The sequence below is a fragment of the Vitis riparia genome, chromosome 12, assembly GCF_004353265.1.
Source record: "Vitis riparia cultivar Riparia Gloire de Montpellier isolate 1030 chromosome 12, EGFV_Vit.rip_1.0, whole genome shotgun sequence".
NCBI lineage: Eukaryota > Viridiplantae > Streptophyta > Magnoliopsida > Vitales > Vitaceae > Vitis > Vitis riparia.
This window is the reverse complement of record NC_048442.1, coordinates 3,071,597-3,334,265: the sequence shown is the minus strand read 5'-3', so window position 1 is coordinate 3,334,265 and position 262,669 is coordinate 3,071,597. Positions and strand designations below refer to the sequence as shown.

The 262,669-nt window shown below is 35.2% G+C and overlaps 12 protein-coding genes across 35 annotated transcripts; 5 read left to right on the top strand and 7 right to left on the bottom strand.

Annotated features, from left to right (window-relative positions):
* Positions 1 to 11,592: 11,592 nt before the first annotated feature.
* Positions 11,593 to 24,235, bottom strand: LOC117926137 (probable magnesium transporter NIPA4). Of its 2 annotated transcripts, none has more exons than XM_034845214.1 (3): positions 23,804 to 24,235; positions 22,018 to 22,074; positions 11,593 to 11,666 (listed from the first exon to the last, which is right to left on the bottom strand). In XM_034845214.1, the coding sequence occupies exons 1-3, from the start codon at positions 23,964 to 23,966 to the stop codon at positions 11,608 to 11,610; spliced, it is 279 nt and encodes a 92-aa protein (XP_034701105.1). In that variant the 5' UTR covers positions 23,967 to 24,235; the 3' UTR covers positions 11,593 to 11,607. The 2 variants fall into 2 exon arrangements, with proteins under 2 accessions (XP_034701105.1, XP_034701104.1); XM_034845213.1 differs by lacking the exon at positions 11,593 to 11,666 and adding an exon at positions 21,446 to 21,878.
* LOC117926136 (pentatricopeptide repeat-containing protein At1g26460, mitochondrial-like) lies at positions 15,076 to 15,815 on the bottom strand. The gene is made up of 2 exons (XM_034845211.1): positions 15,299 to 15,815; positions 15,076 to 15,195 (listed from the first exon to the last, which is right to left on the bottom strand). The coding sequence occupies exons 1-2, from the start codon at positions 15,758 to 15,760 to the stop codon at positions 15,184 to 15,186; spliced, it is 474 nt and encodes a 157-aa protein (XP_034701102.1). The 5' UTR covers positions 15,761 to 15,815; the 3' UTR covers positions 15,076 to 15,183.
* Positions 24,236 to 39,333: 15,098 nt separating the features above from the next.
* LOC117926593 (putative disease resistance RPP13-like protein 1) lies at positions 39,334 to 48,351 on the bottom strand. Of its 20 annotated transcripts, none has more exons than XR_004653184.1 (11): positions 43,964 to 48,351; positions 43,736 to 43,822; positions 43,603 to 43,644; positions 43,165 to 43,479; positions 42,938 to 43,065; positions 42,450 to 42,750; positions 42,291 to 42,353; positions 42,170 to 42,213; positions 42,009 to 42,061; positions 41,812 to 41,917; positions 41,460 to 41,637 (listed from the first exon to the last, which is right to left on the bottom strand). XR_004653184.1 is itself a non-coding variant. In XM_034845746.1 (2 exons), exon 1 carries the CDS (start codon positions 48,225 to 48,227, stop codon positions 43,995 to 43,997), a length of 4,233 nt encoding a protein of 1,410 aa, XP_034701637.1. In that variant the 5' UTR covers positions 48,228 to 48,351; the 3' UTR covers positions 43,689 to 43,884; positions 43,964 to 43,994. The 20 variants fall into 20 exon arrangements, 1 of the variants encoding a protein (XP_034701637.1); XR_004653179.1 differs by lacking the exon at positions 42,170 to 42,213 and having other exon boundaries at positions 42,450 to 42,539; positions 42,619 to 42,750; XR_004653178.1 differs by lacking the exon at positions 42,170 to 42,213 and having other exon boundaries at positions 43,736 to 43,884.
* Positions 48,352 to 55,467: 7,116 nt separating this feature from the next.
* LOC117927139 (ATP phosphoribosyltransferase 2, chloroplastic-like) lies at positions 55,468 to 69,777 on the top strand. Its single transcript, XM_034846554.1, has 11 exons — positions 55,468 to 55,822; positions 57,438 to 57,497; positions 60,162 to 60,275; positions 62,716 to 62,781; positions 62,869 to 62,976; positions 63,089 to 63,172; positions 68,035 to 68,136; positions 68,280 to 68,393; positions 68,469 to 68,549; positions 68,755 to 68,874; positions 69,400 to 69,777. Exons 1-11 carry the CDS (start codon positions 55,595 to 55,597, stop codon positions 69,493 to 69,495), a joined length of 1,173 nt encoding a protein of 390 aa, XP_034702445.1. The 5' UTR covers positions 55,468 to 55,594; the 3' UTR covers positions 69,496 to 69,777.
* Positions 69,778 to 70,747: 970 nt separating this feature from the next.
* LOC117927330 (nifU-like protein 2, chloroplastic) lies at positions 70,748 to 75,648 on the bottom strand. The gene is made up of 4 exons (XM_034846816.1): positions 75,446 to 75,648; positions 75,230 to 75,323; positions 73,965 to 74,275; positions 70,748 to 71,169 (listed from the first exon to the last, which is right to left on the bottom strand). Exons 1-4 carry the CDS (start codon positions 75,530 to 75,532, stop codon positions 70,981 to 70,983), a joined length of 681 nt encoding a protein of 226 aa, XP_034702707.1. The 5' UTR covers positions 75,533 to 75,648; the 3' UTR covers positions 70,748 to 70,980.
* Positions 75,649 to 80,004: 4,356 nt separating this feature from the next.
* LOC117927105 (WEB family protein At1g75720) lies at positions 80,005 to 81,142 on the bottom strand. Its single transcript, XM_034846512.1, has one exon. It carries the CDS (start codon positions 81,138 to 81,140, stop codon positions 80,511 to 80,513), a length of 630 nt encoding a protein of 209 aa, XP_034702403.1. The 5' UTR covers positions 81,141 to 81,142; the 3' UTR covers positions 80,005 to 80,510.
* A 3,901-nt stretch (positions 81,143 to 85,043) lies between these two features.
* LOC117926240 (DExH-box ATP-dependent RNA helicase DExH7, chloroplastic) lies at positions 85,044 to 183,984 on the top strand. 2 transcript variants are annotated; one of them, XM_034845322.1, is made up of 35 exons: positions 85,044 to 85,346; positions 88,721 to 88,826; positions 88,966 to 89,159; positions 93,015 to 93,068; positions 93,745 to 93,895; positions 93,981 to 94,393; positions 94,769 to 94,987; positions 97,161 to 97,272; positions 97,429 to 97,626; positions 98,328 to 98,407; positions 106,882 to 107,004; positions 107,132 to 107,218; positions 115,373 to 115,473; positions 119,709 to 119,766; positions 122,283 to 122,348; positions 129,844 to 129,926; positions 130,042 to 130,225; positions 130,442 to 130,588; positions 130,691 to 130,792; positions 130,898 to 131,050; positions 137,113 to 137,217; positions 149,665 to 149,805; positions 149,923 to 150,012; positions 150,097 to 150,153; positions 162,468 to 162,551; positions 163,729 to 163,827; positions 163,928 to 164,068; positions 165,055 to 165,125; positions 166,949 to 167,018; positions 168,326 to 168,418; positions 179,004 to 179,216; positions 180,191 to 180,283; positions 182,044 to 182,166; positions 183,249 to 183,484; positions 183,564 to 183,984. In XM_034845322.1, the coding sequence occupies exons 1-34, from the start codon at positions 85,059 to 85,061 to the stop codon at positions 183,324 to 183,326; spliced, it is 4,377 nt and encodes a 1,458-aa protein (XP_034701213.1). In that variant the 5' UTR covers positions 85,044 to 85,058; the 3' UTR covers positions 183,327 to 183,484; positions 183,564 to 183,984. The 2 variants fall into 2 exon arrangements, with proteins under 2 accessions (XP_034701213.1, XP_034701212.1); XM_034845321.1 differs by having other exon boundaries at positions 178,986 to 179,216.
* Positions 183,985 to 185,604: 1,620 nt separating this feature from the next.
* LOC117926167 (transmembrane protein 18) lies at positions 185,605 to 192,617 on the bottom strand. Its single transcript, XM_034845245.1, has 4 exons — positions 192,398 to 192,617; positions 189,374 to 189,479; positions 186,231 to 186,379; positions 185,605 to 186,125 (listed from the first exon to the last, which is right to left on the bottom strand). The coding sequence occupies exons 1-4, from the start codon at positions 192,536 to 192,538 to the stop codon at positions 186,030 to 186,032; spliced, it is 492 nt and encodes a 163-aa protein (XP_034701136.1). The 5' UTR covers positions 192,539 to 192,617; the 3' UTR covers positions 185,605 to 186,029.
* Positions 192,618 to 193,134: 517 nt separating this feature from the next.
* On the top strand, positions 193,135 to 198,338 carry LOC117925885 (uncharacterized CRM domain-containing protein At3g25440, chloroplastic). Its single transcript, XM_034844994.1, has 4 exons — positions 193,135 to 193,356; positions 194,969 to 195,287; positions 196,905 to 197,312; positions 197,489 to 198,338. Exons 1-4 carry the CDS (start codon positions 193,214 to 193,216, stop codon positions 198,035 to 198,037), a joined length of 1,419 nt encoding a protein of 472 aa, XP_034700885.1. The 5' UTR covers positions 193,135 to 193,213; the 3' UTR covers positions 198,038 to 198,338.
* Positions 198,339 to 204,119: 5,781 nt separating this feature from the next.
* On the top strand, positions 204,120 to 210,288 carry LOC117926816 (uncharacterized protein At5g49945). The gene is made up of 3 exons (XM_034846104.1): positions 204,120 to 205,178; positions 209,310 to 209,513; positions 209,609 to 210,288. Exons 1-3 carry the CDS (start codon positions 204,177 to 204,179, stop codon positions 209,837 to 209,839), a joined length of 1,437 nt encoding a protein of 478 aa, XP_034701995.1. The 5' UTR covers positions 204,120 to 204,176; the 3' UTR covers positions 209,840 to 210,288.
* Positions 210,289 to 211,148: 860 nt separating this feature from the next.
* Positions 211,149 to 230,196, bottom strand: LOC117925837 (phospholipase ABHD3-like). Its single transcript, XM_034844943.1, has 14 exons — positions 229,819 to 230,196; positions 228,216 to 228,305; positions 226,819 to 226,880; positions 225,933 to 226,033; positions 223,964 to 224,053; positions 218,246 to 218,368; positions 217,287 to 217,364; positions 216,417 to 216,502; positions 216,176 to 216,224; positions 214,651 to 214,707; positions 214,456 to 214,586; positions 213,000 to 213,083; positions 212,199 to 212,268; positions 211,149 to 211,899 (listed from the first exon to the last, which is right to left on the bottom strand). Exons 1-14 carry the CDS (start codon positions 230,058 to 230,060, stop codon positions 211,456 to 211,458), a joined length of 1,707 nt encoding a protein of 568 aa, XP_034700834.1. The 5' UTR covers positions 230,061 to 230,196; the 3' UTR covers positions 211,149 to 211,455.
* Positions 230,197 to 230,363: 167 nt separating this feature from the next.
* Positions 230,364 to 241,970, top strand: LOC117925838 (protein WHAT'S THIS FACTOR 9, mitochondrial). Of its 3 annotated transcripts, none has more exons than XM_034844946.1 (3): positions 230,364 to 231,829; positions 240,897 to 240,988; positions 241,471 to 241,970. In XM_034844946.1, the coding sequence occupies exon 1, from the start codon at positions 230,388 to 230,390 to the stop codon at positions 231,576 to 231,578; it is 1,191 nt and encodes a 396-aa protein (XP_034700837.1). In that variant the 5' UTR covers positions 230,364 to 230,387; the 3' UTR covers positions 231,579 to 231,829; positions 240,897 to 240,988; positions 241,471 to 241,970. The 3 variants fall into 3 exon arrangements, with proteins under 3 accessions (XP_034700837.1, XP_034700836.1, XP_034700835.1); XM_034844945.1 differs by having other exon boundaries at positions 230,364 to 232,773; XM_034844944.1 differs by having other exon boundaries at positions 230,364 to 232,803.
* Positions 241,971 to 262,669: the final 20,699 nt, after the last annotated feature.

Sequence of the window (262,669 nt, the reverse complement as noted above, 5' to 3'; positions counted from 1 at the left end):
TAAGGGGGTGGCAAGTAGGCAACAGGGTATGGTTTATTTTGTTTTCTTATATCTTAATATTATATCATTATTATTTTATTTTTAATTAAAATATCTTAATAAATTATTTTATTATATTTATAATTTACAAAATAAATTATTTAAACATAAAAAACATATTTATTTAAAATAATTCAATCTATTAAATAGATAAAATGTTCATAAGGTACATAATATTTGGTTTCAAATATATATATCAAATAATATTTTTTATATTAATATTTATTTTCTTAGACCTCGTCTTACAAAGTCTTTTATATGATTTCATTAATTTATTTTTTTCTTTTTCTTTTTTTTTTAAGAAAAATTTTGTTAGGAAGAATAGGAAAGGAGTGACTGCTTTCTAGGCTTCAATGGTGACTCAATGCCATTAATAATTGAGTGGAAAGCAAAATAAGAGTCAAAAGAGAAATAAGATGAGCAGAGAAGCACATGGCTTGTCCCTTGAAGGCTAGACATTACATTGGATTCCTTGAAAAATGACCCTGACAACCCTAAGGATACTGCAAAGTACATGAAATAAGCAGAGAATGACAAAGTCTTTATTTTCTTTGCAAGACTTAACAAATACTATGATGAAATGAGAGGTCGAATCCTGGAGAAAACCATCTTTATTTCTTTGAGAAGTTTTTTGAAGTAAGAAAGGAAGAGACTAAGATCCGTTATGATAAACCTTGAGTCACCAAGGGTTAGAACATAATTTAATAGTTATGCCCTTGTTATTAAGGGGTTTCCTCAAGAAAGAGAAAAAAATAGTTCTAAAAAGGGTGGTAGGTCATGGTGTGACCACTCTAAGAAACTCAATCATACTAATTGTTGAGGCCTCACGTCCTTGTGATCCACGTAGCTGCCAAATGGACGCACGCTCTCAACCAATATTGAGTTCTGGTTCAGTAGTCCCTGCAAAAGATGTCCGGACGGGGTGTCCGGACACACCCTCCGATGGTTTTGTCAGCCATGTATATAGAGAGATTAATCAGTTGGCCTTTTACTAGGTATAGCAAGCTTACCTTCCTCCTTGTGTGAAGGTTCATATATATAGTGACAGAAGCTCTACCTCCCTCTTTAATGATGGGAAGACTTTTTGGCTCGTCATGATGCCTCTAGGTGGTGGCAGGGCCATCATCACCCTACGGGCGGCTATCAGAGATCGTGGGAAGTGACTTGCCATCATTCCTGTCCTTTCGCTCTGCAGGTGGCGGAATGTGGGCTGTGGCAGGCTGTCGGGATGACGTAGTAAGACTTGCTTACTTTGGTCAACGATCCGGACAACATATCCGGATAGGATATGGCGATCGTCCGGATGTGATATGGCGATCGTCCGGATGTGATGTTTACGAGTGTCGTGTGCTTCTCCTTGAAGGAGTTCGGATAGGAGAAGCGCGCCACGTGTCCTCTTGGGGAAATCCAAATGAAGCTGATCCGGATAGAAATCCGTGCCACGTGTCATCAGGGGGAGGGGTCCCTACACTAATGACACTTACTAGAAGATTCACAACAAGCCATCAAACTAAAAAAGAAACCTAGTGAGGAGAGTTGTGTTTACCAAAGGCAACAACCTTACTTAGAAACATCTCATTTTACTAAGGATCAAATAGAGCATGTATACAAACTTCTTCAATCTCAAGTCTCCTTAAATTAATCCCTTTTTTGGTCCTTAGCCAAGAAAGATAATTATCTTCCCATAGCCCTTGTTAGCCTTGATTCAAATTGCCCATGAATTATAGATTTTGGTGCAACAGATCACATGATCGGTTCTTCAAATCCATTTTCTTCTTATAGTCCTTGTGCAGGAAACAAAAAATAAATAAAAATAGTTAATGGATCACTTTTAACTATTATTGGAAAAGGATCTATTAAAATTTGCTTACTTCTTACACTCTATAATGTTCCTCATATCCCTAATTTGTGTTGTAATTTATTATTTATTAATAAATTAACCTATTACTTAAAGTATCAAGCTAATTTTTTCTCATCTCAATGTGAATTTTAGGATTTGAACTTGGAGAAGATGATTAGCAATGCTAGACTAAGTGGAGGACTTTATTTCTTTGAAAATGGAATCGAACTAAGTAGGCAAGATCAAAGTACTTGTTTTAATAATTAGTGAGAATAAAATAATGTTATGACATTTTAAGTTAGGACATCCCAATTTTAAATATTTGAAACATCTATTTCCAAAGTTGTTTATTAATAAAGATCTATCTTTATTAAATTGTGAAATTTATGAATTTGCAATGCATCATAATGTATTTTTTTTCTTCACAGCCCTATAAAGCCTCTTAACGTTTTTCGAGTTAATACTTTTTCAGGAAATTAAAAAGTGGATTATGACCTTTATGAATGTTTCTTTGGTGTATTTGCTAAAAGAAAAGTCATAAAGTAGCAAAAGTGTCTAATTTTTTTTTTCACAGAATGATCAAAACATAATTTCAAATAAATATTCAAAATTTTAAAACTGATAATGAAACAAAATAGTTTAATCAATTGTTGGGAAACTACTTTTTGAAAAATGACACAATACATCAAAGTTTTTATGTTGATACACCTTAACAAAATGAAGTGACAAAAAGAAAGAATAGACATCTTTTAAAAGTTGCTAGATCACTCATCTTTTCAACAAAATATCCTAAATACCTCGGGGTGAAACTATTTTAACCACCACCTATTTGATAAATAGGATGCCTAGCTACTTGGTTTTTAAAATATCAAACTCCTCTTGATTTTTTCAACACATTTTTTTTCTACTTCACATATTTCCATGAATTTACGTTTGAAAATTTTTTATTTTATTGCATTTGTTCATATCTATAACCATAATTGCGGAAAATTTGATCCTAGAGCAACCAAATGCATATTTGTTGAATATCCTTCAACACAAAAATGGTATAAATGCTTCAATCTTTGTATCAAAAGAATGTTTGTAACAATGGATGTCATTTTTTTTTAACTTAAACCTTATTTTACTCATGATCATCCTTAGGAGGACAACAAAAGTGAAATTTTCTATGATATCCTGATAGGGGAGAAAGTTATTAGGGGTATAAATGTATGAGCTCCTTTTAACTTTATGAATATGTTTTAAAAAAGTAAAATTTTCTATGATGTCCTAATAAGGGATAAAGTTACTAGGGCCATATATGTATGAGTTCCTTTTAACTTTATGGTTTTAAACCATGAAAACCCCTTAGGCTTGGAGCAAATAATATCTACATGTTTAGGAGTAGGTCATTACAAATAGTATCAAAATCAATCATCAACCTTGGTGTAAAGGGTTGTTTGGCCCCATGAGGGGTGTTTGCCTATTTGGCCCCACAATCTCATGAAACACAATAAGGATATTGTATTTGCATGGGAAGTGATTGTGATATCCCACAATGGATATATATAAGTTTCCTTTAACCTCGTAGATATATTTTAAAGTTGTAAAGGCTACTTGGTCCAAAACAGACAATATCTACACGATTGAGAGTGTGTCCTTACAATCTCATTCCTAATAAGGTGTTTAAGTTATACCAATCACTGTTACAACCACCGTTAGTTCAACAACAATAGGTCATTATAAATGGTATCAAAACCGATTCTTGACCTTAGTGTAGGGGGTTGTTTGGCCCTGTGAGGAGTGTATACTTGTTTAGCACCACAATTCCATAGGATACAACAAGGACATTATATTTGCATGAGGGGTGATTGTAATATCCCACGTAATATCCCACATCGAATAAAGAAAAAAGTTATTACGCCATATATGTATGAGCTCCCCTTAACCTTGTAAACACTTTTTAAAGTTATAAGGGTCATTTGAGCCCAAAACAAATAATATCTACACAATTGAGAGTGAGTCGTTATAATTTCATTCATAACAAGATGTTTAAGTTAAATCAATCACTGTTTCAGCCACCATTAGTTCAACAACAATATGAAACTCTAACAAAATTCCTAGAACAATCTTAAAAAAAAAAACAAAAAAAATAGAAAAACAATCGCCTATGTTTGATAAGTCTATTAGGTGTAAACAAACTCTAGAAACAAACGATTTAGTTATTGAAAATTTTAAATAACCTACCTTAATGTTGACACATAATCAGGACTATGAAAATACTGAATTTAGTAAAAATACAAGTAAAAACAATCAAGAGTTTCGTATCCACTCAAGGATAAATCATATTCAAATGATAGAAGAACCTACTTTATATCAAGGCCATGAATCCATTTTTAGAACAAATTTAATCTCACCACTTGAGAAATATAGGTCTCCATCTAAACCATGTTCTTTTTCCAATATTAAACATGTAAAGTCTTTTAGTGATCTTGATGTCCCTATTACATTTGAAAAAGGTATTAGATGTTGTATTCAACATCCTATATCCAATTTTGTGTCTTATAAGAATTTGTCATCTTCCATTGTCACCTTTCAACTTTCTAGTGTAGAAATTTCGAAGAATATATATGATGCTCTAAAAATTATAGAGTGGAAAGAAGTTGTTCCTATGGAAATGAGAGCCTTTGAGAAAAATAAAACCTAAGAAATGATAACTTTACCTAAGGAGTAGACTGCTAGTATTGGCTACGAGTGAGTATTCACTATCAAATATAATTTTGATGGCTTTTTACAAAAGTATAAGACACACCTTGTTACTAAGGGATTTACATAAACATACGAGATTGATACGAATGGCAACAAGGTGAGTTTGGGATGAGGCACCCACATCCCATTCTCATCCCACTTATACAATTTTTTCTCTATCTTGGTCCCAAAACCAGAGCAAGGCCGATGGATGTGTTCTCATCCCTGTTTACAAAAAAGAACAACAATCCCATCCTGCCTTGTCCCGCTCTGAATTTGTGTTATATTGAATTAGGGCTCTAATACAGAATTATATAACAAGTACAACAAATATGTAAATCTTATGGCCAACAAACAAAAAACATAAATAATAATTCATTATGTACATTTCGCTTAAACAATTCCATAATACATTCTTTGTTTTATAAATACTAATTCCAAACTAGACCATTCCACGTAAATATCAAAATACCCCAGAATCTATTACATAAATTTGAAAAAAAAAAATGGAATTATCATCCAAATACCAAAAGCATTTGCTTTCTTAGACTTGCTCGGCTGGTCTCACAAAGCCTTTTATATGATTTTATTATATTTATAATTAATAAAATAAATTATTTAAATATTAAATCTTTTATATGATTTTATTATTATTTTTTCTTTTTTTAAGAAAATTTTATTATAAACGTTTTGGATAACAGAGAGGATTAGATGGGAGAAAGAGAGAAAATGAGATGTTCAAAGGGAGAATTGTGTTTTGGGCCCAAAAATTAACAAATGGTCCATGTATGTTACAGAATTAAGCCCAACACCCAGACAAAGTCTCAAAATTGAGAAGAAGGTTATACAATTTATAATAAGCCGAAAATGCCCTTTGGCTGGCTAATGTAAAAAAAAAAACAAAATCCACGTTGGATTTGCAAATCGTTTTCCCCAAAATTGAGAGGCGTTTTCACATTCCTGAGTGTCTCCCTCGTTCCCGCCCAAAGAATGCCCTAATCATCTCTTCATCTTCATCTGGAGTTTGCCGACCATCCAATTTTAGGTGTAGACGGTGGAGTTTTTCATCTCTGTCAATCCATTGGTCTCGACGATCACCACCGGATTTGGGTTCCGTGGCGAAGTAGTTGATAGTAGGTTCAGCAATTTCAGTTTATGCTTCATTTCGGCTATCCCGACCATTTCATTTCAGCCCAAATACATTGCCCTAATTTATCTGGCGATTTCAGTGTGTCATTAATCCCCACCGTGGGTGTCGTCCCGTGCTGAGCATTGAGGAGGGAGCTTCTCTGACCATCAGGTAAAGTAGTATTTTTTTTGTAAGCTTAAAGCTTAAACCCCGTAAGTGGCTCTAAGACATGGCGTGGGTTATGGCGTTTTTAAGACATGGCTTACAGTTTGAAATAGTGAGGATCCTCATGGGCTAATTGCATCTGCATGTTGTGGTATCAAAAAAGTTTTTGTTTAGATGATTATGTTTGTGTTCGATTTATATGATTGATAGCCTTGACATGGAAAAATCACTTCTTTTTATTAAACTGTGATGTCACCATGATTCACTTGTTTCTCCATCAATATGAGAACCCTCGATTGCCATTCATGATAATTGTGATGATGAAGACGACATAAAAATATATTTTGATTTTCCTTGCATTTTACTTGGTTCACTTATTTTTGTTTGGTTTAGCATTGCATATTGAATTGAAAAGTTAGTTTTATAGGTGCAATTTTATTCTAATATATGATAAGTAAATGCAAATAGATTTTCTTGTTGCAAACATATTTTTCGTCCTTTCGTTCAAATTATATCATTGAGCATTATATTTACTTCCTCGTGTGGCAGTCTAGTTTAGTATGCTAGTTCGCCTGTTACCTATTTTCGAAAAAAACCCAAGTTCTTTGAACCCTATAGTATGAGATATTGTGGGATACCTAGTATGTGTAGATAGATTATCATTTCGAACTTCATGAAATCTGTAGCTAACATGAATATAAATGCGAAATAAAGAAACAGATCAGTTCAAAGGCAGTTTAACGAGCCTTAATTCTAATTTTGAAATCCAAAATTAAGGGAGTCAATACATAAGAAACCAATTAAGGGATTTGTCCTTGAAATCCAGAATGGTTTCCAACAATCATTGTAGTGGCCAAATACCTCTTTCCATGTTTACTATTCACAATTGCTAAATATCAAACGCATGCAACTCAATATTATTTTCAGCATACAATTGAACCAAATTGAAATTAAGTTAAATTTGAAGTTGTCTATTAAGTATGAGCCAAAACACTAATGACATTGGCATGATCTGTCCATTTATAAGTTTGAAAAGTAATTGTGATGTTCCTATTGGGATCTAGAGGGTCATAGCAATCTGCAAAAAACAGAGAAAGAGTCGACCAACCAGTTAAAAATAGAATAAGTGAAGTAACATTTGGAAAAGTATATGCATAAATGATGCATGATAATCTGGACATGGCGACTAGTAATAGTGTGAAGTTCATAGCAAAAGGGCAGATGAGAGAAAATATGAAGGCCATTTTCTATAAGACGCATAATTGTTTGGTCTATAATATGATATTTGTGCGATGTTTGTATAGGTTAATGGACGCAAGTAATAGGATATATTGTTACATTTTCGTGGGTGGCAAACTTGTCCAAAAAAATGATGGGCAATGGGAATACTTGGGTAGAAGAAGCAAAGGTATTCACATATATAAAGGAATGGCATTTGAAGAATTCACCAAAAAAATCATAGAGAAATTCGACATTTCCCTTGACGTGATGAAGATGCACTACACGCTGAAGTTCAATCCCAGAGTCATCCAAGATTTAGAAGATGAGGATGATTTGGATAACGTGGTTTCCCACAATGATGACTTTGCAAATGTATACCTAGTAGACTTACCCTCTGTGGAAGCCATTGAAGCAAATATCCCGAATTCACAGTTGGCATTTCGGTAATGGACTTTAACATCAATGTTTATTTAAAATGTTGTGAATATCAATTTTACGCATCACGTAGTCTAATTATGCTAATATATGTCAATGCAGAGATCCACCTATCACGTTCCCGTCCTCTAATGCATCATGCGATCCAATTCCTCAAACTATGATGCTATCAAGAGGTTTTGCGTCGCGTTGTGCAGATACTGAGTACATCCCTTTGGAATCGATTCGTTTTCGTGAGGCAATATTAGGGTCGGGACATACATTTAAAAATGCCGAGGAGTTTCGCAATGCAATTTACCAGATGTCATTAGGTGGGAGGTTTGAATACAAGTACAAGAAAAATTCCCCTACACATATGTCTGTCAAGTGTTCGGTTGATGGTTGTCCTTGGAAGATAACAGCTCACGCTGTCGAGGGAAATGTCATCTTGCGAGTTCATACTTACCAAGTGAATCATAATCATATAGCTCAGGATGAGTGTTCATCTAAGGTGAAGGTTTCTTCAAAGAGAGGTGCGGTTGTTGTTGAAGATGTGTTTAGAACCACTCCAGACTATCTTCCCCGTCAAATTTGTAAGGATTTTGAACTTGATCATGGGATTTTGAACGTGGTATGGGTGATGGTGAAGTATCAACATGGATTAGAAATCTAGACAGTTCTTCACAGTCCAAAACTACACATTAGTATTTATTTTTAATTATATGATATATTATTTTATCAAAATACGAAAATACTAAAAATAACTTTAAACCTTTTTTAGTTTGTAATTATATTAGATTAATTAGTTTATCCTTAAAGATATTTAATTTTCAATATTTTTATTTCATAATGACAATTACATTTTTCCATATTCTAAAATGATTATTTAAGTTTTAAGTCAACAACTTAAATATAATTTAACTTAAAATCAATTTAAATCATTAAGTAATAAGTATTAAATTTTACCAAATAACCATTCACTATTTTTAATAAAATTTGGTATTATGAAATTTGTTAAATATAAAATAATAATTGATTAAAATAAAATAAAATAAAAATGGCACCAGATCGACCGGTCGACCAGATCCACTCGACCGGTTCCATGATGAATTTGACATGCTACTGGATGAGAGAGAGTGCAAAATGGCACCCTCGTCCGGAGCTCGACTGGTCGACCAGTCCACTCGACCGGTCCCATGAGGAATTGGACATGCTATTGGATGAGAGAGAATGCAAAATGGCACCCTCGTCCGGGATATCGACCGGTCGACCATATCCGGTCGACCGGTTCCATGATGAATTTGACATGCTACTGGATGAGAGAGAGTGCAAAATGGCACCCTCGTCCGGAGCTCGACCGGTCGACCAGTCCACTCGACCGGTTCCATGCGGAATTGGGCATGCTACTGGATGAGAGAGAATGCAATATGGCACCCTCGTCCGGATATCGACCGGTCGACCATATCCGGTCGACCGGATCCAACATTTCACCTTTTTTTTTTTTTTTTTTTTTCAAAATGACATCAAATAGTTGGTTTTGACTTATTTTAATTATACAGATTTTACAGATTTTCTAAATTAATTGTCCTTTGTTTTTAAAAACCATTTATATAGAATAAAACCACATATGTGGTGAAACTATAATTATGGATGAAGTATAGTTTTAGGGTTATAATGATTATGCTTTTGTTGTAACCGCTTACAACTCTCCCCTCTGATATCAATCTTTTGATATAATAGATTTTTGTCTTCTTTGACCATAGTTTTTTTACATTTAGGATTTTCACATAAACATGTATCTGTATATTTTTATTCTTTAGGATATATATATATATAAGGATAAAGGAAAAAAAATAGTGAATTTTTTATTTATTTTATTTGGGAGTGATAGGAAATAGGAAAGAAAGGAAAATTTATATTTCAAAAACTTTTAATCTTTTCTTTTATAAAGAGAAAAAAAGATGAAGAATAGAAAATAATTTGTGTTAATTAACATATTAACAGCATGGTCTCAAGGACATTTGAAAAACTGCACCATGCCCAATTCAAGTTCATTATAGAATTCATTAATTTGTTAATTAACAACCAAATGGCATCAACATCGTGGCATTTTGTTCTTATTTACTTGTCCAAAAAACGGGTCTAAATGCAAGAAAACATGGGAAAGGAATGCATCAATCATAATGAGAGGAGAGCCACTTGCATCCCAACATGTTGCCTCTAATTCGAGTTAATATGAATTAGCAAACTCCATCAAAGCAAGAAATCAACCCTGAAAAGAACATTGGTTATCACTAGTAGGTCAATGGTCTTTTAGTACCGAGTGTCTCTCCAAAATTAACTACAATTATCTTATGTTAGGTAGTAACACATGTGGCTTCTAACAGGAGTTTCCAACACTTCAACCCTAGGTACATGTTTGATAAACATGCATTATGGACTATTGAAATTTTCAGGCAGGATGATTGATATTATATAATTACATCTTTTTAGTTTTCCCAGAGTGCCGTCTTTTTTCTCTAGGGCATTAAATCACGCTACCTTGCCTAACTCTTTTAATGCATTTCATACACATTTATCTTTAGCTAGTTTTGTAGAATTTTTAGTTTTTGTTTGAGAAAGTTTATGGAAGGAATGAAATTGGAATGGAAAAGAATTTGAAAGGACTGAGCTGCTAGTTTTAAAACTGAAGGACATATGCTTAATTTAGGTCACTGTTTGTTGTGTATAAGGATCCCTTAGAGGAGGGAAACTTAACTATTTTAAACTTCTTTGTGATAATAGATTTGTTCATGAGGCCTTGTATTTGTCTCTGCATTCTCTGTTGCCTTTAGGGTGTTTCATTGTACACATCTTGCTAGGGTGCATCCTCTGGTCCTCTTGTCCTCTTGTCTGATTTTTCCTATTTACCAATGGAGAAAGTTTGTTTTCATTTTTATCTGTGGTTTCATTTCTTTTCTCTATTTTTTTTAGTGGCATTACGTTCATTCTAATTTTGACAAGCCCATTCCCAACAAACACTTTTCTCTAATTACCTTTTGATGGTTCTTTTATGGCTATTTTTCTTATTCATCTCATGCATTTAACCTTAGTCATAAATATAAATGAAATAATATATTGTTTCATAATGGCATGTTTTTCAAGGCTCCATTGTAATGATGTATTAGATAAGTTTGAAGTAATAAATAAAAATAGTTTAGTGAATTTAAATCCATCTTTTATTTTTCTTAACTTTTTTATTATCTTCTACTTTTCATCTCTTTTTATTTTCTTTCCTCAACTTTTTTACTCATATTTTTTAGACCAAAACATAGCCTAAGAAAATGGAATGAATTGATCACTTCGTTAGAACTAGGATGATGACTCATAACCAAAAATTGTAATCCCACATTACCAATATTTAGTCATTTAATTGCATTGTTTAACAAGTTGATTTTCTTAGAACATCCAATATAAGGAAAAATATTTCATTCTCTCATGAAATGTGAGTTCCAAAAATAGTTTTATAACTGATAAAATTTTTCAATTAATAACTATTTAAAAAATTAACAAATTTGCATATTTTGGAACTCTTTTATTAGTCAGTTGGCATACTTGGTGGACATGGGATGGATCCGGTCGACTGGTTACCATAGACCGGTCGCAATCCGGGTAACGATAGTCACATAAAGGACACCAACCGGTCGACCGGTTATCCTAGACCGGTCGACTGGTAATCTTTCTTTTTCATTTTGACACTTCCTATGGGTTTTCAGCTTCAATGGGCCAACAACCAATATAAACGGAGGAAAAACAAAATTTAAAAACAAGAAACATGTGCTGATAAACTGCGAAATAACCAAAATTTAAGTTCAATACATTGGAATTTTAATTGGAATGAAATCCATAATTACATGTCCCGAAACGTATATGATACTATTTGATGAAAATAGTTACAATGTAAAAACTTAAAAGAAGGTTGGTATCTTATTATCCAACTCTTAACATAGATTGGCTTCCTATAAAATAAACTATCTTGATCATCTAGACTTCTCTGTTTTTCTTTTCTCATCTTTCATCTGATGTTAAGCCTCTAATTTTGAAGTATTTCTATTGATCGTGACAAAGCTCTCACTTCAACAATCAACCCACCTGCACACATAAAGGAAAAAACAATTAGTTCAAGGATAAAAGATCATTTATTTGCTTCATCTAAATACGAAAAGGAAAGGGTGCAATTCGACACCCTCATGTACTCGTTTAAGTTGTCCTATTATCCGTCACTCCATACTGTGCACATAATTTTCCATTGATGCAGAGTCATAAATCCGTCTTACAAACAGAAGAAGTCAACATACTCATAATTTAAGAACAATCGACGAGTGTTTTCAAAAAAGTTGAAATCCTTCAATATAGGTAGGGTTATACACACTTGTACAGTTAGCACATTTGGCTTGTACAGTTAGTGTAAATGGCTTGTACAGTTATGCAATCCACCGAAGGGACGACCGAACAAGTGCATATGTGTGGGGCAACAATGTTTCCATTCTCGTGGATGAGGGAAAAGGAGGAAAAACTTAACCCTCATTTCGGTTCCTACGCCTAAGTAATGTGGGGGAGCTAACACAATGAACTAACATTGTACAAATAAAATAATATACGTGGAAGGAGTGTGTTGTCAACCGATATGTGTGAGGAATGTGCACGACGAGTGGAAAATGTTGATGACTAAGTTCTGCACAATCACTTGAAATACATTCAGATACACACCCTTGTACACCCTTGTACATTTAGTACATTGCGATTGTACACTTGGTGTAAAGGCCTTGTACAGTTGGAGCAATTCAACTTAAATAAAACTGAAGGAGTGCATATGGGGGGGTTAACCACATTCCAAAGAAATGGCTGATTGAAAATGGGAAAATGAAACCCAATTTAGGTTCCTATGCAACATAAGTGTGCTACCACAAGGCATTTGAATGTGTACGAAGGGAAATGAGGAATGACTGTGAGGGATGTCCCCCTAGTAAAAAAAAAGAAGGAAATGAGCAACGAGTGTTTTCAAAAAAGTTGAAATCCTTCAATATAGGTAGGGTTGTACACACTTGTACAGTTAGCACATTTGGCTTGTACAGTTAGTGTAAATGGCTTGTACAGTTATGCAATCCACCGAAGGGACGACCGAACAAGTGCATATGTGTGGGGCAACAATGTTTCCATTCTCGTGGATGAGGGAAAAGGAGGAAAAACTTAACCCTCATTTCGGTTCCTACGCCTAAGTAATGTGGGGGAGCTAAAACAATGAACTAACATTGTACAAATAAAATAATATACGTGGAAGGAGTGTGTTGTCAACCGATATGTGTGAGGAATGTGCACGACGAGTGGAAAATGTTGATGACTAAGTTCTTCACAATCACTTGAAATACATTCAGATACACACCCTTGTACACCCTTGTACATTTAGTACATTGCGATTGTACACTTGGTGTAAAGGCCTTGTACAGTTGGAGCAATTCCACTTAAATAAAACTGAAGGAGTGCATATGGGGGGGGGGGGGGGGGGGGGGGGGGGTTAACCACATTCCAAAGAAATGGCTGATTGAAAATGGGAAAATGAAACCCAATTTAGGTTCCTATGCAACATAAGTGTGCTACCACAAGGCATTTGAATGTGTACGAAGGGAAATGAGGAATGACTGTGAGGGATGTCCCCCTAGTAAAAAAAAAGAAGGAAATGAGCAACGATTGTTTTCAAAAAAGTTGAAATCCTTCAATATAGGTAGGGTTGTACACACTTGTACAGTTAGCACATTTGGCTTGTACAGTTAGTGTAAATGGCTTGTACAGTTATGCAATCCACCGAAGGGACGACCGAACAAGTGCATATGGGTAGGGCAACAATGTTTCCATTCTCGTGGATGAGGAATGTGCACGACGAGTTGAAAATGTTGATGACTAAGTTCTTCAAAATCACTTGAAATACCTTCAGATACACACCCTTGTACACCCTTGTATAGTTGGTGTACATGCCTTGTACAGTTGGTGTAAATGCCTTGTACAGTTGCAGGAATTCGACCTACCTACAACTTAAAGAGTGCATATGGTCGGGTTAACCACATCCCAATGTCATGGCTGACTGAAAAGGGGGAAAACACCTTCTTCTCCAGTCATTAGCACATGGTAAGATTTCATTGAAAATTCCGTCTTATTACAGCCTTACATCTAAAAATATCTCATCTTCCTGTATGAAATAAAGATGTTAATAGCTTCCAAAGTATCCCTTGCCAAACCTAACGCCCTGGACATCACTCACAAACATCAAATTTCAAAAAGCCCCACATCTCAAAAAGCCCTGCTAACTCAACCAAAACCTCTCTGTCCACAGCGATGGAAAACAACTCAGGAAATCTGACATGCAGCAGCAACTCCCCACACCATATATCATGACAAAACCTAACTCTTCGCCAATCACCCAAAGAGAAGGAAATGAACCTCATGAACTCATCCCACCCCTAATTGATGCTCTTCCATGAATCTTTACCACTAAGAGCTCCTCACTAAGTCAATAATATGGTGGACTAGACAGAAAATTAAAGCACGGAAAGAAATAAAATCCAATAATGCATGATTTGCATAATTTCAAATCTATTACTCCACAAAACATAAGCACTGGTAATATTTTCCTCTTTGCCTATAAAAAAAAAATGATAAAGGACGAGAAGGGGTTTCATGTATATGTGTGCCTATTTGTTTTTTGACAAATAAAGGTAAGTGTATATTTTTTATGTTCCAGTTTCAGATTCATTAAGACTTTGTTTGGATCATGGAAAGTGTTATGGGAAAGAAATAAAAAATAGTCTGGTTTTCCATAGAAAATTGATAAAAATTGAAATATAATGAAAATTATTTAAGAACTTATACATTCTTAAATTCTTTATTCTCTATAGAAAAGAAGAATAATATTGGAAAAGTATGCTAGAGAAGTTTAAGCTTTTTTTTCTTCCTTTTCCATTTTTTCTCCCAATTGAGTTTCCCTCCTACTTTTCGCGATCTAAATTGAACCTAAACGACTAAAAACAATAAAAGTAAAAATAAACTACACCCTAATCAGATTTCAGTATCACTTTATGGAAAATCAACCAACTATAGTAAATGAATTGTGAGAACAGAAACTTTTACAGATAAGAAGACAAACCGTGTGCAAAGTTTCAAAACCATTCTTGGAGCTTGCCATTACCAAAGGATGTAAAGATGTAAAAGGTGAGAATATATCCTCTTCTGCTTCTTTGGGGGAGTTCCTATAAGCGGTTTCAAACTCATGCAGAGTGCTGAATGCTCTCTGCAAATTCCCCAATGCTGCATCGACATATATTTTTGCAAGATAAGATTCTGGTTGAGGTGCCTTCTTTTGACGCAATGATCGTCGTAGGATCGCCCATGATGCATCTAGAAGAGTACAACTATAAGTCCTACCAGCAGTTCCAAGTGCTGATACAACAAGCCCCTCATCCACAGAGAGTAGAACAAGACCCCTTGCATTCTCACCCCGAGCAATCCATCTGGCCATGAATTCCAAGGCATAAAAAGCTAACTTGCTATTATCCTCTTGCATCGCAATATCTGCAATGAAGATGCACATGTTCCAGGAGGGAGAAAGAGCTTTATTCTAATCCATTGTCTGGTACACACTCCAGAGAAGCGATGTCAGAAACAGAAACATAACCAGAAAGTGTTCCTCCTAACACAAATGATCTAGAAAAAAATTCTAATTAGTCATGTACCTTGCACCTCTCTATAATAGACACCAAAGCAGCCAGCCTGCCTTTGTTAACACAACTTCTCACACACTCAGCAAAAACCCTCATTGACAACATATAACCAGATTTCAAAGTCAAATCAACATATCTCAAGGCAGCATCAATCTGGTCTGTCAAAAACAGCATACCAACAACCAATTCATATGACTCATCATCAGGCATAGATTCCTTTCTTGTCTGCAGCATCCTGATATAAATAAAGTAAAGATCCATCCATAAAAAATAATTGTAGAGCGGGCTCCCTGAGGCGGGGTTGGGAGGAAGTGGAGTGGGAGATGGCGGGGGAAGCCTGGGCTCGACGAGTTGGGCTTCCTGGGAGAGGAATGTGAAGGTGGAAATGGAAGCTTTAAAGGGATTGTTGTGGTGGTTTAGGGTTTTGAGGAGGGTTTTACGGGCTCTGGAGAGGATCGCCATTTGGGACGCCATTGATAAGCTCCGCTCAGTTCAGAGGTTTCATCGAGACTGCTGAAGAAGCGAAGGTGACATGGCATTTCACATTTAACACAATTCTCCCTTTTAATTTACAACAATCTGACTTGAAAATTAGAAGGGTATATAGGTCACTCAATATCTCATAGCCTTTCTATTAATTCTGTAACATATATGGACCATTTGTTAATTTTTGGGCCCAGCTGGGCCCAAAACACAATTCTCCCATGTTCAAAATGAGGGTAGCAGTATAGTAATGAAGGTGTCAGTTAAGGGGATGGTTAGTAGGCAACAGAGAATGGTTCATAAAGATAGGTCGGCTAATGCATGCTGTACTGCACTGCTTCATATCAATCTGTCCACTCATTTAATATTCGCTCGTGGATTGTCCTCTTCTTTATCTCTCCCCAAAATCCATCAAACCCAATCCCCATCTTTCTCTTTCTCTTAAGATTTTACTGAAAATTGAAGTTTTGATGAAGCCAAACCAGACAAGAAACGACGTCGTTTGCTTAAAAAAGGAAAATTGGTCTCAGATGGTGTTTGTATTTTTACTTAATTCTAAATAAAAACTTAATGTTTTATAGTGTTAAACATTAGGTAGTTTATTTTTATAGTATTTTATTTTCATTAAAAAGTAAAGAAAAACTAATATATTATTTTTTTATTTAAAAAAAATTAAAGTGGTATTTATTTTTTATTTAATTCTAAATAGAATCTTAATGTTAATAATATTAAATATTAGGTTGTTTGTTTTTGTAGTTTTTTATTTCTATTAAGTATTAAAAAAATAAAGAAAAATCAATCTATTATTTTTTCTACTTAGAAAAAGATACATATTTTGATTTTTTATATTTAGTAAAAAGTTTATAATAAATTATAAAAAAAAACAAATAACCTAAATTCTAAAAACAAATTACTTTTAATAAAAAGTAAAAAAAAAACAAACACTACAGTGCTATTTGTTTTTTTAGTTAATTTTAAATAGAACCTTAATGTTTAATAGTGTTAAAATTATATTATTTATTTTTGTAGTATTTTATTTATATTAAGTATTAAAAAGTAAAAAAAAAAAACCAATATGTTATTTTTTTATTTAGAAAAAATTACATATTTTGATTTTTTTTTATTTAGTAAAAAGTTTATAATAAGTCAAGAAAAAATAAAAATAAAAACAAACAATCTAAATTCTAAAAACAAATTGAGTAAAAAACAAAAAAAAAAAAAAACAAACAACACCAACCTAAATATTTTAACTTTTTTTATTCAATAAAAAATTTATAATAATTAGTAAAAAAATAAAAAATAAAAAAAACAAAGAAAATAAATTACTTTTAACAAAAGGTAAAAAAAAAAAATAAATAAAAAAAACTTACTTCACCGTAATCTTTTCCCATAATTCAAATCTCTCCCCCCATCTCTCTGTCTTATAAATAGTCTCATTCATTCCATCTAATCCGTAATTATTAGCATAGGAAAAGTGGGGTTGGTGTGACTTTGTGAAGTAAAAATAGAGTTTTGGGTCAAAATGACCCATTTATTAAAAAAAAATATAAAATCTAACAACTTTTTGAAACTTATATTCAAATTGACATATTTGATACCACATGGGCGCTATATCATTAAATTTTTTTTTTTCATCATTTCAATTAAAGTCTTAATTGGTAATTAAAATTCCATTTTTGAATTAAAGTCGCAGTTGTCAACTAAGGCTTCATTTTAAAACTGAAGCATCAGTTAGCAATTGAGGTTTCATTTTTGAACTAAAACAGCAGTTGCCAACTGAGGCTTTAGTTAGTTCTTTTAAAAAATTTAAAATTTAATTAAAAATTATTAAATTATAATTTATTATTAAAATTTAAAAAATATACTTAAATAATAAATTATTTATATTTAAACTTAAAAATCTAGTATTAATTCAATAAACATAAATTGATAAATAGAAAATATTATAAATGAATATTTTATTTATTAATAAATTAATAATCTTAAATAATAAATTTATATAATATATAAATAATATATAAAATTACATAATTTATTAATTTAAGATATTTAATTTGTTGTTTTTTAATATATTAATTTATTTGTATTATGACAAATTTATTTTTATCGAAATAATAGTATAGAATTTTTTTTTTTTTTTTCAAATTTAATTAAAAACTATTAAATTACAATTTATTATTGAAATTAAAAATATATACTTTAATAATAAATTATTTATATTTAAACTATTATTTCGATAAAGATAAATTTATCATAATACAAATAAATTAATATCTTAAAAAACAACAAATTAAATATCTTAAATTAATAAATTATAAAATTTTATATATTATATAAGTTTATTATTTTAAGATTATTAATTTATTAATAAATAAAATATTTAATTATAATATCTTCTATTTATCAATTTATGTTTGTTAAAATAATAATACATTCTTAAATTTAAATATAAATAATTTATTATTTAAGTATATTTTTAAATTTTCAATCATAAATTATAATTTAATAATTTTAATTAAAAATAATTAACTAAAGTCTAAGTTAATAACTACGATTTTAGTTAAAAAAATAAAACTTCAATTGTTAATTGAGGTTTCAATTTAAAAATAAAGTTTCAATTGTCAATTATAATTTTAATTCAAAAATAAAGTCTCAATTACCGATTGATATTTTAACTAAAATGATGAAAAAAAATTAATAATAATAAAAAAAAATAATGATATACGTCAATGTGGTAATAAAAAGGTTAATTTAAATATAAATTTTATAAAATGGTTACATTTTTTTATTTATTAATAAATGAGCCATTTTGACCCGTAAAAATATGGGCTGTGGTAGAGAACGACAACTGATGGGTGAAAGGATATCTGACCTGGGCAGGCAAGGACTGAGCTGTAGCGGAGAGTGGAACAGATAACAGAGGGATGGTACGACTGACATGGGCTGTTTTGAAGCGTGTGGCAGCCAAACAAATGAGCTTCAGCAAGAGGATGCAACGGCTGGTGAAAAGATCTATGTAGCTTCAGCTATAGAAGGCCAATAGGTTAGGATTGTGGGTTTGATTGACATGACAAACCAGTGGATACATAGCTGGTATGGGCTGGTAGTGCAAAGGAATGGGACTTTTCACGATAGTACGATAATTTAAAACAATTATTCTTTAATTATTATAACAGAAAAAATTATTTCAAATATATGATAATTTTTATCATGTAAAAAAAAAGTGAAGGGATAAAATTTTTTTAAACCAAAATCGTTTTTTGAAAAGATAATTTTATTTTCATTTAAAAAAATAAAAATTCAAAAAAGAAATCGCCTCTTCAAGAGACGATTTCCCTTTGATTTTTTTTTAAATTAATATTATAAAAAATAATTTTAAAAACAAAAAATAATCCTAAATTAAAAAAAATTTATTTTTTATAATATTAATTTTTTTGTGGAAAATCGTCTCCAGAGACTATTTACATTGGGGATTTTTTTTTTAATTTGAGATTTTTTTAAAATTTATTTTTTAAAAATATTATTTTTTTAATGGGAAATTCCCTTGGAGATTTTTTTTTAATTTTGGATTTTTTTAATTTTTTTTAAAATATTAATTTTTTTAAATGAGAAATCATCTCTTGAATAGACAATTTCCCTTGAGGATTTTTTTTTTTTAATTTGAGATTTTTTTTAAAAAAAAAAAATTTTAATATTTTTTTAATGAGAAATCGTCTCTTCAAAAGATGATTTCCCTTTGAATTTTATTTTTTAAAATTAGTTTCCAATTTTTTTGTAATATTAATTTTTTCTTTTAATTTGGGATTTTTTTAAAAATTAGTTTCCAATTTTTTTCTTTTAATTTGGGATTTTTTTAAAAAAAAAAAGAAATTATTTTTTATAATATTAATTTTTTTTTAATTTTCTTTTAAGGAAATCATCTCTTCAAGAAATTATTTTTTATAATATTAATTTTAAAAAAATTTTAAAAATTATTTTTTATAATATTAATTTAAATTTTTTTAAATTAGTTTCCAATTTTTTTGTAATATTAACTTTTTTCTTTGGGATTTTTTTTTAAAATTTTTTTAATATTAATTTAATTTTTTTAAAAATTAGTTTTCATTTTTTTTTTCTTTTAATTTGGGATTTTTTTAAAAAAAATTTTAAAGGGAATCGCCTTTTCAAGAGACAATTTCCCTTTGAATATTTTTTTAAAATTAGTTTCTAATTTTTTTGTAATATTAATTTTTTTATTTTAATTTGAGATTTAAAAAAAAAAATTTATAATATTAATTTAAAAAAAAAATTCAAAAGGTTCCCTTTTGAATTTTTATTTTTTTTAAATGGAAAAATCGAGACAATTTCCCTTTTTGAATTTTTTTTTAAATGGAAATAAAATCGTCTTTTCAAAAGACGATTTTGGTTAAAAAAAATTTTATCCATTCACCTCTCCTACGTGGCAAAAACTACCATACATTTGGAATAACTTCTTCTGCTATAATAATTTAAGAATAATTTTTTTAAATTACCATACTATTGTGAAAAGTCCCAAAGGAATGGTGCATGAAATGGGTCCCAGGCTCATGGTCTATGAGGATAACTGGTGGACGTATGGTGTAGTAACTACACAAGGCTAGGAGTAAGGAGGAAAATATCGCGATATATCACCGATATATCTATCGAGAGTGGGCAACACGATATTTCGTGAAGAAAAATTAGAGGATGGATAATGGAAAAAGGGCCAAAAAAAAAAAAGATGAAAATCGTCGATATTTCGATCGGTCAACACAGGATTCGAACCCCAAACAAAAGGTTTGGGATTCAATGCATCCAACCACCAGGGCAAACTTGCCCTTTGTTAAATGGATTGCACTTAAAATATATATTCAAAGTCATCATGTAAAGAAAATTTTAAAAGAAAGTTTTAGAAAGCAAATTAAATATAATTATTTTATAATTAAATAATTTTTTTAATTGATTACCAAAAATATAAAAATTATCATAATAATTTTTTTCATAGTGTTTTCAATATCATTAATGAATTAATTAAATATTAAAAAATTGTACATATATCATAATTTATTTTATATTATTTAATACAATTGAATTAAATGGATCATAATTTTAATATTAATGTATATTAAACTCAGAGATCAAATTTAAAAAATATGGTGCAACTTGCTATCATGCCTGAAAATAATGCTGAGTGCACCAAGAGGAGTGATCAGAATAGCTGGTGCAAACGCATAAGCAGCAAAATTAGCAATTTCCCCAATTGCAATCACCCAAAACACATATCAAGCAACTCATGTAGCTGCACAACTAGTTAATTTTAGAGAAGAAGCAAAACAAGAAGAGTGAATCGGAAGTAGTATTAGATTTGATATGGACTTGGGAATTTCAAATTACTTTAAGTATTGTTGTTAGCATTGGCCAATGGTTTAGATAATGATGTGACTAATTTTTCTAGCCAATGTTTAATTTGTCTCTGCAGTAGAAGCTTTTTATGGTAATATTGATTTTTTAGTTGAGAGCCATGTCTATAATGTTTTTATAGCAATAACATGAATGCATTACTAGATTACTGGACATAGTTGTGGTCCATTTTATTCATTATCTTAAGTTAAAAAGTGAATTGAGAACTTATTATTAAAGTTAGCAGCTTTAACTATGGACTAGTAATAAAGATGTGTCTCTCCAATTCTACTTGTTTCATAAATTTCTCTGTTGTTGGTCTTGCAAAATGATTTAATGTTCCACCTTATCTATGTGTTTACATTGCAATTTAAAAAGAGAGTGAGATTGAATTCAAAATTGTGATCATTGTGACATTGTGTGCATAACCATCATAGATCTGTGTTGTTTTACAAGAGAAATTCAGCTGATGTGTTCTACTAAGTTCTTGGAAGAGAGCATAATCCCCCAAAATTGCTTTACGGTGATCCCATCCATTAAAAGCATAGACAATGCTCATGGAATGGAAGAAGTGGACTTCTTTTTCCTCTCAAGTAAGAAGAATATGGAATTTGTCCTGGAGATCTATCTCAAGTGGCAAGATATTCGGGAAGGGATGCAAAAGGTTCCAAGTTCAAGTCCCCATAGAGACAAAAAAGAACCCCAAAAACACCTATAAAACTATCCAAGTTAGACTGAACATCTCAACCATTATTAGCTCAACTTATCATCCATGTAATGAAATAATAAAATAAATCCTAAAATAGATCTAATCAATCAACCTTCAAACAAAATAACTTCATTAAACTCACTTGTTATCATGCCCACCCACCAAAGTGGCTCATATAAGTAAGAATAACCTCCAACCCCTGTAAAAGCAATAACATTATTTATTGTCAGTAAGACATGTTATTTGCAATGGTAACATGATAATATTGCAAACCATATAAGATTATAAGAGTATGCAAGCGATACATCAAATGGCACGTCAAGCTATTATGAGTGTTATATACATTCATATGCAATAGAAAGATACAAAGCACGTTTAAATGAAAAGTCACCATCACCATACAGCTGTGCATATATCTGCTTCAATGATAAACTAGCACGGTAGCACCAGAAGAAATATAAAGAAATATGAGTCGCAAATCTGATTTTCTTGAAACTGGAAGCATGTGGAAGAAAATTATTTTCAGCACTTCCATTCCATGGACAAAAATCTACCTCCCCTTTCATATGTTTTGTCAATCCTCACTTTCACATACAAATTCGGATTAAATATATTTAGTTAACTTTAAAAAAAAAAAAGTAATAGGTACATACTAGGATGCCCAAAAAATGACAATTCAGAATTTGCGGTTAGTATAGAACACATGATAAATATTATGATCAAACAAAAAGATAATGCTCACAGAAAATCAGAAGTAGTTTCCCCTTCAAGCTCTGCAAAAAGAAGCCCGTAAAATCAAAAGAGCCTCCTTTAATTTAAGATATAGAGACTCCAAATCCTAAAAAGTTATAGTATTGTCTTTCCCACATTTAAACACAGGACAAAAAATTTAATGAGAAACCAATCGGGTCAATTCCTGCACCATCATTTTCAACAAGAGAATCAACATCAGCTCAATTCCACCGATCTATTCAACAAAAGCATATTCCTTGGACCAACTGAAATTGTCAACATCAAATTCCCAATGTTTGATACCTATCACATCTTCAGTTCAAACTGAGCTTTTGAAACCAAGAAACACATGCCCAAACAGCCCATGAAAAAAATCAAAGTAACCGCATTGAAACCAAAAATTAGTCCTACCCTATTCAGATTGGGTAGACGGTTACAATACCATTTTCAAGAAAAGCACCAACACCACCTCAAAATTCTCTAATATATTAAATGCAAAAATACAAGTTTCCCAGATCTATGGAATACAAACATATTCCTCCAAAGATCAAAGGAAATAAATTAAACTCAGAGACTGATGTTTCAATCCAACATTTTCTAAGCCATTATGCACATGCCCAAAAGTGTTCAAATCAAAACACCCCAGTGGATATTGAGCAAAACCTCACTATTTGATAACTTCAAAAACCAAAATTAATCTCAGCCCAAACATGAAAATGCCATCTCAAAATCCCAGCATAATCGAAAACCTACGCCAAACCCCAAAATTCCAACCATTAAAAAACCCAAAAATAATTACATAATGATTTCACGTTAAACAATGACACATCAAACCCATCAAATTTGCAAAAACACGAACATTAAAACACCAAAAAATTTACAGAAAACCTCCCAAGATCCAAGAACGGTGTACCCGCTGTGATTACAAATGCAACAATGCCATCTCAAAATCCTACTAATAAAAAATAAATAAAAAGGATCTTACACCAAACGCCAAGATTTCAACAAGTAAAAACCCAAGCTCTCAAAATTAATCCCAAAATGGACTCACACATACAGCAACGCCACAAAAAATGCCATCAACAAAACCCAACAAATTTGTAAAAACGCACACTAAAATACACAAAAAAAAAAAAAAAAAAAAAACAAAACAAAACAGAAAAAGCAAAATCCCACCAAAACCAAGTACTGCGTACCTGCTCTGATTCCAGAAGCCCCAGCCTTCTTCAACCCCTTCTTCTTGACAATGAAGCTAGCACCAATGAAAAAGCTAGAAGACAGCGCAAGAACCAAACCCTTGATGTTGTCAGCGGACATGCCCTTGTAGGAGTAAGCCCCCTCCTCCCCGGCCGCCGCCATGGCTACGAAACCCTAACCCTAAACCCAACCGCAACCCCAAACCCTAGGTTTCAACTGCCATGGAAAGCACATTCACGATTAACTCGGTTTTCCGCAATTCATCTCAAGACTTTGACTCAGTGAAGAATCAACGATCTTAGAGAGAGAAAAAGCTGAAGATCTGTCGGCGCTTGAAGACAAAGCGGGACGGTGGAAACAGCTGCGAAGGTTTCTTGGATCGCAAGAAAATCAGATAAAAAGGGAAATGGAAATGGAAATGAAAAAGAAAATAGAAGATTTTTTTTTTTTTTTTAAAGTGGATTTTTTTTTACTTGAATAATGACTTTTCTCCAACTAAAAGGTGTGATGAATGCTACTCTACTACTTCATCTCGCTTTCCCTCTTTAAAAAAAAATTAAAATAAATAAATAATATTATTAATATTAATTTTAATAATTATATTTTTCATATTTTGAATTTTTTATGGTGGTTTAAAAAATACTTAAAAATAAAAAATAAAAATAAAACTTTTAAATTATAGTGCTTTTGCAATAAATAATTTGATTAAAATACTTCTATTTATAGTTATAATTTAATTTTGATTGAATTATTTTTGTAATAATGATGTATTTAATCGATTTTGTTAAATTAATGGGTACATATCTCAATTCTTGACTTTTTATATATTCATAAATATTATGGATTTTATCAATTGAAAAGACTAAATCTTATATATTCGTAAATATTATGGATTTTGTCAATTGAAAAGACTAAATCTCGTGTTAGACCAATGATTTGAGCTATATGTTATAATTATTTTGTTTTATTATATCGTATACACCACTTAGTCATATCAATAATTTATTCATTGAGAAGATCCGACCCTTTTCCATGTGTTCATAAATCTGATATATTTTACCCATTGAAAAAACCTAAATTACATGTACTATCAAACTTATGATTTGAATCTACCATTTAATTATTATTATTATTATTATTTTGTCAAATCAATAATTTGAGTGATAAGCCAAAGGTTTGTTCTTTAATGATCCAATCTAAAATAAATTGTTACAATTATAGAAAAAAAAAAAAAAACTAAAGTGTCTATTCGGATGCCATTCATGATTTATGGTTTTCAAATTAGAAAATACTGGTAATTTTTATATAAGATACAAAAAATTCTTGAAAGTTTATATTAAAAAACTATATTTTTATATATACAATATTACGACACTTAGGTTGTGTTTTTTTTTTTTTTTTTTTACTTAAGTCTAAATAGAATTTAAAATTAAGTAGTGTTTAATACTTTTAAGAATTAAGTTGTTTATTTTTAAAATTTTTATTTTTATTAAATATTAAGAAATAAAAAAAATCCAACTTTTTTCCTTTTAACATAAAAAAAATCAAATACTTTGCCTTTTCTATTCAATAGTTTTTTTTAGAAATAAATAATAAATCAACAAAAAGTAAAAAAGAAAAGAAAAATCTAAAATCAGAAAATAAATTACTTTTGGTAAAAATTTTAAAAACAAACACCATTATATCCAATTTTAAAAGTTGTTTTAAAAAATCAAAACATTAAAAAAATTATTACCTTAATATATATATATATATATATATATATATATATTATACAAAATACAAAAAAATATAGATTTACCTTAATAAGTTTTGTATTTTAAAAACAACAAATAATAATAATAATAATAATAACTACAAAAAAAAAGGTGTTTACATCTCGTGGGTAATTGAAGATGCATTATAATGTCACATGGGAGAGGTGGAGGAAACATCAACATCAAAAATAGAAAAAACAACTAGTGAAATTAATGAAGTACAAAAAATAGAAAATAAAGAAAAAAATAAAATAATTAAAATAATAAATGTAATATCTTCAAAAGTAGATAAATAAGTATTTTTTAATGTTATAGGCAAAATAAATTATGAAGAAACACAAAGCAATTATTTACAAAACTTAAAAATTTTAATTCTCACGGAAAATCCAAATAAAACTCAAGAAATCATACTTGCACAATACTCAATGGATGGAATTTTTAATAAATTAAAAAATATTCAAAAGCTTATAACTATTGAAGATCTGAAAGAAGAAATATAAGAAATAAAAAAGCAAATAGATTAATTAAAACAAGAAAATAAACAAATAAAACAAAAAAAATGAACAAATAAGAAATTTAATACAATATAAACAAAAAAAATTTGTTAAAACATTTGATAATCAAGATCTAGGAATAATAATACATGATAAACAAACTCCCATAGAATCATTTATAAATACAATATCAAAAATAGATTTTCAAAGATGTTATACAAATGTAAAAGTTATAATTGAAGATTTTAAAGTAGAAATGACAACATTAATAGACTCAGAAGTTGATATGAATTGTATTCAAGAAGGATTAATCCCTACTTAATATTATGAAAAAACGGGACAAGAACTTTTCACTATAAATAAAGGAAAATTAGACATAGAATACAAACTTCAAAATGTTCATATATGTCAAGATAATTATTGTTTTAGAACTCAATTTGTTTTAGTACAAAACATGACCGAATCTTTAATCTTAGGAACTCCTTTTATTACATTGTTTTACCATTTCAAGTAACTAATGAAGGTGTTAAAACTACAATATTAGGAAACACCATATTTTTCTCTTTTATATATCCATTAGCTAAAAAAGAAATACATCAAGTCTAAAGTGATTCAATAAATAAAAGGATAAATTTAATTAAAAAAAAACAAGTTCATATAAATTTTCTATCAAAAGAAATTCAATATAAGAAAGTAGAAGAACAACTTCTGGAAGATAAAGTTCAATAGAGAATAAAAGAAATTCAAGATCTTTTTCAATAAGAAATTTGTTATGATCTTTCAAATGCTTTTTGGTCTAGAAAGAAACATGAAATAAGTTTACCTTATATTCAAAATTTCAATGAGTCTAAAATTCCCACTAAAACTAGACCTATTCAAATGAATGAAAAACTTTTAAAATACTATAAACAAGAAATTGATTCATTAGTAAAAAAAAAAAAAAAAATAGTTGACTCAACTCTTCTTCAAAAAGAGGAATTTATGAAACAAAGCTTGATAAATTTCTTAGTTGATTTTCAATTTGAATCATTTCTTCATCTAATTTTAAATTATTAAATTTTATGTGATGATTATACGATTATGCAACTAATGAATTTGCATATATGTTTAACTCATATGAAGAACTGACTAAATTATATGTAGAATTATCTAATGCATATGATGCAAGATTGTCTATCCTAAGAGATCTGGAGAAATTAGTTCTACTTAATCCTTTTATAATATTACTCATTGTCATAGAAAATAATCACAATCTTATCCTTAATCAACATGGGACTTACGCTCCTTCTGCCCTTAAACACCACTATCTAGGCTCACCAAGCCGTTCACAGGAAATTCAATTCGAACTAAGTTAGGACTAAATTGGTGATTAAAGAATGTTTCAATTTGTAACACCACTCAATTTTTAAGCAGAACGTGACTTTGATACCATTTACACCCAGGACATACAATAGTTCATGCACATAAAAGATTAATTCCGTTTAAGGATTCCAAACATAAAAACAGAAATATTTAATGTCTAATTCTGTTTAATTTATTACAAAAAATTGAACATAAGAACAAATAAATTGATCTCAAAATAAACTTTAGTATTGAAAATGATACCTTGAGTACAAGAAAGTTTTGACTATAGACTGGCTTGTTGACAACAGAGGGATGATTACAAAGGAATAGATTTTTGGAAGGAGAGAGAGATTACAAAAGCTAAGAGAAAATTTTTAGGGAACACTCTTGAAGGCTTTGATTTTCGCTTTGCTCGCTTTGCCTTGTGATGAGGGTTGCATTTCTATTTATAAAAGAAGTAGTTGGATGCGAGTCTTGATGAAATCCGCGGATTTGAAGTAGAATTGAATAAAAAAATAATTACAGAAGACAACTGACCTCTTTCTTCCATACTTCAGATGAAAAAATTAAATCTTGTCAAGGGATTGTAGGTGAGAAGGCCATGTTTCTTCACGTGCTTTTTGAAAATCAAAGTTGCCAAATGAAAGACAATTTTTACTATTTGATCACTATTTGAATACTATTTGACACTATTGAACGAAAAGAAAGAGATTACAAAAGCTAAGAGAATTTTTTTAGGGAACACTCTTGAAGGCTTTAATCCCCGCTTTGGTCATTTGCCTTGTGATGAAGGTTGCATATCTATTTATAGAGGAAGTGGCTGGATGTGAGTCTTGATGAAATCAACGAATTTAAAGTAGAATTGAATAAAAAAATAATTGTAGAAGACAACTGGCCTCTTTCTTCCATGCTTCAGACGAAGAAATTAAATTTTGTCAGGGAGTTGTAGGTAAGAAGGCCACATTTCTTCATGTGCTCTTTGAAAATCAAAGTTGCCAAATGAAATACAACTTTTACTATTTGATCACTATTTAACACTATTGAACACTATTCACTACTATATGAATATTTTTTTTTTTTGGATAAATACAAATAGACAAATGTACAAATATACAAGTGTACAAAAGATTCTTGAAATCTTTTCTCTAGATTGACCCATAAGTCCACCATACAGGATGAACTCGGGGTTTACATATGAATAATCAGATAAATCTATGTCTTTAGTTTCTTCATTATCTTGATTATTACCAAACCGTTTGAGAGTTTGAATAAATCCTTGTCGATATTGTTCTAAATCTATAGCAGCTGCTAATAAAGCTTGACATTTGCTTTTTAGAGTTAGGAATTCTGATTGAGTTGGCCATTGAGAAGAACTTGCTGAACCTTTTGAATTTGAAGATTCTAGCCTTGAAATTATTTGTAAAATCTTTTGTTGACACACAAACTCATTATTGAATTTATCCCACCATTTGATGTTGAATTCTCTAGAGAGAGATAATGGAAAAGGAGGAGGTTGCTCTTGCTTCTTGATAATATTCAATGTAAAAATCCATGGAATTCTTAATCTAGAACAGAATGTTAGGAGTCTCGGTTGAGTGATAGATTGAGATGAAGTCTTGCTTTTGTAGAAGTTGAATTTTTCTTGAATTTTAGGAGGAAATATGGAGTCTAGTAGACCAAAGAAAGTCCACCATTTTTTAAACCAAGTTGGAAATTAGGCGTTGCAACCTCTTGAAAATTGAAAAAACCATGAATGCTAATAACTTTGTAGATAGAACATGTTATACCGAGCATTCATGTAGTCTATGTAGTTGTAGCTTATGAGATGGAAAGGTTGACTAAAAGCCTTGCAAGTAAAGGGCTTTTGATTCCAATCAGTCAGGTTCATGACTATATGAATTTGACATTTGGAGAATGCAATCCTCTAAGGATTGTTTTTATCCGTATTATGAGTAATTTTGACTAAATTAGTATCAACTAAGATAAACTCATAAAATTGATGAGTTTTCAAATGATCATTTGAATTAAAATTGACTCATTATGGAAAGATGTAAGGAAAGATTTTAGGAACTTCTTCAAAATTGAACTCAAGTTCAATGAAAGCAATTTCTAATGTTTTAGGTTTTTTGACATATTGACTAGTTGAAAAAGAAGAAAGAGAAGGTAGTGTTGAAATAGTGATAGGGCTTGATTGACTTTGAATAGGAATACTTTTAGAAGCTTGAATGAAGCTTTTTGAAGATTGAAGATGAGGAAAATCTGGACTCAGTATGAAGCTTTGGTTTTCTTGGATGATGTAGGAAGTTGAGGCCTAATGGGAATACCCATTAGGATAGAGGAGGATCCTTACCCTGCAAAAACTCCCAAGTAAGGAAGTTAAGAAAGGAATCCAACTCTCCTTTAATAAATTCAATTTCAAAATTAAAATTTAAAAGTAAAGCTTGTCATCTTGAAAAAAATTGTTTTGAAACTAGATTTTTAACATTTTTTTGTAAAATTTCTTTTGCAGCTTTACAATCAATTTTGAAAAGAAATTTTTTGTTTATCAAATCACTTTGAAATTTTGAAATACATGAAACTATTAATAAAACTTTCTTTTTGACAGTTGAATAGTTTATTTGAGTGCCCAATCAGGTCCCAGAATGATATCTAACTATATGCATTTGATTGTTATATTCTTGCTTTAATATGCCTCTATAGCCTAAATTAGATGCATCTGATTCTACGATGAGTAATGCATTGGGATGAAGGAAGTTAATGCATGGTAGATGTTTCACTCTTTGTTTAATTTCTTTGACTAAATTAGTATGATTCTTAGTCCATGCAAGTTCATTTTTCCTAAGTCTTTTGTATGAAGGTTCACAAATGATTCTCAAATCTTTGAAATAATCAGAAACATAATTTAAACATCTTAGAAATCTTTGCAATTATTTTTTGTCTTTTATTTCATCAGGAAACTTCTTAGCAAATTCTATTAACCTTTGAATCGGTTTTGTTTTACCTTGATAAATTTCATGTCCTAAAAATCTTATCTTTGTTTGAAACAACTTCATTTTTGGAGAGGAACATGCCATTTCATTTGCTTTAATTACTTTGAAAACTTTTTTAAATGAACAAAATGTTTTTCTAATAAATCAGAAAATACTAGAACATCATCAATATACACAATAATGAATTGAAAATAAGAGTTAAAAATGTCATTCATAACATTTTGAAATTTAGAAGGGGCATTTTTTAGACCGAAAGACATGACATTCCATTCATAATGACTAAAAGGGACTGTAAAAGCAGTTTTGTATCTATCTTCTTCTTTAATTTGAACTTGCCAAAATCCTTATTTCATATCAAATTTTGAATAAACTACAACACTATGAAGTCTTTTGAGTAAATCTTGCTTATTAGGAATATGGTATCTTATCCATTGTAATACTTTATTTAAAGGTTTATAATTAATGATCAATCTGGGTGCACCTCTTTCTAGTTCAACAACATTTTGAACATAAAAAGCGGCACAACTCCAAGGAGATTTTGAGGGTTTGATTAATTTATTTTTTACTAATGAATCAATTTCTTGTTTACAGTATTCTAAAAGTTTTTCATTCATTTGAATAGGTCTTGTTTTAGTGGGAATTTTAGACTCATCAACATTTTGAATATAAGGTAAACTTATTTCATATTTCTTTCTAGACCAAAAAACATTTGGAAGATCATAACAAGTTTCTTTTTGAAAAAGATCTTGAATTTCTTTTATTCTCTTTTGAACTTTATCTTCTAGAAGTTGTTATTCTACTTTCTCATATTGAATTTCTTTTGATAGAAAATTTATATGAGCTTGTTTTCTTTGAATTAAATTTATCATTTTATTTATTAAATCACTTTGGACTTGATGATTTTCTTTTTTAGTTAATGGATATATAAAAGGGAAAAATATAGTGTTTCCTAGTATTGTAGTTTTAACACTTTCATCAGTTACTTGAAATGGGTAAAACAATGTAATAAAAGGAGTTCCTAAGATTAAAGGCTCGGTCATGTTTTGTACTAACGCAAATTTAGTTCTAAAACAATAATTATCTTAACATATATGAACATTTTGAATTTTGTATTCTATGTCTAATTTTCCTTTATTTGCAGTGAAAAGTTATTGTCTTGTTTTTTTTTTTTTTTCATAATATTGAGTAGGGAATAATCATTCTTGAATACAATTCATATCACCTCTTGAGTCTATTAATGTTGCCATTTATACTTCAAAATCTTCAATTATGACTTTTACATTTGTATACCATATTTGAAAATCTATTTTTGATATTACATTTATAAATGATTTTATGGGAGTTTGTTTATCAGGTATTATTATTCTTGGATCTTGATTGTCAGATGTTTCGACAAAATTTTCTTGTTTGTATTGTATTATATTTCTTATTTGTTCATTTTCTTGTTTTATATGTTCGTTTTCTTGTTTTAATTAATCTATTTGGTTTTTTATTTCTTGTATTTCTTCTTTCAAATCTTCAATAGTTATAAGCTTTTGAATTTTTTTTAATCTATTAAAAATTTCATCCGTTAAGTATTGTGCAGGTTTGATTTCTTAAGTTTTATTTGTATTTTTCATGAGAATTATTTTTTTTAAAAAAAGTTTTGTAAATAATTTCTGTGTTTCCTCATCATTTGTTTTATATATAACATAAAAAAAAAATACTTGCTTATCTACTTTTGAAGATATTATATTTATTGTTTTAATTATATTGTTTTTTTTTATTTTCTATTTTTTGTACTTTATTACTTTCACTTGTTTTTTTCTATCTTTGATGTTGATGTTTCCTCTTCATTAATTTCACTTGTTTTTTCTATTTTTGATGTTGATGTTTCCTCCACCTCTTCCGGGGTACAAGAAAAAAAAATTGATTAAATTTTGTTTCACTTGACTTTTCTCTTGATTTTTCTTGGTTTAAGTTTCTTGATTCCGATAAATTTATGTTTTGTTGATCTAATAATTTTTTATTATGTGGAGAATTTTCTATTGCTTTTCTTGAGGTTAATGTTGCAATTCCTTTAAAAGGTTTCCTAAATTTGAAAAACCAATGGAAAAAATGAATTATTATCCTAACTTGTTGCATATATTTTTTATATTGTTTTCTTAAAGCATTTCTAATTTGAAGAGGAAGTTGTTTAAAATAATTTCTTTGAGCATTATTATAAGGAGAAAAATAATCTAATTTAATCCATTCTAGAACAAAAAGATTTTTTTTAATATATCTTCTTTTGATGATATTTGTGTTTAAATGAGGTTATCAGGATGAAAGAAAATAGAATCTTCTTCAAAAAGAGGAATTTTTAAAACAAAACTTGATAAATTTTTTAGTTGATTTTCAATTTGAATCATTTCTTCATCTAATTTTGAATTATTAAATTTTATGTGATGACTATATGATGATGCAATTAATGAATTTGCATATTTGTTTAACTCATTGAAGAACTGATTAAATTATATGCAGAATTATTTGATGCATATGATGTAAGACTGTCTATCCTAAGAGATCTGAAGGAACTAGCTCTACTTAATCCCTTTATAATATTACTTATTGTCACATAAAATAATCACAATTTTATCCTTAATCAATTCAAATAATTTCCTGAACATGCACCACCATAAACGGATCAACACGGGACTTATGCTCATTTTGTCCTTAAACACCGCTATCTAGGCTCATAAAACCGTTTATAGGAAATTCAATTTGAACTAAGACATGACTAAATTGATTATTAAAGACCGTTTCAATGGTGTCAAATAGTATTCAAATCAAAATATTAAAAAAAGTTATTATCTTAAATTAATATAAGGTAAATCTATATTTTTTGTATTTTGTATAAAATATTATATATATATATATATATATATATATATATATATATATATATATATAAATTTTGTATTTTAAAAACAATAAATAATAATAATAATTAGAAAAAAAAAAGTGTTTGCATCGGGTGGGTAATTGAAGATGCATTATAGTGTCACATGGGGTAGCGTTACATTTTGGTTCTATTGTGCTCAATTATCATGTAGGGTATATATATATTTTATGATACAATATTTTTATAAAATTTAGCAATTGGTTGGTACGTTTGTCAGTGTGAGGTCTCCATTAATAATAATAAAAAATAAATAAATAAGAAAAAATCTTAGGTCAAAAGTCATAGGGTTATATACACGTCTTAAAGGTTTATTTATTTATTTATTATTTATTATTTGTTTTTTAAAATCCAATTAAATAATATTACACTATAAATTTTAGCAAAGCTTTGTGGTCCACCGACATAGACGTTCCAACTCTATCTCAACCTTATAATTGATTTATATTTTAATAATTTTCTTTAGCAAAAAAATCATACCAAAACTTACTATGTTTGTACCATTTCGTAATAATATATAAGAAACTTCTTTTATAATTTTAATTTCTTTTTTTTTATGTGTTAATTAAATTAAGATCATGTTTGAAATATTGGAATATAAAATAACGTTGAGATTTTGATTTATCTCCTCTAGATGGTATTGGGTCTAGTCTTGATATAGGTTACAATATCATATGGTAGAGAATAACAAAATAATATTAGAGATCATTTTGATTTAATGAAAATTAAATTTTTATTCATATTTCTATTTATAGTTTTATGCTTTTTTTTTTTACTAAAAATATCCTCAATCGATATTAAATACAAAAAAATTTAGATAAATTAATACTTGATAATTTGATAACCTTGGTTAAGTAATGTCTTTTGTCGGTTTTGATTTAGAGTCAACGTGTTAAGTTAATAATTTGTTAATTTATAAAATAATATATTGAAGAAAAATCTTTGTAATTTCATATAGGACCTGCTTATTATATAAATTAATAATTTCCTTATATGAACCTAAATCTATATGATCTATCTAAGATGTCTTCATAATGCATGTTGCAATACCACAACTAAGTTCATATGATCTTATATGAAGTGTTTATTGGTGCTTGCCTTTGGAAGAAAGCCATGAGCCAATGATCTTTCATGTAGAACGTGAAATAGAAGGAAGGATGAGGGAATCCTCGATTATCAGCCCAAGGGTTCTCATAATTGAGTTTTGTTGATCACAAAACAATGTCAAGCTTACTAACCATTCAAATCAAGTAATTATTTTAGATTCACTTTTGAAATTTCAAAGAAAGTTCATGGAAACTTGAAAGAAGATTAATACCGTGAATAATTGAGATCCTCAAACACTTAAAGTGACCCAAGACTTATTGTAAGAATGATATTTGTTGGTGGACTTGAGTCGACATCTTTTTCATGCACTTCAAAATTTTAAAATCATCCATCTTTGAACTTAGAAGAGATTAATTATCATCAAAATTTGGATGGTTTCTTGTTTTGGATTAAAACCTTGAGTCAAATTCTTTCTAAACTTATCTTAAAAGGTTTTAAGTTATTGAACATAAGTTGTTGGAGGTTCCAAGTGTCAAATAGGGGTTTTTTAGCACCTTACGATGTAGCCAGTTGAGGTAGGGAGGAACTTGTTGAGTCAGTTGGGCTTGACTAATCGAGATGCACTTTGCACCTTCTCTCTCATCTAGTAACATAGGCTCAATCGGTTTCTTAATTGAACCCCAATGATCACCTATCAATGCATTAAATGTAAAAAGGTTAGTAAATTGGTCAAACCAATTACTCAATCGATTGAGCCCTATTTATGACTTTTGGGGTCCTCGAGCTAGGAAACCATAAATTAAAGAGTTTTAAAGAATTTATGGATAAGAGAACAACTACATTCAAGTGAAAATCTATAAAGCTCTTCTAAAGTGCATTTAATTCTTAGCTTACAAATTATCTTCGTGCACCTCAAGTTTTTCCTAGTTTTCTTGTATTATAAGTTGCTACTAGGATTGAAGTTCATAAATTTACCCTTATCTAATGATTGTTAGAGGATTATTCAAATAGGTTGATCACTTAAAGAGTTGTAAAAGTCCATTGGAACATTGGAATCCAAGTGTAGACATTTAAGGCTTGTGGTTCAAGTCTTGAAGATAGTAAAACTCTCATTTGGTCAGAATCTTGAGGAGAGTTGATGTAGGCAACTTATTGAATCATTACAAAAGAATTTACAATTTTTTTTTCTCTCAATTTCTTATAATTGCTCTTTATTTATTCGTTATCATCTCCATATCTTGCTTACATTTAATTAATTTTAATTTTAACTCCCAATCCCCCTGGGTGATTATTGAAATTGAATTAGCTTTTTTCATAATTGGTATTAGAGCAAGACCTCTTGTTTTTTACTCAACCACCTAAGAGGAAAGAACTAATTCTTCTAATTCATCTTATATGGAAGAGTTCTTTATTAATAGACTTGCATTTTTTGGAGATTGATTACTCCTATTAGAAAACTAGGATGACATGGTTTTTAAAATCCATTGATTATGATCTTTGAGATATTATCCAAAATGGTCCTCATATTCCAGCTAAAATTGAGAATGAAATTGTTATACTTAAACCTAGCTAAGAGTGCAAGGAGTTTGACAAAAAAAAAAGAAAAAGCTCAATTAAATGCTAAAACTATTTATTATCTACATTATGCAATTGATAGAAATGAATATAACCGTGTTTGTTAATGTGAATCCGCTAAGGATATTTAGAGATTGTTAGAAATAACTTATGAAGAGATAAATCAAGTTAAAGAGTCCAAAATCAATATTATTGTGCAAAGTTATGAGGTATTATCTATGAAAAAAATGAACCTATTATTAAGGTGTTTACTAGGTTCACTGACATCATCAATGGACTCCAAGCTTTGAGAAAGGTCAACAAAGAATTGGAAAAAGTTATGAAGATTTTAAGATTTCTTTCTAAGAAATGGGAAATTAAGGTTATGACTATCCAAGATACCTTACAAAACTTCCTTTAGAGGAATTAATTAGATCCTTGATAACACACGAAATCACCATGAAGAGTCATCAAGATGTGAAAAACAAAAGAAAAGCATAGCTCTTAAAGCCTCCATTAATGATGATGAAATAGAAGAAGCTAGTAAAATGATGAGGACCTTGTACTCATCATAAGAAAATTGAAGAACTTCATCAAGTTTGAGTACAATAAAGGAAAATGCAAAAAAGTTTGGCCATATTAAGTGTACCCTCTATTCTGTCCTCTTGGCACGTGCTATCTAGGGTTTGTTCTCATTCATCCTTTGTTCCCTCATTGTACACTTAAGGTCCTTTTTTGAGTTGATGTTGAATCTCTATTGGTGGTTCACTGCGATTCATTTGATCATTATCTTTGGACTTTTTTTAGAGACATCTTAGAAGGTTTTTAGGGATCTTTAGTGTGATGTTCCTATTTTTAGTTTAAGATTTTACTAGTTTTGTTGATTTTAGTGTATTTAAACGTGACTCTAAGATTTAATGTGGAAAACCTATGAAGAAATAAAAAATAAAAAAAAATCTGCATACCTAAAAGTGATAAAAAAAACATCTACTATGAGGAAAATTAAATATATACAAGGACCAAGTCCAAGCCTTCAATTCTTTCCCAGATCACTTGTCTTGTGCCTTTGAACCTCAACTACCCACTTTTTTCTTCCAAAAGCATACTTGAATTCCATACCAAGCTTGATTTCAACTTCCTCTTGAATTCACACAAGAATAAATTTGGGTTTTACTCCAAAAATAACAAATATGAGAGTAGAGATGAAACTTACATAGAATCAATCCATTGAAAGAAGTTTTCTCACAAAAGATTATTTTCAACTTAAAACCCATAAAATTGTCTTTTAAACCAAACACCCCCAAAATAGGTAAAAAAACTTATTGTGACATCCCACATCGTATAGGAGGGACAGTTTCTGACGCTATATAAGTATGGACTTCTCGTAACCCTATAAACACGTTTTAAAGTCGTGAGGGCCCCTTTGGGTCTAAAACGGACAATATCTACACGATTGGGAGTGGATCGTTACAAATGGTATCAGAGCCGATCTTCGACCTTAGTGTGGGGTTTGTTTGTCCCCATAAGGGTGTATGTTTGTTTGGCCTTATAATTCCGTAGGACACAACAAAGACGTTATGTCTGCACGGGGAGGTGTTTGTGATATCCCACATTAGATAGGGGGGAAAGTTTCTGGCACCATATAAGTATGGACTTCTCATAACCCTATAGACGTATTTTAGAGTCATGAGGGCTCCTTTGGGTTCAAAACGGACAATATCTATACGGTTGGGAGCGAGTAGTTACAAAGAACCTTAAGAAGACCCTCTAACTCTCATAGCCATGAAATCATCTGCTTAAAAAAAGGGCATAAATGCTCAGTTTTTATCTCCATCCAACAAATTAAGATTTTGCAAATGTGTTCGAATCTTGATCAATAAATTTTTTTTGTTAAATTCTAGGTATAATAGGAACCATTACCCTTTTGTGTGCTTGATCAGTAATTAATCCAAATATTTGAAATATAAAATTTGACACTCATAAACTTCAATTCCAATTTTCAACAAAAGAAATAAGTTTAAAACTAGGTTGATCAATGCTTGATATCATCCATCACCTATAAAACACTTACCATTTTCTCTAGCAATCTTCAATCATGATTAACTTGGAATTGACAATAATTCGAGGAATGATTTGAATCAATGGAGCTAGGAGAACACAATTGGAATTTTGACCTGGAATTGTCAAAACGCAAAGATGTTTACACCTTCATTAGGACTTTGGACAATGAGAATTAAGGCCCTATGATCACTAATAGAACCAAAGGCATGAAAATCAAAACTATGCTAATGAAAAGCATAATTAAGAAGATTGTCAACATAGGACCATAACCAAGTCCTAAATGGGATCCATGACAGTGATCTCTACGATCAACCTACAATAATAGAAGATTTACATATGACATTTGTAAATGCACATTTTTTTCTAGAAATTGGCTACGGTTGTGTTCACATATTGGTCAAAGAATATTTTTAATTAAAGTATGGATGATTAAAATGAAAGCTTCCTAGGTTCAACCTTCATCTTGCTCCTCTTCATATACCTGTTCCAAAAATAAATCTTAAATCCAACAAACAGGGTATGTTCCTTCTCCATCAAAATACGAGAAAATGACATTTAGTTCTTGAAGATTCAAGAGCTGAGGTTCTTTAGTCCCTTGAATAGAGTATTAAGATCTAAAGGGATTTTTGGATGGCAAAAGAGATAAGTCTGCATTTCCAATGGCTAACCATATATAGTATGTCATTGTTGTTGTGTGGATTCAAAATCATAAAAAGGTAAATCAAAAGAATATTTGAGATAATCTAATAATATAATGATTATTTCACCGATTCCTTAATCATTAGAAAAAATAAAAGTACAAACTTGAAGCAACCTGATAATACAAAAGAAGACCAGATTTTTTGATACATGAAGAGAGTCATATAATGAGCTCAAAATCATCATTTCTATATACAAAATCAAGAGCTCAATAATAAAATAGCAGTCTAACTACTTCAACATAATGACAACTTCAAAATGATAAACAAAAGCTCCACGAACTCTCAAAGTCGGATCAGTTTACCATATTCTTCTTGGGAGTCTCATAGTTTAAACTTTCATAAATTTAAGAGTTTATTTTTCAAACAAAGGGTCTTGCTGAGATAAACCATGAGAGCTAATAGACTTAGTCGTTGAAAAGAAATCCAAATTCCACGAGCAAGAAGAAGAACAAGATTGTGAATTCCACAGTTATCTCAGTCCGGAAAGGGATCCATGATTCCATGAGTGATCTAAATCGTCACGTCCACAATAGCAGAAAATGTACTGAATTTTTTTATTGTAGTCAAGACCTAAATAACACCAAATCAAGGACAAAATGATGTCAAAATTGGTAAAGAAACAAGCTAATGAGTCCATATTAAAGTTGTTACATTTTTATCGGCTTGCCTTTTATAAGTGGTTCTTGTCCATGGTGGGGAAGAAATGTGTCTTCAAGGCCTTTTGTTACAGGAACTCCTAGTAAGTGCAGACTTCCAAATCAGAACAGAGCATCTTCAGTATTGGTAATATTGCATAAAAAGCCATGGAAGTACAACACCTACCTTCTATATATCTTGAAAAACCATCACAATAGCAAAACAGAAAAATCTTCATCAACTCATCCCCATCTGGAACAACAATCACAATAGCAATTAAACATACAAAGTAATTATTTTAGGAAAAATAGAGTTGTATGGCTTTCAGAGGGGATCTCACTGGTTTCTTTTGTGTTGTCTTATTTTGCTTCTCTTTTGTCGGCTTCTAATTTGGGATTATGCTATGCTAGGTGAAGCCTAAATCTAAAAATATTTGGATTAAACTATTGCTATTTACCTGATTTTCATCATCATGATCATGATTCCAATAGAAGTTTTCAAATTTGATGAAGTCTAAATCTAAAAAATATTTGGATTAAACTCTCACTATTTACCTGATTTTCTTCATGATGATCATGATTCCAATAGAAGTTTTCAAATTTCTTCCCGTCTAAGAAATAGCTGGTACAAATTTATGGTATATATGTCACAAGAAAGAACCCAAGCAATAAAAATGCCTCACTAACCAAAGGTTGTCTAAAAAGCAGCTCCCCATGCCTGCATATGAGGAAAAGCCAGCAGGTAAAATCCTATGCATCTCTAGTGGCAAACCATATATAGTATGTGCCAGTGTTGTTGTGTACCTGAAAGAGATCTCTTTGAAACTAGTAATCAGAAGTTGTTTTAGAAAAACCTGCATGACTTAACAAAGAAATGGCTATAAGTGTATATATATATATATATATATATATATATATATATATATATGCAAAGAATGCTAAACAAGTAAACGAATCTATAGGGCTGCTTGGTGCACCTGCTTTGGAACACTGGAAAGAGAGTTGCATCCAGAAAGAATCGAAGCAATATAAGAGAAATAGTTAAAGGGAAAAAAGCCCACTCAAGATTCACAAAATAAGTCTTAGAAATATGACAAATGGCAGTATAAACCTTGTTAATTGAATAAGTATTCTTAGAACAATAGCTACCACAAGCCAATCTTCCCTGCTCTTCTTCCATCTTTGTTCCGGACTCATAGTTTCAGAATAAATCTCAAATAAAACAAAGTAGAGCAAGTTCTGCACCCATCTCATGCCTGAAAGAGATTCATGCCTCCTAGTACCAATAATCAGCAGTGGTTCTCAATGCATTTGCTCATGGAAAACAAAGCAGAGAGAGCTACATCAGCATATGCAAAGAATTCTAGTCAAGCTCATGTTTCACTTTTAACAATAAATCTAACTCATATCAAATATTATTTGAAGAAAAGAACAAACCTGATTGTAAATTGGTGTGCAATCCTTGTCATTAGAAAGCCAAACCTCTCTTACAACTTGTGGGACATGAGCCATGCACAGTTCTTGATACTAAGATAGGAGAGGGGAGGTGGACGGCCAGTGCTTATACCTGAGATTCTTGCAATTATAGATCTCACTGACTTCCTCTGTCTCTACAAGAGAAATAGACTGATAAATCCAGGAATCACCTAGTCCATTTTGGAAGTAAAATCGAAACAAATCTTAGAAAACCTTGGTTGGCTTCTCAAATTGTTCAGAACGTCGGCCACCTGGGGTTAATCTTCCATTGCTCATCTCTGTATGCTTGTTCCAACTTCCAAACATCTAGCTCAAGAATTTTTATTTATTTTTAAATCAAACAAACAGAGCACTTTGCTTGTAAGTTATCGAGCATATGACATTTGTAGGTGTCATTGAACCAATAGACTTAGTCATTGAAAGGACTATAGGCATGGCAATCCAAATTCCACCAGCAAGAAGCACAAGAAGATTGTGAATTCCACAATTATCTCAATCGGGAATGGATCCATGAGTGATCTAAATCATCATGTCCACAACACTAGAACATGTACTGAATTTCTTGTTGTAATCAAGGCCTAAATAACACCAAAGCAAGAACAATAGTGATGTCAAAATTGGTAAAGAAACAAGCTAATGACTACATATCAAAGTTGTTTTATTTTTATCAGCTTGCCTTTTGTTAGTGGTTCTCATGTTTGGCGGAGAATAAGCAATGTCTCCAAGGCCTATTGTTACAGGAACTAATAAGTGCAGACTTCCAAATCAAAACAGAGCATCCTCAGTACTAGTAATATAGCATAGTGTTTCACAAGCACTGAAACAACAAAATCTTCATCAACTCCACTTTCCATCTGGAAGAACCATAATAGTGATTGGGTTATTATTTTAAGCATATAAAGGATTAAGAAAAAAGATCATCCAATACCCACCTTGAGCATACAAAGTCATATTAAGAATTTGGGATTATGATATGCTAGATGAAGCCTAAATCTAAAAAATATTTGGATAAAACTGTTGCTCTTTACCTGATTTTCTTCATCATATCAAGATCATGTTCTCATAAGGAGTTTTCAAATTTCTTCCTGTCTAAGAAAAAGGTGAAAAAACATATATGTGAAGCATCCCCCATGCCTGCATATGAGAAATAGCCAGCCGGTAAACTGAGAAATTGGATGCAAAAGCTAGTAAGGATGCAAAAGTAGGAGTCCTTGTTGTTGTGTACCTGAAAGAGGCATCTCTTTAAGAGCTAGTAATCAGAAGTTGTTTTAGAAAAACCTGCATGAATTAACAAAGAAATGGCCATTGACAAATAAACTCAAGGTCCATAAGCATATCAAAAGAATGCTAAACAAGAAAACAAATCTTTAGGGCTGCTTGGGACACCTGCTTAAGAACACTGGAAAGAGTGTTGCAACCAAAGAAGAAACCTGAAACAATTAAAATGATTAACAGAGCATACTTTAAGAATAAATCTAAAGTCATAGAAACAGAGAATGTTCTGCACCTCACTTATGATGAAGAAGGTAGTGTACGTGACTTTGTTGTTAGTTACATACCCAAAAGAGAGCTACATCAGCATATGCAAAGAATTCTAGTCAATAATCTTTCACTATTAACAATAAATCTAACTCATGTCAAACATCATTTGGAGAAAAAGAAGAACCTGATTGTAAATTGGTCTGCAATCATTGTCATTAGAAAGCCAGGCCTCTCTTACAACTTGTGGGAGATCTCATTGGTTTCCTCTGTGTCTCTGTAAGAAAAACAGACTGATAAATCCAGAAATCACCTAGTCCAGTTTGGAAGTAAAATCAAAACAAAACTTAGAAAACCTTTATTTGGTTGGCTTCTCAAATTGCGCACAATGTTGGCCACCTTGGGTTAAGATTTTGTTTAATCAAACATCTAGCTCAAGATTTTTTTTTTTTTTTTTTTAATCAAACGAACAGAGCGCCTTGTGAACCCTAATATCCAATAACAATACAAGCATATGACATCTGTCAGTGCCAGAAATGGCTATTAGAATTCTTAAATTTGGCAAGAAAATCACGACTCAAACTCTGACGTGAATTTTCAGGAATTAGTCTATTGAAATGAGCTCAAGAGTGAAAGGATATTCCAATTAAGGAAAGGTGAGTCAAGAAATCAGACCTTTTGAGATGTTGAACATCTATACATTGTAATTTTGATCCATCTTGGAAGAATATATGTAAAGAAGTGGCCCCAATCAGAAGCAACAAGTAGTACCATAATGAGAGTGAAGCAGAAGCCACTCTAACCTGAAGGACATCAATAATCATTAATAATAAATCAAACTGGCATTTCAGCACATCATTATGTTTTCAAGAAAACTATTTTGGGCATTGATGCAGTGGCACCTTCATTAGAATAGGACCTGCCCGTTTGTAAATTGTCATTGATGTTCCAGAAAAGGGCACATCTGTCAAGTAGTTGAAGCTTAGGGAAGTTGGAGATTCGTAATTCTTCAAGAGAGCTTAAAGCAAGCGCTCTGCAGGCAAATTTTTCAAGAAAAGCGAGTCCTCCCAGGGCATGAGTTTATTGCATTTCCGTCAAGTTGACATAGGTTGGAGGGAAAACCCTCTCTTTGAAACAACAATTCTTGACAACCTTTTAAACTCTGTTTCTGCAAAGATGAATGGGTATGCTTCAGCACCATGATAGCAAGACTCTTTCTGCTACACAAAAATTAAGACATTGAAATCATTTGCTATTTTAAATCTTGCAATATGTAGATAAGTGGAACACTGGAAAAAGAATAGAAGCAAGAAAAAATGAAAGCAATTAAAATTACTTACTAATAAGCAGCTAACTCGAATACCTCCCAGGTTTCCCCATGCCTGCATAAGAGAAATAGGTGGAGAAAATGAGAGAAGCCCACCTGAAAGATAAGCAGAACAGTTTTGGTCGTATGCTTGAAATGTAATCTACCTGGGATCAATCTTCCCCTGTTCCAGGTCTCCAATTTCAGAGAATCTTCAGATGAACAAGGCAGTGGTTCACTTGGTTTTGGGAATACTGCCAAATCAGAAGTGTCAATCCTCCTCTCTACTCTTCATATATTTACTTCAGGCTTGAAGCTTTCGGAAATATATAAACAAATAAAATTCTTAAATAAAATAAACTGAGATTATTTCACATTTTCTAAAGAACAAGTACCTGACTGTACATTATTGTAGCACCAACTTGGTTACATTAGTACACCATTGATCTCTACTTGTGGAATGTGAGCTATATAACACCATTCTCGGCCTTTCTCAAATTGGCACCGTTGTTCTAGCAATGGGCAGTTGTCGACCCTAAGACAACAGAGGGAGTCTGGCAGTCTCTCTGTTGTCAAGTACTGGAGCTTAGGGCAGTTCCAGATAGTTAATGTTTCAAGAGAGGTGAGGTGTTGAAGACCCGCTTGTGTCAAGGATTGGAGCTGGGGGAAGTCGTCGACATCTAAAAGTTTGAGAGATGCAAGGCTTTGAAGACCCAATTCTGTCAAGGATTGGAGCCCTGGGCAGCCCCAGATTTCTAGTTCTATGAGGGAGGTAAGGTGCTGAAGACCAGAGAGGAACTGGAACCCAGGGTACATGCGGATGTGTAATCTTTGAAGAGAGGTAAGGTGCTGAAGACCAGAGAGGAACTGGAACTCAGGGCACTTGCGGATGTTTAATTCCACAAGGGAAGGAAAATGTTGAAACCACTCTTCTGCAAAAAATTGGAGCTCAGGGCAGGCGCCGATGTATAATGTTGTGAGAGAGGTAAGCCGTTGAAGGCCCTTGCTGTCCAAAGACTTGAGTTTTGGAAACTTTCTAATTTGAAGAGAGGTAAGACCGGAGGGCAGTAGGCAGTCCTTGGGAAATGACTCCACGTCTTCGCATCCACCAACGATTTCGAGATGTGTAAGAGAGGCCATTCTTTGCAAACCCCAGTCCACTTCGGGTGTGAGTTTATTGCAATTCCGAATTTTAAGTTTACAGAGGTTGGAGGGCAAACCACGGAACAATAACTCTGGGCAATCTTCTAACTCTAATTTGCGCAAGGATGACGGTGTGTGCGCCAGCAACTTGAGCTTCAAGCATTCACTGATCTTATAACAGGCTGAGTCAAGAGCGGGTAATTCAATATACACAAGATTAGGACACCCTTCGATTTTCAAATAATTAAGAGATGCGGGATCCCCCTCTGAAATCGAAATTGTGAGGAATTCAAGCCCTTCAAGATTTACGATTCGGAGATCAATCAAACTCGGGAAGACGGCTAATGAGAATGATAATGAGAGAGACTCACAGGTACAATAAGAGATCCATAATTTTTGAAGGAATGGGTGGTGGCATCTCAGCAGCTCAGGTAGGAGAAACTCTACTTTGTTACAATCCGAGATTGATAGTGATTGCAATGTAGAGGATAAATCACATTTCTCCAAGGATCTGGAAAAGCAACATCTCAAGAATTTTAAATCACACAAATTAGTTTGCAGGATTCTGTTCTCCACTAGAGACTCTACAGCATCACATTCTGTAATTGTGAGCTTGTGATGTGGCCCAAATGGTAGTTGCTTCAACTGAGATACGTCTGAAATTTCAATATCTGAAGTTTGAAGAGCAGTGAATCCCGAAGCTGGCCTTTTCAACTGCAATTTACCGAAATTCCGCATCCTCAATATTCTGACGGCAGGAACTTTTAGCGAAGCCACAAGCAGCTGTGGGCATTCAATAATTTCAAGTTTCTTCAAGCATCGAAGTTGTTTTGGTAATTTGCCAGTGAGTTTAGGACAATGGATTATATAAAGCTCCTGGAGACGAGGGAATTCTCCACGTCTGCATCCACAACGTAACCATTTCTCCCACTCGCACATATACTCAAATCTTAGAGTTTGTAGAGATCGGAAGTAGGGTTTAATTGTATTGGAGGAGGAAGCACCCCTATAAAACTCACTGCCCACCTTCTCAATTCCTGTCATTCTTGAGATACGTAAATGTTGAAGAGAGGTTAGCAACCCAAGTGGAGGCAATGATGAGCAATTTTCACAATCCCAAAGCTCTAGCTGCAAAAGATTGGAGAATGAACGATCTCCTAACCAATGTGGAAGTATCACGCCAGGATAGTTTCTGATTTTGAATTGTTTTAAATTTGGATGAGGTTGTAAGTTGTTGAGTATATGATCGATTACGCCACTTTGTACAACACCATCAGCAATTTTGTAACTCCAATTCAAGGCTAGTTTATCAAGGTGTTTCTTATCCTTCATATTCGCCTGCAATGCATCCTTAGCACATGCCACATTCTCCATGTTAGAGATGTCAAGTGTTCCCCTGATATCTGAAAGCTCTCCCAATTCACAAATTCTTAATCCACTTTTTTGCCCCATAATAAATTTGGTCAATTGTTGTAAACTTTTTAATTGACCAATGTGACTTGGCATTTCACTCAAGTTACATGCACTAGGGAGATTAAGATGACGCAAATTAATCAATTTCCCGATTCTTGATGGCAATTCTTTGAGTTTAAAACAACCCAATAATATCATCGTTTGTAAATTGTACAAATAACAAACAGAATCAGGCAGTTTTTCAATCATTGTATAAGAGAGATCCAAATAACGCAAATATATTAATTTGCCTATTGAATCAGGTAAATCTCTAATTTTGTAACACTGTAATGACAACACTCGTAAGTATCTCATTTTCGGTAATATATCATGCAAAACTCTTTTACTTAATGCATAGAAATAGAGTTGCATTGTATCCAACTCTCCGAATGTTCGAAGACACTTCACTTCTGTAAGGCTTTCAAACTTCTTAAATACAATCGATTGAGCACTTCTGACATGAAACAAATGATGAGCCTTCTCAGTAATTTTTTGCACTTTATCATCTTCCAACCGAACACAAAATTCTCCGGATATATATTGAGCCAAGTCATGTATGAGATCATGCATGACAAAGCATGATTCTTTGGTAGCAGATCTGTGGAAAAATGACTTAGAGAGAAGTTCATGAAAATAAAGGTCACCTACCTCTTCCATTCTTTCATTGCTTTGTGAATGTCGTAGAAATCCTTCTGCCATCCATAGTAAAATCAGCTTCTCTTTATCGAATTCATGGTCCTTGGGAAAAATGGAACAATAAGCAAAACAACGCTTGAGATGCAAAGGGAGATCATGGTAACTCAGTATCAACGATGGAAGAATTTCAGGATTTTGCAAGCCCCATATTTCACTTTCCAAAATTTTTTCCCATTCCGTTTTGTCAACTTTAGAATGCAAAAGACTCCCCAGTGCTTTTACCGCTAAAGGTAATCCTTGGCACTTGGCCACAATCTTTCTGCCTATTGATGCTAGCTGAGGAAATGCCGTGGAGTCTCCATTTTCAAATGCAAGTTTTGTAAATAAGGACCAACAACCATCAGCGGATAACTCTCCCAGAGAATAATGAGGATGAACTGCCTGCATGACTGCTGCAACTTTTGTACTGCGAGTAGTCACAACAACCTTGCTTCCTTTCCCAGCAGCTAGGAGCGGAATTCGTAGCCGATGCCATTCGCTACAACCTTTCTCCCAAACATCGTCGAGAACGAGTAGAAATTTCTTGTCACCAAGACTCCCTTTCAGTTTAAGCTGAAGCAAATCTAGGTTGTCTCTTTGCATATCAGAAGGGGTTGCACATCCGATTCCCTCAAGAATTAATTTGGTTACCCTGACAAGAAGAAACTCCTCCGAAACACAAACCCATGCTTTCAAGTCAAAGCTCTCCTTCACTCTGGAGTCGTTGTACAGAAGCTGAGCCAGTGTGGTCTTGCCTGCGCCGCCCATGCCGACTATGGAGATCACATCTATCTTGTTGGTGCTTACATTATCAGACAACAACCTTGTCATCATCTCCTCTTTGATTTCATTCCTGCCGAACACACAAGATTCATCGACCAGAGAAGTCGAGGGTGATCTTGGTGGCAGTTTCTCACCATCGCCTGGTTTCAGCCCAAGTTTATCTATTGCTTTTTCAAGAACTTCCAGTTTGCCAATCATCTCATTTACCCTGGACTCTATGCTGCTTCGATAATTAGCAAGTGGGGCCTTCATCCACGTAGAGATGTTGTTCCATACCTGAGCTGAGCCAGTCTGGGAGTGATCATCAGCTTCCATCTTGCATCGCAGAGCTTCAGTAGCAATCTCGTCCAGTAGGTCTTCCGCATCATACAGAGTACCCTTAACATGCAGGAGCCACTCTTTGACTGCTGGGTCCGTGAATTGCTTAACCTCAGCATGGTTGAGCACTGCATCCACAATCAGCAATTTGATCTTCAACTTGCTGAGGAGTGAATCACTGAGCTTCTGTCCCCTGATGAAGTCGAGGCCTTCGGAAGAAGTCAACCTGTCGAAAAGAAATTGGAGTGAAGCAGAGAGAAAAGCTCCTCCAACTAACTCTAGGGCCATGTCTGTTTCTCGATCTGCAGAGGAAGTGAAAGAATTGAGGGGAAATGGAAAGACGAACAGGAATTTGTTAGGAAGAATAGGAATGGAGTTGCTGCTTTCTTTGCTTCAACAATGACTCAATGCCATCAATGATGGAGTGGAAAGCAATGAAGAAAGCAAAATAAGAGTCAAAAAGATAAACAAGATGGGACACAGAAGCACGTGGCCTGTCATTTAAACTTTTTATTTCTAAATAATAAATTTGTTGTAAACAAATTAAAATTAAAATTGGAACATGTATTTGTTTCTTATACTTTTAAACTTTGAAATAAATTATAATCACCATTTCAAGTAAAATGTTCAAATTGAAATTTATTATGATGACGGTTGATATTATATTATTTAATATTTAAAATTAATTTTAATTATTAATTTTTAATAATAAGTAATGATTTGAAATTGATGATTCCTAATGGAATGATTTATTATATTTGTGACATTATTAATAATTATTTTTATATTAAGTAAATATGTGATAGAATGGGATGCTTGAAAAAATAAGCAATGATTATAAAGATTTGGTTTTATTATTTTCAATATATAAAATTTTTGAGAATTATTTTTTTATCTTATTTAATTAAAATAATTTAAAATGGATTGGAGAGTTATATATAAAAGTATAATTTGAGATAAATTATTTCCTTTAAATACTTTATAAATAATTTAAATTAATTAAAATAACATAAATAAACCAATAGTCATATTAATCAATAAATAATATTTAAATATAAATATATTAAATATATTATCTAATAATATTTTAATATATTAATAATATTTTATTAGCGGTGTTGTGTGCATAATTAAAATTTATTACAACAATTTAAGAGATTTAGAATATGAATATTTTAATGTTTAAAAGTTAATTTTAATTGTTAGATTGTGTTGAGTTTGGATTTTTTTTTTTTTTTTAGCTTTTATTTTTGTTTTCAATTTTTAATTTTTAATTTTTTTGAAAATAAGTTTGATTAAGAAAAGTAAAATATTTTTTAAAAATATTAAATTTGTAAAGTCAAAATTATTTAAAAAGTATAAAATTTGATAAAAGTGTAGATTGTTTTAAGCTTTCATTAATGTAAAAAAAATTGTGAAAAAAAAATAAAAGTAAAATTTTATGTGAGAAAATGAGATGTTCAAAATGAGGGTAACAGTAGAGGAATGAAGGTGTCAGTTAAGGGGGTGGAAAGTAGGCAACAGGGTATGGTTTATTTTGTTTTCTTATATCTTAATATTATATCATTATTATTTTATTTTTAATTAAAATATCTTAATAAATTATTTTTATTATATTTATAATTAATAAAATAAATTATTTAAACATAAAAAATATATTTATTTAAAATAATTCAATCTAATAAATAGATAAAATGTTCATAAGGTACATAATATTTGGTTTCAAATATATATATCAAATAATATTTTTTTATATTAAAGTCTTTTATACTTATTTAATTTTTTTTTCTTCTTTTTTTTTAAGAAAAATTTTGTTAGGAAGAATAGGAAAGGAGTGACTGCTTTCTTGGCTTCAATGGTGACTCAATGCCATTAATAATTGAGTGGAAAGCAAAGAAGAAAGCAAAATAAGAGTCAAAAAGAGAAATAAGATTGGGCAGAGAAGCACATGGCCTTGGGCAGAGAAGCACATGGCTTGTCCCTTGAAGGCTAGACATTACATTGGATTCCTTGAAAAAAAGATTCACAACAAGCCATCAAACTAAAAAAAGAAACCTAGTGAGGAGAGTTGTGTTTACCAAGCCAGAAACTGTAAATAAAGGCAACAACCTTACTTAGAAACATCTCATTTTACTAAGGATCAAATAGAGCATGTATACAAACTTAATCAATCTCAAGTCTCCTTAAATTAATCCCTTTTTTGGTCCTTAGCCAAGAAAGATAATTATCTTCCCACAACCCTTGTTAGCCTTGATTCAAATTGCCCATGAATTATAGATTTTGGTGCAACAGATCACATGATCGGTTCTTCAAATCCATTTCCTTCTTATAGTCCTTGTGCAGGAAACAAAAAATAAATAAAAATAGTTAATGGATCACTTTGAACTATTATTGGAAAAGGATCTATTAAAATTTGCTCGCTTCTTACACTCTATAATGTTCCTCATATCCCTAATTTGTGTTGTAATTTATTATTTATTAATAAATTAACCTATTACTTAAAGTATCAAGCTAATTTTTTCTCATCTCAATGTGAATTTTAGGGTTTGAACTTGGAGAAGATGATTAGCAATGCTAGACTAAGTGGAGGACTTTATTTCTTTGAAAATAGAATCGAACTAAGTAGGCAAGATCAAAGTACTTGTTTTAAATTTGTTTTAATAATTAGTGAGAATAAAATAATATTATGACATTTTAAGTTAGGACATCCCAATTTTAAATATTTGAAACATCTATTTCCAAAGTTGTTTATTAATAAAGATCTATCTTTATTCAATTGTGAAATTTATGAATTTGCAATGCATCATAATGTATTTTTTTTCTTCACAACCCTATAAAGCCCCTAAACCTTTTTCGGGTTGATACTTTTTCAGGAAATTAAAAAGTGGATTATGACCTTATGAATGTTTCTTTGGTGTATTTGCTAAAAGAAAAGTCATAAAGTAGCAAAAGTGTCTAATTTTTTTTTCACAGAATGATAAAAACACAATTTCAAATAAATATTCAAAATTTTAAAATTGATAATGAAACAAAATAGTTTAATCAATTGTTGGGAAACTACTTTTTGAAAAATGACACAATACATCAAAGTTTTTATGTTGATACACCTTAACAAAATGAAGTGACAAAAAGAAAGAATAGACATCTTTTAAAAGTTGTTAGATCACTCATCTTTTCAACAAAATATCCTAAATACCTTGGAGTGAAACTATTTTAACCACCACCTATTTGATAAATAGGATGCCTAGCTACTAGGTTTTTAAAATATCAAACTCCTCTTGATTTTTTTCAACACATTTTTTTCTACTTCACAGATTTCCATGAATTTACCTTTGAAAATTTTTTATTTTATTGCATTTGTTCATATCTATAATCATAATTGTGGAAAATTTGATCCTAGAGCAACCAAATGCATATTTGTTGAATATCCTTCAACACAAAAATGGTATAAATGCTTCAATCTTCGTATCAAAAGAATGTTTGTAACAATGGATGCCATTTTTTTTTTTAACTTAAACCTTATTTTACTCATGATCATCCTCAGGAGGACAATAAAAGTGAAATTTTCTATGATATCCTGATAGGGGAGAAAGTTATTAGGGGTATAAATGTATGAGTTCCTTTTAACTTTAGGAATATGTTTTAAAAAAGTAAAATTTTCTATGATATCCTGATAGGGGATAAAGTTACTATGGTTATATATGTATGGGTTCCTTTTAATTTTATGGTTTTAAAACCATGAAAACCCCTTAGGCTTGAAGCAAACAATATCTACATGTTTAGGAGTAGGTCATTACAAATAGTATCAAAATAAATCATCAATCTTGGTGTAGAGGGTTGTTTGGCCCCGTGAGGGGTGTTTGGCTATTTGACCCCACAATCTCATGAAACACAATAAAGATACTGTATTTGCATGGGAAGTGATTGTGATATCCCACATTGGATATGGAAAAAAATTATTGGATTATATATATATATATAAGTTTCCTTTAACCTCGTAGATATATTTTAAAGTTGTGAAGGCTACTTGGTCCAAAACAGACAGTATCTACACAATTGAGAGTGTGTCATTACAATCTCATTCCTAATAAGGTGTTTAAGTTATACCAATCACTGTTACAACCACCGTTAGTTCAACAACAATAGGTCATTACAAATGGTATCAAAATCGATTCTTGACCCTAGTGTAGGGGGTTGTTTGGCCCTGTGAGGTGTGCATGCTTGTTTAGCACCACAATTCCATAGGACACAACAAGGACATTATATTTGCATGAGGGGTGATTGTAATATCTCATATCGAATAAGGAAAAAAGTTACTACGCTATATATGTATGAGCTCCCCTTAACCTTGTAAACACTTTTTAAAGTTGTAATGGTCATTTGAGCCCAAAACAAATAATATCTACACAATTGAGAGTGAGTCGTTATAATTTCATTCATAACAAGATGTTTAAGTTAGATCAATCACTGTTTCAGCCACCATTAGTTCAACAACAATATGAAACTCCAACAAAATTCCTAGAACAATCTTTAAAAAAAAGAAAAAGAAAAAAAGAAAAAAGAAAAACAACCGCCTATCTTTGATAAGTCTATTAGGTGTAACCAAACTCTAGAAACAAACGAGTTAGTTATTGAAAATTTTAAATAACCTACCTTAATGCCGACACATAATCAGGACCATGAAAATACTGAATTTAGTAAAAATACAAGTAAAAACAATCAAGAGTTTCGTATCCACTCAAGGATAAATCATATTCAAATGATAGAAGAACCTACTTTATATCAAGGCCATGAATCTATTTTGAGAACAGATTTAATCTCACCACTTGAGAAATATAGGTCTCCATCTAAACCATGTTTTTTTTTCCAATATTAAACATGTAAAGTCTTTTAGTGATCTTGATGTCCCTGTTACATTTCAAAAAGGTATTAGATGTTGTATTCAACATCCTATATCCAATTTTGTGTCTTATAAGAATTTGTCATCTTCCATTGTCGCCTTTCAACTTTCTAGTGTAGAAATTTCGAAGAATATATATGATGCTCTAAAAATTATAGAGTGGAAAGAAGTTGTTCCTATGGAAATGAGAGCCTTTGAGAAAAATAAAACCTAAGAAGTGATAACTTTACCTAAAGAGTAGACTCCTACTATTGGCTACGAGTGAGTATTCACTGTCAAATATAACTTTGATGGCTTTTTACAAAAGTATAAGACACACCTTGCTACTAAGAGATTTACATAAACATATGAGATTGATATGAATGGCAACAAGGTGAGTTTGGGATGAGGCACCCACACCCCATTCTCATCCCACTTATACAATTTTTTCTCGTCTTGGTCCCAAAACCAGAGCAAGGTCGATGGATGTGTTCTCATCCCTGTTTACAAAAAAGAACAGCAATCCCATCCTGCCTTGTCCTGCTCTGAATTTGTGTTATGTTGAATTAGGGTTCTAATACAGAATTGTATACCAAAAACAATTGTATAACAAGTAAAACAAATATGTAAATCTTATGGCCAACAAACAAAAAACATAGATAATAATTCATTTTGTGCATTTCGCTTAAACAATTCCATAATACATTCTTTGTTTTATAAAGACTAATTCCAAACTAGACCATTCCACGTAAATATCAAAATACCCCAGAATCTATTACATAAATTTGAAAAAAAAAATGGAATTGTCATCCAAATACCAAAAGCATTTGTGGTATCATCTTTTCCAAGTGTTGTGTCAATCAGTATGCAACTTTAATATACAAAAATTTTAATTTTTAATAAAAGTTAGAGAAAATTAATATATATATATATATATATATATTATTTTTTGTTTTATATAAATAAAAAATTAAATTTTTTAACAAAGTAAAATCTTAGAACCACAACTAAATTTTTATCTTTTCTAATTAAAAATATTAAACATTTTAATAAATAAAAAAAGTTAAAAATCATGTTCAAGTTAAATCCATAAGCAAAAAATTAAAACCATAATCATTTACTCTAATTTCCACATGACAATTTAGTTTTTTTTTTTTAAATATAAACAATCTAATAAGATTTATAAACTAAATAAATATTTTATTTAGAAGAAATATAGAAAACCTTATATCCTAAATTTCTAAACCTATTCATTATGAATTTATTTTTATATTAGATTTATTCTTATTAATTACTTATTGTATATTGTTATTTTATGTTTAAAATATTTATAAATAATTAAAATCAATAAATATGAAAAGATGAAATATCAAGAAAAAAATTGAAATTAAAAAGATTTTATGAAGCTAACACATTAAAAGAAATGCAAAAAGTTGGACATGTTACGGAAGAGGGAAAAAAAAACTGTGATAGTCACCTATAAGATGAAAGGAGGGTTATAGGTGAAACTATAATGATTTTCCCTATTACAATTTTTGAAGATTATTTTCCCCAAAATACATATATTATGAAAGCTAAAAGTCAAACTTTTCAAAAATATTATTTTCTTGGATCCCTTCTTCTTCTTCTTCTTCTTCTTCTTATTATTATTATTATTATTATTATTATTATTATTATTATTATTATAAATCTCATTTATTTGTATATTTACTCAACAATCAAAATTGAGTAAAATATGTTTTTGAAAAAAAAAAATAGATGTTTAATAAAATGTAGGAAACATTTTTAAAATTTTAAAACATCACTTATAGTATTAGAAAATCACATCATATACGTATAGTCTATTTAGGAGTAATTCTATGGAGTGCTTTTAGTCTAAAATATGTTTTTGAAAAAAAAATATTTAATAAAATGTAGGAAACATTTTTAAAACTTTGAAATATCACTTATAATATTGTTTTAGATAAACACTTTAAGTGATTCTTCTAAAACGATTATTAGAGCTCGTTTGATAGACACTTATATCTAACACTTCAAAATTTTTATCATTTAATTTAAAAGTGTGTTTGATTGTGATTTTTAGAAGCATTTTTAATTTTTTTAATATTTGAAAGATTCTTTTTTTCAAATTTTAGAAAAATTAGAAGTATTTTCTAAAATCACTACCAAATGAACTCTCTCGTTTGGTAGTGATTTTAGTAAACGCTTCTAATATTTTTAACACTTAAAAAATGTTATAATTTACAACCCGTTTAATTATGATTTTAGAAAATATTTTTTACATTTTTAATACTTAAAATTTTTTATTTATAAACATTTTTTACAATTATTGTTAAATATACTCTGTTCAAAAAGATTATAAACATTTTTTAAAATTAGGTGAAATGTAATTTTGAACGTGTTTGGTAATAATTTTAAAAAATGTTTTTAATCATTTTTAATAATTAAATAATAAAAAATTTAAAGTATTAAAAATATTAGAAATGATATGTTAAATATAAAAAAGAATAAAAGCGTTTTCTAAATTCAAAGCTAAACATTAGGACAGCCGCTTTAAATAAAGAAGTGTAAAAGGGCCTAAGTGAGCCCAATGGGCTCTCATCCAATAGAAGACCCAAAACAAGAAAAACAGAAAATCTGAAAGAGGTGAGCCGCCATTCTTACTCAACTGCGGCGGCGGCCTGTACATTCACATTCAGCTTTACGCACATTCTCTCAATAAATTTCTCCCCCAAATTCCAAAGAGAGAAGTAGGGTACGGTATTCTACGCTCACCATGTCCATGTTTCTCCAGCAATGCCCTTCTCTCTTCACCTTCCCTTCCTCTTCTCCCTCCTTTTCTGCTCAGATTTCTGTGAAATCGACGGTCTTCTGTTGCCTGTCGCCTTCCCCGGTCACCGTCGTTAATGGTAACACGGAGCGGAGGAGTTCTGAGAGAAATGAGATTCGTCTTGGCTTGCCCAGTAAAGGGCGCATGGCTACTGACACTCTGGATCTTCTCAAGGTAGTTTCTTTCCCTCTTGCTCTGTTTGGCTGCCGGAAAGTGATGGAAAATTTAGGTTTTTGAATAGGAGTTGGACTGTTCGGGTTAGGAGTGGGGCGCTTTTGGTGGGGCTTTTATTTCATGAAAATGGTATAAGATGTGACATTGGGAATTTTCTCAAGGGACTCTTTCTCATATTTTTCTGCTTAACTGCGGGGGAATTTTTGGGAAAGTGAAAGAAAGCTTGGGGTTTTGAATAATTTGAATGTTTGGTTTGGGAGTGAGGTGGGTTTTTGGTTTCATGAAAAATTAAAATGATATAAGATGTGACATTTGGAATTTTGCCAAGGTATTTTATTCCAAATTCTCGCCAGTTTGACTGCGAAGACAGTGTGGAGAAAAGAGAGTAAGTTTAGCTTTTTGAATGGAAATCTAGACTTTTTGGTTTGGGGGCGACGTAGGTATTGGTTCCATGAGAACTGGAGGCGATAGAAGAAGTGTGATTGAGAAAGGTACTTTTACTTTAGCTTTCTTTTGTTCTGTTGCCCAGTGTGGGAAAGTAAACGAAGTTTTGATTTCTGAATAGGAATTTGGCATTTAGGCTTGGGTTGATGCATTTTTTCTGTGTCATGCGGAATCAAAATGGTGTATGATGTGTGATTGAGAATCTTCTTGATGTATTTTATTCGGTTTTTTGGCTGTTTGGCCGTAAGAAAGTGTAGCAAAAGAGGGCGAAGTTTGGAGTTTTGGAATTCCTTACCCTTAGGAGTGAAGTGGTTTTTTGTTTCATTAGAAATCAAAATGATATAAGATGTGTTGAGAATCTTCTGGAGTTATTTTTACTCAGTTTTCAAATGCTTGATTGTTGTGGAATTGCATGAAAATGAAAGTTAAGAGTTTGGAATATGAATTGGACTATTAAGCTTGGGATTCAGGTGGGCTTTTCATACTAACAAAATAAGATGCGAATCTGAGAATCTCTTAATGCATTTTTGAACAGGAATGACAATTTGGGTTAGGGCGATTTTGGTTTTGCTTTCCATAAGTCAAAAGGATAAAAGACTTGAGATTGGGAATTTTACTTCACTTTATTTTTCATTTTCTTAGTTTTTTCAGCAATCTAATGGAGGTCTATTAATCTTTTCTGCGAGTTTCCAAATTTCAATTGGTTGACGTCTGATTGGATGGTCTTTGGAAATTTAATGGCTCCATTCAGTATTTTAATATCAGTACAATTTGGAATTCAATTTCAGTTTGATATTGAAGCCCTGGAAAATATAGGAAAATGGAAGAAAATTTGTAGGTTTGAACCTTAACTGTGGCTCAATTTGACTGTTTAGCTTAAGCATGATGTGGGTCTTCCATTTGCTAAGAAATCAAAATGATATGATGGTGGTATGAGAAGATCCCTCAGTTCTCTCTGCAACCAAATGAAAGTTTTGCCCCTGGTTTCCAAGTTTGAATTGGTTAAGGGTCTATTTGGATGCCTAATGGGAATGGAATGACTCCATTGAGTTTGTTACATATCAGCACAATGGAGCTGTTCAATTTCCACCAGAAATTGAAACCTTGACAAACATGCATATGCTCCATTTTTCATGTTCACATTTTGATTTTTCATATTCTTCTTTCATAGGACTGTCAACTTTCAGTCAGGCAGGTGAATCCTCGACAATATGTTGCAGAAATTCCACAGGTGTGTGTGCTTATTCCTTTCGGATCTGCTGGTTTCATTATGAATTGAAAGATGTAGTTTCTTATTTCCATTAACTAATGAAGCCTTTTGTCTGGCATACCATTTCAAGTTCATCCGGTTTTTTTTTTTTCAATGTATCATTGATTGTATGGACGTTTTGGTCACATGTAGATGTCCATTGTATTTTGTGTTAGAAATAACAGGTCTTATACATGCATTAACGGCTTGCATATAGGTAACTTAGGTCAGTGGATATGACAGATCTTATAGACGGATTCTGAAATTATGTGTATGGGTCACTTAGGTTATTGGATATGTCTCTTAAAAGCCTCATTTCAACCTAACGTAACATTCAATTTCCACTGGGAATGTGCAAAAGAGAGTTGTTATGGAACTTGCACTCGCTTCTGTTTTTGTCATGAGTTACTTCTACATTTAATAATCTTGCATGATTAACTATCTAAATCTTTGCTATTGTAGAAAGTGAAGGCCTCTTTGTTCTTGTGAATCTGTGATTTTCTCTCCCATACCAACTACTATGTAAAGTATCAGATAGTGGCCTAACTCATCCACTCATAACTTGTAATGCAGTTTGATGAAAATGTAAAACTGTGAAAGGAAATTTTGATGTCAAAATCTCTGTAAATTGGGTGTTACCAAAACAACCATATCTGGCACAAATTGAAAGAAGTCTGCGGGAGTTATTCCCTTTAACAGTCAATCCTCCACACTTTTTTGTTAAATAGTATTAGTGGTAATTTTCTATTTGATTGCATATTGTACATGCCATCCTCCTTTTAATCCAAGTATGAAATGAAGAACTCAAAATTAAAGGCAAAACAGTTTTAGTTTGCCCTTGCAGATACTGTCTGCTGGGGTTTCTTAGTTATTATTTATAGGTTTTACTCCAATTTCACTGCCTTTTTAACAGATAGATAAAAATTCTTTTCTTCCTCCTGATGGAGTAATTCATGTCAATGTATGCTTAACTACAAAAAGGTAAATTTAATAACATGAAGATTTTCATAGGCTTGTTGAAAACCTTCAAAATCATTCATATGATATGATGTCTACAATAAGTTGCTCAGAGTCAGACTGTTAAGATCCTCAGGTTTTTTTTCCTGTTCTATTCTGGAATGTTTGAATCTGTACCTGTTATGAGGATGTTCCCTACTATTCATAGCTGAGCTTCAATGGTGTCTTTTCTAATTTTCTGAAATGGGTGGGACCGAGCATACCCACCACTGCCCATGCAGTCCAAGTAAGGATTAAACTGTTAAGATTCTCAGCTTTTTCTTATGGCTCTATTCTGGAATGTTTGAATCTGTACTGTTACAAGGACATTCCCACCTATTTATCTCTAAGCTTCGGTGGCATCTTTTCCAATTTTCTGAAAGGGGCAGGACTAAGTATACCCACCTCTGCCCATGCAGTCCAACTACAGATTAAACTTGTTTCCTGATATAGAGCCCTTAGGTTTGTTTTAAGAGGAATTGCAACATCATAGATGTGGGACTTTTTTACGAAATGCACTAAACTTTTAACCTTGTTAGCTTATTATTAATTAATTGGGTTAGCTCTTTGAAACATCCCGTTGGAGGAGGCTGTAGTGGGTCAAGTAAGAGTGTTAACATGCTTTATGACTAGTTAGCATATGACTGATGCACAAATAGTATATCTCAAGACATGGATAGTGATTTCAATTGTTTCCAGTGCTAGAGATTCCTTCAGTTCCACTATGGAGAGGTTTTGGCAGCAGTATTCACGTCTTTGTTGCATTTTTTAATCAGGTTAGTTTGGTGCTCTGCGGATGGCAAATCATTCATTTTTGTGGGCTTACTTAGTGAACCTAGATGTCCTTCCAACCCTGAGGCTTTGTTCTCTGCAGCAGACAACTGCAGCCAAATCTGAGTAATATTTTCAGCATTGTCTGGCATATTCATGGAAAGAATGTGCTGTTTCACTCCATGCCATGTTTCTGGTTGCTGATCTTGCTATGGAAGTTCTCATGGCATGCCTCAAAATAATTCAACTGATTTCTCTGCCAACTTTCTTGTCAATGTTTAGCCATGGTAGTCGGCCCTTATCTGGGGAATGAGCTATATTGTGTCAGTTATTGGTTTTTATTGACAATGTTTATTGTTCAAGACTATATCTGGCTATTCTTGAGTAGTTTGGGATTTGTTTTACTATTGTCAATGGCCCTAAGTCACTACCAGTGACAGATCTAACGCGTCACACTTGTCCTTATCATGTCATATTCATTGATCGTCAAATGCTTCCATTAAGAACTTTTATGCGATCAGCATTTTCACTTAATAACAACATGCAGGGTGAAAATGTTCTTTTTTTAGATATGATTTTTCCTTTATTAGTGATTATCTTTATATCTCTCTCTGGTGGATTCTGTAGCTATATCTTATTCTCCAACTTTCCAAGGTGCAACATGAATAGCCAATTTCATGGTGTTTTGATGTAATAAATCTGAACTTGAACAGGGCTTTCATTATGCTGTATATTATTTTGATCTGATGCCATCCTATGCCAGCGTCTTACATGATCTGAATATTCTTTTCGTTTTAATACTTATAGACATGCTAATGCATACATCTCATAATAGTTTGATATGGATTGTTTATTTGTTCCCTACATGTTTTGCTGCAGCTCTCCAACATGGAAGTCTGGTTTCAGCGGCCAAAAGACATTGTTAGAAAATTGTTGTCTGGAGATCTAGACCTTGGCATTGTTGGTCTTGATACAGTCACTGAATATGGACAGGTAAGCCTTAAGGTATAGGTTGTTATTGGGGTGCATACGGGATCTTTGGATTTCATTTTGAAATTTAGTGCCTACTAAAATTTTCTCTCTTTTATAGTTGATCTTATTGATTTATGTCTTTTAGTATAGTTTCTTCTTTAAGTCTCTAGGACCCCCACCACTTTCTCTCCTTTTTCTTTTCTCTTCTCTTTATGACTTAATTGACCTATTTATTCAAAATAAAATTTTAAATGAGTCAAATATGGGTTAAATGGGTTATGGTCATAATTAGGTTAATCAACACAATAATTGAATAAGTCAATTTGGGTTAAATTCATGTAATACAAGTTGACCCAAAACATCTAATTTGTTCAACGGATTATATAGGTCAACATGAATTTGACCCAAACACAATTATATTCAACCAAAACCCTCAAAAAACATGTTGGGTTTGCCAATTATATCAAACTTTGTCACCCTTAAATTTAATAGTTAAGGCTTCATTAACAAAAATCCAAAGGAGGAGAAAGAGTAAAACTAGTCATAGATTGCATCTATGTCCTCTGAACACCCTAAAAATCCTGCATTCCTCCCTCCCTCCCATATGGTCCAAATTTTGGTGAGGCTAGAAATACACTATAGAATCCTCCCTACCTTTGGGAAGTCCCCTAAAACAGCTAAAGAAATTGATCAACTTTTGTGTCAAACTTCTGGGTAAGACACAATCCTATATAGCAAGGCTGAACAACATAAGCTGCAAATTTAAAGCTACTGGCCAGCATCAACTAATTCTCCACTCCCCCTGCTCAAGACAAACCACTTCAACTAGAGTTGGATAAATCCAATACTACAATATGAATGGAAATTTCTATTGAAACCTACAATTTATTCTGCACAGTTGGTTAGGTATTTATACAGCAATATATAACTGAGTGAGGTTGTTGAGATGGGAGATTGGAAAGTGAGGAAAGGATATAGAAATGTCTACATTAATGAGGAAAGGATATATAACTGAGTGAGGTTGTTGAGATTCAAAGACTTAAGTCTTCTTTTGTTTATTTTCTTTGGTCGGAGACGAAGAGGTCTATAAAAGATGGTCCCTCGACCTTAGTTGATTTTGTTGGTTGGGTGGCTTCCCGTTAAGGGTGTGGGTTGGGATGCTCTTCGGGCCTTGGCATTCTGCTAGGGAGCGAGGGGCGTTTTTCTTTTTTCTTTTCTCTTTCTTGTATTTTTAGCCACTGCTTCGGTGGTTTTTTAATACAATCTCTTTATTTATCAAAAAAAATGAGGAAACAGGAGTAGCAAACACCAAAAATGGACGAGAAGTCAGTAAGATTTTTGGGTTATGAAAAATTAGTGTTGGCCTGCATGATATATGTGCACCTTTTAAATTATGAGAGAAGATGAGAGAAATTGAAAAGAAGTTGAGAGAATTTAAGATACGTGGCAAGTGAAAGTTAAAAAAATGTGGGAGAGGTTGGGAGATTCTGGAAAAGGAGTTGAAGAGATCAAGATTTTTGGGGTGATGGAAGTTGGATGCAGTTGAAAGCAATGATAATATGGTTTTTTTACAGTATGGCACGAAGATACAACCCCAAGATGGTGGACCATTATTTGTGGAAGGAGTTGAAGACTGTTCCATAATAGGATTATTTAATCTATTTCATGAAACTGGGACACCAAGGAGGGAAAAATTGATTTGTTCCTTTAACAATAGTAATAGATTAAGTGATTGATTCTACCAGTAGGAAGTGATTATTTGAGTTGAAGGTACTACAAAGATGAATAAAATACCACTGATTTGTTGGGATAGGGACAGGCTGATGGGATAATATGTACAGAAAGCTTTGCTTGTAGTGTCATCTTTTAACTGGTATTCTGTACTTCATGCTTTCAACTTTATTTGAAAATCGATAGTAAATTGAAAAGTTACACTGCCTGTGGCTCAGCTTTACTAGAAGATTTTCTTTTCTACACTTCTAGCTGTGTAACTGAAGTAGATAAGTTGATTCTCAAGGTTTGCGTTAGAGATGCATAAAGATCAAAATTAAGGAGAATTTTGTGGGATAATAACAGTAACAAGTTTGTTCTGATGTAGCAAATTCTTGTGTTACAGAATGAATATGCATGAATCTTTTACAGGCTTTGATGACCAAACCACAGAGCCTAGGTCTTAATCCTGATGAAATTTTGAGTGCAAAGCATCCATCATGTCTTTCCACTACCCTAGAAATCTTTGAATTAGAATGTGGATGTGTCAGGTATTGAGGTTGCTAAAAATCTTTATGTTACCTATGTTTTGTATTGAGTAGAAGAACTGCAGCCTCCTGGTGCTGATTACATTTGTTCTATTATATCCGGAAGTCTTTCTAATTACATTTTTGTTTTTACTTTCCAGAATGCTTGAAATGCATTAACAGTATTAACATCAGAAGGTTTTCATTTGAACTACTTTTTTCAGGGGAATGATGATCTTATCATTGCTCATGATGCACTTGAGTACGGGGATTGCCGGTTATCCCTTGCAGTAAGTCATTAATATCTTTGTATACAGTCAAGTGTGGCCTCAGATATTGTTATTGCTGATACTTTTATTTTGTCATTCTTTTTTCAGATTCCCAAATATGGGATTTTTGAGAATATAAACTCACTGAAGGAACTAGCGCAAATGCCTCAATGGACTGTTCAGAAACCTCTCCGAGTTGCTACTGGTTTCACTTATGTATGTTACGTGTTTCAGTTTATTTTGTCACATTGCTATTCATTTTTATTTTTCTGTTAGGTTCTGGGTAAGAAGTTTCTATTTGGATTTAGTTTCTGTTGTTTGTGTACAGTTGGGTCCTAAATTTTTGAAAGAAAATGGACTGAAGCATGTGACCTTTTCAACTGCTGATGGAGCGCTGGAGGCGGCTCCTGCGGTGAGAATTTCCTCTTTAATGTAACGCCAAGGGACTTAAATTTCTGCATTTTCAAATAGAATTTGTTCACAACCATTTGATATTGTGTACTGTTCCTTAGCAAACACTCATAGCATATCATAACCCAGGCATAAAAGAATGAATTTGTTGTGAACTTTCAGAAGACTCGGAACATAAGTGCAACTGCCAATTTTGTAGTTGATTCTTCTTCTCATAATTATTATTATTCTTTCAGTATTTTCCTTCCTTTGTTATGCTAGTTCATTTTTTTTCTTTCTTTTCTTTTCCCCTCTCTTTTGTGCGTAGGTTGATAGTATTTTAAAATACTTTTTTTTTGAGATACTTAACTGAGGAAAGACTTAAATTGCACAGATGGATGGATTATTTGAGATGACAAGCTTCTCTTCCCTAATTTTTATTTTTATTTTTTAATCAGAAACAACATATGCAGTAAATTAAGGATACAGAAATACAAAAGATGGATGAAGAATCCTCCTAAAAAAACAATAAACTAATTAGAAAGTATGTTAAAAGCCTTCAAAGTACTAAGTAAACCTATACAACCATGAAGTACCACATGGGAATATACAAGCTTCTCTTCCCTAATTTGGAAGCAGAATTTTATTAAATGGAAAGAGGAAGGAAATATAAAAATGGGATTCAATGGAAAAGAGATCTATTTTCAAAGGGAAGAGATATATTCAATGGACAAGCTTCTCTATCTTTCATGCCTTTTTTTTTTTTCTTTTTCTGTCTACTGTTTTGTTAAATAATGAGTTATAGGAATTACAGAATCTGACCGTTTTAAGAAGTGACACTTACTTTTATTTTTGGATTTAGTTTCTGAATACTCAAATCTTCTGTCACTATTAAGTCTTGCCTTTTTATAGGCAAAGATCATATATATCAAAAGTTTATCAATCAAAGCACTAATGCCTCTTTCATAGTTTTGTTACCCATAAAAAGCTTTTTTTTTTGTTTTTTTGATCAAAAACGAAGAAAAGTATATTAATAGAGGAAAAGAAACAGGAGAAAGAAGAGATACAAGAGAAAGATAATAGGTCCTTCCCACAAAACAAAAACTGAACAAAAGAGAAAACACTCAACTAAAGAAAACTAAAAACACAGAAAAACCCCAACACTCTCAAGGCTATTAGCTTGATCACTAGGCTATACAAGATAATAGTCAAAGTGCTATCAGAGCGTCTAAGAGGGGTATTGCATGAAACTATCCATTCTACTCAAGGCGCTTTTGTTCAAGGGAGACAAATATTGGATGCGGTTCTCATAACCAATGAGATAGTGGATGAGAAAAGACGATCAGGGGAGGAAGGAGTCGTCTTCAAAATTGACTTTGAAAAGGCTTACGACCATGTGAGTTGGGATTTTTTGGATCATGTGTTGAAGAAGAAGGGGTTTAGTCCTAGATGGAGGAAATGGATGAGTGGTTGTTTGTCCACGGTATCTTATGCAGTCTTAGTGAATGGAAATGCTAAAGGGTGGGTCAAGGCATCTAGAAGCTTAAGACAAGGCGACCCTTTATCCCCCTTTTTTGTTTACTTTAGTCGCAGATGTTATTGAGAGCAGAGGAAAGAAATTCGTTGAAGAGTTTCAAGGTGGGTAGGAACAAAACTAAAGTGTCCTATTTGCAATTTGCAGATGATACCATTTTCTTTTCTAACTTTAAGGAGGAAGAATTGCACTCTCAAGAGTCTATTGTTAGTGTTTGGGCATATTTCTGGGCTTAAGGTTAACCTTGACAAGAGTAATATTTATGGCATCAATCTTGATCAGAATCATCTTTCTAGGTTGGCCGAGTTGCTTGATTGCAAGGCTTCTGGTTGGCCTATACTCTATCTGGGTCTTCCTTTGGGAGGGAATCCCAAGGCTTGTGGCTTTTGGGATCCAGTGATTGAGAGGATCTCGAGAAGATTAAATGGATCGCAAAAGGCTTATTTATCTTTTGAAGGTAGGATAACTCTTATTCAATCTTGCCTCACCCACATGCCCTGCTACTTCCTTTCCTTGTTTAAGATACCCACTTCAGTGGGTGCAAAAATTGAGAGATTGCAAAGGGATTTTTTATGATCAGGGGTTGGGGAAGGTAAAAGAGATCATCTAGTTAGTTGGGATGTAGTGTGTAATCCGAAGGCAAAAGGGGGATTGGGATTTGGGAAGATTTCTCTAAGGAATCTCACTCTCTTAAGGAAATGGTTGTGGAGGTACCCTAGAGAGGGTTCAGCTCTATGGCATCAGGTTATTTTAAGCATTTATGGATCACACTCTAATGGTTGGGATGCTAACACTTTAGTCAGATGGTCACATCGTTGTCCTTGAAGGCTATTGCACAAGTCTTTTAGGAATTTTCCAAGTTTACTCAGTTTGTGGTAGGAGATGGGGAAAGAATTCGATTCTGGGAAGATTTGTGGTGTGGGGACCAACCTTTGGGATCCCAATATCCAAGACTATTTAGAGTAGTCTCGGATAAAAATATTCTTATTTCTTCAATTCTTGGTTCTACTCGTCCTTTCTCTTGGAACTTTAATTTCTGCTATAACTTTTCCGATTCTGAGATAGAAGATTTAGAAGGCCTCATGTAGTCACTTGATGGTTTGCATCTATCACCTTCGGTTTCAGATGCAAGATCCTGGTCTTTATTTTTTTCAAGGCTTTTTTCAATCAAATATTTCTTTCTAGCCTTATTCCAATTTTCTGGTTTTCTTCCAGTTTTCCTTACTAAGTTCGTTTGGAATTATCAAGTCCCTTTCAAAGTCAAGTCCTTTGTCTGGTTAGTGGCACACAAGAAGGTAAATACTAATGACTTGCTACAATTGAGAAGACCCTACAAAGCTCTTAGTCCTGATATTTGTAAATTGTGCATGAAGCATGGAAAATCAGCAGATCATCTTTTCCTACATTGCTCTTTGACGATGGGTTTGTGGCACAGATTATTTCAGTTAACCAAGATGGATTGGGTTCCCTCGAGGAGGATTTTCGACATGTTGTCCATCAATTATAATGGTTTTGGTTTATCTATGAGAGGGATAGTTTTGTGGCAAGCTGCGAGCATCGTTTTAATTTGGGTTGTGTGGCGGGAAAGAAATGCGAGGATTTTTTAGGATAAAGCAAGGAATTCAAAGTATCTTTGGGATTCTATCCATTTCCTTGCTTCTCTTTGGGCTTTTTGTTCCAAGGTTTTTAAGGGGACTCCCCTTAATGTGTTACAACTTGATTGGATAGCGGTGTGCAATTCCAAAGGGTTGGTCTAATCTAGAGAGTTTGTATGTCTTTACTATGTATTTTCTTGTTTTTGTATTCTTGTAGGTTAGTTTTCTTTGGTGGGAGGATTCATCATCCTTCTCTTGTACTTCTTTTTTCTATCAATATATCCCTTTGTCGTTTCCTATCAAAAAAAAAATATATATATATATATATATATATATATCAAAAGTGCCTAACAGGGTGCCTAAAAGCATACATTGTGTACACAAATGTGCCAAAAGGCCAGACAAAGTGAGGAGAGATACAAAAGATAATTCTCTCTCCTTATTTAAAACTCAACCAAACAATGAAGTCCACCATGGACATTGAGGAATTTTTTTTGTACACTCTAACCTACTTCAAAAATCATATATAAAGGATTGCTTGATTGTTTGATCCTCTTTTTCAATGTTTTCAACAGCTCTCCTGTTCTTCTCCTTCAAAATGGTCTAAAATAAGTATAGATCAAACTCGTGTGTTAGGAAAAGTGGGTGACAAATAGACATGGGTAAAGCAGACATTAGACATGCTAGCTCCTCAAACTCTTCCTCTAAGAGTTTATGACAAAGATTGAAGTTCCAAGATATAGAGAAGGAGGAGGAAACTAACACCAAGGAAATAACAGAATTTTTTCAACCTCACTATTCTATAGACATTTGGAAATTATTCACTAAGGGATTTATCATCCAACCAGAGATCCTTTTAGCAGATTTTTGTACCATCTCCCACAAAATAACAAGTGAAACAAAGAAGTCTAAGGATGTTTGTGCAATAACCTTCCAAGGGCATTTATGTGGTCACCTAACAACACATTTGACCTCCCATCCATTAGAGTTTGACCCATAAATACTCAAAATGACCTTGTGCCATAAAGCATCATTCTCCTTAGGGAACCTCTACAACCACTTCCCTAGAAGGGCTCTATTCCTTAAAGATAACCTCCCAATGCCTCCTCCCCTTTCCTCTTAGGCTTGCACACCTGGTTCCACAAGGTGATTTCTCTTCCCTTTCCAAACCATGACTAGATAAAATCTCTCTGCAATCTCTCAATCTAGGAGGCTGCCATAATCAGGGCTTTGAACAAAGAAAGTGTAAGGGGATAAGTAACAAACATGACTGCACAAAAGTGATTCTGTCAGTTTCTAGGATCCATTTGTCCAACCGCCAACACTTCTGGAAATTCCCATGCCCTCTTGAAGAACTCTCTTTGCTTCTGAAATAAACTCAACTCAAATAGAACCAGAGATCCTCCCAACAAAGCCGGATGAATATTCCCTTTCAGACAGCCTTTATACCTAGTCCAAGCCTTTAAGGAAGCCAAAAAGGGGACCTCATCTGAGTAATCTCCCCATCTTACCCACTAGGCAGCATTTAAGAGACTTTCATCTTGTTGAAAGAATCCACACCCTCCAAACTGCAACCACATTTTTAATTTCTGTTTTTTGTGTTTTTATATACCATTTATTCTTCTTGGGTACTTGTTCATATCTTGGTTTGAGACCTCATTTTCAATGATGGCATCATCATTCTAGCTAGATAATTAGTGTTCATGCAATCTCCACACGATACTTACATGACCACTTGTCTTCTTGTTAACTTAGATGGGAATAGCTGATGCTATTTTGGATCTTGTGAGTAGTGGGACAACCCTCAGGGAAAACAACTTAAAAGAAATTGAAGGTGGAGTTGTCTTGGAAAGCCAGGTAAACATTCTTGGTACATGACTGACCTTGCAAGCTTTTGGTCTCATGTTCTTGAGAAATGCTATTTGATGAGGGTCTTTAGGTATCTGGTTTTACATTCTGCTTTCATCTGTTCTCATCGTACCCCAAATATTGTTCTTCAGGCTGTTCTTGTGGCAAGCAGGAAATCACTGATCCAGCGGAAAGGTGTTCTGGATACAACACATGAGATTCTTGAAAGATTGGAGGCACATTTAAGGGCAGTAGATCAGTTCACGGTGCGCATATATTTTTTTTTCTGCTATGAGTATTTTATACTACAGGCTGTGTCGTTTTCACACTTATCTTGGCAGGTAACTGCGAACATGAGAGGAAGTAGTGCGGAGGAAGTGGCTGAGCGGGTTTTGACCCAGCCATCATTATCTGGTTTGCAGGTCAGATTTAGAACCCTGGCAACAGCCTTTTATGTTTCCAGATCTAGAAACCTCGAGTCATCTTATCAAAAGGAAAAACTGAAAGAAAAAAAAAAAACCATAATTTTAGGTTGCAATATCACATTAAAAGATCTCAGTTCACTTTGTGCTTGGTATTTCTTAATTTCAAAGGGTACTCTAAATGCTTTCATGGTTATATGTGCAGGGACCAACTGTAAGTCCAGTCTTTTGCAAACGCGATGGGAGAGTGGCAGCAGATTACTATGCTATAGTCATATGTGTGCCCAAAAAGGCACTCTACAAGTCAGTTCAGCAGCTGAGAGCGGTAAGACACTCTTATTTTCCTCTAGCTTCTACCACTGTTATAGTATTAGTTACTGCAATGCCATAAAATGAGGCCTAGATAGTCTGTTTCTTTTGCTTTTGCTTTTCCATTTTATTTTTTTTATTTTTTTTTTATAAAGAAAGTGTTGGGAGCTTTGGACACAATTAAACTTTCTATACATGGGTTGAAACATCACATATAACCATGAATCTCTCTGGGCAAACATGCCAATTATATTTGTAGGCACCATTCCCTATTCACATGTCTTAACCATTACAACTGCCAATCAGTTTAAACCAATTTTTCAAGCTTTTGAAGGAAAAAATGATCTGGTTCAGATTTAATCAATTCCTGCAATATTAGTCATTTACTCGCAGGATATCATTATTTAGATTCTGAGTTCCAAGGATGGACTTGCATAGGGTCACACCCATATTCACACCCATCCAGTCCTGGGTTTCTCTATTTGTTGGATTAAGAAAAATTTTAACCACCCTGTGAACTTTATTGCATCCATATTTGCAGATTGGAGGCAGTGGAGTTCTAATTTCTCCACTGACATACATCTTCGATGAAGAAACGCCAAGGTGGCGTGAGCTTCTTTCAGAACTTGGGCTCTAAATCAATGCTGCAGATGCCCCAGGTGGTTTCTTGCATTTCTTTCCAGTATCAATGCCAAGAGTTTCTCAAGCATATACCAGTCAAAGCTGAACACGGTAATCAAAATTTCATCAGCAAGAGCTCAAAAACAGTGTAGTTACTTCTTTGTACTTATGTTCAAACCCCGGCAAAGTTTTGTATCTGATTGAAATTCCTATAGAATTGTTCCCACAACCCAATTAATTGCTACATATAAGGGCTTTCATAATATTTAATGTTTTATTCATGTTGTTTGAAGTTTCAGCACTCTCTTAACCTCTGTGTGTGTATGTGACTATAACGTTTGTAGTTTCAGGACTCTCTTTATGGTTTTTAGAGTCATTGAACTGAAATCTTTACATGTGTTAGGCTCTACATAAATTAACTTTTGAGAAGCCAATAACTCTTTTTTAAGTTCGGTTAGAGTTTTCGGGTTTTGCTAATTTTGTTTAAAGAGTTCACAGTTAAAAAAAGTGTAACATAAAATATAAGCAAATGCTAATTTTTGTAAAAGCTTTATTTTGGTTCATGTATGAAATTATTTTGCATTTAATAGAACTTTCACTAATTATGATTGACTTTAATTTCAAATTCTACCCCAAGTTAAAAAATGAAAAGCTATTCCAAACCAGATAGATTGAAATTGTGTTGCTTCCACCTTTTGAATGATTGGATTATAAGGAATTAAAAATAACTTTGGAAAGCAACTTTTTGTTGGGTGTGATACATATGGATGTATAACAAAAATTCATTGACCAGGAATCATGTGAGGAACTCTTTTTTCGGTTAGTTTTTGGATTTAAATTCTCCCTCTTTTCTGAATTTTTTTTTGGCATAATGACTAGCTTTTTACCTCTCTAAGTTTTTTCTTTCTTTTTTGCAGCTTTGTTTTCACTCTTTTTGTTTACTGTCTGTATATGTAAGGTGCAGCCCATGTTTTGACGTTTTATCGATTCAATTTGTCTTCGTCTATCAAAAAAAAAAAAGTGCTGCATTAATGCTACATTTCTCTGATAACCTTTTAACAAAGCCAAAGACCACCGTCCATCTTACAGGTCTCAATCCACACACAAACCTACGGTCCCATGCACTACAGCATCTAATGAAGCATGGTTCATCCTCTACAGCCAAAACTTTCAGCCTTTTCACACAAAAGATCAAGTTAATAAACCACATGGTCCATATTCTGTTATGTTGTTCAAAATGTAAATGGACGGCTGGTACTGAAGGAATGTGGCAAAATTAGAATGCTCAAATTGAAGTTTATTGGATTAAAATTTCCTTCCAAGTGAACCCTTCTAAAACATTACACCAAAAAATAAGAAACTTTCAGAACTGTGCCAACTTCATTGGAGCTGTACATGACATACCGCACTATCATACAGATGTTTTATGAAGTTTATATCAGTGATGATACTTAAAAGAGTAAGAGAGCAATCAAAAATGCCCAACCAATGAGTATGGGTGCTATAGAAGCTGAACTGCTGCAATGGCAGGAATTTTCTCCCTCAGTTTTTGTGTGACAGCCACCCGAACAGTCATTACCCCAGCCGCTGGACCTGTGATTCTGACTTTAGCTATTGGCTCATCGATTCCCACAAGTTCAAGAGATCCACCTGCTGCCCCAACAAGGTATGGCCTTATTTCCTCAAGCACCTGAAATGGTTTGCAAGTATGTTATCAGCTACCAATCTCAAAATTAAGCAAATGTGGGCAGACTATAAAACAAACAGTTCTAAGCAACAGTGTAGGGTTAATGTGTTGTACATGTATATTCTTGTGATCTTTAACAACCATATTATTGCTATCTGTTGGATTAATCCAGTACTTGTACCCTTTGGTGCTTACCTGCATATTTTATTTTGATACAGTATGGAAGAATTTTATCTTTTCATCTCATCTCTTATAACTAATTGAGCTAGAACTCTAAGACAAAGAAATGTCCAACACTTTTCAGGTATTCATATTCTTCTAACTGGTTGTTCTATCGCTCATATGGATACAAGTCTTATAGTAGGCATCATATTTGTTTCTTATGTAATAATTAAGTTCTCCAAATATATTTTTCAAAATCTATATACATTTATCATGAAAGAAAAATCATTTTTTCTTACAAGCTGACAACTAAACAGTCCTTGAATTTGTTAATCTTATGCAAACTTCATTACTTCATCAAAGTGAGGATTGGGTAGGCACAAAGACTGATCTAGAAGATTTCCTTCTGTAGGGCTAACTACGATTTAAGGGACAACAAGATTAGTTTGTGTTGCAAATACAGAAAGGAAATTATTGCATCTACATCTGCCATCATCTAAATGAGTATCAGGCATGGCTCAACCCAGTATTTTCATAATATCATGATTTTTTTAGCCATTTAGTGCCAAGTAACACCCATACCTAAATCATCTTTTAGCATAGAAAAAAGATGATAGAGCCAAACTCCTTAAGAGTTATAAAAAGGACAGACAACTGGAGCCGACAAAAAAAGGGAGAGAAGTGCAACCACAAAAATAAATAAATAAATAAATAAAATAGAAAGAAAGATTAAAGAACATATTCCTTCAACATTAGCTCAGAAACCTCCATCTATTCAAAAGCCTGGCTATTTGTTCTCTCCTAAGCATACTGGCACCTTTCCTCTTCTTGATAAACCTACTTTGCCAACTCATCATTCAAGGTCTCCCAAACATAATATACAATAAAGACCATAGATTCCAAGCCACGGAATAATAGATTAGTAAATGGTTAGTAGATGACTACTTTCTCTTGCACACGTTACACCAGTTCACAAGAGTTCATCCATTTCTCATCAGCTAATTTAACAGTTAAGATCTTCGATACAGCAGACCAAGTAAAAAAGAACCACTTTAGATGGAGGAGAAGACTTCCCTCTTCTGCAGTGAAGAAAAGTATTGTTCCCTCCAGAACTAAAGCCTCGAAAATAAGATTTAAAAGAAAGACCATCCCAGCAAACCTCAACAGACACAATCTTACTTACTTCTGTTGATCACAATATCAACAAGGTAAACAAAAAAAGAACCCTCCAACTCCAATTCCAAGTCACCAGATCTCCTAAGAAACCTAGGAACCGTCCTCCTCAATACTTCAGTAACATTCCATTATAAAATCCCCATACACTGCAATCCTGAAAATATCTGGAAAAAAGAGGATGATCATATCACAAGTATTCTAGCAAAACTTGACTCTTTGCCCATTCCCAACTTTAGAACTGGTCATTACCAAAACCAAACCACCCACTTCTGATGTTTGTCCAGAGCCCTTACATAATTGGTAAACACACCATACTCCATGTTTGATAACTAAAAAATTCACTCACTCTTACTACAACTACTACTACTTGTAGCACTTCCCTATTTTGCCAACCAAACTCATATCTTCATGCCACAACAGCCACAACAGCCACATCAGCCACATCCAATACTATCTTGACCACCCAAGGTCCATTAGTTCTTAATAAAAGAAGCTGTTACCATTCTAGCAGTTTGTGCAAGAGATCAATAGTAGCCTTGTAGAGGTACAACTTCCCTTGTTAGTTAGAGACTGATTAAAGCTTCTTTGAACCTCATGTTGAGGTTTTGCCATTAGAGCAGCTTCATGTGACGATCAGAAGAAGATTAAAACATCATTGTTTACCTGTTTCAACATGCAACTCTCCTATAGCTTCGTCCAAGTTCAGAGCTCTCTTTTGAGAGAAATTGGGCCATGGATTAACATAGAATCATAACAAACAAAATGGAGAATATTTTAGAATTGGAAGACAACTCCTGTTTTTTGGAGTTTATTTTATTTTATTTCATATGATTTTTATACTTGAGCAGTTTGAAAAAAATTCATACAGAATTTTCATAAGATATGAAGTAACTTTTGGAAAAGAGTTTTGAGTAGTGTCATTTATGCTACCTAGGTATAGCTGTTATGTTAGGATTCATTGGTATGTCCAAGGTTTAAAAAAAGCCCATAAAGGCCCAAATTTTAGTGGTAGTTTTGTTTCACCAAGAACCTAGTACCACTGATTTTGCCTAGAATACTTGGACTAATTTTGCATGATATTTTTCAGTTGTGGTCATCAAGTTCTTTTTGTCCTGCAACTAGGGCAGCAAGCTTCAAATTTTCTCTCTCTCAACCACTGACTTTCTCAGTTTTATCTGTGCAACTGAATTTGGAACGTTTTCAAGATCATTGACATGCATAAACTTCCTAACACTATCATGCTCTCTTCATTCATCAGACAAGCGAGTTTACAATATTATAGCCAAATAAAAGACAAAATCAAAATGCAACTTCTAACTTTGAACTAATATGTAAAAAAAAAATCATCCAGTTCATAAGATTTTTACTAAAGAAAAGCGAGGTGAAAACAGCCAGGGGATCTAAAACCTGCAATATTTGGAACAAAAACAATGGATAAACTACATGAGATGAATAATTACCTTCTCTATGTTTTCTTCATTCAGCTCAAGGCCAGTTTCTTCATCTGCTATTGGTTCCACAGCTACGATTTCAGGGATCTTTTCCATTAAACGGCGCTCAATGCCCATTTTCATTGTCATTACAGAACTTGGACAGGAGCCACATGCCCCTTGTAGCTTCAAACGTACAACGTTACCATCAATCTCATGTAATGCCACATTACCTCCATCTGAAATAAGATACGGTCGGATCTCATCTAATACACTTTCAACATTCTCTGCAGTTAGTGGCAATTCCACTGCTGAATCCGGGGTAGCAACAGCCTTGACAACTGGAAAAATAACAAAAAATAGAGGCGATATTTGAAAGACTTAATGAGAAATCACTTGAAAAGCTCACATAAAGGATTAACTATCCCATAAAAATTGAAACCAATTAAAGAGTTAAAAACACATATACAAAAGGTAAAGGGAAAAAAATTCAATACCCCAGTAACCTAAAACTTCGTAGACCAAATAACACAACTTCAAGATGCCAACAAAATGTCACAATCATAGTGTAACGCGAAACTTGTGGCTGAATTTGCCCAATGTTTTCAAATCCTTTAGTTATGACTTATACAATGCATTTCTGAAATTCTCATTAAACTAACGTAAAATTTACATAACATCTTCCTCAAACACATAATTTTAAAAGCATATTCATATAAGCAAGAAGTTTCTAGTTAAATATTTTAGATTTTTAAACATACCCGCTAAGTTCTTTTGCAAATGGAAGGCACTTTTAAGCTTCAAACCTCCTCTTCTATTCTCAAGTAAGAAAAAAAAAAGCTTCCAAACAATCAAAAAGATGTGTCAAACAGAGCCTAAAAAGCCTCAAACTTAACCTCAATTTCGTCGAAATAATTCAACCCACTTAACACTACTAAATTGAAATTTACAAAATCAAATTACTAGAAAATTTCCACACTCATAAAAAGCTATAGGATTTCCCTAACTCCACAAATCCCAAATCATACCACAATTGAAGAAACCGCCTTACTTTGTTTCCGGTATGACAATTACACCTGAATACAAATTCCTCCTCCCAAATTCTAATCTTTCATCGTTCTCCATTAAATTCACTCATTTCTTTTTCCCTTTTTTTTTAGGGTTATCAATTGAAAATTGAGCTAAATCTTTCGCAATGATTCCATAACTCAGCATCATAAATTCAATAAATTCAACAAAAATTAAGAAAACAAATTCAGAAACAGCTACGAATAACTCAAATACGAATCGACTACCTCGGCTACGTGTTCTAATAGGGTTCCGAATCCGCAGGGAACGCGACGAGGCCCGCCGCCGCAGATCACTCCCCCTCGTGAAGAAGCTCGGAATCTGCGAATTTTTTAGCGCAAAAAAGAATAACAAGTAAACAAATAAATAAAATGATTTCGAAATGAAATCATATCATTGTTTATTTTTATCAGAAATTTGTTGAATCATCGAAGAATCGAAACCTTGATGGGTGAGGACGAAGAGGAAGGCTCTAGGGCGTGTTTGGCTCTGCAGCAGTAGGACGGATTCGCCACCACCACGCCTTGCATCTCTCTCTCCCTCTTGCTATAGCGCTCTTAGAATGCTTTAATTTATTTGGGATGAAACAAACAGGGAAGAAGGGAGGAAGACTGCAAAAACTGTTGCTACGGACGAAACTATCAGTCTATCAGAGGTCCCACAACTGGAGTCGGTCGAGGCCCGATGGCAGGCTGGACTGGCAGCTGTGTTTTTATTTTTATTTTTATTTTTTATTTGAAAAAATAATAACCATAATTTGGAAGTTATTTAAAATATTTTAAAAAATGTTTTTTTTTGGGCTTACGTTTAAAAAGGTTATTGAAAGCTTTTTTTGTTTTTTTTTTCCCTTTAGAATATAGCATAATTTTACAATTTAGAAAAAATATTAAAAAAACATTTGCTAAAAACAAAATCTTATAATTTATTTTTAAAATAAGTTGTTTTTTATAACAAATTTATTCTAAAAAATAATTAAAAATAAAGAGAATATTTTTAAAAATATTTAAATAAGATTTTGTTTTCTAAAAATAATTGGTAATAATTTTTAAAAATTATCAAAAATTAGAAACCAATTTCCTCACGAGGTAGAACTTGGGAGAGTGAGAAAGAGCTTGAGAATTTGATAACTTGAACTCAAGAGTATTCTAAAAAATTCTCTCTTGCCTTTGTAATCTCTTTCAAAAATTCTAGTCCTTTATATTCATCACTTTGCTGTCAATAAGCTTGTATTCAACAACTCTCTGTAATCAAGGTATATTTTCAAATTCAAATATCTATGTTTTTATGATTAAATTTCTGTAATAAATTAGATAAAATTATATAGTAATTATTCCTATTTTTATACTTGAAGTTTATTAGACATAATTAATTTGTTGTGTGCATGAACTGTTATATGTCCTAGGTGCAAATGGTATCAAAGTCACGTTCTGTTTGAGAACTAAGCGGTGTTTGAGGCAAAAGGAGCGTAAGTCTCGTAGTATATTTTCAATAAATAATATTTTCATATTCAAATATCTGTGATTTTATGTTTAAATTTCTGTAATAAATTAAACAGAATTAGGCAGTAATTATTTATGTTTTTATACTTGGAGTTCATTAGACAAAATTAATTTGTTGTGTGCATAAATTGTTATATGTCTTGGGTGCAAATGGTATCAAAGCCACGTTCTTCTTGGTAACCGAGTGGTGTTATGAGTTGAAACAGTAATTAATCATTAATTTAGTCTTGACTTAGTTCCAATTGGTATCAACTTGTTAGAATCTTATTTTTATAAAGAAAATTTATAATTTTTTTTTAAGTCTATATTAGGATATATGGAGATCCATGGTCTTTGATTGCCCAACTATTGATTTGATAAAATCTTTTGGGCATATTTGATAATTTTAATATATGAATTTATATATTAAAATTGTTAGGTAATTTTTCCACATTGATTTTATTTATATTTGGATGAAATTGATTGCTCACAACTTAACTATTCATATCTTAGATTCAATCATTTTTGAAAACATCCACAAGAGTTCATAATGTTAGCTTTTTTCCTTATAATGTGTGGTCATATACAATTATATTTGTATGAATATTATTTAAGGATATCAATTGATAGGTAGGTGAATCAATTTATTGGGCATCCAATAGTCTTATGTATGGAAGACTCAAATTACAAACGGGGAGTTAGAAAATTTAATTTATACGAATGTGGTGTTACAACTTTTATAACCCTATCATTATGAAATTTATTTTATACATTATGTTTATGAGTAATGGAGGAAAATGGAAAAGTATAACCTATGCAATTATATAGATGCATTCAAGTTCATAACCCACCATTACCCATTAATTTGTACATAATGGGTGTAAATAATGAGTATAACTCCTATATAGTATTTGATGGGAAGATTAAGAGATGTACACTTTTTTTATAAGTTGAGGATCCAAGTCACACTCTCATTCTTATATCTTTTTGTAGTTTTAATTTTAATAACATAGACCACACAAGTGACCCATCCACTATATGAGAGTAGTGAATTGAAGACCTTGACAATCCAATTCACAAGGTGACTCAATCTCAATTATAAAGTGTTATTGGTATCATGGATCAAGGTAAGAATATGATAATTATTTTTAACACTTATATTTATTTTGTTTTATGCATCTAAAATTGTTTTTTAAAATAATTATTTCCTCATAAAGTTTATAAAAATTTGGTTAACACATAAAACTTTTTTTTTTTATTTAATCACTCCTAAGTCGTAAACAGATGTTATAAGAATTATTAATTCAAATTAAGACTTTTAATATTGGAATTGGCTAAAACAATATAAATAGAATATTTATTCTAGCTAAGTATGATATAAACGGCTCAAAAGACAAATTGAAAATTGATAATAAAATATTGATTTGGGATGTGTTTTATTATTATTATTATTATTATTATTTTATGTATTTGTATGAAATTGATCACTCTCAATAAATAGTAAATCTAAAAAAATAAATTAAAAATTGGTAATAAAGCATAAATTGGGATTTATTTAAAAATTGATAATAACGTATAAATTTGGGATGTGATTGATTTTATTTTTATTTATATAATATTGATTACTCTCAATACATAATTAATATCAAAAGAACAAATAGAAAATGGTAATAAAATATTAATTTGGGATTAATTCAGAAATTATCTATTCACCTCTCTAGATAGTTTCATTATATCAAAACTAGATATTAAAAGTCTATTTGATAGTACTTTTTAAAAGTGTTTTTAACCCTAAAAATTCTTAAAAGCGTTTTTAAGGTAAAAAATGGGTGTTTGACAATATTTTGAAAAACACTTTTGAAAATTTTAAAAAATATTTGAAGTGTTTTTTAGAAAAGTACTTGTGAGGTGTTTCTTTAGAAAAAACACTTCAAAAAATTTTATATATTCCTAAAATACCATTTCCCATTATCCTTAGTTTATCTTCAACTCTCCGCTTCCTTCTCACTTTTCTCTTCGTTTTACACTTCCCTTTCATAAAAATAAAGTTTTTTTAGTTTTTTTTAACAGTATAAATGTTTATATATTTTTTGTAATAAAAGTTTTTAATTTATTATAATTTTTTTAATAAATGTCCATTTTAATAATTTATTATTATTAAAGTCATTTTTGTATTTATGCCATATATTATAAAAAACATGAGTAGAATCACTTTTTCAAATTTTCATAAAAGTGTTCTTCATAGCTGAAGAAGAAAACACTTCAAGTAAAAACATTTCCACTAAAAGTAATGCCAAACGAGCTAAATTTATTAGAAAAAGTGAGTTTTAACTTACTAATTGGAAAATATATAGAAAAAAGAACTTTAAATTTTATAAATCAATTTTTTTTCATCTATTTAAAAATATTTTAAAATATATACAACTTTTTATAAGTCAAATAATTATTTCTTAAAATGATCATTTTACTTGATAATATTAAATAAAATTATCAAAGAATTAATTTTAAGTTAATAAAAGGATATTACAAATAAATATATTATAAATTTTTATTATATAATATGAGATAAAGATGATTGTGGAAAAATTCTTTAGGATCCTCAAGTGATAAATAAAGTTCATTCTAATCCTCTATTTAATAATGATATAAATCCCCTCATCTTCTTATATTTTTTAATGAAATTGAATAAAAAATTTGTTGGTTGACATCAACAAAATAAAAATAAAAATAAAAATAAAAAATATAAATTATATTAAAATAAAAAACTGAAAAACTAAATATATGTATAAAAAAATATTAACTTTCACATCATTCATAAAATATGCTAGTTGAAAATATAAATATTGAGAAAGAGTTGAAAATACAATGAGTGACAATATTTTTATTTTTTAATTTAAAATTTTTTTGGTTTTTTTTATTTTTTTATTTTTTTATTTTAATTTTTAATTTTATTTATTTATTGTTGTTCAATACTCTTAAGAATGTTTGTTCTTGGAGAGAAAAAAAAAAAAAAAAAACCCAAATTAAGTCTCATACTCAAGAAAGAAAATCATACCTAAAAGGGAAATCGATTATTATAATTAAGCATTAGAAGGTCTACCTGTTAATTGGTACCATTGAGATGATAGGAAAAATAGTCACGGGAAATAATTATCTAATTTATGAATAAATGCATATATTTTAAAATATTTTTAAATTAATGATGGAAAATAAAACTAATTTATAAAATTTGAAGTTTTTTTCTATATTTTTTCAAATTAATGAACCATAACCCACTTTTCCTAAATTTCTTTCAAAAAATATTTTTAATAATTTAATATGTGATTTTTGGTAATAAATTTAAGTTTTTTTTTTTCCTTTTTTTTTCTTTTGTAATTTTCTGAAGTAAGGAAACAAATATATGAATAAGTAAATAAATAAAGCCTTTTGATCAAAAGCTTCACCTATTTTTTCACACTAATTTTTAGAATTATATTAATTTCTAAATATGATTTTGTTCCATAAAAAACAACATAGAATCTCTTAAACATTTTTGAAAAACTTCATCATACGTATAAAAGTACATCAAACAATTACAATTACAAATAAGTTCACAAGGTAAAACTTGTACACAAAAGTTACATGTATTTTTATCTCTCAAAAGAAAAGAAAAAAAAAAAAAAACCATCCACACACGCACAACCATTTCTCATCATGTGATATCAACCTTCATTTTTTTTTTCATCTTCTTTACAATCACATAATGAGAAATTCAATCATAAAAAAATAAAAATAAAAATTATCATACATAATGTTAAAACACGAGCAATCCTATTTTTATCATCTTTTTTATCGACTTGTTATACATGGAGATGATGATGATGAAAAATTAATTATAAAAAAAAATAATTTTATAAAAGTTTTTCTTGAATCATCGTCACCCATCAATTAACAAGTAATAAAAATGATGATAAAAATTTGAAAAAGGAAAAAAAAAAAAAATTCCTAAACATACATATTGATAGTTACTTCATGCATGCCTTCAATTTATTCAAAGGTATAGTTGGGAGGCTGGATATAGAGGATTGTGAAGTGTAGTTGATGGCCCTTTTTTCCAAGAAAACAAGTCACTCACTAGAGGAATGATAGGCTTCTTCTTCATCTTCTTTTGCCTCTCCTTTTGATTTCTTCTACCTGGCCTCTCACTTAGGCTCAGTATCTGAGCCAATGTTGGTGATGGCCCCTCCCTCCTCCTCAGCGCCACCGCCTTTGCAGCGGCCGCCGCCTCCGCCTGCGCCATCCTCGACATGTTCTTATGGAGCTCCGCGTTCAGCGACGCCAAGGCCACCTCCGTCTCGGACTCTCTCTCCTTTAGTAGCCTCAGCTCCACCTTTGTCTCCTCCAGCTCAGCCTCAAGCTTCTTCACAGTGCTCACAAGCCCATGCTTTTCTCCATTTTCGTTATCTTTTAATTCTCTGTCGTCGTATCTGATGATGGCTTGTGGAGTTCTTGGAGGGGATTCGTGCTTGTAATAGAAGGGCTTTGGGGAGTGCAGCTCTCCGGCGAGGAGACGCTCACCGAAGATGGCGACCGCCTCTTTTACAGAGCGGAAAGGGCGGGAGGTATCGACGGATGAGTGGTGGTTTGTGTTTGGGGCGTGGGAAAGTTGTGGGGTTTCCATGGAGGCGGTGGGAAAATGAGAAAGATGGTGTGTGAGCTCATGGAGTATAAAATATTTGATGAAGGGTTGGTTTGAGTTTTCTTTGCTTTTACTTTAAAGGGTTGCATAGGTTGGAGACTGTTGTTTGAAGGCTAAGACAAATTTTCAAGAGAGACCTGTTACCTAATGGGTAGGCATATGTAATGTATGTCTTCATATAGGCACACACAAAATTTGGTTAATTTTGTCATGCCATGAAAAAAAATTAATGCTCTCATTATCCATTGATGCTCATGGGTTGATTAATTTGAGCTCCAAGTTTCATTATATATAAACACACAACCAAAAAAAAAAAAAAAAAAAGGACTAGACATTGTTTGTTTGTTTTACTTTAGAAATAAAAACTAAAGAATTGTTAAGTATTAAGTTATTTATTTTTATAATATTTTATTTTTATTAAGTATTGAAAGGTAAAAAATATATATATATTATTTTTATTATTTAAAAAAAATTAAATATTTTGATTTTTTTTTGTTTAAATAAAAATTTATAATAAATCATGAAAAATTAGAAAAACAAACAACTTAAATCTGAAAGCAATTTACTTTTACCAAAAAGTTAAAAGAAAAAAAAACAAATAAACAAACACCCTCCAAGTATATGAAGCAATATAATCACTACAACAAAGATGACAAAAAAATAATAATAATAATCATATTTATTTAATGCGTTATAAATATACTCATCTCATATATAAGTTGATGATAAAAAAGGTAGTGATGATAAAAAAAGAAGTGAAAATAGTAAAAAAGTAAAATTTATTTTCACTTAAACAATCCGAGGTTTGTTGTAAATATACTTAACGATCATTGATTTCAAATTTTGTATTATCACTCTTATAAATTTATTTTATTTATAAAAATTATTTTTCAGAAAGATTTTGGGTAAAAAAAAATTATGTGTGTGTTTAACGATTCAATAGAAAATAAATTTTATTTTGTCAATAATTAATTTTATACATGAAATATATGTATATGGATATCAATTGAAAAGTTTGAATCCAATGATGATTTAATACATATATGCTAAATCTTAGTGGGTATCAATAAAACTAACCCAAAAAGTAATGGGCATCAAAATGACACTTAATATTGAATTATATAGAAAAGTGTGAGCCATGTGAATGAATTTGTTGCTAGAATGACTTCTTTCAAACATTCAATTGCCACTGATAGGTCAAAATCTAAAATTTATGAGCTACTACATAAGGTTGGGACAAAAAAGTCTCACACCCTTGCTTTAGAAAAAACAAATTGTCATCTGTTAAAAAAAGATACAATTACTTTGTATATCGCAGATGATCTCATTATTTTTTATACTCAACTTCGTTTATTTGTACCTTATACTATCATTTAATGAATCAAATCTTAAGAAAATGATAAGAGTACTTATTTTATACCTATTGAAGTTATAATATCGAACTTTAAAAGTATAAGATGAAATCTAAGTGATTGGATGATGATACAAATTTGTGAGACTAAGGTATAGATAAATGATATCAAAACACAAAAGAATAAAATGCAAATGTTGTACAAAATAATGAGACTAAATTATACCATGCAATACATTGTGATTGTGATTGATGTTTGTTTTTTAGTGGTTTACATTTTGGTACACCAATGGGAATTCAAATTTTATTATACATTCAAATAGCTCATATTAAGATTGCAACTCAACAAGTTGGGTTGGGTTGAGAGTTAACCCAAACCCAACCTGAACGTGAAATGCATCAACTCAAAGTATGGCTCAACCCAACTTTCAATCTGAGCTCAACCTATGGTCAAATTATTATTTGGGTTGAATTTGGGCCATGCTCGAGTTGATTAAATGATGGTCAGGTTGGATCGAGTTCATACCTTTCCCATTGAAATCTATTTTTCCGTCCAAACTTCTCCTACATTGATTAGGAAAAAACCCACAAAAAACCATAATTGTCACTCCTATTAGGAATGGAATGAGGGAGTTTTCTTTGTTTGCCTATGCTTATAACTTCTTACTATTATGGATAGCCCAAAAATGAATCCTATTCCATTCCACTTTTCATGCTTTTAGAAAGGAGGGATGAAGTGCTTAACATATTCAAATCATATTTAATCCATGCTCAACACTAGAAGTCTAAAGGATAAACAACAAGAAAGACTCTAAAATCGCCTTTCTCTTTAAGAAAACTTGAGATAGAGATGAAAACTTATTGGATTTCATACCTATAATAAAGTACATGGAAAAAAACTTATTTGAAGAAGGAGGCAATGGAAGCTTTTAAAAGTGGTGGCAACGTTGAATGACGGTGATAGCATTGAACGTGATACAATCAGGAGCTAGGACTTATGTTGTGGGTATTTTCAATTTTAAGAGTTTAAGACTTTTTCTTCTTTGTTGAAGAATAGAAGACAAAAAGTAAAAGAGTATTTTTTTCGAGTGATACATACATATATATATATATAGTTTGGGTTCAGGTTACTCAAGGCATTGGACCAAATCCAACTCAAGTTAAGAAAAATGAACCCAAGCCCAACCCGATTGACATAAAAGGGTGCTTAAACCCACCTAAACAGTGGGTTAGGTTTGAGTTAAGTCAGGTTAGCCCATCCAAGTTGCAGCCTTACCTTAAACTATAAGTTGGGCATGATAGCGAATATAGGAATGACAATGGGGCGGGTTTGGGATGGGTCATTCCCATCCCATTCCCGCACCCGATTATACAGTTATTTCCCATCCCCGACACAAACCCGTGTCGGGGCAAGTTGATTGGTTCCCATCCCCGTTAACAAAAGAATTAATAACCCCATCTTCGCCTCGTCCCGAATGTCCATTGAGCCCTAACCCTAACTGGCAATGAGCAAATCTCATACCCAAATGCACTTTCCTTTCACTGATTATGATAATATACCAAATATGAAAAAATAATATCAAAGTTGAAATTAACACCACAACAATCAATAATTTTAAGCCCATAGTTAGCTTAAATGATTCAAAATTAATGCAAAAAAAAAAAAAAAAAAAAAAAAAACCATCTGAACCATTTACAATAGAATAGAATGAAAACTAAACCAAACAAGAAAATGGGTCAATATCAGTCATGGATGTGAATCCCTCTTTAAACCAATCTTTGAACCAAGACTTTATCAAATCCACTACTTCAAAGGCTTTCGCGTTCCTTTTGTGTTGTGCTCTCGGACAAAGACTTCAAGGTGATGCTCTAGATGATTGTGTTGCACATATTTAGGGCAAGGAGATCGAAGTTTGTGACTAGTTTGATGTCGCGAAAGAGGAATTTTGGGCTTTGAGGCTAAACCAAGAACAAGATGGAATTGATTTAAGAGTATTTTAGTTGGTGTGAGGGAGGAAGAAAAAGTAGTATTGATCCTGGAGATAGGGTTTCAAGCGATGCATCAAAGGAAGAAGAAGAAGAAGAAGAAGAAACGACTGTCGGAATTAGGGCAAATGGGAAGAATGAAAGACCATTGTATCAAATGAAGAAGAAGAAGAAGGAGCGACTGTCAAAATTATGGTAAATGGGAAAGAATGAAGTATATTCGGGTCGGGACGAGACGGGGCAAGGCGGGTTGGAACAAAATCCATACCCGTCCCAAACTCGATTCGGGTTTTTAAAATATTCTCATACCTGACCTATACCTGTTTATTATATTTTACACCCGTCCTAATAGGGGCGGGGCGGATTACCCGATTAGCCTAAAAAATTGCCATCCCTAAGTGAATAGGTGCCGTAAAATTTTCTTTCATAACTATGGGAAAAAAAGGGTCAAGATGGTAAAAAACAAATCCCATTTTCTTCACTGAACCGCCCGGTCGATCTCGCCAAACCGGTTCGCGGGTCCTCCAAATACAAAACCACCATGTTCTGATTCATTCTCTCCCATGGCTCCCAAGAAGAAGCAGCAGCAGAACAAGCCTTCATCATCGAAATCGAAATCGAAATCCCAGACATCCGCCGGTCCGAAGCTCCAGATTTCCGCTGAGAACGAGAACCGCCTCCGCCGCCTCCTCCTCAACTCCGGCCGTTCCGGACCGGCCTCTTCTCCGGCTCCGGCTGATGACACTCTCTCCAAGGCGCAGAAGGCGAAGAAGCTTCGCTCTGTATACGAGAAGCTCTCTTGCGAAGGGTTCTCCAATGATCACATCGAGCTTGCTCTCTCTGCTCTCAAGGTAAATTTGTGGCCTGTTTGGCTCCCGAGACAATGATGGAAAATGTAATAAATCTGATACGGACATTGTGTTTGTGATTTGTTTCGGGTTATGATAAGCGAAAGACTTGCCTGAACTGTGGCTAATAGTTGTATTATGCTCAATTTGCTTTCGGATTGTTCTCAAGGCCATTCATGAACATCTTTGGTTCCCCAGAAAATGAAGGAAAAAAAAAAATGAAAGAATGTTAGCACGGATGTTATGTTTTATTTTCTTTTTACATTCTTTTTTGCTGTTGGTTTCTGAGAAAAGAAAAGCTGCTTCAACGGAGGATATCAGTTGTATTAGGCTCAACGATCTCTCCCTGCCTGGTTCATGAGAAAATGAAGGAAAAGGAAAAGGAAAAGGATAAAAGGGAAATCGCTGAATCTTATGTCTCATTTTGTTTCAGTGAGGAGTGGGTCAATGAGCTGCATTAGGTTTATAATAATGCAAAATACAACGATTCAAAATTATATGCTTTTATTGGAAAGTTCATTTCTATATTTAGTCATCAAGTAAACTGAGGGGAATAATGTTTACAAATTTTTCAGCTAGTTATCAGGTGTTGCATATTTATTATATGCATGATCTGGTTACTGACAATGTAGGAAAGAGAAGAAAACTAGAATAAGCCTTACTAGTAAATGAGTAAATCTAGTTTATTAGTTTGTGCTTTCATGGATGAGAACAATGCATAAAAAAGGCTTCAACTTTTCCTTTTACTTTCAATAGTTTGGTATTGGAAACTACTATTTGGTTGCCAAGAGAATGAATAAAGTAAAAAGAAAGAAAGAAAAAAATCTAAGTGCCAGCTTAGTAGCAGTAATGGGAACTACTTTCTGTTGCTGAAAATAGAAGTGAAGATGAAATGGAAAGTTTTAAAAGAGATTACGAGGCAACTTCTTATTTTGAAATGTTTTTCATGATTTCAAAGGTCCAAGCACCATTCAATACAAACATGTTCATCCCTTTTATTTTCAAATATCATAAGGTTTCTGAAAAAACCATCTTCATTTAGCTACCAAACAGGCCACTATTTTTTCATTATGTCTGAATGGGAAGTTCACAACCAGCGGTAATAGAACCTATAAAGATTCACAATGCCATTTTTTTTTTTTTAATTTCTTGTTTCTTTTCTTTTTCTCAACTAGCAAACATAAGGCCTAATGTTAAAATTTTTGTTAGTTAGTCAACAGATATTGTATGTTATGTGCTTGGAGAGCTGCAAATAGGTTGCTTGTCTTCTTTTACATAAGATTCTATTAGTTAATGATCAAGTATTTTTTTTGATAGGCAACCGAGAATATATTAAAGACACCAAAGAAAAAGAGGGGGGCACACCCCAAGTATACGGGAGGTATACCAAGGGAGCCAACAAAACAGAAACACACCAAAAGAGCATAGGAGACACACTCCCACTAACTAACACACAACCAGTCAATAAAATCTACCCAGGAACTAGGACCCTCTTGAATATGTAGGCGAATCCAGTGGAAAAGGGTACAAATAAGAGAGTCCTTCAAAGCTTGATCTGAGCATTGAATCCCATCAAAGTATCTTTGATTCCTCTCTTGCCAAAGAATCCAAAACAAGCAAAGGGAGTCCTCCAAATCTTTTTTTCTATTTTTGCTAACAAAACTCCCATGCCAAACCCTTTTAGCAAATCTTTCACAGAGAATGGGAGGACCCAAGAACAGCCAAAGAGAGAAAATAACAAATGCCAAAGACCCCTTGTCTTTCACAATGGATTAGCAAATGATTAGCTGATTCTTCTGAATTCATGCATAAACAACAATGGTTACTAACACTCATCCTCTTCTCTTAAGTTGATCTAAGGTCAAGTATTGGATTGGTATGCTATGTGCTTGGATACTAGTGAATCGGTTGATCATTTTCTTTTGCATTGCCGATCAGTATTGATTCTTTAGAATAGGTTATTTGAGGTTGCTGGGATTGATTTGGTTCCTTCTACATGTGTTGATAATCTCTTTTAGGGCTTTGGCAGTCATCCTAGAGATAGGGGTTCATTTGAATGTGGTTAACCTATCCTTGATCTGGTTTATTAGGAAGGAGAGAGATGCTAAGATTTTTGAAGACAAAGGGTGGTTGATTAGACTTTTGAGATTTAGTTTACTTCCTCTCTTCTCTTTGGACCTCCATTATTGCCTTTATGGGCACTCCTTTGAGCTTTCTTCTACTAGATTGGAGCCATCTTGGCTACTCTAAGAGATTAGGTGAGAAGATTGCAGTTGATTGTGGTGTAGTGTTTGAGACTTACTCTAAACCTATTGGCGCAGGGTTAGACATTGAGGCTTATTAGTGCTGTTGGAGGGTTTGTGGCAAGCTAAAGACTTGGGCTTTTCTAGCTTAACTGTGGAGAGAGATTCAATAATTGTTATTTCTTGGGTGTGCAATAGAGGAGAGATTTGTGGAAGTTTAATGGATCACCTCACCAAAGTTTGAGAGTACCTTGTCTATTTTTTTTATTATTTATTTTTGGAAGAAAGGAGGTTGTTTTCTGCACTTAGCTAATCAAGTTGCAGAGTTTTGGCCACTTTTTACTTCCTTGCTTGTGAAGTGTGTTTTCTTCAATTGTACAATGTTTTTCCATCTTATGCTATGCAGTTTGTATTTGTCATTTCAGTACAATGAATTTGTATTATTTCTAATTATTTTTAGATATAATCATCAGGTGCTGAATATTTATATGTTCAGTTGGTTATTAGGAAAATGTGGGAAATGAAAAGAAAGCTACTATAAGCCTCTAACTGTAAAAGACAAAGCTGAGTTGAAAGTTGATTATTTTGTAATTGCAGGGATGGAAACAATGGGTAAGATAAGGCTTAAAGCTTTCCATTTCTCATCTTTCGTCATATTTGCCTTTTATGTCTTTGAGTGTTTCTCTAAACCAAGTTTCCTTTTTTTACTGATTTTGGTTCAATTTGTTCTGATTGCTTCAGATCTATTTGTGCAGGTAATAGCAATGCTCTATTTTGGTTCTTATTAGTTTTTATTATTTCTAATGTGTATCATTTCATTTGATTGAATAGTTAGGTTGTATTCGAGCCTGTTTCTGCCTTTGATGACATTACTGTTGTTTTATTTCGATTTTTTTGCACCAAATTGTAAACTTCTGTTTTCTAAATCAGTTTTTTTTTTCCCAATCTTGTCCCTACAATTTATTTCTAGTCTTATATGATAGTTCTCTTTTATTGGCTTTGTTTATTTTTTTATATTGGAATTCTTTTGGGTTGTTTCTGATTTTGTTGGCTTGCTCATACTAAGATTGGTTCATTTCATTTTGTTTCTTATTTTTTTCAAATTAATTTGTTGTCTTTGGTTGCATTAAGTAGGAGGGTGCTACATTTGAGTCTGCTCTTGATTGGTTATGCTTCAATTTGTCAAGCAATGAACTTCCTTTGAAGTTTTCAAGTGGGACTTCCCTTCATGCAAATGAAGGTATTCTGAAACTCACTCTGAATTATTGGTATTATACAGTAAAATTTCTTTTATGAAAATGCATAGGAAGTAACTCTGGGTTCATGTGATCCTTGATATATTGATTTACGGACTCTGAGGACTAATTGCAATGCTGCAGGAGGTTCTATTGGAATCATATCAACTGCACGGGAAGATTGGACTCCATCTGTGTATTCTTCAGGTAACATTGAGGATGATGAAGTGTCTGGAATTTCCATTAGAATCAAGGGGCGAAGGGATGATGATAGTGTAGATTCGCGCCAACAATCTCAAGCAGATTGGATCAGGCAATATGTTGCACAACAGGAAGAGGTACTCATGTGTTTTGGGATATACATCTTCTGCAATCCTTGTGTGACAAAACTTTTTCTTGAGGATTCTCTCTCTTTCATAAGATTTTTTTTTTTTTTTTAAATTTTTCATTATCATTATTTTGTTTTATTTTATTTTTATTTTGTGTGTGTGTGTTGTGTGAAAGAGATAAATTTTCTAGAAATTAATTGAACAGATGACATTTTTTCTAGAAGAATTTCCACAAACTCCTTTTGCCTAGTTCCCATTTGTGAAGAACAATATTAAATAGCTGTAGCATGCTTTCTATTAACCTCCATATTTGCAGTCTAATTATCAGTTTCTTTTCTAAAATTTTAGGGAGAAAAATGACAAACTGGAAAATGGTGAAAAACCCTTCTTTACTTGGTTGATTGCAAGCACAAAGTTAAGGGTGTACTTAATGCTAGAGTGAAGCTTTGGGAGGAAAAAGTCCTATTCAAATGAGGATGAGGGAAGTTGCTAGGGGTGGAAAAAGTTGGTTTGTTATGGAGTCCAAGTCGTTTGAGCTTTTGGTTGAGGATGTGGGAGGGAAGTTGAAAGGGTGTATTTGGGAGAGATGCAGAGGTGTTTCCTCTTGGACTAGATTTGGGGAGGCAAGTTTATGATGCTTATTGGACGGTGTTGAGGCCTGTTGTAGAGAGATTGATAATAGAAGATGGGTTCTTGACTGGGAGGAGGGGGGTAGGAAGTATAGGCTGGAGCGCCATTCAAACGAGGCAGGAAGGTTTATTTTGTGCTTTGTCCGAGATCTCGAGACAAAAAAATTCAGCATCATTTTTCCAGAAGGGAAGGGGCTGTCCGGTGGATGGAATACTTTGGCGGAAAAGTTGAGAGGCCTTGGAGTGGTCCCTGCTGGAGGCTTAAAGGAAACTAGAGTTCCAAAGGTTTCATTGAGGGAGAAGGGGGTTCCAGAGATTTCTTTGAGGGAGACGGGGGTGGAGACAAGGACCTACGTAGATGCTGTAAAGTCGAAACCGGGAAGAATAGGTGATTCAGTCTGGTTAGAGTTGGGGGAAAGTGAAATGTGAGGAAGGTTGGAATAGATGAAACGGTGTTTGGTGGGGTAATTATTCAACTCCTTTCCCTGAGCTGGATTTTGTAAGGAGATGAACGCATCAACATTGGCTTTTAGAGGGGAGAATGAGCATTGTTGTGCTAGGCAAAGGGCTCTAGCTGTTTGAATTTGAGTTGCCAAGTGAGGCTGAATGAGTCCTAGCTAGAGGCAAAAGGAGAATTAAGGAGAACTTCCTTTTCTTAGATAGATGGAACCCAGAGGTGGGGTGCTTCTGCAAGGATTCCTATGCTAAAGAGGCTTGGGTGAGGGTGTTGGGTCTCCCACTCCATCTGTGGAGTCGGGAGGTGTTTAAAAAAATTGGTGATGGGTGTGGAGGCTTTATTACAATAGATGAAGACACAACTTTTTTGACTGAGCTGCAATGGGCTAGGATCTTGGTGAAGCTGGCTGGAAGGGATTTACCTAGCACTACTCAGATTGTGGTGGGGTCGGGGTGTTATTCCATTCAATTGTGGTGGGAAACACCACCTTGGTTTGTGACAATAAAGCAACAATTAATATAGCATATGATTTGATTGAATATGATAGAACCAAACACATAGAAGTTGATCGACACTTCATCAAAGAGAAGTTAGATGGTTGACTAATTTGCATGCCTTATACTTCAACAGTTGAGTAATTGACAGATGTTTTTACTAAGGGCCTACATAAGGGGCACTTGAATAACATAACTTACAAGTTGGGTATGAAAGACATTTTCCAGCCAACTTGAGGGGGAGCGTGGAAAGATTGGTTGAGATTCATTGCTGAAAATTACGAAGGATTATCCATATTGAGAATATTTTAGAATATTTTATTGTTTAGAATATTTTATTCTTTGAATTTGAATTTTGATTATTTCTTGTAAATATGTTATTCCCTTAAATGGATTTAGACCATTGTATCTATAAATATGATTGTAGATCCTATGTATATTGAAGCAATGAGAATTAGAAATTCATTCTTAATTCATCTTTGTGTTCAAGATGCTAGGTTTTGAGTGTTATGGTCTCTTTAAAAAGCCTTCCTTGTACAAGGCCTCTTGGCCCAAACAAACCCACCCCAAACCACCCAACCCATTTTCTAATAAAGGAGTTCCTTCATTCTCCACTAGGCCTCTACACCACCAGGCATCTTCACTACGACTACCAAAGGGAAAACATGCTCCATTCAGATTTTCAAGGCCTAACTCCTCTCTTCCGGAAGCATCCTCCCCTTGAATATCCTTAAAACACACCACATCCTTGAATATCCTCAAAACACACCACGGCCTTGAATATCCTTAGAACACACCATGCCCAAACAACCCCTTTGACTACTAGTTGGACTCCCACAATCATTATCACCTCCTGAGCCCTTTGCAACCACCTTTTGGGAAACATCAGTTGCCTCACCTCCAATCGCCTTATTTCGACAACTTTATTGATCCCTTTTGAGGTGGTAACTAATTAGGGAGAGTTCCAGATCTTTTTCCTATAGAGAAGGAACTTAAGGTCAAGATTTAGCAATGTGACAGTCTTTGCCTTATTATGAGTTTTTCTTATTTCCTTCCTATTATTATCTTTTCGTTTGTGCTTTTATGTCTTGATAGTGAAATTTTCCATTAAGTACAACTGTAATAAAAAAGTGTTAAGATATTCATATCAATAATTACCACCTTTGTTATGTATCTTCAAAGGTTAACATTGTTTTAAGCATGGTTTTAAAACCAGACCAGACCGGCTCGTCTGATTGGTTCGATCGCCAACCGATCATGGTTCTGGTCCGGTCCGATGAATTGGGTTGGAGAGTGGTTGAACCGAAATCGGACTGATTGAATCAATGGTCCGACTAGCGAACCAGACGGTTCCCTCCGAACCATCCGATTCAAACAATATTTTTTTTTTCCCTAGCAACCCCTCCTGCATAGCTGCCTTAGCTGCTACCTCCCATTGTCGCCGGCATTGAACTGTTGTCGCTGGCCACTGGTCAGTCAAACGTCGCTCTCCCGCTGGAAACCACCCCCCAACAAAGCCCCCCACCCAACCCCTGGGCAATCCTTCATTTTTGGCGGCCTCTCTTTTCCCTTCCTTTTTGGATATTTTTAAATTTTTTTTTTATCTCATTATTATTTATTTTCTTTTATATTTATTATTTTTTTGCTTTATGATTTTTAAAACTTATGATTTGAATTTAAATTAATGAAAACATTACAATTTTAAATAAATTTCTGATTTTAAAATAAGTTTTTGATTTAAAAATAAATTTAAAAATTTAAAAATTATTTAAAATTATGATTTTAATTTAAATTTCTAATTATAAATTATTATTTTTATTTTTATAATTGTTTTTAATTTTAATAATTTATAAATTATATATTTATGATGTCATCGGTTCAACCGTAGTTCGACTAGTGAATTGTGAACCGATTAGTTTCGGTTTAATGATCGGTCCGATTCTGAAAACATTGGTTTTAAGTATTGGTGCTATATATCTAGCTAGAGTTTGTATGCCCAAGAAACAAACATTGCCTTCTTGAATGTTTTAGTACCATTATATCATGAAATTTATGCATTTTCTCGTTCATTCACTTGCTTTTTATAACTCTTTCTTGGATTAACTTGATAATTTTTTGGTTTGATTAGCATTTTCCAGAAGATCTTAATCTTGTGCATTTTACTTGTCAAATGTGCTATTGACGCTTGCTTGACCATGTTTCTTCAAATGTTTTTTCTTGTAAACTATTATGGAAAATGGTTGGTTCCATGAAAGATTTAATCATAGTTCTATATCATTTTCAGGATGAATCTAAAACTTGGGAAGATGATGCAGTTGATGACTATTCCACCAAGAAGGTACTTTTAAATCCTTTATCAGCATGTTAAAGGAAAATTCTAGGAGTTCTTACTGTAGCAGAGCAATGTGAATTTTCCCTGCTGGTGAATTACCATTTTGATGTTTCCTATGAAGGAAAAAGGGAAATGTTATTCAATGTGGTGACTTTAGACCTTTCAGTTACAAAACCTTCATGGTTCTCTTGCTCTCTGTAATAAAGTAGCAATGTAGGCAGAAAAGCATGGTAATTTGTGAAGCCATGGGTTGTTTAACTTTTTCAATTTGGGGAGCTGATGTGATTGATTATAGATTTATAATAATTCTTATGCTACTTGGGTGATGAATCTTGTGCTTTTGCTATTATTCAAAAACTTTTGGTTGGTTATCACATATTTGATATTGTAGGAGGCTCCAGTTGATTTCTCCTGGAACACATGCCTTCAAAGTCCCATATAATGAAAAGACATGCCTGCTTTTTATTATATTTGGGATGCATCTTTTTCCTCTCCATTTTTTTTTTTCTGGAGTAGCTTGTGTTCAAATGAGCATTCCTCTTGTGCGGACAATTTCTTTTTGTTTCAGGATGATTTCCGCCAAGATTTTGTTTGGTTTCATAACTAAAGTGATAGAAATAATGTGCAAGCCAGCATGGTCCATATGATTCTGACCAAGCCCTTTTGCTCTCTATGTTAATAGGTTGCTGAACCAAGGTCTTATGAAACAATTGCCAAAGAGTACCATGCTGCACGGTTGGAAGCTTTAAGTGCTAAAGAGAAAGGGGACAAGAAAGGCCAGGAACAGGCGGGCCATATTATCCGCAAACTCAAGCAGGAGTTGTCTGCTCTAGGTTGAGCTGAATTTATTTTGTGACTTATTTGAAATTTCAGTTACTGAATGGATTTTCTCATGTGCTATGTGAATTTACTGAGCAGGACTATCAGATAACAGCTTGGAATCAGGATTCAGGTATGAGCATGCTTCTGGTTTTGCATCTGAAGACATGTCTTATAATTCTATGCCTGAGAAACACCCTGAGGCAATAACATTATGTGAAGTAGAAGGTGGCTCTGTTATGCATCCGAGTGAATCAACTTTTGATGGAAGTATAAATGAGTGCTTCAGCTCCACTGAGCTTTCAATGAATTCTGTTTCCTCGAGTGTTCCTTTAGAGGAAAGGATTGCCGCACAAGAGGATTCAGGTGATGTAGAGCTTAGTAATTTCTTTGAAGATGCTCCATCCAGTGAAGTCTTGCCTCATGAAGTCCTGAAACTACAAAATAAAGAAAAGATGAAAGAACTATCTAGTGGGAAGAATTTGGAGAAATTAGAGGGTATCTGGAAGAAGGTAATCTCTGCAATGCAATAAGCTTGTAAGGTTAATATTTTATTGTGCTGGAGGAGATTGAACAATAAGTCATCTGATGCATGTCTAAATACATAGTGATAACTGCAACAAAATGAATTTGGATGCTAATATTATCCAATGCATAATTTGATTTGATTTGATTTGGTTCATATGGCCCCCTTTTGCTCATATTTTTTGTTCACAGTTTATTAGCTGGTTGAAAATAAAACACTATAATTCTTCTTATTATACTTACAGTTGTGTGTCTTAGTTACCCTTTCATTTTGGTGCTTACAGTGCCTTTTTTTTTTTTTCTGTATAATGATTGTCGTCTAATCATTCTGTCACACTGTGATATGGTTTAAAAAATGACAGGGTGACCCCCAAAAAATTCCTAAGGCTGTTCTTCATCAACTATGTCAGAGGTCAGGCTGGGAAGCACCGAAATTCAACAAAGTGCTTGGAAAAGAAAATGGTTTCTGTTATGCTGTCAGTGTACTGCGTAAAAGTACTGGGAGGGGTAAGAGCCGAAAAGCTGGAGGGTTGACTACCCTTGAGCTTCCTGACCAGCTTGAAGCTTTTGAATCTGCTGAGGTACTTACCCCAGTGCCAATTCAATATACATGTTCTTTCCCTGCATTTGATGACCATTTTTCCATGCATAAATATATTTGGCAGATTATCTTGCTGTCAATTCAACATAATAGCTCGTTTTGACATTTCTTGATCAAGTGGTGTGTTGAAGCCATGCCGTGGGTTCACTATGGTAGTTCTTGTAATAACATCTTTAGTTAGGTATTTCTAATATTTTCTAGGAAAACTATGCTTTTGTTAAAGAGTATGATATATATTATGCACCCGAATCTTACAAGCTTAAGCTTTTAGGAGAGTTGGTAGTTCAATATGATATCGGAGTCTTGTTTGACATTAGGTCATGTGTTCGAGCCTCATCGCATATTTATTTCTCCAATTTATTGAGTCCTCATGTAAGCCTAAAAAAGGTTGATTGCGGTATAGTTGTGAAAGGTGCGCCTAGGTGTGAGGTGACACGGAGCAGGCTAGTGTGTGCCTCACCTGAAGTTAGGCGCAACTCATTCACAAAGGCGAGACTTAAGGTGCTAAAGGCGTGTGCCTCAAGCCAAGCGCCTCAAGCCAAGCGTCTTGAGTTGTTATAGTTAAAAATTTCACTATTCAGCTATTCTTAGCCATTCTTTTTTTTAGAATCTTAATTTTGTCTCAACTTTATGGATTTGGAGATTGAGGACCTTGAAAGACTCATGACATCCCTCATGTGAGAGCATGGTCATCGACCTCTTTAGGATTTTTCTCAATCAAAACATTCTTCATGGTTTTGTCCAATATGTTAGATATAGTTCCTTTTTCCTTAGCTAATTTTATATGGAAATCTAAAGTCCCATCTAAGGTCAAAACTTTTACTTGGTTAGTGGCATACAAGAAGGTAAATACTAACAATATACTACAAGTGAGAAGACCTTTAATTCCTTAGTCTTGACTAGTGCATTTTATGTAAGGGAAGTGGAAAGTCGATTGATAATCTCCTTTTGCATTGTCTGATAACTTTGGGGCTTTGCTACTATCTATTCAGATAATTCAGAATTGGTTGGTTCCTACCTAGGAGTATATGCGATATGATGTTCATTTTATATAGGGGTTTGGGGAGCTCCACTAGAGGAAAAACCCTTTGGCAAATTGCTTGTTTCACATTGCTTTGGATTGTGTGGCAAAAGAGAAATGCTAGAATTTTTCAGGATAAGTTGAGGATGTCAGAGAAGTTATAGGATTTATTTCACTTTTTTTCCTCTTTATGGGCCCCATGTACCAAGACTTTTAAAGACATTCCTTCTAGTGTTATTCAACTCAATTGACATTCAGTATGTAGATCAAAAGGGTTTGGACATTGTTGAGAGGAGCTTAGTTAGGATTTAAGGAGACAACATCTTTGTATATTGTGTTGTAATTTAAACCTTTTTTGTATAGACTCCTTGTATAGTGGAGAAGTTTGACCTTTACTTGGTTAGTGACGCACAAGAAGGTAAAAACCAACATGTTACAATTGAGAAGACCTTCAATTCCTTAGTCTTAACTGGTGCATTTTATGTAAGGGGAGTGGAGAGTTGATTGACCATCTCTTTTTGCATTGTCTGATAACTTTGGGGTTTTGGAACCATCTATTAAGATAATTCAGGATTGATTTGTTCCCACCTAGGAGTATGATGATCATTTCATATAGGGGTTTGGGGAGCTCCATTAGAGGCAAAACCCTTTGGCAAATTGCTTGTTTCACATTACTTTGGATTGTATGACAATAGATAAATGTTAGAAATTTTTAAGATAAGTGGAGGATGTCATAGAAGTTGTAGAATTTACTTCACTTCTATTCCTCTTTTTGGGCCTCATGCCCCGAGGCTTTTAAAAACATTCCTCTTAGTGTTATTCAACTCATTTGACATTCAGTGTGTAGATCAAAAGGGTTTGGACATCATTGAGAGGAGCTTAGTTAGGACTTGAGGAGATGACATCTTTGTATATTGTGTTGTAGTCTAAACCTTTTCTTTTAATAGATTCCTTGTATAGTGGAGGAGTTCAATTATATTTTGATTAGGTTTTTGTAATTGTGGGGAGGACTCCTCATCCTTCTCATGTTCTTTTTAACCTTAATAAATACATCCTTTGTTTCTAATCTTAAAAAAAAGAAAAAAAATACATGCACATGAGTATCACCTAAATTAAAATATTTTGGTTGCAGGATGCTCAGAATGCAGTTGCAGCATATGCTCTTCATCAGCTGTTTCCTGATCTTCCTATTCACTTGGCAATTACTGAACCATATGCTTCATTTGTCATACAATGGAAGGAAGGTGAAGCTTCTTTGGAGATGTTGAATTCTTAATTTATTTAATGTTTAAGCCTTCTTCATAATATTAATATAACTTTTTATAATAATTTTAGTGACAGTCTACAAGTGATGTTATTAGTTTTTTTTACTGCTTCTTATAACGCTTGAAAGTTTACAGGTGATTCATCAATCAGAATAGAAGATAGTGAGGAAGACCGAAGGGCTGGTTTTGTAAATTCGATATTAGATGCTGGGGATTCTGGATCTACTGCATTTGTTGATGTTACAGATAATTCTCTTCCAAAAAAGTTCCAAATGCCCCAAATTGAAGAAAATAGAAATTTAAATGCTGCTGGTCCAGATCTGAAGCCTGGGAGTATGTTCATGGGCTTTGCATGTGCCTTATATTATTAGAAGCATATTCACTTCTCTTTTGATGATCAAAATAACAGCCAAACATGTAAAATAACATAAAGATACCAGTCATCGTCTCAGAAGAAGATTTGATATGGAATATACTTTTTGTCTTCCTTCCGGGCTTCAATATCCAGAGTTTCATGGGTTCCTTCTTAACATTTGGTGTCTTCCTGTTTTTGTCTTCACATGAGGTCAGATGTGACTTACGAGTGGAAGCCACCTCCTTTTGTTTACCTAAAATTTTAATGTTCATCGATGCACTTAGCCTTGATGAGATGGGTACAGAGATTTGAGGTGAAACTTTTAGTCATTCACTTCAGTCTGGTGGGGCTTCCGTTTTCCTGGTTATCCAGATTAATCTATTTAGGGAGAAAATTTCCTAGTGAGTGGACTACCACTTGGATTTTATCTGGTGTCATTTACAACTCCCACCTTGCCTGCCCCTGTTGGCTTGGAGTTTTTATGGAGCATTTTCCTTTTTATGTAGAGATATAGATATAGATGCTATTGGGTGCAGTCTCTTGAGAGGGATCTCTTGACCTTTGACTTGTCATCACTCACCCTTTCTCTCTTCTTGCAATAAAATTTTCAACAAAATATTATAATCTTTTTATTTCCTGTTAGATTTGTTTCTCTAAGTTTTTCAGTGTTATTTTGCAGGAGTTGGTAATTTTAAAGAAGCAGAGAGTTCTTATCTGAAACAGGAATACGAGAATAAAATGAAAATTGGAAAATATAAGGTTAGTATCTTCTTGTTTTTATTCCCTTGAGAAAATACCTCGGTGGTGGGAATTTAGGTAGTATCTCACTAGAATCAAGGTTCATGCATCTCATAAATTGGCCTTTTGTTTGAATTTACATACCTGGTATGGGTTTTTTGGAGGGGATTGGGGACAGGTGAAGAGGCTAAATGTCATTAGAATTGCATCAGAGAAATATGGAGAGGTTCCAAGGCCACCCCCTGCTGTGGGCTGGTGGACACCAGCGCATCCTTCCCTTGGTCCATTATGTTTTTTTTTTTGATAGGAAACCACGCATGAATATATTGATAGAAAAAAAATAGTACAAAAGGAGGATGAGAAATCCTCCCGCCAAACGTAAAACTAAACAACACAAAAAAATAACAAGACACTACACCGTCCCATTGGAACTACACACTGCTAGCCAATCTAGTTGTAAAATGTTAAGGGGAATGCCCTTAAAACCCGCGGAACAAAAAGCCCAAAACGAAGCGAGGAAATGAATGGAGTCCCAAAGGTTCTCTGAATTTCTAGCTTTGTCCTCAAATATCCTAGCATTTCTTTCCTGCCACACAACCCAAATTAAAGCTATGCACGCGTTTTGCTACAAAACTAACCCTCTCTTGGACTTGCCAAAACCTTTATAATTGATGAACATCATGTCTGAAATGCTTTTCGGAGGAACTTGATCCATCTTGGCTAGTTGAAATAGTCTGTGCCACAACCCCAACGTCACAGAACAATGAAGGAAGAGATGATCTGCTGATTCTCCTTGCTCCATACACAACTTACAAATGTTAGGGCTAAGAGCTTTGTGGGGTCTTCTCAATTGTAGCAAGTCATTGGTATTTACCTTCTTATGTACCACCAGCCAGACAAAGGCCTTAACTTTGAAAGGTACTTGAGGTTTCCATACAAACTTAGTGGGGAAAAAAGGAGATGAATCAGGCATTTGAGACAAGGCTGTAAAGAAAGACTTGACTGTAAACAATCCTGAAGACAATAAGGACCAAGATCTCGCATCTGAAGCGGAAGTGGATAAATTCATACAATCTAGAGAGCGCATGAGGCGTTCTAGATCTTCTATCTCAGAATCGATTAGATTACGACGGAAATTAAAGTTCCATGAGAAAGGCCGAGCCGAACCGAGAATTGAAGATATAGGAATATTTTTATCCGTTATTACTCTAAATAGTCTTGGATATTGGTCTTTGAAGATTTGGTCCCCCCACCATAAATCTTCCCAAAAGCGAATTCTTTCCCCATCTCCTACGACAAACCGAGTATACTTGGAAAAATCCTGAAAGACTTGTGCAATGGCCTTCCAAGGACAACGATGTGACTACCTGACTAAAGTGTTGGCATCCCAACCATTTGAGTGTGTCCCGTAGATGCTAAGAATGACCTGATGCCACAGAGCTGTACTCTCCCTAGGAAACCTCCACAACCATTTCCCTAAAAGAGTGCGATTCCTTAAAGGAATCTTCCCAATCCCCAAACCCCCTTTTACCCTCGGCTTACACACTGCATCCAACTAACAAGATGGTCTCTTTTTCCTTCCCCAACCCCTGACCAAAGAAAGTCCCTTTGCATCCTCTCAACTTTTGCAGCCACTGAAGCAGGAATCTTAAACAGAGAAAGAAAGTAGCTAGGGATGTGGGATAAGCATGAGTGTAGGAGAGTTATCCTACCACCGAAAAATAAGTAAGCCTTTTGCCACCCGTCTAATCTCTTAGAGATTCTCTCAATCACTGGATTTCAGAATCCACAAGCAGTTGGATTCCCTCCCAAAGGAAGACCCAGATAAATTATAGGCCAATCTGAAGCCTTGCAGTCAAGCAACAAGGCTAACCTAGAGAGATGATTCTGATCAAGGTTGATGCCAAAAAGAATACTCTTGTCAAGATTGACCTTAAGCCCAGAAACTTGACCAAACACTAACAATAAACTCTTAAGAGTTTGCAGTTCTTCCTCACTAGAGCTAGCAAAGAGGATGGTATCGTCTGCGAATTGCAAATGGGATACCCTACACCTATTTCTACCTACCTTGAAGCCCTCCAGCAAACTTCTTTCCTCAGCTTTCAACAACATTCTACTCAACACATCTGCAACAGTAGTGAACAGGAAAGGGGATAAAAGGGTCACCTTGCCTTAAACTTCTAGATGCCTTGACCCACCCTTTAGCATTACCATTCACTAGAATAGCGTAAGAGACCGACGACAGACAACCTCTCATCCAATTCCTCCATTTAGAACTAAATCCCTTCTTCTCCAACACATGATCCAAAAAATCCCATTTAACATGGTCATAAGCCTTTTCAAAGTTTATCTTGAATACAAACCCTTCCTCCCTCGATTGCCTTTTCTCGTCCACAATCTCATTGGCTATAAGAACTGCATCCGGAATTTGTCTCCCTTTAACAAAAGCACCTTGAGTGGAGTGGATGGTCTCCTGTAGTACTCCTCTTAGTCGCCTTGACAAGACTCTTGCTATTACCTTATAGAGACAAGTGATCAGGCTGATGGGTCTAAAATCCGAAATCTTCTTTGACCGACTCTTTTTGGGCAAAAGAACTATGAAGGAGGCATAGGTGTTTTGATTAATAATCCCGCTATTGTTAAACTCTGCAAACACCCTCACTAAGTCATCCTTGATCACATCCCAACAATCCTGAAACACTGCTATGGTGAAACCATCAGGCCCCGGCGCCTTATCCCTATCTAACTGAAAGATGGCATTAAAGATATCTACTTCGGAGAAAGCGGAATCCAGCCTAGAAGCACTCCCTTCTGATATAGGGGACCAATCAATACCTTCTACTGTCCAAGACTCACCAGGAAGACTCGAGTAGAGCTTTTTGAAATAAAGTAATATTTCCTCTGTGATGCTCTCGGAATTGTCCAACACCAAACCTCTTTCATTCTCCAAGAATTTGATGAAATTCCTGTTTCGTCTCCCGTTAGCCACTTTGTGAAACAACTTTGAGTTGCAATCCCCGTCCTTAACCCATTTTACCTTAGCTTTTTGTCTCCAATGAATTTCTTCCCTCAAAATTATTTCCTCTAACTCCCCTTTTCTTACAGCTCTTTGAACGGCAAGATCAGAAGAGAGAGCCCCTTCTTGTTCATTGGCATCAATGTTAGCTATTTCATCCAAGATGGTTTTTTTCCTTTCCTTAAGCATTCTAAAAGTATTCTTATTCCAATATTTCAATTTTGCCTTAACAAATTGTAACTTCCTCATGAACTTGTGACCTTCCCAACCATTTCCTTCAAATTCTCTCCACCAACTGCTAAAGCACTCTTTGAAACTATGATGTTGCAACCACATATTCTCAAACCTAAAAGGTGTTGGACCCCACTTGAAAGGATTGGTATCTAATACAATCGGCTAATGATCCGATGTCCATCTAGGAAGAACTTCTTGAAGGCTTTGAGGGAAGGAAAGCTCCCACTCATTTGAATAGAGAAACCGATCCAATCTCTTACACACTGATGACTCTTGCATATTTGACCAAGTAAAATAGGCATTCCGTAATGGGGGATCATGTAATTCACATTCTCTTATAAAGCCATCAAAATCCCTCATGCTAGAAGTGAATCTAAAGCCACCCAGTTTTTCTGATCTTCTCCTTATAACATTGAAGTCACCTCCCACACACCATGAAGGAAAAGTAAGGCCAAAAAGGTCTAACAGCTCCACCCAAAAATCCTTCCTAATTAAGGGGTTGTTTGGACCATAAACTGCGGACAACCACAAAGGTCCACATCCATCCAACAAGAACTTGACTGAGACAGAAAAAGATCCAATTACCACGTCCTCACTGCTGATTTTCTTTGAGTCCCAAATGATTAAAATCCCTTCTAAACCCCCGCACGCTGGGAGAGTAGCCCACTCCTTATTCCTAACCGACCAGTCACTTCCTACAAGCCTTCTGTCGCACACCTCTCTTTTTGTTTCTTGAAACATCACTACATTCGGATTCTGAAGTCGCAAAAAATCCTTAACCACCCTTCTCTTTTTCCTAGATCCCAACCCTCTGATATTCCAGCTTATGATCTTCATAAAAACACCTCACTGACCTTATACCTTCAAACCAACACCAACAGAACTCAAATGTCTGTGGCAATTTTGTTCTTTCGCCTTGAATACATCTTAATATCCAAGGAGCTTAAGACCGCACAAACTTTAGCCATTTTGCTAGAGGAAAGACCTTCAATTTGGAACCCACCCATCTGGGAAAACTCAATGTCTTCCTGGCTAACTGTATCTAGAATAGGGGCCCCATGAGGCGAGCTGGGTTTGGTCTTATCATAATTAAAATTTCAGACAAAAGATTCAATCTAGCCAGCTGGGGTATCGCATCATCACGGTTAGGAATGCCAACAGACCCAAGACGATAAGCCCCAACGTCATTTTTTTTTTGAAAAAATTTCAGATAACACTATTTTTTGTAGGAAACTGGGATTGAAAGGCTGGAATGGAGAGATCGATAGCAGAAGGACTCGGGTATGGAGGAGCCACGCCAGAGAAAGGAGAATGAAAAGGCAGAGAAGGCTGAGAAAAATGATGAGAACAATGATGAGAAGATACTTCGAAAATTTCCACTTCCGTCATTCCACAGTACCCCTCAAAGTTGAGCCCTTTTTCACTGGTTGCGGGATAAGAAAGATGATCCGTGACTGAAGGTCCACTATGAGAACAACCCACAAAACCCTTAAAACCTTCTCCGTCTTCTCCTTTAGCAATATTGCGCATTTTCTCTTTCCCTTTTGACAGAAAATGAGCCCTAAGAAGATTCCTTTGCTCTGCGTTTTCCTTCGTCGGCGTCGTTTCTTCCTCGGAACACCCTTGAACCAACTGTGTTCTCACTACGGAGACGTCTTCCAATGGAAGAGTATCACTAACTGGCATCGATCTCTCAGTCGTGAGTGGCTCGCTTTGGCTTTGATCCTCTTGTCGGCATACAGAGCTTGATGGAAACAGAGCATTCCACAGCTTCTTTGAATTGCACTTCAACGCAGAGCCCCTCTGTTGATTATCAGAATCCTCGTGGCCTGTCTTCGCCTTCCCCTTTGCAGAAAGAATAGCTCTGTGTAAAGGGCCCTTTGAATAACTGTCTTGATTGTCTCCAAGCTCTTGGCCCAACAACTGAATTGGGCTTTTCCCATGGACTTCCCTCTTCCAGCCTGCGTCAATTTTAGACCGTGGGCTGGGCTTACTAAAAGAATGGGCTCTTGTCATATATTTGGAGGCCCGAATCCCATCCTGGAGAGTTGACTGGGCTTTGACCCCTCTAGCCTGCTTTGGCCCAGCAGATCCTGCTCTCTGCCTTTTTGAATTCGAATGCAGTGGAGGTTGGGACCAGCTGTTTCCCACTGACGTCCTGTTCTTTCCACGTGTCCTCCTAGGAGCGTTCTCAGCCTTTTGACCACCTCTCCACTCCATTGTTCGGCCAATTGCCCCAACCGAAGACCCCTTTCCAGCTGTTGATTTATCTTCCTCTTCCCTCTTTCTGCCAACTGTCCCCCGTGTGAGCCTCAGCCAATTGCCGAGTTGACTCACCCATCTCTCTAACCTGCCTACCGTCTTTCTTCCCAGCCACCGCGACTGAAACTGTGAAGTCCCAACCCCCATCTAACACCTCAATCAAAGCAGGGAGAATCGATCGTTCTTTCATTACAACTTTCACCCTTGGTCCATTATGTTGGAACCTCAAATTTGCAAAAGATGGACAGATTCCCCATATTCAAGAGGCACTTTGTCATTCAATTTCTGGTCCCCTGTTATGGTGAACTCCAAGCGGTGCAATTGGGATCTGTCTCCCTTCTAGTTTGAGAACATGTGGCTCTTCCACCCTAGGTTTAAGAACTCAGTGAGGAACTGGTGGAGAGAAATCCAGGTGATTGGGTAGGAGGGCCATAAATTCATGCAAAAATTTCAGTCCATTAAAGCTAAAGTGGAAGTTTGGAACAAATTGATCGTGTGTGATCCAAGGGAGAAAATGAAAATTCTCAAGAATATTGGATTTTCTATTCCCTTGAAGGGTCCGGTTATGTTTCATGAATCATGCAGCTCCCCCTCCAAAGTTTAATGTTTTGATGCATCTCTACTCTAAAATAATAATTTTTTTTTGATAGGTAAAGAAAATTTCATATATAAAAAGAGACGCCAAAAAGGCGACTCAAGGTATACAATACCTATACACCCACCTCCAAAAGGTCCAAAAAGAACCTAGATGGCTCAAAAAACAACCCTACTTAGAGCCCAACCAATCAATAAAATTAGCTATAGTTAGAGGACATTCAACTATGAACAATTTAGCCTTAGACCAAGAAGAAAGAATAAAAGAGTATTTCAGTTACTGTATTGACAACATATCATCCTTGAATGCCAATCTATTTCTCGCCTTCCAAACCGTCCAAAAAATGTGAAGAGGAGCAGTTCTCCACACCTTCTTGCGCTTTTTGCCCACAAAAGAACCATGCCAGCTTAGAAGAGTCTCTCTAACTGAAGAAGGCAATACCCAAGACACCCCAAATAAAGTAAAGAGTAAATCCCATAAAACCCTTGTTTTTGAACAATGTAAGAGAAGATGGTCTATGGTCTCCTCTTTCTCAAGACACATAAAGCATCTATTTGCCAATGCTCGTCCTCTTTTCTGGACCATATCTAAGGTTAAGGCTTTGCCCCACGTAGCCTCCCACGCAAAGAAACTAATCTTAGGCTGCACATTCACATTCCAAATGCAACTAGAAGGAAACAGAGACGGACAGCCCGCTTCGAGAGCAAAGTAAAGAGACTTGATCGAGAATTTTCCACTCTTTGTTTCAGTCCATGACACCATATCATCCACATCTTCAAGTACTCTCTTACCATGCAGCCGCTCCAAAAATCTTTCCACCTCCTCTTACCACGTAGCCTCCAAAATAATAATGGAAAAACTTTTTCCCCCATACTTAGATTCTTTCTTAATTTCAAAGGCCCTTTTTTCAATCGCATAACCATCGCTCTGTTGTCTTCTTCTGCCTCAAACCTTTAAAACCCTAGTTAGAATGAGGAATGTTATTGAATCTAGTCAGAATTCTTCTTTGTTGGACAAAAACATCATAGCTACTATCAAACTTATATTAAACTTGATTGTGAACTACTGATATATTTTTTTTTTTGATAGGAAACCACGCGTGAATATATTGATAGAAAAAGAAGTACAAAAGGAGGATGAGGAATCCTCCCGCCAAAAGGAAAACTAAACAACATGAAAAAATAACAATACACTAGGCCGTCCCATTGGAACTATTGAATCTATACACTGCTAGCCAATCAAGTTGTAATACGTTAAGGGGGATGTCCTTAAAACCCGCTGAACAAAAAGCCCAAAAGGACGCAAGGAAGTGAATGGAATCCCAAAGGTTCTCTAAATTCCTAGCTTTGTCCTCAAATATCCTAACATTTCTTTCCCACCACACAACCCAGATTAACGCTATACTCGCGTTTTGCCACAAAATTACCCCTCTCTTGGACTTGCCAAATCCTTTATACTTGATGAACATCATGTTTGAAATGCTTTTTGGAGGTACCCAATCCATCTTAGCTAGCTGAAAAAGTCTGTGCCACAACCCCAACGTCACTGAACAATGGAGGAAGAGATGATTTGCTGATTCTCCTTGCTCCATACACAACTTACATATGTCAGGCCTAAGAGCTTTGTGGGGTCTCCTCAATTGTAGCAAGTCATTGGTATTTACCTTCTTGTGTGCCACAAGCCAGACAAAGACCTTAACTTTGAAAGGGACTTGAGATTTCCATACAAACTTAGTGGGGAAAAATGGAGATGAATCAAGCATTTGGGACAAGGCTGTAAAGAAAGACTTGACTGTGAACAAACCTGAAGACAATAAGGACCATGATCTCGCGTCTGAAGCGGAAGTGGATAAGTTCATACAATCTAGAGAGTGCATGAGGCGTTCTAGATCTTCTATCTCATAATCGGTTAGATTACGACGGAAATTAAAGTTCCATGAGAAAGGGCGAGATGAACCGAGAATTGAAGATGTAGGAATATTTTTATCCATTACTACTCGATATAGTCTTGGATATTGGTCTTTAAAGATTTGGTCCCCCCACCACAAATCTTCCCAAAAGCGAATTCTTTCCCCATCTCCTACGATAAACTGAGTATAGTTGGAAAAATCCTGAAAGACTTGTGAACTACTGATATTCAATTCTAATTTCATACTTCATTAGCTACAAATGATTGGGTAGTCCAAGAAAACTACACTTTGACATGCATCCTCATCTAAAACTTGTACCTTAAGTCCTTGTGATATCTATTTTTTTCTTTTAAGATAAGCTGCTCTCTTTCAGGGTCTTTTTCCCATGCCTTGTTTAATTATATTGAGTACATCCAAATGTGTCTTCTAACTCTGAGCCTTGGGCTTGTATTTTATATGTACAAATGTTTTCTTTCTAGGACATGTTGAAAACTAGATCTGGACTTCCTATAGCGGAGCTTAAGAGTGAGATATTGGAAGTGCTGAAGGAGAAGAGTGTTCTTGTTGTTTGTGGGGAAACTGGTTCTGGAAAGACAACTCAGGTACATTAGTGTCTTTAGTTTGCTTTTTCTGCACTTGTAACATTTGGCATGGCTTATTTTAAGTTTACTTTTGTCACTTTCTCTCGCTTCTTAAAAAAACATTACAGGCTGTTTTCTTGACTGTCAGGTCCCACAATTTATATTGGATGACATGATTGAAGCAGGAAATGGTGGATACTGTAACATTATATGCACACAACCAAGGAGAATAGCGGTCAGTATGATATTTTCTACACAAATCTCCAAAGTATGAGCGACCTCATAGTTTCAATTGTGTTGTCTACAACACTGAGTTCCTTTGGTAAAATTTATGGTTGACTACTATGACTCACAGGATAACATATTATGTTTTCCATTAGTTTATGCAATTCCTTTTGAGCTCCTGTCTTATTGTTTATTGTTTTGAAAGGATATATAGCTAATGGATGTGTTCATAATCATATAATAGAGTTGGTAAAGTCTCTGATGTGGAGAATGATTGCAAGAAACGGGAAAATTGGGTTTGTTTGGGATATTTTTGTATTGAAGTTATTTTAAGGATATTTTACTAATTAATTAGTCACTAATAGTTAGAATGGTAATATGTTTCTTTTGATAAGGAATTAGAAATATATTGATTAAACGGAACAAAATTTATAAGCTGAAGAGGCATGAGAGTTCTTTCCCTAAGAGGAAAAAGAAAAGTATAAAAAGCAGGCTTAGGGGGTTTAACTTTTAAGTGCTGAATATACAGAAGCAAAAAGCACATTGGTATCATATGAAATTTGAGTGCTGAATTCAGTTGATCTTTTTGATAATTAAAAGAAGAAAGTCTACGATTTTATGTTGTACAAATTTTCCTTATATCTATATCATGCATTCTTTTAACATGCTTTATGTATATATCAGTAAGTACCAGTTGGCACTTTATGGATTGGGCTCCTCAGCATGACATTACATGCACTAGGTTCTGATATTTACTGGGTTTGCCACATAAGCATTTAAAAACAATCTAGACATGGTATTTGCACAGAGGTTGAATCTGTACTGTTCAGTTTCATTGATTATGTTTTAGATACTATTTGACAAAGTATATATTTCTCTTCCCATCTGCATGTAAGAATTAGAAAATGATAACCAAGATAGTTTAATTGTTCTCATAATTGAAAAAAAGGTTGATTTAGAAATCTTAGATTTATAGTAAGAGATCAGTTGCTTTTCTTGGACATTGAGGTACACCAATTAGGTAGTGGATTGGCTGGCTAAGAAAGGAGCTTTGTTGCACTTGACTCTTTCTAGGGTCTTGTGGATTTGCTACTTTGAGGATTACAAAGGCCTTTGTTTCTGCTCTAGTATATTTGGTGTTTGAGGTTCATTTCATTATGGGTTTGTTGGAACTGTTTTGTTTTTTTGTGATAATTTTCTATTATTTTCCTGGAAGAATAGCTAATCCTTGTTCCATCCTTTAATTTCTTATATAATTCAGTGAAATGTTTATCTTTTTATTAACAAAAAGTTTGATTAGGAATCAGAATACCCAAATAAGCAAACTCAAAATTAAACACATATTTGTATGAGGCTATTGGAGGATTAGAAATTGACATGAGGAGAACTCAATTTATTATACTTATGTGCAAATAGTGCACATGCTTTTAAAGTTTCATTTAATATGGGCTCTAGAGCATACAGTAAATTGAGTATTGTATATAATCCTTTTTCCATTTTTATTTTTATTTTTTTATATCAGAAACAAACTTCATTTGTCAATCAATTGATAAATACAAGAAGGTAAGCAATCTTTCAAAAAAGTACAAAGGTTGGTAAAAAGTAACCAAGTAACCACAACCCTAAAAAACTAGCCTAACGTCACAAAAAAACCATCATATATATATTTGAGAAGAAAATATTGGACACTAAAGGGGGAAGGAGATCTCCAACAAAGGAGGCCCCACGCTTTGAACCTTGTTCGACTAACTGATTTGTGACTTGGTTAGTTGAGCAAGGAATCCAAGAGAAAGAGCAACCCAATTCATTTGTAATATCTATGATTTTGCGCATCCAATTGTCAAACTTCATGAACCTCTTTCCTCATGAGTCATCTAAGATATTACAGTGGTAGAATCTCCCTCTACAATTAGATTGGATAGGGATAAAGCTTTTGTCTACGTCAAACCCTCCAATACCTATTTGTCTAGGATCACCCAATGAACATCCGTCAAAGTTTAACTTAACCCCTACTGGAAGGGTAACCGGTCAATCATTGCCTTCTTAACTTGTTTGATTAAGAAACACTCTTCCAATCTAGCATTGAAAAATAAAAAGGAATATCTACAAAAAGCTTGTTTACTAAGGCCCATAGGGAAGAGAAAAGAAAATTAAGTCTCAAATGGTGTTCACTGAACTCCATTTATCCTCGAAAATCCTCACATTCCTCTTCAACCAAATCAAAGATAAGACAATCACCTACCAAAGAATCTTCCCTTTTGGCATGCTTCCAAAGCCCTTGAAAGGAAATACCCAACATCTGTGCTATGCCTCTAAGAGGAACCCAATCAAGATTGACAATGAAGAAATAGATGGTTGATTGATTCATTATTCTTCAAGCACATAACACAATGGTCTGTACTTAGCACTTTGTTGGGACTCCTCAAATGAGGCCAATCATTGGTATTAACCTTATTTTCCACAAGTCAAGCAAAAGGTTAACCTTTGATGGAGCTTTTGAGTTCTAGATTAACTTAGTAGGAGCAAAAAAGGTAATAATAGGAGAATGAGGAAAGACTAAGAGAGCTTTATAGAAGGAACTCATAGAGAAACATCCTGAAGGGGTTAATGACCAAATTCTTTCATCTAAAAAGGAAGGTGATATGTATACATGAACTAAGGATGAAAGAAGGCTAGTTAGTTGCTCAATCTCTAGATCAAAAAGGTTTTGATGAAAATTGAAATTCCAAGATAGACTAATTGAGAGCCAAGCTACAACTAAGGAAACAAGCATATTTGAAGTCCTTGTAGCTCAGAGGATTTAGAAATTGAAAACAGAGTAGACAATTGCCTAATCAAATATCTTCATTGTTGAACTATCAATTTTCCTAAAAGCTTAAGCTTGTAGGATTTTAGTTAACAATTTATATCATGCTCTTTAACACCCTTTCTCACATGCAAGGATGAAAATATCAGTTTTGATGGATATATCGATAACCTGATTTTATGGATATGTCAGGAAATATTGGTGAGACCAAAATTGATTAAAACTCATTAAAATATTGGAAAACCTCTAAAAACATATATAAGAAGTAATATATATATATATATATTAAAATTGATTTATGAAGAAATTGATAAATTGATATATGAATGATATAATTTATAGCATTTTATAATTATAGGTGGTATTTGAAAATGCATTTAATATTAAAATGATAAGTTATATATTTTATAATATATATGTGTGTGTGTGTAATTATTATGTTTGTATTTAATTCATGATTTTTGTGCTTTCAATAATAAATTAAATCAATATATTTATTAAAACTTTATTTCAATTTTTTATTTTTGAAATATATATATAAAATTTAAGTGTAAATATAAAATATATTAAATGTAGACCAATCTATTAATGAAAAGCAGGTTTACCGTCGTGGTGTGGGTGTTGATTTTGAAACATAGAGAAACAAGTTCGAGTCCCCACGTTGCAAAATAAGAATTTTGCTAACATTGACCGTTGGGTGAGCCGTGGATTGACCTAGTGATAAATTGAGAAAGTCCTAATATTTTGTTGAAATGTCGATAGAATCACGATAAATGTGGAATAATCCCGAAATATTGGGGCTTGGATATAGCTCTCCACATTTTGTATCGGGATCCATCAATACTTGATATATCGAGGATATGTCGACGATATATCCTAACTTTTTTAACCTTACTCACATGCGACTCCATACACACACATGGACACATGCCTGTTGGCAAACAACTATAATTAGCCTATTTGGGCTTACACAATAAATATGGGAAATAAATATTGGGTGAGACTTGAACACATGACCTCCTGTCAAACAAGGCTTTGATGCCAAGTTGAACCACCGTTTTTTGTTAAAGCTTAATCTTGTTGGAAAATTGGTAGTTCTACAGTGTATATCATGCTCTTTAACATCCCCAAATATGACTTTTTATGCCATCTGTGTCCAAGCATCAAGTGAAATTAGAAAAGTCGTTGGAGACTTGAGAAATGACTTTCCAAAGACAACAATGTGACCACTTAATCATGGTGTTGGCATCCTAGCCATTGGAGTGTAATCCATAAATACATAGAATGACCCCATGTTAAAAAGTGTTGCTCTCTCGAGGGAAACCTCCACAACCACTTATCTAGAAGGGCTTTATTCCTTAAGGAGATCTTCCTTTACCCTAATCCTTCTCTTTTTAGTTTGTATACAAGATCCCACTTAATTAGGTGATCTCTTTTCCTTTACCTAAAGCCTAACAAGAGAAAGTCTCTCTGTAATTTCTTAAGCTTGGAAGTCACCTTCATTGAGACCTTAAAAATCAAAAGGAAATAAGGGGTTATAAGTGATAAACAAGATTGCATAAGGGTTATTCTACTTCCCAAGGATAAGAAAGTTTTTCTTCCAACCATCTAACTTACAAGAAATCCTATGTAACATTGAATCCCAAAAAGCAACTTTAAAATTTCCCTTTAAAGGAAGGCCTAAATAGGAAATGCGCTAATAAGAGACTTTACATGAAGCTAAGTCATGATCTTACATTAATCCCTGCTAAAGAGCTTTTTTTTAGGTTAATCTTAAAGCTTGAAATGCATCCTAATACCAATACGATAAGCATAAAGTTTGGCAACTCCTCACAGTTAGCCTTTAAGAAAAAAAACTGAATCATTTGCAAACTGAAGGAGTGAGGCCCTTGTCGCATCCTTCCCTACCAAAATGCCTTTCCAAAAAACCATGCTCTTCAGCTTTGACAATAATCCTACTCAAAACATCTACAACAATGGTGAAGAGAAAGGGGAAAATGGGTCCTCTTGTTTTAAATCTCTAGTTGCTTTAACCCATTCTTTGGCACACTCGTTCACTAGAATGGCAAAATTAGCTTAAAATAAACACTCATGAATCCACAACCTCCACTTTGGACTAAAGCCTTTTCTCTCTTTAGCATGATCCAAGAAATTCCAATTCAAGTGGTCATAAGCCTTTTCAAAAGTTATCTTGAAGATAACTCATGATTTTTTCTAAACGTCTTCTTTCATTTGCCTCTTCATTTGCCACTAAGATTGCATTTAGCATTTGCTTACCCTTAACAAAAGCACCTTGAGATGGGTTTTCTTAGGGAAATTTTTTATAATAGCCCCTTCAAAAGAAGCTTTAATGCCACCCTTTTGTTTTGATCCCTAAGAAAGGTGGAGTAGAGGATATGAAGGATTTTAGACCCATCGGTTTAGTATCAAGGTTATGTAAGCTTTTGGCAAAGGTCTTTGAAAACAAACTTAAAGAGGCAGTGAAAAAAGTGGTGTCTAACTACGAACATGCGCTTATGGTGGATAGACAAACTTTGGATGCAGTTCTCATGGCAAATGAGGCCATTGACTCGAGGATGAAGAGCAACCTCAACAATATAATTTGTAAAATGGATATTGAGAGGACATATAATCATATTAATTAAGACTTTTTTATGGTGGTTTTGGAAAGATGGGTTTTGGGTAGAGATGGAACAAACGGTGTATTTCTACAACAAAATTCTCAGTGCTTGTAAATGGAACTTTAGTCAATTTCTTCCAAAGTTCCCAAGGGATGCGGTAAGGAGATCATTGTCTCCTTATATATTCATTTTGACCATGGAAATGCTAAGTCAAATTGTGTGGAAGGCAAGGGAAGGGGGTTTCATCTTGGGATATAATGTGGGTGGAAAAGATGGCAAAAGACAAGAAATGAGTCACTTGTTGCATGTTGATGACACTCTTGTTATCTATGACACTAGTAAAAACAATTGTAATATTTGAGTTGGTCAGTCATATGGTTTGAGGCAATATCAAGCTCAAAAATTAATTTAGAGAAGAATAAGCTCATTTGTTAAGGGTAATGGCAATGCAGAAATGTTAGTTACTTTTTTGGGCTATAGGGTGGAACATCTACCTTCTGCTTATTTAGGCTTGTTTTTGGGAGCCTTGTTTAAATCAACAAGGCTTCGGGACTTGATGGAGGAGAGATTTCAAAAGAGGCTCGCTTCTTGAAAGAGGCAATATTTGTTAAGAGGGATAGTCACTTTGATTAGAAGTACTCTTTCTAATCTCCTAATTTATTTCATGTCTCTGTTTGTTATCTCAAAAAAGGTGAGTTGAAGGTTGGGGCAGATTTAAAGAGACTTCCTCTGGGGCAGGCTAGAGCTTGCAAAAAAACTCCATCTTGTTAAGTGACCTATAGTTTGCTTGGATAAAAAGAGTGGCAATCTTGGTATTAGAAATCTCTCTACTTTGAACAAGGCTTTTCTTGGCAAGTTGTGTTGGAGATTCTCAATTGAGAGAAAATCTCTATGAAAGTGAGTTATTACTAAAAAATTTGGAGAAGAAGAAAGAGGATGGTGCTCAAGGGGAGTGAGATGGTTATGGGGGTGGGTTTATGGAAAACAATTAGAAAAGAGTGGTACTTTATCAGGGGCAGAGTTCGCTTCTCTATTAGAAATGAAAGAGGGGTCAAATTTTGGAAAGATAGATTGAGTGGTGATTCATCTTTGGAAGAATCTTTTTTGTCTTTGTTCTCTTTAGCCATAGACAAAGATGCATGAGTAGTGGATGTGTGGGAGCAGTATGGGGAATGTGGTTGGTGAAGCCTTCTCTTTTCTAGGTCATGTTTGAGAGCTTGAAGGAGTGATAAACCTTTTCCAAAAAATCTAAGCTTGCTTAGTTAGGAGGATGATAGTTTGGAGTGGAAGGAATTTAAGGGTGGCAAGTTCTACATCAAATCTTTCTACATTTCATTGGTCCAAGAAAGAAATGAGTCTTTCTTTGAAGATTCTTGTGAACGTGGGTTTTGTTGTGTGGAAAGCATTGTGGGTTGGAATTTTGACGATCGATCAACTTAAAAGGAAGGGATGGAGTATGTCGAACAAGTTATATATATATGTGAAAAGGAGGAGGAATTGGCTAATCATTTTCTCCTTCACTGCCCTATAGCAAGTGTCCCATAGTAGTTGATTTTCTCTCTATTTTCTGTGATTTGGGTGATGCATTAATAGTAAGAGGAATTCTATGAGCTGACATGATTCCTTCATGGGCAAAAAGAGGAAAAAAGCTTAGAGGGGGCTGCTCTTGTGTTTCTGTTTTTGATGCTGTGGATGGAAAGAAATAGAAGGGCCTTTGAAGATTCGAAACAAATAGAACAAGCAATTAAACTCTCTTTTATGAATGTTTTTTTTTTGGAATAGGTTAGATTGTATATATATGATTGTTCCTTTTCTCTTTCTTGTGCTTACTTGTTTTTTGATGGCAAAGATATACATTGTGTTTATTTTGTTGCACCTCTGGTTTAGTTGCACCTTTGGAAAGGCTCTTTCGTTGTCAGGGAAGGCTCTTTTGTCATTGGAGACCCACTTCTTCTTCAAAACTCTTGTTGATGCACCAGCTGTGAACCAAAATTAGGGATGGAATCCCAAAATTGTAGCCTGTAAAAAGATCTTTCTTCACTGGCACACTTCTTCGAAACCCTAGTCTGTGTCCAGAGGAAGAGAGACTGGAACTCGTCCTTCGCCAATGCAAGCCAAAATTGGGATCAAAATCCCTTAACTGAGAAGAGGAGACCTTCGTGACCTGCATCTCTTGTGAAACAGACAAAATAGGGCCTGATCTATGGATTAGGCCCTTTCTAGCTTTGGGTATTTCGCCAGCCCACTTTTGGCCCAATACTGGATATGGGCTTCCTTTCAAGTTTTTATCCTTACCAGCCGAGCCCCCTTTTTCAGCAGGGTTACTCTTGTTCTAACTCCTGTCTGCAATGATACTTATTATTTCTTATTTTAGCCAATTTTTTGTTCTCCTATTATTTTTTTAAAAGGAAACAACAATGAATTATATTGAAGAAGGAATTAAGAAGTACAAAAGAAGGATGAGGAATCCTCCCACAAAAGCTATTTCGTTCTCCTATTATTGTAGTCAGTGATTCCTTTTTGAGTTTATTATCTTTGTCCAACCTGTTCCCTTTTCACCCTGAAAAGCCTTTGAGCTGATGCAATATGGTAGCACTGTTGTGGTGTGGGTTACAAGGTTCAATCTTTATTTGTGGTCATTATTATATTACTCACTAGTTATTTACTGAGAAATTGTAATGAATCCTTCTTTACCTACTTGGTAATTGGAACTGGGATCTTGCTGCATTATATGCAGGCTATTTCTGTGGCTGAAAGGGTTGCTGATGAGCGCTGTGAACCTTCACCAGGTTCAGATGGTTCTGTGGTTGGTTATCAAGTTCGTCTTGATAGTGCAAGGTGTTCATTTGCTTCCGCCTCTTTTTGCTTTTGAATATATGTTTAAATAGATTTACCAAGAGAAGCATTTCTGGCTTTCATTTTTGTTAAAGGAAATCAGGACAATCAATAAAAGCACTAGAAAATATAAAGAGATGTTTTGAAGGATGGAAACACATTTTTCAAATGATTTATCATCCTATTTGCATTTTCCTTTTCCTCTCTTAATCATATTTTAGTATCCTATCTAATAAAAAGGGAGGGAGGGGGGGTGTATGAAAGGGAATTCTTCAAGATAAACCCAAACAAAAAGAGAAGAAAATTGTGTTCTTTTTTTTCTTTTCATTAATGAAGTAATAGTACTGTCATACTACAAGTTTCATTGATATTATATTATTGTGATAATATTTTCCTAATAAAATATTACTGTGATACTCTGAAGGTTTCTCCAAGTTATAATAGGATTATAATTAAATGCACTAACGGTACTTTTCAAATATTAAAGTTAATCAGGAGCAAATCCCCACTAAGTCATCTCTTTTTGGGTAAAAGTGTGTCTGATTGACTCCTAACCCCTAAGAACCTTCTTTTATGCAGGAATCCTTGAGCACTTTCTTTTTGGACCCCATTATAGATAGGATCTCTAGGAGACTAAATTGTTAGACAAGAGCCATCCCATCTTTGTGAAGGAGAGTCACACTTGTTCAATCTTGTTTGCTTTATATTCCCATGTACTACTTGTAAATCAAAAGATATTTCATGTGATCAGACTTTGGGAAAGGGAAGAGAGATCATATCATAGGGTGAAATCAGGTTTGTAGAACAATGAGTATAGGAGGTTGGGCCTCATGAAGGTTGCTATGAAAATAAAACTTTTTTCCTAGAGGTTTTCTAGGGAGAATGATTCAACGCTGCACAAGTTATTAGAAGTTTACATAGTTTACACTTTAAAGGGTGGAACACTAGCATCATGGTTAATTGCTAACAAATTCTGAGGCATTCAAATGAGTAAACAATGTTAAATTGCAGAGCTGCTAGCTGCTCTAGCTGGAGAGATGGTGGGAACTGTTGAGCAGGAACCCCCTTCATATGGATTCCTAAGCTCAATTTTGATGGATTCTCTATTTTAAAAATCTTGGGTAATGTGAGGATAAGTGGTGTTTCCAAGATCCCTGTAGCAAAATAATTAGTTTTTTTATCGAGCTGGTTGTGATCGACCTAGTCATTGAGGCTAATATCTTCACTCTGCTGAAAGAGTTGGTTGATGCTTAGTCTATGGGCATCCTTTTTAGGGTATGTTTGGCGAGGTGACATGTAAATTTGGGAATGAAAACAATCTTTTCTCTGATAAAAAAAAAAAAAGAACCATCTTTTCTGAAATGAATTCTTTGAATATAATGATATAATATTCTCATTCTAATGTTTGGTTAAAGTTTGGAGTTTAACATTCTTGCTAAACTTTATTCTTATTTTACCATTTGGTTATCTTAGGAACCGTCTGGGAATTGATATAAATTTGCATAGCAATTAGGGTCCAATATTTGTAAAATTAATTTATTTATAAAAAAGTAGTAAAACTGATTTATTCACTTTCCTTTTACTTTCATTCTCTCAAAATGAGAATAAAAGAAATACCAAGTCTTACATGGGCTATATGCATTGAAACTGATAGGCCCAGAGATTTTCACAATTTTAAGGAAATCTCATATTGAAGGAAATCAAAGCTTCCAAATTTTTGTGCATCTAGATGTGGTAAGCTTAGTCTTGCAAATAAGATACCCTTTCCCTAGTCAAGATACTGTGAAACAAGCACATCCTTAGTGGAAGGAGACCTAACCATGTAACTTTTTTTTGACATCTCAAGGGTTATGAGGGCATTGAAATTTGGTTGGTTAGATGTTTTACAATAAATTATTGGTTGAAGGGTTGGGATGCCTTTTTAATTCGATTCCTAGGTGGAAATTCAGTGGATTGCCTGGCCATGCAAAGGGCCTCACTGCTGGAGGCTTTTGCAGGGGAGTCCATGCTTCTGTGAGTGACATTACAGATAGGTTCCTTTGTTTGGCCAACTTGGCTCTTGATTGTTTATGGTGTTTCTTCTTGAGTTTTTTGTTGTATTCTCTCCAAAGGATGGCTCATCCTTTCTTGCACCTAAGATTCATTTTTGACGAATTGTTTGTTCATGATAAAAAAAAATAGTATAGCACTCTTGCTAAGAGGTGAGTGTGGTTTTGATTCATCCTCATTTTATTATGTCTTTATCAAAATGTAATGGTTTGATTGAGCTGAGCCTTCATAGTTGATGGGGGATTACTAATTAATACATGCTCACATATTATGTTTTTGGTATGTGGATTTCAAAAAATAAGTAAAGATAGTATTGACAGAATAGGGGGATCCCAATTAGCAACTTGATGAGGTGGTGCCACTTGAGATGCTATATTAATATGGAGAAAAGGCTGGAGGTAATTTTTGTGAGTGTGCATACCGCTGTTGTGAAATTTCTGAAGATGGGGAGGGTGATTTGTAAAGGAACTGAATATCATGTTCTTTAAAAAGGAACAAGGAATTGAAGTCCTGAAGAGAAATGGAGACAGAGAAGATCCTTTGGGGGGAAAAATAAAGAAATTAAGGTACATGAAGAAGACCTATGTAACACTGAAAAGATAGAATAGAATGAAAGCTAATAGAAGTGCATGAGCCACAATCAACAGGTTTTTGATTGAGGGGTAGAGGTGTGGAAGGTGAAAGTGTTCTAAAAATCCACTACAAAAATCTTAGTAATCTAGGCCCTCCTAGTCAAGAAATCAACCACCTGATTGGATGATCTAGGTCTTCAAGATTGCTGGAAATTAAAGAGACAGTGGATGCCATATACTCCTGAAACTTCAGATTGGTACTGACAATTGTCATGTGGATATCATGCCTCCAAAATCTTTGAACAAATTACCTCACTTTGTAGGCAAATCAGGGTATGTGTCACACCACGGATTTCAGACTCACTAATTAAGACTCAAAATATAAAATTAGTGCTCCCAAACCCTAGGAGACAAAAATAAATGCTTAGTTTTAGGTAGAGTTTTGTGCAAAATAAGGACGTGGAAACTTGTTATAAAGAAGTATGTATCCTGTGATAACTCTTTTAAACAACTAGTCAACAAAGTGTACTTCATTTAAAATGTATTGGAAACCTGTATAATAATACTTTTTACATACCAAAACCCCATGATTCATTATGAGTATGTAAAATTTGAACTTGTATGCTCGGTACTTCCTGGTTGCATAGGAAAATATTCATTACTACTAGGTATTACAGTACATGAACTAGGAACATATTTTCCTATGCAACCAGGAAGTACCGAGCATACAAGTTAAAATTTTTTGTAGCGACAAACAAAAGAAATAATACCAGAGTTTGACATATCTCTATAACACAATAGCAATACATGCTTACAATTCTATATATTAATGACATTAGGGATAAAGCTCGAATAAGCTTGATATACATTGTTAGCCCATCACCGAAGAACTTGGGCTTTTAGGTTAATTAGTAGCTTGATGTGGTTCAAAGCATTGTATAATGGGAGGTCTTGAATTTGAACCTAACTGCATGATTGCTTCCCCTAATTTACACGTGTAAGCCTAAAGAAGGCTGCTCGTGAGGTGGTGTATCAAGGCTACAACTCAAATGAGATTGATATACATTGTTGGTCCTCTAGCTAATAGTTTAAACTTTTTTAATTCAATCGGTAACCGGGCAAACAATATCTTACAATCTACACATGGGATTGAAGAAATTCGTGAATTCTGTTGACATGACGTTTATATAACGATTTGGACATTGATCTCTAAATAATAATAAACCATCTTTAGATTACTCATTTAGAGATGGTTTTACACTGGCATAAGGGTTCTTACACCACTTAATAACTCTATGTTGGACATCTTTCTCATACCCCCACCTCTCCACTGCTCAACTCATCTCGATTAGGTTTTTTTCCAAATAATTTGATCATGAGTATTGGGTGTTTTATTTTTTTACTTTGGTTATAAGTCCTAGAGGTAGCAATCATGCTTTTCTCTTGCTTTTCAATTTCTCTTCCTTTTTTAAGAAGATTTCTTGTAATTTAATCCATGTTCTAGTGTAGAATATTGTTTAAAATAATAAATGTATTGATGAATTTATTGTGTCACAATCATGCAAATATTGTGTCACTAACACGTGCATCTTCTTTATTGTGACAAAATGCTCTCAGCAATGTAAGGACAAAGCTTCTTTTCTGTACAACAGGCATTCTTCTAAGGAAACTTGCGGTAGGCTTTCTATCTAATTGAATTGCTTCCATCCATCTGTTGTAATCAAAGTAAAACTCATACTGACATCGAATTACACACTGGATTTCAATTTCACTTGCATTACTTTATTCTGATGAAGTGCTAGTTCCACACCTTTTTTATTTTTTTATTTTTTTTTGTTTTTTATGGTAAGAAACATAACCATTTTTGCATTAAGAACTGTAGGATAGAAAAATGAGGAATCCTTTAAATTGTGAACAATCCTGGAATTGTATTTCTTGTATTCATGGAGGAATTTACATTGAATATATGGGATTAACAGGGAAAGCAATAAAGGAAAATAATCCTACTGATGACCTAGAATACATTGAATGTAGACACCATTAGTCAACTATACAAGCAAGGAAGTAATCTTTGTTACAACCCCCAATTTACCACTGATTTACTACTCTGATTTACAACTTATAAAAGTTGTATTGATTGTGGACAGCTTGCACAATCAGATGAATCAGACAAGCTGTCAGGATTTTCAACATTAACTAATTCCGGATCCCTATGGATCTGCCAACAAAAATGAACATAAGAAAGGGAAAAAATAGAGCACAAAAGAAACTACATACAAAGACGGGGAATTAATTCCCTAGTGTTTTCTCTCAAATCTTGGAAATTAAGGAGTTAATTCCTTGGTATCTTTAATCAGACTGGTCAACGATCAACAATCAACAATCAGCAATCCAATATAGGTAGATGGGAGCTAACCTCTCTTGCAGCTAAGCTAGAATGTGGGGTCCAGCTTCCCAACATTCCACACTGAGCAGTCTCACTGTTGTTCATGAAATTATAAGTTGTTGTTTGCAAATAACAGATAAGAAATCTGCACCACTTGAGGAGCCTTCCTCTGTGTCTTTAAAACCTTATATAACAGCACCTTTCCATTTGCTTTTGAAATAATGAACTTAACACCTCCATCACTGGCACAAAGACCTATGGGGACAGTTGATTTGATTCCCTTGCTTGAGATCTATACAGCTCTGGTAAAAGCCTGTGGGAAATGTTAAACAAAACCAAGAATCTAACAAAAAAGATACAGAACCTATGACATGCAATTCATCTTTGACCAAACCCTATCATTTTTTTTTTTTTTTGATAAGTAAAGAGAAGTATATTAAAATGAAAGAGGAGACACCAAACTAGTGCCCTCTAGGTATACAGGGAGTATACAAAAGCAGCCCACAGACTCTGACCCAAGGAAGCGGGAAGAAACCCCTACCATTAACTAGAGCCTAGCCACTCAAAAAAGCTAACAAGAGAACGAGGGCTCAAAACTATAAACACCCTAACCCAAGACCACAGATTACATACAAAAGAATGTTTCAGCCTTTGGAGTGACAACACCTCAAACCCTATCATTTCTCAACATGACCAAAAAATTCCAATTAACCTGTTTGTAGGTCTTCTCACTATCCAATTGTAGACAGTCCCTCCTTCGAATTTTACTAGAATCAACATTCATTAGCAATAATGAAAACATAAAACATTTACCTATCCTTCACAAGTGTGTGTTGATTTTGTAACACTACTTTAGTAAGAAAATATATTAAGTACTATAGAGGGGCAAACTCTATTACATAAGAATGTACACAGGCCAGCTTTCAATAAAGAAATAAAAAAAGAAACAAGGAACCCAACAAGCAGAATCAAGGCAGATCCAACCCTGTCAATAAAATCAATAATAGATAAGTGCCCTCCTGAAGATAATCCTTGGACCACAAGATTGAAGACATGAAAAACTGGTCTTCAAAGCTGCAGTAGTTCCTCCTTGAATAATCTTTTTTGTCTTCTTCCAGATGCACCAAAATTAAACCCAAGTTGTTGTGCTCCACACTTCCCTCCTCTTATGTTTCCATATGAAGCTATCATGCTGACTGATAAATGACTCCTGCACTGATAATGAAAGCACCTAAACATCACTGAGCAAGGCCTTAAGGTGTTGGTCTGCATGATGATGAATAAAAAGATGATTAGCTGTTTCTCTCTTTTTTTTGCATAAGAAGTATCAGGTCACATGCATGAATTCCTCCTAGCCATTGATATCCTCCGGAAATTCCTCTGTGAAAGGCTATGCACCAAGGGTCCTCCCACAAACCCCTTATGGTCCCCCAACTCCTTTCAGAGTTCCCACCTATCCTCCTCTCCAGAAGACCCATAGGCCCTGAAAAGTCCCTCTAGGATTCCAGAACCGTGGCAAGATAAGTTATTAATCGAATTACAATGTTTATTGGAAGGCATTGAACAGAATTCCAAAGGAAATCTGCAATGTAAATTTAATTTTACTTTCATAACTCATACAATGTTTTGTATGGAAAGAAGTTTGAAATTGCTGTCTGTTGAGAGTCCGGCATATTCGAATTTTATTGAAAAGTTAATCCTTGTATAACTTCATCTATTCTTTTTTCTCCTTATTCATATTTGCTTCCTGAACCAATGCATAGATGCATATTGTTGTTGCTGTCTTATGAAATTTACGCTTGCAGGGTGACAAAAACTTGAGTGGAATTACTCATGTTATAGTTGATGAAGTCCACGAACGGTCTCTCTTGGTGAGTTCATAAACTTGGCAGTTTCTCAAGGATTTCATATGGGAGTATGATACATTATTATTAGTGTAGCTTCCAATTAAGTGTTTCTGGGGACTTTTCGCAATTTCTTTGTAGTATAATCAATAGGAAATGTCCCTGTTTCTTCTTCTGTCAATTTATTTATATCTGTCTTTTTGGGTCTCTACTACTATAGCTTTGAAGGGCATTCTTTTCAATGTTCATCAACTTGAATGAAATTCAACATTTAGACCAAAAGGGTTAAAATAGCAAAGAGAAAAACAATGTGCCTGGATCTTTTTGGAATTGTATGAACCCCTAAAGAATGTTGACTCTCCTTTCTTTGTATTGTCTCTTGTGGTACCCTTTTGATGCATATTTGGAGAAGGTTTCTCTACCTCTGTTTTTTATCAGATTTTGTAAAGTGGGGAAGGATTTCTCATTCTTCACTTGCACTTTTAATGAATATGTTTGTTTCTGATTAAAAAAAAAGATGAATTTTGTTGACTAATCAAACTTTTAGCCTAAACAATCCTAGCCCTAGTCAGAAACATTTTCCTAGTACTCTAGCATTGGAATTTTGTTGCTCCCTAAAAAGGTTTCTCTAAAGATCAGGTATGACAACCCTAGAATTGTTGTCTAAAATCAAATAAGGTGGACTAGAGCTTCAATCTTTTCAAATTTAAGGAGAGGAACAAGAAATAGAAAATCATGGTAGTAGGGAAAACTGAGATAAAATATAGGGAAAGAAAGATAAAGAAAAAAGATATAAACCTTAGAATCTTACCAAGGCCCTTCTAGGAGTCTCACCTAATAGAAAATCAATGGAGTCTTGCAATTGAGAATTGTAAGTTATGCAAAAAAACTTTAATCAGCTAAAGGACGTTCTAGAATTGTATGTAATTTTTGGTTTTGGACTAAGTCGATTGTAGATGAAGGACCTCTTCCTTTAATCAACTTTTTTGATTGGTTGGGTTCTAGATGAGGGCTAGTGATTTTTTGTATCCCCTCTTCTTTTTGTTCTTGCTTTTTGGCACCTCTTGTATACCCCCTGTATGCTTTGGGTTAGCCTTAAGGTGCCTTTTCTTCTAATATATTTTTTTTCTCTGTGTTTACTTATCAAAAAAAAAAAAAAGTTGTGCAAAAAAACTTAATATTATTGATTATCAATCCTTAATCCCATTTTATATCAGTTAGCCTTGTTTATAGGTTGTAGAAAACCCTAAAATTTGAATAGAACCATGAAGAAGTAAACGTAACCGATGTATGAAATAATTAGGACTCTTGTTTATTTCTTAAAACTATTAAATCTTTTAAAACAATTAAAAGGAATTAGGAACCTTTCTTTTTTTCTTTTTATTACCTTTTTCCTTATTGAAGTTGAAACTTAATAGAAATTTCTTGTAATAAAGTTTCTAGTAAAGAAGACTTGTAGATTGTAAGGACTCAAAATAAAAACTTTAGAATTGAAAAGATTATTTTTTAGAAAATAGAAAGTTTAGAACTCCTTTTGATGAGAATTCTAAAACTTTTCAAATTCTAAATAAAACTTAAATATCAATTACTAACTAATTATTTCTTTATCAGGAAAAAGAGATTAGATGCTGATAAAAAGTACAAGAGAAAAATGAGGGGGTTCTCCCCACAAAATATAATAATTTGATCATAGTATGACTAAAGCTCATCCTCTATACAAGGAAACCTATACAAAAACAGTCCACTAATGGCTATATGTCACTTCCGAGCAAAGCTCTTCTCATTATTGTTCAACCCTTTTGAATACCAACCGAGCGCCAATTAAGTTGAATAACATTGAGAGCAGTGCTTTTAAATTCAACTGTATAAGAAGTCCATAAGGAGGAATAGAAGTGAAGTAAATTCCACAATATCTCTATTGTCTTCCACTTTTCCTCATAGATCCTAACATTTCTCTCTCATCACATGATCTAAGGCAAAGTAAGGCAAACAATTAGCCAAAGGGTCTTGCCTCTAATAAAACTTCCCAATCCTCTATAAGAATTGGTCATCATGTTGCATACACTCTTGGGCGGAACCCAATCCATCCTTGCTAGACTAAATAACTTATGACATATCCTCAAAGTTCTTAGACGATGTAGAAATAGTTGGTCAATTGACTTTCTACTCCCTATAATAAGATGCATCAATTGGGATTAAAGGATTTGTAACTTAATTGAGCTTGTCATTAGTGTTCACTTTCTTGTGTGCCACTAACCATGTAAAGGCCTTGACCTTAGATGAGACTTTAGATTTCCATACAAATTTGGCTGGAAAGAAAGGAACTAATACTGATTACTTGGACAAGGCTAAAAAGAAAGATTTTACCAAGAATATACTTGTAGAGGATAGAGACCAAGATCTTGTGTCTAGGATAGAAGGAGACAAGTGCACTAGAGGGAGTGAAGACATAATTCTTTCAAAGCTCTCAATTTCCAAATCTGTGAGGTTGTTGTGACAAAAGTTCAAGTTCCAAAAAAGAAAAGAAGAGGAAGAGTTACCAAGGATAGCTGAAATGGTGAGATTTTTTAAAATGATAACTCCGTAAAGATCTTCAAATTGTGAACATAAAAGTTGATTTCCCCACTACAAATAAAATGAATTCTCACCTTGTCATCCACCACAAAGCGGGTGTGGAGAGAAAAATCCTAGAAAGCTTATGCAATAGCCTTCTAAGGACACATTGTATGATCACCTCATCGAAATGTTGGCATCCCATCCCTTAGGATGTATCCCATAAATGCTTGAAATAATCTAATGCCAAAGGATGAAACTTATCATAGGGAACCTCCGTAGCCACTTCCCCGATATAACATGATTCCTCATAGTAGTCTTCCTGAACCCTAAACCTCCAAACTGCTTTAGCCTACACACTATGTCCAAGTTGATTAGATGATCTTTTTTACCCTCCCCAACCCTTAACCAAAGAAAATCCCTTTGCAAGTTCTCAATCTTTGAAGCCATTGATGTTGGAATTTTAAAGAGAGATAAAAAGCAGTTAAGGATGTGAGGCAAACAAGATTGAACTAGAGTTATTCTTTCCCCTAATGACAAAAAGGTTTTTTTCCATCCATCTAGTCTCCTTGAGACTCTATCAACTACTGCATCTTAAAAGTCACTTGCTAACGGATTCCCTCCTAAAGAAAGGCCCAAATAAGATAAAAGTGAGTTTAAAACTTCACAATTAAGTATTAAAACCTACCTAGAAACTCAATACTGACTTGTGTTGATACAAGAGATTGCATTTGTGTCTAAACTAATCTTAAACCTTAAAATTTGCTCAAAAACTAATAGGATTGGCTTTAGGTTTTGCCGACCCATCCATAGAAGCTCTTGAAAAAAAAATGGTGTCATCTATAAATTGCAAAAGATATACTCTAGTTCTATTCTTGCCCTCTATTAAACTCTCAAATAAATCACTATCCTCTACTTTGAGCATCATCCTCCTTAAGACATCAACTGCAATGGTGAAAAGAAAAGGGGATAGAGGATCCCTCTGTCTTAAACCTCTGGTTGCCTTAACCCATCCTTTGGCATTTCCATTTGCTATGATTGCAAAACTTGTTGAAAACAAGCAACCCCTCATTGACCTCCATTTTGTGTTAGACCTTTTTCTCTCTAATGCATGATCTAGAATACCCAACTCTACATGATCATAGGTCTTTTCAAAATCTATTTTAAAGACGTCTCCTTTCCCCCTTGAACTCCTTTCCTCATTTGCTATTTCATTGGCAATTAGAACAACATACGCTTAGCTTAGGACTTTTCCATTGCAATTGAGCTTGCTTACTTTAAGATTGCAATTCTATTATTTTGATTGATCTAGCCGGCTTGACAAGGAGCTTAACTTAGGAAAATGACAGAAGGAGAGGAAATTCAATAGACTTCTGGAAAAGGCCCACAAGGATTTCACTTAAAACCTGCTACGGCTCCCTTGGATATGTATATGGTTTCTTGGAGAACTCCTTGGATGAGCCCTGATAAAACCTTAGCTATGATCTTATATAGACTTGTAACCGGATTTATGGGTTTGGAATTTGAGATTTTATTGGTTTAACTCTTTTTTTGTCACAAGAGGGATGAAAATGACATTGGTACTTTGATTGATTATCCTATTATTGTGGAATTCCAAGAACACCCTCATAAGATCCTCCCTAATCACATCCCAATACTCTTGATACACTGCATTGGTGAAACCATATGGCTTGAGGCTTTTTCTTTATCTAACTAAAAAAGGGCAAAGCATACCTCCTTTTATGAGATGGTCAAGCCATGCAACACTCTCTCTTGATATGGGAGATCAATCCAAACCTTCTATCTTCCAATAGTCACTTAGGGGCTTGGATTATGGCTTCTTAAAGAAATGCACAATCTCCTCTGAAATGTTTTCAATGTTGCCTAAAGTCACCCCCTCTTTAGACACCAATGATTTTATGGACTTCTTATTTTGCGTATCATTGGACACTCTATGGAATTACTTAGAATTGCAGTCTCCTTTTATCCATTTGACCCTAGTTTTTTTTGCCTCCAATGAACCTCTTCTTTTAATCGTAATTCCTTCAATTCCTCATTCCTTAAGGCCGTCAACGTTGAAAGTTTACGGGTCAAATTCCCTTCTTACTCACTAACTAATTATGACACCTAAAAAATTATAAAATACCTAAGTATTCTTGATAGAGTCATTTTGGATTTTATTATTCTTTCATTCCTTTCTTGAGTAGATCTTGGAGTTTAATCCTCATCATCATGTGCCTTAATTTCTTATTTTGTGTTACATAGACTAGAGAACCAAGTGTGGGGTTGGTGTGTATTTATGTATTATATTCATTTAACCCCTAGGTCTTAGGACACAGGAAAATGGTTAAATAATCTAACATCCACATTTTTCATTCTATGTGTTAGCTTGAATTCAAGCATAGAACTAAGATTTAATGTCAAATGTGAGGCTAAGGTGCTTACAATGTACTAGGATTTTGTTCATTTTATTTTGTTAAAAGACAACAATTAGGCACATATCTAACCATTAAGCATGCATTTTCTTACAAGTAAGGAAATGGTTCACTAATAAATCAATTAATAGAGAATAGGAAAGGATTATCTATCCTTCAAAATGAGCAAAAAACAAAGATATGAAGCCCTAAGAAGCGAAGAAACCAAAAACCAAAAATAGGGAAATATTGAATCCATCCCAACAAAGATCTCTAAAGAGGATAACCATCAAAATTGGAAGTTTCTAACATTATCAATATGCCTATGGGATATATATCACACCCAACACCTTGTGTGTCCTGCCTAACATAGGTACTTTGAAGTGTCCGTATAACATGGCTCTTAATATATGCTATTAATAGAAGATTGTGCATTAGTAAAAATACTCTTATTGGTGATCATAGATTCCAATATAGCATGTTTCTCAAAGTTTAAGGATCTAAACTCAAAATCATGGAATCAAGAGGCTTGATTTGATTATTATGTTTTTCTAGTGCTCTGATCCCTAGTGTTATGATGTTTCAATGTAATTTAACCCACCCACTCCCGATTTTCTCCCATTAACTTCCATTTAAAGTTGCTTGTTGGCACCAGTGTTTTCAAAGGTGTTTTTGAAGCACGCCTCGGGGTGAGATGGGTCTAAAACACATTGAGGCGTTGTGAAATGTGACTCTCAAAAGGCATTCGCTTTAGAATCTAAAGCGAATATAAGCACACGTTAGTGTGCCTTTTACACATCTTTGTGGATCTAAGGTGGAACACCTAAAAAAAAAAAACCAACATTTACCCTTAAACAAAGAAGAAATTGAGTGAAATCGAGAACAAACCCCATAACCAACATTGTACCCAAAAACAGAGAAGATTCCTAACCCTAAACTCTTTGGAAACTGGAAATCGTAACTCACATATGTCGGCACCAACACCTCCTTTGAAGATCAACTCTTTCTCTGGCGGTGGCTTCTCTTTAGCGTGTTCCCTTCAGATAGTTTTAAAAGACGCAAGACGCACATAAGACACAAAAGTATCCTATAGCTAAGGTGCAAGGTGCAAGGTGCAACACAAGGCGTGTGCCTGAGTGAAGTGAAACCTAACCTAGTATGCATATCAATTTTATAAAATATGATCCAAAATCCAATCTAATCAATAAAAAAGTTAAGATTTCAAACATTTAAAAGAAACATTTAACAAAAAAAGTAATAAAATTATATAAATTTCAATAAACAATTAGAAATTTCAAGAATAAAAGTATTAAAAATGAAAATGAAAGTAGACAAGGCATGCTTCTTCAACAAGGTGCATGTCTTGGCAAGCAAGGCGCTATAGCTAGGGAGTGGTTGCGCCTTGAGCCTAGGCACGCTTTAAGTGTGCCTTTTAAAACTATGCCCCTTCGTTGTCTTTGCAGCTTTGTCCCACTTGCACTCCTTTCCTCTCGTTTGCCAGTTCTCACTTCTCACTTATCCTTTTCTCCTCTTTTTCCTTTGTCTCACACACCCACTTTTATTTATATTTTTTTCATTTGTTTATCTTTTTTTACCACCACACGTCTTTCTTATGTTTTCACTTTTTATTTTATTTTATTTTCATTTTGTTTTTCTAATTCTTATTCTATTTTTGGAAAAAAGGAATATCTTTGAAAGAAAATAGTATTAGAATTCACTTATTTTTTTTTAATTATGTTTTTTTTATGATTTAATTTAATTTTATTCCAAATTAAATAAAATTTGTTAATTTGATTCTAATTAATTTTTTATTTTTTATGTTTTTATTTAGGTTGAAACATTTTAATCTTATGTTCGACTCTATTTGTTATTTTGTGACTTGTTATGATTTTTTATGAAAGTGTGAAGCTATTAGCATGATTTTTTTTTTTTTTTTTATCTCTAATTGACTCGTTATATATGTTAAATATTAATTAATTTTTAAAATGAGGGTCTCAAAAGGCTTACGCCTCAACTCTTCGAGGCTTATGCCTCACCTTGCGGACAAAAAAAGACCTCACCTTATGCTTTCGCCTTTAAAAGCTTTGGTTGGAACTATATCTGGTTTGGTTTTGCACCAACTATTTTTATGGGTCATGTTGGCTATAATGATCTGGCTGCATATACTTTTTCATCTCATAGCAATTGGTGAGCTAGCCTGTTCTTTACAAGGATACAAATCATACAGCATGCATGTGTAATTTATTTGGTTAGGTTAGCATCTCCAAGTTTTCTTGTTCTGTTTACTTGCATGTCATATGTATGTAATGTTATGAATAACCGCTCCAAAATCAAGGCAAAACTGTACTGATTTTTGTTTCTTTCTCACTACATTACTGGGTTTACATTTTCTTTCTTACAAGAAAATATAGATTCTTAATTTTAATCTTCCAATCAAGAGGTAATATTTTTCTTGTTTGCAAATTTTCAATTTATAATACCATATAATAGTTATAACAGAAAGAATTGGATGACATTTTGAAAGAAAAATTGACATGTTTCCTTTTTCATAACAGGGTGATTTTCTGCTCATTGTTTTGAAGAATCTGATTGAGAAGCAATCTACTGATAGCACACCAAAATTGAAAGTTATTCTTATGTATGGTTGCACTATGTTCAATCTTGTTGCAGTAAATAAATAGTGATATTTTTCTGTTTGTTGATATAAGTAAGCTTGTCTTGTTACTTCATATTTTATTTATGTTGGTATCCAGGTCTGCAACTGTTGATTCAAATTTGTTTTCAAGATACTTTGGTGGTTGCCCAGTAATTACTGCAGTGGGCCGAACACATCCTGTGTCAACTTACTTTCTTGAGGATATATATGAGAGCATTGACTATCGCCTGGCTTCAGATTCTCCAGCCTCTATTAGATATGAGACATCTATAAAACAGAAGGTTTTGTAAAATTTTGCTTATCTATGTTATTCTTTTTGTAATATCAAGTTCAGCATTATGTGTCATGAAATTGCCAATACCATATAGACTCTTAAGAATTTCATTATACTAGATTGAATTTCATGCTATTATTGATCTAATTGTTAAATTGTGGATTGTTGGCTTATAGTGATACCATCCTCTAATTTATGAACTCTTGCATTGTTATTGCTTCAGACTGGCGCTGTTAACAACCGTAGGGGGAAAAGGAATCTTGTATTATCTGCATGGGGTGATGACTCTGTGCTTTCTGAAGAGTGTATCAACCCATATTATGTTCCAAATGCTTACCAATCATACAGCGAGAAAACACAACAGAATCTGGTAATGCTTTTAAGATAACGTTTTTCTTTAATATGTTAGTGACATAGTTGTTCCTCTGCCTATCATGGTAATTTTATAACAGTTTCACAACCATTTATGCAGAAAAGATTGAATGAAGATGTTATTGATTATGATCTTCTTGAAGATCTTGTGTGCTACGTTGATGAAACTTATCCTGCGGGTGCCATACTTGTTTTTTTGCCTGTAAGCCCATTGGAGAGTCCTTTTATATGGTTCACTTATATATTATTATGACCTTCACCTTAATATTGTCTTTCTTTAATTAATGCTTCTTACACGTCATAACAGGGAGTTGCAGAAATCTACATGTTACTAGATAAACTAGCTGCTTCTTATCGATTTCGCGGATTGTCTTCTGATTGGCTTCTTCCATTGCATTCATCTATAGCATCAGATGATCAAAGAAAGGTGTTTCTGCAGCCTCCTGAAAACATACGAAAGGTAAGTTATATCACTTAAAAGTGGTTGGTTTTTCATGTTGATATTTATTAGCAACTTTTTTTTTTTTTCCAATTATTGGTTGGGTAAAACTATTTTTTTTTTTTTCAGTGCAATTGTTTGTTTGTGTATGTTTTATGCCACAATGCTAACTTTTCAATATGTACACATTTCAGTGTAAAATTTATGTTAAAATATCAAGTCTAGTTTTGACAAGCTTATCGATACTTAATTTGAGAATAGAAGTTAAATGAAGCACAAACATATCTGAGACAGGGTGATGCTTTCATTCTCCTAGTAAAATAAGCAAGTAGTATCAAGAAACAAATATATTATTTTGAAAGTGGAATCAATGGTTCTGCAGCGATCTTTTTCCTTCCCCAGTGGTCGTTATGCCATGGCATCTACTTTCTCAAGGTAGCCTGGATTTAACAACTGAGAAATCTCTATCAACTGAGATTTGGAACCTCGAATCCCCAAAGTATTTTCTTACAAAACTTACATCAATGAATAATTAGGAGTTGCTGCTATGTTTTTCTGTTATTTGTTTCCATTAAATCTGAACTGATTACTGATCAGTTTTGGATATCTAGGTGTTCTGATAGTTAGGTCCTAGAGTTGTGCTTGTTAGTTTCTACATTCTTGATAGTTGGTTACACGGTTAAGCTGCAGACTTAGCCTATTTATTTGTTTCCTTGTGATTTTTCATGGTAGTAAGTTATTAATCTTTAATTTTGTTATGCAAGTTAAGTTCTTTGTTAGTTCGTCCTTGTTAGAGATACCTAGGATGCGTACTAGAGGTTTGTGGATGCATAAAAGTTTATGATCAATGGCTGACTTGGTGTGATTTTATGTGATTGATAACTGAGGAGAATCTACCAAATGAATATTGGGTTTTAAATGCCTTAAATATTTGAACTTTTTATCAGATTACTTGTTAGAAAATTGATGAAGGATGAATTTCAAGTTTTAAAATATGATTCCAGACTTAGATGGCCTATGGCCTATATTAGTGACCCAATCTTAGAAGATAAAAAATTCTTTAATCAATACTTGTTATCCCTTAGTCCTTAGTCTGAAACTAGATTCGTGAAAATCTCCACAATTAATTATCATAGTTTTCTCATTTTATCAATCAAATCATAATTTTAATCTAATCACTTTTTCATAAAAGTCACTACTTGATTTGGTTTAGGCAAAACTAGTTAAATTTTTCTGATTCCTTGAGAATGATAACCCGAAATACTATAAAGTCGTGGTAACTCTATCTTTGGTTTTTCTTGATCAGGGTTATCACGTATTTAGGCTTTAGCATTTTATTTACAATTGAGATTTTCGGTCAGCTTTCTTACCGCATTTGAAAGGTTTTTTACGAGACCATCCGTTAGGCTCAATGTGCATTTGTTGAGAGTAGGCAAATCCTAGATGCGACATTGGTTGCTAATAAAGTGGTTGATGAGAGAATATATGCTGGAAAATTTGGAGTTGTCTTCAAGATAGACTTTGAAAAGGCATATGATCGTGTGAACTAGGATTTCTTGGATCATGCTTTAAAGAGGAAAGGTTTTTAGTCTAAGGTGGAGGATGTTGATTAGGGGTTGCTTATCTTCAACCTCTTTTATTGTCATAGTGAATAGTTATGTCAAAGGTTGGGTTAAAGCATTTAGAGTTTTAAGCCAAGTTGGCCCTCTCTACGCTTCCCTTTTTACCATTACAATTGATATGTTGAGTAGAACGGTTGTAAGAGTATAGGATTGCAATTTAGTGGAAGGCTTTGTGATAGGGAAGAAGCAGACATGGGTGTCTCATCTCCAGTTTGGATGATACTATTTTTTTCTTTAAAGCAAATTGTGAGGAGTTGCTGAGTCTTAAGCTTATCCTATTAGTGTTGGGACACATATCATGTATCAAGATTAATCTAGAGAAGAACACTGTAGTAGGCATTAATGAGAGAGAGGATGTTATTGTTGATCTAGCTTCTCTGATGGAATGTAGGTCTTTGATTGGTGCCTTACTTAGGTCTCCCTTTAAGGGGAAATCTTAGAGTCGATTCTTTTTAGGTTCCAGTGACAGATAGGATTTCTTGTCGGCTAGATGGTTGGAAAAAAAACTTTGTCCTTGGGAGGTAGAATTACACTTGTGCAATCTTGTTTATCTCTTATCCACGCTTATTTCCATTAGATTTTTAAGATCCTTATTAAAGTGCCTTCTAGAATTAAGACATTGCAAAGATACTTTCTTTGGTTGGGGTTAGAGGAAAGGAAAAAAGATTACTTAGTTAAGTCGGACCAAGTGTGCAAATGGAAATGGGATGAAGGATTTGGGTTAGAGAGAATCTCTTTGAGGAATAAAGCCCTTGTAAGAAAGTGGATGTGAAGGTTTCCATAGGGAGGAACACTTTTTGGCATAGGGTCATCTTAAGAATTTATGGGATGCACTCTAATGATTGGGATGCCAATATTGGACTAAAATTCTTTTTTGGAGGATACTTGGTTAGGTGATTGGCCTCTCAAGTATCAATTTCCAAATCTTTTCAGAGTTATATGGTCTAAAAATGTGTTTGTTTCCTTATCTAAAGACCGGTCCTTTATTGGTCTATCCTGGATTTTTAATTATTGTTGAAACCTTTCTGATCCAGAGACAGAGGATCTTTCTAGCCTCCTCTTCTTCTTGCATCATGTGAGCATTTTAACCTCCTTTATGGATGAAAGGGTGTAGTCTTTGATTCCCTCATATCTTTTCTGTGTGCTCTTTCTTTAAATCTCTCTTAGTTTTGCCTACCTTTCTTGTCTTAACCCCCTTTTTCCTACTAAGTTAATCTTGAACTCAAAAGCTCCACTAAAAGTAAAGGCCTTTGCTTGATTTGTGGTCAATTAACACCAATTACTTGCTTTAGTTGAGGAGGCCCTACAAAGCTCTTAGCCTAAACTAATGCATAATGCGTTTGAAGAGTAGTGAATTAACTGATCATCTTTTTCTCCATTGTCCCACTACATTACAAGTTTGGCATAAATTGTTCAACATCGCTAGTCTCAAATGGATTCCTCCTAGAGGCATAGTGGAGATGTCGAGAATCTCCTTTAAAGGCTTTGGCAACCTACCTAGAGGAAAGATTCTTTAATAGGTGATTGTATTATCCTTGGTTTGGTTGGAGAGGAATGCAAGGTTATTTGAGCATAAATAGAGATCAAGGGACATTTGGGATATGATTTACTTTCTCTATATCTTTGGGCCTTAGTCACCGAGCCTTGAGTGCTTGCTATTCAAACAGGTTGAAAAGGAAAGAAATGATGGACTGGTTACCCCTTCCAATGGGTTTGGCAAAGTTAAACTTGACGGATGTTCCTTTGGTAATCTTGGATGGTTGGGTATAGAAGGAGTGATTAGAGATTATTCAAGTATAGTGTTGAGAGCTTACTCTAAGCATGCAGAAAAGGGCTTGCTTCCATGGAAATATAGAAAAAGAGGTCTTTGTGGATGTACCTCATGGTTTTGAGGGATAGTTCAATAGTGGAAAAGTGTGCAAGCTAAAAAAATAATTGTAAGGGTTGAAATAATCTTTGCGGGTGTGGTTTGAAAGATTTGCTCAATCTCTTGTCAAATTTGAATTGTGGCAAAGTTAGGCAGGCAATGCATTGTTCATCAGATAATCATATAAAATAGGATGATTATTCTTATTGTCTACATTGACGACATCATAGTCACAAGAGATTATTTAGAGGATATATAGAAACTGAAAGAGAAATTGGCTAAGGAATTTGAGACAACAAATTTGGGAAATCTCATTTATTTTCTCATCTTTGAAGTAGCAAGATCAAAGCAGGGAATCTATGTATCTCAAAGGAAGTGTATTCTTGATTTATTAGTGAAACTACAATGTTAGGGTGTAAACCTATAAAAACCCTATAGATCATAATTGTAAGTTAGGAGCAACAATGAAAGGAGTACCGGTTGTTACGGGAAGATATCAATGACTTATTAGAAAGTTAATTTATTTTTCTCACACAAGGTCGGGCATTACATAGCCATAAGCATGGTATGTCAATTTATGCATACTCTTTCAGAAGACCACATGGAGGCCATAATGAGGATCTTAAGATATCTAAAGACATGGGCAAAGGGTTGTTATTCTTCACAAACAATCACATGTGTGTAGAGGCTTATGTTAATGTTGACTAGAAATAATCAATGACTAACAAAAGGTCCACTTCTAGATACTGCACCTTTGTGGGAGGCGGTATAGTGACTTGGAGGAGTAAAAAGCCACTTGTAGTTGCCAGGTCAAGTGTTGAGTCTGAATTTCAAGCTATGACCTTAGGTACTTGTGAACTCATGTGGATCAAAACTTCACTAAAGGAATTGCAGGTAGAGATTGAAAGACCTATGAGGCTATATTGTGACAACTAAGTGACAATAAACTTTGCTCATAATTCTATTTAACATGACAAGACAAAACATATTGAAATAGACAAATATTTTATCAAAGAGAAGACTGATTTGCACTCTTTTCATCACATTTAAGCTACATCTAGTTGACATTTTCACAAAACGAGTTTCCTATCCAAGTTTCAATTCAACAGCAAGTTAGGTATGGAAAACATTTTCGAACTAGCTTGAGGGAGAGTGTTGTAAATTGGTAGAATTCCCTAAGTTTAGGAATTTGTTTGTATTATAATTGTCTGATTTTGCTTTTTTGGTAAGTTCTAACTAGTAGAATTACTTCTAAGGAGAGAGGGTGAGGGGGCTTGTTTTTTGTGCCTTACCTCTTTCTTCTACAGATCTGTTCTCTAGTGTCAATTGTATACTTTGTGTGTACTTTGTTGCACCCTTATATATATAACAAAGGCGCAACAAAGTACACACAAAGTATACAATTGACACTGAAGAATAGACAAGTAGAAGAAAGAGATAAGGCACAAAAAATATCTTCTTGTTTCCTTTCAAAAAAAAAAAAGAAATAAAGAAGAAGAAAGAAAACAAGATAGCTAGTGGAATTAGTCAACTATTATATATGCTAGGACAATTGTATAAGGGCTTAATTATGAGATTAATTTAGGGTCAGAATAGGAGTAATTTAAATTTTTAGGGTAAAAATCAGCTAATCCTCTTATATAAATGTGTATTATGTTTCCATTAAAACTAGAATTGGTTTTATCCAACAAAATCCTCCCAAATTGAGTCTTACCCATCCCAAAATGGAAGAAAGGAGACCGGATAATTTGATTTTATTCCTTTAGTTATTTGTGTATAAATTGAAGTTTTGTAAATATAATTTGAAGGATTGTTTTGTAAATTTACATTAATCCCTACATAGTTCCTGAGATAAGCAAACACTAAAGTGGGAATGAAAGTTAATGGGAATTTCAAATCCCTAACCGTAAACAAATGTTGAAATGGTTCCTATCCATTCCATTCCGGGTACCTATTTTTGGAAAGAAGATTACCATTCCCAGATTAGATGTTGATGGACCAAACATGCCTTTAAGACCCTGTTCTTTCAGCCATTTACAATACTTTATAGGCCACATGACTCTCACATACTACTGAATAACACTAGGATTCTAATAACACTCTGTAGAACTACCATAAGATGTAAGATATTAAGGCAAGCAGAAAAAGGAAATAAATTAGAAGCTGCAAATGCCATCTTAACAAGTGCCCAGCTAAGCTGGCTATTGGGCCTTTTTGGTCTTGGTAAGCCTCTTGAATGCTCTGGATAAAGATAAAGGATCACCTGATGAAAATACCTTTTTTTTTATATATATAAAAATGAGAAATGTAAACAATTGATACTTAAGTAGTCTTGCTATTTATTTTTCCAAAGAGGAGGCTTGGCTAAAGTGGCAAGTTTATGGTAGGGATGGGAGAGCTTCCAAGTTCAATTCCATCTAACAGCAAAACAAAAAAACAAAAAAAAAGAAAAAGAAAAGGGAAAAAGTACAAACAAATATAGTAGATAGTAGACAGTGACATTACAACAAAGAATGCAAAGCATATTTGGACTCTTTGTTGATTTTTTCTACCAATCATTATTGATTTTTCTTTTCTATGTGTATATGTCCCAGGTTATTATAGCCACAAACATAGCAGAAACCAGCATAACGATAGATGATGTGGTGTATGTGATTGATTGTGGAAAGCATAAGGAAAATCGTTATAATCCACAGAAGGTTCGTTTTTTTCTATATTAATGATCATGGCATTAAGAATGGCTCCTTTAACAAATCATACTCTCATATAATTGTAGATGTAAACAGTTAGCTTTGTATTTTATGTGCATGAGCTAGTCCAAGAGAACTATGTCACTTATTGAGTTTCACCTCATGTTTGACTACATGATCCAAATTCTCTTATTCTGCCTGTTTTTGCTGGTCACTACTTTCTTATCTATTAAAAGAACATAATTTTCTTTAATACCATATATTGTATGTTTGATACACCAGAAGTTTTAGTTAGTTTATTAATTTGTATCTGCTATGTAACAGTATTTTTCTTTGTTATTTTGGGAACTCCTCTTTTTAAAAGCAGTCATGTAGTTACATTTGCGAACCTGGACAGCTTGTGGAAAGTTCTGCTGATCCACTTCAGAGTTAAATGATGTGGGCGCTACTTTTCTTGACTGGGTGGATTTGTTTCACTTGATAAATTGCTGAATGAATTTTTCATATTATTCAATGGTATTTATATAGGGTACACAAGGTTGTTTTAGGATAGCCTACTATATAGAATAGTGGACAGTTGTATAAATCACGACTATATAATCAATCACAGCTCTAACTTACATAAATTACAGTTGTAAATCACAGTTGTGAATAAATGCTAACTCTCCCCCTCAAGCTGGTGCATGGATATTGCACATGCCCAACTTGGATAATGATGCATAGAATGGACCACTAGTAACAACATGGGTCATCATATTCATCAGCTGATCTGCACTCTTGATGTAGGGAACCTTTATCATGCCAGAATCTAAGATATCCTTGATGTAATTTCTGTCAAGTTCAATATGCTTACTTCGATCGTGTTGTACTGGATTATTCGCAATCTCAATAGCTGTCGTGTTATCATAAAAGAGTACCATAGGTTTCTTGGGACCAAACCCAAGCTTGCTTAAGAGAATTCTTAGCTAAGTAAGCTCCGTAGTTGCATGATGGGGTGCTCAGCATTCAGCTTCTACACTGGACAATAAGACTACATTTTGTTTATTACGCCTCTAGGTCACCAAATTCCTCCTACAAATGACACATACCCTGAAGTAGACTTTTTATCCAATTTGGATTCGACAAAGTCAAAATCTGTGTAACCCTTAATATCTAGATGTCCATGTTTGGTGAACATAATTCCTTTGCCTGGAGAGGACTTCGGATGGGTCATGATACGATTTACTGCACTCATGTGTCAATCACTCAAATTATGTAAGAATTGACTTACAACATTAATTGCATATGACAAGTTAGGTCTAGTGTGGGTCATATGGATTTATCTCAATGATATACCTGTAGGTTTGTAATTGGATTTACTTTAGGAATGCCTTCCTCAATGGTGACTTAGAGGAAGTGTGCATTGAAGTTCCTTCAAGTCTTGAGACTGAGACAAACATTAACAAAGTCTGTAGACTAAAAAATTCACTATATGGTCTCGAGCAATCTTCTTGAGCTTGGTTTGATCGTTTTACCAAGGTTGTAAAGAGGTTTGGTTACTCTCAGTGTTAGTTTGACCACACTCTGTTTGTAAAACACAATTGAGGTAAGAACTGTCATTATCATCGTTTATGTGAATGACATAATCTTAATCAGAGACCATGAGGAAGAAATAGGCAAACTCAAGAGTTCTCTTGTCCATGAGTTCGAAATTAAAGACCTGGGGAATCTCAAATATTTTCTTAGGATGGAAATTGCTAGATAAAAAATGGGTATTACAATCTACCAATGTAAGTATATTCTAAACTTGCTAAAGGAGACTGGGATGCTTAGTTGTAAACCTCTAGACACACCTATGGACTGTACTATTAAACTAGGAACTGTCAAGATGCTTGGTTGTAAACCTCTAGACACACTACACTACCAAACTAAGAAATGTCAAAGGAAGTGTTCTGGTGGATAAAGGGAGATATCAAAGACTTGTGGGGAAATGCATCTATCTCTCTCACACAAAACTAGACATTGCTTTTTCAATTAGCGTAGTTAGCCAATTCATGAATAATCCAACTAAGGAACATAGGAAAGTTGTGTATCGTATTCTGAGATATCTTAAAATGACTTTGGATGAAGGACTCCATTTCAAAAGAACACAAAAGACAAACATTGAGATTTTTTTAGATGTAGACTGGGTTGACTCCATAATTGACCAAATATCAAACTTCAGATATAACACCTATGTATGGGAGAAACTGGTTAATTGGCAAAGCAAGAAACAGTCTATTGTAGCTTAAAGCAATGCCAAAGCATAATTTAGAGCTAAAACACATGGAATCTATGAAGGAATGTGGTTAACGAGACTTCTAACAAGTTGAGAACTCCAATAGAAGATTTTATAAAGATGTTTTGTGATAGTCAAGCTACCATAAGTATTGCTAAGAACCCTGTTCATCATGATCAAAGAAAGTATGTGGAAATAGATTACCATTTTATCAAGGAGAAGATAGAAGAAGGGACAATTTTATTAGTATACACTCCAACAGCTCTCTAGATAGCAGGCATTTTGACTAAGACGCTTTCTAGAACCAACTTTGAAAATTTGAGATTCAAGTTGGAAATAATTAACATTTACAACCTTGATTGAGGGGGAGTGTGGAAATCCGGAATGTATAGCTATGTTAACAATTGTGTTACAACTGCAGCTGTCATAGCTATGATATAGCTGTGTTATAGCCATGTCATAGTTGTGATATAGTTATATTTCCTATTCTAATTTTATTCACTAATTTTATGAGACTCTCTCTTGTAAAATCGAGAATTTGATTTCTTTTTTAAGGCAAATGACCTCAGCCATTCATGTATAAATATTGGTACTATAATCATTTTTGAATATAGAGAAAACAAGTTTTTTTTTTTTTTTTCTCCCTTAAATTTCTTCACTACGCTTGACACATTAGTGTTAAAAGCTTTATGTGAAGGAGACAACCTATGACATGATACATATTAGTAGTAGGATGCATAGTATATGAATGAATTAGTTTCCTAATAGCAATAGGAACATCGAGATCTTTATAATTATTTTCCTGACTAGATAAAGGAACATGAGGAACAACAAAAGAAAGATTAGGAGTAATTATATATTCCTAAGTACCTATGTTCGATTTTGACTCCTGGTAGGGATTAGATGATTGATTTTCCACCGCTTTTAGGTTTTTCTATCTTGAGTAAAGATGTGACTTGGATTGTTGTTTAGCTAGCAATGGATCTCGCATTATCATTGATTTTTCATTGTTTGTACCTTAGATTTAGGACTCAAGCTAGGAGTCCTCAGTCTAGATGAGGTATGGACAAGAGGCAATGCCACAGGTTCCCAAAATTGATCATTTGTATTAAATTTCTCCCCTCAAAGAAAACATTTGGGAAAATAGGTTTTATTTTCAAAGAGGGTAAGATCCATGCTAACAAAAAATTTCCTAGTTATAAGATCATAATTGTTATACTTTTTTGGAGTTAGAGAATAACCTAGAAAGACACATTTTAAGGCTTTAGGATAAAGTATATTTCTATTGTGATTATGAACATAGACAAATGCCATACACCCAAACACTTTGCAAAGAAGAGATGTGAAGATTTTTGTGTAGCGATAGGTGTGTGAGAAACTTTTTGGAGGGGTTTTGACCTTAAGGACCCAAAGTAGGCATTTAGTTAATCGAGGAGGAAGTAGTGAGGATTGCTTAACCCCAGAAAGGTTTAGGAACCCTAATGGTAAACATTAGTGCTTTGGCAACATCTAAAAGATGCCTATTTTTTCTTTCCACAATCCCATTTTTTTGAAGTGTGTGGGCCCAAGAGGAATAATGAATAGTCCCTTGCTTTAATAAAAAATTTCCAACAATAGAGTTAAAATATTTGTCCCATTGTCAATTTTAAGAGTTTGTATTTATGCTTAGAATTGGGTCTTAACCATGGCATGGAATTTTTTTAATGTTTTTTCAAATTTTGACTTTTCTTTTGGGAAATATACCGAACAAACATTTGTATGGTCCTCTATAAAGGTAATAAACCACTTAGTCCCTGTGATATTGGTCACATGAGGAGGTCCTTGTATGTCACCATGTATAAGCAAAAAAGGATTAGATTTCTTGTAAGACTCTGATGGAAAGAATGCATGATGATGCTTAGACAACTAGCAAATTTCACATTGAAACAATAAAAAGGTTTTTATTGTTGAACAATAAAGCAAACAAAGCTTTTAAATATGGAAAACTATGATAGCCTAGCCAATGGGGCCTATTGAAAGAGAGAGAAAAAACCTTAATTCTCATTCATATTGTTAACTTCTTACAATAGAGAAATATATATACAAGGCTAGGTTGAACTAACTACCATATATGTGACCTATATTAAGAAAGGAAAGAAAGATTGTACACTATAAATACATTATATTCAACACTCCCCCTCAAGTTGGAGCATATATGTCATATGCACCAAGCTTGTTACAAATGTATTTAATCCTAGGACCTCTGAGAGATTTAGTGAAGATGTCTGCTAGTTGATCATTTGAATTAACAAAACTTGTAGCAACACACCCTGATGCGATCTTCTCTCTAATGAAGTGACAGTCAACTTCAATATGCTTGGTCCTTTCATGAAAGACTGGATTGGATGCAATATGTAATGCGACCTGATTGTATCAGACTAGCTTTATCTGTTCATCTTTTCCAAATCTCAATTCCTGAAGGAGTTGCCTCAACCATACGAGTTCACATATTGCCAAAGCCATAGCTCGATACTCAGCTTCGGCGCTTGATCTAACCACTATATCTTGTTTCTTACTCTTTGAGGATATGAAGTTACCTCCAATAAAAACACAATACCCTGAGGTGGAACGCCTATCTGAGGGTGAACCAGCCTAGTCTGCATCTGTGTAACCAACAATTTGGGGTGACCCCTGTCTTCATACAACATACCTTGGCCTGGTGTTCCTTTAATATATCGAAGAATACGGATCACAGCATCCCAATGGTTGTCGCATGGTGATTGTAGAAATTGACTAACCATACTCATAGGAAAAGAGATGTCTGATCGAGTGATGGTGAGGTAGTTCAGTTTGCCTACAAGTCGTCGATATCTCCTAGGATCTCTTAGAGGCTCCCCCTATCCTGGTACAGGTTTGACATTTGGATCCATAGGAGTGTCAACAGGTTTACATTCTAACATACCTGTTTCTTCCAAGATGTCTAAGGCATACTTCCTTTGTGACATAACCACACCTAAACTGGATTGAGCTATTTCAAGTCCCAGAAAGTACTTAAGTTTGCCCAAGTCTTTGGTTTGAAAGTGGTTGAAAAGGTGTTGCTTTAGTCTTTGGATACCCTCCTGATCACTGCCTATAATGATAATGTCATCCACATAAACTACCAAATAGATGCACTGGCTCGAAGAGTTATGATGATAGAAAACTGAATGATTTGCTTCACTCCAAAGCATTCCAAACTCTTGAACAACTGAACTGAAACGCCCAAACCATGCCCGAGGAGACTGTTTCAAGCCATATAGAGAGCGGCGTAACTTGCACACTAAATCAGACTCCTCCTGAGCAACAAAACCAGGTGGTTGCTCCATATACACTTTCTCGAGAAGTTCACCATGAAGGAAAGCATTCTTAATATCCAACTGATAAAGAGGCCAATGACACATAGCTGCCATGGAGAGAAATAAGTGAACAGAATCAATTTTGGCAACAAGAGAGAAGGTGTCACCATAGTCACAACCAAAAATCTGAGTATAACCTTTAGCAACCAAGCGTGCCTTAAGGCAATCAACCTGACCATCAGGACCAATTTTAACAGTATAGACCTAACGACATCCAACTGTAGATTTACCAGGAGGTAAAGAAACAAGATCCCATGTGCCATTGGAGTGCAGAGCAGCCATTTCATCAACCATTGCCTGTCGCCACCCAGGATGAGAAAGTGCCTCACTGGTGCTCTTAGGAAGAGAAACAGAGGATAAAGTAGAGACAAATGCAGAATAGAATGAAGATAATCGATGGTAGCTCAAAAAATTATAAATAGGATGAGAATTACGAGTGGATCGATTACCTTTCCGAAGAGCAATAGGCAAATGGTTAGTAGATGATAGGGTTGGGGTAGGAGAAATCGGTGGGACAGGAGGTGAGTCATCAGGTACCTCAGCTGAAGAGAGAGGAGGAGCAACAATACGATGTCGACGATGATAAACCTGAAGAGGACGTGAAAGCGCATCTGAAGGGGGGGATATATAGGGAAGTGGCAATACTCCAGAAATGGGAAGAGATTTAGAGGATGAGAAGAATGGAGAGTCCTCAAAGATGGTGACATCAGCGGAGAGAAAATAACGATGAGTGTCAGGGGAATAACAACGATAGCCCTTCTGAAGTTGAGAGTATCCTAAGAAGATGTATTTCGTAGCCTTGGCGAAGAGCTTGTCCTGTCCAGGTGTGAGAGTATGAACAAAACAAGTACAACCAAAAACACGAGGAGGAAGGAAATAAAGAGGTTGGGTAGGAAAAAGGAGGGAATGAGGGATTTGGTTATGTAATATAGATGAGGGCATACGATTAATCAAGTAACAGGCTGTAAGAACAGCATCCCCCCAAAAACGAAAAGGAACATGACTATGAAGGAGGGTACGAGCTGTCTCAACAAGATGTCGATTTTTACGTTCAACAACCCCATTTTGTTGAGGAGTATGAGCACAAGATGACTGATGGAAGATCCCATGTTGGGACATAAAAGAAGTAAAGGGTGTAGAAAAATATTCCCGAGCATTGTCACTGCGTAACACTCGAATAGAAACATTGAATTGTGTTTGGATTTCAGCATAAAATTTTTGGAAAATGGAGAATAACTCAGCTTGATTTTTCATTAAAAATAACCAAGTACATCTTGAATAGTCATCAATGAGAGTAACAAAATACTGAAATCCTAAAGTAAACGCGGTCCAACACGGACCCCAAACATCAGTGTGGACAAGTTCAAAAGGAGACTTTGCCCGATTATTCAAACGCTTTGGGAATGAGACACGAGTATGTTTCCCAAGTTGACACGACTCACACGCAAGCGACGACAAAGTGGATAAACGAGGGACCATCTTCTGGAACTTGGAGGGACTAGGATGACCTAGACGACTATGAATGAGAAGAGGAGCATCAGTGGAAATGCAAGTTGCAGGAGATGAAGGTGATGTGAGGTGATAGAGGCATTGAGACTCACGCCCTATGCCAATCGTCTTCCCCGTACTCCGGTCCTGCAAGATCACAGATTTATCAGAAAAAGTGATAGAACGGTTAAGAGTGCAAGTTATTTTGCTGATGAAAATAAGATTAAAAGGACACTTAGGGGCATAAAGGACAGAATGGAAAGGTAGGGAAGGAAGAGGATGAGCCAAACCAATACCTTTAGCCATAGTTTGGGAACTATTAGCTAAAGTAATAGTAGGTAAGGTAGAGGTAGTAGTAATAGAGGAGAAAATGTGTTTATTACCAGAGATATGATCAGATGCTCCAGAATCTAGAATCCATGGGCCAAGAGAAGGAGACTGAGTAAAGCAGACAGAGGCATTAGCGGTCTGGGCAATAGAAGCAACAGAAGCTGATGCGGCTGCCTGATATCGGAGATAGGCATCATAATCACTACTAGTAAGGGTGATACTCTGAGATGTGGAGCTCGTAGCGGAGTCAGGTCGAGATAGCAGAGGATCAGATGACTGAGCAATTTTGGCAGTGTGAGGAGGCCGTCCATGTAACTAATAGCAACTATTTCGAGTGTGACCAAGCTTATTACAATAGGTGCACTAAGGACGTTGTCCTCGACCTCGATTGCCACTACGTCCTCCTCAAGAGTTAGTATGAGATGCTAACACAGATGAATCTGAAGGACCATCAGTCGACAAGGTCTGAGTAAAGGAGAGGCGTAAGAGATGAGCGAACACATCATCCAATGATGGTACTAATGGACTAGCAAGAATCTGATCTCGGATAGACTCAAGATCTGGACAGAGGCCAATGAGGGTTAACACCATAAAGAACTTGTCAGTCTGTATTTGTTGAGCTTCAGCACCATTAGTGAAGGGCATCAAAGTTAAGAACTCCTCCTTAAGAGACGCAATCCGGCCAATATAAGTAGACAGATCCATGTCCTGCTGTCTCACATGAATAATATCAGAAACCACCTTTTATAATCGTTGAATATCATTCGTGTATAATCCTTTAGCCTAAGTTCAAAATTTAAAGCAGGTTTTCTAGGCACGAAGATGATGTAAAATTTTGGGATCAACAAATTGCCATAATACGCTGCATAATTGTGCATCGATTTTCTTCCATTGCACTTTGTCAACATCAGGTATAGCATCCTTAGGTGTAACAAGATGATCATCATAACCTTGTCCCATAAACCAGAGTTCCACGGACGCTGACCAGGAGAGATAATTCTCACTGCCAATCAATTTTTCCGATGTGAGAGTAGGAGATCCAGAGATGACGGATGTAAAAATAGGATTTTTAGTCGCCATATCCACTTCACCTGAGATTGAATCACGTTTGGATCGAAGAGAGCCCTAAAGGGAGGTCGGATCACAGTTGTGGAAGAAGAACCTGGTATGTTGGGACCCAAATAAAGGAGAAAAGTGACTGGAGATGAAGAAAAGGCCTTCCCAAGGCACACATAGGTCTCGACCAAGGAAGGGAGCTGCCGTCAGAGGCCGGAGGAGGCTGAAAGAAGACCCGTGGAGGCTTGAAATGCCAAAAAAATGGAGAAGCGGGGTTCGGAGAGGACTGACAGAGGCTTAGAAGTGCAAGACGGCGCCGGACGAGCCTGCTAGAAGAAGCTTGGCACCGAAAAATGGGCCATGCGACGCATGGGATTCAGGCCGCCGGAGAAAAATGGCGCGTGGGAGGCGTGTGGGTGGGTTTTTGGCTCCGGTGCTTTGAGAAAAGTTGCAGATCTCCTCTTTGCGCTCTTGGTGATGTGGTCGGTATCGGAAAATATCGTCGGGGAAAAAAGTCGCCGGAAAAGTCACCAGAAAATATTGCCGGAAAAATGTTGACGGTAATGAGGGTTTTCTGACCATGATATGGCTGACTGGAAAGCTTTGGGGGATTGAAAAGGTGACCGGAATGAAACACGGTCACTGGACGGATTCCCGGAATTAACTATACGGGTAAACCAGAAAGAATAAAGTTTTCTCCCTTGGCTCTGATACCATGTTTAAAGAGAGAGAGAAAAAACCTTAATTCTCATTCATATTGTTAACTTCTTATAATAGAGAAATATATATACAAGGCTAGATTGAACTAACTACCATATATGTGACCTATATTAAGAAAGGGAAGAAAGATTGTACACTATAAATACATTTTATTCAACAGTGCCTTAACTTTATTTCATCTTCAATAGAAAAAGAAATCTCACTACTTGCTCCTTGAGCTTGTCCACTCATGATAGTTTCACCTTCAAAGTAGTACAATCAATCAACCTCTGTAACATTGTCAATCATCTTCCTTGAACATGGGTCCTAAAATTCACAAATTGTAGGCAAGAATTCAAATCTTTTGGTAGTTTTTTGATTGACAAAAGATTGCAGGAAAGATTAGTGTTAAATGTTTTGAAACAATGATTATACCTTGAAAAAACCTATGTCCAATAGAGTAACACCCAAAAAGGGGTGAATGGGTGATCTTAAAAAAATTTAATATAAGAATTGAAAAACTTAACCTAATTAAACCTATGAGAAGGATCTAAACCTTTTTTAATCAATCAAACCCTGGCAAATTAAAGATGATCAATGAAACATCAACACACAAGATTTTATGTAGAAAACCTCCACACTAATTGTGGAGATAAAAAATCACAAGGTCTAAGACTTCGGATCAAACATCCACTATTTGAGATCAAGATACACAGGTTTACCTGGCTGCTTATCCTAAGACTTACTTTCTAGTACCTCTATCATGATCCACGTTTGCGACGCACAACCTCTAATGCTCTCGTGGATTTGCCTCAGCCTCTGAGAGGATGCAGGTCCTTCCAACAACCTAAAATTTGATAAAAACGAGTCGTTGAGAGATTTGGAATAACAAAACAAGTTAGAGTTTTTTCTCACAAAAGCATCAAACCCTAAAATGAGTTTAGGAAAGGTATATATAGGTTCATAGACCCAGAGGATCATAATAAGATTTTCCATAAAAAATAAATTGTCATTTTTTCAAAAAAGAGAACTACTAGAATATGGTAGAATGGAACAAGCGCTCGAGTAGACTTAACCATTGCTTGAGTGGTGGCTTCAACGCTTGACTTGTCTTGTTTTGCCAAAACTTAAAATTAAAACGTTTTTAACCAAAAATAACTATCCAATCCAATGCTTACCTTTTTTAAATGCTAACTTGCCTCTAACAAACCTTTTCAGGCTTACCTAGGACAATTTGGTTAAATGAACAATAACCTTGAGTGTTCAATGGAGAGTAAGTCACTATCTAAAAAGGTTCCCATGCCAGAACAAAAGAGAATAAAATTGCCAACAAACAAACTGAAAATATAATGCCCTAACAAACCTTTTCCTGCTATTGAAGACAAAGAACCATCAGGAGTATATGAAGAAAACAATTGAAAAAGACTCAGCATGTGATCAGTTGCACTTGAGTCAATCCATGGTGCTCAAGTTTGCAAAGAAACATTTAGTGCATTGAGGAAATTACCTTTCTGAGCTAAAGAACAAGAGGATGAAAGATTTTGAGGTTTTGGGTTTGAATATAACTGTTCCTTACTAGTTTCATAGAGGATGACCCATTTCTAGTTTCATAGAGTTCACTGACCATGACATAATCATGAAGTTTATTGAAACCCAGGTCTGAAATGTGGGTCATCTTTCTTCGATGCCTTTGTTGAACCCGTTAAAATAGTTAGAGTTTTCCTTTTCCTTTGATATACAACTTCACTGATTGGGATCATCAAAGAAAATTCTGCCCGTTCAATCTATGGGTGGTGATCTGCTGGGATGGGCGCCTCTCAACCCAGGTAATCTTGTTTTTTAATAAAAAAAAGAAAATCTACAATTTTTACAAATGAAAAAGTCATGAAAAAATTCTACTCCAGCTATTAAGGCCAGTAAATGCACCTCCCACTCCAACAATTAAGGCCAGTAAGCTCTCAAGAATTCTTCCGACAATTAAGGCCAAAAGAAAAAATTCTTTTTCTGATTCCACTAGGGAACTGAGTTCTAATACCATGACGCGTTTTTTGAGAAACAGTTTAATTCTCATTTGTTATTTTGGTAAATGGATACAGAGTATTTATAGAGATTCTATATAAACAGAAAATAAATGACTAACCAGATTACAAGCTGAAAAATAAGAAACAGAAAAACAGAATTCAAAAATAGAATCTATCCCTAATTTGAGTGTAATCCTGTAACTGAAAACCTAGTTCTGACTTTAAAACATCTATTTTTCCAGAATTTTATTTTGTTTTTCTTTGTATTTATTTGTTTAATTGGTGGAGGGAGGGAGGGAATGGGCTTATGGTAGGAAGAGTACTATGCAGCTTGCAGCAATGAGACCTTTAAATATTGTTCCTGATCTCTTCCACAATGTCTCATCAAATTATGAGCAAAATTAGTGCATAAACCACCCATAGCATATCTTCCTCACTGAATGAAACCTGGATCAACATCTGGAGATTTTGATTACAATTATGTCATAGCTGCAACATCAACTGTTAGGTGTTTCTATTTTTTCCTATCTGTAATTTAGGAATTATTTTGTTTTTCTTGTTTTCTAAAGGATTCTTGTCCTACTTTCTTGTGTATTTACACTTTGTGTAATAATATTCTTCCATGTTATATCATTACAATATGTGATATCCATACTGTGTTATTATCTTTCACTTTGGTAACTGAATAAATGGGCATGCATAGATGAAGTTAGGATTTCTGATGGATTCTTCTCCTTTTTCTAAAAGTGGACATTCCTCGTGTAACTGATTATTACCTGTCAATGGCATTAGAAAGCTTGAACTGCAGTCTTTCGAGACTTGGTTTTGAGGAGATGATGAACCATGAATTTCTTATCAGAGGATTCACTTCTATTTCTCTGAAACTAAACATCTAGCTTACCTAATATCATCTGTTAGTAGCATTAGAAAGCTTTAACTACAGTTTCACTTTCTTTCGACTGGATTGAGTCAGAAATTGTCAAGCATGATTAAGGGTTGGATATCTCAAACAAACATAGTATCCGATTCGGCATTGTCTGTTTAGTAAATTTTATTCTTTGATGATTTATTATGGTGGTGATACCACGTTGAATTTCGAAACCTTCTCCATTTGATTGTGCAGCACTAATTGATGTTATAGATAATGATCTCTCATTTGAATTATAACTTGTAATTCTTAATATCAATTTATTGGTGATGGTGACCAAGTTTTCTAATTGGTTGCCATTAGAAATTGTCAAGCATGGTTGAGGATTGGATATCTCAAGCAAATGCAAAGCAACGACGAGGACGAGCTGGACGAGTAAAACCCGGAATTTGCTTTTGCCTATATACACACTATAGATTTGAAAAACTCTTGCGGCCATTTCAGGTATTCCCTGCTTCAAAAGAGGTCTAGAGGTGTCTATATTCATTTCCTGTTGAATTCAACCTGATGCTTTCTTGATCATTTTGCCCCAATCCCACTTGCATCCTACTCAACCCCAAGGTACCTGAGATGCTGCGCATGCCACTAGTAGAATTGTGTTTGCAAATTAAGTTACTTTCTCTGGGTAATATAAAGCCATTTTTGTCTAAGGTAAGTAATACTATATTAAGATTATAGATGTGTGTGCTGATAAGTTTATCCAACAGTTTTATTTGCTAGCATTCTGTTTTTCAGGCTTTAGAACCTCCCAAGGAAGAGGCTATGACCTCAGCAATTTCAGTGCTGTATGAGGTAGTTTAATGTTGGAGCAATTATTTTAACTAAGATTTGGATGTATGAATTATTGCTTAAATCTAGCTATGCATCTTTTTCTCACCAATGTTTACAAATATAAGTATCATTCCAATTTTGATCTGTACACGATCCTTTAAATTATTGATTTATAGAAATATGATGCGCTTCTAATACATGCTCTATTTTACCTATCAAAAAAAAAAAAAAAACTATAGAGATATGATTCAAAATTAAATTGTTGTAATTTGTTACATAGTGTACAGTTATTTCAGTTATTTACTTTTCCTTTTCTTTCCTTATTGTATTGTGGGTCCCACTAACATGTATATATATACCCAAGTCCAATGTGTATTATTAATAGTTTTTCAATAATAAAAATTAGGGATTCTCCTTTTTCTCTTTTTTCACATGGTATCAGAGCCTAGTGTCACGGACTTAGTCATTTACTAAGCTCGTGCAGCACTTAGGCAAGTCAAGACGCTTGATCTTGCTAAGTCGGCCTTGTTCCCAATGCTTAGCTTGCTAGGCTAAGACGCTCACAACTCGAAAGCTTAAGAAGCTTAGTAGGCAACTCTATAAAGAATGGAAGCTCTTATTAACTCAAGGAAGCCTTTACAAGTGCTTGAAAGCTCACTTGCTTGGTCCCTTGGCCAAATGAGGCCCTCACTTGTTTATAGGCACCAATGGAACTCTCTGGAACCTTGGGAAGGTTCCTTACAACTCAAGTATATTCTAGAATGTCCTACATCATTCCAGGTACAAGCCTATGTACAAGGATATACAAGAGACCTCTGGAATTCTCTAGAAGACTGTGGACTCCTCTCATGTTTTTCACCATAGTGTAGAGTTGTGTGGATTTCTCCAGGCATCTCTAGAACCTTCCACACTCTTCCCACTCTAGGAGTCTCCAGAAGCTTCCTGGCTCTATATAAGTTCATGGGGAGGCTCATTTGAATCAGCTTGTGACACTCTCCCCCACCTAAGCCGCAGACGTCCTCGTCGCGCCTTCTGCCCGGAACCGCTCAATCTGCTCCGGGAACTGCCATAGTGCATCTGCTGGCTCCCAACTAGCCTCGCTCTTTGGTAGTCCCTTCCATTTCACTAAGTATTCCGTAGCAGGAAGTACACCTCGTCTCCTGGTGACCCGATCTGCGAGGACGTGTTCTATCTCCTTATCATAGGAGGTCACGACTGCTGTAGGTGCCCTCTTAGACAACCCTCGGCTTGGATCATCCTTGTCTTCGTGATAGGGTTTCAAGTAGCTTACGTGGAAGACAAGATGAATCTTCAACCTTGGTGGTAGCTTAACTCTATAGGACACCTTGCCGACCTTCCCAAGTATGGGGAAGGGTCCTTCATACCTCCTCACAAGGCCCTTATGCACCGGCCTTTGGGATTTGAATTGTTGAGGAAGGAGCTTGACAAGCACCATGTCTCCGACTTGGTGCTCCGTGTGACGTTGCTTCTTGTCAGCCCACTTCTTCATTTTCTTAGCGACCTTGTCTAAGTATGAGCCCGCTATGTCAGCTTGCTCGTGCCACCCTTTCGCGAACTTGAAAGTTGTTGGACTTCTCCCCGTATAGCCAATCGTTAGAGTGTGAGGAGTTAACGGTTGCTGCCCTGTGGCTAGATGCTCGAACGGGCTCTTATTGGTTGCCTCACTCCTTTGTAGGTTGTATGAGAATTGGGCTATGTCTAGCAACTTAGCCCAATCTTTCTGGTTGGCGCTCACGAAGTGCCGTAGGTACAGCTCCAGTAAGGCGTTCACCCTTTCTGTTTGCCCATCCGTCTGTGGGTGAAAGCTTGTGAAGAAGTGAAGCTCCGAACCCATAAGCTTGAAGAGCTCCGTCCAAAACTTCCCGGTAAAACACGGATCGCAATCACTGATGATGAACTTAGGCAACCCCCAATACTTGACTACGTGCTTTAGGAATAGCCTCGCCGTCTCTTCCGTAGTGCAGTCAATCAGGGCTGCTATGAAGGTTGCATACTTAGAGAACCTGTCCACTACTACTATGATAGAGCCGTTGTCCTCCGACTTGGGTAGCCCGATGATGAAGTCTATGGTGACGCTGTCCCATGGGCGCTCTGCTATAGGTAGTGGCTCCAACAGACCTCTAGGTTGTCGTTGCTCCACCTTGTCTTGTTGGCACACAAGACAAGTCCTCACATAGGCCTCAACCTCATCCCGTATTTGAGGCCAGTAATAAGCCGACTCGAGTAATGCCCTCGTGCGTCGTTGTCCAGGGTGCCCAGCCCACTTGGTGTCATGGCACTCCTTTATCAGATTCCGCCTTATGTTCCCCCACTTAGGCACGTAGAGTCGTCTCCCCTTAGTGTAGAGTAGGCCGTCCTCCACCCAGAACCGCTTAGTCTTCCCTTCATGAGCCAGGGCGATGAGACTTTAGCCACTGGATCATGTTACAATCCCTTCCTTAGAAGATCCATTATGTCTCCTTGGGGCTGACTCGTCATGGACGCTAGCTCCGCTTTGCGGCTTAGGGTGTTGGCCACATGATTAGCACTTCTTGGCTTATACTCCAGCATATAGTCGAACTCGGCCAGGAAGTCTTGCCACCTAGCTTGTTTAGGACTTGGCTTCTTCTGTGTCTGGAAGTAGTTAGTGGCAACATTGTCGGTCTTTACTGTGAAGTGAGACCCCAGAAGATAATGCCTCCAGGTGCGCAAGCAGTGGACGATGGCGGTCATCTCCTTTTCTTGCACCGTGTAACGCCTCTCTGTGTCGTTTAGCTTGCGACTCTCAAATGCGATCGGGTGCCTTTCTTGCATAAGGACTCCCCCAATAGCAAAGTCTGAGGCATCTGTGTGTACCTCAAAAACCTTGGTGTGGTTGGGTAGTGCCAACACCGGCTCCTCAGTTACAGCCCCCTTAAGATCTTCAAAGGTTTGTTGGCACATTTCGTCCCATTCCCATGCCTTATTCTTCTTAAGAAGATCAGTGAGTGGAGCTGCCCTTGCCGAATAACCTTTGATGAACTGCCGGTAGTAATTAACTAAACCAAGGAAAGATCTGAGCTGAGGTACTTTGGTTGGTGGATCCCATTCCTGGATGGCTTTCACCTTGCTATCATCCATCATTAGCTTGCCATCCTTGATGTGATGCCCTAGGAAGCTCACTTCTTCCTTAGCAAAGGAGCATTTTTCCTTCTTCACGTGTAGCTCGTTCTGCCTCAAGATCTTAAAGACCTTCCTCAAGTGCTCTACGTGCTCCTTTAGGGTGTTACTGTAGATGACTATGTCATCCAAGTATACCACCACAAACTTGTCTAAGTATGGGTGGAAGATCTTGTTCATGAGGGTGCAGAACGTTGCTGGGGCGTTGGTGAGTCTGAAAGGCATCACTAAGAATTCGTATGAGCCGTACCTGGTCACACATGTGGTCTTCAGCTCATCCCCCTCCGCAATCCTGACTTGGTAGTAGCCTGACCTTAAGTCTAGCTTTGTGAAGTATCTTGCCCTTCCAAGTTGATCGAATAAGTCAGCAATGAGCGGGATAGGATACTTGTTCTTTACCGTCACCTTGTTGAGTGCTCGGTAGTCGATACACATCCGTAGGGATCCATCGTGCTTTTTCTGAAACAAGACCGGCGCGCCATAGGGAGCCTTGGATGGTTGGATGAACCCTACGTCTAACAACTCCTTAAGTTGTCTTCTTAGCTCCTCCAGCTCGGGTGGTGCCATCCTATATGGCCCCATAGCAGGGGGCTTGGCTCCTGGCTCCAATTCAATCTTGTGATCTTCCTCTCTCCTAGGAGGAAGTCTTTTAGGCAACTCAGGCGGCATCACGTCCTTGAACTCATCAAGGACCCCCTCGATTTCCTTAGGCATGGGTTCTCCCGACCCATCATCCCTTTCTTCCTTTAGGGTGGCGAGGTAGGTCACCTCTTTCCTCTTTAATCCCTTCTTAACTTGCATAGCTGATAGCATAGGGGTCTTGAGCATACCTTCGGTGACCGTAGGGACCATGCATGGCTTCTCCTCCTCTAGGATAGCCATTGAGCGTAGGAAAGGCAGTGGCACAGCCTTGACCTTCTATAGGAAGTCCATCCCTAGCACCATCTTGAAGTCATCCATGGGTGCCACTGTGAAGTCGACCCTTCCTTCCCATGAGCCTATGTGCATAGTCACCCTGCGAGCTACTCCATGTGATGGCTTGGCAGCTGAATTGATTGCCTTGAGCCATCCTCCTTCCTTGGATGCTTGGAGCTCCAGCCTTCTTGCCTCATCCTTCGAGACAAAGTTATGAGTGGCACCAGTGTCCACTAGGCCCTTGGTGGCCTTCCCATTCACAAGGGCCTCTACATACATTAGCCTTTTGCTTTGAGGTGTCTTAGGCATCGGCTTGGCCTTAAGGGCATTTAGGAGCTGCAACGATCCCACCTTAGCATCGCCTTCCTGCTCATTTTCCTCGATCATAGCATTTAGAGCTTTCCTCTTAGGGTAGTCCCGTGCCCAGTGCGGACCATCGCACAGGAAGCAATTGGTCTTGGGTGTGAACTCTTTCCACTTATCCTTGCCTTTGCCATCCTTGCCACTAGGGCCTTTGCTTGATCCTTCCTTAGAAGTGTGGCCTTGTGATCCCTTATCTCCCCCACCTTTGGCCTGGTTACCCTTGGATGGTGGCTTTGGCTTGGAGGAGTCTCCCCTTCTATAATCTACCAGGGACTCGACTACCGCCATGGCCGTGGCTAGGTCTTGGACACCACGTCTCCTCAACTCTTACTCGGCCCAGCTTTGTAAGTTGTCCATGAAGTTAAATAGTAGCTCCTCCTCGGCCATGTTGGGCATCTCAAGCATAAGCGTAGAGAATTCTTTGACATACTCACGGATCGAGCGCGTGTGCTTGAGACGCTTTATACTCTTCCTTGCTAGGTAAGCCACATCTTCGGGATAGAATTGCCTTTTGATTTCTCTCTTAAAGGCATCCCATGTGTCTATGGTGCACGTCCCTTTCTCTATGTCGGCAAACCGTCGACGCCACCATAGAGTAGCATTATCAATCAGGTAAAGGGTCGCGGTGCGTACCTTAGTGGCTTCATCCGTCAATGCAATGGCCTCAAAGTAACGCTCCATGTGCCACAAGAAGTTATCCAGCTCCTTAGCATCTCTCTTGCCACTGAACGTGTGTGGCTTGGGCACCTCCACCCTTGGAGCCTCATGAGTGGTCATGACTCGTGCTGATACCGCAGTCTTGTAGATGGCCAGCTCTTGACGAATCTCTTGGTCTCGGGTCTCCATGCGCGCAGCCAAGGCCTCCATCCTTGACTCCACACTAGCGAACATGCTCATGACCTTGTCTTGGAAGGATATGACCTCCTCGTGTGACGTCGGCTGAACTTGTGAGCCTAGCACCTTCTCGCGAAGGTCTTGGATTTGCTCCCTTAGATCCTCTAAGCCCTTCTCCATGCCTTGCTCGATCAAGTCCACCCCTTCCCGGGTGTCTGCGATGGCTAGCTCCACCTTGGCTAGCCTTGCCTCCATGTTGGCTAAGGCGTCACGAGACTTATCATTCCTGCCTCTGCCCCGTGCAGTATGCTCCATCTCCTTTCCACGGGTTTGCTCGCTAGTCTCCTCCACATTAGAGCCCGACATGCTTCCTTTGCTTTGCCCACTTCGTAACCGCGCTCTGATACCACTTGTCACGGACTTGGTCGTTCACTAAGCTCGTGCGGCACTTAGGCAAGTCAAGACGCTTGATCTTGCTAAGTCAGCCTTGTTCCCAATGCTTAGCTTGCTAGGCTAAGATGCTCATGACTTAAAAGCTTAAAAAGCTTAGTAGGCAACTCTTTAAAGAATGAAAACTCTTATTAACTCAAGGAAGCCCTTACTAGTGCTTGGAAGCTCACTTTCTTGGTCCTTTGGCCAAATGAGGCCCTCACCTATTTATAGGCACCAATGGAATTCTCTGGAACCTTGGAGGGTTCCTTACAACTCAAGTATATTCTAGAATGTCCTACATCATTTTAGGTACAAGCCTATGTACAAGGATATACAAGAGACCTCTGGAATTCTCTAGAAGGCTATGGACTCCTCTCATGTCTTCCACCATAGTGTAGAGTTGTGTGGATTTCTCCAGGCATCTCTAGAACTTTCCACACTCTTCCCACTCTAGGAGTCTCCAGAAGCTTCCTGGCTTTATATAAGTTCATGGGGAGGCTCATTTGAATCAGCTTGTGACACTAGGGAGAAAAAAAAAAAACCTAATTATTTCCGGTTTATCCGTGAATCAATTCTGGGAAACCTTTTAGTGACCGTGTTTCATTCCGGTCACCTTTCTCATTTCCTAAAGCTTTTCGATCAACCGTATCGCCGTCAGAAAACCCTCACCGTCGGCGACTTTTCCGACGAAGTCCTTTTCCGACACCGACCATACCATTAGGTGCGCAAGGAGGAGATCTTCAAGTTTTGTCAAAGCACCGGAGGGAGATTCTCAGCCATGCGCGTTTCTTCTTCGGCGGCCTGAACCTCACGCGCCGGCGCGTGGAGCACTTTCCGGCCTCCCGCTTCCACTCCAGCCTCGCCTGACGCCGTCTAGCCACCCTCCATCTGTGCTTGTGCCATCCGAGCCATTCAAGTGCATTTTTTGGGGTTTTTTGTCTCCGCCGGCCCTCTAAACAGCCTTTGCGGCGATCTCCGGTGACTTCCTCTCCACCCCGAGCCTTGCACGTGTCTTAGGAAGTGTTCTTCTACCCTTCCAATAGTGCCACATTTGTTTTCTTTACTATTTGGTCTCTCACAGCTGCGGATCCTCAGTTTTTCTTCTTTCAGCCGCGATCTGAAGCCATATTAAGGCTCTCTTCGATCTAAACATATTTCGTTCTCCAGATAAGTAGATATGACTACTAAAAGTTCCATTTTTTCCTCTGTCATATCTGGATCTCCTATGATTACTTCGGAGAAATTGGTTGGCAGTGAAAATTATTTGTTTTGGTCTGCCTCTGTGGAGCTTTGGTTTATGGGTCAAGGTTATGAGGATCACCTTGTTACGCAGGAAGCGGATATCCCTGAGGTTGACAGAGTACAATGGAGGAAGATAGATGCACAGTTATGTAGTGTGTTATGGCAATCAGTTGATCCTAAGATTCTGCTTCATCTTCGGGCCTACAAAACATGCTTTAAATTTTGGAATCAGGCGAAAGGGCTATACACGAATGATATCCAACGTCTTTATAAGGTGACTTCTTCTATTGTCAATGTCAGACAACAAGACATGGATTTATCTACTTATATTGGCCAGATTGCCTCTCTTAAGGAGGAATTCTTGACCATGATGCCTCTTACTACTGATGTTGGGGATCAACGAACACAGATTGACAAGTTCTTCATGGTTCTTGCGCTTATTGGCCTCCGTCCAGATCTTGAGACCGTCCGCGATCAGATTCTTAGCAGTTCCTCCATTCCATCCTTGGATGATGTGTTTGCTCGCCTCCTTCATATCTCCTCCACTCAGACTTTTCCATTTGATAACACTTCAGGTTCTTCTGTGTTAGTTTCTCAAACTAACTCTCGAGGAGGACGCAGTGGTAACCGAGGTAGAGGCCAACGTCCTCATTGCACCTATTGCAATAAGCTTGGCAACACTCGTGATCGGTGTTATCAGTTACATGGGCGGCCTCCCCGCACTGCCCACGTGGTCCAGTCATCTGATCCTCAGCCACCTCAACCTCCCAGTTCCTCCACATCTCAGGGTATTTCCCTCACTGACAGTGAGTATGATGACTATCTCCGCTATCAGGTCACCAAGTCAGCTTCTGTTGCCCAGACTGGTAATGCTTCTGCTTGTCTTACCCACACATCTTCTCTTAGACCTTGGATTCTAGATTCTGACGCTTCTGATCACATATCTGGTATTAAGGATTTTTTCTCTTCTATTACTACTACCTCTACCTTACCTACTGTTACTTTAGCTAATGGTTTCCAAACTATGGCTAAAGGTTTTGGTTTAGCTCATCCTTTCCCTTCCCTACCTCTCCATTCTCTCTTTTATGCCCCTGAATGTCCTTTTAATCTTATTTCTATCAGCAAAATAACTCGCACTCTTAACTATTCTATCACTTTCTCTATAAATTTGTGACCTTGCAGGACCGGAGTACGGAGAAGTTGATTGGCATAAGACGTGAGTCTCAAGGCCTCTATCACCTTACCTCGCCTTCAACTCCTGTAGTTTGCATTTCCACTGATGCTTTCCTCCTCATCCATAGTCGTCTGGGCCACCCCGGTCTATCTAAGTTCCAGAAAATGGTTCCTTGTTTTTCATCTTTGTCGTCGCTTGCGTGTGAGTCCTGTCAGCTTGGGAAACATACTCGTGTCTCGTTCTCAAAGCGTTTGAATAATCGGGCAAAATCTCCTTTTAAACTTGTCTACACTTTCAGACTAAAGACTTGGGGAAACTCAAGTATTTCTTAGGGATTGAGGTAGCTCAATCCAGTTCCGGTGTGATTCTTTCCCAAAGGAAGTATGCTTTGGACATCTTGGAATAAACCGGTAGACACTCCTATGGATCCAAATGTCAAACTTATACCAGGACAGGGGGAGCCTTTAGGAGATCCTGGGAAATATCGGCGACTTGTAGGTAAACTGAACTACCTCACCATTACTCGTCCAGACATTTCTTTTCCTGTAAGTGTTGTTAGTCAATTCCTACAGTCACCATGTGATAGCCATTGGGATGTTGTTCTTCGATATATCACAAGCACACCAGGCCAAGTTGTGTTGTACGAGAACAGAGGTCATACCTAGGTTGTTGGTTACACAGATGCAGATTGGGTTGACTCACCCACAGACAGACGTTCCACTTCCGGGTATTATGTTTTTATTGGAGTAAGAAACAAGTTGTAGTGGCCAGATCTAGTGCTGAAGCTGAGTATCGAGCTATGGCTCTAGCAACATGTGAACTCATATGGCTGAAACATCTTCTTCGGGAGTTGAGATTTGGAAATGATGAACAGATGAGGCTCATCTGTGACAACCAAGTCGCTTTGCATATTGCATCCAATCCAGTCTTCCATGAAAGGACCAAACACATTGAAGTTGACTGTCACTTCATTAGAAAGAAGCTCGCATCAGGATGTGTGGCGACTAGTTTTGTCAATTCAAATGATCAACTAACAGATATTTTTACTAAATCTCTCAGAGGTCCTAGAATTAAATACATTTGTAACAAGCTTGGTGCATATAACATATATGCTCCAGCTTGAGGGGGAGTGTTAGATAGTGTACAGTTTTTCAATAACAAAAATTTGGGATTCTCCCTTTTCTCTCTTTTCACAGAAACATATGGTATGCATATCAATTCAATATCCAACTTTTCTTTTATGAAATGTCTATCTAGTTCCATGTGTTTGGTTCGATCATGCTGAATTGAGTTATGAGCAATGTTGATAGCCAACTTATTATCATAATAAAGTTTCATTGGTCCTTGCCACTCGATTCTAAGATCTTCAAGAATGATTTTCATTCATAATAGTTCACCAATTCCATGTGTCATGGCTCTAAATTCAGCTGCAACACTTGATCTTGCCACAACTATTTGCTACTTGCTTCTCCAAGTCACTAAGTTTCATCCTAGCAAAGTCCAATAACCCGAGGTTGACTTTCTATCTACAACATATCCAGCCTAATCTGCATCTGTATAAGCTTTTAAACTTAGCTCGGCATTCTTTTTTAACAATATTCCTTTCCCTGTGGTAGATTTAAGATAGTGCAGGATTCTGTAAACCGCTTGAAGATTTGTTTCTTTCAGTTTCTACATAAACTAACTTGCTACACTTATGGCATTGTCTATATCCAACCATGTATGTAAGAGATAAATCAGTTTGCTATCTAGTCTCTGGTATCTTTCTTGGTCTATTATTGCATCATTATCTGCTTTACTCAACTTATGGTTCAGCTCAATAGGTGTATCAACCGATTTACATCTGAGCATTCTTGTCTCTTTGAGATGATTAGCCACATACTTCTGTTGTGATACAAAAATTCTCTCTTTCAAATGTGCCACTTTGATTCCTAAGAAGTACTTAAGTTTCTCAAGCTCCTTTATTTCAAATTCTTTAGCTAGCTGTTTTCGAAGTAGGTCTCGTCACAATTATGTCATCGACATACACAAATAAGCTATACTTTCCTTAAAGTCAAATGCTTTATGAACAAGGTGTGGTCTCCTTGATGTTGCTTATGCCCCATCTCCAACATAACCTTAGTAAATCTTTTGAAATCATGCTCTAGGGTATTGCTTTAGCCTATATAATGCCTTTCTTAACTTGCAAACTTTATTCTTGTCAAACCCAATGGAGCCTCCCATATATACCTCTTCTTCTAAGTCACCATGCAAAAATGTGCTCTTAAGATCAAATTGCTACAAACACCAATCAAGGTTAACTATGAAAGACAACAAACCACACACGGTATTCATTTTTCCCATAGGGGCAAAGGTTTCTTGATTATTCACCCCATATGTTTGATTATAGCCCTTAGGTAGTAACCTTACTTTATATCTCTCTAAGGAGCCATCAGCTTTATATTTAACTATAAACATCCATTTACACCCCCCCTTACCCACTAGTCTTTTTTTCTCTTGGAAGATCAATAACTTCCAATGTTTGGTTTTTATTTAGTGCCTCAACTCCTCACTCATAGCCTTTTTCTAGTTCTTATCTCTAGTACCTCATGTAGTGGGGAATGTTAAGGGTGTTCAATTGAGGGAGAAAAGTTGTGTTGGGGATGATTTTTCCAAAGATATGAAGTGAGATATAGGATATTGAGTAGGTCTAGGTCATTAACAACTGGAGAAGATGAAAGAAGAAGTTCAGTACCTAGTGTTGTCTCAGATTCCTGGACCTGCATAGGTTCAGGAACAAGCGATTTTCTCCTGGAGCAAACTTGAAGTGGCTGGGCAGCAATGGGACCAGACTTGACATCTGTTGGAATGATGGTTTCAGACTCAGATCCAATGGAACCACAACTGGAATTTCTAGAGCAGATGCTGGAATTTCTAGGACAACTACTGCAATAGTTGCAATGGCTTCAACTCGGGTGTAGAAGAACTTGCTGGAAAGTCTGGAAAGTTAAGCAGGAACAAATCCTTATCTTCCATAGATAATGATGATTCCCCCTAAAGATAAGGATTTTGAAAGCAACATAGTTTTTCAACTAATGTAACATCCATGGAGTGAGTCATATGATCAGTTACCCCTGAGTCGATAACCCAAAAACTAGAATATGATGTGTTTGAGGCACTAAGAGCATAAGATACAAAACACTTACTTGTTCGGGCCGACGAGCATGATCTTGTTGGTTTCTTAGGAGTGATAAAGAGCTTTCTTAGCCTTTCAATCTCCTCTTTGTTCAGTCCCCAAATTTTTGTACCTTTGAGACTTGGTTTCTTGTGAGAGTGATCTTCCAGATTTGTCAAGTGCAACAACCTAACACCCTAACAGCCCAAGAACTAATTGGATTTGATGAAATAAAACAATAAAAAAAATAAATTAATAACCAGATCTTATCCCTACAAAATAGGAATTCAAATGTATTTCCTAACTCCTAAACTCTAATTCTTAACGAACTCCTAAATCTTCGACATGAATAATAACTTAACTCTGAATATCTAATTTTTCTATAACAATGCTAAAGGAGCTAAGATAAACATCCATACTTCAATGAATTAGTTCTAATATACACTACATAGCAAGCCTACGTGTACCATGAGTTCAATAATGACCTATGTACTATCATTTTCATCACAGGAAAGAAAAATATTATTAAATGAAAAAGGTCATCTGCAGTTCCCTGTTCAACACAGTTGTTGGAAACAAGTTATGTGCTATTGAAAGCTCTGTTAGATGGTTCCAAGCCTATCTATATTTTTTATGGAATAACAGGACATCATTTGAAACTCTGCTCTACTTTCATTGTTTTTTGCATCCCTAGTACTCATCATGGGTTCTCTTTATATCTTTTTTCTTTGTGGAATTATCTTTTTTGGTTAACTTGAATTGTTGCAAAAAATTTCATGAACTCATAATTCTCTATGACATAGAACAACATTCTGTATATCTTTTGTATTGTCTTCAACAAAAGAAGTTCTAATGTACATGATTTCTAAATTATTAGTATACTTCTTGTTTGCTAGATCAAAATATTAATATATGTTTTATGACCAGTATCACACTGCAATTTGTTGAATTCTGACATTTACTTTACCCAATAAAATTGAGTAATATAAAATTATTAGTAATTACTCAGTTTTTTGAGCATTTATCAAAATTCATCCAATACTCAATTGGACTACCATTTAGGTTGGTGCTATTGAAGGGGATGAAGAGTTGACACCTCTTGGGCATCATTTGGCTAAACTTCCTGTTGATGTGTTAATTGGAAAGGTGTGCATAATTTACTTCTGTCCTTCTATTTCAAAGGTTAAATAATTGTAGTACTGGGAACTCATTGCTAATATTATTGATTTGGAATCTAATGTCTGGGATTTTAGCGGTTAGTTCAACAAGGATTATAGGTTTTTTTTCTTTCAAAAGTTTTTAAGTCTGTAAAACCTTAATAGCTCATTTTTTTAAAATAAGGAATAAAAAAATTGTGTCACTTAGAAAGCAATATAACAAATAAAGAAAAAATGAAAAGAGCAAGGAAAAAGCATGTGGAGAGTTGATATTGAACAGGGAAGAAATGAACCTGAAGCTCCTTATTCCTACATGAAGTTTGTTTCCTGTTCCGTGTCTAATCCATCTAATTTTGGCATCCTAGGAATCAAAGCAGTCTCTCTCCCCATAAAGAGAAAAAATTCCCTACAGATTGGACCAGATGATGGGTTGAAAAGGCCATTTCACTAAATTCAGAGACATCAATTATATCTGTTATCTGTTTACTGAATTAAGGGAATGAAACTTGTTATCTAATTATCACTATCTATCTATCTTGTCATTCTAATATAGAACTTAAAATTTAAGGGTTTACATTTATGAAACAATCAGTTTAGTTCTATTTCATTCTTTCTACATTTCTTGCTTTTTAAAGTGTAGAGTTCAGCATTTTTCTTTATCTGCCTTCCAAATCCCTAATTATCCTCTTTTGGCTGTAACTGCAATTTTTTTTTTTTTTGTGTGAGCTTTTATAACTTATTATGTTATTATCATCTTAGTGATTCACTTTCTTTTTCTAAATTCTAATAGCATTGCCTTTTCAGGCCCTTGGTCATATCACACCATGCTTTGTATTGATATATTTAAAATAATTTTTACCTAGAATTATCAGTAAAATGCTTTTCATTTCACCAACATCGGCCTGTTTGGGTTGTTGTGTTGAATGGTCAATCTTTGGGTTTGGGCTTTTTGATTGGATAGGTTTTTATGCTTGTATGGTCAATATTCATCCTTCCCATCACTATTAATGCTCTCTCTCTCTCTCTCTCTCTGCGACAGACATGAAAACACATCAAGAATTTACTTCACATGAAAACACATCACAAATTTCCTTAAGCAATGGAATTGCTGCCTACATATTTTGGTAAAACCATGTTGTTGATAATGTTTTCCTATGAAACTGCAGATGATGTTATATGGGGCAATATTTGGTTGCTTATCACCCATTCTCTCAATTTCAGCATTTTTGAGTTATAAGTCACCATTTTTATCTCCAAAAGATGAGGTCTCTCTTCTAAGTATTCTTTATCTTTTTTCTGTTTCTCAACTTTCCCTATGGTAATGAAGTTGCATTTCCTGGATAATCTAATGTGCTTGATTTCCAGAGACAAAATGTTGAAAGAGCCAAATTGGCATTGTTGACTGATCAAGTAGATGGTGCAAGTGATTCAACTGATGGTGCCAGGCAATCTGACCACCTAGTAATGATGGTTGCATACAAGAAATGGGAGAGGATTCTACATGAGGTCAGTTAATTTGAATTTTACCTTCAGTAAACAGTTCTTAGATAACTGGGCAAGGATCTTCACCATTGCAGTTATATAAGGCAATTTGTTACTAGTCATGAAATGGCACTTCAGTGTACCTGGTTCTTGTCCTCTTTTTTTCTTCTTGTCTTTGTCTTATTTTTCTTCTTCTTCTTTTTTTTTTTAAGTGATTCTTGCTTGAAGTATAAGACAGTACAAAGGTCATGCATTTTGGTAGAATTGAGAAAAAATTTGAAGTGTTATGCAAATCAGATGAACAATGATTGAGCCAAATCGCGCACAAGAAGGTTAATACTAATGACTTGCTACAATTGAGAAGACCCCACAAAGCACTTAGTCCCGACATATGTAAGTTGTGCATGAAGCATGGAGAAACAGTAGATCACCTTTTCCTCCATTGCTCTTTGACCAAGGGGTTGTGGCACAGATTATTTCAGTTAGCAAAGATGGATTGGGTTTCCCCAAGGAGCATCTCTGACATGTTTTTTACTAATTTTAATGGGTTCGGATCTTCTAAGAGAAGGGTTGTTTTATGGCAAGACGTGTGCATCGCGTTAATGTGGGTGGTGTGGCGGGAAAGGAATGCAAGGATTTTTGAGGATAAAGCAAGGAATTCAGGGTATCTTTGGGATTCTATTCGTTTTTTGGCTTCTCTATGGGCTTTTTGTTCTAAGGTTTTTAAGGGGATACCTCTTAACGTGTTACAACTTGATTGGTTAGCGGTGTGTAAATAGACCGTTTGTTTTTTCTCTCGTTGTATTTCTTATATTTGATTACTTGTAGTCTTGTTTTTCTTTGGTGGGAGGATTTCTCATCCTTCTAATTGTACCTTCTTTTTATCAATATATTCCGTTATCGTTTCCTATAAAAAAAAAAAAAAATGATTGAGCCAGATCTGCCTCCTTGCTGACTGGTACTTCTTCTCACAACTTGACTTTATTAATATATGAGATTTTATTTTGCAGAAAGGAGCAAAAGCCGCACAACATTTTTGCAATTCATATTTTTTAAGCAGTTCAGTGATGCACATGATAAGGTTTAGTTTCTTTTCCCTAAAGTTTTTGTTATTTAGAACCAATTAACCGTATGAATACATCCTGTTTTTTCATCTTACATGTGATATGATAGGAATGTTATTCTTTTTCTCTACTCTTGTGGTTGGGTACCTCTTTTGTGGTTGAAGGAAGATGAGAAGAATATGAAATTTTTCCATGGAATCACCAATGCCTCCATAAGAAGTAATTTAGATAAAAATGTTGTGATTTGGGTTTTAGTCTTTCTTCAAGTGGTTTTATTTGAACGCAAGGGATCGAAGATGTAGTCTTGAGGACAGTATGTTTAAGACCATTGGGCAAAGGATTTTGCCAATCTTAAGAAGGATTTTAGCAGAGGAGGTGGTTTTGGAGGTCTTGCATGCACTACGTTGAATAAAGCTCGTTGTCCAAATGCTTTCACCAATTTAATTAGGGTAGTATTAGAGGGCTTTTTTGGAGTGTATGATATACATTGTGAGCCCACATCCTACAAACTTAAGTTTTTAAGAAAATTGGTATTTCAACCTGGTATTAGAACCTTGTATGGCGGGAGGTCAAGTATTCAGACCTCACCACTACCTGCTTATTTTCCCAATCTATTAAGTCATGTATAAGCCCAAAAATGGAGTCTACACATGAGAGAGGGTGTTAGAGTGCATGATATACATTGTGAGCCTAAATCCTATAAGCTAAAGCTTTTAGGAAAATTGGTAGTTCAACTGGCTTGATGAAATTTGTATGTGAATTTCATTTTATGGAATCATTTAAATAAAGTTGTACTACTACCTTTTTGGTTCTTGTTCCAAGAATGTTAGAACAAATAGTTTTATAGATTTTAGAACCATTGTTTAGTGGGATGGCTCTACAAGCTATTAGCTAAAATTATCACTAATAAATTGGAGAAAGTGGTAGGCCTAGTGGTTTCAAATTCTGAAAATGCATTTGTAGAAGGAATGCAAATTTTTTTGTTGTAGTTTTGTTTGCTAATAAAACAGTTGATTCCAAAGAGGAGCTCTAGCATGGAAGAACACAAAAAAAAAATCCCATGACAATGTGAATTGCATTTTCACTTATTCTATTTGGAGAAGATAGGCTTTTGATGAAATGAAATTGATTTGATGTATTAGGGCTTTAACCCAAATCAGCTTATGTACATTGTTGGCCCTATCTAACAGCCTAAGCTTGAAATTGATAGTTTAGCTACATAAAATGTTGTATCTCTACTATTATATTTTTAATCTTAGTTAACAGAGTTGTGGCTAGTTTCTTTCAGAGTTTCAAAAGATTAGTTAAGAGGAATCCACTTTCTTTTTATTTATTTGCAATGGTGATAAAAATATTTAAGTGCCACATTAGCTAAGGCCATGGAAGGGGTTTCATTGAATGCTTTGTAGAGGGGAAAAGAGAGGGCTAAGGTATGAAAATATCCTTCTTTTAGTTTGTTGGTTACTCTTTTTGTAAGGCAAGTGGAGCACAATTGTTATACCGAAGGTGCACGCTTACAAATGCAACTGAGTTAGAGCCTAAGTCTTTCTTACAAATGTTCCTTGTGATTGTGCAGTATTACCTTTCCCAGGTTAAGATTTAAAGAGTTTCTTTTAAACCATTAATTTGCATCTTCAAATACTTTTAAGCCTCCTGAACATTCATTTCACTTTGTGAATGATGTCGAAAAGAATCATAACACTGAATAACTCAATAAATAATGTGAATGTTCTTCTTGTCAAAAATTAATATTAATATTCTGAGAAATAGATCAATGCACTTCATTTCAGTGATTTTCTATATACTTCATATTGATTCATTAACTCTTTCTGTTTTTTAGAGACATGCGAGTTCAATTTGGAAATTTGCTAGCTGATATTGGGCTTATCAGTCTACCAAAGAAATATCAGGTTTGGTGCTTTTGCTTTGTTTTGAGTCTTGTATGTTTATGACTTGACTTGTGTGGCTTTCTAATACAATACCTTTATTCTTTTGTATCATACGATTTGGATGACATTATATATCCAAATAGTGTTTTCAATGCTTATCGAGCAAAGTAAATGATGTCAGTTTAGTCATCATTGAACAAGTAAAGTTTTTCTATATAAGGTCTATAAAACTTAGAAATTCTATTATCAATCATCAAAAGAATAGTTAAAGGGTGTAAACAATCATTTATAGTAAGTTGTATCTGAAGGCAGGGTTGTGCTCTCCATATTCTTAGTGTAATAGTCATTTTTTGTTCTAATTAGGCACATAATTGTGAATCTTATGTTTATTATTTTGACAATCAAAATAAAATATTAGTGGTAAAATTAGGAAAAGAAATTAAGGGAGGAGTGTCCCTCTGTTTCTCTTACTCTTTGTCTTGTTTTTTTTTTTTTTTTCTTTTTTGTGTCTATTATTTATTTGATAGGAAAATAAAATCGATGTCAAAAAGCCTAACAAAAAAGGGCACTTAACCGAAGGACACGGGATACATACAAGGCACACAAAGGCTCTCTTACTGTCCTTATCTATTTTTTTTTCATTTCTTCTTCTTCTTCCGAAAGTCAAGACACTTGGCCTACATCTTTTTATCCTCTTCTTTTTCCTTAAATAAAGTGTTAGGCTGTTTCAAGATTATTTCATACATCTTTGGGACATAATGCAATTCTGAACCTGTAGTGAGAACTCATTCACTTTCTCATCTTGGCTCAGCAGCAACTGTATCTTCTCCTTACCTCAAGCCTTATTCATTTTGGTTGGCCTTCTGATGTTGCAGTGGCTTCAGCTTTAACTCTAGGATCTCTTTTCAATTTATATCTTAAATTATAGAAATCCCTGAGGTTTCTGACAGTAAAAGACCTTCCCTGCATTGAATTGCTTGTCAGTGATCCTTCATAAACAAAAGAAAGGGAAGAGTAGAGCAAATCTCCTCCACACACACACACACACACAGATATATATATATATATATATATATAGAGAGAGAGAGAGAGAGAGAGAGAGAGAGAGCATAAGGCCAACCCCTTCAACCTGTATCTCATGGGTTCCATTTTCTCTTTTTTTTTAAAAAGAAATAATGCTTGCTTGATTTAACAAAATATAGGCTCAAAAAGTAAATATATTGTCCTTTTCTTGAATAATGCAGTTTTTAACAAAACAATAATAATTGAGATCTCTTTTGTTCAATTCTGTCCTTTTGTTTTAACAAAATAATGCTTGCTTGATTCAGATTGAGAGGAAAAAGAAAGAGAATCTCAACAGCTGGTTTTCTGATATCTCGCAACCATTCAATACATATTCACATCATTTTTCAATTGTGAAGGTGAATTCTGATATCTCACAACTGTTCAATACATATTCACATCAAAGTTTGCATATTGTTCTGATGACCCTTTCATCATACCACAAACAGAATTGTTGGATATTACAGATGTCCTGTTCCATTTATGGAGCATGGTTCATCATCACTTGAATTTCTTCAGCAAACTTTGCTATTAATTGCAAGCAAGAGGTGTTTATTTTGTTATTCCAACCTCATTTTGAATGCCACGTGTTTGGTGCATTTTGAAAATATTGATGCATGTTTTACATAAACAGCCTCCATTTTTGTGCATATCCTTTTTTGTTAAAGGAATTCTTTTAGGTTAAAAGGAATTCTTTTAGGTCATCAGGTGACGTTATTGCTCTTGTAAACATGTAGACCTTCAGAACATTCAGATGGTCAGCCCATCACTAGATTTCATAAAGTTACAATTTTGTTTCATGTCAAGTCCATTTTGCATTTAGTTTACAATACTTCTTTTCTACTAGAAACAACAATTGTGTTGTGTGAAAAGAGAGAAAAAGGAGAATCCCTAATTTTTGTTATTGAAAAACTGTTAATAATACACATTGGACTTGGATATATATATACATGTTAGTGGGACCCACAATACAATAAGGAAAGATAAGGAAAAGTAAATAACTGAAATAACTGTACACTATCTAACACTCCCCCTCAAGCTGGAGCATATATGTTATATGCACCAAGCTTATTACAAATGTATTTAATTCTAGGACCTCTGAGAGATTTAGTAAAAATATCTGCTAGTTGATCATTTGAATTGACAAAACTAGTCGCCACACATCCTAATGCGATCTTCTCTCTAATGAAGTGACAGTTAACTTCAATGTGTTTGGTCCTTTCATGGAAGACTGGATTGGATGCAATATGCAAAGCGGCTTGGTTGTCACAGATGAGCTTCATCTGTTCATCATTTCCAAATCTCAACTCCCGAAGAAGATGTTTCAGCCATATGAGTTCACATGTTGCCAGAGCCATAGCTCGATACTCGGCTTCAACACTAGATCTGGCCACTACATCTTGTTTCTTACTTTTCCAGGATATTAGGTTACCTCCAATAAAAACACAATACCCGGAAGTGGAACGTCTATCTGTGGGTGAGCCAGCCCAATCTGCATCTGTGTAACCAACAACCTGGGTATGACCTCTGTTCTCGTACAACACACCTTGGCCTGGTGTGCTTTTGATATATCGAAGAATGCGGATTACAGCATCCCAATGGCTATCACATGGTGACTGTAGGAATTGACTAACAACACTTACAGGAAAAGAAATGTCTGGACGAGTAATGGTGAGGTAGTTCAGTTTATGTACAAGTCGCCGATATCTCCCAGGATCGCTTAAAGGCTCCCCCTGTCCTGGTATAAGTTTGACATTTGGATCCATAGGATTGTCTATCGGTTTACAGTCTAACATACCGATTTCTTCCAAGATGTCTAAAGCATACTTCCTTTGGGAAAGAACCACACCGGAACTGGATTGAGCTATCTCAATCCCTAAGAAATACTTGAGTTTCCCCAATTCTTTAGTCTGAAAGTGGGTGAAAATGTGTTGCTTTAGTTTTTGAATACCATTCTGATCACTGTCTGTAATGACGATGTCGTCCACATAAACTACTAGATAAATACACTACCCCGAAGAGTTATGATGATAGAAAACGGAATGGTCTGCTGTACTGCGGAACATGCCAAACTCTTGAACAACAGAACTAAAATGGTTGAACCATGCTCAAGGAGATTGTTTCAAGCCATATAGGGAACGGCGTAACCTGCACACTAAACCAGACTCCTCCTGAGCAACAAAACCAGGTGGTTGCTCTATATAAACTTCCTCAGCAAGATCCCCATGAAGGAAAGTATTTTTAATATCTAACTGATAAAGAGGCCAAGAACGCATAGCAGCCATGGAGAGCAATAGACGAACAGAAGCTATCTTGGCAACAGGAGAGAAAGTGTCACCATAATCAGAACCATAAACCTGAGTATAACTTTTAGCAACTAAGCGGGCCTTAAGGCGATCAACCTGACCATCAGGGCCAACCTTAACTGTGTAGATCCAATGACAACCAATTGTAGATTTACCAGAGGGTAAAACAACAAGATCCCAAGTGCCATTGGAGTGTAAAGCAGCCATTTCATCTACCATTGCCTGTCGCCTGCCTGGATGGGAAAGAGCCTCAAGGGTGTTCTTGGGAAGAGAAATAGAAGATATAGCAAAAATAAATGCAGAATAGGGTGAAGATAATTGACGGTAACTCAAAAAATTGTAAATGGGATGAGGATTACGAGTAGATCGATTACCTTTCCGAAGAGCAATGGGTAAGTCAGTAGAAGGAGGCAGAACCGGGGCAGGAGAAGCCGAAGGGATAGGAAGTGAGTCGGTAGGTACCTCAGCCAAAGAAGGAGGAACAACGACACGATGACGGCGATGATAAACCTGAAGTGGGCGAGAAGGCACTGCATCAGGTAGGGAGATAATGGGAAGAGGTAAGACTTCAGAAACAAGAAGAGACTCAAAGGTGGAGAAGAATGGTGAGTCCTCAAAGAAAGTGACATCAGTGGAGAGAAAGTAGCAATGAGTCTCAGAGGAATAACAACGATAACCCTTTTGAAGTCTGGAATATCCCAAGAAGATGCATTTTGTGGCTTTGGCAGAAAGTTTGTCCTGTCCAAGAGTAAGAATATGAACAAAGCAAGTACAACCAAAAACACGAGGAGGAAGGAAATAAAGTGGTTGGTCAGGGAAAAGAAGGGAATGAGGGTTTTCTGATGGCGATACGGTTGATCAGAAAGCTTTAGGAGATGGGAAAGGTGACCGGAATGAAACACGGTCACTGAAAGGTTTCTCAGAATTGATTCACGGATAAACCGGAAATAATTAGGTTTTTTTTTTCTCCCTAGGCTCTGATACCATGTGAAAAGAGAGAAAAGGGAAAATCCCTAATTTTTATTATTGAAAAACTGTTAATAATACACATTGGACTTGGGTATATATATATACATGTTAGTGGGACCCACAATACAATAAGGAAAGAAAAGGAAAAGTAAATAATTGAAATAACTGTACATTATCTAACATGTTGCATCCAAACCAGAAGTATAATAAGAATTTAGTTATCCTTCATAGGAGATGATAAAAAATATTAGAAAGGGCTACCAAAAGTGTACCAAAACCCAACAGTAGTAACACAAAAAGCAAAACAATCAAGGAGACAATGACTACTAAACAAAATCCTCTAGACTAGATGCACCTAGCTTAGCAATGAATCTGCTAAGTGGTTAGTGGAGCATGGTACCACAAAAGGAGCATCTCGTCACATATCTTATGTAACATCATCCTATTTCCCAGGCCCCTTTTTCATCTGGGAAGCCCTAGAAATAATTGTTACCGAGTCACCCTTCATTATGAAATTACTCGGGACAAACGAATCTGCTTGGATCAGGCATTCCAAAAGTATACTACCTCCACTTCTATAGCCAAACTGTTGGTTTGGAGAGTAGGGTTCAAAGTATCGGCTGAGTCATATCCACCTCAGCAGGGTCTGAGACGATTCCGATTCCCAAGTTACGATTTATAACATTGAACACTGACTTGGTGTTAACTTGTCCTGAATTGTCTAACTCAGCCAATTTTTTTGAAAAAAAAAAAACAAACATTTTACTCAGACAGAGTTTCAGATTGGACCCCAAATTCCAATACCTCAAAGTTACATCACAAGTCCCTTTTCTTCTTCTTCTTCTTCTTCATCCACAAAATCACCCTTCTTGGTTGCCTGCTGCTACTATTGTGGCAATTGAAAGTTGAGAAGCGACGATATAATGCTGATGATCTCTCTTTCTCTAATCATCATCTTCAAATCCTTTTTGCCATTGGCAAAGACATCTCATTGGCATCTTGGTTTTTCTTGCATAGACATCATCGATTGTGCTTCATGGACCTTGAAAGCTTGAGAACGAAGATTCACCCTTAGCTGGAGAAGAAGATTCAGATTTAGGAAAAGAATGGTTATCGGGTATTTTTTTACATGCCAATAATATATATGGTATTATATTATATTATTGTCTGCCATTATGCATTATTGATTAGATGTATGGGCTGAAGATGGGATTTCAAAATATTTTTGGGAGGTAAACAAGGATATTTATATGGCTATGGGCATAAAGGTAAGAACATGAATATTTATATGGTTATAAGTATAAACGGTTAATAAATTAATTGATTTATAATTGAGTTTATTATACTTAAAATTTGAGAAAAATAATTAAAAAATGGTAAATTTCATATAAAAGAATATCATTTAATATATCTTAATAATTTTTTTTTATCAGAAACAAAATATTTATTGATGATAATAAAGGTACAAAAGAAGGATGAGAAGTCCTTCCCTCAAAATACACATCTTGATCAAAGTAATACGTACACCACACTATACAAAAACTATACACAAAGGCTGTTGGGCTTTGTGGAGCCTAGTTTTGTTTGATCCAATTTGACGACCCGACCCGAATAATATTGCATGGCTTTTTAATGGGAGATTTATTGAGGCCTGTTGGGTCGTTTAGCCCATTGTGGAACCACCCCTTCTGATTAGGGTTTTTTAGTGTGGTGGGGTTGTCGTGTTATATATATAGAGAGAATATTGTAGCCGCTAAGTTGTACTCTGAATTCTTCCCTGATAATAGTGATATCCCTGCAACTCCGTGGACGTAGGCAAATTGCCGAACCACGTAAATATTGTTTTGTGCATGTGATTATCTTTTCTTTGGCGTGTGTTTTCTTTAATTTTGTTTCTCACGGGTTGGGAATTCGGTTTAATTCCCTACAACTGGTATCAGAGCCTAGGGTTAGGTTTGAGTGGGAGCAATGGCAGAGGAAGCAGGAAAGGCGTCTGGAATAGAAAAGTTTGATGGCACAGACTTTGCGTATTGGAGGATGCAGATTGAAGATTATCTCTATGGGAGGAAATTGCATCTGCCTCTTTTGGGGACAAAACCTGAGAGTATGAAGGCTGAGGAATGGGCGCTTCTTGACAGACAGGTTCTAGGAGTTATTAGGTTAACTCTGTCTAGGTCTGTTGCACATAATGTTGTAAAGGAGAAGACCACAGCAGATTTGATGAAGGCTTTGTCCGGTATGTATGAAAAGCCGTCCGCAAACAATAAGGTGCATCTGATGAAGAAGTTGTTCAATTTGAAGATGACAGAGAATGCATCAGTAGCACAACATCTGAATGAATTTAATACAATCACAAATCAATTGTCGTCTGTAGAAATTGATTTTGATGATGAGATTCGTGCTCTGATCGTCTTGGCTTCTTTGCCAAACAGTTGGGAGGCAATGAGGATGGCAGTAAGCAATTCTACGGGAAAGGAAAAGCTCAAGTACAATGATATACGAGATTTAATTCTGGCTGAGGAGATTCGCCGAAGAGATGCAGGTGAAACTTCAGGATTTGGTTCTGCCCTAAACCTTGAGACAAGAGGCAAAGGTAATGACAGATATTCAAATCGGGGTAGATCAAATTCCAGAAATTCTAATCGGAACAGAAGCAAATCTAGATCAGGCCAACAAGTACAATGCTGGAATTGTGGGAAAACAGGTCACTTTAAAAGGCAATGCAAAAGCCCTAAGAAGAAGAATGAAGATGATTCTGCTAATGTTGTAACAAAAGAGGTACATGATGCATTACTTCTTGCAGTAGACAGTCCACTTGATGATTGGGTTTTGGATTCAGGAGCTTCGTTTCATACCACTCCACACTGAGAAATCATACAGAATTATGTTGCAGGTGATTTTGGTAAGGTGTATTTGGCTGATGGTTCAGCCTTGGATGTTGTGGGTCTGGGAGACGTCCGGATATCGTTGCCCAATGGGTCTGTTTGGTTACTGGAGAAGGTTCGACATATTCCTGACCTGAGGAGGAATCTAATTTCTGTTGGACAACTTGATGATGAAGGACATGCAATACTATTTGTTGGTGGTACTTGGAAGGTTACAAAGGGAGTTAGGGTATTGGCTCGTGGAAAGAAGACTGGTACTTTGTATATGACCTCATGTCCAAGAGACACAATTGCAGTTGCTGATGCAAGTACTGATACAAGCCTATGGCATCGTAGACTTGGTCACATGAGTGAGAAAGGGATGAAGATGCTGTTGTCAAAAGGAAAACTACCAGAATTGAAATCCATTGATTTTGACATGTGTGAAAGTTGCATCTTAGGAAAACAAAAAAAGGTAAGCTTCTTGAAAACTGGCAGGACACCGAAGGCTGAAAAATTGGAACTAATACACACTGATTTGTGGGGGCCTTCTCCGGTTGCATCCCTAGGAGGTTCAAGGTACTACATCACTTTTATTGATGACTCAAGTAGAAAGGTATGGGTTTATTTTCTGAAAAATAAATCTGATGTATTTGAAACTTTTAAGAAGTGGAAGGCCATGGTTGAGACAGAAACAGGTTTAAAAGTAAAATGTTTGAGGTCAGATAATGGAGGAGAGTACATAGATGGAGGGTTCAATAAGTATTGTGCTGCACAGGGAATTAGGATGGAGAAGACCATTCCTGGGACACCACAGCAGAATGGTGTGGCTGAGCGCATGAACAGAACTCTCAATGAGCGTGCTAGAAGTATGAGGTTGCATGCTGGACTACCAAAAACCTTTTGGGCTGATGCTGTTAGCACTGCAGCTTACCTGATAAACCGAGGACCATCAGTTCCCATGAAGTTCAGACTTCCTGAGGAGGTTTGGAGCGGTAAAGAGGTGAAGTTTTCACATTTAAAAGTTTTTGGTTGTGTTTCTTATGTTCATATTGATTCTGATGCTCGTAGCAAACTTGATGCAAAGTCAAAAATATGTTTTTTCATTGGCTATGGTGATGAGAAATTTGGCTATAGGTTTTGGGATGAACAAAACAGGAAAATCATCAGAAGTAGAAATGTGATATTTAATGAACAGGTTATGTACAAGGACAGGTCAACTGTAGTGTCAGATGTTACAGAGATAGATCAAAAGAAATCTAAGTTTGTCAATTTAGATGAATTGACTGAAAGTACTGTCCAGAAGGGGGGTGAAGAAGATAAGGAGAATGTAAATTCACAGGTAAATCTGAGTACACCTGTAGTTGAAGTTTGCAGATCTTCCAGGAACATTAGACCTCCGCAGCGTTATTCACCTGTTTTAAATTATCTCCTGTTGACTGATGGCGGTGAGCCAGAGTGTTATGATGAAGCCTTGCAAGATGAGAATTCAAGCAAGTGGGAGTTAGCCATGAAGGATGAGATGGATTCCTTGTTAGGGAATCAGACATGGGAATTGACTGAATTGCCAGTAGGAAAGAAGGCTTTGCACAACAAGTGGGTATACAGAATAAAGAATGAGCATGATGGTAGTAAACGTTACAAGGCCAGATTAGTTGTTAAAGGGTTCCAGCAAAAGGAGGGCATTGATTACACAGAGATATTTTCTCCAGTTGTGAAAATGTCAACAATCAGACTTGTACTAGGAATGGTGGCTGTAGAAAACTTACATCTTGAGCAGTTAGATGTGAAGACAGCATTCCTTCATGGTGACTTGGAGGAAGACCTTTACATGATTCAGCCAAAAGGGTTCATTGTTCAGGGACAAGAGAATCTAGTCTGCAAACTGAGAAAAAGCTTGTATGGTCTTAAACAAGCTCCTAGACAGTGGTACAAGAAGTTTGACAGTTTTATGCATAGAATTGGGTTCAAGAGATGTGAAGTTGATCACTGTTGCTATGTTAAGTCTTTTGACAATTCTTACATCATATTACTGTTGTATGTGGATGATATGCTTATTGCAGGGTCTGACATTGAGAAGATTAATAATCTGAAGAAGCAATTGTCCAAACAATTTGCAATGAAGGATTTGGGAGCTGCAAAGCAAATCCTTGGTATGAGAATCATTAGAGATAAGGTTAATGGTACATTGAAGCTTTCACAATCAGAGTATGTGAAAAAAGTTCTCAGCAGGTTCAACATGAATGAAGCTAAACCAGTGAGCACACCCTTGGAGAGCCATTTCAAACTAAGCAAAGAACAGTCACTGAAGACAGAAGAAGAAAGGGACCATATGAGCAAGGTGCCCTATGCCTCAGCTATTGGTAGCTTGATGTATGCTATGGTGTGTACAAGGCCAGACATTGCACATGCAGTGGGAGTTGTGAGCAGATTCATGAGTAGGCCTGGAAAGCAGCATTGGGAGGCAGTCAAGTGGATTCTAAGATATCTGAAGGGTTCATTAGATACATGTCTTTGCTTCACAGGTGCAAGTTTGAAATTGCAGGGTTATGTAGATGCTGATTTTGCTGGTGATATTGATAGTAGAAAGAGTACTACTGGGTTTGTTTTTACTCTAGGTGGTACAGCTATATCATGGGTTTCAAATCTACAGAAGATTGTTACTTTGTCTACTACAGAAGCTGAGTATGTTGCAGCAATTGAAGCTGGAAAGGAGATGATTTGGCTACATGGTTTCTTAAATGAATTGGGTAAGAAGCAGGAGATGGGCATTCTACACAGTGACAGTCAGAATGCAATTTTTCTTGCCAAAAATTCGGCTTTTCATTCAAAGTCGAAACATATACAAACAAAATACCACTTTATCCGTTATCTTGTTGAGGATAAACTGGTAATACTTGAGAAGATTTGTGGATCTAAGAACCCTGCAGACATGTTGACTAAGGGTGTCACTATTGAGAAGTTGAAGCTGTGCGCAGCTTCAATTGGTCTTCTAACTTGAGGACAGGAGGATGAGTTGTAGGGATGAGGGATTGTTTCTTGGAGGATAGCGGTTTGATGTTGGTGATTGGACTAGTCTCCAAGTGGGAGATTTGTTGGGCTTTGTGGAGCCTAGTTTTGTTTGATCCAATTTGACGACCCGACCCGAATAATATTGCATGGCTTTTTAATGGGAGATTTATTGAGGCCTGTTGGGTCGTTTAGCCCATTGTGGAACCACCCTTTCTGATTAGGGTTTTTTAGTGTGGTGGGGTTGTCGTGTTATATATATAGAGAGAATATTGTAGCCGCTAGGTTGTACTCTGAATTCTTCCCTGATAATAGTGATATCCCTGCAACTCCGTGGACGTAGGCAAATTGCCGAACCACGTAAATACTGTCTAGTGCGTGTGATTATCTTTTCTTTGGCGTGTGTTTTCTTTAATTTTGTTTCTCACGGGTTGGGAATTCGGTTTAATTCCCTACAACGGCAATCCCCAACTATCTCAAACTTCTGAAACACAAACCGAAAGTTAGTTGAGTTGAATGACATTAAGTGGAACTCCTTTAAAAGCGGCAATACGGGACATCCAAAGAGAGGAGTAGAAGTGAAGCAAATCCCACAATATATCTTAATAATTAATTAATAAAAATATAAATGTTTTATATATTGATTAATTATAATTTTTAAAATTTTTTTGAGCTATTAAATTAACATATTTTGTGTAACATCCAATACCGATCTGAGTTAGCAAGATTGATACCTTTTGAGTCAATGACCAATACTACGACTTTGAACCATGTTGGAGAGGGAAGAAATTTTTTCTATATATTTACTTCACAGATTGTACAATATACAAGAAAAGAGAAAAAACCATATGAAGAATAATCTAAAACCAATCCCCACAATCTGGTCTGAATTGCTGCATTAGTAGTCATCAAATCCCTTCCATCAAGGAGCTAAATATGACAGCTACAAATCTGCTCCTTGATTATGGAAATTAAAATAATTTGTCCCTAAAATAAAGGATCAACTAGAATTGAATCCGAAAGCTAATATAAAGAGTTTATGGACTAGAAATTACTGCTAATATAGGAAGTATAAAGCTGGAAATCTCTGCATATGCAGTTAACACTTGTCAACATAGACTTAGTCCAGTGTGATTGGGAAAAGCTCCAACCACAACTCCCTGTAATTGTGAAACACTGCTCCAGTTCCTTTCTGGCTAGGATTTCCTAAAGAAGAACAATTGAAATTAAATTTCAGGTGACCCATTGGGTTGAGCACACCCAGCACAAAGGTCAACATTCCTCTTGCTCATCCAACAATATGATCTTCAATCTAACATGATCATGTTCATGCATTACTAACAAAGATTTAAAACCTTACCCTTGACTGTACTCTGGTAGCTGAGAAGAAGAGTAAATGAATTCCAACTTATTGTAAGAATTTAAATGATTTCAAGTCACATATTCTAGTCATGATTCCCTTTTTTTGTGTTTATGTATAAAATAACTCTGTGGAGCTTCTAATACGATTGTCATGGGATTGGATGAAGTAATATTGTTTATCTTTATCCTTTACATGCATGTGGCTATGACCAATTTATCCTGAACACAGATGATTCACTTTTAATAATTACAGTTGGATAAATGTTCCACTTTGTCTCACTTGCTAGATTAATAATATAAATCCTTTATCCTCATTGAGGTTTTGAAGTGATAACCATTGTCAGTGATGATGACAACCAGAAAACTGTATTAACTAATCTGAATTTCATAGCATATATACTGATCTAGACATCTAGCCTAATGGTGCCTTGCAGGCAATTCTTTGTGCTGGTTTATACCCAAATGTAGCTGCCACTGAGCAAGGCATTGCTGGAGTAGCTCTTGGCAACATTATACAGTCTTCTGGTTCGGCAACAAAAGGCCGTCCAGTCTGGTATGATGGAAGAAGAGAAGTTCACATACATCCTTCTTCTATCAATGGTAACTTGAATGCTTTTCAGTACCCATTCCTCGTCTTCCTCGAAAAGGTTGGCATGCTTTTATCCCATGGAATTACTTCAGTCTTTTTCCCTATCATTTGCAAAAATTCACATTTATTTACTGAACTATGACAATGTTCTAAAATAAATGCTTAGATGACTCAGATATTTTGCAACTCATAAATATATTTTTTTCATGCTGGAGTTGAATTGTTCCCCTGTTTTTATTCCATGCAAATTCATGAAAGTTTATGATTTATCCCAATATTTAGATAAGAAAGTTTTTGGATGTTATTTGTTGTTCCTACTATGGACACTTCCTCCAATGCCTGAGTCAATCATAACTGATCCAAGTTGATTCAGAATTTTGTTTGGAAGATTCAGTTGACATGAGTCAGGATGAGAATCTTAGAAACATTAGTTGTTCCTTTGTGAATTTAAATTATCTAATCTTATCTAACTTTTAAAACAATGAGGAAAAAAATTAATGTGTAATATCCAACATGCTTTCTTAACCTCTCACACAACAATATGCTTTGTTCACACTGCAAAGTTTTAACATAGTGGGTTCAGCCTTCCTGCTTATTAATAGAAAAAACTAATTTGTACTTTTTCCTTTTTTCAGAGAAAAGAAAATCGTGACCTTCTCAATACTTAACTCTAAGATTTCCATGAAGTGAGCTGCATTTATTGTATGGTTTAAATTGATTTGTCAGTTGCAGAAAGAAGATTTTAGTTCCATTAGATGCGTCTTTACATCCTTATATTATTCCTGCTATATAATCTAATCATCCATACTCTGTTTTATGATAATAATAATAATAATAAATAAATAAATAAAAAGCTTGTCCATCCTTCTATGGAAGTAACATGAGGAGAGACAGAGAAAGATAAGTGCTTGGACATCAGAATTTTCTTTTGCAGAAGTTGATTGAAATTGCATTAGATGCAATATCTAGATGGTTGCTGCTTACTCAATGCAATTATAGAAAGAATTTAAATCTAATTTTTAATATTCTCAGGTTGAAACCAACAAAGTATTTCTTCGGGATACAACCATCATCTCTCCATACTCTATTTTGCTGTTTGGTGGCTCCATCAATGTTCAGCATCAGGTAACCATTTTTTATCCGTCTTCTCTCAGCATTCAAGTATGTTAATTGGTAGTGTAGATGCTGATAATTGTTTTAATATAAGGTTATGTTAAAAGAATGTTGTCAGGTCATTATCTCATCCATACCGTCTGGCAATGCATGTAGGGAAAAGAATTGAATTCTCATGATTGTTGTGTATGTATGAAGAATTTATTGGGAAAAGCAGACAGAGAGTCAAATGCTACACTTTTAACTAAATGTACATATTAGAAGAATTAAATGGTCTTTAAAAGAAAAAAATCCAATGGTCAAGACTAGATTATAGCCATACAAAAAGGAAAGAAACAGTCTTTGGAATATTTACATACAGCTACTCTGATACGAAAATAATTATGCATCATTCTCGTACCAATGGCAGCTTCAAATAGATCATACACTAATTCTCTTTATATGAAAATATAGAAGAAAGGAGTCTGTGCACCAATATCTACCATAAAAGGGTCAAGCCATAATAAATGAGAAGATATATGATTCAACTCCTATATAATCACTCTAATATAGCTAGCTCTTTTAAGTACTTCTATATTTCCCCACTGTTCTGGTGCATTTACAATTATTGCTTCTGTGAACATAATAGCTAAATAATCTCGACATGTTACATAAGACAAATGTTGTATAATTGTTCGGTTTTCTGCATTTTTTTCCATCCCTTTGTTCAAATAACCTAGTATTGGTTCACAGTCAATAACATCTTCACCATCTAAAGTGATGATGAGTTGAAGAACACCATTCATTGATGGGTGATGCGGACCCATATTGGCTATCATGAGGTCTTCTCTTGTAAGTGGTACATTCATAGGTTTTCCCCTGATTCATTCTTCCATGAATTGATGAAAATGAAAAGTTCATCAAAATTCAACACACAGTCAATCAATTGACTGATTCTACTGAAGGAAGAAATCAACCAATGATCATATTTGTTTCCATTTGGGCTGTAAGACAGCTTTGATAGAACCAACTTTATGATCTTCAATAAATAAAAAATAACTCTAAAATAAATAGTAAATAATAAAATCAATTACTTCCTATATTTATGTCTAACAGAAGTGTGAACTCTCTGTAATTTAAGATTTTTATCTCCATCAGCTTTCGTATGTTTTGAATGAACTCAATTAAATAAGACTCATTGTTTTCACATATAATACAGAACATGTTTTCACTATTTTCATATCAAAACCAGTCCTTTTGGCTTGCCATGCAGGTTTCAAAATCTCTAAAATTCAGAAAATATAACCTTTTTTTATTGAAAAAAAAAATTAGGAAAACAGTTTTCAATTTTGCTACCAAACAGGATATAAATGTGTTATTATCTATGTAAAAGAGAATAGAATTGGAAAAATCATTATAGAAAAACAGAGTTTTAACTTATCTTTTCTTTCCTTCCCTTTTTCCTTCATTATCTTCTTTTCCTCCCACTTTCTCACATACTTTTCATAATCTAAATGAAGTCTTAAAAATGAGAAATTATTAAGTATTATTTGTTTAACTAATGTCTTTATGTGTGTTTCTATTACTTCACTTAATGGTCAAATTCAATACCTAAGATGTATGAATATATAGGAATATGCTGTTACATTCAAGCATTGTTATCTGCTGTGATTAAATTATTGTCCATACCAGACAATATACAATTGCAACTGAGTGAATTCTAGAACAACTTGGATCTGCCTGATGGTTCATTTCTATTGGAGTAGTGGTGTGTTGATGTTTGCTATTTGCAGAGTGGAATGGTCAATATAGATGGATGGTTAAAACTGGCAGCACCAGCTCAAATTGCTGTCCTGTTCAAAGAACTCCGGGTAACTCTTCATTCTGTTCTGAAGGAGCTGATTAGAAAACCAGAGGTACATTCAATTTGCTTCTAATACCACATACCATTTAGTAATATCATCTGCCATACTTAAATTAGCAATCAGAATCATGAAACTGCAATAAATTTATCTTCAGTTCATATTCTCATTTGCTTTTCTCTGTCATTGAAAATTTGTTGGTCCACATAAATAAATAAATAAATAAATAAAGGGATTCTTGGAGAATTGGCAGGTTTTATTTGGGCCCACTGCTAATAAACATCATAGTTGTCATTGAGCTCCAAACCCAAAAAGAGAGGAAGAGAGAGAGAGAGAGAGAGAGTGCATTTGTCTGTATAAAACTGTTTGTAAGGAAAACATTTTCCTCTGGTGGTGATATCTATGGACCATTTTCTTTCTTGTCTTCAGAACTTTCGATGGAGTAGAGCCTAGAACCTCCCCTTCCCACACCAGCCATAGTCAAAGTTTAATTTGACCTGTTCCTTTTCTCTATTTCAGATCCCCTCACCAGGTCTTTTATTGTCCACAAGAGATGATTCATGTATCACGTTATAAAAGAAATTACAATCTCATTTTTTTAATGGTGGCACAATTATATTGTGCTCTTTATAAAAGTTCTAACCATCCACCAGTTGCCCTGTTTTTTAATGCCTACCGAGGCTGCTCAACTCCAGCGTGAGTTAATTTCTTCCCTCACTCTCAACACCCTCATCTCAGAAACACTTCATAAACATTGTATCTTTACCTAATTTAACCTCATAAACATTGTATCTTTACCTAATTTAACCTCATAAACATTGTATCCTTACCTAGAGCCTATAATTAATCCCAATTTGCATCACCATTGATATTCTTTTTTCAAATTTTGAAAGATTTTAAGGCTAGTAGCATTATCAGAAAATTTTGTTCTTGTTTTCTCCTTTGAGCATATTCAATCTTTTTCCAAAGCAGGACATCTTGTAAGGAGCAAGTGTTGGAAACTCTATCGGCAACTACTATAATACTATTTTCTGTGTCATTTTACTTATACATGCAAAAACCCATATCTATTCTTCATGTTTCTTCTTATTCATGTCTGCAATCCCCGATTATACATTATTTTCTTTGTTTTTCAGAAGGCAATTGTTGTTAATAATGAAGTTGTCAAGTCTATTATCCATTTGTTGTTGGAAGAAGAGAAATCCCCAAAGTAATTTATGACTGCACACAAGGAGGATGCCCATCATTTCTACTCATGGGCTTGCTTTCTGTATAATGTGCTCCTTTCTGCATGACACTTGCTGAGAGTGAATAAAACCAAACCCAAAAACCACTGGAACAATGAGTGATTGTCATATATCTAGTTCAAAAGGTAATCAAACTGCCATGATTGTTTTGTAACTAATTTAAGCATGTCCCCCATCCTAATTAGATGTTTCTCTTTTTGACAGGGATGCTTCGCATATTTCTGTATACTCAAAGCTACAAACTTTTACTAAGAGAAAAACCTATTCAACCGCTTAGTAGTGTAGATCTTACTTTTTTGTCTTTCCATGTAATAAGTGGATTTTTGTAGTTCCCTGTTCGATCTACGATGAAGGAAAGCTACACCTCTTTTAACGTTATAATCATCAGCCTCCCTCCCTCCCTCCCTCCCTCCCTCTCTCTCTCTCTCTCAAATACAGGATGGATGGTGTTGTTTCAGTATCACATGGAAGTTTGTTTTTTAGTCTTTCCTTGTAATTAGTGGATTTTTGAAGTTCCTCGTTCGATCTACAATAAAGGAAACCTACACCTCTTTTAATTTCTCTCTCTCTCTCTCAAAGACAGGATGAATGGTGTTGTTTCAATATCACATGGAAGTTTGTTTTATTGAATCTCCTTCTTCCCTTCAAAACTCTCACATGGAAATCTTTTATTGAATCACTCAGGGTGTTTCAATATATGCGATTTCACTATAAACTTTTTAGTTATTGAATCTCCCTTTCAGATTAATAGGTTAAATGATGGTATTGTTTCAATGTGTGTACCTCAAGTCTCAAAGTTTTTTTATCAAATCCTAGGATGTAATAAATGCCTTCTGTTTTCTATCACAAATCTTAGAAGCAAAAGGTGATCCATGGTTTCCATGTCCTGAATGGTGAAGAACTAATAAGGTTTGTGGTTCACAGAGGAGTCAGTCACTCATCACCATACAGAAGGAATCCATTAGTAATTAATACCATTGTTTTAAAAATCAAACCGGACCGGCCAATTCGACCGGTCACCAATCCAGTATGGTTCGGCTATTTGAGTCGGGGGAGTCTTTGAATCAGCGTCGGACCAGTGAACTAGATGACCCGATCGGTTTCGGGTGAACTGAATGGTTCACCATTAACCCGCCTCAGCGCCACCGGCCCCCAACCCCACCCCCGGTTCCTTTTTGGCCACTCTTTTCCTCCCTTTCCAATTTTTTTTTTTTTTAAAAAATTACCTCATCTTCATTATTATTTATTTTATTTTTTATTTTTTATTTTTTACTTCATGATTTTTAGAACTTGTGATTTTAATTTAAATGAATGAAAATATTATAATTTTAAATAAAATTTTTATTATAAAATAAGTTTTTGATTTAAAAATAAATTTTTAAATTTCAAATTTTAAATTAAAATATTGATTTTAATTTAAATTTCTAATTTGAAACTAATTTTCTGATTTTTCAAATAAAATTTTAATTTTTAAATAATATATAAATTATATATTTATGACATTATTTGACTATCAATTCAATTAGTGAACTTTAAACCAATAACTTTTCTAGTTCAATGATCAATCTAGTTCTGAAAATATTGATTATTACAGGATGAATGTTACTTATGGAGTTTGAGGAAAAATAATTTGGGACTTGGATTACTGAGTATGCTGCATTTTTCTTCCTCTTCAGTTCACTTATCAACTTGTCTTCTTTTCACTGTCCCTCCAATATCATTACCTCCCCCATCCCTCCAATATACACACCCTCAAAAAATTGGCATGCAACAAAAACCCAATGCCTCTTTTCTATTAATTAAAAAGATCAGAGATGAGACAACCTTCCACGACAACAAAAATTCAATGGATATTTTCTATTAATTAAAAAATCAAGAAGAACAAGACATCCTTCCATCTCCCTCTCTCTCTCTTGCTCTCCAGAAGGAATTCATAGAGGAGAGTTACTCATATCATCTCCAGAAGGAATTCAAATTAATTAATAATATGAATGTCGCTTATTGAGTGTCAGGAAGAGATATGGAACATGGATTACTGCATGCAGCATATTTCTTCCTGTATCAGACTTTGAACATTTTCCTCGATTTCCATGTATTGCTAGTCGCTTGTTCATTTGGATAGTTTTTTAACCTTTTTTCTTGTAGTTCCATATTCCAGAGTCTGGAGAGAGGAATCAGGAGAATCCAGAACAGCTTCCATCCACCTCTGAAAATGAAACTAGATCTTATGGAATCATATAGAATATTTGATAATATATTCTGTAACTTATGAAAAAACCGATACTTGTTTACCAACCATACATTATCTTAGCCAAATTACCCATACAATAGAGTTTGCCAAAATTGCATATTTAGTAGAGATTGTAAAACTACAGTGCCAAATCATGCATAGAACTCAGTACGGCCAACCTTCAGCTCTAAATATTCTGAATCTCCTACCATGAAAAAGGTACACCCAGGAAGAAAGCTAATTCACAAAGGAGACTGAATGAACGGCAACCGCAGAGATGATTAATTGAGCTCTCTCAACCAAAGCCACGCGGAAACAATATTTCATAGAGGGAGTGGTCAGTCCAAGGCTTTCCTGAGACCCAACTAATGAAGCCAAAAATGAGGAAAAAACTGTTATACACTAAGAACGTTCTGAACCTCACCAGTCAGTGACCAAAACTAATCCTGCTTGTTTCTAGCAAGTCGTGCCCGATGCCTGAGCTCGGCTCTTTTCCACTTAATTAGTAGTCGGCATAAAGAGAAGAGGGTATTCAACTGCAAAATCAAAGGAAGGTTTAGGGTCTGGAAATAATAAAGCAAGGGCCTGGTGCCCGGCATGTGAAAAATGAAACATATATACAAATAGCTTTGATCACTAACCAAAATTATGATAGCAATCAGCAGAAGGGGTCCAGACCAGAGCACTGAAAGAAAAAGGCCTCGTGGATCAAAATAATTCTGGCCTGCAAACTTTTTCCAGTTGCTCCCCAGAAATTTATTGATTGTCTCAGCAAGATAAACACCGCTCACTGCACAAAAAAAAACACCAGAATTGAATTTCTTTTCCCAAAAAAAAAAAAAGTAATACAAGAACCTAATATCAATAGCAGGTGTCATCTTCTCATAAAGATGAGACTGTGAATAGAATTGGGTTCATGTTATCTAAAATTCTACATCCTCAAAAAGATGTTTCAGAGGTTTTCACTTGTATAATAAGCACTCAATTTTGTACAAATTCTGAAAAATGTTCATACCAACCAGAGATCATCTTTTGTCATCCTCTCAAAAGGAAATTAAAAGATGCATAGAAAAGCTCTAGAAAGAGGCATGTTGTGAAACAAATACATCAAGGCCCAAGTACTGTCTCAACTCAACCAAACGGCAAGAACTTGGTGTGTATTCATGGTGTGTATTCAAGCTGCCAAATATTACCCATTTCACAGGAATGAGTCAATCAATGTCAAGGCTCCTATATAGGATAAAAGTGGAAAGAAGTTGCATCATAAAGAAGACTAATGCAGACATTTTCATTTTCATTAAGTAGGGCATTATAAGTTTATAACATCCTTGACTATCCTAACTTCTTTGTAAATTACAAAACAGAAAACATCCACTAAACCTGCAGTACGTCCCCCAAACTCTCTTGTAATGATGGCATCTCTTTACATATAGTTCATTCAGTATAGGCCATCTTATTATTCTTGTTTAGGAATTAGGCTGACACAGACCCAGAACAAATCCTCAAAAGAGTATGCATATGCACTCAATCCACCAAATTCCTACCATGTCAAGGGAAATAAGGTTCAAGAACCCAGAGCCAGTATCAAAATTCCCATATAGGATAAAATCAAAAAGAAATTACTAAATATGAAAATTGAGACGATCTCTCTTATAGATAACATTATTAAACCATCAAAGTAAGCTTCTCAAAGCTTTTATAGATTATCACATTCATATTATTAACAATAGGTTGTCAAAATATGTCTTCTTACACAAACATTGGTGCCTGATGCTAGAAATCAGGTTGGCATTTGGGAAAGATGCATTTTTTTGGTAAGAGACTGTACTTGTGTTGTTTTTTATAGAAGTAAAAATTTGTCCAAAAGAACGAAGATGAGAAATCCTTGACAAAAGGAAAAGGTCTAGGAGGATGTAGGAAAGAGAAAAATAAAAGGTTCTACAACAGGAAGCCTTTGACTTCACACCTTAAGCAAAAAGAGTACCAAAAGTCAAAGGAACATGAGAGCCCAAAGAGCAATGCAATCCCTTACCAACATTCACAATGTTCTGCATCCAATGTCATATGTCCAACACCATCTACAAACATTAGTCACCCAGAACAAAACTTTTGTGGAATCCCCTTCCGCCATACCTTGGTGACTCATATCTCTTCCAACTTTGAGGCCCTCAAGTAAAGCAAGTATTTTCACTTCAATAGCCATCCCAAAACCAGTTCCCTTCAAGAAAGCTCGAATGAGCCCACCCCTATCAAGGATATTAAATTTGGGGTTCCATTTAATGGTGTGTACAAAGTCTTACTTTTCAAAACAGAGTGCTAAGTAATGAAAGATATCAACATAGAACAAATGTAAGAACATCCCATTAGGAAGTATGAGAAGGAAGGAGTGCGTCGGCATCCTTGTGAAGTTAAGGTAATTGTGAGGTTGGTGTTTGGAAAGCTATCAAGAAGGGGTGGGATCTTTTCTTCAGGAAAACCTCATTTGAAGTGGGTAATGGCAAAAGGGTAAAGTTTTGGAAGGAAAAATGGTGTGGGGAGGAGTCCTTGTGTATGTCCTTCCCTTCTTTGTATGCTTTGGTTGTATCAAAGGAGGCTTGGGTGACACGGGAGGAATGGGACATTGGGCCTCGCACTTCACTAGGCACTTTAATGATTAGGAGTTGGACATTGTTGAGACTTTTTTTCTCCTTGTTGAGGGGGAATTTGATTAGGAGGGACGATAATGACAAGGTGGTTTGGAAAGATGATAAGAAGGGATTGTTTTCTGTCAAATCTTTCTATGAGGTTTTGGATGTGGGGAGGGCGGTCATCTTTCCAAAGAACATTATTTGGAACCTGTGGGCACCATCCAAAGTCAACTTTTTTGCATGGGAAACAAGTTAGGAAAGAGTTCTAACTTTAGATAATCTCCAAAAGAGAGGGCAACCCTTGGTGAATAGATGGTTATCTATGTAAGCAGGAGGGGGAGTCTACTGATCATTTACTTCATTGCTTTAAAGCAAGGCTTCTATGGCACTTATTGTTTTCCTTATTTAGAGTGGCCTAGGTGATCTCTTCTTCAGTGAGGGTTTTGCGCTTAAGTTGGCAAGGCTCCTTTGTTGGGAAGAAAAGGGTAAAGGTGTGGAATGCTACTCATCTTTGCATTTTTTGGACAATTTGGAGGGAACTGAATCAAAGAGCTTTTGATGATAAGGAACAGAATGACCAATGGTTAAAACTTTCTTTTTTTTTGGAATCTCTCTTCTTGGGTTAGCATGTACATAAGAGACGAGTCATTGCCCTAGTTTGATTTTGTAAAGTGGGTGGGGTCTTGTTAAGGGCTTGGATGTTTTTTGTGCTCCTTTTGAAGGGCTTGCTTTAAGTGCTTCTTGTATACATCCTGTGTTCGTTGGTGTACTTGGCTTCTTTTTCTAATTTTTATATAGTCTTTCACCTATCAAAAAAAAAAAAAAAAAGAATATCCCAACAAAGCTAACATATTTAGATTTCTTTCTTAAGGGAAGTAAGAATATATTCAGATAATTTTGTTCCTCTCAAGATAAGTGCAGTATTTACTTTGTGACTAGGCAAACGATCTTAGGCTTTATTCTTTACTTTGTGAGAATCACAACTTTTTTTATTCATCAAAAACAAAAACAAAAAAATGATCAAAGATAACGGAAGGCAATCAACTAGACTAATTGTTACAAATCTATAATCCCACAACCTAGATCATTGAACAGTAAATGGAATTAAAAAGAAACATATGCAACAGAGGATGAAATAATGGTGTGTGAAAACTTACATGCCAAAAGGAACAAGCACATTTGGAAATTGATATGCTTCCTTGATAAGAAAGTTACTAGCAACAGGGCAAAGTGGAACAACAACAAGCCAATTAACCATGGCTCCTGTTAAAAATACAGAAGAAAAAACACATTAGAGATCAAATTCATGCAACAAAGCTATGATATTCAATGAGGAAAAGTTCACTGAGAAACACATCCTGCACAATGCCTGAGATCACTGACGTGAAAATCCAGAATCCAATTGATCAAAAAGGAAAGCTAGTTACAACTTCATGAATGGCACAATATAACAGGTTTGGCTGTGCCAAGAGAAGGATCAATATTTTTAGTTGTTATAAGTCCGTGACACAAGCAGAACACAGAGAACAAACTAAGAATGACAAATAGGCCTTGAGTGGCATATCAATAAATGCCTCATCTTGGAGATCTCATTTAAGACAGATGGCCAATAATCAAACCAGGAATATTTCCACTACGACAACTAAAATAAATATAAAAAAGAAAGGACTTGTCAAAACAAAATGTAAAGACAAAAAAATGGTCCCTGCTACTTCTCTAATCCATGAGAATAAGTTCATTGAGAAGGATTAAAGAACAGACAGGCAAAGAAATCACACTCAGAACACAGGAAAACAATGAAGTACTAAGGCTCCATATTTTCAATGGAGAATAAATCACAAAACAAATGTATCCATGATGCTGGGATTGAGATATATTATTGAATTCCACTACATGATGTGAATTAGGCCAGTATGTGCTTCTGGAAATGGTAACCAGATAATAAAAGCAAGCCACTTTCCATCATTTTAAAGAATTTCTAAATCAGTTATCAACAAAATGAACTCCTAATCAAATTGTCCTCACCCTCACCCCAAGGAGGGTAGAAGAATGTAAGGATAAGACATCCTATCAAAAGAAATGGTTTATCAATAGAATACCTAAATTCTTAGTGGAAATCACATTGTCATGGATGCTCTCCAGTGGCATTTCTAAGATCTAGCTTCACCAGAGATCAAAAGAAAACAACAAAAGCCAATAAAGCACCCATATCGGATCCACAAATCCCATGCATATACCACCTAAACACCTTTGAGGTGCTATACAATATAAAGACAATAAGAATTAAATCCTTAAAGAGACATGCTATCCATCACCACAAAATATGACCATACCCATGGCCTACCACAAATTTGGTTCCCCTCCTGAAGGATGCTCCAATCATTCCAACTAATACAACCATGCGTAGCACATACTTCTTGAGCATCCCCCCTATTGCTATTGAGTTCAGACTTTGTTACAACCATCTTTCCTGACAATCTCTCATTAAAAAAAGATATTAAATATAAATCCATAGAGTCTTGGAGCCCATGATGAGACTAAAACCACTTGTGGTTAGAAGAAAGTTGTGGAAGCCAAATAAAATTAAAACAAAAACAAATCTCAAAAGTTTGAAATTACTAACCCCCTTCCATGACTTAATACTTAAGCCCAGTGCAATAAAGGTGATTGATTTTGTTGTTTAATAGTGTGTGTTCCAAACTTGAATTTAAGCCCAGTGCAAGCAACTTCCTCTCTGGAAAAAATATATTGGATGAAGTATTGAATTAGGCACTCAAAATCAAATTTCATTTTACTAAACAAAATAGTCTGTGAAACTAATTCAATTCCAGTAACATAGTGCATTTCTGTCACCTTAACAAGTGTTTTTCAGGGTTAATCCATTTCTTCTGTAGTGTCCCAACTAGTACAGTCAGCTAAGTTAATCCTCGAAGGGTGGTGATGTGTGGCAAACACCCCACAGAAATTGTGTCTTGTCTCTTGCACACGCTGAAATCTATGCTCTTCTCAAAACTTGTCATGGTTATAGAACTCGCTATAGTTACAACAGCAATGGATGAGTCCAACACCAGACAAACCAGTCCAGAAGAAGCATAGTCTCTTAAGAGAGCCCAATTCCCATACCCAAACCAATTCAAGCTATTTGCTTCTTAGTTATTTCAACCATTAAAATTTAATTTTACAAGATCTCTCAAACTTTTGTTTTAACAACCCAAAAGGCAGTACAATGTGCTACTTATCTAAATTTCCTTCAAAAATGCATTTCTGTGGACTCTAGATCTTGTAAACCCCAAACATGTTCACTAACAATTGACTAATTTTTCCCCTGACAAAACTACTTTCCTTAGTTACATTGACTATTCATATTTTTCTCCAAACAACAAAGTATAAAAACACAAATCCAAAATATTCTTCCACTTCCCTGCATTTTCTCATCAACCAAACAGCTCCCAATACAACCATTATGATTACTTCAGCATAAGTTTCTCAATTTTCTAGAAAGCAAAACAGCATAAAACCAGGGAAAAAAACCAAACAGCTCCCAGTACTACCATTCTACTTCCTTCGCCACAAGTTTCTCAAACTTCTAGAAATCAAAACAGCATAAAACCAGGGGAAAAGAACCGAACAGCCCCCAATACTACCATTCTACTTCCTTCAGCACAAGTTTCTCAATTTTCTAGAAATCAAAACCGCATAAAACCAGGGGGGGGGGGACAACCTCCTCTCAACAGACCCTGTGAAAATTCTATCGCTTACTTGTGCTCACTCTTCTTTTTTTTTCTTTTTTTTTAACAAAAATCAGAAAACAGCATGAAAAACATAACAAATTCAAAATTTTCTTCCACATTCCTAGATTTTCTTAGCAAGCAAACAGAAGCCTCCATTCAACTGAATGCTTATCGTGGAAACTTTTCTTTCCTTCTCTTTTCATATAAACACCAAAACAGCGCAAAAACATAAAATTCAGAATATCCCTCCGTGTCTTGCATATTCCAGGCAATCAAACAAAAACCTCCACGCAGGTGACCCTTAGCAAAACTACTAGGCTTAGTTCAGGAAACTTCTATTTTCTCTTCAAACATCAAAACAGCATTACAAAAAAAAAAAAAAATCAATTTTCCTGCATTTTCTCGGGAGTCAAAAAAACCCAGATAGATAGAGAGAGAGCGATGGACTACCTTCCAATCGATAGCGTGGAAGAAACCAATGAAATTATCGTAAGCAGGCTGGAATCCAGTACGGAGCTCCGCAGTGAATTTCTGTACGAGATCCGCCATTAGGTCCATGTGTTCGTTCATCGCCATCTTCAGATCTTCCATTTTCTCTTCCTCAAAAAGAAACCTCTGAAATCAATTCAATTTCAAGCTCTCCTGCAAGTTTCTTTCTAGGGAGATCTGGGATTCTGTTCTCCAAACGACGCCGTTTTAAATGTGACCACTCCATCAACCTCAGCCCCATGAAACGACAGCGTTTTGTGAGGAATTTATTTCAACTCTTTTGATATATCATATATTTAAGTTGGGAAGCAATTAATTACTATTTATGGAAAAAAAAATGGATGTGTTTGGCAATTCAACCTATCGATTTAAAGTGATTTAATGATTTAATTTAATTTTTTTATTTAATCTAAATTTTTTCGATTAATTATTTTTAAAAAATAATTAAAAATAAAACGTTAAATATAAAATTTATTTTTAAAATATATTTTTAAACATTAAATATAGATTAAAATACATGTTAAATTCCATACCTATTTTTGTTTTCCAAAAACATTAAAAAATAGTTTTAAAAACTGTTTTAAAAAGCGGTTGGCAAACACACCCTTAAAAAAAATACAGTAAAAAAAAAAAAAATTATTTTAAAAAAAAAAAAGGAAGAAGAAGAGAGAGAGAGAGAAGGGCCAATAGAGTGGGTTTACAGGGGAGCATGTGCTCCTCCATTAAAATTTGCTTTCAACCATTTTACAGTTGGGCTGTCCGAAAACCGAACGGAGAATGAAAGCGTTTCGTTCAAAACGCTCGTTGATCTCCGAGATTTCGCCTCGGCTTTCGTTTTATAATGCCGCCCATCCGAGACGTTTCGGAAGTTTCGCTCGAAACCCTGCCAAATTTCCTGAGCCCTTATACAGAAGAACTAGGTATCTCTCTTCTTTGAAATAGCTGTATTGATGCTCTGTTTGTTTCGTGAGAAAAAGTTAGGGTAAAGAATCGGAGTGAGGAGATTTGGAGAAGGAGAGGGGAAAAAAATGTAAAAAAGAGGATTTTTCCTCTCATTTCCAGGTAGCCAAATGATGGTGATGAACTTAAATGGATTGAGGGTTTGGTAAATTAGGCCGACACTGTAGTTTTTTGTTGAGAAATGCATGGGAAAAACAATGGGAGATGAGAAAATTTGGAAAAGAAAGGGAAAAGGTTTTTCTTTTTGCCGTCATTTTCTCGGCAACCAAATGAAGGACTTTTCGGCTTGGGTTGATTTTATTGTTTGGATGCTTTGATTACCTCTGAGCATCAGGATGATTTTTATTTATTTATTTAGGCAGAACTGCAAATATATAAATAGCTCCTGGCAAAGAGGTGCTCAAAGTATACCCTGTACATTAGGATGATGATATATTTATACTGATATTCTGATTGTTTGCTCAGAAAAATATAGGAAAAAGAACAGGTGCTACCAAATCTGAAAAAAGAAAAGGATAATAGAAAGGAAAAGAGAGGTTTTCTTTGTCTGCCATTTCTTCCAAAACCAAACAAGGGGTGATGTGATTTAATGGATTTTGATTTTGGTTTGATGTTGTTCTTTGGTTGGATTATTTGTCTTCGTACATTAGGACATAGTCTCATGTGTTGGACCTCTTATTGCTTATACTAGTGGGTTAAGAACTATTCATTTACCCACCATTTTCTCCTGAGACAACTTGAAATTAGAAAAGAAAAAGGAAACTTAAATATTTTTAATTGTAGGTTATTTTGGTTTTAGAGAAAAATGAGAAACACATCCCAAGTAGGCACAATAGCTAGTATTAGGCTCACTTCTCAAATGATGAAAAATCGGACTCAAAATATTGATTTGTTTCCTTCATTTTTTTCTTGTTGAGTGAATCGAGCAGTTGGAGCTTTCTGCTCATTCTGTAAATTTGGTAATGTAATGCAAAAGAAGTTTATCATTAAAAGCAACAGGGGTTCAGGGAGTGATAAAACACATGATTGCTAAGGAGATGTGGCTGTAACTAGAATCAAATTGCATAACAGGATTGATGTAGCACCCTATAACATTCTCAAATAGTCTTGATTGTAACTCTCCCTCTCTCTCTCACACACACACACACATGTTTCTCCTTGTTTGGTTCTTGGGTTCATTTTGTAGTTTTTGAAGAAGATATTGTGGGGTCCATAGGGGTAAAATCCATTGTAACAGAGAAAATGCCCATCATAGGCATTCCCTCATTTACCTTTGTCAATTTCCTGTTTTTTAGGTTGAAAGCATCTTGAAAGAGTCAATCAATTTTAATGTAATAACATATAATCATTTGGACATTTAAGAATCCAAATGAACTCTTTTAATGGATCTTTCACTCTAACCTCATTTCTTGTGAATTTAACTTTTGAGTGCTTTGCCTAAACTTTTTATAGCTCTGAAATATGATTAGGAGTTAAATACTTTTTTCCAATTTTTAGGAAGTCTTAAATAATTTCTGATTGACCTTTTCTTGGAAAAACAATCCGGTTGAAGACAATCTCATGGTGCAGTAGCTTGTGTAATGTTATATGCAAGGTTTTTGGTTCACAATCTCCTTTTGGGCCACTCCATGGAATACGGTGGTTTCTCCTAGCAAGGCATTCATGGATTCATTCATGTTCATTTCTGAACTTGGCTGACAAAGTTGCGGAGCCAGAAAAGCTACCTGTAGACAGCACAACTGCTGCTGGAACTGTTGAGACAAAAGTAAAGAGGAAAAAGCTGAAGGGAAAAAGAGCTGTTGTAAGGTGGCTAAAGTTCTTCAGGTGGAAGAAGAAGAAAGAGTATGAAAGAATGACAGCAGAAGAAAAAATCTTGTACAAATTGAGGAAGGTGAGCATCCAATTCTTTTCTTATATGTTCACACTAATGGATGTAAGGTATTGACAGGTTGACAACAATGGAAACCAATCACTGGCTCTGCAGTGCATGTTTCATAACTTTCATGAATGCTCCCCACTTTCCCTTTCCATCCTTTTTTAGGATTATTGGGTAGAACTGAACATAAAGGTTTGAAATTTCTAGTTCTAATCCGTGAACTTGTATGTAATAGAGTGATACTGTCGAAACAAACTAGAGTCTAGAGCTTAGAGTTGTCCATTTTATTCATTTTCAATTATTTAGATTAAGCATGTTTGGTCAAGTAACTTAATATTACAACTTAAAGGTAAAAATAACTTTAAGTATTAAATCAAAATAGTTAATTTGTTTTTAATCTTAAATCTTTTTTGTCATATTTGCCCACACTAGTGAAAGTATATTTTACAACCACGACTCAATTTTTATTATAAATATTTTGTAGTTATCTTATGTATCTACAATACTTTAAATATGGATGTTGAACGAACAAATTTATTATTTAAAATTAGTGAAAATAAATATTAATTAAGTTGTCTATAAAAAAAAAATATTAATTAAAATTAATGAGGGTAAATATATCACTTTAATGATGTAGGATAAATTTTAAGTGGATTTTACCAAAAAACCTTAATACCTAAAGTAATTAGTAAGTTTTAAGTTAACAACTTAAAAGTAATTTAATTTAAAAAGTCAACTTAAGTCATTAAGTAATAAGCATTAAATTTTACCAAACAATCACTAAGAAATTGTTTGGTAAAGCTTAAAACTTATTACTTAATGACTTAAGTTGACTTTTTCAATTAAATTACTTTTAAGTTGTTAACTTAAAACTTACTAATTACTTTAGGTATTAAGGTTTTTTGGTAAAATTAGCTTAAGATTGATTCTAAATTATCAAATTGACATATTTACCCTCATTAATTTTAACTACTATTTATATTTTCATTAATCTTAAGTGATAAAACTTATTTGTTAAACATTCATATTTGAAGCTATAGATATATAAAATAACTACAAAAATATTTACTATAAAAGATGATTTGTGAATTTAGGGTAATAGTTGTAAAATATACTCTTACTAAATATGGGTCAACGAGGTAAAAGAGATTTGAGATTAAGAATAAGTTAACTATTTTGACTTAATACTTAAAGTTATTTTTTACTTTTAAGTTGTGATAGTAAGGTATTTTACCAAACATACTTAATGAATTAAATTAAGTCATATTAAGTTGATTTACTAAACAGCATTGAGCCCTTAGTCTCAACAAAATGGCTGCTATCATTATCTGTACCTAAGTTTGAACTTTTTTTTTTTTTTTTTATGGTGGATCATTTGATTTTTGGAAATTTAGTTATTTTTAGAGTGCATGCCTAAAGTGCTATAAGTTTAAGTTTTTAGGAAAATTGGTTAGTCAGTAGAAAATTGGTTGGTCAGCGGAAACAATACATATAGAGTTTTTCTTTTATATTCTCTTGTAGCCTAAAGTAAAATTGACTTTTTTGGTTGATTGTTTTTTGAACTTATCCCTATGTTATTTCATTTTTTTCTCGATTCTCTGTTTGCATTTATACTGATTGCTTCCTTGCCAGGCTCGAAGGAAAGAGGAAAGGCTTGCTGAAGCTCTGACAAAGATTGAACCTAAAGAGTCATCAGAGACAACCCATGACCCAGAGATACTGACACCAGAAGAGCACTTCTTCTTTCTGAAGATGGGCCTCAAATGCAAGAACTATGTGCCCATCGGAAGGCGTGGAATATATCAGGGCGTGATTTTGAACATGCACTTGCACTGGAAGAAGCACCAGACTCTGCAGGTGGTGGTGAAGACATTTTCACCAGAGGAGGTCAAGGAAATAGCTGTTGAACTAGCTAGATTGACTGGAGGGATTGTTCTTGACATTCATGAAGAGAATACAATAATTATGTACAGAGGGAAGAACTACTCTCAGCCACCAACCGAGATAATGTCACCCAGGATTACTCTTTCTCGCAAAAAGGTTGACCCTCTCTCTTCGTCTCTCTTGCCCATTAGTCTAGTGTCTCTTTGTGCTTTATGAATTCCATCAGTGTGTTTGAAGTCCTTCAAAGGAAACATTTTCCTTGGTATAGTTCATTTCTGCCGTTCTTGGATTTGCCATTGATAAATTTCTTGTTTCTTTCCCCTATTATGCAGGCTTTGGATAAGTCCAAGTACAGGGATGGTCTCCGCGCTGTTAGGAAATATATACCAAGACTTGAAGGGGACCTTGAGTTGCTTCAAGCACAGGCCAAAATGCAAGCTGAAAACAAAACAGAAGCTGTTGAAGATTTCCAAAACGCCAACATCGACAGCATCAACTCACAAGGCATTTCAAATCTACAGCCAGAGAACTCAGATAAACTGAGGGAGTTACTGGCTGGAAACAACGAATCTTCTGAGGAGGAATCCTTGACTGATTCAGGTACAGAATCATGTTCTGAAGCTTTATCAGATATTTTCGAGTCAGACTCTGATACAGATACCAAGGAGAAGGCAGAACAACTGCTTTACTTGAATGAGTTTGAAAAGTTTCCAGTAGAAAGTGATGGTGAACCAGAGGACTTTGAGGAGCACCTACGTCAAATATCCGCAGATTCCAGAAAGGCAAAGTCACTGGAGAAGGATGCAGATCTACCACAACTTGATGAAGTCGACCAGATGTTTTTGCGGGCAGCTTCACTTTTAAAGAAAAAGAGGAGATAAATAGTAGCTCTAAAGTCCATTTCTTCTGGGTTATCATTTGGCTGCAACTGTAGCTGCGATTCTATGGAGGTGTATGCTGCCAAATGTAGATGATGATGATGGTCATATTTGAATTTCCTCAGTGTATATGAGTCGGATACCCTCCAACTCATAGAAAACCAGTTTTGTTAGTCAATTCTAAGGCTGTATCATACAATCATGCCTTTGTTTTAACAAGAAACATGCAAAGAATTGTACTCTTTGGTTGTTGAGGTTGTGCAGAGGATGCCTTTGCTGTTTGCTGGGGCTCATTTCACAGGGACTGTGTTCTTTCAAAATACTATACATATAAATTATTTTTAAAACATATTTAAGTATATTAAAAACAGGTTAAAAGCATTTTAGGTTTCCAAACAAACTTTTGTTCTACGAAACATCATAAAAAAGTTTTCAAAAATTATTTTCAAAAATTATTTTCAAAAACTGTTTTTCAGAACTGTTTTAAAAAACAATTACCAATAGATCCTTGATAATTGGTTATTATTCTCTTTTTTATTTTTTTTGTAGTAAGGGTGACAAAATTGGATATGAGGTGTCAAACTTGACAAGTTTTTTTTGTGTGATGTAGGCTTGGGTTTGGTATAATTGTATTTGGGTCAATTTTTTTTTTTATCGACCTACACAACTCTATTCAATAAATATATTGTTTTTTTTTTTATTAATCTACGTAATATGAATTTGATCTAAATTGAATTGAGCTATTTAATTATTCTACTAATTAACTTAATTATAACTCTTACTCATTGAATTTATATTTGACTTATTTTAAATTTATTTTTAAATAAATAAGTTAATTGAGTCATAAGCATGTCCAAATTGAGAGATTAACTACTCGTATAAACTTATACAAGACTTAACTCAATCCGATTTTTAATAATTTTATGTTTTTTGGGTTAATGCCGTCAATTAAATTATTAACCATATCGTATTTGGGTTTGAACTTTAACACAATACAAATACAATCCACCAACACGAATTCTCATCCCTAATTTATAGTTTTTGTCTAAAATTATGTCCAGTTGGATCAATGGAATTTGGATGAAAAAATATTTTTTTATTTATTGTTTATGAAATTTGGGAGATATTGGAAATTAACCATGAAAAAGGACAAGTCTCTGAGCTCCTTTTCATTCATTGAATATATTGAAGGCAGGGATTAATGCCCTTGGCAACCCTAGCAAACAATTGTTGAAAATGGAGACCCTCCTGTGTTGGGAAGCATGTAAGGGTAAAAAAGTAAAGACAGCATTTATAAATACATGCAGTTCTGTATTACAGAGTTTTGGCATATTATTAGTGCATAGAACCATACATTGAGGGAGTGCATGGGAAGATAAATTTCATTCTTCCACATTGTTTTTTCTTGGAGGTGCTTTATATGCATGTTTAGTAACAGCTCAAGGGTTGATCTTCTTTGATATCAGTGAATCTCTCTAGTGTGGATTGGATGGGAGATTCCTTCACCCATGGCATTCACCTTCCAAAACTTACTTGAGTTTCTCAATTTGGGATGTGTTTATTAAGTTCATGGGGGAATGGAATCATACAAATGAGAATTGAATAAGGGAAGAAAAGAGTGTAAGAAATGAGAATCGGGATCAGGAATTTCATTGAAGTGTTTATTTACGACACAAGAAATGGAATCATAAAGAAACTGATTATCTTTAAAGTATTTACTAATTATAGAGTAAATCAAATGAATTATGTGCTTTTCCCATTTTACTTTTATACATATAATTTTTCATAAGAGAAGTTTTAAATGTATTTATTGAAACTTTGTATGCATCCACCCTTTTTTTTTAGAAAAAATAAAATTTATATATGCACTATCGATATCCAAAATTCCATTTTCTTCGACCTTATCTTACATATTCCTCCAAAACCCTAATCTTTTTCTTCTCCATTCTCTATTCTTTTCGTCTTTTTCTTGCTTTATTTCCTTCCCCTTCCCTTTTATCTTCTTCCTCAAATTTTCGTATTTCTATTTTTTTCTTTTTAACATTGAAAAGCGAAAAAAAATTTGGACTAGGGTGGGCCAAGTTGTCAACGATGATCGACAATGGCACCTGGTGACAACTAGCAATGGTGTTTGATGATGATCAAGATGTTTTACACTCTTTAAGCAATAACTCCATTTTTCAATAAAAGGATAAAAGTTTAAAACATGATTGATCGATGTTTACCATCATCCAACACTTTAAGAACACTTACCATCTCCTTCAACAATCTTTAAACACGAACAATTTGAAAAAGGCAAGGGTCAAAGGGAGGATTTGAAGTGATTAAGATAAAAGAAACATAATAGGAATTTTGACCGAGAATTGCTAACACACAAAAACACTAATAATATTAATTGTGAAAAATGTTGCGATTAGCATCAAAACATGGAAAAAAATTATAATTTGTAAATAAAGAGATGTACTAAAAATGAATAATAATCTATTGTTTAGAAAAGAGAAGACCTCTCACATCCTCAACCATAACGGTAAAACCATGGAATTCTAAATGTAACATTATAAAGCCACATAAGACATTATTGAAAGGGATGAGATGTCTTTTGAGGGAAGAGTAGCATGTGGAAATTTGATAGGACATTTCATAAAGGGTTATCCGATTAAAAGAGTCATTGAAAACTTAATTTTAGAAATCTAACTCTTCATCTTTTTTTTTTTTTGCCTCATTTAGACAAAAATGATTGTTTTCTTGTAAAAATAATATTTTATTTTAAAATATAGTGTAAATACTTGAAATAATTAATGATATTTATATAAAAAATAAGTTACTTTTTAAATAAAAACGTAGAAAAGGATAAATTCACAAATACGACTCTTTATCCATAACCGATTATCATTTCTTATGTAAAACTATAGACTTGGGAACACCATCAATAACCCCTTAGCTCAAACCCTACTACTCCACAAAGTCTACAAAGAAAAGAGGACTAGGAACTATGTACAACTTCCACCAAGCCCAAAGATCACAAATGAAGGAGAATTTCAACCCTTGAATCGACCGTCCCTCATTGTTAAATGCACTACTATTTCTTTCTTTCCAAATAGTAAAAAGAAAAAAAACATAAAGGAGCAACCCTATACGCATTTTTCCTTTTCTTACCCATGAAAAAATCATGTCATCCTAACTTTGCTTCTTCTTTGTTATTCTACATGGTTGTACCCTTTCTTGCTTCCTTGGTTTTCTTGATGTTAGATATGGTCTCTTCCTCTTATTTGTTATTCCCTCTCATCTTTATGAGAAATTTGTATAATAAATGAGAAATTTGTATAATAATAATGGGGTAAATCTTTATTTATGTTTGCCCTCTTCATATTGTTCCCAATGTGGTTTTAAACGAAGTTTTGAGTTTTATTTTGTTAGAAATTGCGGGAGCAGTTGGTGGCTTGGAACATTTTCAATGAAACTTAGGATATGTTGAATGAGACATCAATACTATCTTGAACTCAAGTTCTAAACAACCTATAGATGTGATAAGTCATTTCTAGGTTGATGAAAAGTCTTTTTTTAATCCAAACCTTGGGTGTGCTAATCACCTTATAACAACCAGCACCGGGTAAATTCAAGGTATCAATGGTAGGATTCAAACCCAGGACCATGTATCATTTATTGGGATCGACCACGCTTCCTCGTGTTCGCCTTGATCAACTGGGCTATCTTGGCAGGTTGATGAAAAGTCCCTTTATTAGTTTATCTACAAATTTATACCCAAGGTATTAGTGCTAAATATATTTTGTACGTTCATAAAATCCGGCTACTTCCGTAGGCTATAATGCAGATGATATCATCAAACTTAGAAACAAAAACATTTGTCATGCATGATGTATCTATTGAGTCAATTTGTGATCCATTGTCATGCCATGGAACCTAATGATCATTAGATATCTTCTAACAAAATTTACAGATTAGGGTTTTTTTTTTTTTTTTCAATAATGTAGTAGCAAGACAAGTTTACTTGGAGAACTGCAGATATCACTATATGAAGGAGCAAATCTTGGTATTAGCTCTGGGAGTAATTTCTGTCTAAGACAAGAGGTTGGAGCAACACTGCTTTGCAGGATTAGAAAATTGAAAAAGACTTGACATTGTTCCACAACTAAAATATCACAGAAAATGGCTTAGAACCAAGCCCCCTTTTTAGAAAGGCAAGTCACAATGACTTGCCAAAATGTTTCTGGAAGGCAATGGCTTAGAAAATGGGAAAAAGATGTAGGGACATATGGATCCTTTGCCATGTGTTAAACCAATGGAAGCAGCACATTATAACCACATGGCTTTCACCCCAACATTGTTAAAGGACCTACCATACTGCATCATATTAAATGTGAGTAGACTAACATCATCATCACATCATAGCACGAGTTGTCCCCATACAAGACAAAACCATTTCTCATAATACGACATCTCACTTGGAGAAGGCATCCAACATTAACTATGTAATAGACATGACCTCCTCAATAACTATGTAATGATTCATCCATAAAGACATGAGCATAACATAAATCATTTAAAGCATTGCATGATTGACATCTCCTTTACTACCTTACAATCAATCCACTAGAAGGTAATAAGAAGAAATGAACCCAACCTCCTAATAAGTTACACACTAAACACTTGGATCGGAATAATTCTATAAAACGTTTCTAACATTTTTAATACTTAAATGATAAAAAATTCCACGTGTTAGAAAAATTAAAAGTGTTTCTTAGAATCATTATCAAACGGACTTTTAATCACTCATATATTATCTTCATTTTGGATCCATGACTAACTTGATCATCTAAGAGGGGTCAACCTGAATGGCCATACCCTTTTCTTACCTCTTTGTTTCTCTATCCATAGGAGGAATGTGACGTGGTTCAACCTTACTTGAAGGAGGGCAAAACAAGTATTTTGAGCTTTTTTTTTTTTTTTTTTGTATAGATCAACCATGTATTAGTGCTTAAGGTTTTTAGGCTTCTACTCCCACCCTTTTGTTCCTTAAAGGCCCTTCAATTCTTCCTTTTAAAAAAGTTAGCTTCCATTTTCTTTTATATGAGAAACATTCATTTGCCAAGGAACAAACAAATAAATATAAATGAAAAATAGAAAAATATGGATAAAAGAACTGCATAAATCTAATTAAGAATAGCAACAATGTATCTAGAGAGTAAACATCTAGAGAGTAAACACAATTGCACAAGTAGAAGTCTCAATGCTCAAGGTATATAAGAGATTAATATTTGGCCCTTGCTTTATAAAATGAAAATTCATCTAAAGGAACACTTCAAACCTCTTTCGTTTTTGTTCATTATGATAAGACTAATGCGGAGACCGAAAAACCCTTTAGTTTTAACTACCTTATGCTTTATTTGAATTGACTTGTGAAAGTAATATGTATGCCACTTATTATATTTGTTTGATTAATTTCATTAAAAAAACCTATATTTAAAAAGAACTTAATATAAAATTTTAAAACACATGGAAAATATTACCTCTGATATAAGTCATGAACTTTTTATTTTTCCTTTTATAACCGAGGAATCTACCATAACTAAACCCTTTGGACTCTCTATGGGACCCAAACCTCGGAATGTTGACCACCTCGCAATAACTAGCACCCAATGAGCTTTATTTTAACCTCATGTATAATAAAATATTTGTAATACTGATATTATGCTTTAAAAATTATGAATTTGGTTAAACATATGAAAATTATTGCATCTCGTATCATCTTTATTTTAATTTTATTCCATTCCCTTATGCTATTTTCCAAATCAAAATGCCCCACATTCACTACCTAAACTCATGCCACCACCAGATTTGATGAAAAAATAATAATATATTAAAATAATTACAATAATACTACTAATAATAATTATTATAATTGTGATAATTATTAATATTATGATTATTATTATTATTATTATTATTATGATCCACGGATTAGTAAATCTAGCGATTAGCAAGGCTAACGATTCTTTAGAGTCTTCTTCTAAATTACCAAAATGCCCTCGATGTGTTATCTTCTCCATCATATCGAGCGAGTCCCTACTCTCACAATACCACCTTCGATTTTCTTTCTCGCTCTCTCGTTCTCAATACATCGATGGCGAGATCGGCCTCTTCTCTTCGCCACTGCCTCGTCTTACTCGCCCTGCTCGCTCTCTTATTTATCCACGTGTCCCATGCAGTTGACCACCACTTCGAAGGCTTCGACTCTGACGATGTTGCCGAAGACGAAGAGCCGGTCGCCGGAACCCTAGACCACCCACCTCCGATCCAACTCACCCTTACTCACTCCGATCCCACTCACTCCGATCTGCCACCGCCGGATCGGGAACAAGAGGAAGTTTCGGAGCCTTCTCAGCCATCCGATCTCCCACCGAAGCCCTCATCCAACGGCCTTGATTACTGGGACGAGGACGAGTTCGAAGGTCTCCCTGAAGAACAGTCCCCGGAGCCCCCAAAATTGACCGAAAATGTCACTCCGAAGGACCCTAGCTCCGATCCGAATAAGGCCGCGAAGCCCCAAAAGACCGCCGTTTCGAGATCATACGTAGTCGAAATTGTGTGCATATCCTTCTTGATCATGTTCACAATCAACTACTTTACCGGAAAGCGAGAGAATGAGAACATCGCATTGGCGTGGGCGGCGAAATTCGCGACGAAAGATTCGATTTTCGACAAGAATTTCAGCCTTTTGGGCGTCGGAGACGGCGACGACACGCCGTTGTTGTTGAAGGAAGGGCAAAACGTGTTTAAATTTTATGCGAGTGGCCGGAGGTATTGTTCGGGGCTGTTGGCGACGATGGAGTTGCAGAGTAGGCATGATCTGATATCGAGGTTATGCAATTTGGTGGTGAGGGGAAGGGATGAGATCAGTTTCGAGGTGTATATGAATGAAGAGGCGATGGATCAAGTGGTTTTTGCGTTGGCGAGAAGGAAGGCGGCCAAGGGGATGCAGAAGGAGGAAAGGGACTTGCAGAGGTATGCGAGTTTATTGTCTGGGCCTACGGGTGGGCGCAAGTGGGTGGTAGAGGAGTTGGCGGTCATTTCGGAGTCGAAGGAGGTGGCGGGAGATTTGATTACCGAGGCAGTGCTTGAGCAGGTATAATTGCCTTTGGTTGCTTGGTTGTGGTTTAAGTTTGCTTGTAGGGTATGAAAATTTTGGACTTTGATGTTTTAAGGCTCCTTGAACTCCTTTTTTTTTTTTTCTTTTTTTTGCATAATTCCTTGGATTTGTCAATTTTCTGCTTTCATTCATTGAGACTGGCAAGCCTTGTAGGTAAAGGCCTTGTTCTTCTGGTCTAATGGGGACGTGAGGAATATTAAGCTTTATTTTTATTTATTTTATTTTGTAGATAGATTGGGTGTGATTTAGCAAGTTAAGGTTTTTTTCTCTCTCTTGAATGCTGCACGAGTTTTATGTACACCTACACTTCTTGTTAGGCACTTTCATTGAATTGTTTTCTTTATATTGCCTATCAAAATAAATATTTGAATTTTATGAATTTAATGCTTAGGGTGTCTTGAACTTGTCCATTTTGTGGTTTTAGTTTTATTTGTCTTTGATATTGAATGAATGCTAAATGTGGGATGACAATGCATTTATCCTTTCTGTAGATGCATTTTACTTATTTATACATGTTTGAACTTCAAATTAGATGTTGGGGCTTCTATGAAATCATTATTTTTGTGGTCTTGTGGATAGAGATATCGAGTCAGGTGACCTTGGATGAATCTAATAACAAGTCTATCTCACCTGTGACTAGAACTTTGGTGAGATTTAGAACCTCAAGGTTCTAATAGTATGCTTGTTGGAGGAGATATGTTGAGATTTTATCTTGTTTTATCTAGGGAAGCTTGTCTTGTGTTTTTCAAGAATTGCTCTAGGATCAATATGTTCACCAATGATAAGTAGTTTGAGTGCTTTCTAGAAATTGAAAATATTGCTTGTTTTCCTTTGCTTGACCTTCCGTCTCATTAGTATGCATATTAATGTTGAAGCCTTCAGCAAGCACTTTGTGAGGCTGGGATAAGAGAATGCAGGGTAATAGGGATTTTCTGCCTCTAGTTTGTAGTTGGATATGTAGGGTAGTAGAAGGTGCCTGCAATGATGCCCTTCTTTCTAAGCAAAGCTGCTCCCCTTTGTAAATCATTATGGTGGGTTTTTGTTCAGGACGACATTTTTTTGGAGAAGAGTGGTAGGAAGTGCACTGAGAGATGAGGCAAAGGAAATTTTAGGGCATCAGAGAGGAAATTGTGGTGTTGGGTGTGAAGCAGCTTTCTAAGCAAAGCTGCTCCCCTTTGTAAATCATTATGGTGGGTTTCTGTTCAGGACAACATTTTTTGGAGAAGGGTGGCAGGAAGTGCTCTGATTAGGGGTTTGCAAAGGAAATTTTAAGGCATCAGAGAGGAAATTGTGGTGTTGGTGATGTGGGGGGTGGGTGGGTGTGGAGTTGTGGGGTGAGACGGGGCTGGCTGTTAAAACCCACGTTTTGTGTATATAGGCTTCAGGATTGAAACTAGAAATGCCATATCTTGGTGCCCACCTAGATCTCTAAGAGTGCTTCATTGCCGTGGAAGCTCTATCAAGAAATGTAGGACAAAGGTCTGGTGAACAAGGCCATGTGTTCTGGCTTGGTGTCTTCGAAAAAGAGGACTTTTCAAATTTTTAGGTATAAAATCATCTCCTGGCTTAGAGAACTTATGCAGGTTTTATTACAGAGTCTTGGTTAGAAGGCTGGTTTTAGGAAGGAGGCTGACCTTGGTGAAGTACATTGAGCAACCCAGACCATGTAGTGTCTAAATAGCCTTCTACAGTGTTTTTTTTTGTGGGGGTTGCTTTTTTGTCCTATTCATTCTCTTCTCTTGTGTAGTTTCACTTGGTGCAGCCTGAGCACATTCCGGTCTACATGGGTAGCACTTCTCTTGGCACTCCAATCTATTTCTCTTTTATCTATCCAAAAGACATGGAGGATTGGGAAGACTAGTAAAGATGCATTCGGGAAGTAGTGCATTTGGAATTCGATGGACTTAATAGGTGTTGCATCAAGAGAACCAATTGAGATGGTTAGGACAAATTCAGTATTAAGCCATGGCCCGGGATGGGACTGCTGCAGTTTGAGATGGACCAGATGCTAATTGTGGTGTAGCTGTGTTTGGTATCGTGATAAGGCTGCTCGTTATTGAGTAGAAGGAAAACTTCTTCCATCATTGTTGTTTCTTGATTGATTTTGAAATTCCATATTTCCGTCTTTGCACCACCCGGCCATGACTTCTGCATTAATAACACTCATCCTATATTAAGTTCTTATCTTGTTGATTCTGGTTTTCTATAGTATTCTTTTTTTTTTTTTTTAAATAAAAAAACCGATAGGCCTTTTCTCTTAATTAAAAAGGACAAGATATCCTTTCACAATGTACAAACTTAGATCAAGACAACGAATGGATTCCTGCACAAGAACCATACAGCTAAATAATAGAGGGAAGTTAAAAAAAGTGAAGCAACATTTCAACGACCATTAAGTAGACTCGAGGCACATAATCTCCAACAAAAGATACCAACTACTTTGCCCCTCTTTTTGCTAGTCCATCTGTGATCTAATTAGCTAAGCAAGGAAGCTATTGAATGAAGCATCCCTACTTTATAAAGATATCGAATATTTATTGTTGCCACCTTTCAAGTCTTCATGAAACTCTTTCCTTTTGAGCCACCCATGGGATAACGGTGATGGGATCCCCCTCCACCATAAAGTTAGACAAACCCTATGCTTTTGCTAACACAAGACCCTCTAATAGCACTACAACCTCTACCTCAATAGCAAAACCATCATTTGTAGGTTTAGAATATGCTTTGATTACTAAACCTCATTGTTGTGTAATCTCTTGACCAATCCCAAGTTGCTTTAGGGTGCCCAAAGAATATCCATCAAAGTTCAACTTAAGAGCTCGTTCACTTGCCATGAACCATACTTGTGAGGTCTTCCTGACCATCCTCCTTGGATTACATACAAGACGCTAATATAATGATACAAGGCTTAAGGGGGTGCCTCTGAAAGCTTTGATGGTAGAGGCCAAGAGAGGATGAAAAGAAAAATAAGTCCCAAACTAAATCAATGTCCTAGCATCTCTTTCCCATCAAACGAAAGCTTGCAATACCCTTATAGAACCTTTCCTTTTGCATCAATCCCAAAACCTTTGAAGGAAATAGTCATCAGCTCCACCACCAAACACTATGGTGTCCAATTATTCCCACAAGGCTGAATAGTCTATGCAATAAGTCCCAAGCTAGTAGGCAGTGAAGAAGAAGATAATTCATTCTTAACTCTTCTTGCGCATGATGTACCACTCTGGTTTAAGAGATTTGAGAAACCTTCGCTTGTGAAGCATATCAATGGTGCTGCTTTGTGGAGTGTTTGGGTTTGGGCTAAGGGGGTTGTTGTTGATGTTCCTCTTTGTTTTTGTGTTGCTTCAAGGTGTTTCTTTGTATACATCCTATGTACTTTGGAACACTTTTTCCTGCGTTACTTTTTATAAATTGTTTTTGATTACCTATCAAAAAGAGGGGGAAAAAAAAAAAAAAACCCTTAGTAGCCACAAGTCAGATTAGGGCCTTTACTTTAGAGAAGGCTTTAGACTTCCAAATAAAATTAACTAGATCGAAAGGAATGGAGGAGGATGAATGTGAAAGGGCTCTAAAGAAAGATTGAATTGAGAACAAGCTTGAAGAGGTCAAAGACCAAACCCTCGCATCAGGGTAGGAAGGTGATAGATACACATGAGCTACATAATACATCAATTGGGCTACTGCCTCAAATTTTTTATTCCTAAAATTTTGGAGAAAGTTAAAATTCCAAGTTGGGGGGTAGGGAATGAGGGTATGAGAACATTGAAAATAGAGGAACCTTGCTACCTTGTGACTCTAAAAAGATTAGGGTATTGACTACAAAAAGGCAAATCACCTCACCAAGTATCTACCCAAAAACAAATTTTTATACCATCACCTACAAAGGCTGTGAGGTATTGACATCAGAAGTAGGGATAAGAGACAATCAGGAGTAGGTTTACCTGCTACCTGTCTAAGGCACACGTTGTTTATGCATAACTAATGCAGATCATTTATTGACATCTGCAGAAGCTTCTCTCATAAGCCCCAGCTTTGTACTAGGGACATTTTTGTAATATTCTTCTCTCCATGTTGTATGCCTTATTGTGGTTTGTGGTTGTTACTTTGCAGGTTTTTGGTGAGAAAGCTTTTGAGAAGTATGGGAAGGGTTTCATATCGATGCATTTCTCTGATCAACAATTGGGGACACACAAGAAGATGCTGCTGTTCAAATTTGCTCTCCCAGATGCCAAGAACATGGCTGACATGACTCGGCTGGTGGCTCTCATACCCTATTACATTGATTTAATCGGGCGGTACAAACTAAGTTCACAGGTGGGTCAGATCAAGAATCATATATTAAAAATCAAATTTTAATTATTCAACAATTTTGATCATAATTTTTTTAACCATGATTATGCAAACTGTAGGCAAGGTCGAAAACAGACTCAGCCAGATCAAAGGCCGCCCAAGAGGCATACAAAGAACAACAAAATGCTAGACAAGAAGCCTTGCAGAAGCGGAAGGCAGAGAGGAAAAAGATGATGGAGGAGGCAGAGGCAAAGCTGAGCGCAGAAATAATCCGCAAGAAAGAGGCTAAGGATCGTGCCCGTCAAGCGAAGAAGGCAATGCCAAGGGTGAGGATGACCCGTGCTCACTAGGATGCTCTCAGTTTCTTTGCACACATTTTGTGAGAATTTGGTTTGGTTTTCCATGCCATCCACTGAATAGAGACTTTTAGTGTCTGGTACCTACCCCTCACGGCCGGTATACTTAAAAAGGGGTGTTTGGCATTAAGTTAGGTGTAGTTTGGGGGATTATCGCAATATTTTGGCTTTAGTGGGAAAATTGGACGATGTACTGAAATTAAAATGGTGGTGGAGTAATAGGGTTTCTCTTGGCTGACATTTTAACACCTAGGAGCAACTCTAATAATTTGAGGTTTCCCAGGGGTTATGTTGTTTACTTATTTTTTACCAAAAAAAGAAAAAAGAAAAAAAACTAATGTTTGGTTGCTTGATGTCCATTGGCATCTTGGACGTCCCTGTATTACTCTATTATTACGGTCTCTTATGATTAACCCTAATTTGGGACTACTTACAACTTACAACTGCATTGTTCTTTTATTTGTGATTTGTGATTTGTTTGCCTCGATTAGTCCTCGGCTTCACCTTCTACAGTTTGGTGCATGGGTTATTCTGAAATGGAGGCAGCAACAAAAACCAAAAAGCAGGAATGCGGGGTGTTTACATCTACTGTACGGAACGTCGACTGTATTTTCTTTTGTTCGTCTGCTTTTTCTCTTCTTACCTTTTTCTCCCTACACATTAAAAAAAAATAATAATTTATTTGCTCCTTCCACTTAAACTACTTTCCGTGATCTAAGAGAAGTTTTGAGTCAGCGAAAAATGGTATTAAGTAATTTAGAAGTTGTTATGAATCATTTGAGACCATGCAGAGCTTATAGCAAATATGCGAGATTCATTAATACCACGGTGGAGTGGTGTTTGTTTTTAAATTTGAAGTCTGAATATGCTTCATAATGCAAAAATGCCATTCAAATAAATTTTTTTAACAGTTTATATTCAGAACTGAATTAGAAAATCAATGGGCGCTAAACAATGAAAGTTTGTTAAAAGTTTATTATGGCTGTTTGGTTTGTAGAAAGTACTAAGAAAAACGAAAATTTTTGAAGTATTCATCCCAAAGTCAAGAGCACACCGTGCATATATCCCTCGTATCAGATGCTTATTAGGGTATATACTTTGAAAGTTGAAATAGAGAACGTGGGAAATTTATACTATTTTTTATTCCTAACGCTTTTTGAATTCCGTCCTAAAAAAGAGAATAAGATTCAAAATTTTACTTTCTAATCAAAACTTACTTTGGCCAAGATTTTTTTTTTTTTTTCTCTCACATGTTACGATTTACCTCCATTCCCTCTCCCATTCTCATGTTCCAAAAGAAGCATTGCAACAATATCTAGACCTGGTGAAAATGTAATCTGTAAAACAAATAGCTTACAGAGTCCAAGTATTACAATTACATCAAGTTCCGGTGAAATGTTATACATCTGGATTTATTATTATCCCACCCATTTTACAGCCAATTATTCCGATCCCAACACAGATTTTAACATCCAAATTCAGAGCTGAACGTTCGATGGGCCTAAATTTCCTGATTATGGATGCTATTATTTTGATTTTTTTTAATGATTTATTTATTCCAAGGAATAGAAGTTGTTCATGAGGTAGAATGAAGTTACCTGTAGGAGGTTCTATCTACCGAGCAGAGCTGCCGGTAAGACATTTTTGAATTTCCTCTTCAAGGTCAGCAGAAGGGCCGAGCCAACCAGCGGCCAAGTAGTAACAATGGCAATGTACACCAGCAGCCAGATTGATTTCCTACTGTATCGGGACAGCTGATCCATGCGTCTCTTTATGGGAGCAGTTACACGGCTACGGTCATGTTCGGATGGCTGGCTGAGTTCAGTCTTCGAATGTGTTCTTTCTTTGCTTTTGTTACCACTGGTTTCTGCAACTGAAACCTTGTCTTCATCTTTCTCAGTGTGAAGCGTGTGCTCATGGCATAATTCTTCTTCCTCTTCCATGTTGGTTTGCTTGTTGCCTATTGCAGTCACCATGCCATCTTTGGTAACATTGACATATGGACCCTGATCGATTGAGGATTCTAGCGGAACGGGCAATGGAGAGACCTGAGCCTGCAGAACAAGAGCCATATTAGCTGTCGAAAATTGACAGAAATAGGCTACCCAGTTCCTTCTAAACTAAATCATCCGATTACAATAATTTAGCTGTACTTATTTGGGGCAAATCTCGAATTTTAGTGGTAAGAATTAGATTATCGTATTTGGGGGAAAGAAGATTTCCATGGCTTGGTTTGCACTCATTTGATTGTGTGATAAAGTTTGGCTTCAAAAATTCTCTAAATCGGGATTATAAATGGCTGTGTTTTCAGTTACAGTGGTTCAATTTTGAAGTCTAATGAACATTCCCGCACCTCTTTTTTTCTGTGAATAAATTCGGTTGAGTGTAGGACATTTAAGAACTCATCGACAGCCTTTACCCACCTGCAAGGGAAGAAAAAACGACACGCGATTCACACACTCTCATCAGAATGTATCTGCCTGCTGGCTATGCAACTGACTCAATAACAAGCTTTGTCCGACAAAGAAGAATGTAATCTGAAACTCAAACATGTGAATGGAAATATGCAAGCAATTGAGTATGATTACATGCAATGTAATGAGTCTAATGAATTCCTAAAAATAAAGTCAAAATGAGAGGGAAAAAAATAAAGAAAAATGTAGCTTGATCGATCAAGTTTGCAAGTAGTGTACTTGCTATGACAAGTATCTATCCACTGTTTCTACCAAATGCTTGTTGAAGCCTTCTGGTCTCACAAAGCAGAAACAAAAAAAATATATAACCTCAGGTATCGTTTGGATACGCATTTGTTTTCTGTTTTTAAAAACAGAAAATGCTAAGAAATTGAGATAGTAAGAAATTTTTTTTATATAAGCATTACTATATTTTGTAAAGAAGTTACTATTATTTCTTATTTTTAAAAATAGAAAATAAAAAGTATATTCAAATGAGCACTAACTGATCTCTTAAAAATAAATGCATTCATCAAATATGATATCAATCACTTTGCAGCATACCGATAGTGCATTGGTATCATCTTCACAAAGAATGAGATGGGCTCTCACTATAGACATTTGTGCAAATAATGGGTTCTACGATCATTGAAATCGGTTGAACTCCCAACAAGTAATTAGAAAAAGGAAGCATGCATTACCACAAGCTTTTTGCAGTGAGCCCTTCAAAAAATCCTAGATGTCCTCCGTGCTTTGTGGTTGCTAGGATAATATTTTTATTTGCCCTATAAATGAATCAAATAACAGGTCAGTTGCTAATAGAATAACATAGATCATGAAGTTATATGAATAATGTGTTAAACCGTTACGTGATAGAGCAGGAGAAATCGCATCTTCAAGTACATCTACAATGTGACACACAGTATGTTTATCTGCCACACAATCAATCTTATTATAGGGTAAATACACCATAAGTTATGTACAGTCGAGGAGAAGTTGAAAATATGATGTTTGCAGATATTTTTCGGGTTACCCTCTAGAGACCTAAACCTGGCATATTGCAGCTTTGGTAAGTCCTAATGGTCCTTTATGATATTTGACTTGAAAGTATTCTTGAAATTGAGGGTAAGACTTAGAAAGGTTTTAGTTCATGAAGCTTTATGAATCACTACAGGTATTCTAAACTTAGGATATTCTACCGGAAATTATTTCCTCCTTCCTCTTGTAATTCATATAGAGTGGAAAGTGCAAGTTGAATGCAGGTCAAATTCGGGACATACAGCAATTAAACCCTTTAAAGTAACTCAAAGAAATATAAAATTATCTCAAGTAATATGCGGCCACCAATTTTATCTAAGAAGCGCTACGACTAAAGCAGTAAGAAGCATTTTACAACATCTTTAGATGATCATTCAAGGTTCAGTAATGTTCATCTGAGTAATGTGAATATGAAGCTTTGGAAAAATTCATCTCTCATAGGAAAGAAACTGAAAAGATAAACTTGAAAAAATATATATATTTTTTTAATTAAAAAACCATACTTGTAACTGTTTTAGGTGATACACGGATACATAAGAAAGATGGCAGGTCCTCTAGAAAAGAAAAGGTACATAAACATGACATTAGAAAATAAGAGAGAAAATGAAGCTCTGTACAAAAAGCTGCCTACGTGTCCTGGCCCAAAAGAAGAGTTGAAAAGACACACCACCAGAACTCATGAGAGTAGGAAATTCTAAACAAAGTGAACCATGGAGAAACTTGAAAAGAAAATTAACATATTAAGATTAAATAAAGGAGCTGGTGATTATGACAATAATGAACTTTGTAAATTAAAATGCATATTTCATTAAACTTTCTCATGTGATCAAGATAATGACACCAATGGCTTCCTGATGAAGATTTTCAACTTCCAACAAGATAAAGGGACTGTTGAAGATACAGATTAAAAGTCATGAGTTCTTCCATTGTAATTCTGTTTTAATTATAGCATTTATATGCAGCGTATTTAGTTAGGATATGAGGTGAAAATTTTCAGTATTTCCAATAATGTACTCATGTGATAAATAAAATCCTACTTCAATTTAGCATGCTTAGAATTTTTTTTATGAAACTATGAATGAATTATTTTTAGAGCATGATAGTAGGAAGTCTCCTTACTTGCACTCATCCCAAGGAATGGCTTCTCTTGTACAGACTGGATCATCCAAAGTGCTGATACAGAGGAGTGGTACTGATACATTTCCCACAAAACTAGCACTACTACAACGCCTGTAATATGTATCCACAGTCTGGAAGAGAACAGTACTTCAGTAAATCAGGGAAAAATATGAAAATAAATAACAAAATGATTACCTCATATTTTCCAACTAGACGGGTTGCATAGTTGTCGAAGTCTCGAACAGAACGTGACTGTTAAAGAAGGGAAATGAACCTACTGGTCATATTAGTAGGAACAAAAGAATTTTGGGATTCAAATTCAACGCATAGAAGGCTGTCAAGTTGAATATCAAAACATGAGCTTTAAGTTGACAGCAAAATATGTCATTGAGAAGAAAGAAATACAGAGAACCATGGAAGAAGGATTCACTTTCCACACAGAAGAACTAGGCTCAACATTATCATACAATAAGGTGAGTAATATGAGGAAGCCACTCCAATGAGGAATGAAGGGGTCATTTTTGCTATTTGAACAAATATTCACAAGTAATAGCTTATTTTAAACTATTTATATGATCTGTCATTTGATCTAATCATAATATTATGCCTAAAACCTGTCGCCACTACACCTAAAACCTGTCGCCACTACACTTACATTATCCATCAATCCTTTTTCCTTGATGATATATGGGGAAAAATACAAAGAAGGTCTGAGGTTTGTGTTCCCAAAATCTATGCATTCAAATTAGCCAGTGACACAGGCTGCTTTTTGGGAGTGCCAAATTTCAGTGTTTCCAAAAATTCATACAAAGGCATCATCCACATCTTGTCACCATCAACAACATGATGAGCTTTATTTTGAGCACAAGTATAAATATTTCCTAATTTGAAAGATTATCGCCCCTACTGTGTAGACCATCACTAGCTTCAAGTCATTTTATAACCTCCACCAGTACAATAAAACCCAAATCCACCATTTTCATAACTTGTACTCTATGAAGAGCATGCAGACCACCGCTACCATTAATCAGAGTTGCTGCAGGATGGACTTGAACTTGTAATTGCAACAGATTCAGGTTGAGCTTATCAACTTAATTCATAGACTCTAGTCTTCCAAATTCAACAGTTCAGAATTATATTGTCCAACTAGTACAAGGTCTCCACCTTGTTGTTTATTGTCTTGCCCAACTAGAAAAAGATGATCTCTCTCTAGTAGCCACATAGTCACTATTCAAACTTATCTTGCCCAATTAATAAAAAATTTTCTATATCTTGTAGCCACATAGTCATTAGATTATCCTCAAACATGGAATCCTGGTTAATTGAATTTAAGAGCTCCTTAACTCTTATCACATATTATAGATGTCTTATGCTAATGTACACTTTTCATGTCGATTCATTGTCTTCCAATGACTGTGGTTTGAATGGCTATTGATGTCATTCCATTAAAGAAAACTAGAAAAGAAAAGAGGTTGCAAAAGTAACATTGGAAGTATGTGATGTAAGAATGTTAATTTCCACTTGGAAGTTCTATTCAACAAACAGACTGAATATTGAAGTTAAGTTCATAAATGGAGAATCTCTGTGGAAACTGCTTATAGTCTTTAGCCATTTAGAAGCATTTTGATAATAAAACTCTTACAAGTTATTTCTCTCATGTTACATGCCTAATATACTTGAAAATGAGGTAACTGAAAGTAAGAAAAGGATGTAGACAAACCTTTTTAATGCCTTCCCAATCAGCAAGACGAGATAAGATGGGCTGATGCCTGCAAGAGGATCTAATTTAGTTCCACAAAAACAAATTTGAACTCCCTACTCAAGGTGAAATTGCAAAATAAAATTAGAATTGTTGAAGCAATCAAATGGATTTTTTTTTTATGTGATTATCACATCAGAAAGAATGCCATTATGAAAATTTAGTCATCATAATACCCCACAAGAAGGTGATCCAAACATACAATTGGGCATAACCTTGTAGGCCAATTGTTAGAGCTTTGTCATAGAATTTCTGTACAAGCTTGCGGTTAATGAATCTGTCACATATCTGCAAAGAAAGAAAAGGTGAAAAGAATGCATATGCCTATGAGCAAAACACTATAAACAATCCTGAGCATCTGTTGAGTTCAGAGAGATGACTTTTACAAGTGTTCAACTTTGCTGAGGTTATAAATAACAGGATCAGCAGCAACATAGGACTACATTTTTTTTTTGGTTCATTAATGTGGAAACCTTGGTAGCTTTTGGCCAAAATCAAAATTCAACCTCATATTGGCTAAAGAACATGGAGCAAGAATATATTTGTAGTCACAACGGTTGATAAGTTTCAAGGGTTTGATTTATAAGCTTTAACAAGTGAGGAAAAAGAAATGGAAGAAGAAATAGAGAAAAACCTCTTTTTATCATAGTTTCATTAATTTTTAGATCAGCGAATTAAATACATTCTTTTTATAACATCTTCACACCATATTTCATTGATAAACATTTTTTAAACCAACATTATTTTTAATTTGAGAAAAGTGGAAATATAAAGCCTAAAGAATTTTAACACTTGGTAAATATTATGTCTATGACCAGCAGGGTCAACTTTCCTTATATCATCTACTTTGTTTTCCTCGTACAAAAATCAATCAAATAATAAAAAGATGGGTAGTTAATGGTCAACCTTTATCCATTTCCTTTTCCCTTTTAATTGGAAATGAAGAAACTTATTGATGATTATAGATGAACAAGTACAACTAAGGATGAGAGATCCTCCATGAACAAGAGAAAGGCTATTAGACATTTTGTTCCTCATGCAGAATATTTATCATAGACACTAAAATACCTACCAAAAGATCCCATGTAGAACAGATGGCAGCAGCACCAACAAGAGGAATATTAACCCCATCCTCTCCAAGATATTTTACCTGAATAGGTTAACCCAGATAATATTAGTATGCCAGTGGAAGGGATACATATCTAAGCACAAATAAAACAAGAATTTGTTATAGAAGATATCCAATATACAGTTAAGGATTCAAAAAAATTGTCTATTGTGAACATAATTAATACACAAATGCAGCAAGGCTGAGTAGAAATATTATATGAGCAGAAATGAATGTTAGCCTTTCAAAGGCTTGTACAAAGCCAAATATAATGAAAAAAAATCAACAAAGAGCACCTAATCCTTAAAAACAAATTGTCTATCGTGAACATAATTAATACACACATGCAGCAAGGCTAAATAGAAAAATTGTATGAGCAGAAATGAATGTTGTCAATAAGCCTTTCAAATGCTCGTACAAAGCCAAACATTATGAAAAAAAAAAATAACAAAGAGCACATAACAACATAATTTTCCTTTTAATACTTCAAGAAGAGCTGGTTAATTGTTATCATCACAGCCATGGAACCAACATGGCCCAAAGTGTTTCACCAAATGGCTCGATTTAGGATAACTCAACCAACCCAGTGACTTTGAAGTATTGAAATTAACTTTTAAATATACATTTAAAATTATATACATAAATGACTAGGATTGCAGCAAGGTAGAAGCACTGCCATTTCTAGTTCTAACTTGTAACCCAATCACACAAAAAGTGTTGTAACAGTAATCCTTTGAAACTTTAAGTCATTAGCGGTAATGATTCAGGTGAAAGATATTTACATTGTTAAGCAGCATAAACAAAATCATCTTAGTGTAGGTCAATACCATCATTAGGCATGTAATTGTTTTCAGTTTCTCATTCTTACATATGAAAGAAAAAGGGGGAAAAAAAAACAATGGTTACCAGTGGAATTTCTATACCAGAACATTGGCACCAATGCTAGTTCCAACAGCAAATAGAGGAGCCTCTGGATACTGACAATGAAGATGATCAACAATTTTCCTTATATCCTCTGTCCATCCAGCATTGTACATGCAATCGGACTGCCCAAACAATGAACAACAGAGACATCTTCCATAAATTTTATAATCAAGAATTCTGAAAAGGAACATAATCCACATACAAGAACTCCATCTAACATCTAGAAATAGGGATTATGGCATATTATTGTGTAAGATATGAAATTACTAGAAACAAGTAGTCTATTAAAATACTAAGAAAAATTGTGTATCTCTGTTTGTTCCTATTATGATGAAAAATACCATGCAAGTTACAAATACCACATAGAGCATTCACCCAGTGACAGAAACTTTCTTATTCTGATGAATTCCCTTGTCAAAAGAAATACAAAATTCCATGCAGGATGTGTATAAATCACCAGCTTTAGAAATTTTTTTTTTTTGATGAATAAAGTGAGAGTATATAAATAAAAAGAGGCACTTCAAAGAAGCACCCCACCGTATACAGGAAGTATACAAAGAAAACCTTTACCCATGGCCTAACCAATCAACAAAATCTACAACGGAAGTGGGGCCAGAAACAAAAAAACCCCTGGACCACGCCCACAGATTACAAAGTAAAACCGATTTACACCCCTGAATCGAATGCTCTACATTATCAAAAGCCCTACTGTTTCTTTCCTTCCAAACAGTCCAAAAAAGGCACAAGGGTGCTGAACGCCACACTTTCCTCCTTTCCTTTCCCACACAAGGCCCTAACCACCCCAATAACGCCTCTCTTGTTGAAGAGGGGAGCACCCACGAAACTCCAAAGAGAGAGAAAAGTAAGCTCCATAAAATTCTGGCCATCCCACAATGCAAGAGGATGTGATCAATAGATTCTTCCTCTACCAAACACAAAAAGCATCTATTAGCCAAGGAGAACCCTCTTTTCTGAAGACGATCCAATGTTACGGACTTTTTCCACGTGGCCTCCCAAGCAAAAAAACTTACCCTTGGAGGCACCCAAGAATTCCAAATGATGTTTGCAGGAAATTCTACACTTCTTTCCGGATCCAAATCCTTGTAAAGAGACTTAACTGAGAATCTTCCGTCCTTTGCCTTAGTCCAAATTACTTTATCTTCCACATCACTGAAAACCCTCCTCCCTTGCAACCTCAAGAGAAGGCGTTCCACCTCGATCACCTCCCAATCATTAATTCTCCTAGAGAACCTAGGAGCCCACACCCCCCCCTCCAGAATGACTCCATACATCCGCTACCCAAGCCTCCTTATCCAAGGATATAGCATATAGAGAAGGAAAAAGAGAACACAACTTATCATCTCCACACCACTTTTCCTCCCAGAATCTAATCCTCCTACCATTTCCCACAGAATACACCAAATTGTTACCTACCGCTTCCCACCCTCTCCTAATCGCTTTCCACAACCCAACCCCCTAACTTCCTCTCACAACACAAGACCTCCAACCCCCCTCTTCTTCCCCGTACTTTGCACTTATGACTTGCCTCCATAAAGCTTCCCTTTCCACCGCAAAACGCCAAAATGGAATCCAATTAATAAAAAACTTTCATCCATCTTAGTTTAAAATGGATAAAAAACTTTCATCTCTATAGCTTCCAATATCACAAATCTACCCATCCTATATACATACTAGAGTATTAATATGAGTGGACCCAACACAAACTCATGGGGAACCACGCTGCCAACTCTACTCAGCTCAGTTGTCATTTCCCAAGATTCCAACTGAAAACCCACTCTGCCAGTGAGATGAAGACAGAATAAGAGCAACCATTCCCCTCACATCCAATACTTTGGCAAGGGCTATAGCAAAGGGGTTTCGATCCATCATAGGATGTGGCCTCCCACCATGACCATCCAGGACCAAAGACTCAATAATTCCCTCTCATTGCTATCATGGATGAAAATCTTCCAAAAGTCTGTAGGTGACTGCACATGAGCCAACTCTCTGTTACCTCCTCTAAAATCAACCCACCCAGTGTTGGGCTGCAAGAATTAGGAAGCAATCAGAAACCTTACATTCAATCCACCACTACAGTTGGTTCCCTCTAGAACCACCATTGAAAAGGCTTGTTTCTTCACCAAGAACTTTGTATGCCATATGTTAAAAGAGTGATTAGTAGTTATTTTTTTCTTGAGAGTATGCCTCCTTTGCTTTTATAGGCAAAAAGAGGGCTTGCATTAAAACCGCCTAAAAGGTGGCAAAACAAGCACACATGAAGTATACAAACATTGCCCAAAAAAGGCAAGGATGTAAGGAGTAAAAAAAACCTTCTCCTTACCTAATATTCAACCAATCTACAAAATCTAACAAAGACAATATGTGATCCTCCATATACACCCTAGCTTGATTCACAAAAGTATACATGAAATTAGATTTGATGGCTTGGTCAAACTGCTCAACATCATTGAAAGCCCGTTTATTCCTTTTCTTCCAAATAGTCCACAACAAACACAAGGGAGCAATCCTCCACGCTTTCTTCCTTTTTTTGCCCATGAAAGAGTCTTGCCAACCCAATAGATTCCCTCTGACCGAGGAATCCAAAACCCACTGTACACTAAAAAGTGAGTAAATCAAGTTCCACAAATAACACCTATTTGATATATTCTAACCCATCTTTTTGAGCTTGTCAAGAGTAAGACGTCTACTCCAAGACTTCCCATGTAAAAAAACTAATCCTCACTGGAGCTCAGGTCCTCTAAACAATACTAAACAGCAAAGGATCTCTAGGTCCCCTTGAATAAAAGCAATAGAGAGATCTAACTAAAAACTTGTCGTTCTTGCTTTCTCTCCAGCTCAAAATGTCCTCTACTTCCCTACTAACAACCAAAGGTTGTAATTTTTGAAGCAAAATCTCCACTTCACCCAACTCCCAATCGTTAACTTGTCTTGAAAAAACGAGGGCTCTAACTAGCCCTTTCCCCACCCTCCTCCCAAGCCTCTACCACCCACCCATCTTTGTTTACTACGAAAGAAAATAAGTTTGGGAAAGCTTCTTCCAAAGTTTGATCATCGCACCACAAATCTCTGCAAAACTTAGCCCTTCTCCCATTCCCAATTATAAAGCGAGATCTATTTTTTATACCCTCCCATTCATTTATGATGGCTTTCCACACCCCCCCAGCATAACCTCCTCTCACTCCTCTTGGAAACCACCCCCCTTCCAAAGTATGCCTCTTTAAGTGCATCACATATTTGCTTTGCAGTTTCCAACAACATGAAATTAGCACTAAAATAGGGTTCCTCACTTTTTAACACCATACAAACTCATGGTTCCTATTCTCAGCCACCTCCAGTGAATTCTCATGTGCTTAAAACATAATTGAAATTAGATCCTACCTCCTTGTTGGTTTTGTGTTAGTTGTAATACTAGCATTTGATTTGATATCCATTCTCATCCCTAGAAAAGTGCAACATAGACTTGAAAGAATTCAGAGAGAATTCTTATGGGGGAATAGGCCTTCCAATTAAAGATTCACTAAGTCAAGTGGGGGATGTGTTCTAGGGTTGTTAGGAAGGCCTATGGTTGTGGCCCTAAGAGAGCTATAAATAGAGGGGTGGTCTCCATGTGAGAATTCGATCACTAACGATTTGTGGACACATGTGTGGTGACAAAAGGTGTCTCTAACGGAACGTTTTCCAGTTCTGTTCAATTTAGCAATACATAAAGATGTTAAGGTGGTGTACTATTGGGATGTAAGGCCTGGTACATGGACTTCTGGGAATCCTAGGTTTAGTCAGACTTTTTCAGAATGGGAGATGGAAAGATTGGAGGAGTTTTGCAGCTCTTAGGTGTCCTATGATAATTCTAGTTATAAGTCAGTATCATAGGCATGTAAGAAGGGCATATTTCCTGTAAAATCCTACTACAAGGCTTTTGTCCAAAGAAAGCATCTTCTTTTCCACCTTAAGAAATTTGGCTACTAAGGTTCCATCAAAGGTTAGCTTCTCCAGTTGGAGATGTTTTAGGAGAGAATCCCCATGATTGATCATAGAATGAGGAGACTGGAAGATGGCAAATAGATGTTATCTTTGCACACATCAAGAAGAGTTGATTGATCATATTCTCCTTCATTGTGAACCATCATCCTCTTTTGTTTAGAGTGGCATCAATTCTTCCTCAAATAGTTGACAACATCCTCTTAGGTGGCATGGTAGTTTCATGAGTCAAAATAGAAAGACGGCATGGAAGATGACCCCTCTATTCCTATACTATTTGGAAATATAGAGGAAGAGAAGAACCTTAGAAGATAAAGCCCATTAGAATTGGGCAATGAAAGTTCTTACCTTAAAGTCTTTGCTTTATTGGTCAAAATTGCTTTGGGAAGGATATTAGGTTTTTTTTTTTTTGATAGGTAAGTAAAGATTGTATTAAATGAAAGAAAAAACAAGAAGGTATATATGATGTATAAAAAGGGACCAGAAGGCCAAAAAAATGGCGCAAAGGCACGAAAACTAGCAACTGTGCCCTACATAGTTTCTCCATGATAGATTTTATTGATAGCTTATCTATAGGGCAATCTAGGTTTCTTTGCGAGATTTCTTTGTTGCTTTTTCTTTGCGCCTTGATGCACCTTGTATACCTTCTGTCTATAAGCAAGGGCTCTTCCAATTCATCCAAATACCCATGTTGACACAATATGACACAAGTGTGGAATTCTTGTTGAATACATTCACTTCCCTTTTGATACAACTTTGTTGTTTTCTTGTTTTCTTTTTTCTTCTCAATTATAATAAATAATTATAAAAAGAAGTTGTTAGATTTGTATTGAAGTATCAAGGAAAAGAAAGAGAGAAAAAGGAATTTTTTATATCGATTTCCAACTATTTGTTTAAGATAACTGGCTAGGTGAAGTTTTTTTTAAAAAACTTAGGAGAGAATACTTAGGGATAAGGAGAGAATATTGGCAACTTTAGTCAAATTCAATTTGAAATTCATGTTAGTCAATTTTAAAAATAACAAGGTTTAAGATGGAGATAATAAAATTACATTAAAAAATAATTCTTAAGTTTAAATAATAAAATAAAATAAATCAAATTCTATCCTACAACTTTGGAGAAATGGAGATAATAAAATCAAATCAAAAATAAAATTATGTTACTCCTAAGGTTATTACTGCAAAAGCATTGGACCACTTTTAATGTTGAGAACAAAAGAAAATCCACTTAATGTATAGCATCATGATAAATAACCCCCTAACCTTAAACTTATCTTAGTGTGTTTACAGCTCAGTATTATTTAAATATTCAATAAGTTTTATGATGTATCCAAGTATCTTTCCTTGGTATGGAGAACATTTTCAACTGAGTCCTAGTATCCCAAAATTTTGGGATATGAAGGATCAGAACCCTAAACACATACCCCCACCCAAGACCCACACTTGAACCCATGTAACATAGCTTCCTATGTCCTAGGGTTGTGCCCCCATTTTAGTTAGGCGGTGTTTTTTTATTGAATCACTTTTTTATTTTCATATTAAAAAAAAACAGCTCATATAATCCACTGTCTAGGGTATTAACAAGTAATTCAACCAAGAGATATCAAACATTTATTTGTAGAAAACCATCGGCAGAGAGTTGGATTAAAAAGCAAGTTTTTAAACCATTAGAAATCAAATGCTTATTAGTAGAAAAACTTTCTATGAGAAGAAACTTACAGTAACTGATATGCCACCCAGCCCTCGATGATTGCTCACCACAACATTCCAGCCGCTTTTTGCCATCTTGAATGCAAGATGCTTTATATACTATGGCACAAACTACACTGTTAAAAAAGAAAAGGAAAAGAGAATCTAGCAGCACAAATAACTGGCAGTCCTAGATAAACCTTTAATAAAACGATGACTATAAAAAAGGAATTCAACTAGCTCCAACATGCCAGATTGAAGAAATGCCTCATGAAGAACAACAAAAAAGAGTCTTTAATGAGCAGAAAATGAAGGAGAGAACATGCAACAATTGTTCACTGACTTTTGATCAGAAACAACAAATTGTTAAGTCATTTTCATTAAAATGAATGCATTTTTTAGAATTTACATCCATGTATCATTTAATTTGGATCAGAACCAGAATTAGTAAGCCTTACCCCCACATATTAGTCCAGACAACATAATAAAAAAGAAAAAAGTGAAACAAATCTTACCAAAGGCAATCATGTAAAAATAGTTTGAAATCCGGAAGGGATAAAATTACTTGCACATTCCATATAAATTTGAATATTTACTAAGAAAATAAAAGGGTGTATTTCTTAATTGCTTAGAGAAGAAATGGCCTACTTGGAAGCCATGGGATCCATTACTTCAAGAAGAATTGATATGGGAAGGGGATTTTTTTTTTTTTTTTTTGAAGTACATGTTAAAAAATAATAAAATTGCAAGAAGCCAAAAATTCCAACAACCTAGATTGTGTGGAAGGTTTGATAATTTCAACTTATCTATAAGGGTTAACCATAATCAACTTCTCCAATATTTTTAACAGAAATGACGGCGATTCCCCAATCCCTCCCTAGAAATGGCCATGAAGGAACTAATTTTGGAGAAATTGCAACATAGATATCTCACTGAAATTTCAAGATATCTCCTATATATTTTAAAAGAAAAAAAAATAAAAGAAGGAAAAGAACAAGAAGAGAGAAAGAGAGAGAGAAGCAAAGAAGGCACACTACTACTTTATTGGCAACCCTTGATATCCAACAATCTTGGCAATATTCTACTCATATTAGCAATCTTTTGTCCCCTGTCCGTGTACAGAGGAGTGATTTTTTGTTCTTTAGGTTGGAAATACATAATAGCCAATGTGAAGTACATGGACCTGGATGGAGCTTATTGCTACAAGGATTCACCTAATCGACCCAAAAATAATTGAGCTTTGAAACTTCATTGTTTATCATTGTTGTTGAATAACAAAGCTACAAAACCTTATTTCCTTTAGTTTTGAGTTTTTTCTTGTCAATGTGGACTGCATTTAACTGTGTCTTTAAGTGATCGATCAATCAAGGTTCTACAGCTTCCAATCAAGATGTAAAGCTTATCCCTAACACCTTTAGGTCTTTGTGTAACCACTTGAACTCATCTCAAGGCCTGATATACTATTATTCAACTGAATATTCCTAACGGCAGTAGATTTATTTCATAATGAAAGTAGAGAAATATCTACAAATTACAATATAATGTCAACATTAATTTTAGAAGGTAAGGGAAAAATAAAATAAAAAAGAAGTTGATTGAGTCAAAATGTCCTCAAAGTTAATCAGAAAGACATGATAATTTTTAATTTAATGAAGGCCATGGTCCTAGATTGAGCTGAATCGTGAAGAAGAATTGTTTATCTAGTTAGCCCAAATGAGACCAAGATTCTGTGGCTGTCTAGCTAGGAAAAGAAAATTATTTCATCTAGTTTTTAAGTTCTGTAAAGTTCAATGTGGATGAACTTCAATTGTGCTTTTTGAGTGCTTATCCCATATCACCTTTAGTTCTTTGCGTAATCAGTTGAAGTTTTCACATGATCTTTAGTGAACTTTAATACTCCTAGAGACACCAGTGGTAGTCCGCGATGAAATTGGACGACTAATTACATGATGAAAACATAAAAGGAGTGGAAAAAAGACAAACAAAAAAGGGAACTTACAGCAGAAGCCGAATCACTTGTTAGGCCAGGAATCACAACAACAATAGGAGTTTTATCATCTTTCCGAATAGTATCATTCATGTTGATGGCTACTCCCATAACTGTAAAGAATAGATGAAAGATTAGACCAGAAGAATAGTATTTTATATTCATGGAAAAGCCATAAGACACCAACTCGAAATACGTGAATACACCTCCTAATCAACATGTGTGAATATAAGTCATTTTTCCAGAAAGGACACAGCTAATCACAAGGTAGTTTAAGTGCAGAAGCAGCAAGCATATACAACCACACAGCTCCAAAATAAGAGACTGCTACAATTCAACTATTGTGAGTCAACCAATAAAAATCCATACTATCTTAGATTTTTGTGCGTTTATTTTTCTGTAGAATTAGGTAGTCTACAAAAGACATGCTTCTTAAATTAAATCCAACAATCTACAAAAGATATTATTTCTAAATTAAATCCAACCAAGATCAAAAGCATTAGCATATCAGTTTTCTCTGACAAAGATCCATTAAATCTTGTGCACCTCCACTGTTATACTGGGGGAAGAAGAAGATGAGCTGACCCAATTAGAGGTTTTCTAAAATCCAATTAACATTTTAATCCAGAAGCCTATGTTAATCAACAGTGACTGTAGCATTTTAATCCATTTGACATAAGTAAACTGTAACAGTAAAATGAGCTCGTATATATGAATAAGACTTTAGTTAAATGGCCAGAATATCCCCTCAAGACCAATAACACACAAGCCCAACGTGATATGACAGATGCAATATAGGGAAGGTAACTATTCACTCCAACAAATATGTCAAGTAGCATCATATCCATGCAAGAGTAATAGAATTGAACAAAAATGTGATGACAATACTAAAATTTACCATCAGAATTCACCAGCCAGTCCAAAGCAATTGTTCCACCATCAGATGTATGGAATAGCTGTCTGGGCACAGTAACGCATCAGTGCAGGTCAAGTAATAATTATGTAGTAAAACATGCATGACAATGTTTTGAAAAATCTCCTTGATGTTATCCCCATATAAAATGTCTCAGAAGTATCTTGGATAGAAGGAGATACAAGTTGTGATGGTAGATTAGATTCCATCATTAAAGGCCAAACAAGGTATGATAGATTTGATGTCTTGTCATATCAACTTATTGGTAGTGTTAATGAAATTGTTTAATAAAACATAAAATACAACCTCAAGTAAAGTAGGAAGCTAATACAACAAAAGCCTAATCAGAATAGAAAACCTAAATATATGGAAACCAAATCTCAGTGAATTCAAAATTGTTTTACAATTCTATGTTTATTGCACTAAGGTGGTTGGCCTTGTAAGTTCACCAATGCCCATGTATTAATCAGTTGGAACGGAGTGTGTGATATGCAAACTATCATTTCATGTCATGTGATCCCCTCTCGCCTTTTCTTTGCTACATAGCCACTTAAAATTGTATACCAAACATCACGCACCATTATAGAATTTAGTATTACATATAAGAGGTTATGATGTGGTCATTAATAGAGAATTGATAACAAAATTAAAACAATCAAATGTTTGCATGGAATGGTTTTATTACTAAATTAGAAGTCAAAATGTCAATCTTGTTTCACTAAAACTATAGTAAATGAATATATAAAGGCTACTAATTTTTTTTTTTTTTTGGAGAAACAGTAATGTAATATATTAAATAAGGATATAAAGGCTACTAATTATATCCTGGAAACCGTAAGAAAGTAGTTGAGGGCTAACACTATAAAAGGGAAGCACTTAATCATTGTAAGAAATTTTTATTTTCCAGAATATACTAAGTAATTATCCAGAATTTTCTATTTCAGTTTATGCAAAGGTCTTTCCCTAGGTTTCTCCTTTTAAGAAATTTTTGCTCCAATGGTGTTTGGAGTAACTTGGTTTTAGTCTAATTGGATAGCAGCTATATTAGTTTTTTCAAGTTTCATCAGATTAGCCCCAATAACTAGTACAAATAATGGATTGTAGCAGAGCAATCCAACAGAGAAAAAGATAAGGCTGCACACTGACAAAATGATAGACGTGCCACCAACTTTTTTTTTTTTCAATATGCAGACATGCAAAGTGTGATGTGATAAGAAAACACTGAATTCATGCTACACCATGCCCCCTTTCCTTTTTTCCATCATATTCTCATGCTGTATAAACCAAGAAATACCAGCAAACATCACAAAGTTACGGAATTTCCAAACCCATTATGCTAGATAGGGAGCGGAAATGAATGCTAAAAACAAACCTATTCTAACCTTCTATAGCTGAAAACAGGAGGCCTCCCAAAGAAGCTCAAAAATGCAGTTTGAAGATGAGGACTGGAAAGCCATGAAGTAGCCAAATACCTACGCCAAAGAAAAGCTATTAACTTTAAATTCAAACAAATTCTCTAGTCACTACATATTCCAAAAAGAAAAAACAGCACAAGAATTTGTTCATACCAAACACGAACAAATAAAATCATAATTATTCTCAAAATTCAAAAAAAAAAAATTAAAAGAAAAAGAAAAACACACACCTCGCAGTCAACAAATTCAAAATAATTATAATTCAATGGATTCAACAAATACGCCATAAACCTGATGAATTCAAATTCAAAGTTAAACCTACAAATTCAATCAAAATTATTATAAATTGAAAGAAAAAAAAAGATGATAAAACCAACAAAATCATCAAAAAATTACACATTCAAGAAAATGCACCATAAGCCCAATGAATTCAAATTCCAAAGTAAGAATCCAACGTTCAAATTCAATCACAATTATTCTACAAATTCAAAAGGAAAACAAGAAAACCATGGAAACTGACAAATCAAATTTAAAAGCTATAACCGAAGCTTCAAATTGAAAATAAACATGATACAAACTTCACCTCTCATACAGAAAGAAAAGTGCAAATTAATATCAATCCATTTAAATTCAGAAGAAAATGAAGTTAAAACACCCTAAAATTAATATATTCAAAGGTAAGAACACAAAGTTAAAAAAAATTCTATGAATTCAAAAGCAACAATAGAATCTTCTCTTCAATCACTATTATTCAATAAACACAAAACCAACAACATCCAACAGAAGGATAAAACTTCAAATTGAAAATGAAACATATGCCAAACTTCACCTCCCATAGTAGAAAAAAGGGAAAAACACCTTAAAATCAATAAGTTCAAAAGAACAAAACCTTCAAACAAAAGTATAAAACCTCCGCAAATTCAAATGCAACAACAGGACCTTCAAATTCAATCATTATTATTCAACAAATAAACCAACAAGATCAAAGTCAAAAGCAGGAATCAGGACTATTGAAAATGAAATACAATAAAGAACACCTGAAAAACAATCTTTAAAAATAAAAACATGAACTTCAAAGAAAATCATAGTGATTCTACAAATTCAATAACAGTAACAGAATATTCAAATTCAATACTCGCAGACAAAATCCAATCCAAATTTTTAGGACCTAAAACTTCAAATGCAACCTGAATAAAACACAAACGAAACAAAACCTTCAAAATGATATTTATTCACAAACTCGGAAACAAACGCACTAAAGAAGTAGACATTATCAAATCCAGAAGGAGGAACGGAAACATCAATTTGGAAATAGAACATAACACAAACTTCACCTCACATGAAAACAACAAGTAAAAAACACCTTAAAATCCACAAATCTAGAAGTAAGAACACAAACCTCAAACAAAATCATAACAATTACGTAAAAAAAATCAAAAGTGCCAACATAAAATTCAAATTCGATATCATCATTCACTCTAACAAACAGAAAAGAAAAATTTTAATTTTGAAGAGAAAAAGAAAAGGGAACCGACGAATTTAAATTCAAAAAAGCAGGAACTGAGTTCACCTTCCGTGAAGAATCTGACACTTGGAAGCAACGGCCTCGTAGAGTTCGGAGCCCGAGGCGAAGGTCAACGATACCGGATGGCCTCTGAATCCAGTGGCAATCAGGTCACGAAAGAGATGGATTTCGAGGAAATTGTAGAGGAAAACGAGAGAAAGGAGCAGAAATCCAAGCAAGTAGTGAGAGATTGGGATGAGGGAGAGCGATTTGAAGAGAAGATCGTAGGGCGAATCGGAGCAGTCCATGAGTGAGGAAACCCTAGGATCCCAGAACTGTAGAGTGTCTCGGTGTTTGTATATGTGGTGACCGATGGAGATGAGTCTTCTGCCAGATTGGGAGAGCCAAACGTTTGTAAGGTGGCAGCTAGCCGAGAAACAGGCTTATTCAAATTAATATTATTATATATGGAGAAATCTAATGGAGACCCAAATTTGAATCTAGACCGTTCAAAACCTGCAGTAAAATCCAGATCGTTGAATGATAATCCAAATGAGAGTGGAAGCCCAGCTCAAAACTAGGCCCAAACGCTGTCTTCACTAATCCATCTCCTCCACTGCAATGCAAACCCATCAATGGCCCTCCTCTTCAAAACCACCCTCAAACCCCAGCACCACCGCCTCCTCCGCCGCACCTTCATCGCCGCGAAGATCAAATGGGTTCGCGACCCCTACCTTGACGAAGCCGTCTCCAAGGAGAAAAACCTCAAGCCCCTCCTCGCCCTCAAAACTCTAATCCTCTCCGCCCCTTCCAAAACTCTCCCCGCCGCCGTCGCTGCCGTCAACAAACCCCAGTTCCGCCTCCCCACCACCGCTCTCAATTTCTTCCATAAATACCCCTCCGTCTTTCGAATATTCCTACCCAAACCCCTCTCCACTCCTCACGTGCGCCTGACGCCCCAAGCCATAGCCCTCCACAACGAAGAACTCGCCGTCCACGCCTCGCCGGAGCGTCTCAAAGAAGCGGCGGAGCGGCTCGCGAAGTTTCTGATGTTGGCCGGTGCCCGGAGGCTACCGCTGCGTATTGTGGATTGTTTTAGGTTTGACCTCGGTCTTCCTGATAACTACATCACTGGCATTTGCTGTGATTTTCCTGAGTATTTTCAAATCAGCAGTGGAAATGACCCAGAACTTTTGGATTTGGAATTGGTTTCTTGGAGGGAAAATCTTGCTTGTTCAGTACTGGAAAAGAGGGCAATGAATGGGAATTCGGATATTAGGAAAGGAATGAGAATTGCATTTCCAATGTTCTTTTCAAGAGGATTTGATTTGCAGAAGAAGGTGAAGGATTGGTTGGATGAATGGCAAAATTTGCCTTACATTTCACCATATGAGAACGGGTTCCATCTGAATCCGAATAGTGATCAGGCGGAGAAGTGGGCAGTGGCAGTTCTTCACGAGTTGCTTAGTCTTATGGTGTCAAAGAAGACGGAGAGGGACAATATTTTTTGGTTGGGTGAGTATTTGGGGTTTGGGTCGAGGTTTAAGAAGGCTTTGGTTCGTTATGCGGGTATTTTCTATGTTTCAAATAAGATTAGGACCCGTACTGTGGTGCTTAGGGAGGCTTATAGGAAGGACTTTTTGCTTGAGAATCATCCACTGATGGGTATGCGGCATCGGTACATCCACTTGATGAATAAATCAGAGAAAATGAGGTATCAGAATGCTGACTTCTTGAATAAATTGAAGCAGGATTGCAAAGGCGATTGTAAATTAGAAAATCAAGCAGTTTCGTGTGGGAGAAGAGTTAGTGGGAGAACAGGTTGATGAAAGTTGTCATGCCCCACTCTCCACCCAATATGGTGAAGTTGAGTGCTGCAGTGGCGCACACTTGGCACAAAGGCCTCGATATTGTTGGGTGAAAGTCCTTCATATATGATTTTCACCATTCACTCCCAAGGCGATGTGGTGTCCTACAATCCACCTCATTGGGGGGGCAGTGTCCTCGCTGAAACACTTTCGGCCGGAGATCAGGCTCTGATACCATTTTGTCACGCCCCACTCTTCACCCGAATTTGGTTGGTATCATCTATATCTTGTTCAACTAGCAAGGCTATTTTAACTAGTTAAGAGTAGTCCCTTATAACTAATGAACCACCCTAATCCTGATGGAAGGCATCAACCCCTGTTGGAACCTCCTTGCTTTCTCCCCTTCCTCACTGATTATGCCCACACCAAATTTGGACAATTCAGAAAAGTGAGACTCGTACTCCAACACTGTCATGGTTCCCTGAATGAGATGCTCAAACTCAATCCTTTTGGCATGCTTAGCCACTTCCCCAAAATATTTATCTAGAAAAATTCTCTCAAATTAATCCCAAGTCATTGCATCTGTATCATACACTCTTTTCATGGTCTCCCACTAGAAATCTACTTTATCTACCAGCATGTATGCCGCCAAGTTAACCCTCCTCTTCTCTGGAATGTCCAGTCCCTCCTATATTCTCCTGCATCTCAGCCAATTTTCTCTGCAATTGGTTCCCCAGTAAAAGATGGATAAGGAGTGGGGCGTGACACAAGTAGTCAGAAGATTCAATTTCAAGGGGTTAGTGGAATGGGATTAAGTTGTAAATGCAATGGATGATAGTGAGAGTGTTGTAGTTAAAAGGGTGAAAACATTTGGAAAGGATGGCTTCAAGATGGGGAGGCTACTGAAGTTTTTGAATTGGGAAGCCTGACAAAGGCACTTCAATCGGACAAAGGAGACAATTCTTGGAACATTTTCTAGAGGGGGAGAAGAAAAAAAGAAATCTGGTGGGAATTTTATGAAAGAGCTAATTATGTGATAACTGGGTTAGATAATTGATTAACAACTGAACTTTTATTTAAGAGCAATCTGGATGTTTTTGCTTACACTCTATGTAGCTTTTTTGATGAAAGAAAGATTGTGTGGGGAATACTTGAATTGGACAAAGGACACACCTCATGTAACATTTTTGTGTGAAACAGAGGCACAATGCAGGTGAAGATTAGCTGCATAATGATGTGATAAGTGAGTGAAATTATTGATCAACCGCTGAACTTCTATTTGATAGCAATCCAACTATTTGTTTATCATCTATGCACCACTTAGGATTGTGAGGTTCCTACTCTATATTATTTCTTTTCCTTTGAATAGGAAGAAATTCTTTATAATGCTTTTTCCCCTTATATCTTTTGTGAAAATTTAGATCTTACTCATGGAATACCTAGAGGGGGTTGCTAGGTAATCTATTTTTAGCCCAAATTTTTATTTTTGAATTTCTCTTTAAAAATTAGAGACATAGTGAGACAACAATTTACGTGGAAAACGACCCACAAAGTCTCTCCGAGACTTTATGTATGTAAAAACCATGGGATCAAAGACCGTAGAGTTATAATCCACTAAATATGAAGAAAAGGTACATAGATTTACCTAACAAGATTAGAGACCGTAGAACTATGGTCTAAGTTAAATGAGAAAATGAGAGATGAATGAAACAGAAAAATTAGTCAATTTTTAAGAAAATCTGTTGAAAAATGATTAGGAAATCAAGGAGAAAGAAGATTTTCTTGGTAACGAAACACTCCTAAATTGGCATAAAGAGAGAGAGCACACGAAGGATAAAGAAAACGGTTGTAGGTCTCTATCCTCCTAATTTGGAAGCATTTTGGTTTAAAATGAAAGCAACCCCTAATCCAACGGCTAAGAAAAGATCTCACAAAAAAACTGATCCTAGGACAAGGCACACAGATACTTCGTTGAAAAACCGTTGCCCTAGTCTCCTCAACTCTTTTAAAAAATAGTTCAAGAGAAATAATAAATTGAAAAACTTGGTTGATCCAGTTTCATCCATCAACAACCATAACTACATATTTTGACCTCTAAGCAATTTATACATCTTAATCTTCATTAGGCAATTTATACATCCATGGTACAGCTTTGTTCATTATCGAATATTCATGAGCAAGTTGAACTTTCTGAGATCCTGAAAATGAGAATTGATCAATGTGGTTTTGTCTACCAGTTTCAACAAGGCAATTAATGGAGGAAAATTTTTGTCATAGTTTAAGCGGGATGGAGGAGAGAGAGAGGGTTAGAGAGAGAAAGTTTGCGAGAGAGAGAGACAGCGGCGGTGAAGGTGGATTGACAAGATTTGCAGGGGGCGAACGTCAGGCGAGGTCTGAGAAGAATGTTAGTAGGGGTGGATTCGATGTGGAATCGAAATCGTTTGAGGTCGAGGTGGAGGAGAGGAGAGGCAGATTGCAAGTTACGATTGTGGAAAGAAAAGGAGGGATCTCGTCGTGGGTTAGACTAGGTCCGGTGAGCCTTGGGATAGTCTTCGAGTGTCTGACTCTGAGTATCGAGAATGCAAGGATGGTGAGGTGGGTACGAGAATGGAAGGAGAACGGGAGGGAGTATTCTCTGACGCGCGACTTTAACAGAGGGGGATGCTTTCTCCGTCTGGGGGTCGCGGACCTGGAGAGAAAGAGATTTAGCGTTTTTATTCCCAAAGGCAGAGGAACAAAGGGTGGCTGGGTTTCAATGGTGGAACTTCTACGGAGATTGGGCTGTGTAGAAAGACGCATTAAGCTCCAAAAGGAAGACGAGCCACGGTCGAAGCCTGTTATGGCAAAGACATATGCAGAAGCGATTACAATGGCGAGCGGAAAGGAAATTTCAGTAGCAAGGGTAGAGGTGACCAAGGAGGAAATGGGCCGGAATTTATCTAAACTTGAGCATTGTATTGTTGGGTCTTGGAACCCTAATGATGTAAAGGGGGACAAGCTCAGAGGGTGGGGAACTCAGCTAGCGAGAATCTGGAGGCTTAAAGGAAACTTAGGGCTTGCAAAAATGGAGAAGGGCAAGGTCCTAATGGAGTTTGAGATCCAGGCAGAGGCAGAGCAAGCTGCAAAGAGTGGAAGTGTGTTGGTCGGGGGGCTATCCCTCCAGTTAGAGAAGTGGAGGCCGGAGACGGGATGCCGGAGGGAAGGGGATAGGAGTAGTGAAGCATGGGTGAGGGTAATAGGCCTACCCGTTTCTTTGTGGGAGCGGGGTATTCTGAGGAAGATTGGGGATGCGTGTGGGGGGTTTCTTGCGATGGACCATCAAACGGAAGAAATGGAAGAGCTACAGTGGGCACGTCTCCTGGTGAAGAGGAACGGTGAGGTTCGTCCCAACGAGGTGGAGGTTTGGGTTGAAGGTTCTTGTTTCTTGATAACCCTATGGTGGGAAATCAGGCCTATAATGAAAGCTCCGGCGAATGGAAGGAAAGGGAAGGCCGTCGTAATGGGAACGGAGGTAGGGGGTGATGAGCATGCACGCGCGAGGGAGCGCGTGACGGGAGGGATGGAGGGCCTGAGACTCAAGGACGCCCTGCTGACTGTTGATGGGACGTGGAATCAGTGCAGCAGGTCGGGCCAGTCTTCGAATCCCTCTCAGAGTGAAGATGGGCCTCCAAATGAGCCCATTACTCTGGGTGGGCTGAATCTGATGGGCCAAGCAAGGTCTACTGGGTGGTCTAAGGACCCGCCCCCTGGTTTACAGTCGTCTGGGCTTGCTAAATCCGGGCCTGGGAAGCCCATGGAAACCCCTAGCCTGCCTCAAGGGGTTGGGCTGGCTTCTCAAAGCCCACCCTCTTCATTTAAAGCCCAGGTGGAGAAGGGCCTCTCTGTTGCGGAGTGCAATCCAAGTTCGTCAAGGGGCCCAGACGCAGCCATATCCTCCTTCTGGGTGAAGGATGGTCAGTGGGGGATCCAAAGAAACGAGAACCAGTGGGGGGGGATCTCCAGGACCGACTGCGCATTGCTGGAAGAAGACGCAAGGTACGGTCATGTCCTTTCCTCCTCTGGACTGGTGGCTTTTGAACCTTCTTCCTACTCCCTTTCTTCTTTTGGTCGGGCTTCTGTGGAGAAGTCTTTCGACCGTTCTGGGGATTTTGACGATTCAAACGAGGGGGACACTCGGTGCATTGGAACTGAGACTTCAGAGCAGATCGAAGGGGAGCGGTGGGATTTGGTAGAGATCAGGGATGATTGTAGGGAGGATAACAGTAAGGCGCTGTGCCTAGCCCGGCCATTATGCCAAGAAGAGAGTGGATGGGTGGAGGCGAGATGGGAGGAAAGTGACTTGGCCAGGTTCAGTCAATTCCTGGGGTTCTCGACGGAGGGCATAGAGAAAGAGATCTTGGAGTTTATGGGTAAAATTAGGAAGAGGAGAGAAAGAATCCATAACAAAGCCATGTTGGAGAAATCGAAATTTGAAAGAGAGTTGAGAAGACTTGAATGTTCAGTCAACTACGAGGGAGGAAGGAAGAAAAAGTGTACTGTGCAAGGAAGAGGGTGTCAAATTATGGAAGTCCAATGAAAATAAGGATCTTGAGTTGGAACGTGCGCGGGGTTAATGATAGCTCCAAGAGGAAAATAATTAAAGCTATAATTAGAAAACAGAAAGTGGATTTGTTTTGCATCCAGGAAACGAAAATTCAGTCCATGAATGAGGGTATGGTGAGGAGCTTGGGCTCTGGGAGGTTTATTGGTTGGGGTGCCTTGGACGCTCAGGGAACTGCAGGAGGGATCCTGATATGCTGGGACAAAAGAACCCTGGAAATCATTGAGATAGAGAGGGGTCAGTTTTCAATCTCGTGCAGACTTAGGAATGTAGAAGATGGGAAGGTTTGGATTTTTACAGGGGTGTACGGTCCATTCACCAAAGAAGATAGGGAGACCCTTTGGGGGGAGCTTGGGGCTATCAGGGGAATCTGGGATGATCCCTGGTGCGTAGGAGGAGACTTCAATGTCACTCTATCCCTTGAAGAGAGGAGCAATCAGGGGAGGCTGACTGGTGCCATGAGAAGATTTGCTCAGGTGGTGGATGATTTAGAGCTTCTGGATACTCCCTTGCAAGGGGGGGTGGCTTCGTGGAGTGGGGGGAGGAATAACCAAGCTTGGGCTAGACTGGACCGATTTCTAGTGTCTCAAGATTGGCTTGACTGCTTCAGTGGGGTTAGTCAGTGTAGGCTGCCAAGACCCACCTCTGACCATTTTCCCATTCTTCTGAATGGTGGAGGGGTCAGGAAGGGCCCTTCCCCCTTCAGGTTTGCGAATATGTGGCTCAAAGTTGATGGGTTTAAGGAGCTTCTTCGGGGTTGGTGGCAGGAGGCGGGGGGGAGGGGAAGGGCTAGTTTCAGATTGGCCACAAAACTGAAGTCTCTGAAGGAGAAGATCAAAGTCTGGAACAGGGATGTGTTCGGGAGGGTTGAAGTCAACAAAAATCTAGCTTTGCAACAAGTAGAATTTTGGGATAGGGTGGAGAGGGATAGGATTCTAACTGAAAGAGAGACAGAGATGAAAACAGAGGCTAAGGATGTCTTTAAAAAATGGGTGATTTTGGAAGAAACGCATTGGCGACAACTATCTAGGGAATTGTGGCTGAGGGAAGGCGATAAGAACACGGGATTCTTCCATAGGATGGCTAATGCTCATAGAAGAAATAACTCCATGGAAAAAATTAGAATCAATGGGAGATGGCTGGAGGAGGAGAGGGAGGTAAGAGAGGGGGTGGTGCATGCTTTCCAGCAGTTGCTGACAGAGGAGCAATCTTGGAGAGCTGACATTGAAGGGCTGCAGCTGCAAAGTCTAAGCCATGCTGAAGCTGAAGGTCTGGAACAGCCTTTCACTGAGGCTGAAATTCATGCGGCTTTGATGGGGATGAATGGTGATAAGGCACCAGGCCCGGATGGGTTCACAGTGGCATTTTGGCAATCCTGTTGGGAGTTTGTGAAAGAGGAAATTGTGGAGTTCTTCCAGGAATTTTTTGAGGAAAAATCGTTTGCCAAGTGCCTTAATTCTACTTTCCTAGTCCTCATTCCTAAGAAAGGGGGGGTGGAGGACTTGGGAGATTTTAGACCCATAAGTTTGATTGGGGGATTGTACAAACTTTTGGCCAAAGTGCTAGCCAATAGAATTAAGGGGGTGTTAGACAAGGTGGTGTCGCCGGATCAAAATGCTTTTGTGAGGGGTAGACAGATATTAGATGCATCACTCATAGCCAATGAGGTGATTGACTATTGGCTTAAACGAAAAGAGAAAGGGCTGATTTGTAAGCTGGATGTTGAAAAAGCCTATGATAGTATGAATTGGAGTTTCCTCATGAAGGTCATGCGAAAGATGGGCTTCGGGGATCGTTGGATGAAATGGATTTGGTGGTGCATTTCATCGGCAAGATTCTCTATTCTGGTGAACGGGGTTCCAGCTGGTTACTTCCCCAATTCTAGGGGGCTACGCCAAGGAGATCCACTTTCCCCCTATCTCTTTGTGTTGGGAATGGAAGTTCTAAGCGCTATGTTAAGAAGGGCCGTAGATGGGGGTTTCATTTCAGGTTGTAACATTCAAGGGAGGGGGGAATGGAGACAAATGTATCCCACCTATTATTTGCTGATGACACGATCATTTTTTGTGAAGCAAGACGAAATCACATGACCCACCTAAGCTGGATTCTGATGTGGTTTGAGGCAGCCTCTGGTCTTAGAATAAACCTTGCTAAAAGTGAAGTAATTCCGGTTGGGGAGGTGGAAGATATTGAGATGTTGGCGGTGGAGTTAGGGTGCAAAGTGGGGACCCTTCCTTCAGTCTATTTGGGGCTACCTTTGGGAGCCAAGCACAAGGCCAGGGCTATGTGGGATGGGGTTGAAGCAAGAATGAGAAGAAGGCTTGCCTTGTGGAAAAGACAATATTTGTCAAAGGGTGGGAGGATTACCCTTATCAAAAGCACTTTGGCTAGCATGCCTATTTACCAATTGTCTCTTTTTCGCATGCCTAAGCTAGTTGTAAAGAGACTTGAAAAAATCCAGAGGGATTTTCTTTGGGGAGGGGGAAGTGCGGAAAGAAAACTCCATCTAATCAATTGGGAGGTGGTATGCACCCAAAAGGAGAGTGGGGGTCTTGGCATTCGGAGAATTGATTTATTGAACAAGGCCTTGTTGGGGAAATGGATTTGGCGGTTCGCTTTTGAGGAAGATAGCTTCTGGAGGAAGGTGATTGGGGTGAAGTATCGCCAGTTGGGGTTTGGGTGGAGAACTAAGGAGGCCCGCGGAACGTTTGGGGTGGGGGTTTGGAGGGACATTATGAAGGAGTCGCCTTGGTGTTGGGAGAATATAGAATTCAAAGTGGGCAAGGGGACCAAGGTAAGTTTCTGGACTGATCTGTGGTGCGGAAATGAGGCGTTGTCCCAAGCTTTTCCCCAGTTGTTTGCTTTGGCGATTCACAGGGATGCATCGGTAAATGAGATGTGGGATTCGAGCCTTGGTCAAGGAGGTTGGAATATAAGATTATCTAGAAACATCAATGACTGGGAGTTGGACGCCTTGGGTGAGCTGTTGCATATGTTGAGGGACTTGAGGATCTCTAGTGAAGAGGACGCAGTGATATGGAAAGGAGCGGAACACGGTCGCTTTCGGATTAGAGATGCTTACAAGTTGTTGATAGGGACTAATGTCATTACTTTCCCGAAAAAGAGCATTTGGGTGGACAAGGTTCCAACCAAAGTTGCTTTCTTTGCCTGGGAGGCTTCTTGGGAGAAGGTTCTAACTTTGGATAATCTTCAAAGACGGGGTTGGCAGCTTCCAAACCGGTGTTTTTTGTGTGGTTGCGAAGAGGAATCTGTAAATCACATTCTTTTACACTGTACAGTTGTAAAGGCGCTCTGGGAGATTGTCTTGGCCTTGTTTGGGGCTAATTGGGTGTTCCCAGAGAAAGTCAAAGAGTTGTTAGAAAGTTGGAGGGGCCCTTTCGTGGGGAGAAAGAGGAAAAAGATCTGGTCTTCCATTCCTTTGTGTATTTTTTGGACGGTCTGGAAGGAGAGAAATAGATTAGCCTTTAGGGGGGGATCTCTAGCTATTCAGAAGCTAAAAAATTCGTTTGTTTGTAATTTGTGGAGTTGGGCTAGGGTGTATATGGGAGAGGAGTCCTCTTCGCTCTTAGGTTTTTTGGAATGGCTTGCCACTCCCTAAGGGATGGTGAGCGTTACTTTTGTTTTTGTGTAGGCTACTTTGTATACTCCCTGTATGCTTTGTGGCTTTTTGCCTAATTTTATATACATGCGCTCATTTATCTAAAAAAAATCTTCATTAGGCAAGTAGTCCGAGGAAGAATTCAGAAAAACTAAGTTCAGTGATACTCAAGAATTTTGTCTAAAATTGTCATCCTAGTTAAACACTCAAAATCTTCCCCTTTGGCAATTATGAGACAAAACCCTTTACAACGCGAATAAATGCAAGCAAGAAAGCCCCACCCACACTCATATACAAGGTCACTCACTTACCCGCTTGATAACAACCAAGGTACTATAAAACTTACAATTAAAACTCACAAACAATTGGTAGTACCAGATGAAGCTATTGAATATACATAATATATCAACAAGTATCTCAGATCAACATGTATATCCAAATCCAAAATAAAAGAAGTGTCTCATATTAGCATGTCTAGCCAAGAAAAGATATGGCAATGATATCAACAAAATCCAAATTCCATGCTTTAACAAAATCAAAAACCACAATCTCAACTGAAAATTTTCTAGGAAGTATGATATGGCGTTGGGAGACCTCTTGAATTTGTATAAAAACACATATCCACCCCCCGCCCCCTTCCCCCCTCCTTAGGTGTAGTTCATTATTGAGATTCACCCTCAATTGTCATATCATGTTCTCCTCTCTTGGACATGATCCTGGATTGCTGGGCCCTTCATCTGACATCTTATAGAAGCAATGGAGGAATCTCCAAGGGTGTCTTTCTCTAGTATATTTTTTCTTTAAGAAAAGGCGTTAGTTTGTTATTGTCGTCATCTAAAAGTTCACATCTATTTGCAAAATTTGAAGCAAATCTTGAAAGTTCTAGAGTTCTGATTTTGTTTCTATAGTCACAAGCTATTGTCCACGGTTCTTGGGTTGTTCAAATTCTTTCAATGCTCGTAAGTCTTGGGAAAATTTGCATTTTAGTTGGAATGGTAAGATATATTGAGAAAGGTAGGAAGGGCTGTTCCCCTTTTCCTTTGTCTTGTTTTATCTAGAAACAGATGATTACAAGAGAACTTATAAGGATCTGCAATCTGCAAATTCCCAATTTCAGGGAGACTTTGCTACTCTCGATGCAGACCTGGACTGAGACACTATGGCAGTAGGAAGAAATGGATTCCGTTGGCAGATCAGGGTGCAGTTGGGGTTAGTGACTTTCACATCTTTCTCTTTTCTTTCTCGTATCTCATTTTGTGTTGTTGCAGTTGTTACAATCTGGAGTATACTCTGTATGCAGCAGGGGCTTTGGTTCCTCTCAATGTTTTGTTCCTTTATCCATAAACAAGAAAAAATTCCAATTCTGAGTTGTGTGATCTTTGCAAGTATCTGAATGCATACATAGATTGAGTTTTTATATCATCCAACTTATTTCCGGAAATTAGTTCTTCCATAGGCATAAAACATGGCCTATTCTTACTATACATTAGATATGCCTAGTTGTTCTATATGTCCCTTTTTCTTTTTGGGAAATAATTTGTTGTTTACTACAAATGAAAATCTGTACAAAAAGTTGCATTCTATCCTTTCAAATCCCCTTCACAGAAAATGCCAGATTGTAGGTGTTGAAGGTTATATAGACTTTTGGGTAAAGTGCTCATCTCACCTCTTGAGTAAATTTTTATATGCAGATTGGTTGGTTGATCCAGCTGCATGATTTGATGAAATCCAGAAGCAATGGAGATCTTGATGATGGTTTTGGATATAGTGCCCCATGAAAAGGGCACACCAAAGTATACACGGTATATACAAAAGGCACCCCAAACAAACGAAAGAGAAAGGAGAATGCCTAAAACAAGCTCAACCAGTCAACAAAACCTATCATTGTCATCGAATGATCGTCTTTGTACACCATAATCCATTCAGAAAAAAATACACATGATAGATGGCTTAATGGCTTGGTCTGTCTGTTCGACATCTTCAAATGCCGGCCTATATTTTTCTATTTGTAAAATCCAAAATAAGTACAAAGTAGCAATCATCCAAGTTTTTTCTTTGTTTCTTCTCCCTTGCAATGAAGAGTGAGTTGGATTTGATTGTCCTTTTTGTTCAATTATGGATAAGGTGTTGTGTGGAAGAGCTTTTAAGAAAGGTTCATTACTATAAACAATTTATTTTTCCTTTTTTTCAAGATGTTGTGCATGAATCATTTTTGGTTGAAGGAATCAAAGTGAGGAGAGTGTATGGATGTAAATGGATGATAGTGCTTTGAATGAAATGTATGGTTATGTATGCAAAAAGACAAACTCAAATGTAAAGATCATTAATGGATTTATATTCCAAATAAATAAATAAATAAATAATAAAATAGAGGAAAGAGCTACCTGAATTATTATGTTAGTGGGTGGCAGCTCTCATGCCACTGCCCTTATATTCTCCACTTGTTTTTCTATTATAATTCAAATAATAAACAATTTTAATTTTATTTTCTAATTTTTTTTTATTTTAATTTGAATGAATTGAAACTCTTCATCAAGTTTGGTTGTTGAATTTATTGGTGCAATCAAATTTATTATTTTTATCCTTTTGGAGTTTAAAATTATAGATAAAGAGTGAGTTTGGTAGTGATTTTAAAAAATGTTTTTAATCTTTTTAATATTTGAATGATATCTAAAATCACCGTGAAGTGGACTTTTAGTCATTTGATTTTATTTATATATTTTTATATTTAGATAAACTTTTTCATCTAACTAATGAATCTAGCTTGATGGACTCAAGTAATCAAGTTGTTCCTATCCAATATTTTTAATGGAAGTTGGCCAACAAGTCAATTACATAGGTTCTTATAATATTAGAATATTAGGATAAATTAGACAAAGAAGCATATCTCCAATAATTCTATGTGTGTGCTATTTAGTAAAAGGGCTAGAGGAATGGCTTTTCTAATGTTGATTTTCTCCCAAATGCATAACATTGTTAAATATTTTTAAATAAAAAATAATATAAAAATAATAATTTCATAATTTATATTATTGTTTATTTTATTATTTTTAGAGTATTTTTTATGATTTTTTTTAAAAAAATATTTTCATGAATTTTGATTAATTTTTTTCCACTGATTTTTTTTTTTCAAATTTACATGTAATATTTGACGAAGTTTCTATAAAGTTCAATTATCAATATTCAATTAATTTCATCTTGTTTTTATCCGGTTGACACACTTTTTTTTAGAATAGCTACAAAAAAAATTTTCTAAACAATTTAGAGTCAGTTTGATAGTAATTTTAGGAAAAAAATTTTAAGCAAAAATTAGGTATTGGGCAAAATTTAGAAAACATTTTAAATTTTTGAAAAATTAGTATTTTCTAGATGTACACTTAATAGATGATTCTCCTAGAAATATTTTTGAAGAAAACACTTTCACTAAAAACACTATCGAACACACTTTTAAATAACAAAAAGATCAAGGGATAATGACTTTTCATATAAAAACTTTTATCAAGAGATCCAAATTGTTGCTTATGTAAGTCGCAAATAAATTGATACTATATACTAAAGTCAAGCCGGTGACATTAATGTGATTTATAATAGGAGATGTCCCATCTAATAGGATTTATTTCAATTTTTTTATTTTACAAAAAAATCATTTATCAAGATTGCATTTGGATGTGATATTTCTAAACTATTAAAATATTAAAAATTTATATATTATTTAAAGGTGAGTTGGCACATGGGAATAAAAATGAAAATATCAATAGAAATGAAGAGAATATCATATAAAAGAAATGGTATTAGCATTTGATTGGTTTGAATGTTGGACCAACCTCCCTTCACATCACATACCATATTTTTAATATTCATTATAGTATTTTTTTATTCTCATATTTTGGAATTTAATTTCTAAATTTATGTTTTTTGTTTTTCAAGGAGACTTTTCACCAATGTTTTTTTAATGTTTTAATAGATGAAGATAATTAATTATAAAATCTTAGAATCATTGAAGAATCTTATGAAGAATGTGGGTTAAAAATAAGTTTTTAGATTATTTTCCTTAAAATAATTAATTTTCTTCAACTTGATCAATAAGACAATTAGTAGATTGTTTGTTCCATTATGATAAGACATGTCACCTACTAATTCCTAATCACTCAATCAATATATCAAATCCAACTATTTAATTATTATTAAATTTTTTAAGTTAATAAATAGTAAAATTCCATTTGACAAAAGACTTTAAATAATTGGTAGAACTTCTCATTTTTCACATTTGTCAACCACCAAAGATAAGTGAAGTGACATGTAACTTATAGGCATTTGATTACTTTCCTCAACCTTTTAACTGAATGAAAGTTCCATTATTTCAAGCATTAATCCAAACCTTCAATCTTTATGATTGGATTCTTTAACTTCAATGACATTATAATATTCCCTTCAAATTTTCTACTAACTTGAATTCAATAACTCAAGAAAAAATAAGTAAAATGAAGATTTTGATTCTCTTAATCCTAATACAAGTATATTTAATACATGAAGAACACGGATGGATTTTCATGGTATAGTAAAAGATTTGCAAGTTTGGATTCAATGAATTTAAATAAAGAGTTTTGAATGAAAGAAAACAGATGAAAAACTAATTAATGTAAATGTTCTCTTATCAATAAATACAAAGAAGTTTTTCAATTTACAAAAAATCAGCTCAAACATTTGAAACAACACAAAAAGACTTGGACTAGTTGAGCTCCAATTCAACAATTGGCTAATTGTTAGTATAACTAATGCTTTGTAGGTGATTGTTGGTGTTTTTAATACTCAATTGGACCTCAATCAATCCTTGATAGACTAGACACCAACTATTAGAAGAAAGAAAAAATTTAGAGAAACTTGATTGATTCGAGGGACACGCAGTCAATTGCACCAAAATTTGCCAAAAATGCTTCTCTTCGGGGTTTTAATCTTCAAGTAATTTAAGTATTTCATTTAAAAACCTTTATAAGTTGTTTTTAAAATAATTGAAACTAAAGTTTTGAAAATAAAATGCATATCCATCCACTTTAACAATAAAAATGTCACTTTTAAACCTAGGTGAATATGAATGAAAAATCGTTTTGGAGTATAGGAAAATATTTTGATCTAAGTACACCGATGAAACTCATCTTACAAAGATTTCTAAACAATTTAAATGTTCAAGGATGCATATCTTTTTTTTATGACTTTTGAACCACTTGCAAAAATACTTGGGCTTTCTATGAAATTTATTAATAAAATATGAAATTATCATTTGATTTAAATATATTAATATACTTAATCTTATTTTATAATAATCAAAGCGAGATATGGATAACACTTAGGTTAACTGTCTTTTCAAAAAATAACTTTTAATTGATATTATAAAAAGTACGATAGATTCTTAAATAGTTTCAAAGATGTCATATTTTAATAAATATCTTTTAAAATTATTATATATATTTTTTTTCAAATGATAAAATTCATTTTTGTGAATTTTAAGACATATAATGGTAGTATGCTAATCTATTCTTCCTCTTATCACAAAAATTCAATTCTTGTTTTCAAAATAGAAGACAAAAATACCCATGTGAGCTTTAGCGCATAAAGTGGTCACATACTCGTCATCTTCTCACAAAAATTCAATTTTCACTTCCAAATTATAGAGCGAAGATACCCATAAAAGCTTTTAGGCATATAGTGGTCCTACTTCCATTCATTCATCCTCTTAGCACAAAAATTCAATTTCCACTTTAAATTAGGGAACAAAAATTCTCATGTGAGCTTTAGGAAATAAGTGGTCCATTTTCATTTACTCAACATGCTCTTCATAAGTTAGAAAACAAAAATTATCACAAAAATTTATCTATCTATCTATCTATCTATCTATATATATATATATATTTGTCTTTTCCCTTTTGAGCTTGAGGGCAGTATTAGGGTTCCTATATTCATTTGACCCTCTTGTCATAATGCATCACTTTCAAGTTAGAAAAAAAAATGGGGCAGGCAAAATACCCATTTGACCTTTAGGGCATGGAGGGTCCTATTTTTCATTAAATACTCTATTGTTATAATCCTAACTTAGAAAAACACAAATTCCCATGTGAGCTTTTGGAGAGGTGGGAGGATCTATCTATCTACCTATCTATATATATATATATATATATATATATATATCACTTTCAAGTTAGAAAAAAAATGGGGCAGGTAAAATACCCATTTGACCTTTAGGGCATGTTATAATCCTAGCTTAGAAAAACACAAATTCCCATATGAGCTTTTGGAGAGGTGGGAGGAGATTATATTTTCCTTTAATTATCTCTTTATTACCGCTTCAAATTAGAGAATAACAATATTCTTTAGGCCCTTAAAGTACAAGGGAAGCCTACTTTTTATTTATTCACCACCTTATTATAAAAATTGAGACGTAGATAAAAAAAATTAAATTAAATAAAAGGAAAAATGCTCATTTAACTTTTAAGCCATATTAGTATGGATGATAACGACACAAGTTTGGGAAGAGTTGCTCTCATCCCAATTCTGTTTCGTTTATTCAAAATAATTTTATCCTTATTTCATTTAAAAAATTAAATGGAGCGGGACGAGTATGGGACAAAGCAATACTCAAACCCGTCCTAAATCCATCCCAGGCTTTAAAAAAAAAAATCAAACATACTCCTAACCCATTTATTTAAATTTCAAACTTATTCCATTAAGGAAGGGGCCAAAACGGGTACCCAAAAAAATTCAATTGTCATCCCTACATAATAAGGGTTTAGATTTACTAGGGAGAGAATTAAAATATGCCATGTGACCATTAAGATACAATTCATTTACTCACCTTCTCATCACAAAAAATTGAATTATAAATTCAATAAAAAAAAATGTCCCCATCTACCTTTATAATAAAGTTCCCATATCATTTTGAGGGATTTTTTTTTCTTTTTCACATTTATTCAACCCTTTATCACAAAAGTCCAATTATCATATCAAGTTGGAGAGGGAAACATGCCCTTGTGAATTATAGGTCATATGGGACTTTTGTAAATTTGTACCCCCTTTCTCACAAATTAATTTATAAGTTAAGGAAGCAAAATATCCATGTGACCTTTAGGGCATAATGGACCTCAATTTTCATTCATTTAAGTTTTTATTACAAAAATACAACTATTATCTCAAGTTAGTGTTTAATAATTTCAATTATTTGAATTTTGTAAAAGTATATTCGATTAGAAAGTGTTGCTTCAATGGTGTTGCCCTTTGTTTGTTACTATTTTAGCAATTTTATAGGTAAAATCACCAATTTCAAAAAAAAAAAAAAATTAGCATTCTAATAAGGGGGAATCATGTAAAGAAGCATTATTTAGAAAGTATGGATGAATTGAAAACCCAAAGAAGTGAGTTTCTGGAAAATATATTTTGAGGAAAATAATCGATAAATCATGCACTAGAATAGTTAATTTGTGAGGTTCAATTATATGTCTGTCAACTTGTCTTATATTGATGATAACCCATCTTTATAGTTGGAGGGTAGTCTTGGAAGCGTGCATAAAGGTTAGAGGGTAGTCGACGTCCAATCATATGCACCTACTTTGCCTTGTATGGGTGACAACCCACTTTTATAGTTGAAGGGTATTCTTGGAAGCATGCATAAAAGTTAGAGGGTAGTGCATGCACAAATTAACCATTCTAATGCATGATTAAAGGATTATTATTCTCAAACTGTACTTTCCATGATACATGCCTTTTAGGTTCTCAATATATTCATACTCTTTAAATGGCGCGCATTTACATGATTCCCTCCTTTTTAATAATTTATAGTGGAAATGCTTCAAGTTTCACAAAGTTATGTAAGAGAAACCTACATGGCTGACTTTTAAGCATGACTTTAGTATGAGGATTCTTAAACATTTTTTCCTCAAAATCATTTTTTTAAAAAATAAAATAAAATTTTATGTAAAATTATTAAAATAACATCTTATTCTATCAAGGAAACTGATAATTTTAAACAAGTGCCAACTCAAGTCTAGCTGTTACCATGAACATTACCAGATTTTGTGTCTTCCATGATTATAAATTACCAAATTTTGTGTCTTCCATGATTATAGGATCAGTTTCCTATCTTTGTAAATATTGCTTTTAATTGTGATTGTAAATTTACTTTTCTGTTACATATTTTTGAATGCCTAAAATTAGGCCACTCGGGTTGTATAAAGATATAGAACATGAATAGAAAGTAGTGTGAATTCTCTTTTATGGTATCAGAGTAGAGCCAAACCTCTAACGAGTATATTTCCTTTCTTGCTTCCTGCGACATGGTTGCTATCTCTTTCTACCACTGATTCATCTATCATCACCATCAATGCCGCCACCACCATCAACGAAAAACTCACCCTCTCTACCTTCCCTCAGTAGAGAGCTCAATTTGAAGCCTTGCTCATTGGCTATGATCTCATCGACTTTGTCACGGGTGTAAAAAAATGCCCTGCCATTGATGCAACAAATTCCGCTGCCTCCAAAGCCGCGAACTCCCACTGGGTTCACCAAGATAAACTTATCCTCCACGCCATCCTTGCTTCCACCTCCATCACTATTAGCCCTCTTCTTGCTGCCTACAAAACATCCCATGAGGCTTGGACAACACTTAACCGTTTATACGCAGGAAAATCACGAATGCGTGCGATGCAGCTCAAGGAAGATTTGACTTTGAGCACTCGTGGAACTCACATTGTCACCGAGTTCCTTCACAAAATCAAAGTGATTGCCGATGAACTCATAATCATTGATCATCTGGTTTCGGATGATGATTTAACCCTCTACATTCTCAATGGATTGGGTCCTGAATTTAGAGAAATTGTGGCACCCATTCGTGCTCATGAGACCTCTTTAAAATTTGAGGAAATTTATGATCTTCTTGTAGATCATGAGAGTTACCTCCGACAGCTGGAAAATCAATCGGTAGCAACATTTGTTCCCACCGCTCATTACTTTCATCGACAAGGAGGTGCTTCTGGACAACATAAACCGAGCCCTAAGTCTTCCTCCAACAAGACTCGCAGCAACAATGGGCATCACAAAAATAGGCCCTCCAATTCGAGCCACAGGAAATTTAAACCGAAATGCCAATGGTGTGATCAAATGGGCTGTAAGGCCAAAAATTGCCCAAAAATGTCTTCCACTGACTTCACTGCAAATTGTGCAGCATCCTCCCAAGAAAAAAATCACAAGTGGCTAGTTGACTCGGCGACATCTCACAATATGACAACCGACCTCTCTAATATGTCGATTAATTCTGAATATGATGGTACTGATGAGGTGGTAATTGGTGATGGATCAGGTTTGCCTGTGTCTCATATTGGTTCATTATCTCTTGCATCGTCTAATCGTGTCTTTCATTTACGTGATACCCTTTGTGTTCCCACAATTCAAAAAAATCTTATTTTCGTTCACCACTTTACCAAGGATAATAATGTTTACCTTGAATTTCATCCTACTTATTTTTTGGTGAAGGATCATATCACGAGGGCGATACTACTCAAAGGCAAATGTGAAGATGGAGTGTACCCGTTTCCGGAGCATCTACCACCAAACTCCAAAAATGTTGTTGCCTATGTTCATGAACGTACTACACCCGATGGATGGCACAAACGACTTGGTCATCCATCGTCAAAATTGGTCAACCATTTAATTCATGTTTTTTCTTTACCCACCAATAAAAATGGCCATTTATCTCTTTGTAGTTCATGTTCTCAAAATAAAGCTCATCGCCAAACTTTTAATACTCATGGTCTTATTAGCACTACTCCCATGGAATTGATTTACACGGATGTTTGGGGTCCATCTCATGATATTGGTATTGATGGTTCAAAATATTATGTTATTTTTGTTGACCACTATACCAAGTACATTTGGCTCTATCCTATGACTCATAAATCAAATGTTCAAATAATTTTTCTGCAATTCCGAAATCTTGTGGAAAATAAGTTTAACACAAAAATAAAAAGTCTATACTCCGATAATGGTGGGGAATATATTGGCCTTAAATCCTATCTTTCCGTTCATGGGATTAGTCATTACATAACCGCTCCACACACTCCGCAACAAAATGGTATGTCTGAAAGACGACATCGCCATCTAGTCGAGACTGGTCTCACCTTACTCACAAATGCTCACATGTCTCTCTCATATTGGCCATATTTGTTTCAAACTGCTGCTTATCTTATAAATCGAATGCCCACCTCGACTTTGAACAATCAATCTCCGTTTGAAAAATTGTTCAAACAAATGACAAATTATCTCAAGCTCAAACAATTTGGCTGCTTATGTTATCCATTAACTAGGCCTTATAATAGACACAAACTTGAGCCCAAGGCCCAACCATGCACATTCGTGGGTTACAACCTCTCCCAAAACACATATCTATGTTTTGAGCCCACTACCCAAAAGTTTTTCACTTCTCAGCATGTCATATTTCACGAAGGGACTTTTCCTTTTTCAAACCCTAAAAATCTCGACTCTCCTTCATCTGCTGCCAAAAACCCGTCTGTCACGATCTCGTTGTCGTAACTCCTCTTAGTTCCACGCAGCACTACTGAATCTCTGGACGTGGGTACTGAAGTCTCGCCATCGCTTGAGAATGGTCATCCCCTGCACTGACTCCTCTCCAGGTAAGTACTCTTTCTTCTTCTTCCTTGATTTCGAGCCCACTCCCTTCAGTAGAAGTGCATGACCTTGTTGTCTTTAATAATGAAGTGCGCACCCACCGAACTACCCGATCCATGAATGATATCTATAAGCCAAAAAAATTGTTTCTTGTCACTAAACATCCTCTTCCATCCTCCTTGGAACCCACTAGTGTTACTGAAGCACTCACTGATTCCCGATGGCGTGACGCCATGTCTTCTAAATTGATTGCGTTAATGCGTCACAATACATGGCAACTCGTACCACCTCCGAATGATTGTAATATTGTTGGTTGTAAGTGGGTGTTTCGGATTAAGAGACATGCTGATGGATCTATTGATCGATTCAAGGCCAAACTTGTGGCCAAAGGATTCAATAAGAGACCAGGACTGGATTACAAAGAAACATTCAGTCATGTCGTCAAACCGGTCACAATACGCATTGTCTTAACTCTTGTTGTTATGCAAGGTTAGTCTCTAAGGCAATTAGACGTCAATAATTCAAATAATAAACAATTTTAATTTTATTTTCTAATTTTTTTTATTATGATTCGAATGAGTTGAAACTCCACTTAGATCAAGTCTGGTTGTTGAATTTATTGGTGCAATCAAATTTATTATTTTTATCTTTTTGGAGTTTAAAATTACAGTTAGAGAGTGTGTTTGGTAGTGATTTTAAAAAACATTTTTAATCTTTTTAATATTTGAATGATACCTAAAATCACTGTGAAATGGATTCTTAGTCATTTGATTTTGTTTATATATTTTTAATTATTTTATTTTTATATTTAGAGAAACTTTCTTATCTAATTAATGTAACTCTAGTTGTTCCTATCCAATATTTTTAATGGAAGTTGGCCAACAAGCCAATTACATAGATTCTTATAATATTAGAATATTAGGATAAATTAGACAAAGAAGCATATCTCCAATAATTCTTTGTGTGTGCTATTTAGTAAGAAGGCTAGAGGAATGGCTTTTCTAATGTTGATTTTGTCCCAAATGCATAACATTGTAAATATTTTTAAATAAAAAATAATATAAAAATAATAATTTCAGAATTTATATTATTGTTTATTTTATTATTTTTAGAATATTTTTTATAATTTTTTTTAAATATTTTCATGAATTTTGATTAATTTTTTTCCAGCGATTTTTTTTTTCAAATTTACATGTAATATTTGATGAAGTTTCTATAAAGTTCAATTATCAATATTCAATTAATTTCATCTTATTTTTATCCCATCGACACACTTTTTTCTTTAGAATAACTACAAAAAATTTTTTTAAATAACTTAGAGTCAGTTTGATAGTAATTTTAAGAAGTATTTCTAATTTAAAAAACGTTTTTAAGCAAAAATTAGGTATTGGGCAAAATTTAGAAAACATTTTAAAATTTTGAAAAATCAATATTTTCTAGATGTACACTTGATAGATGATTCTCCTAAAAATATTTTTGAAGAAAACATTTCCACTAAAAACATTTTTAAATAACAAAAAGATAGTTGTATAATGACTTTTCATATAAAAACTTTTATCAAGAGATCCAAATTATTGCTTATGTAAGTCGCTAATAAATTGATACTATATACTAAAGTAAAGCCATTGATATTAATGTGATTTATAATAGGAGATGTCCCATCTAATAGGATTTATTTCAATTTTTTTAATTAAACCTTTTTATTTTCCAAAAAAATTCATTTATCAAGATTGCATTTGGATGTAATATTTCTAAAGTATTAAAATATTAAAAATTTATATATTATTTAAAGGTGAGTTGGCACATGGGAATAAAAATAAAAATATCAATAGAAATGAAGAAAATATCATATAAAATAAATGGTATTAGCATTTGATTGGTTTGAATGTTGGACCAACCTCCCTTCACAACACATACCATATTTTTAATATTAATTGTAGTATTTTTTGTTCTCATATTTTGGAATTTAATTTCTAAATTTATGTTTTTTGTTTTTTAAGGAGACTTTTCACCAATTTTTTTTTAATGTTTTAATAGATGAAGATAATTAATTATAAAATCTTAGAATCATTGAAGAATCTTATGAAGAATGTGGGTCAAAGATAAGTTTTTAGATTATTTTCCTTAAAATAATTAATTTTCTTCAACTTGATCAATAAGACAATTAGTAGATTTTTTGTTTCATTATGATAAGACATTTCACCTACTAATTCCTAATCACTCAATCAATATATCAAATCCAACTATTTAATTATTATTAAAAATTTTAAGTTAATAAATAGTAAAATTCCATTTGACAAAAAACTTTAAATAATTGGTAGAACTTCTCATTTTTCACATTTGTCAACCACCAAAGATAAGTGAAGTGACATGTAACTTATAGGCATACGATTACTCTCCTCAACCTTTTAACTGAATGAAAGTTCCATTATTTCAGGCATCAATCCAAACCTTCAATCTTTATGATTGGATTCTTTAACTTCAATGACATTATAATCCTTTCAAATTTTCTACTAACTTGAATTCTATAACTCAAGAAAAAATAAGTAAAATGAGGATTTTGATTCTCTTAATCCTAATACAAGTATAGTTCAATACACGAAGAACACGGATGGATTTTCATGGTACAGTAAAAGATTTACAAGTTTGGATTCAATGAATTTAAATAAAGAGTTTTGAACGAAAGAAAACAGATGAAAAACTAATTAATGTAAATGTTCTCTTATCAATAAATGCAAAGAAGTTTTTCAATTTACAAAAAATCAACTCAAACATTTGAAACAACACAAAAAGACTTGGACTAGTTGAGCTCCAATTCAACAATTGGCTAATTGTTAATATAACTAATGCTTTGTAGGTGATTGTTGGTGTTTTTAATACTCAATTGGACCTCAATCAATCCTTGATCGACTAGACACCAACTATTAGAAGAAAGAAAAAATTTAGAGAAGCTTGATTGATTCGAGAGACACACAGTCAATTGCACCAAAATTTGCCAAAAATGTTTTTCTTCGAGGTTTTAATCTTCAAGTAATTTAAGTATTTCATTTAAAAACCTTTATAAGTTGTTTTTTAAATAATTGAAACTAAAGTTTTGAAAATAAAACACATATCCATCCACTTTAACAATAAAAATGTCACTTTTAAACCTAGGCGAATATGAATGAAAAATCGTTTTAGAGTATAGGAAAATATTTTGATCTAAGTGTTGGCAGATCGGAGTGTTGGCCGCGTCCATCAACTCCCCTTGTCTTCGTCGTGGGCGCTTGGGTGAATGCACTATAATGCTAGAGTATGCGCATTTCCTACAAGCAATTGCTTTTAGGAGAGTTGGTAGCATCTGAGGTCCTACAAGTGGTATCAGAGCCAAGGTCACGGGTTCGAACCCCAGGGGTGTCGCTGGGAGAGAGATTGTTGGCAGATCGGAAGGTTGGCCGCATCTATTAACGCCCCTTGTGTTCACCGTGGGCGCTTCGGTGAATGCACTATAAGACTAGGGTATGCGCATTTCCTACAAGCAATTGCTTTTAGGAGAGTTGGTAGCGCCTGAGGTCCTACACTAAGTACACCGATGAAACTCATCTTACAAAGATTTCTAAACAATTTAAATCTTCAAGGATGCATATTGTTTTTATGACTTTTGAACCACTGGTGAAAATACTTGGGCTTTCTTTGAAATTTATTAATAAAATATGAAATTGTCATTTGATTTAAATATATTAATATACTTAATCTTATTTTATAACAATCAAAACGTGATTAGGAGAACACTTAGGTTAATAGTCTTTTCAAAAAATAACTTTTAATTGATGTTATAAAAAGTACGATAAATTCTTAAATAATTTTAAAGATGTCATATTTTAATAAATATTTTTTAAATTATTATATATATATTTTTCAAATGATAAAATTCCCTTCTTGTGAATGTTAAGACATATAATGGTAGTATTTTAACTTATTCTTCCTCTTATCACAAAAATTCAATTCTTGTTTTCAAATTAGAAAACAAAAATACCCATGTGAGCTTTTCGACATAGAGTGATCACAAATTCGTTCTTTTCTCACAAAAATTCAATTTTCACTTTCAAATTATAGAGCAAAGATACCCATAAAAGCTTTTAGGCATATAGTGGTCCTACTTCCATTTATTCATCCTCTTAGCACAAAAATTCAATTTCCACTTTAAATTAGGGAACAAAAATGCTCATGTGAGCTTTAGGAAATAAGTGGTCCATTTTCATTTACTCAACATGCTCTTCATAAGTTAGAAAACAAAAATACCCATGTGACCTTTAAGGTATATGAGATTCTCATTTGTTGATAGCATTATCACAAAAATTTATCTATAATTTTAAGTTGGAAAAGACAATGTATATATATATATATATATATCATTTTTGAGCTTGAGGGCAATATTATGGTTCCTGTATTCATTTGACCCTCTTGTCATAATGCATCGCTTTCAAGTTAGAAAAAAAGGGCAGGTAAAATACCCATTTGACCTTTAGGGCATGGAGGGTCCTATTTTTCATTAAATACTTTATTGTTATAATCCTAACTTAGAAAAACACAAATTCCCATGTGAGCTTTTGGAGAGGTGGGAGGAGATTATATTTTCCTTTAATTATCTCTTTCTTACCGCTTCAAATTAGAGAATAAAAATATTCTTTAGGCCCTTAGAGTACAAGTGAAGCTTACTTTTTATTTATTCACCACCTTATTATACAAATTGAAAGATAGGTTAAAAAAAATTAAATTGAATTAAATAAAAGGGAAAGTATCCCTCTAACCTTTAAGCCATAATAATAGGGATGATAACGAGACAAGTTTAGGATGAATTGATTCATCCCAACTCTATTCCGTTTATTCAAAATAATTTTATCTTAATTCTATTTAAAAATTTGAATGGAATGAAATGAGTATGAGACAAGGTAACACCCGAACATGCCCTAAATCCATCCTAGGTTTCAAAAAATAACCTCAAACTCAATCCTACTCCGTTTATTGAAATTTCAAACTTATTCCATTAGGAACAGGATAAGACGAATACCTAACAAACTTCGATTGTCACCCCTAAAAAAAATGAAGTTCCCGTCTATCTTTATAATAAAGTTCCCATATCATGTTTAGGGATTTTTTTTATTTTTCTTTTTCACATTTATTCAAGCCTTTATCACAGAAGTCCAACTATCACATCAAGTTGGAGAAGGAAACATGCCCTTACGAATTATGGGTCATATGGGGCTTTTGTAAATTTTTACCCCCTTTCTCACAAATTAATTTATAAGTTAAGGAAGCAAAATATCCATGTGACCTTGAGGCCATAATGGACCTCAATTTTCATTCATTTAAGTTTTTATTACAAAAATAAAACTATTATCTCATGTTAGTGTTTAATAATTTCAATTATTTGAATCTTTTTAAAAGTATCTTAGATTAGGATGTTGTTAACAAAATATAATTTTAATGTTGCTTCAATGGAGTTGCCCTTTGTTTGTTACTATTTTAGCAATTTCATAGGTAAAATCACCAATTTCAAAATAAATAAAAAATTAGCATTCTAATAAGGGGGAATCATGTAAAGATACACTATTTAGAAAGTATGGATGAATTGAAGTGGGTTTCTGGAAAATATATTTTGAGGAAAATAATCGATAAATAATGCACTAGAATAGTTAATTTGTGAGGTCCAATTATGTGTGTCTGTTAGCTTGTCTTATATGGATGGTAACCCACCTTTATAGCTGGAGGGTAGTCTTGGTAGCGTGCGTAAAGGTTAGAGGGTAGTCGATGTCCAATCATATGTGCCTACTTTGCCTTATATGGGTGACAACCCACTTTTATAGTTGAAGGGTAGTTTTGGAAGTGTGCATAAAAGTTAAGAGGGTAGTGCATGCACAAATTAACCATTCTAAAGCATGATTAAAGGATTATTATTCTCAAAATGTACTTTCCATGAAACATGCCTTTTTAGGTTCTCAATATATTCATACTCTTTAAATGGTGCACATTTACATAATTCCCTCATTTTTAATGATTTATAGTGGAAATGCTTCAAAGTTTCACAAAATTGAGTAAGAGAAACCTACGTGGCTGACTTTTAAGCATGGCTTTAGTGTGAGGATTCTTAAACATTTTTTCCTCAAAATCATTTTTTAAAAAAATAAAATAAAATTTTATGTAAAATTATTAAAATAACATCTTATTCAACATGCTAATACCCATCCATCTAAAATAGAAGAAAATAGATGACAAGAAAAATGAGAAAATATAAGATTAGAATTTTGAATGCATGAGTGATAAAAGTAGAATATTTTGGAAAAGATGAAAATACAAAGGTTTTAAAGAAAACGTTTAACAATTTTCTTTTAAGTTATGTTTGATTCCCAAAAAATACTATAAAAAATGTTAAGAAAAATGATTTTCTTATGTTTGGTTGTACTATGAAAAATATTAAAGAAAATCAAATACAATTAAAATTAATTAGAAACTTATACATTTTAAAATTATTTAATCTTTATGTTGATGGTTTAAAACAAATAAAACAGGTATTATGTAGCAAATAAAAATAATTTATTGAGTTTTAATCCATTTTTTTATTTTCTTTTATATTTTCTTTTTCTTATATTTTTCTTCAAATTTTCGATAAACCAAACATAACCTTAATATTCCCATAAGGGTTACCTACTAAACCTAAAAAGTCAATTTCTCTTTGATACAAGAATGCCTAAAAACTTGTTACACTCTATCTTGTCTAAAAATTATGAGACTTGAAGAGTTTATTAAGGAGTACGTTGATGATACATCATAGACGTAAAGCTAAATGTATGTGGATGACTTTTTAGATGATTTTTTAAGTCAATCCACGTGGCTTGACAACATTATAAACTTTCATTTATCTTCAACTATCAAGACATGTCACCTACAATTTTCCATCATACAACCACCCCTCCCTTATCATGAAAATAAATAAAATAAAAGGCCTTATCAAACTACAGATAAGCCATCCTGAAAAGCCAGGGCTGATGCCATGTCACCATGTGGTTATAGGAAAGTAAATAATCTGAAGCTCACAATGGACATGTCAACACACATATATTGATCTGTTTAGCAACCTTTATACAGACGTTTACAAACCTATCTAAGGAATTTGTACAACTAAGGAAATATCATGTACAACGGTTACAGATTTGCTTTACTAAAAATAAAACAATTACATCAATTTCAGGCCATGATACTCGACTTGATGATTGCTGCAAATCACTTCCAGATTTAAATCTTATTCTTGTCTTGTGTCACTTTCCTTAATACGCCCCCGCAAAATTGAGCTTCCATCGGCAAGACCAATTTTAGCTCTTAGACATTCTGTGCGTTCCCGAGACAGTGGCTTAGTTAGTAGATCAGCCAATTGATCTTGAGTATGAACATAACTCACTTTAAGTGCACCTTTCTGAACTTGATCACGCACAAAATGAAGATCAATTTGAATATGTTTCATTCTTGAATGTTGGATCGGATTGAAGCTAAGATGAGTTGCTCCAAGATTATCACATAGAAGAGAAGATGGCAGCTTTAATGAAAAACCCAATTCTTGAAGAAGGGCAAGTAACCACATTGTTTCTGCTGCACCATTGGCCAGCGCTCGATATTCTGCTTCTGTGGTGGAACGAGCAACAGCTCGTTGTTTTTTTGAACTCCATGAGATGGGATTGCAGCCCAGAAATGTAATGTAAGCTGATATGGATGTTCGATCATCAATGTTTCCAGCCCAATCTGCATCAGTGTAGGTTGTTAAGCATGGTGTTGCAGCTGACTTGAGGTGAAGACCGTGAAAGATTGTCTTCTTGAGATATCGAAGAAGTCTCTTAGTGGCAGTCCAATGAGTGACTGTTGGCTTGTGCATAAATTGAGAAAGCTTATTAACAGCAAAAGAAATGTCGGGCCGAGTAAGAGAAAGGTATTGTAAGCTGCCAATAACACGCCTATACTCTGTGTTGTTTACAGCATTCGTGCCATCTACCAAGTGAAGGGATTGAGTTGTTGACAGCGGGGTAGAGACATTTTTTGCACCAGCCATGTGTGTATTCTCCAAGATGTCACGAACATACTTATGTTAGGAGAGAAATACACCTGCAGTAGTTGGTATAACTTCCACTCCAAGGAAGTAATGAAGGGAACCCATATCTTTCAAGGAAAATTGGTCACCAAGTTTGGTAACAACATGAGCTACAAACTTCTTGTCATTACCTGTAATGACTAAATCATCAACATAAATAAGGAAATAGCAGACAATGGAATCATGGCGATAAACAAAAAGAGAGAAATCAGCTTTTGAATTTTGGAACCCGAGTACTAGAAGAGCAGTTTTTAATGCTGAATACCAGGCCCTTGGGACTTGTTTGAGACCATAAATTGCTTTCCTGAGCCGGCACACATAATCAGGTTGAGACAAGTCTTTGAAACCCGGAGGTTGCATCATGTACACAGTTTCAGTCAGATTTCCATGTAAAAAAACATTGTTTACATCCATTTGTTTCAAAGGCCACCCATTCATGATTGCAATGCTCAACATTGTCCTTATGGTGGCTGGTTTAACCACAAGACTAAAGGTTTCGTTATAATCAACACCAGGTTGCTGATTATAGCCCTTGGCAACAAGCCGGGCTTTAAATTTATCAACTGAGCCATCTACTTTCCTTTTGACTCTAAACACCCACTTACAACCCACTGGATGACAATTGATGGGGAGAGGAATTAAATCCCAAGTACCATGTCGCATGAGAGTAGTCAATTCACTAGACATGGCTTCACGCCATTCAGGGTGAGATACAGCTTGAGTCACGCATGTTGGTTCTAGAGGTAATGGAAGATAATGCTTAGACACAGTGTGTAATTGCTTAGGTTTAAAGATGTTGTTCATAGATCTAGTAGTCATGGAATGGGTTCGGTGGGAAGTGGGTTCAGTGTGTACAAGAGATTGTGAATCAGGAATTAAACTAGATACAAGTGAATTTGAAAGAGAAGCATGCAGAACAGTCATATGTATACCAGCATCTAAGTTCAGATTCATATCACAGGTATTGTCATGCGATTCACAATGAAAAGAATGAGAGATAGAGGGGGATATACCTGGAGGTGGTGCAGGAATGGCAGCTGCAGGTTCCGAGCTCGGTGGTGGCTACGAGGAGCGATCGGGACGAGATGGAGGCGCAGGAATGGAAGGAGGAGGGGAGAGGAAATTAGGGCACGGGTTCTACTGAAGGAAAAGGTGAGGAGCAGAGGAAAATAAGTGGGTTTCGACAGATGGCCCGTGCTTGGTTTTTGAAAGGAATGGGCTCTGCAATTCATCAAAAGTCACATGTCGTGAGATATACAACCGATTCGTTAATGGATCCATACATTTATAGGCATTCTGTGTTTAGGAATAGCCGAGAAAAATGCAAGGGATTGATTTTGGTTGTAATTTATGGGTATTGTATGGCCTTGTGAGAAGGTAGCATAAACAACCAAATTTTCTCAATTTGAGATAATTTGGTCGTTGACCAAAAAGAACCTCAAATGGAGACTTGTGTTTAAGAAGAGGGGTTGGTTGGCGATTTATGAGATAAGTGGCTGTTTGAAAGGCATGGGGCCAATAAGAAAAAGATAAAGAAGCATCGTGAAGCAAGGTGAGACCTGTTTCGACAAGATGACGGTGACATCTTTCGGAAACACCATTTTGTTGGGGGTATGGGGGGCGGTGGTGTAGTGGCTTATGCCATGATCGAACAAATATTTTTTTAAACTCAAAAATTCGCCACCATTGTCCGAGTACAAGCTTTTTATGGAACACTTGAATCTTGTTTCAACAAGTAATTTAAACTGTGGAAAGACTGTAAAAACAAGAGATTTTGTGGACATTGGGTAAAACCATATATATTTGGTGTAATGATCCACAAAAATAAGATAATAACGTTCACCATTTAAACCGGTAACGTGTGCGGGACCCCAAACATCACTGTAAATAATTTCAAGGAGAGAATGACTTTGAAAACTTGTAGAGCGAAATGGTTGTTGATGTGCTTTATTGATTGAACATGAAGGACATGACAATGGTAATTTATTTGTTGTCAGAGGAAGAGAAAAAAGATTAACAAGATTTTGAACAACTTTAATCGATGGGTGTCCAAGACGCTTGTGCCATCCATCGATTGAAGTCCGTTCATGCACATAAGCAACCATTTTGGGAGTAGAAGGAGCCACCATGGAGTTGGGAAAAATGTAGACGCCATTCTCACACGCACCTCTTAGTAGTATCGCCCCCGTGGATCGTGCCTTCACAAGGAAAAAAAAAAGGTGAAATTCAAGAAAAACATCATTTTGCTTGGTGAAATGATGAACTGAAATGAGATTTTTGTGAATATTGGGAACGCATAAAGTATCATGTAAATGAAAGATTTCTTTGGGTGTGGGTAATGCTAAAGAACCAATATGCGTAACCGCTAAACCTGTACCATCACCAAGAAGGACTTCATCAGTGTCATCATACTCAGAGTGAATTGATAAATTTTTTATATCTCCCGTGATATTGTGAGAGGCTGCAGAGTCAATTAACCATTTATTTTCTTGACCATCAGAAGTTCCTGCACAATTAACAATCATTTCAGAAGAATTTAATTGAGGGCAGGCCTTGGCCGTGTGGCCCATTTGATCACAGTACTGGCATTTGGGTTGATAGCGTCTCTTATTAGAGTTGAATCGACCTTGATTGTTGGAACGGCGTGGGTCACGAGATGGGCCATTTGAGCTGGAAAACCGATACTGGCCTTGTGAATGGGGAGACCCAGTTCCCTTGTGAGAAGCTTTCTATTGCTGAGATGCAGAAAAGCCAGAGCGTCGGCTTGTGAAATTTGCAGCGGCCACGAGCTGCTGGGTAGCAGCCTCCATCCTACGCAGGTAATTTTCATGCCCTATAAGGAGGTCATGAAGCTCCTCAAAGGCAAGTGATTTTTCTCTTGCCCGAATAAGGGCAGCAATCTCACGGAATTCGGGTCCTAACCCGTTGAGGACGTAGAGAGTGATGTCGTTGTCGGAGATTGGGTGGTCGATGAGTGCAATCTCATCAACTAGGCCTTTAACGGCATGAAGGTACTCTAGAATTGGGCGGTTTCCACGCTGAATCAAGGTGAGTTCTTCCTTGAGTTGCATGGCCCTTATATGCGATTTACTTGCATACATGGTGGATAATTTTTTCCAGGCATCATAGGAGGTTTTTGTTGTGGCAATAAGAGAGGTAATGGTTGGGGAAGTAGAGGCAAGGATGGCACTAAGAATTAATTTATCTTGCCTAACCCAGTGGTGTTTCTTGGCTATAGATGGTAGGGTGCCATCAGAGGGAGGGCAACGGGATTCGCCAGTAACGTAGTCCATTAGATCATAGCCAATTAGGAGAGCCTCAAACTGAGCTCTCCATTGGGGAAAAGTGGAAGGTGTGAGTTTCTCATTGATCTGAGCTGTGATGTTAAAAACAACAAGGGGGATTTCGAAGGTAGGCTGTGTTGGGGAAGACATTAGGATTAAATTCTCGTTGGAGAAACGCTCTGATACCATATAGGAAAGTAAATAATCTGAAGCTCACAATGGAAATGTCAACACACATATATTGATCTGTTTAGAAAACCTTTATACATACGTTTACAAACCTATCTAAGGAATTTGTACAGCTAAGGAAATATCATGTACAACGGTTACAGATTTGCTTTACTAAAACTAAAACAATTACATCAATTTCAGGCCATGATACTCGGCTTGATGATTGCTACAAATCACTTCCAGATTTAAATCTTATTCTTGTCTTGTGTCACTTTCCTTAATAGTGGTAAGGACTGCTCTTTATCACCACAACAGTAGAATGCCCTTTTGACCAGTAGCAGTGAAGTGTCACGTCGAATTCAAAAATTTTAATTTATATGCTAAAGTCAAGCCGTTGATATTAATGTGATTTATAATAGGAGATGTCCCATCTAATAGGATTTATTTCAATTTTTTAATTAAACCTTTTTATTTTCCAAAAAATTCATTTATCAAGATTGCATTTGGATGTAATATTTCTAAAGTATTAAAATATTAAAAATTTATATATTATTTAAAGGTGAGTTGGCACATGGGAATAAAAATGAAAATATCAATAGAAATGAAGAGAATATCATATAAAAGAAATGGTTAGGTGAAGTGATTAGCATT

What these genes read in the sequence shown, in the direction of transcription:
- LOC117926593 (XM_034845746.1), bottom strand. Translation starts at nt 48,227, where the DNA reads ATGGCCCTAGAGTTAGTTGGAGGAGCTTTTCTCTCTGCTTCACTCCAA.
- LOC117925838 (XM_034844946.1), top strand. Translation starts at nt 230,388, where the DNA reads ATGGCCCTCCTCTTCAAAACCACCCTCAAACCCCAGCACCACCGCCTC.
- LOC117926240 (XM_034845321.1), top strand. Translation starts at nt 85,059, where the DNA reads ATGGCTCCCAAGAAGAAGCAGCAGCAGAACAAGCCTTCATCATCGAAA. An exon ending in CACAACCAAGGAGAATAGCG is followed by an intron (nt 107,219 to 115,372) that starts GTCAGTATGATA and finishes CATTATATGCAG; the next exon opens with GCTATTTCTGTGGCTGAAAG. An exon ending in CCATACTTGTTTTTTTGCCT is followed by an intron (nt 130,793 to 130,897) that starts GTAAGCCCATTG and finishes ACGTCATAACAG; the next exon opens with GGAGTTGCAGAAATCTACAT.
- LOC117925837 (XM_034844943.1), bottom strand. Translation starts at nt 230,060, where the DNA reads ATGGACTGCTCCGATTCGCCCTACGATCTTCTCTTCAAATCGCTCTCC. An exon ending in ATTGGGAAGGCATTAAAAAG is followed by an intron (nt 214,708 to 216,175) that starts GTTTGTCTACAT and finishes CTTCTTTAACAG; the next exon opens with TCACGTTCTGTTCGAGACTT. An exon ending in GTCTAGTTGGAAAATATGAG is followed by an intron (nt 214,587 to 214,650) that starts GTAATCATTTTG and finishes GTTCTCTTCCAG; the next exon opens with ACTGTGGATACATATTACAG.
- LOC117926136 (XM_034845211.1), bottom strand. Translation starts at nt 15,760, where the DNA reads ATGGCGTCCCAAATGGCGATCCTCTCCAGAGCCCGTAAAACCCTCCTC.
- LOC117926816 (XM_034846104.1), top strand. Translation starts at nt 204,177, where the DNA reads ATGGCGAGATCGGCCTCTTCTCTTCGCCACTGCCTCGTCTTACTCGCC. An exon ending in CCGAGGCAGTGCTTGAGCAG is followed by an intron (nt 205,179 to 209,309) that starts GTATAATTGCCT and finishes GTTACTTTGCAG; the next exon opens with GTTTTTGGTGAGAAAGCTTT. An exon ending in GGTACAAACTAAGTTCACAG is followed by an intron (nt 209,514 to 209,608) that starts GTGGGTCAGATC and finishes TGCAAACTGTAG; the next exon opens with GCAAGGTCGAAAACAGACTC.
- LOC117927139 (XM_034846554.1), top strand. Translation starts at nt 55,595, where the DNA reads ATGTCCATGTTTCTCCAGCAATGCCCTTCTCTCTTCACCTTCCCTTCC. An exon ending in TTGCTACTGGTTTCACTTAT is followed by an intron (nt 62,977 to 63,088) that starts GTATGTTACGTG and finishes GTTTGTGTACAG; the next exon opens with TTGGGTCCTAAATTTTTGAA. An exon ending in CGCTGGAGGCGGCTCCTGCG is followed by an intron (nt 63,173 to 68,034) that starts GTGAGAATTTCC and finishes TTGTTAACTTAG; the next exon opens with ATGGGAATAGCTGATGCTAT.
- LOC117927105 (XM_034846512.1), bottom strand. Translation starts at nt 81,140, where the DNA reads ATGGAAACCCCACAACTTTCCCACGCCCCAAACACAAACCACCACTCA.
- LOC117925885 (XM_034844994.1), top strand. Translation starts at nt 193,214, where the DNA reads ATGAAAGCGTTTCGTTCAAAACGCTCGTTGATCTCCGAGATTTCGCCT. An exon ending in TCTTGTACAAATTGAGGAAG is followed by an intron (nt 195,288 to 196,904) that starts GTGAGCATCCAA and finishes CTTCCTTGCCAG; the next exon opens with GCTCGAAGGAAAGAGGAAAG. An exon ending in TTACTCTTTCTCGCAAAAAG is followed by an intron (nt 197,313 to 197,488) that starts GTTGACCCTCTC and finishes CCTATTATGCAG; the next exon opens with GCTTTGGATAAGTCCAAGTA.
- LOC117927330 (XM_034846816.1), bottom strand. Translation starts at nt 75,532, where the DNA reads ATGCAAGGCGTGGTGGTGGCGAATCCGTCCTACTGCTGCAGAGCCAAA. An exon ending in CTTCGTCCTCACCCATCAAG is followed by an intron (nt 75,324 to 75,445) that starts GTTTCGATTCTT and finishes AAAAATTCGCAG; the next exon opens with ATTCCGAGCTTCTTCACGAG. An exon ending in TATTAGAACACGTAGCCGAG is followed by an intron (nt 74,276 to 75,229) that starts GTAGTCGATTCG and finishes TTATTTTTCCAG; the next exon opens with TTGTCAAGGCTGTTGCTACC.
- LOC117926167 (XM_034845245.1), bottom strand. Translation starts at nt 192,538, where the DNA reads ATGGAAGATCTGAAGATGGCGATGAACGAACACATGGACCTAATGGCG. An exon ending in GTGCTTGTTCCTTTTGGCAT is followed by an intron (nt 186,380 to 189,373) that starts GTAAGTTTTCAC and finishes TTTTTTGTGCAG; the next exon opens with TGAGCGGTGTTTATCTTGCT. An exon ending in TGATTGCTATCATAATTTTG is followed by an intron (nt 186,126 to 186,230) that starts GTTAGTGATCAA and finishes TTGATTTTGCAG; the next exon opens with TTGAATACCCTCTTCTCTTT.
- LOC117926137 (XM_034845213.1), bottom strand. Translation starts at nt 23,966, where the DNA reads ATGGCGGCGGCCGGGGAGGAGGGGGCTTACTCCTACAAGGGCATGTCC. An exon ending in GGCTTCTGGAATCAGAGCAG is followed by an intron (nt 22,075 to 23,803) that starts GTACGCAGTACT and finishes TTGCTTTTACAG; the next exon opens with GGGTTGGAGGTTATTCTTAC. An exon ending in GTGGGTGGGCATGATAACAA is followed by an intron (nt 21,879 to 22,017) that starts GTGAGTTTAATG and finishes ATAGTTTTATAG; the next exon opens with GTGTTTTTGGGGTTCTTTTT.